Raw genomic sequence first — 288,358 nt, 5'->3', positions numbered from 1 at the left:
CTTGTTCCGGCGGCTCGTCCTTGTCCGCCCCGGCCTCGGGTCCTGCCCTGTGTGTGCAGCGGAGAGACGTGGGCTGGGAGGCTCGTCTCCCTCTCTTGTTTGCTCTCTCTCCGCTCCCGTAGGAGATGCCGCCACGTACCGTGCTCTGACACCCCATACTGCGCTGTTTGCCTGAATGTCTGGTTGCACCTCATACTGGGCGTTTCTGTCAATTCTGCAGTTTCAAAGTTGTAGTCTTTGTGGGCAGAGGGAGTCTAGAGTTCATATCCTCTGCTAAGGAAGGAAATAATCTCCTCGGTTCCGATTGCTTGTTGATTTGCTGCCTCATTTTGTGCTTACCAACGTCGCAAAAGCTGATATATGCTCTGCAAAGAGTATTGTTTCTATAGATTGAGCTATACGGTAGGTAGGTCATTTCTCTTGTTTTAGCAGGGAAGTTTACCGTGCTGGGCCGTGATTCTCCACCTTCCTTATCTACAGACAACAGAAGTGAGCAAGTTAACACTTTAGAAGATAATGTTGTCAGGCTTTTGGGCTCAGTTTTGTCTCTATTCTTCTGCACGTGTAAGCCACATGTTAATCTCGATCTGGGAGCTGATCCTGTGTTTAGGAAGGTGCTGCCCAAAGGATTCGTTTGAAGTAATCCAATGTTAACACCCATGGTGCTGGTTTATCTCCAGCCTAGAATCCGAAACTCTGCCAAGTGAATTTCATGTCTGAGACCCCTTTTTCTTTCACCTTTTCTTTCAAATTTTCTATTAGTGTTAGCACTGCGAGCTGTGGGGGACAGTGAAAATTCAGCATGTTTTAACGAAAGCCTTACTGGTGCCTTAGTTAAGGCACTCAAGTTTCCCAGTGCTGTACTTCTTTGCTGGGGTGCTTTCATCCTCATGATGCATTCAGTGCCTTTAATGCCCTTTTCATTCTTGTTTTTACAAGGGTCAGTCTGTCTACAGCTGAACTAACTTTTTTGGGGCATTTGCTTTGAGTGGGTGGCAAAACTTGGTCAGTGTGTTAGGTTTGAGTTTTGGATGGAAGTTTGGGAAATTGTAGCTTGCGTGGCTGTTGAACCTACGTTTTCCGAAGATCGGACTCTTCAATATGATTCTGATTAGTACCCAAAAATAACTGGTGATTGGTCTTTTTAAAGAAAAAAAACCAACAAAACTTACAGTACTTCATGCTTCAAGATTTATTTGGAGCTACTGATTAGGAAACTTGTAGGACTATCAAATTTCTTGATAGAGTGCGTGTTAAATATGTTTTTGTGGAGAGCAGAGAATAAGAAGTATAACGCAGAAACCCTTCTTCCTAAATGCCTTTTTATCTCACCTGGGCTAGATAAATATAAGCTTGGAAGAATTTGAGGACTGACCTTTCTGTAGTCAAAGCCTAAATGAATTTTGTTATAATTCTTGCCTAAAACTACTGACTGGCAGAGGGGTCCTGGTTTACAGACAGCCCCTGACATCTGTTAGTGTCTGTTACAGTGTTTTGTTTACATTAGTAGCCAAGAATTACATGTATGTCTTAAAATGCTGGAAGTGTGCTAGTCGTCACAGTATAAGGCTTCTGCTCTGGACCTGTAAAGGGGTGTGTGTACAAGAGCTTTTTGATTTTTCTGTCTTTAACAGCTGATCTGATAAAAGATATAACTTCCATATTTCACTTAAAATGCATGTGGCTGTCTAAAACCGATGTACACTTGATATTCTGTCAGAACCCTGTTTCAGGTTCAGAGCTTCAGGGTTTACAGTTTGTAAGAGATAGTGAAGTAAGTTAATACTATAGCTGAAAATTACTTATATCCAGGAAGGCATTGTAGAAACTGGATGCATGGTAGTTGAGAGCTCTATGCTGAGTTAGTAGGCTAGTGAGACTTAATACAGCTGTAGAAAAAAGTACTCTGATTTTAACAGTGTGTTTTTAAACAGGGAGAAGAAGGCAAGATTATCCCCTAAATAAAGCTCTTTGTGAAATGAGAAATTTACCTGTTAGTTTTTGAACTTGGGTGTTTTCCTTTGTGGGAATTACATGAATCATTTTCATCCTGCAGACCCCTTTGCTGATGCAACAAAGGGTGACGACTTACTCCCAGCAGGGACTGAGGATTACATTCATATAAGGATCCAGCAACGAAACGGAAGAAAGACGCTAACAACTGTTCAGGGAATTGCAGATGATTATGACAAGAAGAAACTTGTGAAAGCTTTCAAAAAGGTGAAGTTGCTGATTTGATTTAATAGTAAAGATATTATGTAAAGGTGTATGATAGCTTTTAATACAAAGTAACAGAATATTTGTTTTATTTCATTCCTGCCAGTGCACATCACTTTCATATTCAGGTTGATCCCTTTATGTGTCTTTCTCAAAACCCCTGTCATTGTCCAGTGATGCCAATTTTTGCTAGACAGTTAAAGGTTTCTTTCTTATGAAGAAGTAGTAAATAAAGTATATTCTCAACTTCCCACATACCTGGCTTTGTTGATGCCAAGAATAAAGTCAGTTTAAAGTAGAACTGTTTTTGCATTCCTGCTTCTGTCATAGCTGTGTTGCTCTTGAAATAGAGATCTCCAGTTTCACCAGTATGTAAACATTTATTTTAAAATAGTTTGGAATTGAAAGGCCATATCTTGTGACTTTGTTTTCCATTCTTGCAATGAGTGTTTGTCTAGTTCCTCCTGCACAGTATCTAATCCTGTCTTTGCCTGAATTTACCATCAACAGCTTAATTCTTGTTTGTATGCATCAGCAGATAAATTCCATTTGCTCTCAAAACTAGTGCAGAGTAGATCTAGCCTTTCCTTTGTCATCAGAATTTATTAAGCAGCTTCTATGACAAAATCCTGCTGAAAAGACTTACTAAGAAAAATCATAATGTACGTCAGGTGCCTTACAATATGAATGTTTCTCTCTAGAAATTTGCTTGTAATGGTACTGTGATTGAACATCCTGAATACGGTGAAGTTATCCAGCTTCAAGGTGACCAGAGGAAGAACATATGCCAATTTCTCTTGGAGGTAAGGGACTGCAGATAAATATCTAAACCTCTGTGGAAGCAGTAGAGTGACAGGTGGCACTGATGTTAATTAACCAACTAAAGATGTCCACTATTGTTCCTTTGTATTTTCAGCCAAAAAGTAAAATTACACTTGCAGAATGAGAGTAAGAATCAAAGCACTGTAGAATGCATTTACCCTGCAACAACATATCACTTGTTCTCTGGCAGTGCAACTTGAGTTCTTCATTTGTAAAATCAAGTGTTTGATGCAAACCATTATTTTGAGTCTGAAAACACTATAGAGGAAAGAGTCTTTCACCACTAGATTACTGATGCAAATCATGATGTAGAGATGTTATGCTGTCAAAGAGTAAGTGCTAGAACTACAGAACAAGTCAGATGTCTGATAAGATTTTCTTTTTTTTGTGAAGTCAATTCTTCTCATGGCCCAGAAACTAGAAGACACCTTTATTGAGTATATACTATGTTGCAGTTTCTTTAATCAGAGTATAAGATTGTGGTAACTTGATATCACTGTAATATCCTAAGCGTTTAAGCTTTACTGAAATATGTTGCTTTTCTCCTTTAGATTGGCATTGTCAAGGAAGAACAACTGAAAGTTCATGGTTTCTAAAATACTGGTACTCTGATGAAGAACCCTGCAGTATTTGGTCTTACCTAGCCTGGCTCTCCTGTGAAAAATGAATCTTTACAGTGAATGGACTTCCCTGTTACCTGACCATTTAAAATTTGATTCAGATTTGCATGACTGTGTGAAACATGTGGTGTGTAGACTAGAAACACATAAGAAAACTTCAGTAAGGTGGTAATGATGACACTTGTGAACTTTAACACAATTCCAATGGAAATGTTTTAGCGATGATTGTTCAGTTTACTACTCTCCACCTGACTTAAATGTGTGGCTTGTATTAAAATAGTGTGTGTTGTTGCTTAGAAATAAAAGTTTATTCATATATTTTCTGGGACATCTGAAATGCTTTAGCTTAAGTTTTAAAGTAGCACAGCAGTCTTACTAAAGAATAGATAAAATGTTTTGTGGCAAGTATAGCTCACTGCTCATTGAATAAATTGGATGGTCTACATGATACAGTATTAGCTAATTAATCGGTACATTAGCTTGATGTGATCTTATCCTGTAACTGTAAGACTAGAGCTTTAAAGTCTCTTGTGTAGGTGTATCTTAGTAGCAGTGTGATAAGACATAAATTGTTTTCTAAGTAACTGGATATTCTCTAAAATTTACTGCAGTGACTATGAAACATGAGTGTTAAGCATAGTAGGACTAAAATAAGCTGCACTCCTTAAGGCTGCTGTTATTGAGAACACATGAAACATCTAGGTCTTACATAGTACTCCCAAAACATTTGAAGGAAGTGCATGGGATTTTGTATCTCTTCTTTCACTGAGTGAACAGGAAAGACATTGAGTTGGCTTTTGCCATGACTGTGCATTTAATGTTGGCAAGCAGAGTGCTTGGATTAGCTGGTAGTGTTAGCTACGGAAGTAAGGAAGGGAACAGGTTCTACGCTAACCTTTTTTTTTTTTTTTTTCCCCCTGGTGTGAAAAGTTTTGCTGTGACTAATGGTTAATAGGGAGAGGTTTGTAATGGGGTTTGGGTGTTAACTACAGAAAGCTGATTTAGTCTACTTCTCTAGCAGGCAATTCATTCACTGTGATCTAAAGTTATAATAGGTTTGTTCCACCATGCTTTTCATCTAGTCTTAGTTAGCTATAGGCATTTTGGTGTTTTGCTTTTAGGAGATGTTTCTTTATGGAATGAAATGACTTCATTTGTTGAAACATGCAGATCTTATCTTCCTTGTGAGATAGACGTGGAAATTTTCTCTGAAACATTCAAAACATGCTGAGCTGGGAAACAATAGGAATAGTGGGGGAAAAATTAAAAAAAAAAAAACAAAACAACTTCTTGTAAAATCATGTATTGTCTGAAAAAGAAGAGACATTTCTTTGCTGCTAAGGCTTACTAATAAAACTTGTTCAGGAAAAAAAAATAGCTGATGACTACCTATATAAACATCAAGAACAGGCAAAACTCTATTACTTAATATCACCTGTGCCTATACTGTGTTTCCTGTTCAGGCTTGCCTTTCTAAACAGAAATGCTGAATTTTAACTCAGTTGAGCTTTTTTTTTTTTTATGATTTCTGAATTCAGATATGAACCTTTATGGCACTAACAACAATTAGGGGAGCATTATAGAGCATTCTTATGACAAGTTCTTTCTCTGTCTGATCTGGACAATTCCACCTGTAAAAATCCAGTGTCCAGTCTCTCAATCTCCACAAATTCTGCCTGGTGTTACGGATCTTAACTGTTCAGAAGATTGCAAACTCTTAAGGTATAGTGTGTTCAGGAGGAAGGAAAGCCTGCTGCAAAACATGAAATACCAGCACACAGAAGGGAAATCTAAAGAATAAGTCTTACGCAAGTCTTGCCCATTAGCAAAATAAAGTCATTGTCCTGCAAGTTTACCTCGTTTTGATTCATAGATGTTAAAATAATTAATCCTTTGGGGGTACATAGCAGTTAATGATTTTCATTTTATCAGATATCAGAAAAACTGACGTTCTCATTCAAAGCTTGTTCTCCTGACCAAGAGGAAAACCAAGCAGTATCTTCTCCTATTTCAGTGGTATTACGTGAGTACTTCTAGTGGGTTTTTTGAATTGTAGATTAACAAATGATTAGCAAGTCTCATGTGTTACTGAGTCAGTCCTCATTTCAGATGGCATTCCATTAACTTATACTGCCTAAGCTTGAGTCATTTCTTCGTAGTCATTCTGCTTGGAATAAATAAGAAAAACTTTTGTGTTCTTCCTCCTAATTTAAAAGTCCTTTCTGATAGGAAGAACCTTGCAGTTGATGGGTGGCTTGGGTTTTGACCTTCGAAGGGCAAAATTAAAAAGAAGGTATAAGAAGTAACACATTTGAAGTTTAAATAGATGAGAATTGTTGTGGCCACAAACAATTTAATGTTTCTAGAGGGAAAGCAGAAATTTTTGTTCAGGAAGTGTTTTAAACTAGAGCAGTGTCTCTAACTATCCTTGTTAGAAGCCCAAGCCTCTTTGTGTGTTCTAGAGGAAAGGCTTCAACAATTTCTTGTTTTATCATCTTAAGCTTAAACTTCTCTGTCAAAGCTCAGTCTGTTTGGAATATGCATGCATGTTTCAAGAATGCTGAAAAACTGAAAGACTTTGGGAAAGAACTGTTTAAGTGACTGCAGTGTAAACATGTTTGCATAGCGAAGGCACGTTTCAGTCTTTCTGTCTATTCCAGAGTAGGTTAAAAAATGGTAAAGGATGTGTCCCATAATTGTCAAGGCAGTAAAAGGGGAGCTAATAATAAAAATTGCTTTTAAAACTACTAGGACATTAGTAGGACTTAAGACTGGGCAAGCTCAGACTGCAAAGAGTGGTGGCTTCTTTTTGTTGGAATATTGTGAAGTCTGTGTCTTTCAGGTCTCCAAATATCTGGACTTAACCACAGGCTGCAATTGGGTGTAGGAACTGCTGTTTCAAATTCACAGCCTTGCTGTGCATAGTTACATTAGGCTGTTGTAACTTGATTCTTTCAACTGATAACACTGGAGTAAGGTGTTGCATAAATAAATTCATTGAATTGGCTGTTCAGAGCCTACATCTGCTTAATGCAGCTGTGAACAATGAAACCATCACTTCCTAAATGGTGGTAGCAGTCCTTGTTTGTAGAAGATGAGATTTAGTGATCTAAGTCTGTAGGGTGCCTGCTTCCTCTTGTATGAATTATCAGACCTTTGACCTTCACCTGTGGCCTGCTAAATCTGACCATGTGTTTGAGATGAGCATGAAGAGCACAACTGGGCAGATAAGCAGCAATTTTCTCAATGAAAGAACTTTTGAAAAAATAGTGCCTAGACTGTGTGTGCATACATTCATTGGTTCAACGGCTTCTCTTAAACCTTACTTCCTGCACTACATTCTTGCACAGCCTACATGAAAAGCATTTTGTTCTGGAAAAATTTTTTGGGGAGGGAGGGGGGAATCACACAAAAAAACGACACCTTAGGAAATAATTTTATATCTTAAGTCTGCTTTCATTACCTTAGATTAACCTGGACTGCAAGAATTCTACAACATTGTTACATCTGTATCTTTAAAAATCCTAATTAAACCTTGAGAGCTTGGCATTTAAGGTTCTAAGTATAACTAAAGCCATTATAAAACTTAAAAATGTGAAGAGTCATTGAAACTTAAGTTTTAAATATTTGAGAAAATAATGGTTAAGCAGAGTCTTCATTTTGTCCTGTTTGGCCATCCTGCTCATCAGTATGCAGTTGCCCTAAAGATGCGTGTCTATTTACAGATCTGCCGGTAAGCAGATACCCCTGCTGTAGTGCAATACCCTATTTGTAGTTTTTGTAAGATCTTATCTAATGTGCTGCACTGTTACAGGCTGTACCACTCGAATTTTACAGTATAGGACAGATGTAGCTTGAGTTCCAGTCAGTAATTATCTTTTCCTTAATCCTCCTGGAAGGCTCAGGTGTACAGGATCCATGTGTTACACCCTTGGTTGAAGTGGCTCAGTAGTTCCTCTTACTGTGTGAGATATGTCCAAGATTGGTATTTAGCCAGTTAAAGGATGGAGGAGGCCTTTTTATAGATTACTTTGGGATACAGTAGGGGCTGCTGTCACTCTTGGTGTTGTCAGTGTTGATTAGTGTCACTGAGTGTTCCTCTAGTTAGTGTGATACTGCCACTAGGGAAATGGAAGTGGTCTTGGAGGGTCATGTGTATTTAAGTACTAAGAATCTGCCTTCCTCCTACAACTCTCCATACTTCCATACTCAGTTTAGTTAGGAACATGTCCCTCGTGCACAGCAGTATGAAGGTTACTTTCTAGTAAGATCCCAAGATCAAAAGCTCTTGAGGTGAATAAGGGAAAAATGATATAGTTTTTTTATGTTTGCTGTACAGATGCTTCATGCCTACTTTTTTCAGTTTACATTAAAAAAAAAAATTTCGAAAGAGAATTTGTACTTGGCATGCCTTTCTAATGTTTGCTACATGCCTGTGATTGAGCTCTTTATGAACAAATCTTAACCTGTGTTGGAGTATTGCTAGAGTTGAGACAACAAAGTCTTTTGAAATAAAATGTACCAGTGTTATTTTATGTATGCTTTTCTAAAACAAATGGAATTTTATGCTGTTATTAAGGAGGATTGGGGTTTTTTTGGTGGAAGATAGAAGTAGTGTAATTTAATAGCGATGTATTTGATCCTCTTGTAATCAGCTTTGATTTCTTCAAGAAATGTTACCTTTCCTCTTTTAAGTTTCTATCATAATCTGTACTAACCAACTTAAAAATATTGTGACTTGTACTGGGATATCATGGCTCTAAAACAAGGGGATGGTATTGGCTCAAAGTCTAAGGTTTTGGGTAGAAGTGGATCATCTTAATTTCTTGAATACGCAAAATGCACAGTGTTTTAAGATGAAGCCAGTGATGTGTGCTCAAGTTTTGGTCTTGGCTATTTTAGAATGGCTTGCATCTGTGAAATGTGACAGCCCATTCCTGAAATTAATTTGGGGTCTGATTAAAAGTACCTGTGTGTATAATAAATGCTTTTTTCCATCTTTGCTATGATTATGCAGCAGAATACCATGATCCAGACTTAGTTCTCTAAGTTATGAGTAGCTGAATTCTGCAGACATGGTTGCAAGTAGACTGGTCATGCTCGTCAAAGGCAGGATTTAGCTGCCAGCTGTGTTTGTGGTCCCTCTCACAGTGGGAGAGGGAAACAGCACTGTTCCTACAGTGCAGGCGGACAAGCCCTGGGTGTCTTGATGGGATACGCTGTGAAAGAAGTGGCACAGCAGTAGTTTTGGTAGCCTGTCCCTCAAATCAACTAGAAGTTTGCTCTTTTAGGTGGACCCAGCAAATGACAAATGCATTGATATGTAATCAGAGAATTGTCTGGGGTAAGAAAGGTTAAAAATGGTCTACTGAAGGGCAGGCCCTGTTGTAGAGGAAGCAGCCTGTTCTCACACAATGTTAGATGCTCGTGTGATGGGAGTACCTCCTGATGAATGATGGGCTGCACCTCAGTAAGTGCCAGATATGTGGGTGGTATCAACACATCTACACTCGGTAACACTGGTAAAAAAAGATGCTCCTGCAAGCTGATATTAGCAGTATCTGCATGATACTTGTCAGTATCCGATATTGTTGAGTTACGCCTGTAACTCAAAGGCCAGATCTGGATTAGGACTTGAAGATACAGAACACAACCACTGTCCGGGTTCCTTTAATAAATAGTAACCTGTAAATTAATCCATGCATTATTCAAGATAATTTATACAAGTGAGAATTCAGTATAAAAAAGGTCCTTCTAGGGAATATTGAAAGAAGATTGAAAGAAGATTATTTTCCTCCCTTACTTATCTTTCCTTTAGGTAAAATTCTGCAGTAGCATGGAGAAACTTTCTGATTTTCCAGTAGTGGGTTTACTTCATAAAAAAAAAAAATATGGTGAACAGCGTTCAGTTTGAAAGTAACTGGGCCTGGAGTCCTCATCCGTCGCTGCCTCGCTTGCCTTGCATGCAAAGCTGTTTTTAAAGGGCGCCGAGGAGAGGAACATCTCTTTGGTTCATCAAATGGCTTAATTTCTCCTGGTCGTAGAAGTGCATTCCAGTGCTGGCTTAAGTCACACTGAAACTGGATCATCCTTCAGCAATGCTGTGGAAGATAAAAAGGGTTTCTGCAGAGGATGCGAGGGAAGGAGGTGTCCGCACCTTGTAGAGCAATGCAGAGCCCTTCAAGTTGCCTCTGCCTGAAGCCAGTCTGAACGCGGCAGCATCTGCTGCCTTGTGGTTTGCCCTGCACAGAAGCAGCTCTGCAATTTCCATGTCTTAGCTGGTTCTCATAGCACTTCAGCCGCATCGGCAGCTGGGTCTCTGGCCATAAATTCAAAGTATCAGAGCGCTCTGGTCATGGGCCGTGATCTGACTGCACAGAAATGGCATCTACTGTGGGTCTGTCCCTGCAGTCTTTTAATTGCTTTGTCTGACAAAAGTAGTATCTTGACACTTTCAGGGCAGTACCCTCCCAACAAGGAAAATCGGCAGTTATCCACTGTGGTGTGGAGATTTACAGGGGGAAAAAAAACCCAAACAAACATGAAGTTGTAGAAATCATCAAGGCCAACATTCAGAACAACAAACGAACTTCTGAGGACATGATTTTATATACAAAAGCACCCCGTCGGCAGCAGCTGCATGTTGCTGGATGAAGCTACAGGCAAGCGGGAGCGCAAAGGGAATGTGCTTAAAGTGGTAATAGCCCTTATGTAGCTGTCTCGAGGCTCCAAAGGCTGTTTTGCAAAGAACGTGGTGGTGGTGTCACTTGGAAATTTCGGTGCCCAGGCTGTATTCTTAGCTGTTTACTCAGCGCACCCCCTCTCCCCAATCACCTAAATAATAGGAGGTGATCTCTAATCTCCTGTTAGTTTCTAGTATCTTATTAGCTGTCTCAATTTGATTTCAGGCTGCTAATACCTTGTTAAGGTATGTTTTCAGAAGGCAGGCATTAGAGATGCTTTAACAGGAAAGTTTAGCTGGAATAACTGAATACGAGGAAACAACGTGAGAATCTTCCAAATATATGATTTGGGTGTTACATTTCTGCAAAGAAGCTCTTAAAGTTGAAGCTTCTCTTATGTTACCTTAAGAGGCATTTCCTGCCCAGAAGAGTTCTTGCTCGGTTTATTTCAGTGCCCTAAATGAGCCCCAAAGAGGTGCTTTCTCCCAGCTCCCCATCTGGAAGACACAGCAAGGGTTGTGTGAGCTTTGGGAAATCCTGCTGCAACTGGTCCTGCCCTCATGAGCGCCGGGAACATGCCTCGGGAGGGGCTGCTGGCTCTGGCTGCCGGGCAGCGCTGCTGTGTGACGGAAACAGCAGAGGTGGCAAAAAGAAACAAAAGGTTTGGCTTGCAGTTTCCATTGTCTGTAGTGGTCTGGCAAAGTGGCTGCTGGGAGCAAAGGGATGGACTTTTTTCTGGTTCCTTCACAGGTACGTGTCAAGAGACATTGCCCTGAAGTTAATAGAATTGGACAGACTGTATTTTCAGGATCACGTCTTGTAGTGCTGACACTGGCGAAGCATCCACTGGCTTTTATTTTTCAAAAGTTTACTTGACCTTTACTTTTGGACGGAGTTTTTCTCTGTTCACTGAATTTGGGCCTCAGCTGGTGCAGCTCTATCTGATCGGACCAAAAGATCTAGAAAAAACCACCAGGTTTCCCCCTGTCCCCACCTTCTCCACACTGTTTTTCCACGTGAGCAGATTTAAATACTTTGGGTTTGGACATACAAGCTCTTGGTATGTGTATGAGCACTTCTCTTGATGTCTTCTCCCTCTGAGAATATGTTCCACATTTCTTCCTGCCATCAAAGACACGTGGTATTTTGGGGGGATTCTCCAAAGGTCCAGGCATGACTTAGCACAGGATTCTTTCGTTCTTGCGGGTCATGTAGAATTAGGAAGTCTAAATTTACAGGGGTAAATCCAGAGCAGATGTAGACTGTACTGTCGCACAAAGCCTGGTTTAAGAGCTAGCCTGTATGTTTCTGCGTGGTTGATGTGATGCATTACACAGGCACATAGCGCGTTTTCTATTTAAACATGTTTGGCTGTTCCCGGTGATGCTCTGGAGGAAGCTGGCCTGCTCCTCTGGTAAAGAAATGGAGGCACAGTGTGAAGATTTGCCGCTGCTTCAGCTTTGTTCCTCCAGGAACAAGCTCTTCCACACTGCAGGCTCAAGCGTGACATCAAGCCAGGCTACAAAGCAGCCTAGATGGAGCCACCGTTCCTCTGCTCTGCTCCTGCAGTTGTGTCCTGCCCTGCAGGTAAGATCTCCAGGTCAGGGCCCATATCGTTGTCCTGCGTAGGCAAAACACCACGCGTGGTGACTCTGATTCATGACCAGAGAACTGAAGTGCAAATGTAATGAGTAAATTAGTAGTAGTAGCAGCAGTAGCAATGGGTAAATAGTAGATACAGCTACACGAAGCAACTTGCTTGTTCTTTTGACTCTGAAGTGTTTCTGTCCTCATGATGACAATATTCCTTTCCATGTGCTTTGTTTCCAGTAATGAAATGTCTTCATCTTGCTTGCACTTTTTGGACCAGAGTGAAATGCTATGTTAATCAGTGCCGTTTGTCTGGTGTCGCTTTCTGAAATTAATGCTAACGCACATGAGCTGAGGAGTGGGCCTTGGGGAGTATGGTATGTCAATCTGGCAAAACACGCAAGATGCTTTTCTCCAGATCTTAATCACAACTGTCCCTTCAGCCATTGGCTTATTTAAGATTTATAGGTTTGTGTCCATTGTGCGATTGAAGTTTTACAAGTAGTTATTGGGAGATAACAACAAAAGATTTTTAAAAATACAAATTCTGCCATAAGCGTTATTTTAGGTTTCTCAGAGGAGATAAGAGACTCCTGGGCTTTTTTTGCAAAAGCAATTAAATAATCCGTCTCTGTCAAAAAAAACATCACCCTGAAATACATTTTACACAACGCTTATGTAAGATGGCCAGCTTGCTATTTCCAGTCTCTGTCCCTAGGTGTCACTGGAAGACAGCACATGCTGAAAACAGTGACACCAAAGCCAGGAAAAATGACTGTAGAGTTGAGATGGGGGAATGCAGAGGGGAAACTTTGGTAAAATTCCCGGGTGGTTGCAGGCATGAGCCGTGTGAAACTGTGCCCCAAATTTCCTCTGCCTGAGAGGGAGAGGATCTGAAATCTGTCCTTAGATGTGTCCCTTCCCTATGGCGGCTGCACATCACCAACGACTCGTAGCTCCGCGTGCGCTTACTGCATGCAGAGCCCTGTGCAAGAGATGTGAGGGAGACAGTCCCGGTGCACCACTTCAGACATCTACTGGGAGAGGCAGGAGATGACAGCTATGGCTTCGTAGCAGGCGCAAGTCAGCCCATGGCAAAGTGCCACGGAAAGAGTCGGACCCTCCTATGTGCATCTCCACAGTTTCCACTGTGCGCTGCCCCTCCTCTGACAGCGAGCCAGTTCTGGGAGGTGAATCTGAAGGAAATTATTTGCTTTGGGGTGTTGAGGAGTTGCTTCTCATCTGCTTGGTTCTCTGAGTTTGCAGGCTCAAAGACGTGCTGGTGTTGGGTCTACTGGAGGGAGGTGGAGGAGAGGAGCTTGGTGCACGTCTGCGTGGGGCGATGGGAGTGACTGCACACCAGAGCCAGCTGCCTGCAGGGAAGACTAGTAAAACCGGTGTTGAAGAAGCTGTTCAAAACCATGGCAGAAGTCAGAGGAGGCCCCTTTAGGGATCAGAAGTTTCAATGGCTGATGGTCCTCTCCAGTGCCACCCCAGGCTGGCTGGGCCCAAAAGGGTATTTGGGTAGATCTGGGTATTGAATCTTAGAATCATAGAATTGCCTAGGTTGGAAGGGACCTTTAAGATCATCAAGTGCAACCGTCAACGTAACACTACCAAAACCACCGCTAAACCATGTTCCTAAGCACCACATCTGCCCGGCTTTTAAATACCTCTTCCCTGGGCAGTCTCTTCCAATGTTTGATAACCCTTTCAGTGAAAAATTTTTCCTAATATCCAATATCCTAAACCTCCCCTGGCACAACTTGAGGCTATTCCCTCTTGTCCTATCGTTGGTTACCCGGGAGAAGAGACCAACCCCAGCCTCGCTACACCCTCCTTTCAGGTAGTTGTAGGGAGCGATAAGGTCTGCCCTCAGCCTCCTTTTCTCCAGACTAAATGCCCTGGGGGCCCGTTCCTCTTCCAAGACTCTAAGAGTTAGAAGCAGCCCATTAGAGATGAGCTCCTCGAACACTCACAACACTTTGGATTTCAGTGAGTATTTTGTTCATAAAAGGTGTCTGAAACACATTTTTAACATCTATAGGATCAAAACTATAACTAGCTTTTATTAAAACTGTCATAGGAGAGAAAAAGGGTCTGATTTGGTGAGTAAGTGTTGGAAAGTATTTCTAGGACTTTTGCTAAGAAAGGATGAAAGTTGCCACCATGTGATCTTTTAGGAAGCTAGTTCTTTCCTGAGCTGAAATTGTACAAAGTGTAATTTCTAATTCAGCCCTCGATTCAAATGCTGTTATGAGTCAGTAGCAGCCTTTCTCTTGACCTTAGTGGGATTCAGGTGAATAAAGGGAGCTTTTTAAAACTGAAACCTCCCTTTTGTGTATTAACCTTTTTCTTTTTTTTTGTTTTTCCCCCAAGAGTGAAGCATCAGCAACAGTACAATGATTTATGAGATTACAAGATTAGAAGGTACCCTGTGTCCATGAGATTGGAGTTTCTGAAACTCCGGAGCCAGTTATATCCACCAGGTAGATGACATGCACCAAGTGAGAGCCTGGTTCATGGGCATTTGATTGCAATCAGTGCCATGCTGGAAGATAGCACAGACACGTGCCACCATACGGCTCCAGAGAAATGTGTTGGTAGTTTAAAACCTGTTTTCCTAACATAATGCTTGTATGTCTTTCTGGTCAAAGCAGGGGGCACTGACCCCTCCACTCGGGAATTTTAGGTGCTTGTGGACTCTCTCAGCAGGTATTGCTGGTGCCAGTGTCTGATGCTCCAGGGCTGGTGGTGGTACGCACCGTGATTTTGTAGCTCTTTTCGACCAGACACACTTTTACAAAACCAGACAGATACAGCTGCAATGACATCAGTGGAAGACCATGTTTGGGAGTGTGGGGAGAAGTTAGCCCCTCCGGGCTGATACAGAGACCCTGCCTGTATTTTGGGGTCCATGACATGCAGGAAGGGACTTGGCTGTTCACTGCCTCTTCCTCACTTGGGCAAGCAGCCACGGCTTTTGCTGCCGACTGTTGGGCCAGCTCAACATGAGGCTCGTTGAACCTCTCTCTCTGACACACCTTTTATGACTTGGCACCTGTTTTGGGCTGAGGGACTTTGAATGAGACCCTGAAGAGGCACAAACGTGTTTCTTCTCTTTGCTGAGGCTGGTATACAGGAGCATCACTCGGTGATGGAAGAAAACAAATTGTCTGTTCTCCAGCACCTGCCGGAGAAACTTGCTTGGTTCAGGCCCCATAGACCTGAGAGTATGCTCCATGAGAATAATGTCCTACCCTACAGCTGTAAGGGCTCTTTCCTGCTGAAGGCCCTGACGGATCCCACCGTTGGTAAGATCTCAAACCACAGCCAGCAGGCACAAATAGCTTGGGTCCAGCACCCTCCCTGCTGCCATCCATGCAGCTGTATTGCAGAACAAGCTCTAATCCAAAATGGAGCCCAACGTCTTTAACTCACACGTGGAGGGACCTACTGATACCCCGTGGGGAATCTTTCAAATGAATAAATCAATATCATTTCCTGCAATGTAGGAAGGTACTGAATGATTTTATTTTGCTGATATTGTGAGCATATCAGTTCCATTAAGGTTAACTAGGTTCAGCTGCCGATGGAAATGTTAACCCTGAAGAAAAGGGACTTACTCTTCTGGCGGAGATGTCTTATTGCCTCTTCCTTTTGGGGCTTGTGAGTTCATATAGTGGTTCAGGTCATTCTGGGTAACATCACTCTCCGATGTGGCAATTGTAGCCTACTGCGTGCTGCTACGCCATGGACACTTCTGAGGAATAACGATGTCTGCCTTGCCATGGCCAGCAGGCAGCAGTTAATTGTTCCTGGGGCAGGAGCACTGACCTCTTCTGGAACAAGGCGCTAAAAATGGTAACTTGAGAAAAAGGAAAAGGAGAGAAAAGCAACCAAGCGCAGAGAAATGTCACTGAGCTCACATTGGTAACTCAGACACCGATCCTGGTTGCATTGAGGGTGGTCTTGAGAAACAGTAGTAACTTCAGGTAAGTGGCTTTATAATAGGATTTAACCTTCATATAAATTATTTGAAGTGTGTCATGTTTAATAGAGATTTAAGAGTCTTATGTGATCATTGACAGTCCAGTACACATGCCTTCCTGCATAGGCATGGCAGGCTAACTCAGGCTTGTAACTGGATCTAAGTGCTGCAAAGTGATCAGTGATCCATTGCTGAGGCCACTCTTGCTTGTGCAGAGCTCGGATGAAGCCTAAAGAAGTTCTCTTAATTTCGTGTAAGAAAAACACATGAAGCAAAACTTTAGATTTAGCTGTTCCCCACAAAGATGTATGTGTGAGGAAGAGTTTGGTTGTGCTACCTCAGAAAGAAAAAAGTGGCCTATTGATAAAGCCAGGAAACTGAAGCTATGATTTCGTGACAGAGGCAGATCTACTAATGATGTGGTGCCACTGAAATTAAACTATGAGCCACTTCTGCTCAAGACTAACATACTAGTTACAGTGCTAGGAATCACCCCACAGACCAGGAGCCCCTGCTGGTAGACACCATACAACATCACAAGATAGTGCCTGCTCCTCTCCAAACAACTTGAAAGTCGGCATTAGATGTGGGTTTAGGAACAGAATTTCAGAACTACCGGGTTTGATGGCATTGGCCTTAGATCGTCCCTGTCTGTCTCCAAGTGCGACGTAAGCGGTGGCAAGGTGAGCACGGGCAAAATCCTGACTCTGTCCTCTCCCACTGGCTTCACTGGCCGCTGATGCAGACCATATGGCCAGCCAGCTGCTGCCAGATCACCTTTTGGAAACTGCCAATATTGCTTAAGGACAGGCTCCGGCAAGTCTGTTAAGTGCCTCAGTGCCTATTGATTGCTGTGGGACTGTAAGCACCTAAATACGTTTCTCTATTTGACCCAAAGCTCTCCTAATCCTCTCCTTGCCTTCCCTTTCAGGAAATCAAACGAGTGGATCCAGCTTGTTTGTTTGGGAAGCATAAAGGTTCCCTAGGAACCACAGACATGCAGATGTGTCACTTAATTCTGGAATTTATTGATTACAAGATACAGAATCTCAAGCCAAATAGTTTGTAGGTCAGATGATAGATTAGAGTGGAATCCTTACCAATTTCTTTCCTGGTCTATATTAAAGCTGTAAATATACCACAAGCATTGTGCACTCCTGCAAGCAAAGACTTCTCATAGACTTAGGGATCAAGCCCATGAGTCTAAGATATCAGTAAGAAAACCATTTGGAATTACATTTATATGGGTTAGCTTGGGTCAGTTTAATGGAAGTACTGTCATTTTACATGTTGGGTGGGCTCAATTTCAGCTAATTTAGCAATCTAAACATTTTGTGTAAGCTCCCTCTCTCATTTCTGAAAACAGGTAGGTGCTTTAATGCTTCCTATAACAGGTGAGCCTGGTCACTCACTGGAAGTGCGGATCTCTTACCTGCTGGTTAGCTGGGTAAGATCTGGCAGGTTTCAACTTGGTTAACAGAGTTTCCCACCAGAGAGACCAGCTGTAATCTGGGCTCTGCAGCTTTCCTGAGGTCAGGAGCTTCCTGTTGCATGATGGAGCACAGTCTGTGGCCGACCTTGAGACCAACAGACCTGGTGAAAAGGTACCCTGAAAAGGAGTCTGTCCTTTCAGAAAAGCTAGAATGCTGGAAAGCATAGAAACCAGGGTCAGTTGGTCTTTTGGAATCTCTCCATTGAATTCAGGAAGATGCCATCTCTCCATCATTTTACGGTCTTCCCTCTTGAAAGCAGAGTGCAGAGTAAAGGTTTCAAAATCGGTTCCATAACTTGGAAGACAAATCTAAATCAATGTTATTCCTTTCCCCAAAATGGCAGTCGTACAACAATTTTGACGGCTGGGGAAAAGTTTGCTCCCAGCTGAAGAACTGGACCGATTTGAATTGCATAACAGAAGGGTTACTCTGAGGACTGTGGCATTGCTTTTAAATAAGTATGGATGATTGAGACCTAGCTGGAAATTAATTCAGCTCTTTTGTAAGTAAAGAAATTAGGTCTGCCAGCTGTTGGTTTTGATGAAAAACTGACGATTCATCACACTGATAGCTGTTGCGGAGGTATGAAATGGAGTTCTTCTGGGGATTGTATCCATGAGCTAGACCTGAAAGTCATAAATTGATCATATTTTAGAGCAAATACCTTTTACAAGTGAAACTGGATGCATTTAGTAACCCAGATTGGCAGGGCCTAAAATGATTTCAAAGGTAGCTTTGCATTTTATCAAATTTCTAAGACTCCTGTCCGTTCTTAACCAGCAGCAGCCCTCCGTCCCCAAATTGTTCCCAATATCCTCTCCTCTTACCGCAAACAGCAGCCTTATTGGGGATTTTTTTGGGGGGTATTTTTCCTCCTTCCTTTAGTGGTAGGGTTGGAAAGGATCTGCTGAAATACAGCGTTCACCTGTTCACCTTCTTCCTTGCTGCCTCCTCCAAACCTTGACCCTGTCCCTCCAGCCCCTCTCCAGCAGCAAAAGCAGAGAGCAGAATTGACCTCCTGCGAGTGCCACGGTGCTCTGCCAGGGGCTGAAATTCAGAGTTTTGGCTTCAGGCAAAGGGATGGCCCCACATGTCTGCAGGAGACCTCTCCTAAGGAAGCATGGAGCTGGGTGAAAAGGCACAGGCTTGGCGTTTTTATATTGCTGGAGGGAGAGAGTCAAGTGAGGTGATGGAAGAGGTTGGTCAGTTCTGCCCATCACACTGGAAACATAAAATGAATGCTTGCTGGACTGAATAAATACGTGTGTCTTCAGCATTAGCAAAATACTTCGGTGTAGACAAATCCAGTCTCTCTGTCCAGCCCCACCAAAGAAACCAAATAATAACAGAAATTATCCTGCACAGCACGAGCTATCATTGGAACAATCAGTTTAATACCTATTTCTGCTCCTACTTAGTTGTGAGCCACTTTTCTCAGAGGTGAGTAATTGAGGAAGAGCTACTGGTGGTTTAGCAATAATGTTTAATGAACTGAAAAATGTTCTGTTTGTAGAAGGATTAATAGCGCTTTGCACATTAACCTCATGTGGGTTGGTTAGTGGAAAGAGAAAATATTTTACGGCATGGGCCTGCTGCTTTCGGTCTTCAGCTCTCAGGCTGAAGTCACTCCCGCCATAGTCTGGCTCTCAGAGGAACATCAACAAAGTCTGGCAGGCTAATGACCAAACCAGGTTTCTTCTTGGTGTTTTTTTCTGCCTGAGCGACAAAGCATCGCTCTACTTTTTACCTCTCCTGAGAAGACCAAGCCACCTAAGTCACTGCGTACTTGGGATTTTTAGCTTCATTATTGAAAACGGTATGTTTTATCAATGGCAAAACAAGTGCTTGTGCGCTACCCTGCCCTTAAAAACAAAATCCTGGAGGAGACCAGAAGAGTACATTTTACCACAAGATAAACTCAGCAATGGCTGAAGCTGATGAAGGTGCCCGTGTGGGGTTATTTCCAGGTAAAAGCTGTAGGTGCCTTGTCACCACTGCAGTGCCACAGGGAGAATAATATCAGGTATTGGCATAAGTTAAAGCTTCTGTCTCCACATCGGCTTGGATTTACTGGCTGGTGGGGGAGAGAGAAGGCAGAAAGGATGGACGTAAAGGGAGAATTCCCCAGCGTTAACACTGCTGGTGCAGCCTGTGGTCCCTGTTATGTATGGAGAGGGGTTGATATAGTTTTTCAGCTCCCCATGAAAAGTAGCTTTTGGAAATACGCATGTACAATTATTTTAGTAAAGCGTACATTCTATAGAGAAAGCATGGCATGAAACTTGGACCTCCAGCAGTTTGCTCTCCAGCATTAAATAGAGCTTTTTCTCATGCTTTTGCATGGGCTGAAGTGATGGTGGCTTTCATTTCAACGACCCAGGAATGTAAAAAGCCACCTCCATTGCAGGTTCATTAATACAAAAGCAAGAGAAGATTGAATCTGGAAAGGGAACTGAATGACCTAGTTCTAGGGCTTGCACAATGAACACCTTTGATGTTTTATCTGCACGATGAGCTCACTTTTCTACAATACACTAAATAAAGTAGTTGGTCTGGCAAGAGGGAAGAAATATGATGGTAGAAAAATGGGCATTAGCAGCACGGGCTTCACCCCCACCAGTAAAACCAACAACTGGTAAATATCCAGTCAACATGTCTGGACAAGATAAGCCCACAATGGCAGTCATCCAAAAATCTCAGTTTTTGTCCATTTAACTGAAATCCAAATTCTATTTTAGAATGATGGATGTAGAAAAAACACATTAAAACATATTAAAAAGCTATTTTAGATTCCCTTGGCCACTAAATATTCATTTCTATCGATAGTGGTCGCTGTGATGGTGGTCTGTCGCCACATTTCTTCCGCCTAATTCCGCCTAATATTCATGCCAGTGTTTAGTACTGTAGCTTTGTGTTCTATCAGTTATAGCTAAGTAAAATTAGACTGCAATTTAATTATAACACAATCAGCAGTTCTGGTCAATTAGAATGAGATTAAGTGCCGTGCAAATCGGTTACGGTAGAAAACAATCCTGAAATAAGCACTTGGAGGCTCTAGTTAAAGGATGCTGCTGTGCCTGTGCAGTTCCATCCAGGCAGTTGAAATCTGGCGTGTGTGAGATGGGCATATGACCTCCCTGCCATTTGCCAGGATGTGGGGTACCTGAGCCTATTTCTTCTCTTTGCCAAAGCTGAGGGTTTTGTGGTCCACCATCCTTGGGGGCTGTGCCAGATGAAATTTTCTTCTGCCTCTCCAAATCTGCCTGGTGAGCAGAGGCTGGGGTTTCTCCCTGGTGTTGCCCCATGGATTGTGTAACCCGCTGCCCACTGGACAGCCCAGCCCAGCAAGGGGTGGCTGCCACATGGCTATGGCGATACCCTCCAACGTCATCCCATGGGATCTTCAGGCATGAGACCTCTCCCGGCGGCTGGGACAGGGCAGCAGGGTCAGTAGCAGGGGCTAATGCCAGCTGGACTCCCTAAAATAGCCACCCACACTCTAGCCTAGAACTGAGCCTCTCCCAGCTCCTCTCCTGGATGCTCCTCGGTGCTGCAAGAAACATCCACTGCTGGATCCAGAAAGTACCAAAAATGAGCTCCAGACTCCGGTGCCTCAGCAAATGCAGTTGGTGCATTTGCCCCAGCTGCACTAGCCGGCGGTCACACGCGACACTGGCGTTTGTGGGACCCACGGGCTGCAGGGTGACGCTGCGAAGAGCCGAGCGGGATTTAGCTGGGAAGGTCCTGCGACGGGGCAGGCAACTTGCAATGAACCAGGTGTCCTGCTGCAGATAAGTAAGTTCAAGAGAATCAAATGGTTTAATGGAATTAGTCTAATACACCGTACCAGCAGGATATTATGCAGGTCGGGTAGACATTAGATGTCAGTAAAAACTCCACTTTTATTCAGGTAGAAATGGGATTAAGCCAGAGCACAGTGGAGGAACGTGTTTAGGGAGGAGGAGTTATCTCACGGACCTGCCACTGCTCGCAGGTCACCATGAAGCACCTTGTGCAACTGGAAACTGTAAGCTCACCAAAGCAATTACCTAAGAGACAGACCTTCACGGACTGATTCCTCAACCAAGATCATTTTAATTAGGCCTCTCATAAAACTGTTTGGGAGAACTGTAAGGATATTTTAAAGTGGTCACTGTCTGCCGGTGGTAATTTGCTGCAGATGCAAGGTGTGGCTTGTGAACGTCCTCAGACTTCACACAGCAGGGATCCTGGTGCAGGCACCTCGGGAGCTGTAGGGGCTTTGAAATGTCCCTGTAGCACCTATAAAAGAGATGCTTACTGGATTGCTCTCATAGAAGGATACTAGCATGATGATAGCTGGTCCAGAGACGTTACTGTAGGATCCGCCGGTCGAGGCTTTGCTGAGACTTAGAAAAATAGAAACACTCAAACAAGAGGAGGGCAAATGCATCACATGCTCTGCCTTGTAAATGAGGAAAGGCTTCTGAGCCCTGAGATAAAAAAAAATCTTTTAATATCATATAAGCCATTTGTTCACTTAGCCACAGCAGAGCTAACAAAACCAAATGTTGTCAGCTCAGTTTAATTGCAATTCTGGTAAGCCTTGTGGTGCCTCTTGGGTTGGTTTTTTTTGTGGTTTTTTTTTGGGTTTGTTTTCTTTTTTATGTCAAAACAGCTTGCAAAGGCAAACAATTATAGGAGATTTTGATTCTTTTCTTTAACCTGTTTTTTTGCTTTCAAATAAGTGGTTTAGTCCTGCTTGAATGAATGAATTCTTGAATGATTTTAAATTCCTTGCCCAAGAGCCCAGCAGAGCCCATTGGAGAGGTCCCGTCGGGCAAGGGTTTCCAGGTGGTTGTTGTGAGTGGGAAGGTTTTGCTCAGCCCAGACGACGTAATCAAGCCTCCAAAGTGCCTGATGAGGGTCTCAAGGCAGCCTACTTTAAGGTTTGTTGTAGGAGTTAGGAAATTTAGAGGCGCCTCACATAATTGAACCCCTTTCTGTGCTAAAAGCATCCCCGGGAAGAAGGGTTGCACAGCTCTTTGTTTCCAAAGGGTCTGCATACAGGTTTCTTGTGTTCGCTCGGCTCTGGCAGTTTGTTTTCTGTATACTTCAGCACGAATTTTAATCTTTCTGTCCACGTTTAGGACAGCATTTGCTGAAAAAGAGCACAAGCAGAAAGAGTCAGAGGAACGCTAAGATGCTGCTGTTTTCTAGCAAAGCAAGCCCTGCAAGTTTTTACCAATGCATTTATGATTTGTCTAGGGTTGAGAAGAGTCTTTTGCTGTCTGGCCCTCAGGGAGTCAGACAGGAATCAGAGAGCTCTCAACCTTTGCAAATCAAGCCTTGAAGTCTTTCCAAATACTCTGAGCCTGGCTTGTCACAGGAGGCTGCTCAGGCAACACAGTCGCAGAAACCCACTTTTAATCCCACCAGGGTGTCCAGAAATGGTTGGCACGATGTCCCTTGGGAAACACAGGTGGTTGACACAAAGCAGGGACCTGCAGGCTCCACTGGCCTGTGCCGTGGGGCCCTGGGGGCCTCTGTGACAAATCTCTGCTCAAGACCAATTTCAGTGTGGAACAGAATGAGGTTTGTGTGAGCCTACAAATAAAGGAGGCACACGACTGTTGTCAGTAATCACTCTACATTATATATACAGATCTTAAAAATTCAGTGTTGGTTCTCATGCTGGAGAGTTCCAAAATGAACATATGCATCTTCTACTTTCCTTCAGCCAAGTAGGTTTTTAACTTACGTGGTATCTCTTAGGAGAAATCCCTGAATTTAACATACTGTTTTCCATCGCTGAGGTGCTGGTTAATTTAGGGTGTTTGTGATGTTATTATGTTTCCCTCAAGAACCCATTTAAAACATCCTCAAGGGGAAACTAGATTCCTGTGTTATTACTCTGACTAGTTTCAAGCAGCAGTTTCAAGTACGAGTCTTCCTTTCTCAGCTGGACCTGTCTCTGTAGAGCAGAAAGCTCTATCAATATCCTGGCGTACTGCAGCAGGCCAGCTAGGAAAAATAAGAATGCGCCTATGGGAATGAATTAACCGTTAAATTGTAATGTTACCTAAAGATGTTAAGAACAGCAGGAAGCAAAAATAATCACAATTTGTCATCATAGCTGTCCTGGAGTTGTTTTGCATAATTGGTATTACTGTTATCTATACTTCAGGTGTCCCTTTTGTGCTAATGGGACTCTTTCTGATAACAACTGCACACTGTGGGCAATGTAAGCAGACAATAAGAGGTAGTCCCTGCTCTGAAGGCTTTCTGGTATTATTGTATATAGGAAAAAAAGGAGCTGAGAGGAAGGTACACAACTTATAGGCAGAAGGTTGGTAAATGAGCCACTAAAAATGGAACTACTTAAGATGAAAGACTCACATTGAGTTCTCCTTAGCTTGCTCCGGTGTTTTCCTTTTAAGTCAATGTTATCATGGCAGGCGTTTAAAAATACGTACACTTGATAGAAAGGCTGCACAGGCCTTCCATCCAGGCATAGGGGTGGGACAAAGAGATGTGTACAATAGCTACTCAGTGCATTTTCATATAGATAGCTGTAAGTGGCTCTTTCTGAAGGGTTATAACAGAACATAAATTTAGGAGGCTACATTGATTCATTACCAGCTTCCAGTGAGATAATGTATGAAGTGAACATGAAAATCAATAAGCCAAGCAAAATGAAAGAGCTTGAGATAAGCAGGGGGAGACGGAAGAAATCAATGCCATCCAGCTACTATGATGGCGAAACAGAGTCCATAAGCAATCATATTACATTCTTAAGTCACATATTTCAAATACCAGTCTGTAACATCACCTATGACAATAACTGTAACAGGGATTGGCATAGGTATATTCACATATTTACATAATTGCAGTGAAATTCTTCAGATACATAGTGAACTTCTTCTCCTATAAAATATCACAGTAAGTTCATGGTCGTGCCAGGATGCATTTTCCAGAATAACCTTTACATATTTAGTATAGGGAGATTTATTGATATAAGATCAAATATTAACCTGCCTTTCATAGCCTGGAAAAAGTAAGCCACATCAGGAATAAAGACATTGACTATTACCCCATTGCTGGCTGTGGGTGTGCACAAATACCTAAATAAACAGACAGACAATACAGCAATATCCTCTGATCAAAACTGATTATTAATTTCATTCAAGCCATTTGCTCAGACATTTTGGGAAGACTGTACAGTATTAACAGGAACGCTGCCTGATTGTTTTTTCTCCACTTCTTTTGCATCTATTTCTCACTTTTATTCTACTGCGGCAGCAGACAGCTTGGCACTGTGAGATAGTGAAGGAAGAGACTGAGGGCTCTTACCTCTTTTCCCACTCAGGATTGTATCATACAGTAACATTATCAACATTTGATTAAACGTGTAATGCGGACTGTATTTTTCCCAGTATTTCCTCACTGACCACGGGGTCTCCCTCTTGTTCAACTTCTTTTTAGGCCACACCATTGAAATGCCTTTCAAGAGCATCCTTTCACTGCTGGGATATTAGAATTTATTAAATTCTGCCGGCATTTTGAAACCTCTCTTTAAATACTCTTTGGACAAATGAGACATAATCAGACATGGCTGAGCTGAGCGCAAGAATGTATGATGTGAAGGCAAAGGTGTTGTAATACCATTAAAAAACCAAAAAATCTATTTTTTCAGGAGGCAATAAGGGTCTGCTCCACAGCCCAGTCAAACAGCCTAGATGCTAAACCCAGAGCAACCCTTGCACCAGCTGCCCAGGTCGCCTACAGCTGTAGGGCTCAGATGACCTACCAGCACCGGAGAGAAGTTGGAGGCCTTTGCCTACTTGGAGGTATCTGATGGCAAAGGGGAAATCCTGAGGATATCGTCATTTTCTCCACAGGTCTGCCACTGATTTTTTCTTTTAATTTTTTTTTTTTGTTAGGTTTTTACAGTTTCAGAATTGTTCAGCCCTCTTTTCTTATGATTTCTTACTCATCACTAGTCCTTTGTCACATTTTTCAGCCACTCCAAGCTAGGGTTTAAGAGCTGAAACTAGTGAAATGTCCTAAAAACCTAGGTGTTATCTTCCTAGAGCCTTGCAGCAGCAGAAAAACTGAATTCCTCATGTCTATTATTTTCTTCTCTTGAAGTCCGCAACTGCAGTTTACACCTGATTTATTTCTAGTATCACTTGCTTTTAGTGATTCTCCCTCCCATTGGAATATAGCTGGCATTTTCCCTCCCTGAAATGTATGAGCTTGCATTATTCTACACTGAGCAATATTTTACTGCCTGGGTGAAACTTTCCTATAACAGATCCCTCTGTGTTGCCTTCACTCCAAGCATCGGAGAAACAAGTGTTCGTTTACACTGAGGTTCCCGTCTGGAGATGCACCCAAATCTTTGAAGCTTGCCTTTTGAAGCTGGAGAAGTCCAGCTAGGCTGGTGACTCTTTAGTAAAGGTTGAGGTGGCCTTTTGTGGAGTTTATAATGTGAAGTACTAGAAGATACAATCACTTGTCTTTGTGTATCATCTCTTGTGTTGCTCTCTTCTTCTTCACTTACTGTTTACGTGCTAACGACTCGTTTAATTGCTAATGAAAAGAAAGGCATCCTTGAAACACTGTAGTTGTTTTTTCTGGTGCCGATTTGTTAAGGTTCCCCTGCCTTCCCATTTTATCTCTAAATCTTACTAAATGTAAGATTTATTCTGGTGCTGTAACTCAACTCAGAACACAAAAATGGAATTTGTGGCCTTAAATGTACAGCTACCAGGGGTCATGTTTCCAAATGCAACTTCTTAGTTTTCAGAAACATACACAAAAGTATATTCCACCTGGATTTTGTTTTTCAATGAGAGGTCATAAATATTGACAGAATACACTTTATGAAAACTTTGCACTGCGTAATAACCTTTGTGAATAATTGGATTGTACTTTAAACCAAACTTTTTTTTTTGATGAAAATTTTTCAGAGGGTCCCAGTTTTCATTTGCAAAGCATTAGTGAGGGTATTTTTTGAGGAATTCATTACCATTACATATTTGACACCATTTGCATCTGTGTTAGAATGCTCTTTCTCTGTATCCAATATTATCTGCAGTATTCCCAAATATCATGAGCAAATTGTCTTCCTGTAGCCATAGACAGATTAAAATTGAATTTTTGGTATGCAGATGTAAATATAATAACTTACCTAAGCAAAAGAAAGGCACTAACCATTCCAAATAGATCTTTTAAATTGTTTTTCCTGCCTCCATTGACTGAATAATGCAGTTCCTCACATTTTCATTGCTGTAAACACAGCTGCATCCCAATGTAACTGCATTCATCTCAGCTGCGTTACTTCAATGTGGTGTCCCAATGTTGGGACAGCACTTGCACTGTGAGGTATGAGGAAAAAAAACTGGGAGCATTTCCACCAGCAAATGCACTTATTTGGCAGCAGAGCTGAGACGTGGCATTTACAGGAAAGTTAAAGAAAGAAAAAGAGTTCTCCTTTGGAGAAGGTGTATCTCTGTATACGTGCCTTGACTAAATTTGTCTCACGGTGATGTTTGTAACCCTACCTATGCTAGATTTAGTATGAGAAGACCTTGTGAAAGTCAGTTAATCTCATCTTTCTTTCTCTTCCTTGTGGTCTGTATGGTCTCGATGAATTTTAGGCAATTATCTGAAAGTAAGAGGAATAAAACTTAGCCTTTCTGTTCTGTGCACCAGAAGCCAGCTATTTGTGATTCGCAGTCTCCCCTCTCATGCTGAAAATTTTTGGGAAAAGAGCCAAGTCACAAACCAGCCTTATTTCTATCACAGCAAAAGCAAGACATCACTTGCTTCTTTCTCCTACCTCACCTCTGCATCACGCACTGGAGACTGTGAGGATGGCAGGAGTGAGTCAGTGTTCCCAGCTCTGCAAAAATCATCCTTTCAAGAATAACTTTTGAGTGTGAAGTCTCCCCTCAGTTACTGTCAGAAAATAATGCATTGGCCTTAAAATAAGCCATCTCTCAACCTATCCCCACGAACACATATGGTCTGCAGTCTCCTACGTCTTGCTGGCATTTGTGATACTGCAAGAAGAACTGTGACACAGCAGAGCCAAGATCCGCAGGGCTTTTAGGCCAACCAGCAGGACTAAATAGAGGTAGAAATGGAAGCAGCAGCATCCAAAGTCTAATGTGTCCATGAAGCTCAGAAAAGCCTCTGTTGGTTGCCAGAAAGGAGCTGCTTGTGAGTATCTGGCTGTGAAGGGGGTTTCTCTACTGTTTTGACAAAACAATATTTTCCTGTCTGGATTAAGGAGTAGCCTTAATCCAGAATCACCCAGAGACATTTTTAGAGGGCAGAACAGGAACTCCTCTAAATCCCACAGAGGCCGAATGACCAAAAGGTCATTTGCTTTCATTCTCTTTCCAGACATGTAGTGTTTTCACTTATCAGAAACATACCTTTGTCCATTTGAGGACAACCTTTGAATTTCATTTCAAATGGTACATAGAAGAGCTTTCTCTGAGGCTTCTTTTCAGCAGAGCAGAAGAGGACCCACTAGTCAAAATTAGGAACGTGAATCATGATTTTTTTTTTTCTCCTTTGACTCAGGTGCAACATATTTTATGCCTTCATGTCCTGGGGCCTGTTCTGCTCTTTCTGTACTTGGAGGCTTTCCCATGGTGCTGCAACAGGCTGTGAAAACACCTTGTGCTTCGGGTGTGCAGCACCACAAAACTACCAGTAGTCCTGGGGAAGGAGGCAAGTGTCCCTGTACAAAAAAATACTGGTTTCAGGCTAAAGGAAATTGCCTGCTGCAGTACAAATGGGCACCACTTTGTTAACTGTGGTGGAACCACGTTGTTTTACACCAGTAAAAAAATTAGGAACCAAGGAGAAAGCAGCCTTAGGAAAAGAGGAGGGGGAGGTAATCACTCCTGTTGTGCCCATAACACAGTTGGGTTTTGAACTCTGTTTACATGGGGGAATTCTGCTCTTACCAGCTGAAGGTAAGCAGGAAACCAGAAGATTGCAGACTCTGTTTTATCAGCTCTACCATGTTTGCAACTCCTTGAGGGGTCTTCATCACGCAAAAGTCCTGCTGTCTTTTCAAGCACTTCTGTGTATTTTCTGGCATGTCCTAGGCAACCAGAAGGGTCCAGCACTCCAACATCCATAAGGTGCCCTGTCTTTTCATTAAAGGCATCTTCAGGCAGCAAAGTGCATTTCCTACAATTCTTTGTTTGTTCTACCCTGTGCGTCATTCTATAGTAATCAGTTTTTTTAAATACTTGCTTTTGGAAGATTTCTGTGATTTTTTGCCTTTTATTTTTTCTGGAAGAGGGAAGGAAGGCTGGGAGCTGTAATGATATGAAAGAAGGCAAGAAAATTAAGACAGACATACACAGGAGTTGTTTAGGAGGGAAGTTTTGCACAATTTTATTAGTAAAAATGGGGAGAAATAAAGAGGAAGATGGGAAGAGCATTGTTGAGACATACCTTGGAAATGGTGTCAAATATGATGTAAATACTGTTGTCTTGTCCCTGGTGAAAAGAAGCTGCCTATCCTTCAGCTGAGCCCCCTCCAGCTGGTTCACCCCACTCACCATCCTGCAGTGGAGAGGTAAAGGCTTGGCAACAAGTGCACCAGCCTCGGGGTTTGCCCCAAACCCTGCTGCTCACCAGTAGTTGATGCCCACGTTGCTTCAGAGGTGAATTAAAGCAGCTCCCTCATGTGGTCCTGTAGTCCCCCAGCCTCACAGCCACATGGTGCTCAGCAGCTTTGCTGAAGGTGCAGCTTTTGTAGGGCCACACCGGTGTAGGTGGCCCATTATGCCAGCTGTAGGACTCTTTTGTATCAGCACAGCAATGCCGAGCACCCAAAATACACTGCCAAAAGCGGGTTAGAAAACTTTTGGCACCTGACTATTATGCCTAACATGATTTCTGTTTGAAAAATAAAGTTCTGTGTATACAATATATTAAGACATCTCTGATCTACCTCTACTCCGCTCTGGTGAGACCCCACCTGGAGTACTGTGTGCAGCTCTGGAGTCCTCAGCACAAAAAGGACATGGGCCTGTTCGAACAGGTCCAGTGGAGGGCCACAAAGATGATCCGAGGGCTGGAGCACCTCTCCTATAAGGACAGGCTGAGATAGTTGGGGTTATTCAGCCTGGAGAAGAGAAGGCTCCAGGGAGACCTTATAGCGGCCTTCCAGTACTTAAAGGGGGCCTACAAGAGGGATGGGGAGGGAGTCTTTATGAGGGATAGGATGAGGGGTAATAGTTTTAAACTGGAAGAGGGGAGATTTAGATTGGATATTAGGAAGAAATCCTTTACTGTGAGGGTGGTGAGGCACTGGAAGAGGTTGCCCAGGGAAGCTGTGGATGGTCCATCCCTGGAAGTGTCCAAGGCCAGGCTGGATGGGGCTTTGAACAACCTGGTCTAGTGGGAGGTGTCCCTGCCTGGGGAAGTGGGATTGGAACTAGATGATTTTTAAGGTCCCTTTTAACCCGAACCATTCTATGATTCTATAATTTAGTTGCTACTACACCAGAGCTATGCGCAGGCTATCCCGCTCTTTCCATGAAACATCAGCCAGTGAGGTGGTGGAGCAGGGTAAAATTCCCTCTGCCCAGCCTAATCGCAGTGGTACAACTTGTGCATCAGGTCCACTTCAGCAAGTTTGAGCAATGCTGTTGGTGCCTCTTCTGGCCTTTTGTGCAGCCTGGCGAGAGCCCAAAAATTGTATTCAGGCAAATCTCCTGTAAAGACAATACCCCCTCGTAAGAAGCCCTAGAAAAGAAATGCTGTTCTGATAAGAAATAATGTATGTTATTTCAAAGATGCCATTGTTCTTGATTTTTCCTTCTCTTTGTGAAATAGTCTCTTATTTTCCAAAGAGGAAACACAGCCCTTAAATTAGATCTCATAGGTATGCTGGCTCCAGAATTGTGAAAATTAATACACTAGCAATTGAATTTGAAGACAAAAAAATCCCAACAATCGACCAGGAAAGAAGTCACTGACATTAGAACCAGAGTTATGCAAATTAGGTCATAAACTCTCAGCCAAATTTAAGAAATTTTTTGATCTTTAATTCACTTCACTATGCCATCAGAATCCTTCTTGTCCATTTTCCCCTGGGACAAAAGTCCATCATTAAATAATGGATGCATAAAATCCTCCTTCTATTTCTTCCTCTAAATAAAACTCTTTATAGAAAATAATGAAGGGGAGCAAAAATTGAAGATGAAAAGAAACTACAGTGATGGTAAGTGACAAACAAAGCCAGAGCTTGACAGATTAATTTCATTCTCTGAATTACACTGATCTCATTTGCAGGGTCATTTCATGCATCTTAGTTTTAGACTGAAGAGTCCTACGCATAGAGAAAGGGATAAAAAAAAGGAGGTTTAATTTGGTGTGAAGTACACTGGGTTTTGATTTACTTGCTTTTTATAAACAGCTGGACTCTTGCAGCACTAGCCTGCAGAATCAGTAAAGCTATTGCTGTCCTATTAACAGATAAGGCCTCTGAAGCTATCTCACCCACGGGAAAACAGGGCCACCAAGGAGGGGCAAGACACAGCGGCCTTCAGGGAACATGGCAAAATTTCTTGTATGAAACCAAGGGAGAACTGCAGCTTTCAGGGTGTCTGAGGGGCTATGAAGTTTTTACTTTAAGGGTATTAGTGTTGTGTACTTTTATTTATCTACCCAGAACAGTTCAAGTGATTAACATGCATCTAACAACCTGGACCGTGCTGCTGAGAGGTCGTGCTCAGCACGGACATTGCCCTGCTCTGGGCAGACTTTCATGGCTCCCAGGCAAGGCGTTGCCTTCTCCTGGGGCAGAGACTCAAACAGTGTCAGAGAGATTGGTATTAAAAAAAAATCCCTGACCCATATAGATGTTCACAATTATCTAGAAAGTATATCTACAGCTGCTGGTGTAGCTAGCTAGTTAGAAATGCTGAAGGGCAAGGTCAAGTAGCTGTAAATTAGAAAAAGTCGCAAAAACTTCTGTTTTAATCTTCAGTCATTTTGCCATGGATATGTGTTATAACATAACCAAATCTTTGGCACTATGTGTAATGGGCTCAGAACCCTTTCTTTTGTACAGCCATTTCGTTCACAGGAAGGCAGTGGTGGAGAAAGGGAATTGCTGTCTCTTTGGCAATAGCGCACTACTCAGAGCAGAGCTATAGTTGTTCATTTTGTCCCAAGAAAGATCTCTATACACCTCAGCAGCTCAGCTGTAATTAAAAGTACTATTTGATAGATGGTTAAGGGCCGTATCATAAAAAATTACTTGATCCTACTACTATAGATTATTAGATTACCAAAGATAAGTAGGCACTTTCCAATAAAACCCTTCTCCTCTTCCAGATTGTTCCTGACAGCTCCTGTAATGAAAGTGTCAAGATATCTCTGTCAAATGCCTTTGAATTAAGGAGGCTTATTATCATGTTTGCAAATTGTTACCAAATTAGACTCATCAAAGGGGTATTTTACTCCACTGATTGTTATGCATTACTCACAGTAATGCATAACAAAAAGCCTAGAGATGGATATACTTGTGCCATGGCATTTCTGTCATGTTGTCAAACTCCATTGATCTTCCTTTGGCTCATCTGTGCTTCTAAAAGACCTGCAGATTTACTTACATATCTGTAGTATTATATATTATACTTGCCTAACACATATTAACTCTGCAAGCTGTGGACCTTGAAAGTGGCATTAGAATTACAGGTCCTTCGTAGGAGGGTAGAAGGCTCTATTGCCATTCATTATACAAAGGGATTAATTAAAGAACTGCTGAAAGAAATGGTTTAAGAGCCTCTTCAAAATGATTGAATGTCCTGCATTAACAACAGACTGATTCTGGTAGACCAGAACAATATCGGAGGGTTTTTTGTTTTACATTTCTAAGCACAGCACGAATATCAAGCGTTGCCAATTCATAACATTTTCACAGCCTGTCTTATGATCTACATATATAGATAGATAGCTGCATAACAAAATACATCTATCTATAATGTGTGAGATAGCTATATGGATTATATAAAAACCTCACAAAAATATGCGTAGATATAGATATTAATTAAAGCCCTACTTTGGTGTCTGAGAATGGTATGAACATTACGGTTTTCTTATTAAAAAAGTTCCTGGCACTTGAGGTCGGGAAAAGAACCCAGACACTCTTTCTCTGCCCACAAAAAATAAAAAAAAGGGAAATGGAATACAAATAAAAGAATGAAATTTTCTTCTTTTTCTTTTCATACCTCATAATCCGTAGATCAAGCTCACTTTTTTTTTTTTTCAATCTTTGCACATGCAAAACTCAGTATGCAAAACTAGCTCTTAGCAGCAGAGATTTTTGTTGTTTACAACGTGTCATCTCTTCATCTTCTAGCAAGGAACCCAGCAAAAATGAACTCTTAAGCATTATAATGCTGATAACTGCAACAGTAATTAAAAAGGAAAAAGCGTAACATGCCTTTTTTTTTATCTACAGCAAAGTGGAAGGGGAAACCAGGGCTCAGAGACACAAACTAGAACAGAAAAATATACTGTTTGAAGCACCCTGCTAGGAAACTTCCTTTAAGGAACTAAAACTTCACTTTTCCTAGTTAATCTGACCTTTGGAAGGAAGGTAAGGCTTTCTTCAGACATGAAGCTGGCATCAATAGGAGATAGGAAGATTGAGCTCCCTTCTGTCAGCTTTCTTTTCTGTGTGCGAGGTAGCTTTAGAGGTTTCTCTTAAGAAACGCGCGTTTTAAATTGCCTTCCTGTGCCAAATTTTGAACAGAAGAAAGTCGATGCATCACTTCACGAGCATCACTTTTTTTTCTACTGCTTATGACTAGAGTCAAACTGGACACTGGCTTACAGAGCAATATGTAAGCAGGGTCCTAGAGGAGCCTGAATGCTCCTACTAAATAGTTATCCAGCTGTATAATGGTGAGGCTCTGTATGTGACACCCTAATGATAAAGCAGATACGTGGGTATATTACATGGACCTGGAAAAAAAGTGCAAAGAGGTATATGTACCATAAGCTCATAAAAGTAGTTTCTTCATTCATCCCAACTTCCCTTCTTATTCTGTAAGCGCTAGGCCTGGAGAAATTACACAGCTGCTGCAAGTTGTGCCTATCTGCCCAGTGGAATTTATGGCCCAGGTGGTGGGCCCGGGTTTGCCATACAATGCCTGAGAAAAAAAAATTTAAAGGGAGATTATCAGAGCCAGCATGTTAACTAGGGAGCTATTTCTTCAGGCAAAAAGCAAGGACAGGGATCGTACCGTCCATCTTCCCCAGTCTCGTGTACATGTGCATTAATCTGTAAGGAGATACTTGACTACCCGGCTTTCACAGCTCAACACCTCCATGGGGGCAGGAACCTAAAGCCAGTTCTCATAAAGCACAACCAAAACAGTAAGGAGGAGCCGTGGTGACCACTTTTTCCCTAGCAGCCCTGAGTTTCAAGAGAGACAGTTCAAGTAAGTTAGTGGGGAACCTGGGAGCAGTTGCCCCCAGAATGCACATTGTGCCCCAATATATTCAAATATGAAAGATTCAAGGGCCACTCTTTGCTGACAGTGTCAGAAATGGTGGGAGGTTTTTTTTAAATAATATTACATCAATTCTAACAGTTGCAAAATTTGAAATAAATAGAAATACAAAAAAAATCACCATATCAGCTTGATGTGTGGGGTCTCCAATAAGTAGTCTTTTGTGAAACCCTGCCATTCACTCCCAGACTAAATGCTATTTTACAGCATTTTCAATAGCCAGGTTTTATAGGCCATTTCTTATCATTGTCCCCTTATTTTTCCACTGTATTTTAAAGCATTGAGGAAGCCACTTGTTCTGTAATACCTGCATCCACTCTGCCAGCACCCCAGCAGCACACAGCATGCATAAGTATATAAACTGGGTGGAAAATTCCACTGAACAGGAGCTCTCACAGCACTGTTCCAGGCTTATATCAGCTTCAGCAGGACAGGGAAGTAAAAATATTCACTTTTAATACAGCAGGTGTGTAGGTTGTGGAGTGCATTCATCATTCACTGATTCCTGCCCTCCTTCCATATTCCGTGGGAAAGGTGTGCGTGAAGGCGGGCAGGACTCCCATTCGATATATGTCCATGTTTATGAATTACGAGCCCTGGTGTGTTCCTTGACACCTACTGTCCGAGGTCTGATTTAACTTCCTCTCTCAGTTACAACTGTACCCAGCAAGAGATTACCCCCTGCCCTCTTTTACTTGCTTATCCCATTCTCCCTGCCAGTAACAATTCGTATGATCACACCCTGACCCATGGGCGTCATTGTAAGCCACCAAACGCTGACAGATAAAAATGAGCGGTTTGGCTGGAAAGGGAGCAGCTCGGGCTCATCAGATCCCTGAGGAAGGGATGCACTGTGGCAGTGATGGTGATGCAGAACAGCCAGGATGGACAGGCATCATGCCCTACCGGCCCCGTCACAGGGAGACTGAGCTCTTGAGCACTCATGGATGCAGGCGTGTGCTTGCTGCCCCCGCGTAGCTGACATTGCTTCGGCTTTTATTTTAAAGACTTGAAGAAGTTCCGCAGCTGGGGAGAAAAAAGGCAGCAAATGAATCCTGAATTAGAGGAACATTAAGGTGGCTGAGACGTACGTGCAGACTGCTAGAAATACTGACGTTATGTTAGTCTGCAGAAGTGTGACATGATCTTTCTGTTCACATGCACAGCAATGTGAGCTTGAATGTTCTGATTGCTGGCGATCACCCTGCAGGATTCCTGCCCTACATAAGCAGCTGCTTTAATACCGAATCCCGGCTGAAGAATAAGAGGAAAGGATTGCAAGTCTGTAGAATACACAACACAGTAAGCATAGCAGTGCCTTTTAAAAGCTGCTTCATGCTCCTTCTTGCAGTACAGATCCAAGCAAAGTATATGCCCCTAAAACGAGTTAATGGTAAAAGGAGCTACCAACAGTATGAAAATAAGCTGCTTAAAAATCATACCGTAAGAGAGACACAAGCTGGCTGCTGATCTGTGCTGTGATTACACACGAGCATGCAAACTGATGCCTGACTCAGTTGATGGGCAGCTGCAACTGAACGTAAACCCTGAAGGAAATAACTGTTCTCAACCAATGCCGTTCCACGCCCCAGTCAATGCAGATGGTAGCGTAGTAATGTATGGGCACGAGGGGAATCTGTTATTGGAAGCTGGGCAGCTTAGAGAAGAGGAGCCAATTAGCAGCGTGTGGTGCCTTTGCCAAGCATACTGCCAGGAAACACAAGGAGACCCAGAGCAACCCAGAGAAAACATCCCTGAAAAACAGCTTCTTCCCCTCTCTCCCCTGCTGTGATGAAGCCCAAAGCTGCCCAGCGTTCCCAAGCCTCTTTGCATTTACTTGCACAATATACTTGTCTAATCTACTTGTTCATCGCAAGAAAAATGCCACGGGAAGAATCACAGCACTGGCCACGAGGGGGAAGATGGCGGCAACTGAGTCTCACCTGTGTGCAAAATGAGACGTGTCCTCTCTTCTGGCCCCGAGGAACAGCAGGGCTCGCACCCATGACACCAACCCCATCCCCACCCTCAAAGAGGGTGACCTGCTCCTCCTTCCTCCTCTAGGAACAGCCCCTCAAACACATCTTGCCCTGCCCCTCGCACTCCCATTTTCTGCGAGACCCTGCTTGGCAGAGGCCAAAGATCACACCCAGGGCTTGGCAATGGAGGTTACACTTCACCTGGCTTGTGCTTGACTTAAGCGGTGCTTTAAAGTACTGCATCAAATGGCCATCTCTTCAAAGAGCTGCTCTGCCAGTGTAGGACACTTCGGAAACTTTTGTTTGCATGCCTTGGTACAAGTTTGCAACAAGGATTCCGTCTTGGTCTGCTTATGCTCAGAGAATTACCCTGCAAACGGTAAATGGGAAAAGGTTTTATAAAAGAGCATATTTTAAAACAATTTTGAGGTTTCAACATTTAGACAAAATTCTGGGCCAATGCTACAGGTCCCAAATCTACAGGTGTTTTCACAGCTAATATGTGAGTTTTAAGACTGAACTGAAGCATTTTGCAGTCCCATCAATTTCTGGACAGAACCGTGCAGAAATTAACGTTGTCGTTTGGAGTTTATTTCTACCAGTTTCTTCCTACCCATGGAAATGACAGAATTCATGGAATTTATACATCAGAGAAATAAAACCTTGTTCTCTATTTCATATACACATTTAATATCTTGCTTCCTCTTGAAATAGCAGCACGCCCTCCTCACAGCCACCTGTGAAACGGCAGTTACAAAACCTCCTCACTTCTCATGAGCCCAGCAGGGAAGCGTGAGGCTACAATGCCAGCAACAAGAGAAGGATCAAGAAGAACATGAAATCCAGGATTAAACCGGTGTAGCAAAGAAACACAAACCCAAACCCGAACACCGGTGGATTGTAGCAAATGGGAATAAGGAAAGGGATGAGGCTGCCATTATTATTTCTCAAGGTCATCATTCTTTCTGGGCATTATTCTTATTTTCACTCCAAGGCTGTACTTCATGGCCAGCAGTTGAGTGTTTTTCTGTTTGCATGAAGACTGCATGGTCTTCTGATACAGAGCTGTGCACCAAATTCATGTCACTTCTATGTATTGTGTTAACAGCCTGTAGCTCAGCATAGTTTTGGTGAAAATCGCATTTTTGATATAACAATGGACAAAAAGCCACTTGCCTTGTAGTCTGGCCTTCTCACTGAGCTCTTATATAACCATGAGTTAAAGCAACGCGCTCTGACAAATTTCTGATATGGTCTCACTATATATTCCTGGCTCAAAATAATTACTGCATGACCCATATCGTCATCCCCATAGCTGCAATATTTCTAACTATGTTTGACACTCAGCTGCAGAGCATTCCTTTTGCCCCATCCTTTTTCAATAATGCGAAAATGGAATTTGGATTAATCAAACCCTGCTGCTCACCACCTGCAGCACTGGCAATTTCCAGCTTTCAAGGCTACAATGGCATCAGGAAAGGCTCATCAGGGCATGGTAACAAGGCAATTGCTTCAAACCAAGGGTACGAATACTGGCCACATAAATATGGAAACATCATCACAGGAACAAGGAGGCTGCTCCCTCTAAAATGAACTCAAGGCTAAATACCATCTCCTTGCAATTACTTATGAAATTACATAATTGGGAATGGATGTGGGACAGGTCAAGGCTAAATGCTCAGAAATGTAGCTATCACTCTGCTGGGTCCAGTTTACAGGAAAACATATGGAGAGCGTATTTTACCAGTGCCACCTGCTACTCAGAGGACCTGCCAATAGACAGGGTTGAGGGGGTAAGCTAGGAGTGAATTTTGTCGCTTTTCTTTAACGCTTAGGAGACGAGTTGGATGTGTTTATAACGGAGTGTTCTCCCTTTTCTCTAATCCACTGGAAGGGAAGATAGATGCATAAGCAGTACTAGGAGAGTTTTGTCAAGTCATAAGCTTCCGAATCATGAGGCGAGCCCCGAGTTTCACTTGAAGAGATGAGCTAATCATTACAGCACTAGAGGAAGAAGTAAGCCCATTCTACACGAGCTTCTAAGTGAACATAAATGTTCCTGACACAAATCAGCTGAAACTTAAAACTCTTAAAAGTTGTTAATGAACTTAAAACCCAAATAAAATTACAGTATAGGGCAACTGAAAAAATATTGATTTTGCAAGTTTCAAGTTCTAGCCACTTTTTGAAGTACCCTGTATTTCAAGATGAAATATTTTTGATTTGGAAAACCAGCAATTTTTACAGTTTAGCAATGACGCAATGAAACATTCAAAGGTGTTGAATCACATTGGTTTTTTGAAACTTTAACAGGAAAGTTATTTCAGTTGATGTCTCCTTATTGTAGGTTTTGGTTACTACAGATTGGCCCTTCCAAATAAAACATTTCTCAGCTCTACTAACAATCTCAAAACGGACTCATCACAAGTACCTAGTTGTAAGAGGAAGCAACATTGAGCTATAAGTTTTGCATAACTCTTCTAAAACATCTAAATTTTTTTAGATCCACCTGAAAACTGTATTTCAGGTAAGCCAGGGGAATACTCAACTTCAGTGAAGCAGATGCATGGTGCCTACCTCTGCGCCCGGTAGCAAAACTGGGCTTTCTCTGGTTTCTGAGTGACAGGTTTTTCAGTGTGAGGGAGATCCTAACAAGCTCCACAGCTGATGGTGCGGCCGGAGGCTGAGCCACGTTTCCGCTCTGGCTAATCTGAAGGGAAGCTTCCCAGAACGGCCCTCTCAGTTATCAGCTCCAGATGCTGTGCTTCTGTTCTTCTCAGCCAGTTACTGAATGAGGATACACTCCCTCAACTGTTTTTTTTTTTTTTTTATGAGGTAGTCAGTATTATGCAAATATTTCCTTATTCCCCAAAATCTTGAACGCTGGAGAAATCAGTTTTTGCTTCTTAGGAAAAAACCCTCCTCTCTCTCACTCTTTTCTCTGCCCCTCTCTTGCTCTTTCTCTTTTTATGCCGCATAACGTAAGTTTTCCGTCACTGCATCCGCACACAAAAGAGCTGAGGATCTGTTGCACTGCACCTCCACAGATCTCAGAAGCTCTAAGCTAATTTATACTAGCTAAAATTCTAGCTCTGGTGGATGATTAAAACTCCTCCTTAAATTTAACAACAAACACATCCTTAAGGCATAAAAATGAAATTATATTTGGCATTGAATCAATATCTTTCCTCTGACAGTCTACTAACAGGAAACAGCAGGAGATCATGAGAGTTTATCTCAGTCATACAAAAACTAAGAAAAAGTCTGAACTGACGTTTCCCTCCAGTATATGCACACACACACGTTTATGCTTACGCACAGACGCCGGTACCCGCTTTTCATGACAGAAGGACTTGACATGAGACGTGCGTATGAAAGCTCTACAGACTTGCAGTTTCAGGGGAAATATATTTCTACATGGATATGCCTCACAGCATTTTAAGGATTTCATTCGTTTCAGCCAAGTACAAAAGGAATGTTGCACATTTGATATTTGTGATACACGGTGTCACCTGTTACAGTAAATGCATTTCAAGCTCCGATTACAAATGCAACAGTCTCCTCCAGGGTTTAGTGTTCTGGTCTATACAGCATTAAAAAATTTATCAGAGTCCTATGCGTGTAATCTTTTATAAATAATTCTTGCCCTGCAGGTTATTTAACTCAGATCTGCCCTCTGCAGTTAGTGGTCAAAGGAGATAAAGTAGGAAGTGATCTATTTAAGAGAGCAGGACTTGAAGTACATATACTCTCGTGGGTAATTGATTCCCGTAATTCTTTTGATTCGGTATCCATTATACTATTTGTAAACCAGGCAAACTGACAAAAGAGAACCTCCGATACATCCCTGGGTACGTCTGACTATGAGGTGACACATGGGTAGTGATAATGATATGCACATATTTATGCATGTATAAATCGTTGCTCCACACAAAAACTATAATAATTTACAGCAAATTAAGTTTTCTTAATATTTACAAGATTATGGTAACAGTAACACTAAGGTCATATTTTGAAATTTAGTAAGTAAACAATTCTCACTGCGACTGTATGACTAACTTTCACATGCAGCTATTGCTGTTGTGGGCTTCAATACCTGATTGCCGTTTCCTTCACGGCGTGCTTTGGCTCTGCAGGAAACATCTCATTTGGACGTAAGACAACAATTCCATCCTGGATGCCAGGATATGAACAAGGCACCATCAAGATTCAAAAGGGTTCCCTTTTCACAGTTTGTGAAGGCTCCAAGACCAACAGAGTGGTTTTACCTGAGATTTGTGGAGAGAGGTCTTGCATTCTCTGATTTCACATGGGATGATAGCTTTTATTTGTTTTTAAACATCTGAGCTATTTCAAAGACTATTTTTTCAGGAATCGTTTAAAGCATATTTTCAAGCAAGTCCTGGTAGGGTTTGGACAGTTTTATTTGTCAAGTTCAATTAGCTGGAGCTATTTTAGTGGTGACGCATCTGTCCTTTAAATTAGCCATTGAAAAGGCCTTGACAGATGGTTTGCGGTTTGCTTAGTAAGAGGAAACACTTGGCAACATACTCCAAGTGCTGTAGGTCTCAGTCCTCATCGGCACTGGAAGGAAATCTTCCAAATTCTGCAATAAGAACCAGCAATGGCAACGCCACCGGGAAATGGGAAAGTTCAGGGCAATAATTATGGCTCCTACAGGCCACGTGCTTTCAAGGAGTCCTTTCAAAACTTACTGCCACAATCACAGCAATCACACGGGTTCTTCAAAGCAAATCTACAGCAGGTGAAGGTAGGAAAAAGCAGGGAAGCCCTGTTCAAACAGGCTCGGCTCTTTCAAACGAGGACGAGCTGCTGTCACGTTTGTGTTGGGAATCAGCCAGAGACACTAGGCACCAGCAAATGGCACCATGACTGTCGCCAGCACAAACACAGTTCTGGCCATGTTGCCAGCAGCCCCCACTCCCTGGGCCCCCTCCAGCCAGGCATTAGCTGCCATCTGCCTCTGAGCAGGACCCAGATGTTGCCACCTCCTTTGCTATGGTTGGAAAGAAGGTGGCTCTCCAGCAAGTGTTTTCCCCAAAAGCAGGGATACGAATTCAGAGAGGCAGCAAGAGGAAGGAAGGTGAATTTGTTCACAAGCAACATTGGCTCTGCTTTTCAGTGCTTAGAAAATAAGCCTACCATTCTTAAATAGTAGAGTGCCTGCATAAATCCACCCCTTGACCATGCCGCAATGCTGCGGTACCACAGATGTTAACAGGTTGCAGCAAAAATGGACTTTGTCATAGAGACTTGTGATTCTCTTTAGGTTTTATAGTCCTGACCAATGCAGACATTTTTGACAGAGTGATGGCAGCATTTAAACGCCAATGCAATACTGATCCTTGACACTATGTCATTATCCCATTCTGTGCAGACAGTGCCCTAAGTGCCTTTTTCATAATGAATATATTTTTACTACGTACTCATTCCAAAACTGTGAAAACGAGAGCATTTGAGGAAGCAGGAATTTACCTCAATATCATTGCCAGTGAAAGGATGACGGGTTTCTTGATTAACAGCCATCCTGATTGGCAAAATAAGTGCAGACACAGCCCACTCTCTCCACAGTATGAGATTATTACAGAAAGCCCAGGTCTCCTGGAGGACATTCATGATTCTGCTCCGTGTAACACCTTAGATGGTTCCGCTCTTTCTTATCTCAGACAATGAGCTTCAGGATCCAGAAAACGTGTTTCCTACTTTCTCTCCAGTAGTCAGAGTAGCAGATAATGACCAGTTTGAAGAAGTTACGTGCTTTTGGTGATATGAAGGGGAAAAGAGCCAGGCAGTCCTAACAATGACCCTGTTAAAAACTGAGGGGCTGTAGAAAAGCCCATCTTTGGTGACCAAGATCCATTCATCTTTGGATTCCTTTTGGCTCTGAAGTACTTCTTTATCAATAAACACACTACACCAACATAAAAAGAAAGAAGGAAGGAATGATACAGAGGGAGAGGAACATAAACTAATAGAGAGAAAGTGTGAAGACCTTTTATTACTGCTGTGATTTTCCTCTCTGTAAGTAATCACGGAATCACGGAATCTTCGGAGTTGGAAGAGACCTCTAGAGATCATCTAGTCCAACTCCCCTGCTAGAGCAGGATTGCCTAAAGCACATCCCTCAGGGCTGCATCCAGGTGGGTCTTGAAAATCTCCAGAGAAGGGGACTCCACTAATGCTCTGCTACTGCATGGATCAGCAATGGCAAAGCCTATACTTTGCTGGCATTAGAAAAACATCCATACAATTTTAAAGGATTTGTAGCAGTCAGAGTCCTGAGGAAGCGGAAGGTTGGGAAGAGATCAAATGAGCACGTGAAAATAATTGATATTCTTGATTCACACATCTTTTCCTGAATATGTTAGACAAACTAACCACACTCCCCCCTGCAAATGAGTCACTAGCCAGTTGTCTATACTGCAGTGGCTCTAAATGAGGGACAAATGAATGAAGAGTGAATGAGGCACATGTTTTTAACAGTATCCTGTCTCTTATTGTAACACGTACCAAATTTCTTTAGCTCTTTTTCTTATAAGAACTTTCAGCCTGTGAAAATGTTTCCTATCGTCAGAGATCGGTGTCAGAATTCACCGTTTTTTGGAAGCATGCATATGCTTTGTAGTTATAAATTAGCCTCCATTCCCTTTGGGGAATTAAACATTAGTACTGGGTCGCAACCATCTGCTTAACCCAGCGGAACAGTCAGGTTTCATTCATTAAGAAGGCCACCTTATCTTGTGAAATAGTGCCATGACTAGAAGAGCTCTTCTGAGGAAGAGGAAAAAAATGTGCTGGTGTGGGAAGAGGGGATTGTTTGGGGTTTTTCACTCCATTTTCAAGCAATTTTTGCCCACAACTCTGATCTACAAGCGGGCCTAGCTCTAATCCTGCCAAACCTCCACAAACCATAACACGGTCTCACCCAACAGGAACATTCCTGCTTGTCAAACAGCAGAACATAGATAATTAAAATGAGTAGTTTTCCAGTTTGGTAACCAACACCAGCAGCATGCGACTCTTCAGGAGGTGTTATTCTGACATATACTGAACAGCAGAAAAAGGAACAGCAGATATGGAAGCAATAACACTTTCCCTCTGCTAATTTATGTTTGATGTTACAGAGCCTGTAGCATCTGTGGGCAAGGAGGGGCATGTCAGAGAGACAAGACGCATAGAATCAGGCAAGTGTGCAATCAGTTGCAATAAAAATTCATGTCAGTGGTGTCTATATGCTGAAGATCAGTGAAAGGAAGGCAGTGAACAAAGGGCTGCCAGTAGGAATTTTCATGGGAGGTTGCTTGGAGTTTTTTTGATTGGTTTGTATTTTTCTAGGTTTGTTGTTTTGTTTTTCTGTAGCACAAAAGCAACAAAGAAAAAATGTTGCAGCTCAACAGCAGAGATCCAAAGGAGAAAAGTGGTAACAGAGACTGTGCAGAAGATGGTGAGAGGTCGTTAGCCTCAAAGCATCAGCTGAAAGTAGCTTGATGGTGGAAAGAAGAGATAGCAGAGGAGAGAAGGCTACGCAGAAACAGGGATAAGCAAAAAAAAAAAAATACAGAACAAACCATGACAGAGAGCAGAAAGCAGAAAAGACATGAGAAGATTCACACCAGAAAAGGAGGAACTCACAGGTCAATTGCCAGAGAATATGGGGCCCAGAATGTAGCAATCCCTGCCAGGAGAAGGGATGCAAAACTGAGGGAAGAGGGAAGATAAGGCCTGATAATCCCTCACCTGAGTGGAGAAAGATGCTGCACTGGAACAATCAAAAGTGGAGTGGGGTGCTGAAGGGCTCAGAGGAAAAGCAGTTATTTGGGGATTTGTCAAGGACTTGTGGCTGGGTTGGGTTGTGAGTTTTTTTTCAGAAGAAAACCAAAAACTTGGGATGAGGAAGGTACAGGCTGCTTTCTAGACTGGTGCAGTGCAGATTTTTAGGGAGTTCATTATGGCTGCACTTACTATAACAGGGACTGTCTGGGGAAAGAAAACTCTCAAAAGGAGGGTGTCTCAATTGAAAGTAAAACATAAATGGGACATACAAGGTGAGGAGACACTCCATGCCAGGTTCTCATATGTTAGACTGCAGCAAAATAGTAACGTGGTATAGTAAACGTGGCTGGGGCAATGAAGTATCTACTAGAAGAAAGATGCACTGGGATCTGTTCCAGCTCCTTGATCTGTTTATGTATGAGACAGCCATAGGATACAATCCAAAAATAATCCAGGGACACCACTCCCCAGATCTCCTCCCATCCATTTGAGGGACACAGCCATGACACTGCCACCCCTTCTCCTTTGGCCCTGTTAGCCCAGTTCCAGCCCAGTACCTATAGTCAGGTAGGTCAGGCACTTCCTTGGATAGGAGACTGCACAGCCAAAACCTCTCTGGACAAGCAGGATGGGAACCCATCTTCCTTGCTTCCTGGGAAAGGGGTCTAACCTGGGGTGGGAGTAATGTAAAAAGCAGGTGTCCCACCATATGACACACCTTCTCCTTGTTTTTTTCTGATTTGTTTGTGTGGCCGCCCCAGTGTATTTGTGCATCACGTCTTATCAAGAACATCCTGACACCTGTATCTTCCCCAGGCAGAGAACTTCAACACCTCTCTCGGCTTTGTAAATCCTATCTCCTAAGAGCGACAACTGCTTCCTGGTTACTGCGATGCTGATCACTGTAACATCTTTCAAGGTCAGATTCCATACAGTCCCTTTTACTTATTCTAAGTAAAAGGCAGGGTAGGAAACAATTTCCAAAATGAGAAAAAAACCCTAGGTCTTGTTTTGTAACTAGCACTGCATTATGTCATGCTTCCATGGGGCAGTCTTGGAACTGCACAGTGGCAAAAGGGGAGCCTCAAACATTGCAATTTAAATCTGGCTTCTCAGTCAAGTTTCTGTTGATGACATTAATGACAAGTCTGGATGTTACTATGCCTCTAAATAAAGGTGGTGTAATTTTTTTCAACCAGATTGCTTTTTCCTGCTTGGGATGGTTATGTTATTATGTTATATTATAGTTACATCACTCAGCAAATACAACTGCCCTGACAAGTAATACTTACTGTAAATAGCTTTTCTGGATTTAATTTATGAAGTCTATACTGCTAGCGTTCTTGAAAGAATCCATCTGATGAGTACTAGGAATATATATTGAATAAGTTATTCAATTAGGGCTATCAATACTGTGTAATCACAAATTAAATTTATTAAATACAGGTCATTTCCCCTTGTTGCTTGACCTGCATTAGTCATTATGCAATTGTCTGGACACTACTCTGTTGAGCTTATCAGCACAATATCTCATTTCAAATATTTCGATACATTATTTTTTAATTTCTGGTGCATTGTGAACTGAGATCTGGTCTGAATTAACACCTCCACACAAGCCTCCAAGAACACCCCTCTTCCTTTCACAAGCTGCAAGTGAACCCAAGTGTAATGTAGATGATGCAGTCTATTGTCTAATGCAGCAGCCTGCTAACCTCATTGTACTAATGACGCTGGTCATCAGATTGCTAATTCTAGAGTGGACAGAGGATCATTATTTAATTGAGTGGTGTATCTTGCTCACAGTTGAATAGAAAAAGATACTTCAAAATGCTTTAAAAAATGCATATCCTATAATTCTTGAAATCACTGCTGCAGAATTATGCATCACTCCTTCCTTTGGGAGATAATTCAGCCATTGGTTTTTAAGTGCTAGAGCTTTCTTTTGATTTGCTCTGGCACAAACATGAAGAAGGCAAAAAAGATGGCATAAAGATGAGGACAGGGACCAGTCCTGGGGGAGACTTGTTGGGACTACTGTGTAGTGTGTTCACAAGCATATGTCTGGTTACCTCGAGGACACTATTCTACACAAATTGGTCCAAAAATACAGGAAACGTAAAAGACATGAGAATATCAAGTTATACATAATGCTAATTTTGTGTGTGAGCAGATGGACTGCCTTCTCTCATTGTGAGGGCCTGATCCTCAAGTGTCACTTTTTAATGAAAACAATTAATAACAGAAACAATATTTTTTAAAAAAAGATATTGCTACTGATATGACTGGGGGGAAAAAGCAGACAGGATTTCAGAAGCACAAGTCTCTCTTGAGATATGAAGTAGAGTTTGCTGGGTTTAATGTTAAATAAGAGTGGAGAATCATTGTTCTGAATTTGAGTATGTTAGACCAGTCGAGTGAGGTGGTGGTGTTAAGATGAAGTTGATAGTAAGTTTATTATACTCTACAGAAGAGAGAGGGGACAGAAACATAAAAAAAAAAAAGAATGAGTGGATACTTGTGAAATATGAAATTGTGCACAGACATTCGTGGCATAGGAAAATGTAGTGTGACCTAAAATGAGTAACACTACTAAGTCTAAGTGATTGACTTTATAAAAGGGATTATAAAATGAAATTTCAAGCATCCTATAATAGTCTAAGGCTATGTCTTAGTGTAAGGCTATGTCTTAGTGTAAGCCTTTATTTTTCATGCTATGTCTTGGTGTGAACTCAAGCAAAGCTAGGACATAATGATAAACCTTCTCAAAGAGCAGTCGCACACCCCGCAGATAGATTAGAGCACAAGGATTGTCTCAGCTTTGAACAAGTCTATTCCCAGTGCAATCCCACTGGATCCAAAATTCAGAATTTCACTTCAAAATAATAGTTAACTTTATAAAGCCATGAAAAGATACCAGCATCAGTGCAAAATGATCAATATTGCAACAGGGTGTGCAGTCTTCGCAGTTTAGAAAGGGTTTTGAGCAGGAAGTAAAACGTTCACAGAGGCATTGAAAATCAAATGCAAATTTCAGTCTAAAGTTCAAGTCCAGATAACATTAAATATAACCTTTCATATGCCATAAATGCAGTGAATATATTTCCATCTATTTTCATATAGATAAAGGGACTTGCATTCACTCACGTTTTTAAATTAGGTTTTTAAGTGGTAACTCTATGCAACACTGCGTCTCACGGCTAATCACTCACCCCCACGACTCAGGACCTCCTCAACCAAGAAAAAAAGGAAGGTAATTGTAGTAGGTGACTCCCTTCTGAGGGGAACAGAGGGCCCTATCTGTCGACCAGACCCATCCCACAGAGAAGTCAGCTGCCTCCCTGGGACCAGGATCAAGGACATATGGAGGAAACTCCCTACCCTGGTTTGGCCCTCAGATTATTATCCACTACTGATATTTCAAGTAGGTAATGATGAGATAGCTACCAGAAGTCTAAGGGCAATGAAGAGAGACTTCAGAGCCTTGGGACGGCTGGTTAAGGGATAAGGAGCACAAGTAGTGTTCTCCTCTATCCCACCAGTTGCAGGGATTGATGAGGGGATAAACAGGAAGAGTCAGCAGATTAACTCCTGGCTCAGACACTGGTGCAACGAGCAGAACTTTGGTTACTTTGATCATGGATTGATATACAGGACACCAGGCATGCTGGCAACAGGTGGGGAAAGCCTAACCAAAAGGGGAAGAAGGATTCTGGGACAGGAGTTAGCAGGACTCATTGAAAGGGCTTTAAATTAGGTTTGAAGGGTGACAGGGATGTAACCAGAGTGACTAAAGCAGTGCCTGGGAGCAGCGTGCCAGTCCTGGTGGGTAAAAGCGCTGGCAAGGTCTTGCAGCCTGTTGTTGCAGTGGAGGTGGGAGATAATGACCCATGTGCTAGCAAAGACATGAGGAGTAGTGATGGGTTGGCAACTGCAGAAATGTCTGAGCGCGGACAGGTGGGAATAAGGGCTTGTCCCCCCGGTAAAGTGGCCAGGCAATTAGCCCAGCTGAAGTGCATCTACACGAACGCACGCAGCATGGGCAACAAACAGGAAGAGTTGGAGGCCATTGTACAGCAGGGAAACTATGATATAGTTGCCATCACAGAAACGTGGTGGGAAGATACGCACAACTGGAGTGCAGTGATTGACAGCTACCAACTCTTCAGAAGGGATAGGCAAGGAAGGAGAGGTGGTGGGATGGCCCTCTATGTCAGGGGCAGTTTAGAATGCCAAGAACTTAACGATGTGCATGACGACTTTGCTGAGTGTTTACGGATAAGAATCAAGGGGAAGGCCAATAAGCTGGACATCGTGGTGGGAGTTTGTTATAGACCCCCCCAACCAGGATGTAGAGGCCAAAGAAATATTCTATAAGCAGCTGGCAGAGGTCTTGTGATCACTCGGCCTTGTTCTTCTGGGGGACTTCAATTTCCCAGATGTCTGCTGGAAATATAACACAGCAGAGAGGGAACAGTCCCGGAGGTTCCTGGAGTGTGTGGAAGACAACTTCCTGCCACAGCTGGTGAGGGAGCCAACTAGGGAAAGTGCCCTACTGGACCTGCTGCATGTTAACAGAGAAGGTCTTGTAGGGGATGTAAAGATTGGAGGTCGTCTTGGGCAGAGTGATCATGGAATGATAGAATTTTTGATTCTTGGTGAAGCAAGGTGGGGAGCCAGCAGAACTGCCACCTTAGATTTCTGAAGGGCGAACTTTGGCCTGCTTAGGAGCATGGTTGAGAGTGTCCCTCGGGGGACAAAGGTGCCCAGGAAGTCTGGCTTTACTTCAAGGAGGAACTCTGAAAAGCTCAGGAGAAGGCCATCCCTAAGTCCCAGAAAACAAGCAGACAGGGAAGAAGACCAGCCTGGCTAAATAGAGAGCTTTGGCTGGACCTCAGGAAAAAGAAGAAAGTTTATGATCTTTGGAAAAGGGTGTTGGCTACTTATGAAAAATACCAAGATGTAGTGAAGCTATGCAGGGCAAAAATTAGAAGGGCCAAATCTCAAGCAAGAACTCATCTTGGCCACTACAGTTAAGGATAACAAGAAGAGGTTCCTTCGGTATATCAATAGAAAAATGAAGACTAGGGAAAATGTAGGCCCACTAACAAATGAGATGGGCGCCTTAGTGGTGGAAGACACAGAGAAGGCAGAGCTACTGAATGCTTTCTTTGCTTCAGTCTTCACTGTTAAAGCTGTCCCTCATGAATCCCAGGCCCTGGAGGCAAGGGGGAAGGTCTGGTGAGAGGAGGAGTTTTTCCCAGTAGAGCAAGATTGGGTTAGAGACCACTTGGCCAAACTGGACATCCATAAGTCCATGGGCCCTGACGAGATGCACCCGCGAGTGGTCAGAGAGCTGGCAGATGTTATTGCTTGGCCACTCTCCATCATCTTTGAAAGGTCATGGAGGACAGGAGAGGTGCCTGAGGGCTGGAGGAAGGCCAATATCACTCCAGTCTTCAAAAAGGGCAGGAAGGAGGACCCAGGGAACTACAGACCTGTTAATCTCACCTCCCTCCCTGGGAAGGTAATGGAGCAACTCGTTCTGGATGTCATATCCAAGAACGTTCAAGTGCAGGAAGTTACTGGAAGTGGTCAACATGGATTTACCAAGGGTAAATCATACTTGACCAATCTTATAGCCTTCTATGATGTTATACCTGGTTGGCTGGATGAGGGCAGAGCAGCAGATGTCATCTACCTTGACTTCAGCGAGGCTTTTGACACTGTCTCTCATAACATCCTCCTTAGGAAACTGAGGAAGTGTGGACTAGACAAGGGGACAGTCAGGTGGATCGGGAGCTGGCTGTGTGACAGGACTCAGAGGGTTGTGATTAATGGAGCAGGGTCGAGTTGGAGGCCTGTAACCAGTGGTGTCCCCCAGGGGTCAATACTTGGACCAGTATTGTTTAACATATTCATCAACGACCTGGATGAAGGAACAGAGTGTATGCTCAGCAAGTTCACTGATGATACCAAACTGGGTGGGGTGGCTGACACCCCAGAGGGCCGTGCTGCCATCCAGCATGACCTAAACAGGGTGGAGAGCTGGGCAGAGAAGAACCTAATGAGGTTAAACAAGGACAAGTGTAGGGTCCTGCACCTGGGGAGGAAGAATGTCAGGCACCAGTATAGGTTAGGGGTGGACCTGCTGGAAGACAGCTCTGAAGAAAAGGATCTGAGGAGTCTTGGTAGACAGTAAATTATCCATGAGCAAGCAATGTGCCCTGGTCGCCAAGAAGGCCAACAGAATTCTGGGCTGCATAGGGAAGAGTGTGGCCAGCAGGTCAAGGGAGGTCATTCTCCCCCTCTACTCTGCACTGGTGAGGCCACAACAGGAATACTGTGTCCAGTTCTGGGCTCCCCAGTTCAAGAGAGACAGGGAACTACTGGAGAGAGTCCAGTGTAGGGCAACAAAGATGATTGAGGGATTGGAGCATCTCCCTTATGAGGAAAGGCTGAGAGAGCTGGGACTCTTTAGCCTGGAGAAGAGAAGGCTGAGGGGAGACCTTATTAATGTTTACAAGTATCTAAAGGGTGGGTTTAAGGAGGGTGGAGCCAGACTCTTCTCAGTGGTTCCCAGTAACAGGACGAGGGGTAACGGGACAAGCTGGAACACAGGAAGTTCTGAACAAATATGAGAAAAAACTTCTTTACGGTGAGGGTGACAGAGCACTGAACAGGCTGCCCAGGGAGGTTGTGGAGTCCCCTTCTCTGGAGACTTTCAAGACTCGCCTGGATGCAGTCCTGAGTAATGTGCTCTAGGCAATCCTGCTTTAGCAGGGGAGTTGGACTAGGTGATCTCTAGAGGTCCCTTCCAACTCTGAAAAATTCCGTGATTCCGTGATAGCTCTTTTCTGTACAGTTTTGTACAACAGACTGAAGATGTCAAGGGGATGGAATATTTCAGCACTTCATATTAGCTTCAGGAGAACCAAAAATTTATCTTTGTTGTTTTCTGACATCTTTTTACACTAAAGCTTTAATTTTTAGTTAATGCTTCCAATGTTTTTATTTCCTAAATAAAGGACATAAATCTTGCTGAGCCATTTCTTGCCATGCTCTGCTTTTGAGCCGGTCTTCACTAAAGCTTCACTGGCATCATGATTTTCACAATCAGGACATATGAGGGTGGGAACTTGGAGTAAGGAACCTTTATAAGTGACATAAAAATGATCCCTTAGTCCCACACCACCATAAAAAATAAATGTTGTTGGACTGGATGGCTTCTTTCTCACAAGCTCCATTTATGACATTACGTGGCGTACGGTTTCTGAAAAATAAGGGAAGGTAGGAAACATGCTGCTAGAAAAGCTGTGAACAAACAGATCTGAAATACTGTACATTTATCAACAGGGACCATCAGAAGATATGAGGTAAGGAAAGCAAAGGAACTAATGCATAACAGAATCTAAGATGACACACCGATTGTTTGCATTAATCCCTGTTTAAAAAAATAGAAAGAAGAAAAGGAATCTGCTAGCGTTATTCCTATCATAACTTGGGGGAATTAGCTGTCTTTTTGCACTGTAGCATTTATTGTGCAGAGTTCCGCCAATCAAGCAGGAATAGGAATAATTTCTGTTGATTGACCCTGCTCTAAAACAGGGAAAAGTCTTTCTTTTATAGTATAGTTGGGCTGGTTTTTCATATATTCCGTACATTTTATTTAACTATATTTGCATTTTCTGAATAAATGCAATCTAAATAATAAATAAATGTAGTCAAACTTTTCATAGAGATAAGTAACAAATAGCAGAAGGGTTTTTTTCACCCTCCACTAGATGACAATTAACACTACACTATAACACAATCAATAGAACAAACCCTGCATTTTTGATATAAGACTATTTTCCTACAGGGACCTGTGGAAAAGAAAAAAAAATTCACTCAGCCTTCTGGCTGAGTAAATCTTTTAGGCTTTTGCTTTTGTTTCCTTGGTTTTTGAGGATTTTTTCTGCTGGGATGGCACATCAGAGTTTCATTGCTTTCTGTAGTTCTGACTAAAAAAAAATGTATTAAAAAATTGTCCAAAATTGCATTTTTTATGAAAATGAAAGTCTTTTCAAAATGAAACCATTTTTAAAATCCATAAGCTCTAAACCAATTTTTTCTTCGTTTGGGATTTGAGAGAGAAATTTAGCTCACATCATTAGAAGATAATTGGGCATCAGACTTGGACAAACTGTATATATTATGGCATTTGCAAGGCCTCTTTGCAGTTGCCTCACCAATAGTGCTCAGCATCTGATGATGCTGAGGGGGACCTAGGCAGAGGAATGTGTCAAAATATTAATCCATTTTCTGTTTTCTTTTTTTTTCTTGAATTTAACATTTACCACACACAAAACATACAGGTAAATAAAACTTTTCAACTGTCTACTCTCCTGTCAGCTGTGGAATACATCCCCAAATCCTGCCTGAACATTAGCTTTAACTCAATTCCTACAGCGTAGCTGAGATCCCCTCTCCCACCTTGTTGCCAGTGAAGCTGGCATGAGCTCCACTGGGATTTCCTATCACGGGCCACAACGTGATCTTCTCCTGCCCAGGTGTGGAGACACCGTGGTTGTATCAGGCCTGAACATTCCCATACCTAGGCCACTCAGAGGAAGAAACTGGATGTTTCCCTACCTAAATACCCTGATGGGGCAGAAAGCTTTGGAGCACGTCCAATGCACAGTAAGGCGGGACCTTCCTGCAAGACATTCCTCACCACTTCCTATTAAGATATTGGAGGAGGGGTGGACATGAAGAAGCATCCCCTTTTGGAAGAGCCTATAATCCCCCCTAGCCTGAGAGACATAGATTTCATTCCTTCTCCTGCCTGAGGGAATTCAAATGCACGTTTCAAGATAATGAGCTGGCCAGACAGCACAAGAGGAAGCATCAATCTATACTCAAATGAAGTGAAAGGAGTCCCTGCCTCCTTTTATAACAAGAGCAGTTTTTTAACATGAAGCAGTTGCTAGTTTAAACAGGGACTTAGTCTTAGATCAAAAGCATCTTGTTTTGCCTTCTGGTTGAGTAAATCTTTTAGGGCTTTTGCTTTTGTTTCCTTGGTTTTTGAGGATTTTTTCTGCTGGGATGGCACAGACTATGCAGAAAGACCAGAACATGTGCCAAGGGTCACTTAGGCAAAGCAGACCCCTGATGATGAGAAATATGGGCTTGAATCCTAAGAAACTCAGCTGAGTCCCCTCCTGCGTGAGTACTGTACACAGTGGGGGCCCAAGCTACAGCAGAGGGTTCAGAGACAGGTATCCAGAGTAGCTGAACAGGTCCCTCTTAAAGCCAGAACAGATGTTTAGGGGAGAGGAATAGGATATTTATGCTTGGTTTTGCTCCTCGTTTGCTCCTCAGCTGTCTGTTTAGGATCCCATTCTGAAGTCTGACACTGCCTGAAGGCAACTCTCTCAGGTTTCTTGATTCGACCAGGACCCTGGAATAGTGATTATTTTGCTCAAAGCCATACTCCTCTCACCAGTGGGTAGGTCAGATGGCACATTTAGCAGCTCAAGCAGACTACCTTTTTTTGTGCCTAATCTTCCATACATGAAATAGAAGCACTCAAGGGACTGACTTGGGTCTGTGGATTCCTGTAGGCAGCAGACACCTCGTGCTTAAACATTCACCATTGCAATACTTCCTCTGTTTCATAGGGCTAGCTGTTACTGGGGAATATCTATCAAGATTAAAAAGGGAAGGATGCAGAAACAAAGTGCTGTATGGACATGCATGGTCAAGATCAGAGAAACCTTGACATGGCGACTAGTAACTGCATCAAAGCTCTCCCAAAGTGAGAACTGGCATGGAGGCACAGGAAAACATTACCAGGAGACATGACCAGCATTAATCTCTTCAGTCTGTGTCTACATCTGCTCCCTGGAGATCCAGTTTGAGTATCTTAGATTAAATAGAATCTACAGAAGTTAATTGAAATTTTATGGGAGAAACAAGTTGGATTTCATCTGAAAAGATATGATGGGATTTTGTCAGAGGGACTTTCTGGTACTCTGTTGATTCCTTCCCTTCCTGATAAGGTCAGGATAAAGGACTATGTTATGTTGGCAGTAATGTTCCATGGGTGGTGGCTGAAGTCCCATGAGCAGAGATGTTTCTAAAGCTGATGTTTGGAGGAACAAGCCTTAGAGATCTGGTGGAGTTTCCCAGCTCTCATTTCAATGGTGCTGTGAAGAGGAGCTCTGGAGAATTTTCTCCTTCACACTGCTGACAAAACAGCTAAAGCTGAGGCAGCTTATACAAGCACTAAGACAGGTGCAAGAAATATAGGAACCTCTCTCACTTGAAAAGTCCATGTGAGCAAAATAAAATATTTACCAGGAAAACATAAAAGAGAATCACCTCATCTGCTAAAATATTCAGTAGATTTTCAGTGGGACTTTTAAAACATTAATTGGAGAGGTTTTTCCAGGTGAGAAAGAAAGATGGAATTGTCTGGCACTGTCTCACAGGAAATGTACATCACCTGTGCTTCATCTCCTTTCTCTGCCTTCAGGCCTTCAGCAACTTTTGGACTTGGTTGATGCCATCCCTGATAGTTTTCTTGACTCCAGTAGAGATAAAATAAACCATTTCAGTTCACAAAAGAACTGACCCCTGCCTTTAGCTATGATATTCTTGGGATAGATCAATGTATCTGGTTGACAGTATATTAGTTTCCTTTAGGTTACCTGGCTACAGGTGTGTGTATCTATAGTTTTTTTTAACAGGTAGTCTGACTACTTTCTGCCACAAAGGGATCTTATTTAATTATTTTTAATGGTTACCTCCATTCTCTTTAGTGTAGGACACAGACAAAGCAATACATGCTATGACTGCCCTTAAGCAGGGGAAGAGGCACAGCCCTGTCCAGCCAAGCTTGAGTGCTTGCCCTAGCTCTCTTTCATCATCATGGGCCACCAAGCCTTGGGCCAAGTAAAATATTTGCAGTGTTACCATGGCAATAGTGGACCTACAGCTCTTAAGAGGACTTATGTAGGTGAAATTGGTCCTGCTTAGACCATCTGAACAGGAAACAGCATCAGCTCTTCTCCCTGAAGAGTGGTGGATAACCAACAACCTTGAACAAGGCAGAGACTTTGTTCTTTCTGCTCCACATAGCCATTCAGGTTTGGAATAGCATGTGCTCCAACTTTACAATAGGTTTAACATAGGACACTTCTGCACGTAACTTTTCAGACAACAGACAGCCTGCTTATCTTCATCATCACTCATAATACATTATTAGCTATTTTCTCTTTAGCATGATGCTGTTTATTACAGCCCTTGTTTTGCCAGAAATATATAAGCATCTCTGTATATTTCTCACCTCTCGAACAGAGCTGTCCCTTAACTGAATCACCACATCCAACCAAAAGGCAACAGAAAAGAGAGGGAGCGACAAAGAGGAATACATACAAGTGAAACTGAAGAGAGCATTTGTCTAGGCAAATAACACATGAATATACCAAGTTGGGTTTTACTCAGAGCACTGAGGATATCAGACCTCCTAAACATCCAACATATGACTTCACTGGATGACCAAGAGTCATCCATCTCTTGCCTTTTCTCCAAGTCTCTTGTTCAGTGCTCAGAGAACAAGCAAAACCTGTATCTAAACTGCTGATCCCAAATACAAAATTGCCAGTCCACTGTCGCCTTGTATCGTATCTAGCTGTTTTTAACAATCCTGAATAATAGCCTTGCATAATTCCTTTGTATTCTAGTCTTGCAGAGTAAGGCTTGACGTATTGATGAATCAGGTTCACCGGCTGATATGCTAAGAATGAGAAAAGAAGAGTAAGGAGGACTTAGCAATATGGGTCTGCATTGCTGATGGTTGGCATATTTTAGAAAAGACCGTGCTTCAAAAGGTAATCTTGAAAAATGTATTCTCTATAACACTTTGCCTTTGAAATGTTCCCTGCCTTAAATCAACGGGAAGTGATGAATGATGCCCCTAGCCCGGCAGCAGCAACAGCAACGCTTGCTAAGCTTCATGGTCTGCTACCTGCCCCAGAGCTGGAGCATGATGGAAAAAGCTCTGAATTTTCCTCAGTTCTGACAAAATACATCAGTTGTACCTGTGGTCAGTGCTTTACACCATAAAGCACTGGACTGAAAAGTCAAGAGTCCAGGTGCTAAAACAGTGTAGAAGAAGAATAATGAAGCTGCTTCCTGATGAGTGCAATTTCTTTGTAACTTTGTAAGAAGTAGTCCCAGCCTTTTCATGTGAATGGGGGAAGAATCACGAAAAATACTCAGACGTCAAAGAAAAATACAATAGCAGTGGTGTCAGAAGCAGGGCCATGAAGTTTGCTTTGAGATAAAGAAGTCTCTGGAAGAACAAATGAGCAAACCTGAAGAAATCTGGCTCGAGAGACTGCCCACTCCTGAAAAAGCTTGCCCCATTCAGACCTAGAAATAGTTCTAAAAAATATCAAGCAAAATAACCAACTACTGAGTAAAACAATACATCCATCAAGCAATCAGTCAATAAAATATCACTAGGTAGATGTTCAATAAACTGTTACACAGGCAGGCAATTACCCTAATAGCATTACAAAGCATGGACAGTTACTCAATACATTCAAAGGGCAAATGATTGCTCAATGCTGTGCAGCAAGATGTTGCACAGGGCATACAATAACTCCTTAAATGACCAAAGGGTGCAGATTTATGATAGCTTGATTTGTTCTCCTCCCTTCATTCTGTCTTACATTTTTCTCACCAGCAAAGTGTTTGTGTAGATATCCTGCTTTCGCCCAATGCAGCCAGTCTTGTGGTTTCCTGCGTGCTATGGCTGAGAGCTTTCTGCATGCTGTGACTGACAGCAGTCAGGGGTTGCAAATCAGTTGTCCTGGTTTCCTGTTTGGTCATTTAGGTCTAACGCCTGCTGCACTCACTTACCTTTAAACAGCAACTTGCAATGCGAGCAATCTCAGATTCACAGGTGAAACGAGGAGCTGGTGTACCACAGGCACAAGAAAACGAATGACTGTCTTAGCAAGCATTTAAAACTAAGAGATACCACATTTCCAGGACTGACCTGGAATCATTTTAAGGATGGCAGCATAAACAGTATAAAGAAAAGGGCCAGACCATTCACAAGATACGTTTCTAGCCACGATTGCTTATCTTTTCATTGAATATAATCCCTTGTTACTATTACCAAACAGAATTGAGTAGATTTTACACTAGCTCAGAGTTATTTAGCTTAATTACCTAGCAAAAGACCTCGAGGCAGAAATGTAAAATGTAATTATCGTATTTTACTTGTAGCAGCTGGGTTGGTCAAAGATATTACAAATTAAAAAAATGCAGTAAGGTCTTATGTGTACACACTAATTAGGCATGTGCAGCCTTCTCTTCCTTTAAGCAGTGTGCAAAAGCATGAGTTCTGTACAACACTTTAAGAAAGGCATTCTTAAGAGTGCCTTAAGAGAATCTCAAGAAAGAAAAGTTCTGCCTTTGCCGCCTTGCAGCCATAGGCCAGGACAACGAGGGAACACTGTTTGCCTTCTCTGCGTACCCAGGAGACCAGAGGCAGCACAGCTACTCCTGCTTCCACGGGACAATGCAACTCCACCATTATTCATGGCAAGGTCGATCCCAAACTCTGAACTGAAAGAACCAGAAAAATAGTTTGAGTAAATTAACTTGCACCCTGAATTGCCCAGTGACAGAAAATGAAACTGAGACAGAAACGTCCTTTTTCCTTCAATGGTGTGTCTATTGATACAAATCATGATACGGCTGCATTCGCTTCCCATTGATATCAGTTAGGGGTTAGCTATTACACACCTGACAAGCCTCCCCACCCCCTTTCTGGATTTGGAAGGAAAGGATTTGATTCAATGCCCACTGAGGTCCACAGTAAGTCTAAAATGGGAATGGCATGCAACCCCAAAGCCAGACTCCTCTGGTATGGAAAAATGCTAGAAACATTGCAAGAGATAGTGCTATGGCAATGCAGTCATTAAAAAAAATTGTGTATCAAATCTGAGACAAAATAATGACACAACTGAAATCCAAACCAGCACATATTCGTTCATGCTGTTGTGAAATCTATTTGTATTGTGCTCCTGAGCTTTCAGGATATCCTTATGCCACCCACATTTCTTTAGCTCTTCTCCACCATCCCAGAGCTTAGAGATCTTTAAGGCATTTTAAATGAATGCTGAATTAATTATCAGTTAAGACAAAAGATGAACTCTTGTGAGGTTTGCAAGAAGGTGTCAAGACATGTGAGTGCTGGAACTTGGTCCCTAGTCACATGTCAGGTCCCACTTCTAAGACTACAGGAAGTTTGGACAAGTTTTCTACCAACTTTTATACTCCGGAGATTCCCAGATTCATCACTCCATGGAAAGCCATAGATGCTCTTTTCCCTGATTGAAATTGTGGTATTTTCCACCTGTTAAGAGAAGGTAGTTGCTATAGGTTCCAGTTAATTCAGTCTCAGTAGTTTAACAAACATATTTGATCAGCTGGGCCATCTTAAGCTAGTGTTTACTACTAGTGTATTACCCATTTTTTTTCTGTCCAATCTGAAAAGAAATAAAATCAGAAAATGTCAAAATACTGCAATTGCATTAACTCAGCTCCAGACCACAGAAAACACGGAACTGTAGCTTAAGAAATTAGATTTAACAAGGCAGAGAAGCAAATGGAAAAAAACCCCAAACCCAAATCATAAGCAATAAATTATGAATAAAGAAAAAAATCAGTTACTAATTATATTTTAAATATTTCCTTACTTCCGCTACCAGAAATGACAGCTAGACTTTCATCTCGTTCTGTGTTCATCTCCTCCTTTCACCTCCTGCTTAGGAAGATGCTGAGTGAAACTGATCACTGAGATATCAAATGTTAATCAATTGGTAGTAAGGATAATTAATTCACAAAGATAGCATCCACAGGCTCAGAGAACTGACTTAATGCTACCTTAGTTATTTACAAACCACTGAAAACCAATCTGACTGTAAATCTTTCAATTCACATGCCATTTAGAGATCCATGTCCATCTTAGAGCAGAACAGTTATTGTACAGTGACTAATTTGCTTTGTTTACACCATGATTTCAACAACAGCATAGCGAAATTAGATCTTCCGCAAGGTGAAAACCATTAAACACCAGGTGAAAATTATTAAATTCACAAGTGCCACATAGCATTCAATTGAATGAGAAGGGACAGCTCATTTATTATAAAATATTTATATTTGTCAAGCCTGTCATGAGAGCATGCACCCTTGAGGAAAAATGGCTTTTCCCTTTCTTGCACTGTCTCAGACAGAGTTTGTCATTTGATAGGCAGGTATTATTTACCTTGGTCTTTTTCACTGGCCAGGAATCTGTTTAACTTTAGCAACAAATCGGTCCAGTGAGGCTCCCATCTCATTGAAATGGACAGGAAATTCAACTTAAACATCAGAAAAAAACTTTTTTACTGTGAGAGTCATCAAGCCCTGTCACAGGTTGCCCATAGAAGTTGTAGAGTCTCCATAGTTTGAGATATTCAAAATCTGACTGGTTATGGCTCTGAGCAACATGCTCTAGTTGACCCTGGTTTGAGCAGGAGTGTTGAACTGGATGAGTTTCGGAGATCTCTGACAACTTCAGTGAAGAAAATTTCTCTCTCTAGGGTACATCTCAGAACCTACAGGTTGAATCTTGGAATTTTCTTTAATCTAAAACTTACAAGATTTTCGCCCTTTTTTCTCTGAAGGAAAAAAAAACCACAAACCAAACCAAAACCACAGGGGAATCCACAGCAATTTCTGCCTTGGCCTCCAGCTTTGGGACCTCATATGAACTAGCTGTTCCTTACTGCCTTCGCAGTTTCTCTGAGATGTTTTCTACCACATCTTTTCTTTTCTCCGTGTTTCTCTTCCTGTAGCTTTTCTTGTCCTACTTCTCTGGTGGCCTTCTCCATATGAGGACACAGCACCATTACTCCCTAGGTCTACTGCCTGGACTGCACTGTCTTACTGGAGCCATTCCTGTTTTGTACACAATTACAGCTTGGGAATGTAGAGCACACACATGTATATCTGTGTGTGAAGATACGTCCTGTCATAATGGAGATTTCTTCTGGAGCAATAGTTTAATCTTACTGAAATTAGCTTTTCAGAAAAGACAGCATCAGACTACTAATTTAACCATTTTGAATCTCCTAGGTTAAGTCAAGCTTTTCAAGAGAACAAGCACTCTGCTGTCGTTGAAGTCAGTGGAGATTTATCACCAATTGATCCGTTAAAAAATGATGATGTTAATGGAGATTAATAACAGCAATCAACTAGTGATTAAATTATCTTGCTGGAGAGATTGCCTACACCTTTGTCAGACATTTTGGAAGAACAAAAACTCCCTCTGTATCCTGTCTCATATTTTTGGACTGTCATCAGAAGCAGTCCATGTGTTTGCTCTTCTGTCAAACAAACTGAAAAAAGAAAACAAAATTGGCAAGGAAAGAGCCTACAACCTAAATAACTCTCCAGCTTCGATCACTAGCCAGCCTGTTATCTGGCATGATAGACACTAACATTCTTCTGTAAGCTTGAATTTCTCAGGACAGAGCTTCCGCTTCAACGTGAGGGAATTTCAGAGGCCCTAGCAGAGAATGTTTCTTGGTCTACACAATGGAGACCACAGGCAGGATTTAGAGGTTCTCACTCAGGTAATGTGACCCATGAGATGGGAGCAGATACCTGGTTTTGTTGCTGGTTGGAATAAATAGTGACAAAAGGAACTCTTCAAGGGAAGTGAGATATGATGGGAAAAGAGATGGTCCCTCAAATCTGAACCTGAGAGTCCAGAAAAATATAAAAGCAAGAATAGAAAAAGGGAGAAAAGTAATCCATTGAGGAAAGCTCTAGAATATGTCACAAGAATACTTTCATTCTGGATTTGTATGTGACGTTGGGACTCAGCAGGGCTGTGGCAGCTCCTCTCCAGAATTCTTTAAGAAAATACAGAAAAGTTTATAAAGATGGTCTGACTCCAGCAAATTCTGTAGGTGCTAAGAAGGTGTTAATTTCCATGCATTATCATCAAACAGGCAACAGCCTTGTTTCAATCCTTACTAAAGCAGATTCCTTGAAGGCACGATACCAAGCCCAGGGACAGGGAAGAGGTAGGGTATACTAAGCCACAATCTTTGACACATGACTGTGTTCTTGCCATCCCTATATGCTTTTATAAATTCTCATACCCCTGAAATTTCTGCTTTCCTTCTCTGACTTGAAGTCTCCCTCATACACGTACCACAGGTTCCAACCTCTGCTCACCCCTGCTCTTTGCATCAAGGGGACTGCTTGTACCAACAATGCACGTGGGATTAGGCCCACTTCAGCATCTGTCCAGAACAGCAGAAACGCCTCAGGAATTCTAACCGTTCCTACTTTGGGTAGTTTGTTAGCAGCCTCTTGATAGGAAACAGACACTGCTGAAACACTGCAGGTTTCCAAACTTCCACAAAAAGAACCAACTTGAGAAAAAAAAATTGCTTTAGCGTGGCAGATCTTGTGCTGGCCCTGCAAATAGAGCAAAGAACTCCTTTCTTTTTCATTTACACCCATGTGCCTGGCAAGTGACATTCATGGCCAAGCCCAAATCCTTGTGAAAGTGCAGATATTCCACACAGATTGAGTGCCAGGCCCAGTACATGTGTACGTACCCTGGGTGCAGATGCAGTTCAAACTTCATTTCTTTGAAATCCAAAGTCAGTTTAAATGTTAAAAAAACACAGGCATTTGGCAGAGATATCACTCTCCCTAACTGCTGATAGTACCACTGACAAACAGATTGCTTTGGCTTTGGGGAAAACTGCAAACATGATTCTTATTAGACCTACCCAACAGAAATATCTACAGTGTTGCTAACGTTATTTCTTTCTGCTCCTTTTTTATTTTATTTTAAGCTGAACAAACCAAGCAGGTGGGAACATATAATAAAAATGAATCAGTTGAGAATATGCTTTGAAATAGAAGCAATTTCTAAACAAACTGCAATGAGATTTCTGCAAGGCCTGCGTACTTTTACTACAATCCATTTATTTTGCTACAGATTTTTGATTGTTCATTCTAATCTATAAGCATATTGAAAGCACGGCTGTGTACAGCTAGATTCATCTCATCTACAGAGGAACATGTGACTGAAGCACCTGAGACAACAGATGAGTAACTTGATAGGCACTCCACAGTCAGTGAGCAAGATGGTCACCTCAGGAAGCGATCCAGCCCACCAAAAACCTGAGTGACCATGTGTAGGCGTTAGTCCGGTGGGTTTTTCTAGGCAGGAATTCATGCTGTTGACAAAAAGAACACAGCACGGCGGGTAAAACTGCAAGGATGAAATGATCCTGTGCTGCCTGCAGTTTCCCTGCTCATCCCCTGCCAGCACCCTCGCCTCATTCCCTACTCCAGCCTGCAGGGACCTTTTGTCAGCTGGAGGAAGATGATGAGTTTTCCCTAGTGCCTTAACACAAGTCAAACTCCAGTGCGTGTTTGGTGGCTTATGGCTCATTTCAGCTCTCATTGACTCTGCTGAGAACCCTCGGAAAACAACCTCCTTATGGGTGTAGGTTCTAGTTCGCACATTCCACACAAAATAAGCCTCTGGACCACAGAAAGTCTTGGCCTTGGGAAGGATCTTTTTGTAAGTTACGCAGGCTTTAAAAATTAAGAGCTGTATAATGGCTGTGAGTTGCCGTACAAACTCTATTTATTGAACTGTCTGTACTGTATTTTACCGCTTTCTCCACTATCTACACTATTTCCCCATGATAAATTGGATTAGAGAACAGATTGGTAGGGTTTGCTGCAAATATCCCCAGTGCTTCTTTCAGGAACCTCTTGTTATTTTGACTTGACCTCCAGATTTCACAGGTGGTTTTCTACTGAAAGGGAATGAAATGGAAAACGCTTATCAGCATTCACACTTTGCTCTTTTACATCACTTCACCTCCAGTGAAACCCCTGCTGACACAAAGATAACCCTTAATTCCAGGAAATCTGGATGGCAGAAATAGAAGGGATCTTATTCCGCAGAACTTAAGAAGTCATAGGGTGCTGTGCCTTTGGGGGAATTTCCTTTTTAGGGGAAATTTCATTGTAACAAATTCATGCTTGGCCTTCCTTTTTTTTTTTTTTTTACATTAAAGTTATTTCTTATCTAGATATTCTTTTCTCTTTTTGCACTTTGAACAATCACCTAATCAAAGAAGTAAATTTTATCCTAGCTTAAACTTTGAAGAAAGAAGTACTTTGTCCTAGTCTGAACTCCTCTCTCCTGGAGGGTATTTTATGCCACAACTGCCATGTTTCCATTTGGATTCCCACCAGAGACAACTGCTATAACTTACAGGTGAGGTATGGTGAGCCCACAGGTGGTGGGGCTTGCTGAAAGAAAGTAAGGCGTTGATTCTGTCCTCAGTTAGCTTAGGCACACTGTGGACAAGGCCATCAATTATTCAGTCAGGACTGCAGCTTCTCCCTCCCTCATGAACAGAAGAAAAGGTCGCAGTGCCAGTGCTTTCTCCCTTGGGAACAGCCCATAGCCTTTTACCTGTAAGCAAATGCAGGTTCTGTTCTTTTGTTGTTGCAAAGTCTATCCAAACCAATGGAGCAAAATTTTAGGTCTTGGCTTGCAATTACCTGCGTACATTTTAATATGTTGTTATTGTATTTATGCAAATTGTTTAACACATCCCAGAAGTTTTATACCATGTTGCATGGTTAAGGACATTGTCTTCCCATTTTCATCGCCTTGAACCGTTTGTTTTAATTCTCTCAAATTCCCAATTTTTGAGAGAGAAACTCCCAATCCCCAATCCAAAAAAAAAAAAAAACAAAAATCAAAAAACAACAACAACAAAAAAATCCCAGCCCTTGAAAATTGCATAATGTGCTGTCTATAAGAACAGGTACACTAGATTGGGAGACAGATCTGGTGAGTTCCATATCCTTTCTCTGATCGTGGCTGGTAGCAGCTGCTTGGGAATAAGTACAAGTCTTTCACCTGTAACATCCTGCCAGTTCTCAGCAATCAGAAATTCAGGAACTTTCTGAGGCAAATTTTCATCCTATATTCTTCAATAATCACCATAGTTTTGATCTCTATGAGAATCTGTTTGTATTTATAGCTTCTCTGACATCTTGGAACATCGAGTTACACAGGGTAACTACTCGATATATTAAAAACTTCTTTCTCTGATTTGTTTTAGATTTAATGCTTTTAAAATTCCACTGGCTGAGCTCTACCTCTGTTGAAGAAATGGTGAAAAACACTAATCTGCTTAAACACTCTCTTTCGTGTTCAAAAAGCAAGTAGAATATGAGGAGTTATTAGAAAGGAACCAAAAAGAAAACAGCATTACATACCATAGTGTAAATCTGTGTTGTCCCCGTATTTTAATACAATATTAAGTTTTGATTACCCACTCCCAAAAAAGAGTCAGTCAAAAAATAGAGAATTACAGATATGGCAGACAAAGATTACCAAAGGTAAGCTGTGAAGAGAAAAGAAAAGCCAACTCTCCCAGGTTTATTAAAGTAAGTTACACATAGGAAACGTAAAGAAACCCACACCACTTCTACAAAGTATTTAGAGGACCCTGAGTAACAAAGATCAGAAAGAACCGCTACAGAATTTGTTAAGAAACTTTCTGCTTTGGGGATAGGTTGATACTGTGTGTGCTTTAGATTTCTCCAATATTTTTCTCTACTGAAAGGACTACCATCCCTCGTTTTAACATTTTTCATTTTAAATATAATAATATTACCCTGACTTCTATCGTTATTTATGCCTACACATGCTCATTAATGGAGTACAAATGTATGATGCATCAGAGAGGAGAACTTGGACCTTAGGCCTCAATTTTACAGTAAGCTCTGTATAACAATGCCATCTTGTGCACACTTGCACACCAACACACATACAGACACACTCTAGCAAGGTCAGTGCCTAGCTTTATAGCAGGTCATTATGACCACACACCCATAGATTTGTTCCACGGAGAAGTCAATTTTTTTTCTGGCTTATCTCTAAACAGCTGATCTAAGATAGTCAGGACCAAATAGAAGACTAGAAAATCCATAGAAAATCCAGTCCCCTTTTACACAGGTGGATTTGAAGATATGAAAGCTAATGCCAAAACAAAAAGATTTAGTATGTAGATCATAGCATCTGAAAATGAAAGACAATATATGCCAGCGTTTATTGCTTAATGGCTTTGGGCAGCTTGGCTCAATCCTCTTCAACTCCCCTGAATGACACTGTTTGTTTTTAATGAGGTGTTTAAAGTTGAGGTTTTAAATTGTGAAGGGATCATTGACATCAAGAGCCACGATGCTGCCTACATCTGTATCGGTGTGTTCTTTGATAATGTGGTTTTTTTAAACATGTCTTGATGAGATGTTTGTAAACACTAAGCAGTGCATGTCCTTGCCCTAATCTTCATTGATATTTGACCATTTGCTTTGTTGTCTTGCTCAAGTTGCACGTTGACATTAGGCTGTCATAAACAGTTGATGATAGTTTGTGAAATTAATGGGCCGGGAAGAGATGTAAATGTAGTAATTTCTTCCTCATTCTGGATTACAGGTTGATCAATGGTACTGCATTGTAGCTATCACTATTGATACGGGAAGTTCAGGATTCAATTAAATACTTTTTTCAATATTGTCCCTGGTACATTTTTTAAATAGGCTGGCACAAATTTGTTTTCTGTATACTTTCTGATTGATTATACCCACTGCAGGATTAAGATATGCTATTATGAAACAATTTAGTGCATCTCTTTTTCAAAAGGGAAATGGAGAGATGATGCATTTTACAATAAACTGTGCTGTATGTAGTAATGCCTTATAATCTTCCTATAGCCCTTTATAACATTAGAACGAACTAAGGAAGCTTTATTGATTCCATTTAGTTTTTCACTGGTAACAAAGCTCAGGGTACTAGTCAAATGAACATGGCTTTTGTTCCCTGAACCTAGAGGAGAATCTCTCTTAGCTGCTACAGAATAAGGCCTCATTCTCCATGAGACAGAAGGTACAAAATGCAACGTGACTGCCCATACCGAAGCAGGTTTCAGTCTCTCAAACACTGGGCAATGATATCTGTACTACACCTATCACGAGCTGTATTACGTACTTTCATTTTCTTTGAAGACTACTAAAAATCAGTGTGTCTAAGGCCTCCTCTCTGCAGTGTACATCTAGTTGTTTCCTGAGAAGATAAATGTCCGAAAAGAGATTTTCTTTGTGTCTGATGTTCTGTGTATAGATGCACTTGCAGGGGTGCAGGAGAGGCTTGAGGGGAAGCTCACCGGAGCACAGTAGGCAGAATCATCACTTCTTAGAGATCTAGAATCTTTTAGGTGCTTCTGGCAAAAGGCTGTCCAGTGAATAGTGATGTCTTGTGTGCATTAGTCTTTGAGCAATCTTTCTGGGAAACAAGTCTGCAGATTCCTCTGTTATTGGTTTTTTTTTTCCAAAGTTTAAAAACAAGGCCATAAGTTTTCAAAAGTGATACATGATCTTCAAAGGTGCTGGCCTGTTTTAAATAGTTTACCATGTCTTGCCTTCCGGAATCAGGATGTTACTTGAAACGCATCGATTCTTGAGGAATATGTTGTATCTAAACCCTAAAGTGGCCCAGCCTGCAGTCTATTTTCACCTCACGATTATCATTCTCTACAGACTAGAAGAAAATGTTCTGTTTTTCACAAAGCTTTATTTTCTCTTGAGGAAGGATTCTCCGTTTTATGATCTGCTTCACGATTACCATTTGTGGGAGGAATGATTTAGCAGTACTGACGTGCAAATATTGATTGTATCCCGTGGAAAAGTAATCAGTTGTGATTGCATCACATTAGGAGGGCAGTTTATTGCATAAAATAGATGAACTGCTGTCATGAAAGCGGTATTATTACATACATAAAATAGCACTAATGCATAGGGAAAAATGGGGGTTTGCACCTGTGCAAGCAACGTAAAAACTCTAGACTTTACAATAATAGTTATTTTTCCTGCTAACATTTTATGCAGACTTTTTCTGCCTGTTAAGTTTGCTGTTGTTGGGCTGAAACAGACTGGAGAGGACTGGCTCTCCTTGGTGGCTGCTGTGTACAGTGCACACTTCCTCAGGGCCTGCCTCTTTTATGGCTGCCCCAGTTTTGCACTGTCTTTAGTGAAAGCTCTGCCAGTTCACACGGATGCAAGTGAGAGCCGAGACGAGCCCTCAGCTTTGAACAGTGTGTAGCTGAGGGTAGAGCTAGACATCTCCTAGATCCAGCTGATGCCTTTAGTACCTTTGGCATGTGCTCAGCCCCACTCAGCTTTCCCAGCTGAGTGTTTTCACTCCCATGGCTCAGCTGGAATGACAGAACACGCACAGCTTCTTGCCTCTGCGCAAAATTACCAGATGAGCTCAAACCACTGAAAGCAATGGCAGTCTACTTTGGAATTAATAACTTCTGCAAATAAATGACTGGGGTTACTGCAGAGAGTTTCTTGCATATGCAGGGTGATGATTTCAATCAGATGCTCAAAGATGTTTCAGTTAGCCATTTGCTAACTCATTTAGACATAGGGTAACGGTAGTGCGTTGAAGCAGGCAGCAATGACCCTGAATTCCTCGCACTCACCAGTTGGCACACAATATCAAGGAAAAAGTTGGCTACTTCTGACTCACAACTAGTAGATTTGCCATGAGAAGAACAACTCAACTAAACTTACTCAGGTATAAGGGAATATGGGAGGAAAATAATGACCGTGAGATGAAACACTAGCCATTTGAAAGAGCACAGTAACACACTTGCACCTTGCTTTGAACCTGCAGGTATAAACCCTTGACATGAAAATCTCTTCCTTAACTTCCTCATATCTGTGTGAGGTTTAGGTTGCAGCTGTATTTTGGCCCAATGACAAATCAACTTTGAAGTTCTAGCCTGAATTTTTGCTTAGGGCCCATTTTAGTAGTCAGGTTTGAGTCTTAGAGACTGGTAGGGACTCTCAAATGTATTCATTTCCAAGCTGTTCCTTGGTCTAAACAAACAAAAGCAGAGAAGAGAGCAAAAGGGATACTTGTATTCTCAGGCATTACATGCATTTTTCCATTTCTGGGAATACAGACACACAAAAGTATGAGCCACTGAAACAGTGGAAGACCTGAGGGATCAATAAGGAGGCAGGGAAAAAGAAAAATGCACCAGAGACTTGTTAGAGTTTGCATGAAGGATTCCTAAATAGGCAGCTGAGAATAGTGTGTTATCGCTGCCAAAATAATGAAAAACAGATTGCAAAATAAATTAATAACAAAGGGCAGCATCTGGGCAAAAGTGGCTGCATACACTTCTGATTTATTCCAAGGGGAAATATGACAGGACTATAGAACTGAACCAGAATATATTATAAGTTCCTCCTCTAATGCTAATCAGCCTGCCGAGCTCTTGTTTCCCTGTACACTGCTCAATAGTAAGATAAACTGATTTGTGGATAAGATTAACCACACTTTGTTAACCATGAACCAGTTTAATTAACTGAAAGGGAAGGAGCCGTTCACAGATGAACAACCATCTTGAAGAAGAGCTGGGCGTATGCTCTGGGAAACCAGTCCATCCAGGAAATCTTGGATGCAACTTGCATTAGGCAAGTTGATGGAAATGATAATGAAGAATAAGTTCAGTAGACACAAGGGTGATACATTGGGGAAAAGCAAAATCCTTTATGGAATGTAGCTTTATATCAGAAATAGCTAGAGTTCTATGAAGGAGTCAACATGTGTCCAAATAAAGATGGTTGGGTTGGTGTGGTTTATAAGCAATTCTGTAATGCTTTGAGAAGGTCCTTCACTGAGTGCTCTTAAAGACACTATGTTTGCATGGGATAAGTAAGATAGTCCTCCCTACATTAAGAGTTTATTAAACAATAATCATAACCTTTGAGTAACGATAAAAATACACGATCAATTTTCAAAATGAAGGAGGTCATCAATGGCACCCAAGCTCTCATCTCTGATGTTCAACCTATTATTAAGCAGTCCTGAAACAAATAGTGAGATAGGATCATTTCCTAGTGAGACAAAATTATCCAGGATAGTGAAACTGACTGCAGAAGAGTAGCTCATGATACTGAGTGGCTGGTGATCCCTCAGCAAATTAAAATCATTTAAAAAGAAACCTCAGTGATACGTACACAATGATGGTCTCTAAATTGGCTATGTCACCTCAGAAAAAGTTCTTGAAGTCGGTATGGATTAGTCCACAATTTAAACAAACCATAGTCGCAATTTAGAAGTTGCCCACAAGCCTCCAGAGGCTACAGATCACAGATAGTAGCCATTGCTGTAGCAGCATATATTGAAAAATGGCATTAGCAGATTTCATGACCCTACATAGGTTATTCAATTTACAGAAAAAAAATTCAGTGCAGGAAATAGAGGCAAAGCTTGTTCAGAGAGAATTCAGACTGCCCAAAGTATGTCTTACAGCTGAAGAAAAACACCTTACACTGTCTACCCGATTAATAACATCCTTCACCCGCAGAAAACAGTAAATTCCCCGCCATTGACAATGTACTGATTTAGAAATTGGCCACTGCCCATAAGTAAACTATGCCCATGCTTATGTATAGAAACTATTAAACAACTCACAAAGCTATCAATGCAATATCTGTAAGCAAATATTAGATACTAACTGGATATAGTCGAGAACATATCACTGATTCCACAGCAGATGGACATTACATGGAATGTTTGATACTCAGTGTATGTCATCCTAAAAAATAAAGGCGTTGTTTTGGAAGGAATATTTAATGGAGAAAGATAATTAACACACTCTCAACTGGACAGAATCCTTCCATTTACTTTTAAAGTAAAAAAACAAAGTTGTTCTCGGGAAGAAAAAAATAACAAAACAAAACCCACTCCAAATCTGCTGCTGCCCCAGCTTCCTTCTTTATGTCTATTTTCCCTGCAGAGGATTTCATTCTCAGGAGAATGGGTTGAGATAAAGACAGTTTAATAGAAGAATAACAGAAAAGGGAAATAACAATAATATTGATGACACAAGTCACTCTCACCACCTGGTGAATCGGTACCCTCCGGAGCAGTGATGGAGGATTCCTGCCCCCCGCCCCGCCCTGGCCAACCCTCATTTATATACAGAGCATGATGTCTATGGAACCGACTATGCCTTGGCCATTCCATTATTCTGTCTATGCTCCCTCTCAGCTTCTATGGGAAACTGAAAAGAGCCTTTGAACAGCATAAACATCGCTTAGCAACAACTAAAACAATATGCATTGTTGACATTCCTTTCACAGCAATCGCTAGAAAGAAAGTTAACTCTTTCCCAGCTGAAACCAGGACATCTAATCTAATAGGGATCTGGATTAGATGAGATTGCATGGATTAACATTGGGGAGAATAGTACTAAAATTCATGGGCAGACTCTCATCAAGAATAAAGTGGCACTGAACTCTAAGAGGCTGAGCTAATTTAAAGTGATTCGATACACTCCCTGTCATCAGAGGAAGTAGATACTAACTCATAACTAACATAACTAAATACGAACACGTATGTCAAAAATTGGAAATGAAATAAAATAAACTTGCATATGTTACACAGCTATTCCAATGCTCACTCCAAGAAGTGCTGCCAAAGATTAATCACACAAAAAATAAACTGAACATTCGGGAACTAGAGATTTTTGGATCATATTAAAGTAAGCAGACATCAGTGCTTTTAAAAAGGTTTCTCCCTTCCTCATAATTTGAAAAAGAGTTTTAAGGGAATTAGACTGTTGTAGAAAATACCAGACTTGACAGTTATACTTCAAAACCAACTTCATTCACAGACATACAGACTGGCTAGCTGCATTGTGAGCATTATTCATATGTTATTGTCCTGCTTTGCTTCAGACTTACGGCTTTGAAGCATGAGGTAGAATGTGCCTCTATGAAGCTGTCTGCAGATGCATGGGAATCCTTTTAGATCTAGGTGTATTTTCGTGGAAACGTCTGGGTTATGAGTTCCTTAAAGTGATACGATGGCAATACTCATTCCTTAAAGATAGTTTTTCCAGCTATTCTACAGAACACCCTCCTACTATATGCCATTGCATTTAATTCAATAGCTTAACGTAGCTTTGCACTCAAAGGAATGCCATGACGCACCTCATATTCATAACTGTTTCCAGCTGGAACACTAACCCATTATGAATACTGAGCTATGGCATACTCCACAATGCCCCACGGTCATAAAAAGCTACCATGACTCAAGTGCTGAGCAAAAATGTCGCTTAATCCTGTTGTCCTAATATGAAAGTCGATCCCGAGTGCCAAACTTCTGCAAAACCGTTCCACTCAATTCCTCACACACACAGAGACATACACCTGCCTTGACCTTCTTATAAGTGATCCAAATTTCCCACTGGGCTCTTGGATGCTCTTTTTGACCTGCCAATCTGTAGCCTTACATCTACTCATAATTTGTTTTTCCTTGCTTACCTATTGAAACTTGAACAAAAGATGAAAAGGTTATCTGCTTTCAGAACTGTTTGTTTCTCCATGAAAGACCTAAAATATCTCTGTCAATGAACAACAGCTTGCTATTCCTTCTCATTATACTGGCATGTAAATTCCCTGAGGATAATTCAAGAAACAAGAATTACTTCCCTCATAAAGGTTCCAGGGTGCCAATGCTCCGTGAAGAACACACTGGAAAAATAACTGACTGTGTGTAATTAGTAAATAGGAAGAGAATGGTGCTACATGGTAAATTAATCTGTCAGCAGCTCACAAGTCATATGTTTTCTGGACAGGAACTTGGAAATACAAGACGATGACTACACAGACAATCCCATTCGTGAGGCTTGGTGAGGTCGTCGTGCTTTTTCTTGATGCAATATACAGACCTACAGAAACCTAATGAAGTCAGTGCCACACACATGTAAAATCAAACCTTCCTGTTTTCATGTCATGAACCAGTAAAATTTGTTTAGAAAGGCAGCCCACCAGGATGTACGGAGCTCATATAACTTGTAATAATCTATACAGGAAAGGGATTATTAACTACCACAGTCACACTGTTTCTGAAAAGTAAGGCTCTCCTGCCCCTATCTCTTCTACAAAGATAACAGCACTCCGGCAAACAGAATGGTTTTGCTGAGCAAGAAAGCACAACTTTAAACAAATTCCTGCTGCACTGTATTACTCTCTGCAACAGAGGTATGAAAAACCATTCCACTGAACATAATTTATTTCACAACCTCAAGGGTATAAGCAATCCTCTTGTGCCTTTTCAGCTGCAAGGCTCATCTCTCTCTGGATAATCATATATACAGATATATTATTTTTGTTGGGGAGAGGCTTGATTAGAAATTAGAAAACGCATTCTTACCTGTGAATGGAACAGATACAGGATTGTAGCCCTTAAGGTAGTGGACCAAAATCCAAAATACAGCTTTTAAAGACTATCAGTGCAGACACAGTATAACATTAAATATTGGTCAGGTTTTGATGTCACTCAAGTCTGGGTAGAAAGAAAGAACTGACAGGTACAGATCCCATTTTGCTGATCTCTTCTGCAGGCACTTGAGGAAGAAAAAATTTTTGTGGTGGGGTAGAGGGCTAAGTATGCCAGGTGTAAACCATGGCTGAACCTGATAGACTTCAAACTGTATGTCTTCTGGTATGTATGAAAAAGGGACTTTCATATTTTCAGTGTTAATGTTGCAGCTGTAAACTGGCTGCTTGGCAAACAGGAGAGTCCTGAGAGAACACAAGGATGACAGACACCTTATCTACTACTTCCCCTGCCACTGTAGGGCTGAAAACACCTTATCAAGAGGTCTTGACAAGAGGGGAGCTCTATGATAAAATATGATATGCCATTATCAACCAGAATAGGTCCCCTGGGACAGGGGATGTCTGTGGACCTGTGGGACCAGGGTTCTATCATCTGTCTGGAAAGAGAGGGAGAACCCTGGTTAAACAGCTATTGGCTTGTTTAAACCACAATAGTGGGTCACACAAAAAAAGGAAATTAAAAATGGCTTCTCACTATAAAGGGAAAATTATGTCCAGATACAAGACTCTTAACACAGGCTACTCTTTTAATGAGGAAAAACTGTGATTGGAGTCACTAAGGTTTATTTTTATACTGTTCAAGATGAAGATACTCAAGTTAGCTCTCTCCATGACTCCAGGTGATAAAAGAAATGTTTTCTGTCTTACATTCTTGTTGAGAAACTCCATGCTGCCTTTCACATTTCTAACAAATGACACATGACTGTGGTTTTCTGTCCTGGGTCACACTCTGGGAAAGTTGAATTAAATCACGTATTCCTCTTCCTCACGTGGCCTTGGAAACAGTGTCTCTCTGCTCCATTTTCCCCATATTTAGTACAGGAATGCTAGTACTAAGGTAACTCACAGAGAGATATAGGAGGAAAAAATATGTTCATGACTGTGAGGGGTAAGGAGGTAAATATACAATCAGTCTGGATACTAGCTGATTAAAAAATACGCTTCATCTTGGAAGCAATAGTGTTACTGAGCTTTACAAGGGAGGCTTTGAAGTGAAATCATCATTTGTTTCTCCACTGCTCTTTTAAACAGATCCTTTTTTTGCCTTCCCCTAGTGGATGTCGGCAGCAACTTGTCATTGCTGCGACCTCATCTCACACATGAATTAGTTTTTGCTTGGAGGATCATTAGCAGTGCAATAGCAGCAGCACAAAGCTCACAGACTGCAAAAGTCATCAGAGAAGATGAGCAAATACTCACGTGGTTAGGCTGCGTGGAACGTCATGCTGCCACAACTCCACAGCTGTCTGTACCAAGCCAGCCACTTTTAAGCCATGCTGCATGTATGCACACTAGCTATAGCCTGTGACAGAAGTAGAAGATTAGTAAAAACCAAAATCCATATTGATTTAAATTCTATGCAGTGTCACCAAGAAAAAGAAATTGCCTTCTATTCTTTCTTGTATTGTTTAATTTGTGTCTCTGAGCATAAGTGGAATGGACATGTTTGGGAATGAAAGGAAACATGTTTTGCTCCCCTGCCTCTCTTTTAATTGGCAATTTGCGATATAAGTCACAAGAATAATGATAGATGGGATTCTTTCCCCACATTCAATTTTCTTAGCCAATAACTAGGGAAATAATAAACCAAATTCTACTTCAAGTTACACTTGGTGCAATCTCATTAGGTTGACTAATATGGAACAACAAGTTCCTGTAAATTAGTGTCATAGTTTCAGCTGGGACAGAGTTGGCTTTCTTGCTGGCAGCTGGTATAGTGCTGTGTTTTGTGTTTGGGATGAGAGCGGTGTCACTAGCACGCTGATGTTTTTGGTTGTTGCTAGGCAGTCAAGGTCTTTTCTGCTCCTCACACCACCCCTCCGGCAAGTAGGCTGGGAGTACACAAAAAGTTGGGAGGAGACACGGCCAGGACAGCTGTCCCCAACTGACCAAAGGGATATTCCATACCATGTGAGGTCATGCTCAGTATATAAAGCTCAGGGAAGAAGAAGGGAGGGAGGATGTTCAGACTTATGATGTTTTGTCTTCCCAAGTAACCATTATGCGTGATGGAGCCCTGCTTTCTTGGGGAAGGCTGAACACCTGCCTGCCAATGGGAAGCAGTGAATGAACTCCTTGTTTTGCTCTGCTTGCATCTGTGGCTTTTGCTTTGCTTATTAAACTGTCTTTATCTCAACCAACATGTTTTCTCACTTTTAATCTTCTGATTTCTCTCCCCGGTCCCGCTGTGGGGGGACTGAGCGAGCGGCTGCATTGTCCCCATTGCTGTCTGGGGTTAAACGATGACAAGCAGCCACTTTGAAAGTTCAGGATTAAGACACAGGTTTCTAAGGCTCTATAGTTTTTAATTTTGTTTTCCTCCAGTGCTATAGTTTGGAAGTAATTATTGCAGATCAGGAGTTTCTAGAACAAATGAACTATTCAATTCTGTTCTTGTAATTTTTCCCTTTTTTCTATTTTCCTAAATATAGCACAAAATCACCTTCAGTTTTGGTTTGCTTGTTTTCTTCCTGTGCTCCCATTATGGCTTCTCATTTCATTACCCCATTCTGCCTCCCCATCATTCTGCCTCCAGTGTTTCTCCCTTCACATTCTGCTACCAACCTGCTGTGCAATTGTAGCTTGTGCACTTTCGGATTTAACTTCTCAAAGGTGAGAAAAGAGAAATTTCCTAAATGTGGGATTCATTTCACCCAACTTCAGGTATTGAAGAGCTGAGCCTGTAACTGATGGTACTTTTAGAAATCCATTTGTCATTCATAGAAGAGAAATGAGTGCTTCTAATGAGTGATTTCTCCTATCATTAAAAAGACTTCTAATGAATCGCCTTCTGCACAATGCCACTACTACTACCTAATCTGTGAGTAAATATAGCTGAGATGAATTCTCAAGCTGCCTAAGTTTGACACTGAGAAGCTCTTGTTGCTTTGCATAGTTCTAAGCAAAAAAAGAGAAACTGAAGCAGTTCTCTTGCTGACAGCTGATTGACTGCTGAGCACCACATAGTAATAGCCGTAAAATGGAAGACGACAGATGGGTCAGTTTAAAATTCCACCAATTAAATACATCTCCAAAAGGTGTAAACTGCATTTTATTTCTATCTGTAATCAAGGGGAAACCACCTAAAAGAAGAAAATTGGAATTTAGCTATATTTTTAGCAACAGCTGTATCTGGGATACTCAGTTAACTCATGTAGACAAAAGTAACTGTGAAAGGTATTAGAAAAGTTCTGCATTTTAGCCCGACATACAGAACTGGAATTGGAGAAAAATTTGGTAAAAGAACAAGAGTCAAAACTCAGAGACACTGAATCCCTTAGAAGAGATTGTTCATAACTGCAAAAGAAAGTTCTCTTATAGACAACTGGAACCCAAAAGAAGCCCATTTAGCAAAGTGGTTCACATTGGTGAAACAAAGGCATCAAACACTTTGGAGAATGTCACTTGGGAAGGGTATATATGGTAAGCATAACAGAGCATCCAAACTACTACAAGAGCTCAGAGGACACAAAGTGCTTACCATCCCTGTCCTTTTCCTTGATGCTACATGGTAGCTGGTATCAGCTAGACACTTAGTATATGGTTGGGTGAAGACTGTTTGAAGGGCACTTTAAAATATTTACAAGGGCAAAAACTTCAAGAGGTTACTTTTCTCCACCTTCCTTCCAAAGCTAAACAGATGGTGAATGTTTCTTAGCTAAATATTCTGCCAAACACTCTGGCAAAGTAGCCTGATACATCACAACTGATCTTTCCCTTCTCCCCATGCACTTTTCCAACAAATCCTGAAGAATGAAAGGCCAAAGGCAGCCTCTCTAGTTAAAAGCCACCTTGAGGATGGAGCTTCCTGCACTACCCATAGTTGAATGTACATTTTTTATATCATGAATAAATTCTGTCTTGGGGCAACAGAACAGATGGACATTAGAAGTTTTTATGGCAAAGAGAGAACATAAAACAAGGATTAACAGTATGATCTACACTTAAGATTTTTCAGTTTTAGCATTTTGTTGTCTTTCTCTTGGCTAAGAGGACGCGCACATTAGAATAACCTGGGGCCCAACGCTACAAACAGAACCGTACCTGCTGTTTACTACCGTGAGAAGTTCAAGTGATGTCAAGGTGACTTTTCAGTAGTGAACCTGCTATCACAATGAGGCCTGACCAATATCTATCCGGGCACTAGACTTTGAGGCCCTGTTGATTTTTCTCTTTGCTTTTGCCTATGTAATCATTATAGGTGGCCAGGTGCCAGCAGCAGGATAGCTACAGGGGTGGCTTCTTTGAGAAGAGACCCGTAGATACCCCGTGCTGGGCACAGCCATTTCTACCAGACCCAATGGACCCATCACAGGACACAGCTGAGCCCATCAGTGAAGCGGGTGGCACCTCTGTGAAAACCTATTTAAGAAAGGGCACAAAATTCCAGACAGGCAGAGGAGGAGGGAAAAAAGAGTGAGAAACAGCAGAAGGAACACCAAGGTCAGAGGAGAAGGTGCTCCATGGAGGAGCTGGTATTGCCCATGGACAACCTGTACAGACGGATATTCCTGAAGGAACTGCATCCTGTGGATAGCCCACACTGGAAGCAGAGGAAAAATGTGAGAAGAAAGAAACAGTGGAGAGAAATTGCTATCTGCTGATTGTATCCAACACTCCCCCTTTCACGGCTTGTGACCTGGCTGAAAGGACTGAGTGTAATCTGCAGTAGTAAGAAGGGGGAAGGAGAGGAGCCTGGAGTGAAATTGAGCCTGGGAAAGGGCAGAGGAAAGGTGTTTTCCCTATGTGTTTTAATGTTTGTCTTTTTATTTCCTGCTACCTGAATCAGTAATTAAATATTTATTTTAATCATCAATGAATTAAGTTAAATTCCCCAAGCTGAGTCTGTTTTGCCCACAACAGTAATGGGTAAGTGATCTCCCTGTCTTTATCTTGACCTACAAGCTTTCTCGCTCCTATTTTTACCCCCTTGTCCTGCTGGGTGTGGGGAGGAGCGAGTCGCTGGATGGGGGTTTGTCTGCCAGCTTGGGCCAGCCCACCACAGTCTTCAAATACTTAGAGATTACATGGATTTTGGTGTTGGTTGGTTCATTGGTCATCTAAAGATGTCCATGCTTACTGCAGGGGGGTTGGACTAGATGAACTTTAAAGGTCCCTTCCAACCCAACACATTCTATGATTCTATGATTTTATTCACAGCTGCTTATTCAAAACTGTTCTAGAGCAGCTGCTCTTTGGTTTTTCATCTTTAGTATCTTAGACAGTTCAGGTATGCCAGTACATGGTCTCCTCAGAACAAAGTAATGCAACCAGGAAGTACCATAAGGGCTGAGTGATGGTCTTTTTCTGTTGGAAATGTCATAGGAAGGAACTTGTGTCAGGGAGGATTTTCCCATCACAAACCATCACAAAAATCCTCATCAGATCTGCATTAATGGCTAGAATGCTGGTACCACATGCTGTCTCTTGCCTACAGGAAGGTACCTACAGCAGGAATATGCTAAGAGTACTTTTCAGATAGTAGCTTTCCCTGATAATCAGGGCAGAGATCTCCAGGCAATTGAGTATCACATTTTTTATCAGCTTTCTACCCTAAGCCTGTGTATTGTATGTGGTGCCCACCACAATACAGAGGAATCACCCTGCTTTTTTTTTTTTTTTCCTAACATGAGATTACACATACAACAGAAAATCTTCAGATCCAAGATGCTGAAATCAATGGGCTTCAGTTGGCAGCACAGAAAGCCAGTCAGAGGAAAGAAACCACGGCTTCTCTGCCTGAGGAGAAAATAAATAGTGTTTCCTACGTTCCTTCTGGCAAGTTCACTAGATGCCACAGTCCTGCCTTTGCTACTTGCATTCGTTCAAATGGGTTACACGAAGGCTTAACTCAAGTGCCATTTTTCATGAAGCAGTTGAGCAAATGCACACTTGTTTCAGGCCACTGGCCCATCTGCTCTGCACTCTTTATACAACTGCATTGCAGCATATAAATCAACAGAAGTGGTTTAAAATCTGCTTGCACTCCCGCTGTCTACATCTTAGGATCAGTTCTATTACTATCACAATTGTTATGATTATATTTTTTCCTGTGCGCCATAAGCCACATCACTAAATTCCCACCAATCAGATTTGGAAGTCATTGAGACATAGAAGAGCTTATCCTCCCCAACAGCGATCATAACTCTTTTTCCAGCATTTTGAATAAACAGTCAGCCTTTTGTTCTCTCTGAACTACTACAACAGTAAAAAAGGATGAATATCTTCCTTCCATTACCCACTTGTGGGCAAAATCCTATCAGGAATAAGCTGAGCCTCAGGATTTCTATTTCAGCAGTCCCCAGGTACTGTATGATTTTTATAGCACCACTGGCAACAAGTATATTTGTTGGAGTAATTAAGCACCAGCTACCAAAAGACTGTTTGTCTTGTTACCTGGTAGAGAGGCAAAGATTTCCACCCTCTGTCTTGCCCCTGCTGACTGTGCCACATGCTGAGAACGCTTCTTGTGACACAAGAATGCAGTCCCCTAGGAGTATCCTACTTGCTCAAAGTATATATCCTGCACCTTAATTTCTTCCCTTTCAGTTCCAAAGAGAGCATGAAATAGTGTCTTATAATAAACGTTCGCATGGTGCAGTCACTACTTGCACAGAGCAGTCAAGAAGTATCATGGTCTTTGAAGGCCATACGGACAATTAGGAACCCAGCTCCCAGCGAACTCAAGTGAGACCTCTGCACTGAACTGTTGTTTAGGAACCTACAAACTTTGACAATTAATCCTTAAATCCATAAACATCATGGTGAGTTAGGCTAAAAACAAAATAAATGAAGGAAATTAGATTAGGTGAATATCCTAATGGCAACTGGAGGTATTATTATTATTATTACTACTACTACAATTACTATTTACTATGGCCAGCTGCGATGGAGGCCCCATGACATTGGCCAACTGGGGAAAATACAGTCCTTTTTTCTGAAGGACTGCCATCTACACGACTAACTGTATTCTTGAAGTATTCTACTCAGATAGGGTCTGAGCACACATAAGGATAAATTGACAATAGTCTGAACAACATCTGAAAGTCTGTTACTACATGTTATATGGAAGATGGTCCTCTTGAGCCTCTTGATTTTAAAAGACATGATGGCACCAAGTTTTGAATAAACGTGTTTCTCAAAGTCCCAGTCTTTTGCCTAAGACCGAGTTCCTACAGAACAACAGAGCATTATGTGGGACATCTCTAAACCAGCTCCAAAGAAACTGGGATGTGAACACTGCACAATAACTTGTTGTGCAGAGATGGCCCTTTGGGCACAGCTACATCAGTACAGCTATGATGCTTTCATTATTATTATTTGGTCATTTGGAAGCATTTCTGATGTCTCTGCACTATGCAGTGCAAGCATAGTCCGGTTCTTTACTCTCTTCAAAGCCTTTGAAAGTCCAGCACTCTATTTCTTCACTTCTTGTATCCAACCCAGGTAATTTAGCCACATGTCTCTTTTACACATGGCTTCTTCCTGTCACCACACCTGTGGAGCTCCCAGTAGTTTTGATAATTATTTAGTTTATATGTGGTCATTTCCTCCATCGTGCACCATCCTGAGCCATATGCAAAGGACTGGGAGCAGACTCATGCTCCGTGCTGACATTCAGGCTCCTGGATGATCCTCAGGGACCACTGTCTTCCCTTACCTATGAACTGCTCTTTGTCTTTTCCAGTTCATAAGGAAAGTCTCTGTGGCAATCAATCAGATTCATGCAGGTTTTGGTACATAGCTTGTAAGGTCAGCAGATTTGTCTATCCCTAGACCATATGGCATTGCTCAAGTAACAAAGGAGCAAAAAAGGGTAGAAAGCATATTCTGTCAGATTACCCAACATCCTTTGGGATGCTGAAGAGACAAGAATGAGGGACCTCTGTAGGTCATCTAGTCCAACCTCCTGCTCAAAGTAGGGTCAGCCATGAGGTCAGGCCAGGTTACTTAGCGCTTTATCCAGCTGGGTCTTGAAAATTGCCAAGGAAGGAGAGTGCACAACCTCTGTCCTTACACTGAAAGTTTTGCCTTATAACAGTCCTAATGAGAGGTCATTTCAATCTATGTCCTTTGTCTCCCACCATGCAGCCACCATGAAGGCCTAGCTCCACCTTCTGGATAAACTCATCAGTAATGGCAAGCTGCTGTCAGGTTACCCCAAAATTATCTCTTCTGCAGGCTGAAAAAATGTAGTTGACTCAGCCCCTCCTCAGAGGGCCTGTGCTCTCACCCCCAGCCACCTTGGTGGCCCTTCACTGAACTTGCTTCAGTTTGTCATTTTACTGGGGGGCCCAAAACTGAACACAATATTCTAGATGTGGATAACAAATTGTGTGTAGAAGAGGATAATCCCTCTGTTGACCTACTGGTTATGCTGTTGTTCATACAGCCCGGGATGCTGCTTGGCCACCTTCGCTGCCAGGACACATCGTGGGCTCATGCTCAGCTCACTGACGAACAAGACCCCACAGCCTTTTCAGCAGAGCTGCTCCCCCAGCCTGTCAGTTCCTTCCTTCTATTGCTGCAAGGGATTATTCCTACCCCGGTGCCCGATTTTGTGTTTGTCCTTGATGAATTTCGTAAAGTTTGTCTGCCCAATCCCCGAGCCTGTCTAGGACCCGCTTGACAGCAGCCCTGTTGTCCATAGTACGATTGATCCCCCCAACTTGGTGTCATCAGAAAACTTGACTTGCCTCCTTTGGGTCACTGACAATGTTAAAGGGGAAATGTCCCAATATGGTACTTCATTTGCTCCCAGCCACCGAGTATCACCCATTAACTACTACTGTTTTAGCTTAATTATCTATTTTTTTACCCTTCTGGTTGGCTGGTTGTTGTATGGTACCTAAAATTGTTTGGGCGTGGGGGAAGTGAGAAAAAGCAGAGATAGCTCCCACGCTTGCTTTCAGGTGACTCAACTAAGGCCTTGGGAAGTATTTACCATCACTATATATTCTTGTATCTCCAGAGACCTGTAGTCAGAAAGGACTGCTGGGTCCTCGTTAACATGGTCCAGAGGATGACATTTAAATCTCTAACACCATCTACCAGCAATAATATCAGCTGCAAGACAACAGAACCACAAACAATGTGGGTGCAAGCGGCTGTGCGTTGGAAGTAACACTCGGTTTTGCCCTTTTTTAACATGCATCATTGGAGACAGTATGTCTTTGCCGAACAAGGGTACAACATTGCCTTTTCCAGAAAGTCATATTTGACACACTGCTATAGCCAGAGGCCTTCTGATAAGCTACGATAAAAAAGCACCCTCCAGCCATCTTGTCTTAAGCTTGCTGTAAAAGAGCCACATTCAGCACGACACCACCTGTGTGTCCCCCTGGATATAAGGCTACCAGCAAGACTCAGTCTCATGCAGATTCTACCTCTCTCTCTCTCATATACATTTTGTCATACAATTTTACTATTTTCATCTCAGCTACTGTGCCTCTTGATTTCTAACATCAGATGATAGACATTTCTGTAAAGTTCCTGTGGAGAGAAGCAGTCTTCCCATTTCAGGATGAGCAGACAGCTCCAAAAGCACTTTTTTTAAAAAACAGTTTTCTATAGATCTTACACAGTGATAAGTCAGACATGCTGGAGAGCTGAGTACTTATGCTGACAGTTTAAGTATCTTGAGCCAAATCTTTATGATATTCCTGAATGAAATTATGCTGGCTGACCAGCCAGCCTCCCTCATTGTCACAGTGTAACACATTTCTAAATTGCTTACATTTATTAGCAGCTAATGCTAATCTTTGAATGGCTATTTTCTAGTTCGGATCAATTCCCTATTAATTTGACACATTATAGCCCTGACTGCATGGAAAAAATCAATCGCCTTTAATTGTTAAGCTGAGATCTATCTGACCCAAAGAGAGAAATGATATCCTTCATCCTTGAAGCAGCTAGAGCTAAGATAAGTGAAAAAAAGTCGTGTGAATCATAGCCATACAGTTCATCTTCTTCCAACCACCATTTTCTGCCATGTCAGAGCACCGTCTTTGCCTGTTTCCATGCTGTTGCTTTTTTTGGTGTGTTGCCCTAAGTATTCTGCACAACCCCTTCATGCAGTGCGCTCCACACGTCCCTCATCTGGGACAGTCACCACTGACCTCCTGCACCCATGAGCCCAACTGCTTCCCGCCCTGCTGTGTTTGAGAGAGGTGTGTGATCAGCCTGGGAAACCAGTCTAAGGTTCTTCAAGTCTCCCATTGCTGCCTTGGTCTGTGATCGCTGCAGAGCACGCACGCATGGGTCTCAGTGCCACATACTTACTGCACACTTAAAACCAAACAAAATAAAGGTTTGCTAACTCAGTGCATTAACTGAATGAATTCTTACTGCAGTATCAATAAGGAGCAGGATCTTTTGCATCTGTAAAGTGAAAGACGTTGAACCATAGCTAAAATTAAGAGGCGGGGGGAAAAGCGAAAGGAAACAGATTACAATTTTCTTCACAGGTCAGATTTATCCTTCGTGTCATTTCCCTAGCTTCCGCAGAATTCACTGTGATCTATGAGAGTCTGAGGCAAATAAACAAAATTTCTATTTCACAGTGGCACCATACAAGTGTGGAGTCAGGCAAAGAGAAAGCAAGATGCAAGCAGCAGAATTAGAAGTAGACAGCAGAGCATGAAGGATATCTTGTGTAATTTGCAGTAAAGAACCTTCCTGAGAACGTTACTCTTACTTGAAAGACCTGGAAACAGAACCAGATGTAGTAGATATTTTTGTTTCTCAATCTTTTTGCAAGTTGCTGGCTTAGAGACACTCGAAAAGCAGTCAGATAGCTAAAGTATAGTCTAAGTGGGTTTTATGCACTTGAATTTTTTAATTTAAAAGTGTTAATAATTCCAAAGGTCCAATGGTCACTATGCAGGTGGTGGAAAATTAAGTGATTGGCAACTAAGAAGTCCAGAAAACTACAGAAAGTTTTAAAATCTCAATTGGAACATAAAAAGACAACACTACCATGGTCTAAGCTACCTACCCATAGAAGAGATTTTTGAATGTAGAGCGGGGTCAGAAAAAAAAAAAAAAGATATAAAAAGATCTACTGTTTGCACATTGATGTCACATCAGAGCAGAAGTGGATTGGTAATTATGAGCTGTGATGGTAATTATGCATTGGATTCATTTACTTAGGGATCTAGGGATTTCCTTAAGCTGTGTCCAGCTGTCTTTCTAACAGATGTACTACGGACTGAAGAGGAGCTGGTGGCTGAGTGCAGAAAGTATTGCTGACATTCTTCATCTGCACAAGTTTCAGACTTGGAGGTCATTAGTCCTAATGTTTCATGACATCCTCAAAGCTAGGAAAGGGTGGGAGGAGGTCACCCGCTCTCTGTGTATAAATGTTGATGAACAAAACTGCCCAGTCTAACCAGTAGGTCACACTGACCACTTTCTAAAGCTGTGCTGTTTGGCCTTCAGGTGCCTCTTTAAGAGTATATAAAGCTTTTGCTTGCTCGGAAAGCCTAGTCACCACAGATTTAAGAAATCACGGGAAAAGACCCTGGTTTTCTTCACCACTATTCCCTCCCATGATATCCAAACCCCATTCCCATCTGGTCCCCAACTCCAGTCATAGCATTTTGGGGGAGGTCCAAGAAAAGACAAAACTGAGCACAGAAAAGGAAAAAGCATAATAAAGTTTAAATCCTCCTCCAAGCACTTTCCATGGGTTGCAAGCCTGACAGCTGCAATTAGACTGAAGGTCAGTTACAGATTTGATACTCCCTAGCGACCGATTACCAGGCAGATGACAGTACTGTTTCTAATGTTTATCACGTTAAATCTCCACCTAAATAGATCTAAATACAGAAATTAGATGAGCTAAAAATACTACAGAAACAAAGGTTATGAATGAAAGCAAAAAGGCTGCCAACAATTCAGTTAGCTCTATGGCAATAGCTTCAGCCATAGCGCTGCCCTGGGTAACTGACCTGCCTTGTTCTCCGGGGCAACAGCTCTCACCGAGGAGAAAAATGTAATGTTTTCATACAGCTTTTCTGCTAAATGCCGAAGCTGAGACCGGGGAATGTTAAAAGCAGACCAATGTTTTTTACACCTAGGCAGAGCGATCCAAAGCTACCTTACAAAAACAGAACAAAGAATACAACATTGCAGAGGGCTAAGTTTTCACCTGAACAAACAGGTTAAACTGGCAAACACCTAGGAGAAACCCGCTGGATGGATCGTCAGCGCTGCCAGAGGAATAAGTCCCCAGATCAGACAGTTTGGATTACAGAAATATTATTTTTGTGCATGTGTTAGTATTTTCAAGACGTGTTTATATGCTTCAATGATTCAGAATTTAATGGTAAATCACTGAAGTTCAGTAATTTTTTATTATTACTTTTTAATCTTATGTAGCTTTTAAATTGTGTGACAGAACTGCCTGCAAAATGCTGTGGTCATGGAGGCCAGTTTTTGTCCATTGTGGAGGGAAAATTAAGGCAGATTTTACAGAATTTGCTTCCCCATGAGGTACATTGCAGCTGCAGAGAGCCTTGAGAACAGCTGTTCTGTGAATCTGAGTTCTGGCCTTAGATGCAAAATGAGACAAAAAAAAATTTCACAGAGGTGTTTTGCTCCATACGCTTTATGAAAGAGCATGTCACAGCATAAGAATGCTGATTTGCAAGTTCTAAGTAAAAACTGCCTTTCTATTAATGACTTATCCAGTCCCAGTATAATAGATGGGGATTATAAGCAGGATAGTTTTTTTAGGTGCTACGGTAAGGGAAAGGAAAACTGAAAATAACGAAACCTTGTAATTTACACTCCAATCAGCTAATGGTGCCTCATACCCATGACAAACCAGTCTGTGAAATGACATGATTCAATCTAGGTCTGCAACCTTAGAATTAGATGCTGTGGGGTCTTTTCTAAGCTCTGCCACTGACTCACTCCATGTGCCTCTTAGCTGTCTTTTGGGTAATTATAAAGTGAAAGTACTGTCACTTACTTAATTCTTAGCTCTACAGAGGAGACACAGATCAGAAAGGTGCTGCTGGAATTATTTTTCCATTTCAGTGGTCGTGAATCATAAATGACAAAACATGAAATATGAAATGGAGAACAGGAGTACAGAGTGAGCTGATTTAATACTTTTGTAAAAGGTGAGCTTACTCTCTTCCTTGTCCCTTGTTTTTTTGTTTTAGTTCTGCTATATAGGAAAATCCTGAAGTCGGAACCGTGTATAAGGAAGTGCTGAAGTCCTGAGGGCCTCCCTGCTACCTCTGTACTAACTACCACAGAGTCTTGAGTTAAGCTTCAATATATGGTCATTTGTTTTCTGCGAAACATTTTTTTAATATTAAATGTACGTTCTTTGGCTGTCAAGTAGGGTACAGGAGATCTGTGAAATGAGTGCAAAAGAAGGGTCATTTAAAAATAAACTGAAAGGTGATCACAAAAATATCACAAAAGTGATATCTCCATTCAAAATTAAGCAGTATTCATATTAAGGAATCTGATTTCTGTATAAGTGATAAATCAATTAAAGACAAGGCAATTCCCCAGGGTAAACAGCCTCTCACTTCATCCAAAAGGTCTCCTGAGGCCACAACAGGAAAAACACAGCTGCACCTTGGCTATTCATTCCTCCCGCGTCACCATCTCTCTGCTTCCAGAAAGGAAACTAAAGCCTGGTTATGGCATGCAAGATAACAGGCAGGGCCAGGCTCTGAGCTGCAGCAAATCATAATGTATCCACTTATTTAATGATGCTATCTTAATTAGGCAGGCTCATGTTTTGGACTTTGAGATTCTTTTAATTGCTTTGGGATGCAGCAAAGTTTCAGCCGGCACAGTAAACATGTCACTTTCCTCTGAGGAGCTTGCCAAAAGTAGAAAGTTGATAGCTGTTCTTTAATTTCCATTCACTCCTTACGTTTTCTACTACATAGATTAGATTCCCTCTTAGCACGTTTTCCTGAAGCACTGTGCTTTCATGTATCCTAGAAGCGTTAATGAAGCAGTTGGGACTGCATTTGGATCGATTTACAGCTTTTTTCTCATGTTTATCCATGTAAGAAGCAGCACTAGTAGTACTAGTAGTAATATAAAGGCTTACTTCCTATGTATTTTTATTTATTTTATAACTTTTTATTTACATTATTATTTTATTTATATTATATATTTATTTTTATTTATTTACATTCTTATTTTATTTATACTTTATTTAACAAGTATGATGGGTGGCCCAATGAGCAGATGGACAGATGGATTTTCATAAGTCACCTGGTAAAACTATCACTGAATTTTTCAAAACAAATTAAATGAAGTTGGAATTCCAACCCCATTTAAAAAAAAAAAAAAAAAAAAAAGAAAGAGTGAAAGATTAGCTTTCAAAGAGATTTAAGCACAGGTAGGCGGCCAAGTTCACAACATGGACACCACTCATATTACAAGCCTAGTAAATATTGCCACTCTATAGCTAATGAATTGCTCCAAAACTTGCAGCTCTGGCCGAAGTCCCAGAAACCCTGAGACAAAATGAACCTTCAGAGGCCTCAAATCAAGATTATGAACGAGTCAAGGATGGGAGGAGGCAATGCCCACCTTGTCAAGGGGATCCAATTCCACCAGCCTTCTTCTGAGGATACCTCAGTCCTGACACCAGTCAGATCTCACTGCAGAAGTGTTGAGAGTGGGCAGCTGGCCACCACACAAAAAACAACTGCACCAAGAGGGGCGAAAGAGAGATCTGACTACTGGAAAACGGGATTCTTCCACAGCTCGCTAATAAAAGCCTAATTATTGCACAAGCCAAGGGAGAAGTATTGTCACTAAGCACACAAAACTGATCATTTAGCACCTCTGTACCTCATCTTGCACTGTCTGACAGCTCTAGTAACACCTTGCCTCCAAATCTCCCTTTCTCCACAGCTTACTTCCTAAGGGCACTGTGAAGAAAAGACCTGCCAGTTCCAGGTCTGAAAATCCCAGGAGCTAGCAGGTTGCTTTCGAAGGTCTGCGCCTGAGTTTCCAAATCCCATGCCCTCTGTAAAAATACCTATTTCTTCCTACCATCAAAAGGCAAAGACAAATTCCTCAGGCAGAACCACAATATAATCAGGATTCAGAGGCAGGAGGAAAATCAGCGCTGCCTGAGATGCTAACTGGCTGTCCTCGCACATCACCACATGACCTGAAGGAGCAGCCAGAGGAGCCATGGTGCAGCCAGCTGAATAGCAAGATGAAAAAGTTGTTAAAGGGTGACTACAACTTTATTAAAGAACATCTGTACCTTGCAGGAAAGTCTAAATTCTGCAGGTGGTTAGTCACACATTTCAGTATACTTTCCTAAGAGGTGCTTTCAATTCAGTTCTGGCGAGCAGAGGGATAGATAAACTCCTACGCTCGCCCATCTGAAAAAAAGTAACCCCTGGCTTATTGCCCTGAAGTTGAACAGTGCAGGGAGGGTCAGCAAAGTCACCTTGCACTCCTCACTTGCCTGTATGGTACTAGTCAAGCATGCCTCACAACTGAGTCTGGAATATTAGGTGTCAAAGAGAAATGGGTACAAGAGTCAATGTATTCTGTAGTGCAGGCAACTGGGCCATTCATCTCTCCTCCATCATGAAAAACAGAGGGTCTTCTCTTTGGACATTAATTCATTGGTGAAGTCTCAGAATCATCATCATATGTCTGATTTTATTACTCCAAATAAGCGCCTCCTACGTGCCTTTCCACATAGGTTCTAGCCTATAGATGTACAATTCCCAATGAAATTAATTAAAAATTAGTTTTGATAAAGTACAGTGACTGCATAAATAGATCGAACAGAACTTTCTCACTTGTCTTTCAGAGGGAGAGACACAATTTTGCTGTTGTTTTCTAACAACCCACTTTCAGAGCTCACTGACATGTAAACCTTTGCAAATATGAGAATTATTAAGCACTGCCTTGCCTTTAAGATACTTAGTCCAAAGGTGGCTGCTATAAGGGGACACTCGTGGCTCATCCTTCACCCATTAACACCAGCAGAGACTGTTGAATTCTAAACAATATAATAGAAAACTCAATAACAATCCAGTCATTTACTGCAGATGATAATACAAGTCTAACCCCTCTGCTTATGAAGGCCTGTCATGGTGAGGAGTCTGAGAATGAAGAGGCCAAAATATCTGCAACTTGTTTCAGCTAAGATGGCAAGATCTGAATTTATTTTGGTAAATGGCTACTTGAAAAACACTGCAGATAGTGCAGAGATGTTCAAATGATGGAAATTCTTCTTGACACAAGTGCAACATTATCAGCTCACAACCTTCCCTGCTCAATGGGCCATACAGAGCACTGGCACAGTGTGTACTGCTGCCCACGTCAAGGACGCAATCACTGGGAGAGCACCTGTGAATGCAGTAATTTTTCACACACGTGCTTCATTCTTGGCTCCTTAGTAAATTTGAAGCCTGAGGCCCAGGCCTTTTTCCATCTTCACCATGTGCGCCCTTACTAGCTATGCTCAGCAACGTTCATACTATAACAGCAGAACCTGAAGCCACCTTCTCCAAGCAGAATCTCTACGAGAAGGCAAACAGCATAAAAATTGCTTGCTGTTCCCGCCACCTGGAAGGAGTCCTCTCTGGTTTTCTCTGTCAAGAGAATAAAAAGATTTCACGACAGAAGAGATGAAGAAAAAAGGCTTGAAGATAAGCAATGGAGAGCTGTTTTATTATATTAAAACTGAACCAGTGCTACACCTGAACAGCTCTTCATTAACTTTGGTATCATACCATACCATAGTGCATTGACTCCCTCCCAGCCTGAACAAGTACTCTGGTGGAGAGCTAAGACTATTTTGAGCCCTGGGATTTAGCAACAAAATACTTCCGCGCTCTCCAAATCACTTGATCACTAATGATTAACTTCGGAGTCAGTACTATGAAAGAACAGAAACATTTGAAATAGCCATAAAGTAAAGCTTGAAATAAAAAACAAAACAAATCAAATCTGTTTCCATTCTAACTTGCATTTCATCTTAGCAGCTGCATCCCTGTTGGAAGACACACCAGAGAACCCCAGTAGTACCAGAACTAGTTTTACTAGATTATATAACCCGTTGTTTAGCTGACTGAACAAATCTGTAGAGGTGTTTTCTAATATTTATACAGGAAGGAGAAAAAGAAGCTTCTCTTTCTCACATCCATCAGTCCTCAGGACACTTTAATTATGTTTGCCTTTACTTTTTCATTTGGTGTCGTTAGTAACTTACCCTCCATCCCAAACCAATTTGTGTGGTTACCTTGGTCAATGTGAAGAATGAACAAACCATAAGGCCATCAGCATGTTCTGCCTGAAAAGAGACACATACATCTTTACCTGTGTCCCTCCTTGGGTTGTATTTTTTTGCCTACAGCGTCTAGCTTGTACCACGTTGTGCTACTTTTCCAGTGATGCACTGGGTAGCACTAATGAACAGCAGTTCATTAGAGAGAGTGTAGAAAAAGAACATGAAGAACACAGCCAAGCATAGTTTCCCTGCTGCAAAAATGGAAACACAGGCTGCCTTTCCCTCACCAGTAGTCCCATCAAGAGGTGATCTGCATGAGCACACAGGCCCATAAGAAGGAGCTGAAATTGTGGCAAGAAGTCCTATTTCTTTTCACTTTAAAAACTGCACCCAGAGGAAGTTACACCACTTGATGACATTGGCAGTTGAAAGCTTTCTTTTTGGGTCATGCTATATTTAACACAACTATGATTAACAGCATCAGTAAATTGGTAGGCCATTTTTCATACACTTAGAGGTGGTTTAGTAGGCCTTGAGGATGCTAACTAAAACATACTGGCTGGATTCCTACCTGAAATAGTGTTTCCTTTTTTTTCCCCCTCATATGTACCTTATTGCAAATTGAATACCAGCCTAATGGTTTGTCAGGTCACACTGTCCTGCCATAAGGAGCAATGAATTTTGATTTGCATTCCACATTGACAGCATCATGACAGAGAGCTTACCATCTTGTCTTTCTGAAAGTGTCTGCAAAAATCACAACTCACTTTGTTGCTATTTTTATTATGATTTTGTCTAGTTACAGTTACGTTTTTTCCTCCTCTTCCAGAAGCCAGGGGAGGGAGGGGGCATTTTGCTAATGCCTCTTTACTCTCAGGTTTTGCTAAGTTCAGCAGTCTTGCTGCAAGGCCTGGTTTATCTCTTAGTAAAATCAATGGACATGCCCCCTTTTCTATTGATTGTTACAGACACAGGTTAAGAGTCACATTTAAAGGTGGTGAAGATGTGTATTCTACTTCCCCCTCATCAAGAAACACCAGCTGCAACAATATTAAACTCGTTTGAACCAGATTGGATTTCAACTAAGTGGTATTAAGAGTTATCAGCTCAAACTTCTCTAAGCAGCCATAGAGCTACTTTCCTGATGTGATATGTGAAGTGGAATTTCATAGCCCTAGGCAGCTGCAGAAGGCGGGTTTTAAGTTCACGCGTACAAAAGCTTCCATAGAGTTCCTAGTAAAGTTAATACAATTATCTTGTAATGGATACTGGTGTGAAATCTGTACAGGAGAAATTAAAAAATAAACAGGATGCATTAACATTATAACTAATTGACTTGTTCCTATCAAATATGTTCAATATTTTTAAAGCTTTAAAAATATAGCCCCTTTATCTTATCAATTCCTCGTAACTTACTATAAAGCATTCTTCCAATTTGTTTACTCTGAGTCTCCCTGCGCTAAAATGCCCAGTGTTTGCAATCCCACTAATTAAGATGATTTCAGGATTCTTTCCCCTTGACTGAGCTGCAAAACACCTGTTGATATTAGGTATTGAACAGAGCAAGAGGAAAGAACAGGATGTAATCTGTGGTGGGTTCTTGTTTTACAAGCTGAACAGCTACTTTGAAAATCAGGTTCTTTTCACTCCTCCTTTATATAATTTTCCCACTGGGCTTTTTCTTCTACTTGCCACATGTGGTATAATTTCATGACATTTCACTTAGGAAAGTTTTTCAGCAACTCTTCTAACTTCTAGTTCCAAAGCAATTGCAACTCCTTGCTTTCTAGCCTTTTTGTGCCAATGGCAGCAAAGTACTGCTGTGTTTTCTCATCTCCTTCTTTCCTCTCTTCCTGTTACCATCCAAGTAGGTTACAGTTGAATTACCATACTCTACTGAACATCAAGGCAAGCACTGAGTCATTTGTTTTAATTGCCACTGGTTTAAAAAAAAAAATCTTATTAAAAAGTTAATTTAATTCAGGCAGGGGAATCCCATCTGAACGTTGTATATTTCTTTTAAGTTTTTCTTGTCACTTTCTTCTGCCTTCTTTGCCCCTTCTTGACCCCCCTTAGGAAAAATAGAAGTGGTCCCTGTGGTAATGGAGCAGATCCCTGCACTGCTAATCAAATGGAATAATTACTTACACTATTTATAATGCAATATTAAAAGGGCCAATTAGATTGTTACTATCTAAGAGGATAACCTTTCAGTTTGATGGCATCCTGCAGATCAGCAGGTCATAAGATTAAATGAATTATTCATGTTAACAAAACAAGTCAGCTGAGGAGAGAAACAAATGATTTTCCTAAATGAATGAGCTGAGCATCATAGAAGCCAAACTGATTCATTCCCCTTCAAAGACATGAATTTAAAACAAAGAAAAACGATCGGGACCACTCTGAAAAGAGGCAGATAAATGAACAAGCAAGTCAATTTAAACAGAAAAGAACCCCAGGCACTCTTATTCTACGCAACAGTGCTGCTGTCTCATAGGGAAGCTGACATCCTGATCAGAGAATAAACAGCATGGGAGATCTTGAAGGAAATTCATCATATGTTTGTAATAGTATCTCCTGAAGGGTTCCCCTAAATCAAAGCGTAATGTACTATTACATAGTTAAAGGCACCCTCCCAGCCTTAGGTCTCTTCTTTCTTGTACTTCCCATCCTTAAAAATCTAAGCAGCTCTTACAAAACAAAAAAAGTCATGGAGTTAATCTGTTAATAAGTATGTGTGTTTACCACTGTCATGATAAGATTTGTTCCCAGTCAGGCCAAACAAAGGAATGTGTTTAGCTACTGGGCACAGTGGTTATATAAATCAGGAAGAAACTGGGAAGAGTAAGAAATAAAATGTCAGTCACCCACCCTACAGGTGATTTCCAAACCACCAGGATAGGGATGAGGGAAGCAAGCCTTACAAGGAGCTAGCCTGAGACTCAGGATTGCAGGAAACATATGAAGTACCTTTACTCTGCCATTAATACCACCACCACAGGGTTGATTCACAGTATCAGCTGGACACCACAGGGCTGGATGGACTCTGACGAAGTTTCATGTTGCCCTGATGGATGATTGACAAGATGGAGATTGATGGATAGGACAAGAGCTTAGACAATTCTGCTGGTTTGAAAGTGGAAGGAGTGAAGCCTGTAAATTGTCAGACATTAAGGTTTGAGTCCAGGAGTTTAAAAAAATGACCACTTTTTTTACCTCCAAATTCTATGCTTCATTTCTGTCATTACTATTTTTCTAACCATAAAGCTAACTTCTTCACTGTACAACTTCTTGGATCATTTCTATATCTCTTACTAAAAAAACTCTCCTGCATAAGTTTCTTCACAGTCTTTTATACTTGAAAAGAGACGTTAAATAGATCTTCAAAAGATGATCTTTCATCTTTTGGAACAATTTCTATTTAAAGCAGTTCAGTCTTCATATATTCATATCTCTTGATCATCATCTCTACTCTGTGCCTGATATTCTATAGCAGGTTACCACCATCTGCTGCCATATTTGCAAACTCTATTTAAGTTGTGGGCATCTGCCTTCAGCCTCCTTCATGAACGCTTCATGAGTTAAAAAACCTCATTTACACTTGGATTATTAATTGACATTTTTATCTGTCTCACATTGCAAACTGTCATTTCTTGCTGACCGTCTCTCTGACATCTTACTCAGATAGCTTCAGCTCTTCTTCACCTTCTATACACAAGCTCTTATTCATAAACATCAAAACAGTAACATGACAGTTGATAGAATTGCTCTCTTCACTAGGGGTGACATGTGCGTCAGCACTGTAGGACTCAGAGACTGAAAGGCCAAAGGGAACTTTATAAGTAAACTGAATGATTGACCACACAGCAAAATAAATGTCCAGAAGAAAAGAATCCAAGAACAGCCACTTCAGATTTGTTCAAAGCCTGAGCCTAATGTACTGTCTCCAACACTGGCCAACTTTGAACACCCAGGGAGAAACACAAGAACCAGGCAAGTATACAAGATCATTTCCAGCAGTTTCTGCATTAGTCTACCACTGTGATTTTGACTAGCTTGAAAACTGCAGTGTTGAAGGAAGGGCTACCTTCCCCTAATGCATGGCATCATGACATCACCTATGATTCTGGTTTTGTGACCTTGAATTTGAGAACATCTTTTCTAGGTGCTCTCACAGAACAGGTACCTAACATCGTTATTTGCTGCTTTTTCTCTCAATCCTATCCTCTGGTCATTAGAATGACTGAGTTAATGGAGAATTCAGTCTCCAGTGAGTATACCAGCCCTGAAGGTTTATGAAAAACACAGTGTTTAAATCAGAAAATCAAATTAACTTAAATCAGAAAATCAAATTAAATATAATTAAAGAAATACTGTCCTTGCAGTAGATGCCTCATTTTGACTCAGCTTCAAAGACTATTACTCCCTACAAAACCAAACTGTGCAATCCAGTAACCACGAAATGACTTGTTTTTCAGACAGGTGGCCATTCTTCAAAGATCATTCCTATTCTATTGTATGGTCACATACAACAGGACATACAGATAACACAAGGAATGCAGAGGACAGCAGTGGCAACAAGCAAAGGTCTGAGCTTCAACAGATCCTACCTTAATTTGGGCTACTGGTTTTGCAAAAAAGAAATATTTCAATTTGCTCCTTTGATCACTCATTCACAGACCAGTGGAGACTACCAAAGAGGAGTGAATACTTGAATCTTTTGGTCCTGCACAGTGGAGAATAGAAGTCTTCATGTTGCTTTCTAATACTTGCCAACCTATCAAACAAATATACCCAAGAATATTTTGGGTAGGAGCCTTGATTCAAATTAGGCACCTGGTGTGTAACTGCAAGGAAAAGGCACATCCATCATCAATAGAGCTGACTGGAAAAGAACAAATGCGTGTCAGTGGAGGTGGAAAGGTGTAAGGAGAAAAGGGGGAAACTGTAACTCCCTTTGGTCAGTTTTGGCATTTAAAACTATAATTTCTATAGGGAAATATAAACTATGGCTCGATTCCACAGATGGCAACATTCCGCATTAACAGGGCATTTAGGTATGTATTTTCAAGTGGTAATTATCAGGTGCCCAAGTTCCTAATGTAAATCACATCCAGACTGCATCTGAGAATGGGCCAGCTCCTTTACACTCTAGTGATTAGAGCTCTTGCCCAAGAATCACCTCCTTTACTTGAGGCAAGTCAAAACTTCATTTCACCTCATAAGAAAGCAGACAAAACCGGACAAAGACACTTATCCCTACTTTAAAATTAGGTAACGTTGTGGTGTTCTCTCTTATGAAGAGGTTTTGGTACTCTGAATAAAATATGAAACAATGTGGGCAACACTGAAATAAAACAGTGAACTGTAAATAAAAGAGTGAATACTCTTTTCCCCCCACTATGCATAGTATATAGGATACTAATACTTTATTTTAAAAAGCACAGACTGCTTTTTATAATGTTCTCTACAGCACAAGGGATGTAGAGAATGTGAAATAATACATTTCCCACTACTAAACAACAGCCTTCTAGCTCAGATGTGCTAAAAAAAGTGCATTTCCGCTTTTGATGCCCCTGATTCAATCCCAAGTCTGAGAACCAATTGGAGATCATCACGCTACACATCACTGCTTTTTTTTTTTTTTTTGAGTTTTGGAACTATCTTTAATCAATATATATAGATTTAAATATGGTTGTTGTCAGTTCTTTGGGCCATTAAAGGGTTTGCTTTGGAGAACAATTTTCTCTTTCCCACTAGGCTCATTGAAAGATTATCATCCAAAAGAGAAACATCCCTGTCTGTTGTATGATCAAATAAGCTGAGGGAGAACACTACAAGAGACTGTTCAGTTAATAATCCAGCTTTAGTAATGGAGATGTGAAATATTTCCTTTTACTGCTTCTGAACGTCCCTTAAGAACATGTCAACGAGTGCAGCACTGTATCATAAAGGAAACAGCTAGAGATGCTGCAGCAGATACATCACCTCATGTTACAGCTTTTAGGAATGCTCTATTCCAGTAGTGTGGATAGAAAGCAATTGTGTAGTGATACTTGAGTTGGCTAGAGGAAAAGCTTTGGGGCTAATGGCATCTATCAATCAATCAAATTCCTACAGGTCCTTGGAATTTTGTGAGCCTTATAAATAGTGAGTGAATGGGAGACGCAAACTCTCAGCACCTGTGTGAGACGAGATTTCCTTTGTGCCAACCAAAGCACACAAAACTCTGTGCTGGGTGCCACATCAACCTGTAAGAGGCACCTGGGAGAGACAGAAGTTCCCAGTTGGCAAACTGCGCCTTGCCTATCTGGCAAGCAACATCTCTTGATGATACTCTACTGGCATCTGCACTTCTAGTATGGCAAAGAAAACTAACATCTGAAATCTTTGTCATTGCTGGCCCTGATCTAATCTATTCTGATAGCGGTGCAGTACTATTCCCCGTAGCGTTTTCCTCTACAACAGTTTCTCATGATCTTGTGACAGGCATTCCCTCCTTTTTATGGGCGAAGTTCCATAACCTGAGAGATCCTACTGTCACTATTATTTCCCTTATTTTTTACATCCTGGATTTCATCCCAAGCCATTTGACACTCACACAGATTGCAAGGATAAAACAAAAGTTGGAGTAAGTTGGAACTGGAAGGAGCAGAGGAAACAGCACAGTAGAAGGAACCCCAAAGGAAGAGAAGCAGCAGCAGTTGCCAGTGGACAGTACTATTCTGGAAAGATGTGGACATCACTAATGATTAGCCTGCAGCCATGAGCTTCTGACTGACGCTGGATTTGCACTGTGAAAACCAAAAGGAAGAGTAAATTTCCAGGCCTCTGTCTCTCATTTTTCCCTTAACATCTCTCACAACCTGCATGTACTCCCAGCATGTTCCCAGCAGCTATGGACATTTCTGCCCCTTTTGTCAATGCCGTGCCCTTGTTGTTCAACTCTCCATCCCCCAAGCATTATATATATAGCTACAGTTCCTTTAAGAAAACACAAGATCTACAGTAGGGATACAAACACAAAGAACCACAGCAGTTGCCTCTTTTGTTCCCAGAAAAGCTGCAGAACAGACCTCCCACTTAAACCAACACACGCTGCCATGATCTCTGCCTGACTGATCCTGAGCTTCATTAGTGATTCACTCTATAAGAACCTCCAAATTCCATAAGTAAAGGAGTTTTAGTTCAGACCATTTAGTAAATAGTAACAGTGCAATAAACATGCTTAGGACATACACAGATGGTATCTAAGTCAGTGAGTAGAGTGTTGGTCCACCTTCTTGAACACTTCTTCTCCCTTTATCTTCACCACCCTGAGGTCTTTTTGTTCTGACATACAACTCCTTCCCTTTTCAGTGATCTAAGAGAACAGGGAAGGAGGGAAACGGGAAGAAACAGGTAAGGAGGACTACCTGAAAACAGACCTGTGGAAAAAGAGAGAACAGAAATAACAGAGAGACAGAAGACATGAGAAACAGAAGCAATATTGATCCTGGACTATCAAAAGGCCCTGCATCAGGCTTCAGAGGACATGAGATTAAGAACGAATGAGAGGTCGGGTAGAGACAACAGCTCTGGGAGTCCTTGCAAGAAACTCTGAGATCAAAGAAAACATATACTTCATCCCTTGCTAGAGATGACAAACTTTTACTGTTCTCAGGTAACTCCAGGAGCAGAGGTAAACACAGAGACTCCTGGCAAATGATTTTGTGGGTATTTCTAATAAAACACAAAGAAATTTCTTATTTGGTTTGAGGTGAGGGTATAATCTAGAAAATTATGCTTACAAGGTCATGGTATATGACACGAATTTTGTGACTTCGAGATCCTCCAAGGTAAAGATTAAATTTCTTCATAGACATTAGATATATGAACACAAACAGTGGGCAAATGTTGCAGAAATTATGAGTGTCCAACAAAAGGCTCTAACAAATGAGATAAACCCATGGAAATTCAGATTTCTTACTACTACCAAGTATCAATCAGCTGTTCTTTCAATATTTAAAGATTTTGAAGTGCACAAACACACTAGTGGTATCCCTGCCATCTAAAGGGACATGAAAGTAACTTCCTAGATATGGTTAGTCTCGTGTTTAAATTTGATCCGCTGTACAGTGCCTTTGCCTTTTAACTCATCACTATCTCTCTGATCAATAATTTAAATATTGTATCATGGAAAAAAAACATATTACAGTTACATTTGGTCCTGCTGTTTATTGGCAAACATGTTGTACAAGCCTTACAAAGTCAGCGTGAGGGCTTTATGTAAAACACTTCAGCGGAAATGGCTGTAATTGTAGCTTTCCATTAATGACCACAGACATAGCAAACAGACATCATGCTGTGCAAACAGCAAGAGTCTTTATCTGGTATTACCATATAAGCAATTTATGTAGAGGTGATCTCAATTTACAGTAAGTGGGAGTATTCACCCTAAAACCAACAAGTGACTTTCATGCAGCTGTTTCCTGAGGACCAAGTTTGGAGGCATGCTACATCTAAAGAGTATTGTATGGGGACCGACTTAAGCAGTTTTTCTTGGTTACTTCCCCATTCAGATGCCCAGTTAAATGAATTATAACATTATCAAAACTTCTGGTCAGCTTTGGTCCTTACCAAGAGAAGGGTTGGAAAGGAAGTGTGGCATTTTCTTCTCCTCTTTGCACTAAGCATACCATTGGCATGTTTTAGCTTTTGAATGTGTTTCCACTAAAGCCTCTTCCAGACTGAGATGAAAATTTTTCAATTCTCCTGCATCATCAACAGACAAATTAGATCAAAACAGACAAATAGGTCAAAAGTACTCTCACTTCAAGTCAAAGCAAAGGGATCTTAAGTTACTCACGGTTTTTAAATTGCAAAGACAAATTTGTATATGATGATGTGCCTACTATTCATGATCTGCCTGCTCCATGCAGCTCGCTTAGTATCCTGCAGTCAGTACTATTGATCAGTTGCCAAAAGTATTTACACTGTTTTCTTCTTAAGCTCATCAGTACATCATTACCAAACAGCCTTTAATCCTCTCATGAGACAAAGCCCACTGATACTATACCAAAAGCTGATAGCAGTCAACTGTGTTTCTTCAGTGTTTTTTGGCTTTGACAGCTCACTTTTACCAGAAGAACAGATCTTTACCAGTACAACTGGGACAGAACTTTGTCTCTGCCTCAGTCTTCAAACTGCTTGAGACAAAGATGACATTGGCCAATGACCAATTCTGCGTGCATGGGTTTGGGTAGTTGTGTGTGTGTTTCAAAGACATATTCCAAGCAAATGAAAAATGAGCTATGTTACATTAAAAAAAGCCAGACAATTATAGTTTGTACTGCGCTCGGACAAACCCACGTTACAGCCAGAGAGGACCTAGATTAATGAATCACAGCACCTCCACCTCATACAGGTTTAAGAAACCCACAATGTTTCTTTATTATATGTGATGGGCTGTTACTAGAAAAGCGTCATAGTAGGCCAGGGAAAGCCCTGCAGGCTGGAACTTTCCAGAAACAAATAGGCTACACAGGGGATGAAACATTTGCTTGCTCAATTGATATCCACACCAAGAACAGTATTGAAAGGAGTTTTAGATTTTATAACTAAAGAGAAATGGAAAGCAAATGAAACACAGCAGGACACACTGAAATATCTCTTGATCAAACAAAGGTTGAAACTTGGGGAAAATCAGAAGTGAAAAGATTCAATGTGCCGCCTATTCTCTGACTCTGTCCAAGCTAATTACAGACTCCTGCTGATTTCAATAGGATCAGGTTTTCTGATGGCACCAATAGAGCTAACCATAGAAGATAATAGCCTGGCTTATAGACACAAATGACTAAAACTTTAGATTAATATCTGTTCTCAAATAGTTTAAGCTGAATTTGAAGTCACATAGACGCTGTTAGTTCTAGGACCCCTTCACATCCATTACAGATCATATCATAACGTTGCAGGTGCATCTTTTGCCTTTACATCAGATTAGTGTTTGTACTGCTCATTCATAGAAAACAACATTACTTTACAGGAGGCTTACGCAGTACAAACAAATATGTGATATGGCTATAGCGCAACATTATGAGTTGTGCATAATTTCTGAGGTGTTTCTCAACAAAGAGTATGAGTGTGAGCAGCAGGAGAGTAACCTTATTTAAAAGAAGTGAAAACTATTTTTATGTGCAGTAAATTATAGTTTTTTCAAGAGAAAGAATAGGAAGAATAAGCTCTTGCCCAGAGTAAATTCCAATACCTCTCTGATCATTATTTGGCTGGCACAAGCATCGATGATTCATCAAATACCATTCATCTATGTGAAATAATCACAAGATGGTACATAAGATGGAGTTTCTGTGCAGGACATTTCCAAATTCTCACTCCTGGGGCTACAAGCTAAGCTGAATTTTTCTTTACTGCACACAGTAAGTTTTCCTCTTGTGATGTGTGCTATTTCTGCTTCTACAGTCAAACAACTACACTGTGATACAGTTGCCTACTGCTGTAGGCAGTACCTCAACCCATGAGGACTTTAGCAAGGACTCTTATACAGTGATGTGTCTTGCTATGAGAATGAAGTTTGTACAGCCTCTCCCACCACCAACTACCCCTCCCCAAAAGTTTTAACTCGCTTTAAATCTGTCCCAGTCTGACTCTTATGCAATTTCATATAAAGTCAGTAACATCTTTCTCGTAATACACTGGGACAACATAACACTATTTCACACTCCTTCGCGGTCTAGATATGTATACTGTATGGCTTCTTTCCTGTTGCAAAAATAAACTAATTTCAACCCATTCTAAAACTGATTTACCAAAGCTTAGCCCACACGTACATTTCCCTGGATGGCAATGCATTCCATTTCTGCTAGCTAAAAGAGTGTCCTTTTATAAGGTTGAACCTCCTGGTGCCATGGCCTCATTTACTGAATCAGTCAGCTTCATACTGCTCACCATTATCATTGTACTCTACTCTGATGGCTTAAAGGGACCTTAAAGCAAATGTAACTTGACCTTATTTCTACCCTGAGGCTTCTTTCTTTGCAATAAATGAGAATTGGGCCCATTCTATCCACTACTATCTTTTCTCTCCTCACACACACACAGAGCCTGAGTTTGATTCTACAGGCTTCCTACAAGGTTTTAATTTTTTGAACAATAAATGGAATTACATAGAGTTAAAAGGTAAAGACTTCCCAGAAAACAGGATCCTCAAAGACTTGCTGAAAAAAACCCTCCAGGAATAAGCTAAATAGAATTTGATTTACTTCAGAGCTGTGCATTATTGGGGTTTTTTTCTCCTTTTGGCTATGATGAGTGGACATTTTCCCTGGTTGATGTGATGCACTGGTTGTCCTCCAGGCCATAAGAATTAATTTCTAATATTTTAACAATCATAACTTTAATACTTAGTAATACAGCCCTGCAGCACTTAAAAAACCCCCTTATTTCTGAGGTATATTGTTCCCATGCACAAGAGTGACAAAACTTTGGGGTCACTTGGACTTTAAAGAAAATAGTATCACATAGATAAAATAGGAAAGTTGTGCAACTCCCGTGGCACGGAACACCAGTAGTATGTAGGTCAGGTGTTGCAGGGTAGCCCTAAAACTTGGCTGATGCTTCATAAACAGTCTAGTGCATCTACTTTGTCAGACTCTCTCTCAATGATCCAGAAAATGAATTAGACACTTAGAACCCTGCCTGACATATTCGTAGTCTTGCAAAGAACAGGGAAGTGTTTAGTTTGAACTATGTGTTATCATACACTGAAATTATGAAAAAAAAAATTTAGAAGGGCTGGATTCTGATTGCATAAGAGAATTAGAATAACTTCATACTTGCTCTGATTTAATCACAGAGCAAATAAAATATTGGCAACAAGCCACCATTCATTTGCTGTGCTTACACCAGAGTGACTATATTTTAACATTTTTAGTATGCCCCTTAGGACAATTATCTTATTTCCACTCTTTTTTTTCTTTATCTGTCTGCAAATTTTAGGAAAGCACATTCTATGAAAGGATGTGACTCAGCCTGTCGCTTTTATCCTTTATGCAATTCATTCCTTTAGGAACGGTAAGTTTTCACAGAAATGTTGCACTGGAACAACCTTCAAGTATGATCTAGTATAAACACCTGCACTGGGGCAGAATTTAAACAAATATGTTGACTGTTTGATTCTAATAGGTAAAGACCCAATCTTGGGAACAGCTAAGGTCACTGCAACTTGTATTGACCTTAATAGATTACAAAACCTGAGTATATAAATAGTAGCATCTTCATACTTCCCACTTAGCATTAAAACATAATCCAAGCAGCTGGTTCTATAAATGCTTCATTGGCATAAATAAAGCAATTGCCTTTCACACAAATAACCTCGGCAAATTGGACTCAAATAGAGCTTTTCACTTGCAACATCACACAGGACTATGTTAAGTTACGAGTAGCACTTCATCGGTTTATTTTCACTCAAAATTAAGCATTTTCTCTGTGTATAATTGATCTCTCAACTGCCACTAGGAAGGTATCATCTTTCTGCATGTCAGGCTCTTCTGAATTCCTGCACATGTTCCAGCTGAACACACAGAGAAATCCCTGTAACCTCAAATTAGTGCTTCATTTATGACCTTAAATCCAGTGGGGTTTTTTAGCATTTCCTCTGCACCCTGTCTCCCATATTCATCCTACATGCATTTCCCTGTCACCAGCTCATCAGATGTCCACGATAGTGACCCTTTTTGTTGTTCAACCAAAACCAGTTTCTAATTCCCCTATTTCTACCTCACCACTATGTAGTTCTGTAGAACTCACACTAAAAAGAAAGAAACCAAATTCAAACATTTCTTCAGCACTCCGCAAGCTTTATTTACCCAAAGCTGAAAGACAGAAATTTGTCATCCCCCCACATCTTTTATTCTTTCCTTCCTGTCTGAGTTTGGACACCATCTTTGAACTGAGGTGATTCCCTCTGCTACGGTGCTTTTTTTCCCCAGAGCCCTGGGAGAAATAGGAAACGGAGACAAAGATTTTTTCATCAATAGCAAAAGCATTATTAAGAGAAACCAGGGGAGGGCTGATGATATCAAACAACACCAAAGCACCTAAGTTTATCCATTAAGTAAACCTTATGGTATCTCCTTCCATAGAATGAATATAGTGCTGGCCTTGCAACTGGGCTTTTTCTTTCAGGGTAGTTCATGTAATAACTAAGAGGTAAAAAAAGAAACTGTTTTTTTTACTAATCAAAACAAGGCCCCAGATATTATAGCTGACAGCCTCACATCAAAGCAACAAAAGAGAACAGCAGCAAAACACAATTCAAATACAGGTGGCCTTTTTCTTCTATCAGATGCAGCTTTACAGAAAAGGACTTGGGGGTCCTGGTGGACACCAGGTTGAACACAACCAGCAATGCGCCCTTGCTGCAACGGCAACAAAGAGTCTCCTGGGCTGCATTAGGCAAAGTATTGCCAGCAGGTCAAAGGAGTTGATCTCTACTCAGCACTGGTGAGGCCACACCTGGAGTGCTGGGTCCAGTTCTGGGCTCCTCAGTACAAGAGAGAGACAGATATACTGGAGAGACCCCAGTGGAAGGCCACTGTTATTAAGGGAGACTGAGGATCAATAGAGGCTGGAGAATGTCTCCTATGAAGAAAGGCTGAGAGAGCTGGGACTGTTCAGCCAGGAGAAGAGAAGACTCGGGGGTACCTTATCAGTGTGTATAAATACATGAAGGGAGGGTGCAAAGAAGACAGAGACAGGCTCTTTTCAGTCCACTGACAGGCCTGTCCTGACAGGACAAGAGGCAGTGGGCATCAACTGAAACACAGGAGGTTCCTCCTGAACACCAGGAAACACTTTTTCACTGTAAGGGTCACTGAGCACTGGCACAAGTTGCCCAGAGAGATGTTGGAATCTCCCACCTTAGAGACATTCATAAGCCAGTCTGGACACGGTTGGTCCTTAGCAACTGTCTTGACTGGTGCCCCTACTTGACCAGTGGGGTTGGACCAGATGACCTCTAGAGGTCCTTTTCATCCTCAACCATCTGTAATTAAGTGACATGTTGTCTGAAATTTCCGCTAAGCATTTCCTGAATCAAGTGCGATATCAGATCAGGATTTAGGTCATTAACAGAGACAATGAAGGATATGCCATTTCTCAATATCACACCCTTCAGTCTTGGTTTTAGTGTCACCAGCAGTTTAATCATACTAAGAAATGGATTAAGCACAGCCAATTAATTTTAACATTTGTTTCCAATGAGAACTATAAACAACTTTTTTATGACAGTATACCCAGACCATTAAAAACGGGTATTTTACATTCACTATCAAGGGAGTAAGAAGCAGGCACAGTAAAGGTAATAAAAGCAGTTTGACCTAATTTGTATAGCTGTAACACTGGAAAGATGGGTATTTCATACAGCATGGCACAAGAGAACATGACGCTATCACTAGTACAAGTTGCAGACAGTGTTACACAGAGAAAGACAGACTGACCCATACCTAAAGAGCTGGCAAAACCATCATCTGGTAAAACATGTGTCGAATGCTGGTTTCACTGAAGACACAGGGATTGTTATTTCATAGGCCTATATTTTGCCTTCCAGAGTTTTGGCTGTTTTATACGAACTCCTCCTTTGTAAAAGAAAGTTGCATGAACAATATAAACAGTTGTATTACACTTTGCTTTTGAACCTGGCAATAGGCAAATTTGAACCTGACAAATGATTGATAGGAACAAGTTATAGCACTAGAATAAAACAAGTCCTTAACAGAGGTGATTATCAGTCTCACTCTGGTTTTCCTAATCAGCATTGACCTCATCCTTGCAAAGACACTTCAGACATGCATCTGTACTTAGCCAAACTCGCATTCTGGAGCTGCACAGATCATCCTCTAAACTCTCTTTTTAAACACAGGATCAGAAGCGATTGTAACTTCTTCTGCATATGGAAGGCATAGGCAAGTACAGGGTGCTACTTCTAGTTTCCATTTTTTATCATTCAGAACCACTAAGACATATAAGTGAGAGAAAAATTTAAGCTACAGCATAATTCTCCATCAAGTCAAAAACAAAAAATGCCCCTGACACATTTACGCCTTGAAACAGAAATGCTTCAGAGACTTGCTTGTGTCACTGATAGTGTTGTTAGGATGGTTTCTGTGGTCCATGGTAGGATTTCTGTTCAACAGCAGCCTTCCTCCCACAGTGCAGGACCTCTGACCACTGCGCCACAGATGGCTTACCGCAGACTTGAGGAATTTGGCTGAGTAACAGCCAAGCAGCCCCAACTTTCCCTCCACCTTGCCAAGAAAAGAGAATAGACTAGACAGTCTTGTTTGCAGAGCACTTACTGAACCTCAGAGAACATGAATTGTCCACACACAGATATTTATCCAAATCACTGGGACTACTGCATATGTGGAGTCTCAGAAAAACACAAGAGAGAGAAATGTTTTGAAAAAATTTCATTTCATTCTATAATAAGATGAAACAAAATATGTGGATTTCTCTGTTTCCATGGAACTGAACTACTTTTTCTGGCTATCTTTATTTTCCAAAGATTGCAAGTCATATGACTTTAAATTTTGTGCTTGAAATAGATAAAAAAAATTCAATTAACATCTGATAAGGTCAGCGTTCAGACAACATCGATTAACATTTTTGTGTTTTGTTAAAACACAGAGACTCTTGGCCTTTGCTTGTGTGACCAGTCAATAATATTGGACAAAAATGGCTACAACCAAAGTTTAAAAGTCTTCCTTGATTATATTTCCAAGCACCGTCAGCACTGGTGAGAATGATTCCTCCCCTCTCTTGGGGTTTGCTCTACATTGTATACTGAGGTGCATGTTTGTTCATTTTAATTTACTGGGAAGTTCTACACCTCTTGTCATGACATTTACTTGCTTTGGAGATGATAAACGACTCTGCCTTAGACCCTTTAGGATTGGTTACTTGCTTTTCCACAGGGTGGCCAGATTGATAGTGACACAGTCTTATAAGGTAGCTCTTCTCATTAAATCACTGTGTGGGAAGAGTGTTAGAATCAACAGCCAGCAATATGTTACTGTATTGGTTTCCTTCTGTCATGCACACTCACATTTTGAATACAGATAGGTTTTATTATGCTTCAGTTGGACTTTATGCGCACTTTTACATGGTTATTAGTGACTATGTAAAACCAATACAGATTACTTCTCTGAGATTATGTCTATATGCCGGGAAAAACTCAAGACAGTTTGTGGAGACATCCACAAAATAAGGGACAAGAGCAGGGCTTCAACAGTTAGATCAAGACTCTAAAAAGCATGACATTTTTACGCAATGCTTGCTCTCAACTCAGACATACACATAAGTGATTTTCTAAATTATAAGCAAGTGCTTGCTTCCGTTTTCTTCCACGGAAGCTGCGGGATGCTAAACACTGAAAGCATTTATCCAACTACATGCTCCAATTTTTGACAATCTTGCCTTAATTATTATAACAGAAATTCAGCTAGGCTAAACACTTCTATAAGCTCTTAGAGAGGTTTAAATTTCAATACCTCAATAATAATAATGTGCAGAAATTTGTTTAGAGATAGGAAAAAAATATTTTCAATAACATAAAATTATTCTTTATGTACTTATAGTGCTTGAAGCACCAAATGTCTCCAGAACTTCCTCAAACAGCCTCTTTTTAAAAAATTCTTTTTATTTTAAAGGACCATGTGGAATAAAAAGACTCTTTCTCCTCTCAGTCTGTTTCCTACATGACATTTTGCTCTCACCTGAACTACATTCAAGAAATCAATTTTTCAACATTCTGGAAAGGAATGTTAAGAATAGATGAACAGAGAGTTCAAGCCGAAGTTTCTTGCAGGATAAATACACTTTCAGGATGGTTTGAGGCCTAACTTTGTTATTTAAACCCAGGGTGCCTTAGAAGAGGTTCTGATTGGCACAACTCATCTTCTTAAGCGTCACTCAGTTTAGATGCAGGCAGACATTTGATCAGCAGATAGTTGCAGCAACTTAGGCCACACAAGTATCACAGCTTAACTCAAATCATCTCTCCCAGTTTAAACTAAGCTGGTGAAGTTTGCACTGAATCAGACAAGGAAAACTTGGAAATTCCCTTCTGCTGATGGGCCAAAAGAGGTGATAAATTCCAGTAAAGGGACAACCACAAACAAATTTTGATGAGGATTACATCTTACATCTGAGTGAATGTATGTCTATGCCTTGGTAAGTTGGTAAGTTGTTTCTCTGTTCGGAATAGGGCATCATAGTGCTAGGATCATACTTTCAATGGGTGCCTTCCCATTGCTTCTAGCATAGACTTCAGCATTAAAGCTGTTCAGGGATCACAAGGATGGAGGAATCTGATTAGAACACAGTGCAAATGGGAACCTCTGTAAAAGGGAGTGGGAATGGCAATGATAAATCCCAGGGAAAAATTGGCCCTTGACATTTTGAGTGAGAAGCTGGCCTGCCTTGATCAATAAAAAGCAAAGTCAATTGCTACTCACTGCATCGCAGTGAGACAGTCTGTCAGACACTCAAACTGTGCTTTCCACAAACACCTACACATAGTTACAGATTTGCTCAGCTCTCTAAGTACTCAAAACAAAGACTCTTTCATGACAAAATTCTATCCAGAGGAACTTTTGCTATATTGATTGGCACAGACAAAGGTAGAAAAGATTTATCTGATATCTAATGGTGGTCAGCTAATAAGGCTGTCCGGTTCTATCTTCTTCTGGAACAAGTATTCCCACAACAAACAATGTGTTTAAAAAGTATGGGGAGAATTAATCCTAGTTGAAAGATGGACTGGTGGGATACACAGTCTTTCAAGGAGAAACCAGTTCTTAATTCTGTTCATCGTCTGTGTCCTGTACCAAAACTTTGCCTTTGAAGCCAACGGATGCAGATATGAACTCCCAGCTCTTTGATGCATTTGAAATGAAATAGGCAGAAAGACGGTGAATACATTCTTATTTTTAGAACATTTCTTCAGAAAGTTAGAAAAATATCTCAGTGTCCTTTTTAGTTACTGAACTCTTCAACAGTGGCTGCTAATGGGATATTTTAGCTAAACCAGGACAAGAACAGGCCCTGCCAGCCACCCTATCCTTCTACTCAAACTTTAAAGGGAAAAGACATCTCCATCGCATTTTGTGGTTTAAGTTGTAGAAGCCAGTTACAGTGCTAATTATGGGACAGGTACTTGCTCTTTTGAAAGCACCAACAACGCTGTCTTCGTAGTAGTTTAAGGAACTGCTTATTGCAGCCTAATATGAGGAAATCACATTTAATCCTGAATAGTCTATAGTACACTCTTATATAGGGTGCTTTACATTGCCATTGAATCCAGGCAGATACCAAGTGAAATGCAAGCTTGATTGATTTAATTAAAGCTATTTCATTTATTGTCTCTTTTATGCTGCAGAATAAAGCCACAGGTAAAAGTCCATGATTCTTTAGAACGCCACTGTAACATCTGAGACAATTACAGAGAATTATCAGTTGTTTCTTTTCAGTTGTCCTTCTCTGCAAAGCTCACTTCCAGCCACTAGGGCCCCAGCCTGTACCGGTGCATGGGATTACTCCTCTCTGGTTACAGAAATTTACAATTCCCTTTGTTGAATTTCATGAAGCTCACATCGACCCATTGCTCCAGCCAGCCAAGGTCCCTCTGAATACCAGTGGGACCATTTGCTGTATTGGCCACTCCTCCCAATTTTGTATCATCAGCAAACTTGCTGAGGGTACACTCTGTCCAGGTCATCAATGAAGAGATTAAATACTATTGGACCCAGTATTGACCCTTGGGGTACTCCACTAGTGACCAGCCTCCAGCTAGACTTTGTGCCTCAGGATCACAACCTTCTATGCCTGGCAGTTCACCCTTTTTCCAGTCCATCTTGTTGTCCACTTATCGAGTCCATATTTCATCAGCTTGTGTATGAGGATGCTATGGGAGATAGTATTGAAAGGCTTACTAAAATTTAGACAAAGAACACCCACTGGTCCCCCCTTATAACCCAGCTAGTTATCTCTCTCACCATAGGGGGTTTTCAGGTTGGTCCTGATATCTAACAGTGCCCCGGGATTTTTTTGTTTTAACAGCAAGAGCTCATTTTTGTCATAAAGACTCGTTGTTCTCATTATCTGCAGTATATTTTAGTTACTTGGGAAGACTCAAAGACAAAAATACGTTCACAAGAACATTTTTTAAAGCCAAACCTCACAGAAGCTCTCCCACAGTGTTAGGCTTTGCACAGGGATGGTTTGTGACATTGTCCATGCAGAGGTATAGTAAGTTTTATGAACAATAAGAGTGAAGGTCTCATAAGGCAGAATGAAACAAAGGCATTTCTAGTATATATAAACCCATGCCCAGATTTTTCCTACTATTCTCATAGACAAATACATTTAAGAAAATCAGAGGAAGTGTTTGTTGATGAGTAGAGGAAGTTTCTCTCCATTATAACAGTTCCCGTAGAAAATTCCGCTACTAACAACTGCAGATCAGAAGAGAGAACTAAAATAAACAGAGAGAACTAGAAATAGCTGCAACTATTTATTTTCATAAGTTAGGAATCATTGAACTACACTTGCACGCAAAAGGCAACTGTAAACAAAGTTATGCAAGTGTTGGACAGAAGGAGGTTTGAGCTTTTAGGATTTCAATTTTTTTTCACTATTACTTGGAGTCATCCATCAACAGTACTTCCATGTTTGACAGTCACAGTATCCCTCATATCTAAACAAGTTGTCAATACTGCAATGGCTACTTAGCTGCTCTAAGTTTAAACACTCAGGTAGCTTTAAAATTACCTATCTCAGAAATTAATGAAAGTTCAGCCACAACAAAAGCAAGTTCTGCAAGATCAGCTTCTTGCATGGTTTGTGACATGTTGATATGCCTTTCAGACAAGTTATAAATGAAGCCAGGAAGGAGAACACCATAGAAACAAGTTTCAGTACAGTTCCGGCACTTTTGCATACATATTAAATTTCAGACTATTCTTGTTAACACAGTTAAGTTTAAATACAGCTTGGAGAGCCATAAAAGACGCATTCATTTCAGTGTTGCTAGGTGGCATGACCAGATATCCAGGAAGCAGAATAGCTCATCCAACTGCCATCCATCTATTTATGTCTGCAAAATATATACATGCGTTTCTGAGAGGGTTGAAGCTGAACAGGACTGCCCACAGTTGGCAGAGACAAGCAGGACAAGACAGAAAAGCTTATATTGCTGCATGTTGCTCTGCTGCTGGTAGCCTGGCTGTATTTTTCCTGAGACTGCATTCTGATTCCCTTCCACCAACATCCAAGAAGGCTGTTAGCCCTCATATGGAGGTAAAAAACCCTGCGGAAAGGCTCTTCAAGGTGAAGGGCAGAACAGTGTACTGCTGGAAGACTAAGATCAGGAGTACCTTTACAGAAGTCAGTGGCCTTATATCAAGCCAAAACAGACCCAGTGTTATCATAACAGATACAAGCCCACATTGAAGTTAAATAATGGGATTTTAACCAATCCAGAGCACAACTTATGTGACAGAATGAATACATTTCTGATGAGTGGCAATGGAATATCACAGCCCTTTTGTCTTGAGTTGTCAGCTAGGAACTACCAAAACCAACTCCAGAGCAGCTAGGTTATGAAGCTCCTGACTTAAAATGATGAGGTAGGCATAAAAAGTAGAAATCAAACACATCGTAAGCAATGACTATGTCATCTTGTATCTTCTAGAAAGAACATAGAAAGGCAAATCCAGCAAAACTTCCCATACCAACACCTTTTTAGAACCTGCTGACAGTGAAACCCAGGAAAAAAAAAAAAAAAAAGAGACTTCAGAAACCAGATCAAAGCTGTATTCTATGAAGAACTGTGAAAACAAATAGGACCTGACTTCCCAAAGTAGTCAGTAGAAAAGTTCTCATTATCTTTGATGGGACCACAATGCTCATCCATAAACACTACCTGCAAACAGTCATGAGATTCATAGCTCATTCTCACCTCCTCTCCTCATGGGCTTCCTAAAGGCATGTTAGCAAGTCTGGGCAGGGAAAAGGCAGTTTGTTGCCTAGGCCTCTGCCTCAGCACCTTTTGTATATATGCAAGCTGATCCTCCAGGAAAGTTTCCTGATGTCTTCATGTATGATACATCTTCATCTTTTTGTCTTAATAATTCATCATATACCCTACAGAAAAGACCATATGCTTTTTTTCCCACTCACTAATTAAAAGGGTGTTAAGACATGCTGCTTCATTTTCCACTAAACTTACATTATCTCATTAACTTTGAGCAATATAAACACTGTATTATAAGCATTTTTGTCAAATCACTCAAATGATTGCCACTGTGGGCCAGTAAAGTGGGGGTCTTTTTAATATACTCCAAGACTCTTTCACATAATAAGCCTTGAAAGGTAACACAAAATTTTCAAGATGAGTTACCTTCTGCGTCAAGGGCTGGTTCATGAAAGAGAAGTGAATTTATTGATTACCCTTCCTATAGTCATTTGCTAGAAATCTTTCAAAAAAAGCTGAATCCTCTCTATGCTTTTACTGTTCTGTCTGCAACATTATTCTGAGAAAGAGGTACAGAGTGCTGATACAAACATTGAGGAGGAAACAGTGTTTCAGGTCAGTGAAACAGTGACATAAGGTCACAAAAGGGATTCCCTTAGGTAAAAGAAGTTGTGAAATGGATTCAGGGCATCCCAACAAAAATCCATATTTTGTCATGCTTAGATATGCCATAGAGTCACTGTGTGTCACTCAGAGACATGAAAGGGAGAACACGTGCTTGTTATTGTTTGGATATGTATTTGATAAAGCTTACTGCAATGTCTTACATTGTGAAGTGAGACTTAAGCCAGGACTAGCTGAATAAGGAATTTTATGGATATTTAAATCAAGAAATATTAGGTATGGAGAGAAGAAAAATCACCTAATTCCCTACCAGATCTTGTGATATTTTATACTTCATAACTAGGACCAAGGAAGCAAAATTCCACATGAACAAGCACATCCCATATAAAACAAGAGTGGTTCTCGTCAGTGTAGAGTAAAAAGCACATAGATACCAATGCTTCTCTGTTTCTCAGAAAGAAACAAAGACACAAGGCATGTCAGGCAACAGAAACAGGAGAGGTACCTTCTAAGACAAGAATTCCAGTTTCATTGAAGAACCTGAGTGCTGAATTGAACAGATAGTATCCAACAGGCTTTACTTCTGAAAGACGGGATCCTGGACCAGCAACATGCATTCTCTCATGGCATTACAACTTTTTTAGCTGAAGGAGAATGAGATTCTCTTCGAGCAAAATGAATTTAAAGGTAACTAATACTCACACTACTTAGTTTCATGAATTCTCTGCGTTCATTTCTCTCCCTGCCTGAATTTTGTACTGGTTGTGATCAAAACTGGCAGGGTAGTGCAAACCTCAACATTCATCACCTCACGAGGAGGGGCAGCCAAAGGGAGAAAAAATAAAAATCATTAGAGTCCTCATTGTGAGAAAGAAGGTAGCATGGGTTTCCTTTTTATTAGAGATCCGAGAACCTAACCTCAGCTACATAGCCCATACTCCCACACAGATAAAGCATCCACAAGAAACCAGGTTTCCTCCATCCCCCTGCTCAAAAAATTGCTTCTCTGATTTGGAGCCCACTACTTGATTTATCCATTACATAGTCAATGCTGCTGCAACATAAGTCCCAGTAAGATGGCTATTTTTTTGACATTTTCCAGGTAATTTACTGAAGAACCTGATGTTAACTGCCAACAGAGACTCAGAGTGCATGTTCTCACCTCCTGAGTCTCCAGCATCAACTGAATGCACTTTCCAGATACACAGGAAGGGCTCAGTGGGGACTAATACAAACTCATGTGAACTCACATAGCAGTAAAATGATTCACATAAATAGATGAAGCCCTTCATAAATCAGCTTGATTGTTCATGATGCCCTTGCCACCCATATGTTAGCTATTGAGCAGTTCTATTAAGTATATCAGTATTCTCACTGGGCTGCTACACAGATATTAAATAAACCTGCTTGGGGCCGTGAAGTGGTCTGAACTGGACAGGCAATAAAACACTCTTTGTAGTGCTCTTCCTAGGCCAAATAACTCACTCTCTATCTTCAAACAAATAATATAAAAAGTGATTATTTCTATTCCTAACAAAGGTAAATTTGAAGGAGTAGCAACAACTTTCTTGCTGAATATCAATGTTGCTGCAGCATGTCACTAATGTGCTTCATTATTGAGCTACACACAGCAGGTCTGTCCTACCAGCAAAATAGCTTTGTTCTTAGTTCACAATGTAGTGTTAATAATGAATGTTTATTACAGCGGCAGCAAATGGCTTCCTGGAGGTCTTTTCTTATCTTTTAACAGGGGAGATTTTAGTCTCTTTTTGTTCAAATTCACACAGAAGAACTAGGAGTGTTAAACACATTCAGTAGTGTTCATTTCACGTGCAGCTTCATAAAGAGATTCTACAAAATCTCACCCTTGGAAGTTGTCTCTTTTGACTAAGAAAAGGATCTACAGCATGTACTGCATTTCCCTTTAGGTAATATCACGGTCAACCTAGTTTGCACACAGTCAGACCTATAAAAGAAGGTTGGCAGTGGTAACCTGGCAGGGCAAAGGTGCCTCCTCCCCCCTGCTGCTCCTTTCAGTGCAATGAAGGATGTTTCAATCTGCCAACTCTTACATTCCTAGGACCAGCAGGGAGCATTTTATGATAGACACAGCACAAAAATTCCTTAGTTGCACTCTTCCAGCAAGCTCCATTTTGACCAGCTGTTTCATAGGACAGTCTGCTCTACAAAAGGTTAGGGCATCAGGACTTTATTTATCACTACAGGGACCAAGAATTATAACATCTCTTAGACATCTCTTTTCTTTTTTTTCTGGATTTTTTTTTTTTTGTGGTCAAGAAGCCTGCCTGCTGTAGCTGCTTCTCCATTTATTAGGGACCACAGGTCTTGGAAACACATAGCATCCTCTTTCCATTATCAAATTGGCTACATGGGACAGGAAACCAGTCAAAACAGCAGGGAAGGACAGACTGTGAAATCTCCAGAATACCCACAGATAGCTGAGATAAAGAGGACAAGATGATAGAGCAAACAGGCATGCAATTGCAGTCCACCACATTAGTTGGGTGGTCATTACTGGTGCTATTTTCTCTTTAGAAAACTACCATATTCTAATTATACACTCTATCTCGTCTCCCTTACAGAGCAATTACAAAAGTACAAAGCATCTGCCCTACCATTAAATTAACTACAGTCTTTTGGTTTTAGCTTTTTTTTCTGCTTTAGTAAAGCTACGTGAACAAGGATCCCTGCACTTCAAAATACAGCAAGTGCTCTGCTTTTTAGGATTTGTCTCTGCCTTTGAACCTTGACAGTAAGCAGCATTTATGCTTGAAATTTCTAATGAGGTGTTTAGGACTCAAATGATGTCAGGTGTTATTTGTATTTTAATGGTAGCAATTACGTTTGTTTGACAGAAAATTTGCTGTAAAGGAGATGCACCGGAGCCTTGTCTTCACCAAGTGCTGCTGCATGTCTCCTTTTCCATCTGTGCTGAGGTCAGTGTCTACCTGTGGATCAAGCAATTTTTATTCTGGGACAAAAAGAGTCAGGAGTTACGGAAAGGTGTATACAGAATAATTTTCCACCCTCTCATCTTCACTGTGGGAAAGAATTGGACTTCACTACCAGCACTGCTGCCATCTCAGAACTCAGTTTATTTCCACCTGTGCTTGACAAAGGTTTATCTGTATCTGACTCTAGACTGGGACATCCTTAGATTTAAAGGAACTTTAGATCAGTGCTTTGTACCAAGATCATATCATACTACTATGCTGTCACTTCAGGAAGTCCATCATATCAGGCTCAATGGATGTATTGAAAGAATAAATAATTCATTAAATCAATATGCCTTCTACCACAGCCACGCAGTGCTGCAGCATAGTAGCTCCATATTAATGTCCTAGTTATAAATACTTCAAAAGGATTAATAAATGTTTAACACACAATTTAATGATTAATAAATTCATAGATTTTTTTAGAGTCCACAAAGTCTATAGCTTTGTTATAGCTTTGTTCTGCTATACCCACAACCGATACAATTTATAGTGCTCAGGTTTGTAACATCTATTATTTGCATATTTGTCATTGGTAAAGCATTTAGAAATGAAACATCAATATATTAAAACTGAGAATGTGTTCTACTCTACAGATCTTCCTTCGCCACGTCTTTAATATACTAGTATCAAAGTCCTACCATTTCATGCCTCATATTGCCACTTTACTCTCTCCCCCATTAGGAGAGAGTGTTTCAGTGCAGCATTTTGTCTTTCAATGAGACGTTATTCACTTTCTCTCCTGCAAATCTTAAAGACCATTAATAGAGAAATTTGTATTGTTTCCTGCTCAATCTGGTCCTTATCACTTTTACCTGTGTGGAAATCCATAACAAAGTAAAAGCCCTGTCCTTATAACACTATCATCTCTTGCTAATGGAGAAACATAAAAAAGTAAAGCCAGCCTCCAATGGAGGTATTGTCTAATAGGATTTTGTGAGGATCAGACTGATCTCTAACTCCTCATAGCTGCAATAAATCTTAATCTGATAGAGGAATAAGCTGCCTGTGTCTTGCTATAAGCAAAAGAACAGAAAAGCAGAAAAAAGTCTTCCAGCTTTCTTCCCCTCTTGTGCAAGGCTGAATGAGGACAGTCACAGGAAGCTGTAATCTTCTCCTCATTAATGGAAGAGGACATTTGGGCTCAAGGCAAGAAAACACCCTTCAAAAAGGCAGTCGTGCAAAAGGCTGCAGCAGACTGACTGATGCATTTTCCCTTCTGAGGGTTGTGCCTTTACAAACTAAACACGCTACCTCCCACTTCAGGTGCTCTATATAGTTACGGACTGTGTCCTCACATTCCTAGATCTCCATGCTGTGATGTGCTGAATGTCCCTCACAACTCTGAAAGACACACAGTGCACAGCACTGAAACCTGAGGACCCAGTCCAAATATCCAAATTTCAGCAACAGTGCTCTGTAAAGTTTCCAAAAGCCACATTTCTGAAGCTCTTGAAACCAAGTTGAAGATACAGTCATGGATCCTATTAGAGCCTTTTATGAGATTTCTTACCATTTAGAGCACGCTAATGACTGAAACCCACGTTAGATTAAGAGAATGTTTTCCTGGCAGTTATAATTACAGAAAACAAATAAATAATCACTCCCTGTTGTCAAATAAACAAGGCAGTATACCAAAGACTTTTTTGTTTTTTTACACTAATACAATGGCTAAGACAAGCACTTAGCCTAGTGCTCGCCCATTGAGCCACAGTTTAATTCGCAAAGGTGTCAGATTTTCCTCTTACAATGATCTTTAGGTTGTTCTGACAAGTCAGAGGCACTGACAGTTCACTAAGCGTATAATTACCACTTACCCTCTTCAGTGAGGTGTTTAGAACATTGATCTTTTCCTTTACTTGCCATAAATATAACTACTTTCCTTATAAAAGCAATTTTAAGCCTCAAGCTTATATTAAATACCAAAGTAACTTACGAGCTAGTTTGAGGTTCCCTTTTCCCATTGTAGAATGATACCTGTAAATTAAGATATTCAAAATTTTATAGAGAAATATACAAAAGCAGAGCAAAGCCAGCATTGCCTCAATAAGGCTGTGCATGTATACACACAAGAGTAAAACATACACAGATCACATATGCACTCCCTGAAGGAGCAGAGAACAGCAAGATATAGTCTACATCTATGTACCACATCTACCTGTTCACAGACGATTCAAAACATCCATGACTGAATATAACTGGGGCTACCAGATTTTCTGTTAACTATAGCATACAAGAATCTCAAACCCATAATCTGTTCTTGAGATACTTCTGAGACTCAAAGTTCAGTTTTTCCTTTTCTGCTTTGTCTTCCCTCAATTTCCCACTTCCTAGGTAAAAAAGTTGGGAGGAAAAAAGCACAAAAGTATTTCTTAAATTACTTCAGTAAAAATTTCTATCCCTTTCCCCTGATGTAAACAAAACAAAGCAAACAAAAAAGGAGAGATGGCAAGGAGGAGATAGCAATATCCAGAAATATCAAAACGAGAGACTTCTATTGGAAATCAAATGAAAAAGCATTAGTGTTCTTGTTTAGTCACTTTAAATGTCTGAGGACTATTATCTCTGATTATTCTTATCAGCTCCTCTACAGTTTTGATTTAAAAACTGTTGATTTCCAGCCTTCATTGTAGTTCTTTAATGTATGACATTGAAAGTTTCTTGATCTTTCTGAAATGCTGAGTATTTGTGGGTTGGAATGCAGGTAGATGTCAGCTCCATGCTCACATCAATCTTTAAGTGGAACAAAAGTAATCAGGACAAGTGAACCACAGAAAACACGTTAATCTAATACAGTAATCTAATTTTTAAAAAAGTACTTCAGTCTTCTTGTAGTGCATTCTTCGCATCCCTTATTCACACAGCAGCAGAATCAGATGGATATTAAAGTAACATTAAAATGCTTAAAGACTGAGGTCCTATAGGAGCTCACAGATTCACTCTTTCAAAACTCATAGTTTAAGGTTAGGTCAAATGCCGTGACTAAAGCTTGCATAACAGTAAGACTTTGAACACCCTACAGAGATTTTTGCCATGCTTGTAACTTTGTGTGAGGCATTACCTCTCAAGGTCAGGAGGATCAGGCTTTTCTCCTTCAGTTCCTTTCGCGAAATAGTCCAGGAGTGTTATGAAAGACAACGGCCGCTATTTAAGTGTCTTCTTCCAGACGGATGTTTCTAAAGACATCAATTCCCCTTGCTCTAGCCCTTTACACTGCATGCTCAGTGTTGTGTTCACCGTCCCCTCTGCCAAATCTGCCTGCTACATATGGTGAGGATCACAGAATCCTGAAAAATTCAGCAACTCTCACATCAAGCCACAAGCTGTCACTGATACAGAGGCTAAACAGAGCTTTTATGAAAAGCTGCACATCTGGAAAGCATGGAATCATTGATTCACAAATTAGTATATCAAAGTTAGGTAGGTTTTAATAGAAAAACATTGGAGCTTTAGAAATACTGCCTGGACTTCACATCTGCCATTCTTATCTTTGGATGATATTCATATAAGTTGAGTATTTGGGAATCTTATGGGAAAGTGTTATATACTAGACAGTTTACTGTTAATGAACAGTTTTAAAGGTTTATATGCAGCAATAATAATGATATAAACCATATACAATACAAACCACATGTATCTATATAAACACACACTCATTTTCCCCTGCCTTTTTTTTTTTTAAAGCAAGCTAGGTGTTATGGATGCCTTTGCCATTGAGGGACTCCTGTATACATTGCCAGACACTTATTCACAGTCCTAAGAACAACTCCAGCCAAAGACTAGTTCAGTATCTTGTTAGTATCCTGACAGGGGACAAAATTTAATGCCTAAAGAATATAAGAACAGGGCTTCGGAATAATTTCCCCAACTGTCACAGTCTGTAGCTTGAACACCTCTTGAGCCAAAGGTCTTTTTTAAATATTGAGCTCCTATCAGTGCTTTTTGGCTCACTGGACTTCTCCGGTCTCCCAGTTCCACAGCTTAGCTTCACGTTGGATAAAGAATCACCTCCTTTCACTTTGAACCTGGCAACTGTTAGTTTCATTTCATGCTCCTCTAGTTCTTTTACTGGAGAAGGTACCAAATAACTGATCCCTCTTCATCCTCTCCGTGCTGCTCAGTATGTGAATCAAAATGACAACTTACTCTGGCAAAAGGGCCAGGAACCGAATAGACGTCATGATCTAAATCTGCTCTCTTGATATCTAGGTTGAGGAACATGACACACAGCTTTTCCAGATTGTTTCCTGAACCTAATCTTACTGAAGAACAGCTGTACTGGAGTCATATACCCCAGTATCTATTCCAGCAACCTTTTGTTGCCAGTAGCTACAACAGGATGCTTAGTGAAAAGTACAAAAATATGGCAAACATTTCTCTCTTACATGCTTTTATCTTCTAGCAATCTTTACTTCCAACCTGATGTGGTAGTAACTGATGATATCAATACATTCATTATTCTAGGTCCAAAAGCACTTCACACACTGTGGGTTGCTGTAGTCAGTTTATAGCACAAAGAACAGACACATGCAGGTGGCAGATGAGAGCAGAACCAGTACTCCTGAATGCCGAGCCGTTTGCTTTTCCTGCACTGTGCAGTTAGCTCTGCACAGCTTAACTGGGAGAGAGAGATATAATATAAGTTTTGTTTAGAAAAAACTACTTTGTGTTCATAAATAAGATTCTTTTTTTCCTTTTATGAAGGGTCAATACATTCTGAGGCTTGCAGAAATATGCAGAATGGGTTGGTTCACACTCAGCATTAACTTGCAGGATTGCAGGAACCAACAAATATTTTTTAATTAATATGTCCAACTTATTCATGTAACCACTTTATGCACAGGCATAAAATATCAATTTTGAATTCTCATAATCAACTCCAAAAGAGGAGCAACCCACACAAATTGACAGTACTGAAGAAGAGTTTGCTAGTACATTCACACTGAATGAGACACTGGTAAGAAACTTGGTACAGAGTTTATCCAGGAGAGCATACTTCTATAGGAATGTTATTTACAGTGAGCCTCATTAAATGTTGTTCACATTCAGAGGATAAGTCTTACTTCTCAATTCTAAGCTGCCATATTTACCATCTGGGGTGCATAGCTCTCTGGCAATTTCATACTCTATCTATTGGCACTTGATTTTTTTTTTTAAATATCGCTAAGCAATATTTTACAAGCATTTGCATTCTCAGCATAGCTGCACCCACATTCAAAGATGACATGCTTTTGCCTTCTCCTGGAAAAAACAGCTTCAGCTTTTCTTGCAGCTCTAATCTAAAATAAGTAATTTTAAAACTAAAGTCCTTTTTTGCTACTCAATAGAAAAAAGACAGAGCTGAGAAATTTGACCTTTTTTCCAAGTTTCTGTCAGGATTTTTCAGGAGTTTTAATAATCATTATAGGAAACTTTCAAATTATATCCAGAAAAGAAGTCCCTGGAGTTAATCAGAAACAAGTCCACTTAAGTATTTGTTTGTTGAAGAACCTCAATGTTTATGTTTTCATACAAAGAAAAAAACTAAAGATCCCTGCTGAAGTTTAATTTTAATTGCCACTAGTTTTGCTAAAGAATTTCTCTATATTTCTATTTAGTTCTCTTTCACTACAACTGCCATCCATCTAAAGCTGGCTTGCTACAGCTCATCAGGATTCTTAAGCAGTGACATACAGACTTTGTAAGAACTCATTTTATTCATGCCATGTGCAATTCTAGTTATAAAATATTAAAGCAGGACCTGTAGACAGCTGAACAGTTAAAGAAGAAACTAAAAAATCCCAAGCAATTACACTCTGCTCAAATCAATCACGCAAACTTTAGGGCTCAGAGTATACTGGACTGATTTAAAATTTGCATAAGTCCTTCCTTTTGTCAGTGATGCTCTCATCTGAGCTGTCCCACTGAAAGGCCTCACCTGTAATCTAATCCGCCATGGCATCACTCTTAATTCCTGTATTTTCAGCAGTTCCTTGATGTTCACAAGTGTGGTACAGATCAATTCCTTAACAGAAAGTTCTCATCTTTCTCCTACAAGGGAATGAATCTTCCATGTTTATCTGAATCTAGCTTTGATTTCTTAGTGAACATAAAATTCAAGTGAACAAATCTACTGCTACCACTGGAAATTTGCCAGCGAAGCTGGAAAAGATTAGCCAAAAGTGGTAAAATCTGCAGCACCCAGCCCTCCACACAGGGACCATTCCAAAGAAGGCAGAGATTGTCCCCATGCTAAATTTTTCCTGCTCCTTCTTTCACACCCTGAATCAACTGTTCCACCAAGGCAAGGGTGTTTTAAAGCACCATAAAGAAGGAAAGTCTTTGGACTTTGCTGTATCACAGCCAGGCTGATGAAGGGCTTTAGGTGCCGTGTGGAGCCAGAAGACAGCGTAGTGTTTCAGAGGGTATTTAGCATTTGACAATATGAATCTCCCTACAGAACAAGGCAAGAAAGAAATCAGAATCAACTTGCAGGTTCCATCTCTCCATGTGATCTTCCCATTTAGGAAAGTAATGGCCCTTTTTTGGCGCAGTAGGGAGTCGGAGGGATAGTTAGACAGGCAACGAAAGCAAGACTATTGAAACCATCACAGGAGAATCAAGAGGAACATCTGGTGCAGAATGCTTCTATGACACCTGTGTCAACAGAGTCAAGTGCCACCTACACAGAGAAGGAGACGGCTCAAGGGGGTGTACCAGAAGAGGTGATCTCCTTACACTTAATAATCTGTTAGTGAAAATAGAAGAGGCCTCAGGGGGAGGCTGCCTGGCTGGGGTAGAAGCAGAGCAACCTGGCCTTAGAGCAAGGTACCAGTGCTTAGTGCTGCTGCTGCAGAGTGTTGTGAGCAGACTCCAGACTTGCTGAGCTAATGCCTATAAACCAACAGGAAATAAGACTGATTTTTGACATTGGTGTCACACCCATTCCAGCTACTGGTATCCCATCCCAACTGAGATGCAAGACATACACAGCAGAGTACACTCACACTATGCTTCATATTTCTCTTACAATTCCTGTTGACTGTTCTCTTTTAGCACTTTCATTTCATCCACCTCTTACTGCTTCAGTTAATCGGAAAGAATATTCAGCTGTCTTAATACGGGCCTCACCATATAAATATTCTCATGTCTTAATTGCCATTTCATTATTCAGAAGAGAGAACTGAAAAAGCTCTTCATGCTTCAGTGAAAACTGTAATACTACTTGTATTTTGACATGGCAAAGAAGAATTTGTTGCATTCGTTATTTATTCAAAGGGACAGCATAGTTCCAGCATACAATTTATTCAGAGCAGACATTTTATTAGTTAGCTCTTTCAAAAGAATGCAACACCAAGAAACACACTGACAAAACACAGCGATCCTCATTTTACCTTCACATTAAAAAAAAAAATAAATCTCACAGTGATGCAGTTAGGAAGTCACTCACCCAAACACTGCAAGTATGGGACACTGTAAAGAGAAGAATAGCACTAAGCTAAGGCTGTGTGCTTGGCATTTCATATGGCATCAACCCCAGATCATGTAAAGTTGACTCTGGTATCAGCAATGCCTGCAATACAGAAATCTCCTCAGACCATTCTCAGCCAAACAGATGCTTTAGTGTCCTCCTTAGCCTGAAAAATTAAGGACCTTATCGACCTCTCCCTTATGTTACTTTAGGCACCTCTTTTTTTGAAAGGCAAAAAAAAAAAGTTCCTTGGTTTCCTGAAATCACTAAAAGCCAAGCTTGAATTTCTAAGTCAGAGGTTATATATTCTATGCAGGTAGGGCTACCACCCAACAAATGACTGAGCATCTATCCTCTTTTGTATTACTTCTGTCTGATGTCATCAATTTGTCCAATGTATCCCTTAAACTGTACTATTGGTCAGAAAATCATGACTGAAATGCCACTTCTGCTAAGCCCAAGGCAGGCTGATGAAAAAAAAATATCAAAGACAGGAATGTGTCTACTAGGGCCCAGATTCTGCAGACATTGACTTAAGTGTATCAATTTTGCTCATAGGCAATTTAATGGGACTATCGCTCACAAAGTCACCTAGGGGAATAAGGGATTTATAAAAACAGAGTAATATCCATTTCCTGAATCACTTTCCATTCTCTAGCAGGGTTTGATGTTATCATTTGTTTATCTATAATTTAAGTATGATTTTATTAATGTAGGAAATAAATGTATTCATTCAGCAGGAAAGCTCCCATTCATGTTTATAAAGCTTTGAGTTTGTCTTGTTCATTGTATTTTGACTAGGTACTTCCCAAAAGCCTTTAAAATGTTCAAGCATAGAGAACAGATTTGGAGAACACACTTGCAAAGTCAGAGAATTGCCAAGGTCGGAAGGCCACCAGATCCAACCACTCTACTCAAAGCAAGGTGGACTACAGCAGGTTGCTCAGGTTTTGAGAATCTCTAAGGACAGAGGCTCCACAACCTCCAAGGAACTTATTACAGTGTCTGACCACAATTCAAAAGCAAAGCAGACTGTTCTTAAGTTTAAGTGCATTTCCTGTAATTTGGTTTGCAGCCATTTCCTCTTGTCTTGTTCTCTTGCCCTGGGAACTACCTGGAAGAGTCTAGCTCCATCTTTCCTTCTCCCATTAGATGTTTATACACCTTGATAAGTTACCCCCGAGCCTTCTCTTCTCCACGCTAAACAGTCACAGTTCTCAGCCTCTCTTTGTATAACAGGTGCTCCAGGCCCTTATTCATCTTCATGGTCTTTCACTGGACTTGCTCCAATATGTCCATTTGTCTCTTGGGCCACGGAATCCAGGACTAGGGCATAGCACTCCTGATGTGGCCTCACCAGTGCTGAGCGTAAGAGAAGGATCATCTCCCTCAGCCTGACAACTCTGTTTCTAATGCAGCCCAGGATGTTGGCATTCTAGCCACAAGGGTGCATTTCTGGCTTCTTGCCCACCAGGACCCCCTAGGTCCTTTTCACCATCACATTTTCTTTTGATTTCATATTCCAAATTTCTGTCTTGAAAGGTAAGTGCCAATAAATGTCTCATCTGTTTTTGATCTGCATTACCTGTAGCACTCTTTAGCCTCAAAATGGCCAAAAACTTCCATGTGAACTAAGCCAGTGAAAATGCTTTTAAAAAGCCTAGTATAGCTACAGATAAAAGAACACAATGAGCCTGAGTAATTTTTATTGTACAGTTAATTTTGATTTGAAGTAGTAAGGCTGTCTATATGATCATAAGCGTATCTGCATGGTAATGTTTACTTGGCAAGTTCATGCACTAGCCTGAGTTGCTGGTGCTAATAAATCAGGCATACTGTCTTCCATCTTCCATAATAGATCTATGCAAAGATCTATTGACATATGAAAATATTTTCCCAGAACAACAATTCCAAGGATTCCCCATTACCCCCTGACTTAGTTTCACAGCTGACAGTCCTTAGCCAGAAAGCAACAAGGGTACCATTCAAAGAATACAATAACAAGGTCAGAGGAAGAGGAACATTCATCCTTATTTGCTTCAGTTTTAAAATGAAATCAAGTTCCTAAATGCTTCAGTGTAATTTGTGGGTAATTGACTCCAGTGTGTTTTAATACTTAAATGGCCATAGAGCCAAACTATCACAACACCATCAGCAGGACTGTTTGGTTATCCAGGCTTATGCCCATTTCACTGGGAACATCTGGAGCTAGGAACCAGTGCAAACAGAAATAAGAAGGCATGAAGTTTTCTAACAGATGTTTAAATAGAGAACAGAATTAAAAATACAGATGCCTAACAATGAGGGTATTTAATTTAGAGAATAAATATTGTGCCAGAGTGCCTGCCTGACTATTTTTGGCCACTCTCTTCAGAAAGTTAAATATTGCTGTACCCAGCCACAGCTCCCACTGCTGAATCTTGGGGCAAGTTTAGCTAGGTATTCAGAGCCCTAGAAATGCACAGCTGTGTGAGCTCTCCAGCCACAACCATTACTAACAGCCCACCTTTTCCCATGACAGCTTGCTTAGTCCCCTTGCCCCAAACATTACAGTAATTCCACTAAACTAATTTCATAAAACAGTTTCAGTATTACAGAATATTTTAAGACCACAGGACTTTGGTTCCTAAGTGCTCTTGATAATTCCACCCACACATCTTTCTTTGCTAACCCCACAATGAGTAAGTGTGCTTCTAATTGCTCAACAACAACAGTTTCTCCTGTGCACCCAAATAAGATAGATCTAAAATAAAAAGAACTGGATGACTGTTAAGTTCACAGTTCTGAAACTGCCACATAGGCATGTCTGAAATACAGGTTGATCATTACATTAAGTACTACGACAGAAAACAGCATGAAGACAAATGCTGACAGTTTAAAACAAAGTTAAACACTTTTTTCTTCCCCAAGTGTTCTTTTTACTAATACTTAAAATGCACTACTGATGATCCTTTCTGCCTCAACAGATCCAGGAGGACATTATTTACAACTCATTTCCACAATTGCCAGGAACTTTTGGAAATCACATCCACTAAGAACTTCAACAAAGAACAGTGGAGATAATCTGACACTGAAGCCATACACGTTTATGCAAGTACCAGAACTGACAACCTCTCAATCACATAGCATTAACAGGAGCAAAACTACAGTCCACCACTGTCAAAACATCCATATCTCTCTGAACGTGACTACTTAACAAGGATTCACCCCCTGCCTTGTGCTTGTATGTGCATACAGGGGCTGCTTTCTTCTTTTTCCACACCTCCTCTACCACACTTTCCTTTTCACCATCCCATGTCTTAGACTCACTGTGGTGTTTGCCCTTACACCAGTGCTCTATCGTTCTCATTTACCCAGACTTGAGTTTCAAAATCCAGTTTCCTAAATTAAGAGTCCCTGTGCTCATGCACTTCCCATCACAATCTTTTTTTTTTTTTTTTTCCCCTCCTGCTGGAGGGGGAATTTGTTCCCACTAACCTTCCCAGGAAGAGCCCTGTTTGTGCCCCACTCCTCTCCTATAACATGCCTTTTTATACCTCTCCCCATCAAAGTTCCCTTATCTTCCCTCCCACCTCTTGTGGAGGCATGCCCATGTGGGATCCCACTTGCTATATACCTTTTACCCAGTTATGCCCCTAAGTCTCTCTCAGCAACCCTCTAAATCTTTCCCACGTACAGCTCACACCCCTACAACTTTGTGAGCTTCTCACACCAAAGCCACCCAGCGTTCCTCAAACCCAACTTTGCTCTACTGGTTTTTATGTCCTTTTCCTTTGCACTCCTTACAAGGTGTCTCCTTTTCCTGCCCATAAGCAGGCCCTACGAGGACTCCATACCCAGCCTCACCAAGGATTTTCTGTCATATACTTTAAGCTATGGTTCCGCTTTCTGTGGATTCCCCAGCCCTTGCCTCTCTGTAGAGCTAAGGCGTCTTTGAGGCTGCTGAAGCAAATGCATAGAAGACAGCTGGGTCCTCCACTGCCTCTTAAATGTCCCTCTTTCTGTAAAGCCAATTTATCGCACACCAGTCACTCTCTGAAAATTTGTAGTAGAGAATCTAATGAAGACTTTAGTCTAGAGACATGATGCGCTGCGGAACCTCCTCACGTAACGTCACTTTTACTACCAAAAGTCACAGTGACCGGGTTGAGGAGCCTTTGCTATACTGATGCATAGTACAGTCATTGTCAGAAACTCAGACTCCAGTTAAAGCCTTTTGCTAGTAGGAAATAACAGTATTCCTGTATCATTACAAATTCTTATGTGCCATAAATTGTACCTAGCCAAACTCTGCCTTCCCCCTTGACTTCAATGGGAGCAATTAGGCTAACACTAATTATCTTTGGAAACCTCTCAGGGCAGTTTTTGGTACAAAGTACTGGCCCTTCTGGGCATATTCTTGTGACCATTTTCCTTTTAGACCTTGAGCTTAGTGTCATGAATACAGCAGTCAAGAATCTTTGCAACATCCATGTTTCTCTTTTAGCACTCAAAGACTAGAGGCTACTTCAGAAATAAGCTCAGAAATAAGCTTTTACTATTACCATTACTGTCCATCACAGGTTATGGTCAAAAAGGGAAAGCTGAAGGCACAAATCGGGCTGCTGCATGCAGTAGAGCAGGCTATGGGTTTGAAAGACTGAGGAATAGACAAGTTCCGCACTGAAGGAAACCATTTGAAAAATCATGGCAAATTTGCCAGCACTGAGACTTGAAAAAGAAAAAAACACAACTCTGAAACAAACAACTAAAAAACACGATGGGTGTACTGTGTGTTCACAGTATGATTTACTGCAAGTTAAGCAAGTTAAGCCTTCCCTGTGACCATATACCACAGACTCATCCTCCTTACTTTGCAGGAATGACCAGGTTTAGCCTTTTTTTTTACTAAAAAAAAACCAAAATAACCTCCAATACAGCACAATTTCTGTTTATCAGAAACATCATTACCTTTCACAGAAGTAGACTGAAGTTCCTCATCACTTTTTTTTTTATTCTTGCAGAGCTCTTTTTTCCTCTGGGCTCTTCACCATAGCTACAGATCTTCTCAGAAATGCTCCTTGTGGGAAAAATCTTCACAGATGAGGAGAATAACAGCAGAAAACACAGTGTGTGAGCAGGATAGTTGGAGTACACAGTGCTTGCAAAAACTTACCACCAAAGACAGTTTGCACAGGCACATAAAAGCTAGCTCAGATTGAGAGCGATTAAGTACTTAACAATTGCAATTGTTTATTCCTCTCTTTTAGTATTATCCTTTATTCTTCATTTAGATTCACTGTAGATTTTCTTGTTCTTTTTATATAAAAGGACATCCTAATTTGTTTGAATTTTGTACTCATTAAAAGAAGAAAGAATAAAACCGACAGCCCTGAAGTTCAATTTTACCAGTAGGAGAGCAGCAAAAGCAGAGCAGTTCCACAAGGGATAACGAGCCAGGAACCAAAAGTGATCACAACACTGGAAGCACCCTAACTCACCAGGGCACATTTCCCAGGGGTTTGAACATGGCAGGCAGCACGGTGGTAATAATTCACAGTCCCAGACAAGGCAAGGTAATGAACCAGGTCCAGGGTCCAACCTGGGGACCCATGCAGGAGATGAGGCCAGAGACAGGGCTGGAGATAATGCTGCAATATGGATCCAATATCCACCCAAGAGAAAGGGCTAGGGACAAGCTGGCTAAAATAATGGCCTAAGATCCACCAAGGAAGCAAGGCCAGAGACAGGACTGAAGGCCCAAGCCAGAGCTTAAATGGAGCTCCTGGGATCATAGGCAGAAGGCGTAATTGGAGGAGGCCCCAGGTGAGGCTGATCAGGGACATTAAGGACTATTAGTGCCCTCACATCCCAGCCATATTCAATGGCTCAATGTCAGGTTATCACTGGTGCCAATACTCAGTATCTTTCCCAACAACTTAAATGATAGCACAAAATGCACCCTCAGCACATCTATCCAGAGCAGTTAAGGTGTAGTAGTCCCTCAGGGCAACAATATTACTCCAGTGTGAGGTTGTGAACATCTGCTTGCACAGTGCTGTGTCTGGAGCACACACCTTACTTACCCTGGCAGTTGAGCTGCCTGCACTTAAGGCCAGCTTTCTGAGAAGAGAGAGCTGTTTGAGAAGCCTTGGTGAGCTTTGGAGCTCAGCTGCAAGGAGTTTCAGCAGAGGCTCCCCTCCATGCCCCATCTCAAGGCTCCTGCCTTGCTGTTGTGCTCACTCCCATCTTTTTCTCTCTTGTGGGGAAGGAGCAGCCCCTGCTGCTCCAGGGACACATTGCTCCTTGTGGGCAGGAATCTCAGTCTATCATGAGCATGTCCTGGGACCAACTCAAGAACAACTCAGTTCTTGGCTGTTGTACTGAGTTTCCCAGTAAGTGGCATAGACATTGTGCCATAGGATCTGTAGAGTGTTGCACTGGAATATATATAGCTCTCACAGATTATGGCTAAATTTCAGAGCATAGCCGTGCCTCCCATCTTCAGCATTCAAGTAGGGCTTGGCCCTGTAAGGGATGAGACCTAAGCAGGCACCATACCCCCTTCCTTTTCTGTATTCATGATTTACAGAAGCAGACAGGCAGAAGGGAGCTGTGTGATGCACTCCACCATGTCTCTCATCTGTGTGGCAAGAACAACACCCCAGCAAATACCATGGCACGTACCCACTCCACAGCTGAGGTATGACCACTGAGGCAACTCGCTGTGAATGCTCAAAGCTAATTCGATTAGCAAAATGTCCAAACAAATATCTAGAGGAAAGGCTCCAGACATAGTTGAAGCTAAAATATATGCTGCTCAAGACAGAAAGGGGTGTGGGGAGCCTTCTCATGCTGCATAGGGTAGTACTAATTGGAAAAGGAAATACAGCTCTCTTGCTCCTCTGGAACATTTGCCTGAGAGAGTAAGGAGGCCAGCGGCTGCACTATATTCAGAATAAATAAATTCAAACAGCTTCTACTATAAACAATAGTCTGATGTAATATAAAAGGTCACTGAGCACTGCCTCAGACAATTCCAACAAAGGGCACTACATAGCTTATTTCTTTCGCACTGATTCTCTTAGAAAAGTAATGTATTAGTGACTTTCCATACTTGATTTATTTGAAGCACCTTCAGCTTTGTTATCAAAGATCAACCTTTGTAAAACTTCATCAATTTATTCTTGGGATTAAGCAGTCTTTCAAATTAATTAGGTAGCACAACAAATGCTTCTGGAATCTGAATGCCCTGAAGGACTTGAAAGGAATGTCAAATGGGTTTGGACAGACTATTAAAATCAAGTCACTTGGGAGTGAACTGGAGATTTAAAAGTCTCTACCAGAACTTCTGCAGCATATTAGTGCTTTCATGCAAGAAGGCTCACTTTACCTTCCCCTCATTCCTTCCCTTGCAATCAAACTGTGCTCAGTTTCAAGCAACTGAAGCCATTATCTCTACACAGATGCCACAAGTGGAAGTTCTCTGATGATTTTAGAGCCTCAGATTTAAGGCTTTATTCTTGCTTGCAGTTGTGGAAGTAAATTAGGCAGAACCGCAAAACAAACTGCTTCACCCCTCATACGCTCACACTCCATTCATCATCTCTTTCTGGCCAGAGCTGGAGATACTTGCTGGTAAACAAGGATAAGGCAGTTCCATGCCAAAAAACCCTCTGTTTTCAGCATTTGACAAAAGGCAATGGCCAGCTAGGGTGAATCACAGCACAGCAACAAGTGGTCCCATCTTAGGCACCTCATTCTACCCTGGTAGTGTTTGAAGACCATGGACATATCATTGAGGGACTGGCTTTCACTGCAAAGGAGAGGATCTACAAGCCAGGTGCAGACCTGCTCAGAAGAGTCATTCGAGCTTGATTTTTACCTCTTCCTACCTGAATCATCGTTTGGCTCAGCCTCTGCTGGGCACTTGAGAATTCACACCAAAAAAGGGACATACACACACAGATTTCTTTGCAGCTCAGCCGGTCCATTGGATGGAATCCCTTGCTCTGTAATTTGGGTGGCAAATGGAGAGACTTTTAGCTTTACAGACCCGCAGTCTAGTTTGAGCTGATGGGAACAGGAGAAAGGCAGTGGGTATTCTCCCATTCTGTTCCAAGACTTGCAAGGGAAGAAGCAGACTTCGCAGGCCTCATTACATCTACGTTAGGTTTCATACATCTACAAAGCTTATTTTTCAGCAGGAAAAGCCTGGGATTCAGATGCTTAACATAAGCAATTTGTTTGCCTGGAATACCTCCTCTCCCTACACCAACCAATACCAGAATATTTCAGACAATATTTCGGCACACCACCTTTTCTGCAAGCAAATATATTGGGAACAGAGACCCCTTTCAAGAGATGGTTTCCATCTCATCTAAGAAATTACATGGCTGTCTCAGCTAAAAGTAGACTGATGTTAATATTAGTAGTTAATGTGTCAGCAAGCATCGCAGTACCACTGCTCATTGCCCTGTAAGAGAATGTCAAAAAAAGTGAAAAGGACAGCATTCATTTCGTGCCTGAGATGGGGGATTTGAGAGATGCATCAGAATAGGTAGAGATTTCACCCCAGATAATTAGTTCCAGTGTTGCAAAGGTAGACTTCTGGCTGTAATAGATACAAATGCTCTAGAAACAAGCCTTTCCACAGCCAGATTTTTCTGCTTGTTGCTCAGAGGTCGATAGGACAAGAAAACAGCTGAAAGGTAGGAGGGGATTTTCAGATTTTACAGAAGCTCAAATCAGGTGCCTGAGCCCATGAGTTTCTGTTCATCTTTTCTGTGCATTCAAATACAGAGTACAAACAAGTGAGTGAGAAAGCATTCATCTTCCCTTGACAGCCAATTACATCTCTTGGTAAATACTCAGTAAAGTAAATCTATAAATATGGTCTGCCTAAAAGACTACAAGGGACTGTTTTAGGTAAGTGTGGTGGGTTAACCTTGGTTGGCTGCCAAGTGCCCACCAAGCTACTCTCTGACTCCCCTTCCTTAGCATGACAGGGGGAGAAAGTAAGATGAAAAAGCTCATGGGTTGAAATAAGGACAGCGAGATTACTCATCTATTACTGTCACGGGCTAAACAGACTTGGCTTGGGGAAGATTAATTTAATTCATTGCCAATTAAAAACAGAGTAGGATAGTGAGAAACAAACACCAAAGAAATCAAAACTAAAGCCACCCTACCTTCCTCCCACCCCTGTCTTCCCAGGCTCAACTTCACTCCCTGACTCTTAGAATCATAGAACAGAATCATAGAATCATAGAATTTTGGGTTGGAAGGGATCTTTAAAGGTCATCTAGTCTAACCCCCCTGCAATAAGGAGGGACATCTTCAACTAGATCAGGTTGTTCAGAACCCTGTCCAACCTGACCTTGAATGTTTCCAGGGATGGCGCATCTACCACCTCTCTGGGCAACCTGCGACAGTGTTTCACCACCCTCATTGTAAAAAATTTCTTCCTTCTATCTAGTCTAAATCTATCACCTTTTAGTTTAAAACCATGACCCCTCATCCTATCACAACAGGCCCTGCTGAAATGTTTGTCCCCATCTTTCTCGTAGGTCCCCTTTAAACACTGAAAGGCCGCAATAAGGTCTCCCCAGAGCCTTCTCTTCTCCAGGCTGAACAACCCCAATTCACTCAGCCTGTGCTCACAGGAGATGTGTTCCAGCCCTCTGATCATTTTTAGGGCCCTCCTCCAGACCTGCTCCAACAGGTCGATGTCTTTCCTGTGCTGAGGGCTCCAGAGCTGGATGCAGTACTCCAGGTGGGGTCTCACCAGAGCAGAGTAGAGGGGCAGAAGCACCTCCCTTGACCTGCTGGCCATACTTCTTTTGATGCAGCCCAGGACATGCTTGGCTTTCTGGGCTGTGAATGCACATCACCAGCTCATGTCCAGCTTTTCATCCACCAGTACCCCCAAGTCCTTCTCCACAGGGCTGCTCTCAATCCCTTCATCGCCTGGCCTGTATTGATAGCAGGGGTTGCCCCAGCCCAGATGCAGCACCCTGCACTTGGCCTTGATGAACCTCATGAGGTTCACACAGGTCCACTTCCCAAGCTTGTCCAGGTCAAGGGCAGGACTTGCCCTTGGTGAAGCCATGATGGCTGTCTCGAATCACCTCCCTGTCCTCCATGTGCCTTAGCATAGCTTTGAGGAGGATCTGTTCCATGATCTCCCCAGGCGCAGAAGTAAGACTGACAGGCCAGTACTTCCCAGGGTCCTCCTTTCTATCCTTTTTAAAAACGGGTGCAATGTTTCCCTTTTTCCAGACACCAGGGACTTCACCTTACTGACATGACTTTTCAAATATCACAGAGAGTAGCTTGGTAACTACATCAGCCAATTCCCTCAGGACTCTGGGATGCATCTCCTCAGGTCCCATAGACTTCTCTATGTTCGTGTTCCTCAGGTGGTCACGAACCTGATCTTCTCTTACAGTGGGAGGGACTTTGCTCCCTCAGTCCCTGCCTTGTGGTTCATCCACTCAAAAGGTGTGGGAAGAGAGGTTGCCAGAAAAGACTGAGGCAAAAATGTTGCAGAGTACCTCAGCCTTCTCCTTGTCCGTTGTTACCAGTTTGCCAGCCTTGTTCTTCAGGGGAGTATGCTTTCTTTGACCTTCTTTTTCTGACTGACATACCTGTAGAAGCCCTTCTTATTATTCATTGTGTCCCTTGCCAAGTGCAGCTCCAGCTGCACCTTGGCCTTCCTGATCCCATGACTACACAACCAGGTATCATCCCTATAGTCATCCCAGGATACCTGTCCCTGCTTCCACTTCCACTTCTACCTCCTCCCTCTGCCCTGAGCAGCAGCAGGGGGATGGGGAATGGGGGTTGTGGTCAGTTTGTAATGCTTTGTCTCTGCCACCCTTTCCTCTTCACACTGTTCCCCTGCTCCAGCATGGGATTGCTCCCACAAGATACAGTCTTTCACTAACTGCTCCGATGTGGGTCCTTGTCAAGAACTGCTCCATCATGGGTCCTTTCCATGCGGTACAGTCCTTCTGGAACAGACTGTTCCAGCATGGGTCCCCCATGGGCCACAGGTCCTGCCAGAAAACCTACTTCTGTGTGGGCTCCTCTCCATGGGCTGCAGTATCTGCCAGGAGACTGCTCCAGCATGGGTTCTCCATGGGCTTCAGCTTCCTTCAGGGCACATCCACCTGCTCTGTGGGCTGCAGAGGGACAATATGCTTCACCACGGTCTTCTTCATGGGCTGCAGGGATATTTGTGCTCTGGTGCCTGGACCACCTTTTTCTTCTCCTCCTTCTCCGGCCTTGGCACTGCGGGGCTGTTTCTCTTCCATTTTTCTCGCTCATCTCTCACAGCTGCTGCACAATGTGTTTTACCCTTTCTTAAATATATTATCACAGAGGTGCTACCAGTGTTGCTGATGGGGTCAGCTCTGGCCAGCAGCAGGCCCATTTTAGGGCCACCTGGAACTGGCTCTGTCTCACATGGGGGCAGCCCCTGGTCTTTCTCAGAGAAGTCACCCCTGTAGCCACCCCGCTACCAAAACCTTGCCACATAAATGCAGTATAATAAGGTAGATGACAGTGGAGGTAAGAAGATATAGCCAAAATAGGGTACATAGGATCATATTTATATGGCTTGTCTACAGCAGAAAAAAATGCATGCAAGTTGACTAGTGTTTTTCTTTAAAAATGGTAGAACTGACTGAATATCAGAGTGGTAAAGTCCAAGAGAAAAGGATGTTCATTAATGCAAACATCCAGATCAACTTGTAGCAGCATGAAGTATTCATATGAATTGACAGAGCCAAAGAAGGGGAAGTATTTATCAGTCTATAGGTAGGGCAACAATTTTATATGACTGAGACAGCTATGAAAGAAAACCCCATTAGCACAGTGGTGGGGCACTGCAAATCAAACATTCCAAGCAGAGACAGGAATCACTGTCTAGGCAAACCATTAGGAAAGCTTTTGCTTGCTTAGGAGAATGCCTCGGTAAAACATACATGAATTATTCAGTCATGTCCTTATATTGTTAATGCTGTGAAAGTAAATACAAGCACACACAAAAAAAAAGAAACCACAATATTCTTGTTACTTACTCCAAGTCATTTTCAATACACTAGTAAAGTGAATTACTTCTGTTAAAAAAATAACACACCACCCCACACCCACAATCCTCCCCTCCTGCCCCCCCCTCAAAAACTCCAACCAAAAAAAACAACAGTACAAATCAGGACTCTCAACTGAAAACCAGGTGATATAGGTGCTGCAACCAGACTGTAATACCAAATTCACCCACTCATCTACAGAACATTCTTGGCTGGTCACATCACCACATTTCTAATTTCCTTCAACCTTTGTCTAGCATATCTATTTACTGTAAATCTTCAGAGAAGGTGTTATTTCTGAAAAAAGTGTTGACTTGGGAAGTAATACATCCAAGAACCGTGTACATGCCTCATCAGAACTTCTTTTTCTTGGAAGGACGCAATTCACAGATAGTTTTTCATAGCAACAGACATACTTGATAGAAACAAATCAAGTCCAAATATCAGGTGTGATAGGCACCACAGTCTGCTATGTGCCTGGCAAAGGCCTAGTATAATGCCTGCTGAGATCAATTGAAAGAATCAAGGGAAATTATGGACAGCCATGACTGTATTTATATAAATTCTCATGAACATTCCTCCATATCTAAACATAGTCGGAACAGACACTTCATCAGGTTTGGAGGAGGATAGTTAAAAATGCAGAAGTTAAGGGTCCAACTTTAACTCAAAGGGAGTGAGGTTAGAATGCTCATGTGCTTTTGCAAGCCCCTTCCTAGCCAAATACATATATTTTTCCATTATGCAATTCTTTATGTAATAAAGCCAATAAATATAATTTTCTCCAAAGACAAATGAAACCCAGACTCTTAAATGTACTCTGTGGCATTTGTGACTCTCTAACTACATCTCAGCATCTCTTGCAGCAGGTCTGGAGTGTGCTTTTGCATGCCAAGTACATCCCACATTGCCCTTGGCTACTTGAGCAGAAAGGGCCATGGCATCTACAGCTATACAAGTAAAACCAGAGGTGGCACAGCCAGTTCAATCCCTTCAGACTACTTGGACAAAAAGAACTATGCAACACATGAATGTTACCGCAAACATACTTTCAGGCCATGCTAAAATGAGCACATTTGCAGCTCAGGCTGGTGACACAGACTTACTGCACTTCCATGCTGTTTTTACGTTTACCCAATTAACAAAAGTAGGACAGAAAAACAGTACAAACCTGTGTATTGCTCATCACCACACTAGAGGTAACTCCATTTCCAGGACAGTCAGCAATCCTTTCAAAACAAGCACGCACACAAAAAATAATCCAATTAAGTGACTGGAGATTCTTCAGGAAGAACAACATCATAATATACGGAAGATGTAGCTTAACCATGCAAAAGTTCTGGTTTAACAATGCTAGCAACAAATCTTAGAGATAGGTGAGTAATGAAATAGTCCTCTACCTTCAACAAAAGCTAAAATATGATGAGCTACCCGATATTCATTCAGTACTCTTAAATGTTACGCAAAGAATAGCTGTCTTGGGAAGTGGGAAGCTTTAATTGATTTTTAGGCTGCTGTATCACTCAAATAAAGTTCAAATGAACAATAAAGGTGGTAAGAGCGAAGCACCTTATCAAAACACAGATTTCTAAAATCTTTGTACTAAAAGTGAGATGATACATAGAGAAGAACTGTTTGTTTAAGGGACAGAGAATATCAGTCAGAATGCCCTGCCTACATCTCTCATGACCAAAGGTCACCATTTTGCAGCTTGTATGTATCAGTTTTTCACCACTGTAACAGTGTTTGAAATGATACAAGGAAAACATTCTCTGAAGGCACTACTTATCTCTGGATCCTCCAGATTTGAACTATGTGGACAAAGGGGTTGAGCTGATTGTTCTTTGACCAAGTGAGCAGTGAACGAGAGAGAAAGAAGGGGACACCACAGAAACAGACTGAAAAGCAAGCTCCAGAAATAGCCTGGATCAGCACCGAGAAAAGAGCTTTTGGACAAGCCAAGTGAGAGGTTTGGAACTGTAAGCAAATACATTGTTTCCATGTTTTCTCTTTTCTTCAAAGAAACAGAACCTTGCACACTCTTGAAAAAATGAAGAAAGGGGTACACAGCTTGAGTGAAAATACTGCAGAATTTGTACACTCAGTTATTGTCATTTTGTCAGTGTCTTGTTGGTGCCTGGTGAAACACGTTGCCTTGTGCAGAAGCTTCTATCCCATCTGCAGGTAAGACAGGAAGAAAATTTCTACAGACAAGGCAAAGAAGAGGGAGGCAAAAACATACATCAGTGTGAGTGAGCTTTAAACACAGAGTAAACTAGCAAAAGGTAAGCGCTATACCAACGCTCGTTCTCATACAGTCTGGCTACACAGGGGAAGAAAACATAAATGAGAGAGAAATCTAGTGGAATATTACCCAAAACTTTACAGGGAAGGGGACATGTGCAAAGCATATGCAGTTTACCAGGAATCACTGCCAAAATGAATTTGCACTCAATCTAGTGGGCGAATGGTGCCAAATAACCCTTCTGCCTACTGTCAGCAGAACATAGCAAATGTTGAGAGGGCACTGGGGGACAGAAAGGAAGAAAAATGCTACAAGTTCCTTCTGCTTCAGCTAGAATCCTGTTGAAAGCTATAAAATGCGTGTGGCAGATCTACTGCAAAATACAAATCTAGGGATGTAGCTCATTACACAGTGCTTAAAGCATGCATTAGTAGGAAAGAGACATGTAAAGAAAGAACATAAGGAATATATTTTCCTTTTCCCCTTTCTTTTCTGTTTTATACGTTTATTCCACCACATTCTCCTGTTTCCTTTCTCTGTTCTGCTAGGCCCTGACTCCTTTCCAGCACTATTTTCTTTCGAGAGTATTTCCTTCTTCTTTTTATTTGTTCTTGTGTTCTTTCTGGTTTTGCATTTGTCTTGTTTTTCCATGGTTTCTTTTTATACCCTCTCTCTTCCTGAATTTCTCCCCTCCCCTCTCCCTGCAGTCAAGTCAGCAGCTGGGAAGCTGTGCCAGTGTTAGCCTCCACACTGGGACACCCATTAAGAACGTAACCGACTTGTTTCACACCTTTGCAGTCAATTCCCCACACAGCAAAAACCAACTGGTGAGTCCCAGAGCAGTGCTGCACAGCCTCAGCTACCTGTTAAGGAAAGGAAAAGGTGCCTCGGCACCAGCCTGCCAGTAAAATCCCTTGAACTGAGTGACAATTTCTGAAAGCACAGGCAAAACAGGACAGGATCAGGAAAACACCAGGAAGCCCAGGCTATGTGGGGGAGCCAGAAGAGTTGTGAAGCAAGGCAGGACGCTTTTTATGACTCTGACTGAAGAAAAACTGCAGAGGGAAGAAACCTGTATCTAAAAATCTCTTGGTAACTATGCTGATTTCCTCTAATATTGTTGGAACATGGAGAATAGGTTTGATAGTCTACAGTTTTATTAGCAAACGAAACATAGGCTCAAGCACAGTCTCAGAGTCATTGATACGGTTTTGCCTCAGGCCAACTAGCAGCCACTCTGACCTCTAAGAAGGGAGCATACACCAGAGATTGCTCCCAGTACGCAGCACAGATGAAGCCATTGTGTTCAGGAGGAGGAAGACAATTTAGCTGATATGGACGTGACCCGTGCCATACCATTTGCCTTAGAGCCTGAGAACTAGCGATGGATAGTTTTATTTACTAGTATAAATCACAGAATCACAGAATGGCTGAGGTTGAAAGGGACTTTGGGACGTTATTTGGTCCAAAACCCCTGCCCAAGCAGGGCCACCTACAGCCCATTGCCAACAACCATGTCCGGATGTCTTTTGATTATCTCCAAGAAGGGAGACTCCACAACCATTCTGGGCAATGTGTGCCAGTGCTCGGTCACCCCCACAGCAAAACCAAGTGTTTTCTGATGATCAGGAGGAATCTCCTGTGTTTCAGTTTGTGCCCATCGCCTCTGGTCCTATCACTGGGCACTACTGAAAAGAGCCTGGCTCCATCCTCTGTGCGCCCTCCCTTCAGGTATTTATATACATCAATAAGATCCCATCGAGCCATCTCTTCTCCAGGCTGAGCCATTCCAGTTCTCTCAGCCCTTATTCATAAGAGAGATGCTCTGGTCCCCTATTGTCTTAGTGGCCCTTCACTGGACTCTCTCCAGTACGTCCATGTCTCTCTTGTACTGGAGAGCCCATAACTGGACACAGCACTCCAGGTGTGGCTTCACCAGTGCTGACCAGAGGGGAAGGATCACCTCCCTTGACCTGCTAGCAATATTTTATCTAATGCAGCCCAGGATAACATTCACCTTCTTTGCAGGAAGGGCACATAGCTGGCTCATATTCAACACAGTGTCCATCAGGACCCCCAGGTCCTTTTCTGCCAAGCTGCTTTCCAGCTGGGACTCCGCCAGCAGGTAATGGTGCGTGGATATATATAGCAGAAAGCATTTAAATTTCTTCATTCCTTAGTCCACCCAGTGGGCACTAGGGACAAGATTGCACCAGGCTGGCCTTGTACCCTACCCAATCCTCCAAGACTATCCTACTATCCACCATCCTCAGTCCTTGCGCTACATTGCAGACCATGTAAAACAGATCCTAAGTTTCATGTTCAGAAGCACAACTGTGAGTGCTTCTCACAGCTGCCATATCCGCACACTCTGAAGAAAACAAGGAACAGCAAGGCCACAGAAGCATCCCATCATGCCCAGAAAGGACTCAGAGTCAGGTGCTTTCTGACATGCATACAGCCATAGATGACGGATGGGAGAGTTAGAGGAAGCCAAAGGAAGACAGCAGTCCTGTCCCCCCACCAGGTAGCAGCCCCTCTGCTTTGATGTGCAATTCTGGGCATGTTTATTTGGATTCCTCAGGCTCCTTATTCCATTTAATCTCAGAATGAAACTGACGGCTTGAGGAATTATTTTTTTCCCCAAGTAGAAATAAAGCATCAGAAAGCAAACCTGAATTTTTTCAGAGCCCATAAACAAGTTATTTTGTGTGTTTCTTTACTGGGAATAGAGCCAAGACCCAGTGATAAAAGTTCAATTTTACAATGCACTCAACTGTTTGCTACTTTAAAAGCTGATTTAAGGCAGTTAGTGTTAGGAGCTGTTAACTAATAGAAAACTGTACCACTATACAGTTCTCTGTCAAGGCAGACATTTCTTTCATTGTTCTTTAATGCTTTTATTATATGAACCTTTATAAACTATTAGAGGTTATTGTTTCTTCCTGTTTATTCCTCACTGAGAATATTAATGAAGAATTTTTTCCTCCTCCCAGGGCCTATACAGAAACAAAAGGGAAGCCAGGATGGTGACGGGGGAGATCACCTAGGACAACTTCACTCATGGAGGATCAGAAATGGACCCAAAGAAGGAACCTTCCAAATCTTTTTTCAGGATCCTTGTTCAGAATTCAGACAGAGTTCTGTCTGAATCTGTTTCAGTGAGAGATAAACAACCTTTGTAATACTACAGGCCACTAATCAAACTCTTCAGTCAGCAAAGATCCTCAAGGCCAAGGCTCAGCAAATTCATGTGAGGGGAACTCCAGGAGCAGTTTTTCACCAGTATACAACCCTGGTGTCCTTGGAAACCATTTTGCAGTCGGCTGGGCCAGCAGAGGTGTGCAAGTGAGGACCCAAGACAGTATAATGGCACTGGCTCCTGCAGGCACCCCAACCCGTTACCTTCCGAAGAGGGGGGTAAGGTTTTTCAGCAGTCTTCACACCAATGCAGTGTTGCTACCACTCAGCAGGCACCGCTGCAGTTCAGCTGCCCCTGATGTCCCAGCCTTAGGATATGACACTGTACCTATGTGCTAAGACTGGAAATTCCAGAAGCATCTTTTCCTAGGAAATTCCAGAATGTCTAAGAGGAAAAAAATATCATTCAGAATCAGAATGAAAGTCAGAATTTCCTGGGAAACAGAATCAGCTACACCAAAACATGCTGCTAAGATGACAACTTTGAAAGCAGAACGTGTAGAATACTAAAACACAAAATCCAGAGGGAAATAAAAAGAAAAGATAGTTAAAGCCAAACACTTTGAAGTTTCTGACTCAGAAGAAGACGACAATAAATTTAGAGTGATAAAAAGTGGATGATATCATACTGCATGCAGCATAAGAAGAAGAGATCTCTTCCTGTGTTCTGGTCCTGCATCTGCAGTCAGGGAGCCAAAACTAGTGTAGGAACGATGAGGAGCAGGTGATCAAGTACATAGACCCCACATAGACCCCACTGTGGCAACCAGCCTTTCTCCTTAAAGACAGATAGAATGTAAAACTCACACCAATGTTACAGCAAAGAAGCACTGAAAACTAACCTTCTCCTCATTCCAATAGGTGTTGGATCAGGTTATAGATGCGGAAATCAGCATCTGGCTTATTTGCATGCCTTTATACTTAGAGTACGAAATATCAAATATACAGTGTAGTTTATGAAGAAAACATGATAAATAACAGTTTTATATTCTCCATTTTATGTATACTACATTTCAAAAATGCTTTTGTATCTTTCTTTGGTGCAGTATGGTACACAGTAACTGAAGTATACTTACTACATAATGGAATTAATTATACCCAGAATGATTTCAGGAACAGAGCTACTTCAGTGTTCCAGAAATAGTGATAGCAGGATTAGTACTACAGTAAATTACACTCTTAGTTGGTAAACTGGGATCATCCTATATGCGAAACCCAGGAATGTCCTGATACAGAACTACAGCCAGCCAAGAGAAAGACTCAGGCTTTGGCTCAAAATTAGTAGAAGAGTTTTATGTTCTATCTACTACCTATAGATACTAATTTGAAGTAGATCTGGTGTCAAGTTTTGGATATCCAATAATTGCGTTCACGTAACAACTCTGATATTTTTTAAAACTACAATTTTAAAATTAGAATTGTACAGCAAGAAAGATACTGACTTATCTGCCCCAGAATGGTAGACAATCTTCCCAAAACAGACCCAGTGTTGGTACCTGGCTACTTGTCAAATAGAGAAACGTAAAGAAACAGAAAGGAACAGGATACATTTAGTACATAGAATTAAGCAAAAATCCAGAATCAGACAACATTACAACCGCTGTGTTGTTCTGTATCAGAATAAAGGTCCACCCAGTCTAGTACTCTGTATCTAGTAATACTGTATCTGTGACACAAGAAAGAACAGGGCAAACACGTTCATGCTATGTCTCACAGCCTTAAATAACTGGGGAACCAGGGATTTCCAAAGTCAGAGTGGAGGCTTTGTATTTAATAGACCTGGGCAGATAGCTCTTCTGCAAATTTCTCCATTTGCTCTTCAAATCCAAGTAAACTCTTAGCATCCACTGCATCCCGCGGCAACAAGTTCCGTAGTGTAGCTACATGTCATGATGGTAGAGAGCCACTTTGGTTTTAGGATTTCAAACAGGCAGTGTGATACTTTCAGTCATGTCTTGAATTTTTACAGTGGAAAAAAGTTAGTAGTTTGTTCTCTAGTTATTCTTTCCATAACACTATTGATTTTGTAGATCTCTAGCTACAGATTTCCCGGGATTCTGGGAAGAACTATGCTGTGATCCACCTGCTTAAAGAGCTAGCTAAGTACCCTGATAAAAAATGCTGCTGAGGATCAGACAAATTGGTTTCTGTTCCAGATTACACTTACAATGATGGTAAACTATCTTTACTTTATTGAATACTGTTTTCTTCTTTATCTCATGATAGTTACTACCAATTCATCTTCCACTATTTTTGAATGGCTCAATAACATTTCAAAGTGTTGGCAGACAGTGTGCCAGCCTGACTCAACCTCTTTGTGAAAATCACTCCTACAGAGCAGCATGATGCAGATATATGTAAGGTAGATCCACTTCTCCAAGAAAACACTTGGCTTTCAGAATTACTCGGGAATTGTCCCATTGTGGTCTGCAATCTACAGCACAGTGGAGTATTAATGTTGAAATGAGGCAAAATAACGATATACACAGACTAGCATGTGAGGACAGTCAGCCCTGTAATAAATATAGTCATGCCTTTCAATGGCAGCAAATTTGTCGTTTTTTCATTTCTCCAGTCATTTCTCCCAGGTGGAGAAATAAAACAAACAGCAATGAGATAGAAACTGCCCCAGTGGAAGTTTTGCCAGGAGCTCTGTTTCTAACTTCTGCCTTGTTTTAAGAGATTGAAACAATCCTCCGTCTTTCTTGCTAAAACTTGATTTTCAATGGAGGTCTTTAGACTTACATAGTCACCACTATCACAAGGGCAGAGAAGTGGTAGGGAAAAAAGAAAGGCTCAAGTATTTGCAGTTATGGCTAAAGGTAGAGTTTGAGTTAACAAGCTTCTTTTCTTTTTCTCCAGCTCTTTTCATGCTCTTAAGAGATTTGTTTTCACTATCAATAGATTTGTTTTCTTTTTCTGATCCTTTTTAAATAGTTTTAAAACAATTGTCCTTTGTCTGCTTATTGATTGGTTTTTGTTTAATCTCATACAAGCTAACTCATTCAGAACGTGAACTCCATGTATTATTCAGATCTCTGTTCAATTCCTGACCTCTGAAGTAACACAGACTGTCTTCAGAGTCTTGCTGTGAGCTCCCTAGACCGTTCATTACCTGTCCTCCATGTGTTTTTACGGAACTTAACAAAATAGCACTGTGATCTCAGTAAGGTGTCTTGTAACTATCCCCATAATACCATCATCATTTTATTGGGCAAATAGACTAAACCATCCGCATTTGAACAAAACCAGAGTTCATTCCCCTCATCAAAAAGGCCGAGCTATGAATGCCTTTCTATGTGATTCCCAACTTCTACACCTTCATCACCTCATTTTATTTCAAATTAAGTCCTCTGTGTGCATGTGTAAGTTCTTGCTAACAAACATATTGGTTCCACATTCAACCCTAAAACATGTAACAGGACTGTAAGATTCAGGAGCATTTTATTGCTGGCTAAGAAAGGGAGGTCTCCTCTGCACGACACTGATTTTTCTGCTAAATACCCCCAATTCTTAATGTCTTTATTAAAAAACCAAACATAACACAAGAAAAAAAAAAAAAAAAAAAAAAAAAAAAAAACAGAGATGCTTTTCTTGATTACCTAACTAGATACCAATTTATAACTTCTCAAGGAAAGAAAGACTAGAAGCGTGTGTCAGCAGATTTAAAACAATCAGAAACCTTTGAAAAGGACAGGTCTGCATTTTGTCTGATCCTGACTTTTATCTTGATTGTGAATGAATTGAAAAACAAACAAGAAATGAATACAATAGGCAAAGCCTGGTGCTTTAGATCAGGAGCGATAAGCTAAACAGCTTCCCTCTTAAAAGGAGATTGAGAAAGCAAGTTCCACTTACCTCTCATTACAGGTAAATGGGAATGCATTCCCATTTCTGCACAGTAGCAGTCCTGTGAAAATTGCCCACAAATCACAGCCGTTAGGGAACATCAGATGCCTCCTTCCCATTGTCATTCTCTTGTCTGGTACCCAAATGGCATCTTCTCACCTACAAATGAAATGAAACATAAATTTTCAAGTTACCATTAATTTCACTTGCAAAAAAAAGAGGGAAGAATATTACTGAGTTGAAACACAAACTAGAAAGATTTATTTTGTCCCTGAAAACTTCTTTGCATACATGGATTTATTCAACTAGGCTAGGGAAAGATCCGCATTCATATGAAAACAGGAAGGATACAAATCTTTCTTTACATTTCAATGGCAGATGAAAAGTGCACAAAGACATAATCAAACCTTTTAAAATTAACCTTTCTATTTGGGTAAGAGACTGGAGTCTAATGAGGAGTTCTGGTGATTTGAGTGAATGATCTTCCCTTGCTTTGGAGCAGAAAATATACAACCACAAACCAGATTTACATGAGTTTAACCTACTTTATCACAGATCAGTCACTGAGTTCTCTCTAAAAACACTTTTCAAGGCATAAGCTGATTTGCCTATGTGGATATTCATACCATATGATTGCTGAATCAGTTTCTCTGAATCTGTAGTAAAGACAACTGAAGATTATCTGTTAGTTGGGAGAACTGCCTCATGCTCCTGTGAAAAGCACTGCATTATCAGCAAATTATAGGAAGGACAAAGTCCCTCTACAGAGGTAGAGATACAAGTATTTTTTGTAATTTTCATTTTAATAAATAGTTGATTCACTCCGATAAGTTTAACCCTGTGTTCTCAAGCAATAGTCTGTTCATGATCAGACTGTGTGATTGTTGGGCAAACTGCTGAAACTCGGGGATACTTCTGATGTATAAAACATGATCGTATACTTACATAAATGTAATTATTATATAAATATAGCTATTATATAAATATAACTTTTATATAAATACTATATGTTCTATAACCATATCCTTAAAAAACAACAGCTGGAAAACTCAAAAACTCATACCTTTCCAATCTCGTCTCTCAGTTGACGTTAGAGGAGGTAGAAACCACACCCTAGCAGTCTTGAAAAGTCTCAGATTACTAAATTGCTCAAGGATCAACATCCAGCTACTACAGAGAATTCTGATACCTGAAGCAAAAGCTAAAAATAATGTATTTTAAAGAGTGTATAAATGTGCACATAAAATCATAAAAATAATTTTAATTAGATTTAAACTTCTATCCATGTTTTTCTTTATGTGTAAAGTCAGCCTTTTGTGGTCATAACCTCAAGTTCCTACTTGGAGAGAACCCTCTCTCTATCTCCACATACTTTACACGAATCATGAAGTACCAATTTCACCCAAATTAATATAGAAGCAATACAGCCACATAGTCCCAGGTTTGTGTGTGGCATTGGTTCCGTTTCTGTACACCCATGCCCCTGTATCAACCTTGACAAATGTCATCTCGTATTGAGAAGATGGTAGCTCCTCAGTCTTAAAGACTGCCACACGCCCCCTGTGACTCTTGTAACGAGGAATATCATTGCCCTGCAGCACAGTACATTCATTCAGATTAACAACAACAAGGAACAGATTGCCTTAAAATTCTACTAGTATAGACTTCATATAGGCATCCATCTGAGTACAAATCACAGTGCTCAGCTTTGGCAGAAATATGCAGCATGCTTAGAAAACGTAAGTAACAAAAATACATAAATGATAAAGAAAAGACAGAAGAGTGAGAAAATTAGCATGAATGAAGATAAGAGCCATACAGGAGGAAAAGGGTAAAATACGATCTTTCTTGGCTGCATTTCCCCAGTAATGTTCTACCTTTAGTTTAAACAAGACATTTCTCCACTGCATTTCTATAGTATTACTATATCTTCCGTTTAAAGACAATTTCTACAGAGCTGAATAGTCATATAAATGATCTGCTGCTAATCGCTTATTGCCTAGCAATAACAATTGTATACAACTTGTTAGAAATTCAATGGCATCTAATAATGGGATTCTATTCTGTACAGTTTTCACTGGTTGTTTATTCATTGTATGTGTTAAGTTTGTTCTGTTTTTTCCTTTTTCCATGAAATGTGAGTGTATTTTCATTCCATTCAGCCAAGTGATTTGAACAATCACAATCTGGCCAGAATGGTACTAGTATGAAGACTTTCAAAAGTGATTTAAGCAATTGCTGCAATGCAGTGCAGATAAAATTGCATGTGAATTAGATTTTATGAGGCCATAACAGTATTTAGAGACTTCGATGCATTCATCAAGAACTGTATGAGCAAATCGTAAATGAACTGTATAGTTACAAATCCCCAGGAGGGGGGCATCTCCCTCATGTGACCATTTGCACACTGCCTATATTATGTACCATGGATGCACATTTTTTAAAAATCTTTTTCCTTTCTTCTTCTGAAGTGACACCATGCTGGCTTGCTTTGAAAAGTTATGTGCAAAAGAAACCATTCTCACACTAGCTGTGATTTGGACACAGTTAGAGCTCACAGAAAAAACAATGACTATACTGTATAGATAATTACTTCCCACCTACAACGTTACATACTTCCCACTGATGAATGCTGTTCTGTCAAAAATGAATTTAAAGAATGACATTTCTGGAAACATTGATTTTAATTAAAGCATATCAGATCCGGGATGGAATCTGGAGTGGGATGAAGTAACTTGGCAGCTAGGTAATTCAGCGAGAATGGATAGAAAGTAGGTTCCAGTCCCTGTTGTACTTGATTTGAAGCACAGGCTGAAAAACACAGGTCTCAAATCTCAGGCAGATGAACAAATCATGGCATTGTTCGCTGTTCTTATAATTCAGAATACTCACTCTCCTAGGATAACTAGCTTCTCTCCATTTATATGTCTTGGCTTCATTTCATGCTAAACATTTATTTTTTTTACATTTTCTACGAAATGGAATTACTGTGATTTTCTGGTCTGTGCTGGATACATTTTTTTAAACTTGGCTTCTAGACAGTTAATGACATCAACAATTTGTGAAGAATAAGAGACAACATTCAGCTGTTTTAAATCAATACCACTGCAACAGTTTCACTGGAGGTCCACTGATTCATAGCAGTTGATCTGACAAATGTATCTCAGTCAGAGAATAGACAAGACAATGTAGGATCTTAATGCAGCAAGAAGTAATAAAGTCACATCGTGACAAAGCCTAGTAAAAAAAGGTATCTTGAGAAATGGTTGGGCAAACACTATAAACCTCCTCTGCTTATTAAATAGAATGAGACAGCTACATCTAGGATTGGAAGATCATGCAATATTTATTCCTTCCTTTAATAAACATTGATTATAGGCTTGGTGGCACATCCTCTGTTCAATATCAGATAATATGTGAATGCAGACTTCCCCTTTATATACACTTTGGTATTCTTTGGACCCGCACTACCATGGAAAACTGAATGTGTGCTACTGAACGTGACTGGCTAAACTCTCTCTGCATTTAAAACTAAGCTGGCAATACTTAATATGAAATAGACACAAAATCAAAGAAATTCTTCAGTGACAACCTAATACCTTAGTCCTACAGAAGACAGTGCAGAAAGCTTGTTTAAAGTGCTAGCTGGGTATTCTTGTTGGCTAATATGCCAGTAATTTCTACATCTGTAATTATAGGAACATTTCTTGATGCATATGAGGAACAATGCTAGAAAGCTGAATTACACGGGTTGCTATGACTAAGTATTGACTTGTGCAGAGTCAGATCCTGTCTTGCCATTTTAAATTACACTCATTTTTCTTGCGTTTGAAGGGAGGCAAGAGGATGGCAAGAGGGGAGATGCTTTTACTCATCTCATTACCGTTGAGGTTTTTACAAAATTTTATCAGAATCAGTACTTGTTTTGGGGATTAAAATTACACTATAAATCCCCAACTCTTCTTATCCTCCAACAAAAGAAGCACTAAATTTAGTTTTATTTCAGTCTGCTGGTACATCCTCTGTCATTCATGAATCTTCAAGATAACTCAAATAGCTTTGGTCAGTTGTTCAACAGAGAGAGAAGTTGTCATCAATCTTAAAATATCAGATACATCTAAGTACTGTTTGGCCTGGTGTACCCCCTAAAGGCTGAGATTGTCTTCATTTGTCATTAGTATTAGTTGTGAAAGATTGCCATTGAGCTTTAAGTGAACTGATACAAAAGAAACAGCTTTTAACATATTTATCCTCAGAGACCTTATAGTGGCCTACCAGTATCTTAAGGGGGCCTACAAGAAAGCTGGTGACGGACTTTTTAGGATGTCAGGTAATGGTAGGACTAGAGGGAATGGATTAAAACTAGAGATGGGACGATTCAGACTGGACGTTAGGAAGAAGTTCTTCACCATGAGGGTGGTGAAACACTGCAACAGATTGCCCAGAGTGGTGGTGGAAGCCCCGTCCCTGGAAGTTTTTAAGGCCAAGCTGGATGGGGCTTTGAGCAACCTGATCTAGTGGGAGGTGTCCCTGCCCATGGCAGGGGGGTTGGAACTAGATGATCTTTAAGGTCCCTTCCAACCCTAACAATTCTATGATTCTTTGAGTCAGTAGTGGACAAACTTTTCTTCTTCTTTGTCTTATCACTAATGTACTTTTCAAGTGATTTCCAGTTACTTTTGATGTCCCTCATTTGTTCACTGACCCTTCTGATTTTTTTCTCTGCCTACCCACGTTGCACTTGAGACTTGTCCCAGCTGCCTGATCCACACTCCAACTTCTATATTCTTCTTCCATGTGTTAAAGGTCAATTGAGAACTTACAATTTAGCCAAGCTGGTTTCTTTCTACACTTGTCTTTCCACTGTATCCTTAATATTATTTCATCGAATAATTCTGAGCTATCTTAATCTCTTCTTGACTTCAGATCCAGCTCTCACAAAACATCCTATGAACTCTCAAAGACCATTGTTGTCCCTTCCTAGAGGATGAGAAATACTGTCATCTCATGAACAAATCCATACATTTGACATATGTGTTAATTTCCAGTTACTCAAAAAGTAACTGCTGAAAAAAAAAAAAACTTTTGCCCATTTTGGTTTTGAAACATACCTAGTACTATTGAACGCCTTCTCTCTCACTCTCAGACTACGCCTGCACTGAGAAATGCCTTGTATGTGGCTTGCCAGCTAGCACTCATATTTAGCTTCTGAGAGATCTTTGAAACTTGTATTAACTGTTGCAGCCAATCCCTGTATCTATACTGTACAAGAGGAAAGCAGACTTCCAAAGAGAAAGACAAGACCAATTTAACTTGCTTCCTTCCACTGTTATAGACTTTGCAACAAAAGAGTGAAGATTCAGAGTCTGCTCCTTGGTTTTCCATGCACGTGTAGGCACACTGAACTTTAGCAAAATGGTGTGATCTTAAGTAGCCACGGACTTGTGTCATCAGTATGAGAGGGATGGAGCAAAAGCAAACAATTAAGCTCTGTCAGATACTTCAGAACATTCTCAGGCATGGGATAATTTCACAGCTCTAAGAATATGAAATATTCATGTAGATACAATTACAAGACATTCCATTATTTATCATGTCCAGTCATTCATATCCTGTTACAGAAAAAAAATGAAATTTTTACTATCTAGTCCAGGCACTATCACAAATTAAACAAAGTAAAGTGCCTGTGTGGATGTGAGAGTAATAAATCTTCTATTAGCCAAACTTCAGATTTGCCCTGGCATCATCTGTTGACTCCAGCCTGGTACAGCGGGCCTGACCCAGTTAACAACTGACTCAGGTAACTAAAAATTATGCTTCATAATATTCTTTGACTAAAAGTTTACTGGTTCCTGGAGCAGAATCTTAAATTTTCAGCAAGACAACTATCTTGCACGTAGAGCTCGCAAAGAAAGTGGCCTGCAGCAACCAGAAAGTGGAGAAACCCATCTGAAGTCAGCATTGTGTTGTTTTGAGCATATAAACAATGCAATACAAAAGGACAAGGATGCCTTTTAAATTTTCTCCTTCTCAGACTTGGCAGACAGATGTCTTCTGCAGCGTGGCATCTAGAGTCCTTACCCTGCTCCTGCGTATGGACTTCCTCTCAAAGCCATGAAGCAATGTTCACATTTGGAAGCCCAGTAAGACAGGGAAATGTCAAAGGTAGAGGTTCTAAAAATTCGTATGTGCAGAGGTTGTATATAGTCTGGATGTGGCAGTAGTACCCATTCTTCTTAAACTTTTACTAGCAAATAATTCCAGATACATTAAGCTAAGGATGGAGAGCACAGTCAAGTGTTATGTTTTGTAGCCTGTACCAGGAACAAAGCAAAATACTTTTCATTGACAGAAAATAAATATGCAAGACTAAAAGAAGATAATTTACTGCTTTTCTGGGAGAAAAAGATGAGCCCTAGCTGGCTTCGTCATCCTTGGGCTAGCAAGCAAAATCAAACTGATCTATGAAATCATCTTCCCATTTCTCTCCCACTTAATACAGTTCACTGTGTTAGGTAATTATATCAAACTATTTATTTTCCCTCTAATTAGCCTGCTTTTAATAAAGTTAACTAGCAAGTCAAAGAAGCAAGAAGAAGGTGAAAAAAACATGACATTCAATTTCAGAAAAGGTTCAGGGGTAACACCAGAGTTGTTGCAAAAGCAAAGGGAAAATGCAAGCTCTGCAACAAAGAGCTGTAGGAAAATGCACTAAAGCCACTGTGAGCACAGACAATTCAGAGGCACAGAGATTTTCTCCTGTGGCTCATGACCCAAAGGTGCTCGAATCTTTCCAAGGACATCTGCAACATCTACAGCTTTTAGTGACCTTCTGAAGAATGCATATGCATGGATACGCCTTGCATTGTAAGGTCTTACAGATAACTAGTTGACTAGGACATATGCTTAATTTTGTTCCTAAAATGCCGTAATGAAACACCCTATCGATTTCCTACCTCATTATTGAGCAGGATATTAGACCAAACGCATAATGTATGATACTATTTACACTGTATCTTCCCCGGGAATTATGACTGCTAGGAGACTGTTTTTCAGTTTCATGTGTCTATACGTCTGTCTTTTGAATACTCAACGTTCGTTTTTCTTGTACAATTTTGTACTTAGAAAAGAACATCCTTAATCTGTCTCCACAGTAAGTGTCCTCAGGAGTACGGAAGAACAGATACAGGCAAAAGCTCGGAAAAACTTTTACAACAGCAAACAAGGATGAACTGCAGTATTATCTCTAACATCAGTATACACAAGGTTATTAATGTCCTACACTTCTAGTATTGTGGTTTTCTGCCTAAGGCATAAAGCACAGCCAACACCTCTTTTTCACTATTTTCAACACTAAAACTATTATTCCACTGTGTAAACCACTTCAGAGACAATGTAGTCACACTGCAAAAATCTTATTCCCTTTTAGAATATCTGTTATTCATACTCAAGGTTTGTGTGCAGCCTCTCATAAAGCATGTTGGAACCTTGTCACCATTTAAAACACCTCCAAATTTAAGAACACCTACCGAGGTAGGGTTTTAGATTAGACCTATTTGTAATTTTTAACAGTATGATAAACCAAATCAGGCAAAAATGTTTAAGAACTTGAAGATTCAGGTGCCTCAGATCCATCTTTACTTAACCATCAGCGTAAAAGCTCCCAACATGTCTACATCACTGCAGTAAGCGGCTTGTAGGCCCCTAATTCACTGGGGCATTCTTAAAAATAACTTACTCTAGTCACGTAGTAGCAGGCCTCAACTGGGCAAAATAATAATAGCAATAAAGCCCGCTTGAGGATTTTTCCTTCCCTTTTGTTTTGAACAAAATATTTAATACCAAACACTGCAAAGTCTGTGAAACAGCAACCTACTTGCAAAGCTCTCATTTCTATAAACCTTTCCAGTCCATTTTAATGTGATACATCTTGTACTGTCTGTATAAATGAAAATCTATTTTGGCATGGAAAAAAGATACATACAGATGTTCTGCTTAAGATGAAGAAAGAAAAGGATGAGGAAAGAATCAGTCCCATGAGCACTCTCATGGACTGGAAAGAACCCATGGTGCCAAGGAAAGCTCAGTAACCGCCTTCCTGCACACCCACACGTATGTGCACACCGTTGCTTAGCCTAGGAAATTTCTATTTGCCAGTATTTTAAAGGAGCAGGATTTGGCCCTTAATCAAATTATGGCCAAATCTTATATGCAAATTATGTAATAAATAAATAAATAAATAGAAATAGCTAGCATAAAATGGTACATAGTTTGCTACTCCACAGAGCAGTTTGGAAGGATCTGTAACACTGTGGTTGCTGCTATCCTGACAAGACAGGTACTACAGAAGGCGTCAGTCACCCTGCTCAGCCATTAACTCCGCTGAGGAACATCACACAGACTGTTGCCAGTCTCTTTTTCCTTTCTTGGTGGAAAGCTTCAAAAATCAGAGAAATGCAATCTGTTTCTGTCTTCAGGTGCAAATCTTGGCTCTCTGCACTCAGGCATTGTTTCTTTTATCAAAGATGCTCTTGGATATTATCCACAATGACTGGTATATTGTCCCACTACTGCTAACTGATACATCACAGGGATTAAAAAAGCTACCAAACTGCTGAAATAGGTGAATCTGGCCAAACACACAAATGTCTGAGCAACAATTCAGTTCAGCCAAAAGTGAAATACTCACATTTACAGAGCATATAATAAGCAAATAATGCTTTCACTGAATCTGTAGTTCAGTTGTTTCAGACTTACACTCTCCTTATGAGCTTCAGAGTCCTCACCTAGGACAAAATACAGCTGGGATACATATGACGAACCACTTTTTCTCTCCAAGGAGAGAAGCCATCAAGGGAGTTCAAAAAATTACATATTCCACAGGGAAAAGCAGAAGTACAACTCACCCAAACTATAACATTGATGAAGTATTGTAATATGTTTGATCCATGCTTGAGGGCTTGGGCTGAAACACTGTTCACTGCTGAGTAACAGTAACGAATCAAGCATATCATAATAAAGGAAAGCAACAGAAAAATAATGAAAATCAAGGTAAAACTTAAATAATTAATTTCTACAAAAAAAAACTTAATTTTGTATTTCTAGCAAGATAATGTGATTCTAATTAAAATTTTTTAGTGGTATGAAAGGTTCTTTGATTTTTGTTTTGGTACGTAATGAAGCTATAAAGATGTGAATATTCACCAGATAAATCAATATTCAGGAGTTATTCTCTCTCACAAATACAAAAAATAAATACATTAAGATCTACATTTCAATTTAATTGTGCACTTCTAGTAACTATCTTAATAGCATTATTTAAAAAATGAAAGGATTTGTTTTGAATAAATTCAAGATAGTGATTCAAACTCATAAGAGGGAAGAGTTTTTAAGACAAAACCAGCAAACTAACCTGAATTTATCTTTCTATTACGTTAAAATATGTTTGAGGTATTAAATACTGAGTAATCTGCAGTGTGGACCCTATATTCAGTAGTGTCCAAGGATTTTGTGGCTGGTTCCACTTCAAAATGTTTTGATCAAATAGTTAATCATCATATTATTTATAGCTGGAAATGATAGCATGTTTTCTGATATACTAGTAACCAATTTGGAACCTTTGCCCCTCACCAAACCTGAAGAGATTTAACACAATTTTACTGGATGCAAATAAGGATTTGAGAGTGTGTTGTTCATGATCTGAACTTTTCTATGAGAAGAATGTCACAGAATGCCAACCCATTTACTGAAATCAGTGGTATGTTCAACAAGAGCATCGTCAGATCCAACACTACACAGACACTGATGCATATTTCAGGTATGGATTATCCTGATCAAGTAGCCAACAACCACTTAGCAGAGCCTACGTACATCCAAACAGTGGACGTTCTATTATAGTGCTGGAACAAGAGGACAATGTGTACAGCTTTTATAAAGTTGACAATTATAATGTATTTTTTTGCTGTCCTCCCACTGGCTTTATCTCCCGAAGAACATGCTTGTATGCCTGTCCCCCCTCCCGAGACACACTGGGAACCCCAGCATCCTTGGGAACAGCTGTGCATGGGGCACATCACTGAAACCCAAAAATCGAAGTAAGTCACCATGCAGGCAACCAGCACTGTCAGTCAGGTGGGGATGCAGGTGCTACCGCTAGGCTACAGAACACTCAGTCTTCTTCTCTTAAATACAAATCACAGCAGGTTCCTAACATTCTTAGCTCAGCACACCTCCAGCTGCCTGCTCCCCACAGTGCTTACCCTTTCCCTGGAGATACCTCTCCAGCCTCATCATTCCTTCACCCTCACGCTCTGCTTAAGCTTTGAGCTGGAACTTCTCACCTGCCCTGACCAGCGCCTGGTGTGGGCAGGACCACACTGTCCTTGGCCTCTTCCCTGACCCAGGTTATACCAAAAGCATAACCCACTGACTCGATGACAGAGCTATTTTATTGACAGCATACAAACGACTCTTTCAGCTTGGATGCCATATTTCAGACTATGATGAAGTAAAGGAAGGAGGGAAATCATAAGAAAACAAAAAGAAGCAGTGTGCATTTCCATAATAATACTTTGAGTAGAAATAGACAAAGGAAAAGAAAATGCAGTCACTGTAGTTCCTCTATTTTACAGACTTGCACACTGCACAGTACCCTTTCGCTACTGCACCAGCTCCCCAGTAGCCTGTAAATAAACAAGCCACCGTGTTACACTGGTGAAGTCATCAGTAATTCTTTTATTTCAAGAGAAAATTTGAGCCAGAGAACTCAGAGCTATTCCATTCCAACCATTTTATTCTTGTTTCCACTAGTAAATACTAATTAGGTAGTCCTGAGAGCAGCTCTTACCCCAAGGAGCCTTTTGATAGAACTCATTTACTTGGCTTAAGAACATGCGAAAGAAAATACAACATTGGTAAGGGGTTAAAAATAATACATTTGTATTATGAAACAGTGAACCTAAAATACTGTTACCATACAGAACAATCCCACTAATTAGTCTCTGTTAATTTTAGGAAGTCAACCTGAAAACATACTTATTTAAATGCCTCATAAAGTTGTGTTTTTCATGCCACACAGCATTGCGTAGAAGAGCTGAATTTAAGTAACTCCAGGCTATACTCTGAATACAGTAAATCTTTTTATTTAGAAAATCCTAATTTAGAGACAGGCAGCTAGAAACAATAAAAAGTGAGCAGCATATATCAAGGTTCGTCTGCTTCCAAAGAATTATTCCCCTTAGATTTAGTTATTCTGTCTTGGTGATAATTCTTTTCTATCATGTGCGTTCTTAGCTTCCAGTGCTTTCAAAATACATTTATACCTAATAATTCAGTAAAATATCTTAATTTAGAAGTCTTCCTTCTGCTTTTTTAAGGGAAGGTTCACTCAGTAAGGGGCAGCTGAGAGATATTTAAAGTAGAGCTCTGAAATAACTGTCTGTTTCCTCGGCCTTTGAATGAGCTGAACAGGTTGAATCAATTTGACCTCCTGGAGGCTGTAATTCAGTCATGGTGGTCACAGAGGTAGGTGTTTCTGCGTGTGGAAATACCAGGCCACAAAAAGTTAACTGTTAGACTGTGGAGCCTCCTGGCTAGCACTTTTTTTAGTGCCACGTGGCAGTTAACCCTCCTCCAGCACATCCAAGAGATATTGCTGAGCAATCAGTAAAGGAGCAGCCTTGTCTAAAGTGGGAATATCAACTTCATCCAGTGGGCAATCCCTAGGACATCCAAGTATCTTCTTTACAACACTCTTATACCAAAGTCTTTCCGTCAGCTTACTGCAATGCAGTCAGCATTGTTGTCCAAAGATGACCATTATTTTTTCATTCCATTCTAACAATTCAAAACAGCTATGTAGCATCTACACATTCCATGGACATTTCAGGCATTTCCATTTAAATAGGAATTGTCAGAATAACAATTCATATTTTGCACCCAGGTTAATTCAATTTCCTTCCATATTATGAAGTGTAATTTAACAGTAGATGTGAAATAACAAGACTCCAGCTGTCCTATCCACTTATGTCTCAAGCAGAAAGCCCCTGTCTCCTCTAAAGGACACTAAAATGCCTTAATTGGCTGTCCAGTCTGTCCAGTGTCAAATTACTTTGCTATTCTTAAATTCTGATTATAGTTTTAGCATAGATGAAGACATGCAAATGTTTGGAAGACAAGAGGCTAATACATTGTACTTGCCATTCATAGAATTTCCTTTTTGGGATTTTAAATTGTTTGACAAATGTTGATTAGTCAGATGTTCCCCTTTCACAATCAAGAACTGTGGAGCAAATGGTATCTCCTACAGTATTCTGTTATTGCCACACAGTGGAAAACAGACTTTTTGTCTGGGTCTAGGCAGCAAGGTGGAGAGCACATCTGAAAAGTACAAAGGATATTGAAAGGTACAATGTTTTTTTCTTTCTGAACTAGGCTATTTTTATAATAAGTGAATTAATATACACACTGAAAGTGTGTTGGACTGGTTTCTCCTACATAAAAGGAAATATTAATTACGGAATAAAATACAATTATTTAAAATAATAAATAATCCCATCAATGTAAAATGGATTCCAGTATTTGTGAATATGTATTTTAGTTTCATCGACAAGAGTGCTACCACAGCTGCTTTCTCAAAGAAGTATCTGATGAAACAAGTGCTTCAAGTCTGCATGGTAGGCAACACAAGGTCTGTTCAAAACCTCTCCTCTGAAGAAGGGCAAGGACTCTCCTGAGGTGCATGACATGTATCTAAGGTAACAGCAAGCAAGAGAAGCTGAATGAAATTTTGAATTTTAGACAGTAAAATATGACAAAATCTGGGAGATCACAGCCCTAAGGTCTCAAAACAGCAAAGAACAAGCTCAAAGAACAGGCGGTCTTTATGGGTGTCACGACAGAACATTTAGGGACATATTTAAAGGTGTGTCATCCCTCTGTGGCTAACAAACCACATGTGCAGGTGCCTATGCACATGCTTAAGTACCTCACAGGAGCAGGGATTAGAAGCACACTGCTAGGAATAAATTCACATGCTTTAGGTACAGCCAGCACAAGTTATCATGTTCTCCTTCCTTCTACTTTGATACATAACACTTATTCTTTATTTACTATTTGTTTTCATCCATTTTTAGTTTAAATGTACGTGGCAAAGTAACTTAGTATGTCACAGCCAATAAAGAAAAGGGAAGATGAGTCCTAAATGCCAAAACATTCCACAAAGCAGGCACTAAACAAACTTCCTGTTCTTCATGAGAGAGTAGTCACTGTACTTGTATTTTGTGCTTGCCAACATAGGCCTTTATTTTCCTACTTTTTCAAACTCTACTATAGCTCTCAAATTACTGTTGAAATCACAGAGAATTTGCTAGGAACAAACACTTGACATGTCTTTGTCATTTTTTTCTAGTACTTTGATTTCCTTTTCCAGTTTTCAACTTGCACAAAAACCTCTAACCTGTGGTCAATTTGGAAAATATGTAGCAAATTTCCACAGAAAATCAATGTGGTCTTTCAGAGAGAAGAAAACCCTCAAACAAAAACCATACAAAAAAGCAACTGATTTGGGATTGAGTGGTCTCCTCCAAAGTGAGTCTGGATCCACTCTGTTCCACTTTGCCATATCTTCTTGAAACCATGGAGAACCAAATCTGAAGACATCATAAAAGTATATTTCCTAGTTCGTCTCTAGGGAGCTTACATACCAACTGCCTGAATTTCATGGGATACAGGCTGAAATCTGATTTTCTAAACAGTCCAACTCTACTCCCAGGAAATGAGATTTTTCCTCTTATTTTCCTTCTTCACACAACTGCAGGATAATGTGTAATTCTAAGACAATGAGCGAATTTACCTTAGTGCACATAGTTTATACCAGGACTATGCTTTTGAAACAGACTTCCTGATCATTCCCACCCACCCATCGCCCGTTGGTTTCCATTGCAGAGCAGTCTGTTAATGCCCAATCATCCTCAGCACCAGCTCCGCTGATCTGCTTCTACTGGACCTTTCTTTAGGTCTGATATATTAGTCTGGTATCTCTTCAGGACTAATATATTAGAGTTTGAGGCACTGCTCTGTGAAAGGAGGTCAGCACTCTTCAGGCAGAAGACCCAAATTCCTCATAATTCCAAGCAACACTGCTGTTCACTTGCCCAGGACCAAAATTTCTCCCTCACTTTCTGGGTTGACTCCAAAAGGCGTTTATCTTCCTGTGAAGTGGGATGTAAATTCAGTGAAAACAGACGACAGTGAAAGCACTTAGGTCATCTGATAGTAATTACTGAATTAAAATTCAAAATATTTGAAAAAAAAAAATACCAAAAATCTAAAGTCTGAATCAACACCCACAGAAATAGCAGCAGAACAATGTGTGGTCTTAAAATATATTCAAGACACTGTTTTACATCTACAATCCATGCAGTTGGTCCAAATAATATATTCTCCAATTTGTCCATTAGTTCGAGAAAACTACACCGTTCCTTTCCCTGTTATGCTCTGCCAGTTATTCCTAATTCATTGTAATCCGCCACACTCCTACTCCATTAGTTTCACAGAAAAAAACATTAATTTTCCCCAACTTTGCAAAGAAAGTTACCCTTAAGTATCAGGGTCCAGAAGAAAGTAAAAAAAAATAGTGATAATCAGAAAAGGATGTAATACTTAGGAAAAAAAAAGAATGTATTTCTTGTAACTCTCTTGAACATGAGCATGGGGACGCCCATGGGTCCCCCCCTAGACCTTCCTTCATGGTCTAAAATTTCAACATACTTATCCTTGGCAGTATACCGCTCCATATTTAATGTTCAGCCTAAATGTCTCGGAATCCAAAGCCATGCAATAACGCTGAGTAATATCCGTACGTTCTATTTTTGGCTAAAAAGGCATCACACATAGGCATTATAAGTTGCTATGCCATCCACATTACAAACCACATGGGATGTTGCCAAGAAAAATATATACTGTAGAGACAAAAGTCATATGGGCAGAAAGCACATTTCACAGCACTTGCCTGCTTACCGCTGTAGGAAGGAGCAGGGCATTTCCAAGCTTGTTGCCACTCTGACACTTACAGACAAGCTCTGCTCCATCTCACAACAGAGAGAGACAGACGTCAGCACAGTGCCCTGCTGGGGTGCTATTGGCACGGGCCACCGCCATTGCAGAACAGATATAAGAAAATATCTCCATCCCTCTGTTCTCACACTGCCTTCTTGCTCCAAATCCAACTCCAAGCTTTGTGCTGGAACAGCACAAAATGTATGCACTTTTGCCACCTCTGCTACACAGTAGAAAACCTTTAGCAGATAAACAGAGGAAGCAGTTGAGAATAGCGTTATCTTGATTTTCATGGGTAAAAACTTAGAGAAACTCAAATCTTGTAACAGACACTTGCCAGAAAACCAATTTTAAAAAGCCTGTAGCCTCTAAACTATGGTACCATCCAGCTTCTACCTTAGGGATGCATCTATATTGGCATTTACTGCATTGCAGGGTTCATTTTAGCTTTCAGTTTGTTTTGCACATATACTTGGATTCTTGCAATATTGCTGAAGCTCTGGTGTAGTCAAAGCACTTCCCTTCCTGGTGAATTTAGGTGGAAGACATGCAGTAGAACAGCATCTGTCTCAGCCTACCTGTGATGGTGGCACAAGGCCCTCCTGTGGTTAACACTCTACACGTCCATGGTACACGTCTAGGCCCAGCAACTGGTGAAAACACTGGTCCTGGAACCTAACCAGGTCACTGCAAATCAAACCCTGATTCTTTTCTCTTTGTGCCCCATCAGTTAGTAACGCGTAGCCTAAGTTTCCACAGGCAACTCGCCTCAGAGTCCTGCTATCATACTGCTCAAGCTGAACAGGCTTTCTGGTCTTTTATCTCTGCCCAAAACAATTCTAAAATGCCATTAATTAACATATATTTACCGAGGACTGGAACTTGCGCACAACCTCAAACTTTCACCGAAGAAAACATCAGTAAGTCAGAAAACTATCTCCAAGGACTGTACATACTAGCATTAAGGAATTCAGTGAGGAAAATCCAATGTTCAGAAGTCTATAACCAAAGTTATAGATGATGCGGTACTGCTGACTTTAAGAACTTGACATGATGCCGTAGCCTCACTTTCTTCATACACTATGATGGCTAAATAGGAAAAACAAATAGGTATTTGCAGTCAATGTGAAGAACAGGTAGGTAGAATGAAGTAGGAAACTTCACGCTGTGCTGGCACTGTTGACCCCCTCACTGCAAACATAGTGATTTGACCAATTCAGAGGTACAGTGAAAAAGATATTTTATGATCTTACAAAAGCACAGAGATCTCTCAGAAATTTATGCACGTAACTATCCAGCAAACATACCTGTCTTGTCTATTTGATTTTTCTATGTTTTTGCCTTTCTGTGTGTTCATGAACCCAAATAGTAAGTTTGGTTGCCACGCGTATGCACGTGCACACACACACTCTCTCTCTCACTCCATTTGTGCATTCCTGGCCATATTTATAAATGAACTGGTATTCCTAATCAGCTCAACGTTAATGAACTCCTGTAGCATGTCTGTGTTCAACCAGGCAAATATATCAGCCTTAAATGCATGCATTTATATTTATACCTCTGCGATATGAATTATGCATATGCATATTAGTAAGTTCTCTGTCTTTCTCTTCTATTAAGGTTTGGGCTGGTCCCTTGGGAACTCATTATCTACAGTGAGTTTCACAAGGGCTTGATGTGACTCTATCAGAATTGTTATTGTATTGTACCTTCCCAGAAAGATTGTGATACTTTTCCCAGACACCTACAGTTCAATTCAACGTTGCCTATTTAATTGTCTAATAGCAGTGAGCATTTTTCCCACCAAGCCAAAAGAGTGAAATTGAATTATCAGGAATATTACTGGGTTTTTTTCTTCAGAGGCAGACAGAGCCATTAAACTAGCATTTGGATGGGTTCTGCTGGAACAGTTTCAGCATTGTTCTTTCCCCCGGCAGCCGGCTTCAACTTACTTTTCTGTTTTCAAAGTAGGTTTTGATTTTGCTTTCTTTTTTTAATTGCCTTGGGATGGCAACTTTGCCTGACATTGGCGTCGATGTGGGAGCTGAAGAGCAGCCCTCACTCCAGTCAGCGCATCCCGTTTGGCAACTGACACCCTGGTCAGCCGCTGAGAGGTGGTGACAAACCTCGTGCATGGCCACCCCTGTCACCTGCCAGCCTCACCCCACCAAGGCAGCGGGGCGCAGGAGGCCACAACACCCCTCACACGCCAGTAAAGCTCCAGTCCATGCCAGCAGCGCTTTGTGGTGCGGCTTTCCCCACAGCCAGGCCCTCAGTTCAGGAGCTGTGGGGCACGAGGAGCCATAGAGTGTGAGGAACCATTGGGCATGAGGAGACATTGGGTGTGAGGAACGTTTGGGCATGACAAAGCATTGGGCGTGAGGAGATGTTGGGCGTGAGGAACCGTTGGGCGTGAGGAGCCATTGGGCCTGAGGAGCCGCTGGCCGCGTCCCTGGGCCGTGGCCCCCCTGCGCCGAGGAGGTGCCGGCAGGTCAGCTTTTTTTCCCTACTGCTACGCCGCGTGGCACCCTCTTGCCACGGGATTTCATGGCTTTTCGGGGAATTTATCACTCCCGTCGAGCCGCCCGGCGTCGGGCCGAGCCGCCCTGGGGTAGGCGGGAGAAGTGTTGCGGGAGGGAGTCCACTGAGGCGGCGCCCGGCGCGGGGCCTTGTCGCCCTCTGCCGGTCGCCGCGGGAAGAGCCGGGCCGCGGGGCCGAGCCCAGCCCGGGGACGGAGCCCGGGCCGGGGTGCAACGGAGCACCGGGGCGGGGGGTGAGATGGGGAAGAAGCGCAGCTCCTTCCCCGGGACACCTTTATTCTGTGACTTGAGGACCCGCACACGCATCCCCGCGCCCCGCCTCGGAGGGCTGGAGCCCCCTTCGGCTGCCGTTTCGACACGGCCCCGGCCCCCTCCGGCTCCCGCACCCGCCGCACGGTCCCGCACAGCACGGCGGGGCTCCCGGGAGAGCCTCGGTGTCTTACAAGAAAGCCGGCCTGCCCGGCTGCCTTCCCGGGGAGGGAAAAGCGACCTGGGGGGCTGGCTTGCCTCCAAGTTGTAAACTTAAAAAATTAAGACGCAAACTCGGCACGGTCACGCCGGAGCCCAGAGCCGTGTCCCGAGAAACGGGTGCTCCTGAAGGCGGGCTCGGGGAAGCTGCGGGCGGGTTATTTGCCGGCTGCAGGCTGGGCTCCCTCAGCGAACCCCCTCCCCCGGGCGTGCCAAGCGCCCAGCCCGGCCTCGCCGCGGCATCCCGGGCCGTCCGGGATGGAGGTTTCCTCCCCTCCCCGAAAAGGAGGAGGCGGGACGAAGGGAGGGAGGGCGTCGGGGGCTGCGGGGACCTGTCGGGCATGGCTGCTGGGCAGCGGGACGGGGCAACGGTCCCCCCGCAGCGGCTGGGGGAGACGTGTCGCTCTGGGGCGGGGGGTCGGTGAGGGAGAACCAGGTCGAAGGCGTCCCCATCCCCGGCTTTCTGCCGGACATCCTTTCCTTTGTGTTATTTAGCAATAAAACTCCCCATCTTCCCGAGAAGAGGCGAACGGGAGGGCGCCGGGGAGGAGAGGCTTGTGCCCCCCGGGCTCAGGTCGCCGGACCCCGAGCCCCCAGAACCCCCGCAGCTCCCACCGCCCCCGACGGCGCGGTCGGGGTGAGCCCGCCCCGCCTGCCGCAACCCGGGGCGGGGGGGGCGGCTCCGGCCGCCGGTGCCGCTGCTGCTGCGGGCGGGAGCCCCACCAGCAGCCTCTCGCCGTGGCATTTGGGCGAAGGCGGGGGGGTGTGGGGGGTGGTTATCCACCCCCGGCGGGGGGGGGGGGGGGGGGGCTGAGCGGGCGGCGGCCCCGGCCTGCGTCAGAGCTGTGCAAACACCGCGGCGGCGCCCGCCGCTATTTAAGGGGACGAGGCTGAGTCGCCCCCAAGTTCCCTCCCTGCCTGGGCACACAACGGGCTTCGCTCCCTCCTCGGGAAGGCGCAGCGGAAAGGTAGGAAGCCCCCGTCACCCCTGCTCCGACTGCATCTCTGCTGGGGGGTGCGGGGCGGGCGGGGGAGGGAAATGGGGGTGTCTGGCGCTTACCTGTGCGGCGGGTCTGAAGGCATCTCCCCCCGTCTGCTGGAGGAAACGCACCCGGGGCCGGCGGGGGAGAGGAATTCCGGCTGCTCCCCAGCGGGCGGAGGGTCCGTCGGTGCCCAGCGCGGGGCGAAGGTTTGCGGGGAGCGGCGGGGCTGCCCGGGGAGGGGGGGCCCTGAACGAGCGCGCTGCGAAAGAAACTACCGGGGACGATGAGGTTTTGTGTTTGGAGTCTTTAGTAAGTTCATGAATACATATACATATATATATATATATGCGTAAAAAATACAGGTCGGTCGAAAAGATATCTCTGTGGAAAGGATGTAACGCACCTTTGGTTTCAAAGTATCAAAACCTACGCGGGTACACCGCTAATAACCGTGCAGGAGCGACATTTTGACACTTTTCATTCATCGCCTAACAATACAAAAAGAACATTTTTTTATGCATTGCAAATGTTTTCTTTCTAGGGAATGTGGGGGGCAAATAAACTTAGTTTTCTCTTTTAAAATGAAAAGATTATGTTCGGTATACTGCTCAAAAACTTAACCGATTCAAAGATTCTCACATAGTTGAGATAATTAATGTATATTTATAATGGGAAATTACCTCTATAGCATCAAGTATGAAGTACCTTGTTTTTCCTGAAAACTGAGAGTAATTTCTGTGTTTCCAGAAAAATACTATTTCAGCTTATATGATCAAACAATCTAGTAAAATTACATAATTTCGTCTAATACTTGTTTAAGAAAGCAGTAAAAAAATCTGTTACCCTTGAATTCTCTGTTTTATATGAAGAAGAATATTGTTAAGTTGCACATAATTTCTTATAGCTTTTAACTGAGCAGCTTTTACCACAAGATTTTAGATCAAATGGGGAGGGGGGGGGTGGTGTTAGATTTTGAGACTTTGTTTTTTCTTTCCTTAGGATAAATTTTTGTTTTTCCTTTCTGTGTATGATGAGGTGAAACCTTTTGAACACTAAAGTTCAAATCAATGAAGGGTTGATAGAGTAAAGGCTTTTCATAGAACTTGTCAAAACTGAGTATTATACTAAACCAAATTACACAAGACTGAGTAGCGTACTAAAACCAGCAGTTTTTAGTACAACAGCAAAACAGTGGAGTGTTTGAATCCTGAGATTTTTCACAGAGCTGGATTCATCTCCCTTAAGTTTTAATGATCTACAGCTTCCAAAAAAGAAAAACAAAGAAGAATTGAGTAGATCAAGGAGACATTGCACATACTACAATGAATTAATTTTATTCCTTCCAGTATATCTTCTTCTTATCAAGGAATATTTAACTATTTACGTACATGTTTTCCAACGTAAGACAGATCCCACAGTAACCTGCATTCAAAAAAAAGACCCACACAACCCTGGTTTGCTCAGAAACTAGCAGCCCCAATGGAAGATGGGGGTAGGGACAACATATGACGTTGTAAATCTGGTCATTTTAACAACCTATCATTCCTTTTCGCTCCAGCAATGTACAGTGGTATATGCATCTGCGTGTTCCTTGCTGTGCTCTCAGTGAGCTCTTTCGGACAGCAAACTGTGGGCTCGCACAATGGGAATCCACTGGCTGCTGAGCTCGAGCAGACCTTGACAGAACATCAACGGCACATCCGTGCCCCTTCGTCTACTGGCCCGCTGAAATCTGTGCCGCGTCTGGATGGAAGCGTTGACCAGAGAGCTAACATCGGCGCTTTGTTGGCCAAGTATCTCCAGCAAGCCAGAAAAGGTACTGGTTATATCTTACTTACTGTGCCACCTCTGTGTCAGTGGAATTTCCTGCAGGGATACCTAGATGTTAAGATAACCCTGTTACCATCTAGCATGAATTCCTAAAAAAGACAGGATGTAGATTTTGCTTGGTTGTTCCTGAAGTAGAGAACATTCTCTTATCTGCTGGGAAACTCCACCCAAAAAGATCTGTACATAGCAGCTACTGACTGACAGCTGCGTACCGGTAACTGAAGAAAATGTAACCTACCTGTCAGGTCATAGTTCAGCTTTTATTTTTAACTTACTATTTTCATAGCCTTGTAATTATTTTGGTATTATTTTCAGCATGTTGTATCTCAGATAAAATATAGTAATTGCATTTTCTTCAAATTTTTAAGTTTAGCTAACCTCCTTCCTCCCTTTTTAGAAGTTAGAAGAGCAGTAAAACTTTTTTCTGAGGCTAGATACAGACCAAATGGCTAACCTCATCTCAGACAGAAATACCTGTACCAAGGAAATCTTCTGAGTATTGGATTTTCCATGAGTTTGTTCCCAGAGGAAGTTACAAAAGCGGGAAAGCTTTTGAAAGATCAGCACTCGCATTTATGAACACGATAACTAAAAGCAGCGATAAGTAAAAGTGCATATGCTTCAAAACATCGATTCCTGTTAGGTTTTCGGTCCCAGGCAGCCTTGGAGCACAGTCTTGCAGTTAATTAAAACCTCCATGGCACTGCGTTTGTAACAAGGGTGTGAAGCACCAGTAGAGTACTGGAATTAAAGGGCTTCATTCTTATCATGTGATTTATTCGTCACTGGAGGAAACAATTGTATTACACACAAGAAAGCATTTTTCCGTTTGAACTGTCTCATCTCTGTATTGCTTTGTATCTCAGTAGAGTAACACCATGGGCAGCCTAATTGCTGTGGCCTTTTGACTCCGAACCTCAACCAAAGCCACTACACAAGTCTTGTTTACTTGGGATAGCTTCACTCCAGTCTGTCCACTGTAGTGCAGGGAAACAGGACAGCTGAGAAGCAAAGAGGGCCGATGGGAAGGCAGTAATGAGGATTACCCGGGCATTTAGACATTAAGAAATTAATTAACTCCCAGTCCCAGAATGTGCTTAGGATAAAGTTCACTTCATGTAAGTAAGAACTTTCTCCTCTTCTGTCACTCCACACAACCTTACACAGATCATTTAACCCTTCCCTTTTGAGCCTCACTGCTGACCTCTATGTTAGGCATAATCCTATTCTTATTTTTGATGGCGGTCTGCAATTAATAGATGCCACGTGTATTTTATGCATTACATATGCAGCTATACACATTCATCCATGTACATAGAATAGGGACAAATCAGAAACAACAGAAACAGAGACACTTTTAACATAATCTGAGAGACTTCATCTTGTGTTACCAATTTGCACGATATCTATTAAGGAACTTCTTTTAGCAGTTCACATGATCTAGTGGAAAAAGAATTCAGATATGAAATTCCACAATTCAGTGCTACATTTAAAGCTGTTACTGAATAAGAATCTTATTGAAGGACTCTACAAAACAGAATCCTCATTACCTTTCCCCAGTGTAGTCATTGTCACTCACCTACATGGAAACCGAACTCCTCATTCTAGTTTATGTAGCCATTATATTCTCTTAAATATCTGGCTGACATTTCCAAATAGCTTAGTCAGAGGCAGTGGAAAAAACACATCAGATTTAAGATGTCTTTTTGGTAAGTATTAATATGAGGGAGAATTTCCTGCATATTTGTTAATTTACACATATAATTAACTCTACAAAGTGACTGTTAGCAGATGATGGGATTCTTGTGACGTGACTAGGCTATTTGGACTCTGATTTGTAGATGTGCTTGCTAGTTACAGAAGATTCACGGGGACAAACAGTGTTTACTTAATTTATAATACCTACAGTGTTCCCATCAAAACATTGCAGTCTCATTTAACCTAAAGGTTCTAGGCAGTATTAAAGCAATTGCTGCAGAACACTCACTTTACTGTATTAGTCACTTGTAACCTCTCTAAACCATGAGACTCACTAGAAAATTCCATCTAGGGAGAAAGAGAGTCTGGGCATTTGCTGGTGTTAACAGTCATCATTGATGACATTTGCCCTTGTGATTAATAGAAAGGCTGATTTTTGGACAATATTTCCAGTTAAAACAGTGAGAGAGTTAAATTCTCTGAGGAGTTTAAGGGCTAGATGGCAGCGTCGTAGCCAAACTGCCACAACTTTGATTACATTTCCTGTACATTGGTTCTGCAGGACACCTCTGGTGGTTTGAGGAAAGGTAACTGTGGTGCTCTTAAGAAATTTATTTTACTGGGTTTGACCCCTGGCTTTCAATTAACTTCATCTCTAGGCTTTCAGCATGAATCTGGCACCGTGTAGATGAGACAATGTAGCTGTTAAGTGAGTGACACACACATTTACTGTCCTCTAAGGAGCCCTTGCCAGGCCAGACCATAATGCCACCAGGGGAGCCACTACAGCCAACAGGTCACTGCAGGCTGAGAAGTCTCTTAAATACCAACATCTGAGAGATGGTTCTGCGCTGTCCTAGCCTTGCCTGATTATAGTACCAAGAAGCCATTCTTGTCAACTTAATTACATATTTTGAATGATGAATGTGAATTTCATGGAGTTTCATAACAGTAGCCAAATATTTTTTTCTAGAGATAATGAAATTTTTTGCTGTTTTGTTTTAGGTAAATATCTAAAAAATGTCTGGGGTTTTTTTCTTGGTGCCTTTAACTCTCCTGCCTCTCTGCAACCACCAACAAAACAAAGCAGTTGTTTTTGGTTTTAATGGATTATGTTCACTATAAATCATTACGTGAGGAAAACCTTGAAATATAAAAGCACAGAGTCACCAAAGGTTTCTTCAAAACACAAGAAATTGTAGATTTGGATTTGTGGGGTTTGATTTGGGCTGCTTTTCCTTTTTGATCAGTTCAAGTATTCCTCAAGCCTTAGTCTGCATTGAATATTGATATATATATATAAAAAACATATATACATATATATATGTGTGTGTGTGTATATTGAATCGGTTCCTTCCTCACTCAAAGCTTGGGCTCAATCTAATTACTGGCATATGTCAATTTTGGCTGTTTTCAGGGAGCACAAAGAGAAGTAATTTACCTTTCTCTGCATTTTTAGTTGCATAATGCGATGATGCCAAAGCAGAGGATGACGTCCTACTTTTTTAAAGCATAAATTCTCCTTGCAAACAATTTGCATTTCTTTGATGCCCTAAGCAAGGATGACAGAAAAGCTAAGGCAAGATCAGAGATCAGCATCCCGCCCTGCTGTGGTAGGAATTATGAAAGCTTTGGCTAAGCAATGAAAATACCACCGACGTAGTGATAAGCCCTGTATAATTCCGGCAACACACATCTCTAGCTGTAAATTCCAGACACAACTTTCTCCATTTCAGATCTATTCCCACTTCCCCACAAAAGCTGGGATTCATAACTCTACCTTGCTTGTTACTGAATTTGCACTGCAAGAGCTCCTGTACTTATGTCTCTTAAAGCCACGTGGGACTGTGGCGGAGTCCGGTCTCAGGTCCCAGTCTGCTCTCAAGCAGAGTGATTTTGCCTCTAGAGCAACTCTCCCGATACCAGCAAGCAAGGGGGTGGTCTGACAGGAAGACTGAGAGCTGGTTTGGAATTTCTCTTTCCAGTGAAATAGGAAGGGAAAAGGAGAAAAGCACCCATATTCCTTCCTAGCAGCCAGGAGGGAGAAAAATATCTGTTTATTTTACAATAAAAACCCAAGCCACTTTCAGAACGTTACCCATAATGTTTCTATGACGTGTTCATCGGTGACATGACAGTGGTGTTACACGGTCTGTATTAAGTCAAACAACTTGAACTATTGCAGATATCTGCTAATGAGTACAAAAGAGATCAGAAAATGGATGAAGCTGAAAAACGTGTCTACTTACTCTCTGCTCTCCCAACTGCTTTTCTTTAGGTCCCACTGGAAGGGTCTCAGTTATGGGAAACAGGGTACAGAGCATTGATCCTACGCACAGGATAAATGACAGAGACTACATGGGCTGGATGGATTTTGGACGCCGCAGTGCTGAAGAATACGAGTACTCCTCCTAAAGAACAGCAAACTATAGCAACAGGAAAAAAATAAAAAATCACACTCCCATGTCTGTACAGAAAGAGAAAAATTAATTTGTTGTCCTCTTCAAATCAGTGTTTTAAAATATATCATGTATTGGATGTAAATTTGTCTGTAAGACTATTCAATGCAATATATACATATGCAGAATTTTCCAGAAAATGTTTTCTTTCTTTTGTGGTTTCTCATACACTGATATTAAAATGATTTCACTTATCCCTTCTTGTCCTGTCACCGCATGTTGCTGGGTGTCTTACTGCAAAGAGAGGCAGGGAAGTGCCTTCATCCTGCAATGCAAATGTGCTGAGTAGTCAGACAAAGGAGATGCTTCTTGGAGAATCTTGTGACAGTCCCAATAGCTGTGAGCTCTGAGGGATTTGTCCGAATAAAAACACAACGGCACAGTACTGCCAGAAAAAGCCAGCTATCTTCATGGTGACCCCATTTGTAAGGGACTGAGTTATACACCACACCCTCGTGTTTGTCATGAGTAGTCAACACTGCTAAAACTGAAAGAAACAGAGGAATGACACCAACGTGTTTCACCTTCCTGGCTTATTTATTTCATGTTGTCAACTAAATGTGAAAGTTCTGCTGACGGCTGCGAATCACGGAATAAACAGAGCATTCCCTGCTGTGTAGTTAGCCAAGCGTTCATTCGGGGAGGGGGTGAGGAAAGTTCCCTGAACAGAGCAGATGATCCATAGGGAATCACAGAATGGTAGGGATTGGAAGGGACCTCTGGAGATCATCTAGTCCAACCCCCCCACCGAAGCAGGGTCACCTACAGCAGGTTGCACAGGAACGCGTCCAGGCAGGGTTTGAAGGTCTCCAGAGAAGGAGACTCCACCACCTCTCTGGGCAGCCTGTTCCAGTGCTCTGCCACCCTCAAAGGAAAGAAGTTTTTCCGCTTGTCAAAGGGAAAGAGGTGGAAGGGGAGAAGGCACCAGATCAGTCTGGTCACAGTGTGCTAAAAAGAAACGGTTCGCTCCCAAGTGTCACAGGGCCAGCCCGAGTTGGCTATTGCCCGCCAGCGTGGGAAGGAGGAGGGACAGGGCCTTGGGGACTGTCAGTCCTGCCTGCAAAAGGTGCTTTACTTGCGCTCTCCTCCTTCCCCCCCAAAGTAACCCCTCCTGGGTCTGCCCCAGCAGCTGGTTCTCACAGCTATGGAATTCCCAAACCTGAAAAGGAATGCATTTTTCACATGCTGAAAAGCAGGCGCTTGCCAAAGGAGAGAGGCAGGTGAGTATCTCTGTAGCAATTTCTACAGCAGCTAATAGGCAAAAGCAAGGCATAGAAACCAATACACAAAATATTTGTACTAAACCAAAATTCTACCAAAACCAAGAAGACTGGGAAACAAAACAAAATGGTTATGCCGAGGGCTGAACACAGAAACATTTTGAGTTGTTCCCAGCAGCGGCTGGGAGAGAGAGACAGCGCCGCAGAAATCTGCGAGGGAAGGGAGGCTCCAGCAAATGGCGATGGGGAATTTTCTTCTCTAGTAACACCAAACCTCTCTTTTTGTGGATCTCCTCTTGACAACGTGGAGCTGCTTTTCTGCATGAACTTTTCCCCAACAGGTGAGTAACGTCCAAGACACCGTTCCCAGGCACAAAATAACGCTTCCACCCCTGCCAAGCCACCACCACCATTGCCTTTGACCGAACATCTGCTCCTTTTAAATCACAAAAATGCCAATTACAGGAAAAGTAGTTTCTCCTGTGAAATCTGCTTTCTCCTTGTGATACTATTGAAAGCAAAGTTTGTCTGGTTTTGAGAGCAATTAAGAGAAAGGACTATTTTTCTTTGCTAGCCCACCGCCAGCGTGACATTTGTAAGTAATCTCATCTGTCACCTTTCCTGGGTGCCGGAGAGCTTCAGACAAAACTTGGTCTCTTTTTTTTTTTTACAGTCACTGCACATGCCAGTTTTAATATTTAAGCTGTAACAGTGCTGTAAAACAGACCAGGGGAACAAACAGACTTGCAGTGACGTACCTGGCATCCAAATGAGGATTTAAGACGTACATCATTTAATCTCTCTGGACTGTTTGGATAAATGGGGGCTCTCTTCTGACCAGGCATTGAAATAACTGTCAAAAGAACATGTGCTTTGCCGATGCCCTGATCCTCTCGTGGTACATTTGTTGTGTTTGCGGACGTTTTTTGGGTTCACCCGTCCCTCAGTCTTTTAGCAGAAAGGAGCTTCTTACTGAATCTCACCTGGATTTCGGGCAGGTGTTGAGCTGCCCAGCCCTGACAGACCGGCATGGAGACGCAGCCCGAGGCAAGGCGACGCCGCACATCCACAGCCCTGCTCGGGTCAGGCACCCGTGTGGAGCCGGAGCACCAGGCAGGGACCCATTCAGGACCCCAAGTCAGGACCTACAGGCCTCAGTTCTGCCTAAAGAGCTCTATTTTACCACCTAAAACCCAGCCCAGGACTGACACGTTTTTTCAGGTCTCACTAAGACACAAACTTGTAGCTGCAGGGGACACCTCTTCTTTGTTCTTGACACTCAGGAGAACTGGTTTGGGGACAATTGCAGGAATCATCAAGCTAAGAGGAACTGCTGCTCCAGGGTGGACGTAGCGCTGTTCCTGGAGGTGAGAGGGAGGTGGCTGTAAGCAGCCCAGCCAAGTCCTCCTCCTCCTCCTCAAAACATCAGTCTCCTCTGGGAGCACAAGAAATTCCCAAGCTAGGAAAAGGTTGTAAAGGCTGCTGAGACACCCTTCAGCTCCCGGCTGACCTGGAGGCATTAATCAGAACTAAACAGGGGGGCCAGCAAATTCGGGAAAGCCAAGCAACCCTGCGACTGCTCATCCCAGGGTATTAGTGACCCTCCAGGCTGCTCTGCTTTAACCCAGGGGAAACAGGGGAACCCAGGGGATGGAGCCCCTGCAGCTGGGTATGAGCCCCTCGGGTCCAGCAAAGGCTTTGGGCTGAGTGCCCTGCAGATTTCGGCACACACGGCAGCGCGTTGGCACAACCTCCTGGTGCTTGTCTGGGAGGGGACCTTCCCAGCCCTGCCAACTCTCTGACATTTAATTTAGCTCTACTCGGATGCATCTTTATGGAAGCGTGTGCCTAGGGGCTAAATTAACACTGACAAAATAGCAAATCGATACCTTTTTGCAATTAAAGGCAGTTTGTTTTCTCCGTGCGCCTGATTAAATTAGCTCTGTTCTGGCTTTGTTAACTTCATTTCAAAACAGGTGCTGGGCAAATCCCCCGGAACAGAGCAGCTCACTGCAAACTCCAGGGAAATGAGCGGGGAAGAGCCCGTAGCTCTGCCCTTGCAGGGCCATGCATACGGCAGCCATGAAAAGAGGGTGGAAGCAGCAAGTTCTCCCCCTGAAAGTGAGAGGAAACCCAGGCAGCCCCCCAAAAGCGAGAAGGGGCAGCTCTCCCCAGGAGCTGGGGCAGCTTGTGCATCCCCAACGGTCTCATTTGCCCTGGGATTTCGTATAGGAGCACGTGTGGGTCCTGCTCTGCTCTCCCAGGCTTTGCTGTGTCGCCGGCCCCTCCATCCTCGCCGCACATGGGGCAGCAGCCGGCATGTGCTGGGGTCGCCCTGCAGCCAGATGTTCCCAGCTGCAGCCCAGCTCTGCGCGCTCCAGCGAGCTCCAGTGCCCCAAAGCAGGCGGTCCCTCTCCACGGCCCGAGCGGAGGAATTTGCAAGTCAGACAAAGTGTGAATGTTATTATGTCCTAGCAGAGCAGTGAAAGGCTTTTCTATATTTTTGTACCCCCTCAGTTCATTAAAATTCTCTTAAAGAAAGAAAAAAAAAAAAAAAAATTCTGTCTGTGGGCTTGTTAAAGCTTTAATCATTCCTAAGTGCCTGTGTCAATTGAACAGCGATTGGGTTCAGCGCAGCTTGAAGCCTATTTCAGCAGGACAAAAATCTCTATAATCTTTTAAATACAGACATTATCAACTTCTTGAGTATATGCCATTCTCACATGAAAGCCCGCTGCCTACATTACAGCTAAGGACATTGCTAAACACCAATAACTTTAGGCCCTTTATTATTTTTCCTGCCATTCTGTGGTCTCAATTGGCTTGTTAACTGAACTAAAGTAGGTCTGAATGGCGCCCAGCGAGATGCCGTAGCACAGCTGAACAATGCTAATTCTTCAACGCAAATACAAGCTACAAGGCTGCAGACCCTGTCTACACCAGAGGAAGGCAGGACGCATCTCGCCGACGCTGCTGGACTTTTCAATTCGATGTGGGGAGTTGCCAACAAGTGTGCTCAGGAAGTTGGGAGCAACTGTTAGATCTCTGTGCGCTACAGCGTTATGTTATGGGGCCGTCCAGAGCTTTGGAGAGATGCAAAAGAAAGGAGGGAAGAGTCTCAAAAGGCTGAAATACCAGTCTTGGCTCTCCAAGGAACATCTGATGTGTCTGAAGCCCAGTCTTAGACACACCGTTCTCAGCACCTCACCCTCCTCTCGCCTGCAACCCAGCTTTCAGAGGTGGATGACCACATTCCCTGCTGTGGGATGGTGAAGATGCATCCAGTGAAGTTTCTGAGATACTTGGATATTGCAAGGATGGAGGACCATTTCAGAGCAGAAGCACCAATTCATCAAACATTGGGTTTTTTAAGGTTTAGTTTATGCAGTAGTTCTGTTCTGCTTTGAAATCATCCAAGAGTATTAAACATGTCTAGATGGCTTCGGCAGTCTGTTACCCTGTGGCATAATTTACTGTCCTGAAGGAGAAATGAGGACACTCTCCAAATACCAGCATTGTTTCCAGAAGCAGAAACTGTGTGTTTTGTCCAAAATCCGCTGAAATCACTAAGGTGAAGCATCTCACAGAGAAGAGTGGTCCTGCACCCCCAGAGACTTCCTACCCTTGCACAGTCTCCACGTAGCTCCTTTTGTACCTTGAGGTGTTTTGCCTGACTCTGCTTTGATTTCCCTTGACCTCAGTGGGCTGCGCTTATTCCCTCTTTGGTTTCCCTGTGGCCACCTTTGTCAACGTGGGTATTTGATCAGTTTTCCTTTCCCAGGAACGCAACCTTGAAGCCCAGTTCTTCTGTAGGACCTTCAGTGAATACTAAACCTCTGGATTTTCATGGTTGTATAAAACCCAAGTTTCCCCTGGAGTTCCAGGCCTTTGGGCAAAGCTCGGTTTATAATTTACCTTCAGACACATGATGGCCTGAAAGTCAGTATATCCACATGCGCTTGCTTACTAAACACCGTTGCTCTTCACTTGGCTGGCACAGAAGATGCGCATCTCCGAACAAAGTGGACAAACCCAGCGTCGCATACATCCTTCTGGATACTTTTTTAAAAGTCAGAAAATAACAATACAATATGAAGAACAAACCCCCATTCTTTCCAAAGCCAAAGATTTAGATCACTGCTGGAGCATTCATGCACACCAGCAGGGATGAGTTGGGGGAGAGGGGGGGAAAGCTATTAATTTGGGAAGGGGAAAGGATTTAAAATGGGGATACCCGGAAAAGAAGAGTTTCCTTTTAATACAAAACTCACCCAGGACCCTGAGTGCCACCCCAGTGCCACAGCACCCAGTGGCAGCAGCTGAGAGGGCTGTGCCGACGACAGCCAGCGCTCTCGCGTGATGAGGAGCAGAGGAGAGAGGCAAACCCAGGCCAGGTGCACACAGAGGTGGTGGCTGCTACGGGGAGAGAACGGGGCAAGAAGCGAGCAGAGCATTGCAGAACTGCAACGCTGGCAGTGCCACAGCAGGATTTTTCAGCCCCCTGTGTCAGAGCCATGTAGCAGCACAGAAACACAGGTAGAAGCTCGTACGGTGTCACAGATTAGGGCTGATCCTTGGCTACCCAGGCTGGGGGCTGATGGCGTATTTCACTTCAGCACGTACCTTTCCTTTCTCGGTGAAGAACGCAGCCCCGTGCTGCATCACAGCAGCTCCCACCCCCTGCGGGCGAGTGGTTTCCGAGAGCTCTCTGCGGGCCGTGGAAAGTGCCCGGGAGCACTGGGGTACCCTGTTCGGAGGAGGCGAGAGAAGCCAGCAGCTACTGCAGGTACAGCAAGAACTGCCAGGACAGGAGAAATCCCACCACAGGCAGAGCTCACCAAGCGGAGGACAGCAGGCTACCTGGCATAAGGCAACAAGCAAACTTTTGTTTTGCAGTTTGTGAGGGCTTACAATTAGTTTACGTAAGCTGTGAAAGATCATTTGAAAGCATCTATACAACCAACAGCTGCCTTTAGAAGCAGGTGGGCCCCCAGGAGGTGGGTTTCTGCAGGACTACCCCGCAGCTGGGTTGGTGTAGGACCATGCAGGGAACTGTGTTACGCTTAATTTTCATCACTTGTACTGCCTTGCAAGTCTTCCTGGGTGCAATCACATAATTTTACCTTCCCATTTTCTGCTGCACACTCATTTCTTTTGCCTTCCCTGGCTCATACGTCACTGTCGCTCATCCCCTGGTGGCACTGCCAATGAGCTCAGGGGTTGAAGCTTCTCACCAAGGCGACAGCCAAAGGGATTCAGGAACTGGACTTGCAGGGCTGGGTCCTCGCTCCCAAAGGCGCAGGAAAGTACCGCATGAGGCCACCGGCGCCTGACTTTGTCCACTGCAATATCCAGATAAAACATATAAGCCTGTAAAAAAGGACTTCTCTAGTCTGAATTACTATTTAAAAGCTTATTTGTTAGCTATAATAGGAGAAAATATCTTCCTCAAAATGTTCACAGCTTAATACTACAGTCTTGCAATAACATACATGCAGGTAGAGCCCATGATGTCAAAACTCTCCAATTCCAGTGGGAGTCCTTCTAGGGTCACATTTCTGTGAACATTTGCTTTTTAAAGGGGGGCAGGACAGATGGACCAAACAATATCCTGATATGGTGTTTATTGCTAACAGAACGCAGTTTTCTCCAAGCAGAACTTTTCTCTTTTTAAACCTTAAGCATCGACTTTCATTAATAGCTCCCGCTACAAGTAGGTGTCAGGGCTTCCCCCATTCCACTCTTCTGCACACATCTGCGATGGTTTCCAGATTTCCTTCCCATTTTATACGTACACACCCTCCCATGAGTTAACTGAATCCCAAATTCTACTCATCCTAAAGCCGTAGGCACCTTGTGGACCAGCCTCAGCTCCCTCTTCCCTGACATGGCACTTGTTTAACTCAGCCTGTCCTCAGGCCCGGAGGGCTGGATGCACCATGCTTGTGCTCATCCTCCCTGGATCTCTCCTGTTAACCATTAACCTTCCAGTGAGGAGCCTCTCACAGGCTGGGAGCGGGGCAGATGGGGAGGATGAGTCTCTGTACTCACTGACACGGTACCTAGATGTGCCCAGGGCGGCGCAGCATCAGCTATCGTATGGCACTGCAGCATACTAATGCAAGCCCTCCAAGAGTTTCTTTTGGCATTACTGCGCTCCAGTTTTCTCTCCGTAGCAAGCAGGTGATTTAAATGATATTATTTCCCTCCTAACCTCACACACATCCCTCTCCTCAATGTATGAGGCTGTCTAATCTTGGTATGATTTATTGCCTGACCACCCCCTCTTCTGTCACGACTTAGCCTTCCCCACATGTCCAGGATTTTGGGAGTTTCTCATGACCTGGGATTTAATCAGTGGTCTGTTTCTTCCCTCAGTAACGAAGATACTAGCTAACAGCAGACCTCACTTCTGTCTCTGTTGGAAAAGACAGGATGTTTCCTCCTTACTCTGTACTTTCACATTTTGTCACTATAGTTTTTGCATCATGTTAGGCAGGAGAGTTCACACCCCTCTCCTGCTCAAAATACACAAACCACACCATGTCCAATTCTTCTTTCTCAGAACTCAAAAAAACCCCTGCATTTGCTTTTGTATTTTTTGTTTTGACCCAAATTTCACCAGTTCCAGCAATCTTAAAACCTCAAAACTCTTCAACCACTTCTACGCCTAAGAATTTAAAAACCCAAACCCGGTGCTGGCCTCCTCTTTCGCTTTGACTGAAAGGTGAAAGCAAGGGATCAAGGTATAATATTTATCACAGTAAAAGAAGAGGAAAAATGTTTAATAATACACAACAATGCAACTTTTCTGTTATTTTATTTATATTAGTGAAGAAAATTTTAAATTTCATCTTTCTGATGTGTTACAATTGCTTTCTCCGGTGGGTGGACAACTCCTACGGCTTATTTAAAGGCTAAATAATACTTCCTGATTGCATGATTAACTTCTACACTTTTAAGTTCTCATATGGTATTGCTTTCTTCCTCTGGGTATATAAAATGGTCCATTAAGTCCATGATTTTTTTCAGAATCAACTGTTATTCTATCTACTGTTTTAAGATACATTCAAATAAAAAGATACTTAAATTTACTTGCAATAAGTGCACACATACAACGGCAAAGAGAGCTGATGACATTTTACTAAAACATTTTAAGTTCATAGAATAAATAGAAGTCTTCAAACACATGCAGTAACTGACCGATGTGTTTTTTTTTCCTTTCTCAAAAAATATCCTTAGTGTCCATAGCACTACCGCAATAACTACTTCATTCAGAAAAAAGAAAACCCAAACCCACCCACCTATCTCTCGTCACAAAGACTAAAAGACAGTTTCATTTATACAAGAAGTTAACAGTGCTAATGATTTAGTAACAGTCTGGTACAAACGGCAACCCACGGCAATTACGTGTAGTGTGATTACGGTAACAAACGGGGAGCTTCATTTCGATGCCACAAGAAGTGCAAGGAAAAAAAAAGCAGATGTTAAACCCTCCCTCCTTCGCTCCTCTCCATCCCCCCTTCCAAAAAAACACAGGTCTCAGCTCAGCTCTAGGAGCCAGCTCAGCTCCCCCCAGCCTGTTCCAGTTCCAGGATATTTCAATCCTTTCTACAAGCACCCAGCAGAAGTTTGGGAGAAACAGAGAAAATCGAATATGAATTAGGATGGCCTGGATGTAACTAACGGTTGTGCGACGTCTTTTGTTTCTTTTCTGAAAAAGCAGGGGTTATATGTTTGGTTCTGGGAGGTGTTTTTTCAGTCTAAAAACACACTGGAATAAAGCGTTTCCCGTATTTTTACCTCTGCTAAGGTCCCGCTTTGGATGAAAAAGGTTTCTCGGAAAAAAAGGAAACAGAAAACGAGTGGGGAAAATTCTCACCCTGCTTACAAGGCCATGGTCCCCCACATGCATGAAACCTGAAGATCAGCATGAGGGTTGCAAGCTGCTCTTTCCAGCTTGTACCATTCTGTTACTAAATGTTTTTTGTGGTTCTCTGATGAGGTTTCAAGGACTCACCTTTTCAAATACTGTTTTTGCTACATGTTCTTTTATAACATTCTTATCTGTCAATCTGTTCCGCAACTTTGATTTCCAGGAAGTCACCGCCATGTTTACCTCACAAGTTGTGAAAACTGTTTTCTTCGGGGGCACTGACAAAGCATGTTTCAGTGGCAGCAACACATAGTAAAGCATTTTCCCTTTCACAATCCAGTGCAGCATTGAAAAACGAAACAAAACAAAACAAAAAAGTCACACAGAGTGTAAGCGTGCCAAATGAAACAGCGGTGGTAGGAATATGTCAATATTCCAGGTACCGACTTAAGCCTGCTGACCTCAACACAGTTTTAGTTCAAGTTTAGCACCTCCAGGAGGAGGAGGATACAGAACAGGGAAAACAAAAAAACCCCAAACCAAAACAAAAACAGTTTCATCCATTCAGGCATAATAGCCAGGCACTCCAATAACTCAGCTCAACTCATCTACAGAAGCAAAATCAAAACTACCATATGTTAAACCAAGTGCCTTTTTTTTTTTTTTTTTTTTTAGCGTTTAACAAAGCACAAACGCTCCCATGCTTCAAGTGATGTAATGCGAGGTCTCACAAAACACATTCAATAGCTTCCCATGCACCTTCAACTCAAGTTAGGCTAGCTACAGAATTCATGTTTTCCTAGTCAAGTTATTTTTTGTTGGTTTTGTTCTTTTGTGTTTTTTTCAGTGCATCTTAAAAAAAACCAAACCTTTTCAAAAGGTTAGCAAGTCAACCTTAATACAGCAATCATAACGTAGAGCCTTTTGCACTCAATTGAACAGTAAAATAATCCAATTAGTTACAATAGATCTGGTACATATTTACATATTTTATACAGTTTTATACACATTTCTCCCATTAGGCACGAAGTTGATTTGTCAAACTCAAGAGGCAATGAAGGGGTGGTGGGGAAAGGAAGAGAGGATCGGAGAAAGCATTTGAGTATTTTTATTTAAAAAGACTAGCTGTAAAAATAGAGTCCTTCATCGTAAGCTAGTTTGCTTCGGGAGCTTGGTTCCCATGAGGATCCCCGAAGTGAGAGACGTTGGGCCTTTCATCTGCATGCTGGAACCCACCATGGTGGGGAAGCTCCGATTCCTTCGGATGCCAGTGTTGAGCTGGATGCCCCCGATGGCACTGGTCACGGCAGGGCAGCCCAATGGGAGACCATCTGGTGCCAGGCCTCCAGGAACAAGGGCCCTCACCGGTCCTTGTGCCCCACAGAGAAGAGGTCCCTGGTCATCAGTTAAAGGAGGAGCTGACGTTTGCCCTGAACTCACAACTTTGGCGATACCAAACCTCTTGACTTTGTCCACGAGATTAAGGTTGGAAACAGACACGTCAGTCTGACTCTCACTGTTCCTGATGTTCTTTTTATTCCTCACCTCTTTCAAGATTGAACTAGCAGGCTTCGAAGCCAAGAAGTTGTCATAAGGTGGGCTGGTGCACTTGAACTCAAAAGATGGAGGGGATGAAGAAGGTGTCTGCATAGGTGAGTTTGGTGGAGTGGAAGGAATGATCGCCATTTTAGGGGGGTACGTGTTCAGGAGCGTGCCTTTGCTGGCTCTGTCCCAGCTCTGCGGATTGTACACTGCTGCCGAGATGCCCCTTTCCTTCAGCAGCCACACCAGCCCCAGAGACGTGCTCATCGTCGTCGTGGATTCCCGGAGGTTAGTGAAGGATTCGGCCAAACTCAGACGCCGAGGAGTACAGGGAGTAGCCACTGGGGTGCCTTTCAAATTGCTAATGCTGCCACAAGCTGGAGTAGGTGCTGCGTTAAGGCTGAAAGCAAAAGAGCAGGCAAGTTATTCTCTCCACTAAGGAATTAAAACACTGCAAGCAAGATTTTTAACCCTGAACAGGGCCTTTTATCCATTTTGAGAGTGCACGGGGGAACTGACAGTTCCCAGCTCCTCACAAATGTGATGACAAGTGCTAAAATATCATCTCTTACAAAACGCATCTCTCCACTTTGCACACTTCACCACCTAGTCTCACGGGATTAATGCATTCCCCACCACCACCACATTTCTTCCGGTAAACTACTAAATTGACAGGTTTGTGATCAACACCTTCGGTTTTTCTTCTCCGTCTACCGGCTGTCACAACTCCTAGTTGCTTCCATGGGACAAGGAAACTGGGAGAACTTGACCAATGGTATAAACAAGACATATTTACTTTTTAGTATCACTTGTGAGCACACAGAACTGCTAGTCCTTCTAGTACTGCTGGGTCATAGCAGAGAGAGCGGCAAGGGAGGAGGGGAACGTATTTGCTACAGAAGCGTTTGTAGCAAAGCTGCTGGAAGCTGGCATTGTCACCAACATGCACTTCTCTAAGGTCAAACCCTTCTTCTGTTGAATTTGATTTCATTTATGGGGAATAGGATGGGGGATCTGACTTTTGACAGATCAAAAGAGATGAGAAAAAAAAAAAATACAGTCAAGCTTTTGGTTGTCAACTGGTCAACAGGTAACTGATAACAGCAAACCAAACATGACAAAGAGCCATTCTACTGTTAATTTGGTAAAACGTTAATTTCTATAGTTTGAAACATGTCTAAATTGCTCCACAATTCCAGTTCTTTCTTCTCAAAATAAACTATCTGCAGGCAGTTAACAAGAAAGTGTTACATGTGCAATAATCTGCACATTTAGAACAGGTGGCAGACGTTACATACTTAGGTTTAGTGCTATCTCTCTGCATTTTTTTTTTCTTAAGCACACCACTGCTAGTTATTAGGGCTTGGGATTTCTTGAGGCATATCAAATAACATTCATTCTGGCAGACCATCCTCTCCCCATAAGCTGACCATTTGAAAGAACAGAGACTCAACGAAGCGCCTATTTCCAAAGAATTACCAACACAAAGGAGACGATCCAAATCCTTTGTGCCACAGTAGGAGATCTCATGGACACTGAGGTTTGACGGTGTCTGGCACTATGGTGTCATCCTTAAAAAACTTGTTCCTTATAGATCAGGCTAGCCACAGCGTGTTTATCTATGCATAATTCCCACTCTAAGTTTATGGCAGTCCAAGGTACACCATTCACTGAATAAGGCATGGTGTACTTAATTATTCCAGAAGCAAGGCATATGGGACATCCATGACATTCCAAATTCATGTCTACTTGGGAGAATCACAAGGGTTCCATGCATCTTTAATATAAAAAGCTTTCCAACTATTCCTAACCATACTGAAATGATGATTTTTGCCACATACATGAAAAAGTTGATTCCATGACAGTATTTCCTAGGGATGGATTCATCTACTCTAACAGCCTTTTAAGCATCTTAAACAATGCAAACTTGATGCTAACAGAGAATTCCCTGACCTGAGAGCTCACCACTGTTCAAAGAAGGAAATTTTCCCCTTCACCTTGCCAGGTTAGCAAGTAGAAGACACTCAGCAGAGTCAGACAAAAACGATAGCAAATGCAAGAAAGATGGAAAACTAAGTATCTGGGAGAGGGGAGGGGAAACAGGGGGAAGAGCGTGAGCTTCCCTTTTCAGCAGAGCCACGCTGTTGGATCGGCTCAGCTGTAACATGCAACTTCAACTTAAGTTGGGTTCTCTGTACCAAGAAATGAATCAAAAGCCACACTGAGACAATCTGGTTGGATTTCCAGGTATAGAGAAGCCTCAGACGAATGAATGAATTGCATCCTTTTTCCCCATATAGACACAAGAGCCTAGATGATGTCTTGACTGGAATTTGCAGTCTCACTTCACCTTACATTAATGAACTCTGGGAAGCCAAGAATGCCAACATCCTGGAATGTTTTGTCCTGAGCCAGTTTCTGGTAAGCTTAGAACTTCGTCTAATGGTATATAGCAATCAGCTGACATGAGTTAATACAAGGCTACAAACTTTTGTCCAGTGATCTCCTAAAAATCAGCAGAACTTTAACATCTTTAAGGCACCCCTTAATTAAGGAAATATTAGCCTGATGCTATGAAGTCTCAAGTCATGTCTTCTTTCTGTGGCTAAACAGGATCTGACCAACATGATCTCTACAGTAATTTAGAACTGTACCAACTCCTACTGAAAGCAAATGCAACTGCCAAAGGATTTTCACCCTGCAGTTGCAGTTCAACAAGAGCAATCTCATCCACTAAAACTGCAGTGAAATATGCGTTTGAGAAAACAAGTATTAAGAGTGGTGCAATTTGAAAAGCAGCCTTGCTAAGCGGCTCTGGAATTGGTCTTCTTGCACCCCGCAGCGTGCTGTGGCTGGCAGCGCATGTGGCAGATGTGCTAAGGCAAGCTCAGGCTCTCCCTAGGTCCCCTTCATTCTGCCCGGACTGAATTAGCGGCAGGGCAGAAGGACTCCCGACAGCAGAACTAAGGAAGCCACCCATACCCGCTGCAGCAGCACACACACACACTTTGAAGGCAAGGCTGAGAGGAAAGGAGAAGTTAGTTCACAATTCTTCTCTTAAGCATTGATTAAAGCTGCATCATCATAGGTCTGATACCAATTCATGGTGAAACTAAAGAGCAGCGACAGCCACTGTGATGCATCTCCCACACCGGCTAAACACACAAGTACAGAAGAAATCTTGAAAAGCATGAGGGAGGAAAAAGAATGAGAAAGAGAACTTACTGCAGGAACTGACTTTCTACAGGGCACAGCCAAGTACATTTTGGAAACGCAGACATACACTGTTAGTTACCAGACTTTGAAGATGTCCTAATCACAACATGAAAACTACAGCACTCCAGTGGCTTATTAACTCCAAGAGCTTCGTTCTTTCCAGCTCACGATTTCAGTTGCACAGATATTTAATTAGTATTTCTACTAATTTGTCAGCACAGGTACACATGACAGTGCAATTTAAAAAAAAAAATATAAAAAAAGGACATCCCTGCAAGAAAGCGGTTGTCATGTAGGCATTGCTTTGTTTGTTTGTTTGATCATTTTGGTATTGCTTTAACTGGGAAATGTTTTCCCCATCAAACTGACCAACACTGCAGAGCAGCCCGGACACAACCACAGAAACAAACTCAAAACTGGCCTCAGCAACTCAGCCCAGTGACAGTCGCAGGGTTAGATTGAGAAAAGAAAGAAATAAATGAGCACCTCATTTAGCTAGATGAGCTTTAGTCTGGTTAGAGCGTCGCCTGGGTTAGAGGCGAGGTTAAAACGCAACCAGGTAGGTAAATACCAAAACTCTTTGGGTTAGCTGGTGCCACACACGCTAGCATTCCTTGTAGATGACCCTGCCAACAGAGACGCTGCTGGCAGTGTTGCTCACCCCCTGCCACGCTGGGTCATAGTGTCTGCCCTATACCTCCTCTCAGCATAACGAGACACAATGCTGTTTCCTCGTCCTCCTCACATGACCTGTGAAGAATCGTTTATAGTTGGTAAGGAGGAGCTCCTCAAACACATTTGCTGAAAACAACACATTTGTTATTTTGCCTTTTTTTTTTTTCCTCCTGAATGAATGATGAACTTTGGCACATACCTGAAAGTGTACTGAATTTACCTGTCAGTTGTGGCTGACTCATTAGATTTAGTAACCAACGTAATCAAGGAGTTTATGATGACCACAATTAACAGCAATTGAACAGTAATAAGAAAATTAAAATAGAACTTCAGCCATATAAAAGGATCTCTTCAGTAAGTGTTGAGGGGAGAGGAAGACAGAAAAGAGTAAAGAAAAACCAGCCAGGCCATGATTAACTTAGTTCAGAAAGGGAAGCAGAAAAGTTACATTTAATCATCATCCATTTCCTTTCCACCTCGCAGGTTTTCATATTTAATACCCTTACTTTTCATGCGTTCCTTAGGTAATCAGTGCCCATCTCATGTCTAAACAAGTCTAGACACACCATCTCTGAATGGGGACCTGCACAACGGCACGTCCCACACAGGAGCTGAAAGGGGCAGAGAAAGTCATGAGGCATTGTCCTTCTAAAGAGAAAAAGCATTCTTTAAATACTGATTTGCTAAGAAGGAAAATTCTCTCTTTAGGTTTGAAATTCACTCACCCTCCCTGGTTCTCAGATCTTCACTTTCTATAAGGCTACAGGATTGCTTTTTATCAGCATGTATTGCCTATGCCTGCCAATTGCTATTATTAAGCTAGCTCATTAGTGTCAGTTTGGCTACTATGAATTCATTTCCAACAATTACACCAAGGAACAAAGTAGACAGCTCCCTGTTTTTTGTGAAGGCATATTTCCTCTTCCATTCCTCATGTATTTCCTAGATTTCTTTACACGTGCATCCCTTTTTCTTCTGCACCAAAGATTTAGATTTTTCCTCCCTGGAAAAATCTCTCATATTTTGTGTGAGGTATTACTTTCTGTGCATTCACACAAAAGGACTACAACCAGTTTGGGATCAAGGGTAGTCACGTTTGGATACTGGAAGCCAACTGAGTTATGTCTGATCCTGCAATATTTTAACTAGAGACAACAAAAACTAAGATATTTTCATTGGCTTTCTAAAACGTTACACATGCCTCTGATAAAAATCAGGCTGAGGTAACTAAAAATGGGGGGAATAATTTGGGGGTATGTTGTAATTCACTAATGTGGCTAAAGCTTTTGCTTATGCCATAACTTTGCATTTCCTTACAGGGAAAACTCTGACAGAGCTGAAGGCTTTGCCATCATGGGAAACCCTTACCTTGGTGTGACTCGTGTGAGTTCATCGGAAGGGTGCAGAATGCGGCAGGTGGTGAAGGTGAAGGTGGAGTTGGTTTGTGACATGCACTTCCCAGGATGAGGTACTAAATTAAAAAAAAGCAAATTCTTTGCATTTTACACAGAAAAGGGGAAAACCAAACTTCTGTGCGCTGATAAGACAGATGCAAAAAGTGATGAGGTACCTCAGAGCGGATCAATGGGAGAAAAGTGGAATACACAAGTGCTCCAGTGTTCCAACAAACACTTGTTCTTCAAACACATCTAGGACTCCAAGGCCAGTGCTAAAAGGTTCTGCTGAAACTTCCCCATGACCACTAACACTGTAGATAAGTCTTGCTCAAAACAAATTTAGACAAAGCTGCGCTTGAAATGTTAGTCCTCATCTAAACGAGGAACTCGCATCAGTGGAAATTACAAGCAGCATTTTCTAGTACCAGCTCAGGAGCACTAAGATTTTCTGAATTCTTGTGCATTTCAGCTTTTAGATTGATCCACGAAAAGGTACCCTCATTACTTCTCAGTAATGGATCCAGCTGGCTACAGGAACACAGACTGAAAAGTTGGGGAGGGGACGGACACATACTACTATTTCTCTCTCTCTCTGACTTTCCACACTCACAGTAAGGAAGGTGGTAGGTTTTTTTGGATCCACTACTGTACATCTGTGACATTTCTCTTGTGTGTGTGTTTAGGTTCTTTAAGAATGTATGCCCTCAGCTGCACAACATAGCAGGGTTTTTTTAATATTTGTAAACACTGTAGTAAAGCATTTTCCCCACAAATGCGGCTGTAAAGATGCCACTCTGTAATTTGGAAAAGAAGCAATACAGCTCAGAATTTAAAAAATGAAGGACGTAGGCCAATTTCTTTCTTCTCAGCAGGGCTACTCCTGTGGATATACTAACCTGCTGTATAATGCAGCTGTGGCCATTGCAAAATAACTACAAAATTTATGAGCCATGCATCTGAAAAGCTGATTGAAAAACACCCAGAGTTAAATATTACATCAAAGATATCATGATTGCATAGGTTCTCTTACTCAGTAACCGAACTTAGCAGTGGTCAAAACATGCACAATAAAAACCGTGTGCGGCTCCCTCCCTCTCGGTCCTACCCAACCCTCTGAGCCATTCCCTGATTAAGCCACATTTTAATACCACAGTACACAACTATTCAACACATTGCAAAGGACAGACAGATAGACCAACTAAACCAGACACCATTCTGAACTTCCAGAGATGCTTAGCAGAAGCAAGGCAAGTCTTAATCGTGGCTGTGTTCCCTTTTTGCATAAATAAAGTATCACAGCTCCAAAACGGTGTGTGCAGTTGGGTAGTCCTTTAAGAACACATATAAGCAGTGTGTGAAGGCTTGAGCACGGGGAGTGTGAGCAGTGGAAGCAGAAGTGGCTAAGCAAACAACGTGAGGTAACTTCTAGTTAGCGCTGGGATGTACTGCTGTACATTGAAGAAGGATATTTCCAAAAACCCACTGGAGTGTCATGTTAACACACTCAAATGTTAGCACAGCATGACATAACAACAAGCTCTACTTCACCTCCAGAGACGGTAATTATGATGCTTCAGGAATCCAGTTGCTTTAGAGATTAGTGTGAGCACTACAAAAGCTATTACAAGGGAGCACAGCCTAGCAATCATGATTCTCTCCATATTGTAGAGAGTTAAAAGAAAATCTGGAGAAAGAGCTCAAATAACTGGACATGAAAAAATTGGTTATTTAGAGAAAACAAAGGACTTCAACATAAATCAAGGAGAAACACAGCAATTATCCCTGGATGATGAATAGAGAACAGAATAAAGCAATGCTGGTTTAAGATTGCAAGCTCAACCCAAAGCACATAGCTGTAATACAATAAGTGCATTTTCCCCATTTGTAACATCCACTGGGCATCCCCTCAGATTGGAAACAGGCACATTGAAGATAGCTGCATTAGCAAAAGCAAGACTCATTGCTGTTAATGAGTCAGAGATAGGAGAAGGCTGCTAAAAGTAGAGAAATCACTGGCTCTAATAAGAGGAAACAATTGAAATTATTTTTAAAAAAATAATCAATTTCCAAGGATGTATTCCACCCTCAAATACCACTAAGAAAGTCCTGTACCAGCTTCATCCTCCATCAGTCAACAATGGGGTGTATCATATTGCTGTAGCATTTTCCATCCTTTGGACACAATACAAAGGGAGTGAGAACCTGTTGCTGTAAATGAACAAAGTTTATAAAATAGAAGCAAAATGATTCATTCCTAACCTAGTGATTTTACATAAGAACGACCATTTCCTGAGTTGGTGTAAGTTTATGAGGAAGTAATACACAAGTTCATAGTAAGACAGACAATCTTCACATGTACATACAGCAAAGTATTATTTAAATATAAACTCCGTATGACTGTGTCTGAAACCAAACGTTTTATTTATACCCTCTTATTCAAAGTAGTAAATGATTAACAGTGAGGCTTCATATTTGTATGAAAAAGAATCTGTACGTAATTGAATGTTTAAAAAATTTACAGAAACATCATGTAATTTCATCCCTCAGGAAACCATAAACTAAACTGTATGTGCATTTTTCCCCTAAATTAAAATTCAAGCTAAACCTCGGATTGCTGCTGGATTGTGTTTGGTCTCTCAGTAATTAATGATTCTCTACCTTATTAAGCTTTCTCAAACAATTCTTAGGCATTTTGGAAAAAACGCAAAACATAGTAGCTGAAAGAAACTCTCCTGTAACCATAAACACTGTTGTAAAAACGTATTTTAAAATACTGCAAAAAAAAAAAAAAAAGGCAGGTACTAGTCAAACTGACTGCAGAGAGCTCCATCTCCTGGTAAAACAGAGCTTTCCCCACGCAAAACACAAAGCTGATTTTATAGAGCTCAGAGCTGTTTCGGATCCAGCTTCTGTACTCAGAGCTTATGGGCCATTCTGCTCGGTGCAAACAGTAAAACAGATGAGTTTAGGGCAGGATCATCTGCTCAGGGAACCCTCAAAAGACCGTTTAATCTGGATTTTCAACCACCTTGTGCAGAGAAAGGTACAAAGTTACAGTAGGTAAACTAGTGGCCTGCCCCATCCACAAAAAGGCAGACAAACTGAGTTTGAGGAAGATTTGCATGAGGCAGTTATCCTAAACCACCCTTGACTTTTGTACCAGTAGTTCCAAACTCAAATTCGCTGCTATGCTAGATGAATAGTGAGGTGGCAGAGAGCTCACAGCATCCAGTAAACCTAGCATTTTATATTAATACCTATTCTGGCAAAAATGAACTTTAAAAAAAAAAATAATCAGAAATCTTCAGAATACGGCTTGATCCAGACTGGCACAAAGGTAAAGTTTTAGCCCACTCTGAAGCAAGCCACCTCAAACATCATTTCTTTGGCTTGTTTTAACAAAAGGAGGAAACCTGGTTCCCTGCTCTTTCAGCAGAGCGCGCAATGGAATTTGGACATCTCTTTAGCACAAGCTGGCGAGACAGGGATGGAATGACAATCACATTGGGGAGTCCTTAAAGTAACAGATGGAGATGGTGTTTTAAAGCATTAGAAGTTTATTTTATTGCTGAATAGGAAAAAAAAAAAAGCTCTGCCTGCTTTGGAATAGGATAAACAACAAAGGACCATTAAAAGGCACTTTTTTCCTCCAGTGTCAAAATTCGAAATACAAGTTATGGACTTCACTTTTGCTAGTCTATGCCACCAACTCCATTCTTTGCTAAGGTGAAATTCCTGAAAACCAGGCCACAAAACTCCTTTAGGATCCACAGGACAAGACAGCTGCCTCTTGTACACTCTGAATTCAGCAGAGTTCATCCCCTCCGGGTGTTTGAAGGCGAAAGCTCTGATACCCAGTGCTACATGTGCTGAAAACTCCTGATTGACAGAACAGGGACAATATAGGGTATGCTGGAGCTGATGCCTGGGTTAACTACTAAAACAAAATGGAGATGGGTGATAAACACAGCTGTAAAATGTGAGTATGGTGCTCCCCTAAAAGTGTATAGGTGCTTTCAGAAAACACTGGTTTCAGGGATAACCATGAATGCTCAAAACCTCCAAGAATCCATATATCTATGCTAGGAACATTACTCCTGTTACGTTTCTTAAACAATTGACAATAAAATTATTTTCTGAATATCTGCATTTATTTTGCCTTTAGAAACAGCAAGAGATGAGAAACTGAACCAACACAGGCATTCTTTGGACAGTATTTTCTTAGCTTTCTTCTGGCTGAGGTCTCCTCCTCACATGTATATAACCATGGAGCACAGGTGTAAAAAGACTTCAGTGTATTTAATGTCGCTTCAACATGATTTTATGCAGGCTAGGATCCCAAATTAAAATTCTAGCATTTTAACAGCACAGACAGCAAATGCTGACAGATTTTTCTTAAAGAAATAATTACTGTGAAATATTCATGCCATTTGAAAATAAAAATATATTTAAATATGCACCAATACCTTAGTTCTAAGAAAAGTTACAAAATATATTGCTTTTCTGCACAATGGTAACCACTTGTAAGCATGTATAGTAATCCTGCTAAAAACAACTCAAACGTAAGACATTCATTATGTGTTTTTGTGATTTAAGGCATCTATTTGGAAAGATCTCCATGCTATTGTTAAAGTCTAAACATGAAATACCAGCGTGCTGATCCCGTAATGCTGCACGCGTGTCTGTTCAAAGCAATCAATCAGTGCAACTAACAAACACAAGTACTGAAAGACCAGTTCATGCACCCAAAACTAGCATGCAATTAAGCACACGCTGAACCAAGTGTAGCTCTTCCAACTTCAAAATGAGAACGTTCACCACATTATTAAGTGCTTTGAATGGCTTGGGGTTTTTTTGTTTAACAGAAATCTGAAAGGCAAAGGATTTTAAAAAAAACCAACAAAACAACCCCTCCCCGCAAAACAGACTCTGTACAGTTTTAGAATATACTACAGTTTCTTAATAATAATAAAAAATATATTGAGGTTATTAAAAATTTGTGCTGCAAAAGTTACTTATTCCATATGGTATTAACTATCATTCTAATTATGCGATTCCAGACTTTAAAATCCTCCACAAATTTTCTGAGCCCACACACAGTATGTAGGTCTGACAGACCAACTGCCGATCATAAATTACATGTGTGTTAATTTCTTCTGAAATGTTCAGAGCCCTAATTAGCATATAATCTGTACATATGGTGAGGAAGTTATTTTACATATCAGTGGATACTACAGGGACAAAGGGACAGGGAAATTCAAGGATTGTACCTTCTTATTTAGTCACAATGAATTCTGACTCTATCCATCACTCAACAAGAAACATCTGATACTCTGTTCTGAACACATTTATTTGGGCTTCAAGGCATCTTTGGCACTACCAGCGATGTTTGTCCTCCTGAGCCTTGACATTAAATAGTTTCTCCTAGGGCTTATCTCAAGCGGCACTCTACATGCCCACGAAACGGCAGTAAAAGTAGGACCTCATAGTACTCTGCCAGGGAACGCCTCCAGTGGAAAAAACAGCAAGATACAACCCTCAAAGCATACGTATCAAATGAATCGGACACATACACAAAGACTAAGATGACTTACACCTGCTGGGAATAGTCCTTGTGGGCACTGTGTTGCCAAAGACATTTTGTTCTCAGGTTAGAAGACCTGTAGCCCTAGACTGGCACACTCTACGGCCTGCCAATGGCAACTGTAGGGAAATACTTTCTGAAATACCACTTGAACTAGATTTTCCACAACGGAACTATCCTGGATTACAAGAAAAAGGACTAAAGATTGTATCCAAGATATTTCTCTCCTTTGCTTTTTATTTTACTTCCACATTCTCTAGCAAGAGCTTATTCTGCGCATTGCTGCCTGGAATCTCCCCTGGAATCACGCAAGCAATGATGTCACAACCTTGCGCTCGTGACAGCGCTCTAAAGAACCGCATGTCCATACACACCCCTACCTGCACTGCATTTCGTACAGAGGAATCTAGGAAAGGCAGAAAGAATGCTGAGGAGGTTTTCTCAAGAGAGTCAACGGCTGCACAATATTTAAATACAAAATAGATTCATAAGCTAAGCACACATCTCTCTCTGCTCCCCAACAGTATTCTTCAGTGGGCAGACTGTGATCCTAAGAAGCACTGTCACCTTCGTAAGTGCCTACTCTGAAAACACTCACAATTCTCCTTGTATACTGCCTGACAAATTGCTTCAACAAAAAGCAGATACAGCAGTTATCTTTACTTCGTTTGAGCAATGCAACCAATAATGATGTGGTGGCTCACTGATACACCTAAATCCTAAGCAGCCGGGCAATCTGGAGGAAGGATAGAGAATGGGAAATTGAAGTTTTCAGGGCATTCATTTATTCTACACAAAGTTATTCACATTGACCAATTTTTCTGTTTCTGTAGTGTATCAAAATTACTCAGCAAACCATAGGCGATGAAATAAGATTACTAGGACTATTTCATAGATTTTATCTACTTGCCAATTTGTAAGGTAGGGAATACGCTTAAAAAACTTGTCTGAGGTAACTAGAGTTCTCCCAGGCAAAATCAGCATTAACTAGGCAATAACCTGTTAACAGCAGCGACATACACGTATTCAAATTGTAATGGAGAAAAGAAATGGAGGGAAATACTAGTCTTTCTTGCCAGTTTGTAATCATAGAGCAGGTCTATGTTTATTTTTCTAATACAAACAAACAACTCTTCCAAATCATTACCCACAGATGTTTTACTAATCTGTTCTTAAAAAACACAAAGAACTAAAATATATCTATATCTTTGTCTACATATCGTCCATGACAGTAAGGTTTCCAAATTTTCAACATATTCCTGTGTTGAATATTCTTACAATTAGAAAATTGTTCACCCAAAGTGTAACCCATATAGCTTCCCACCCCCCCCCCCCAATTATTGTATCCTGAGTACATGAAGAACTGCTTGTTCCCTTCCTCTCTGCAGCAACACATTTTAAAATGAATCGTATCTTTTCTGGAATCTTTTATTCTGTAGATCCTAAAAGAATGCCAGCTATTTCTTTGATTATTTCAGTCCGTGTTTCCTAGATCTTTAACTTTTCTTGCTGTTGTTATTTAGACTCTTCAAAATGAAAAACACCTGGATAATATCCAAAACTCTGCACAACTCCCCTGGAGGCATTATTTATTTCCATATTAGTATAAAAAGTTAATATAATCATTATTCCCTTCCAACCATATGGTTCTATGATTCTATGATTAGATTTCGCCCAATAAAAACAGTTTTTGCCAATGGAAAAGGAAGCTGAAGGGTTTGAATGTTCAAGCATTGGAACGGGCTGCCCAGGGAAGTGGTTGAGTCACCACCCCAGGAGGTGTTTCCATAGACCTGTAAACGTGGTGCTTAGGGACATGGTTTAGTTGCGGACTTGGCAGGGTTAACAGTTGGACTCGATGATCTTAAGGGTTTTTTCCAACCTAAATGATTCTACGATTCTAGGTTTAATCTTAATACAAGTGTCTGCAAAAAGTAGCTTATATTCAATAGCTGAAAGGACTGAACTGCCATTTCAGTGAGAGCTGAGGATACTCTGCACTTCATAAAAGTAACAGAAATATCATTGTCTAGCCCTGTGACAATCTAATCTTCCAAAGACCAGTCAAATAATAAATTACTATTTATTCCAGAAAAAGGAGCGGGAAGGAAGTGTCCTCATTAAAAGTAGCTGTGTAAAAAGAAGAAGCGTGAAGAAAAAGGAGTTCTGGTAGTTTTCTGATTCTGAACTAAATATAGTTCTTTCCCAATAGCAAATCTTAATGAAGACTAACGCTCCTATACAGCTTAATAAAACAAAACACCTCTCCCTCCTCCAAACCAACAAAAAAAAAAATAAACCACACAAACTCAAAACACACTATAGTCTGAGAACCCGTAGCCTTGTGCAATAACAGACTGCAAATGTCAATTCAGAGTATCTAATGACTCATGCAGTACTGCATCATTTAAAAATGTTTAAGTCTTAATACGGTATAAATAGGAAGGATAGAACTTAATAGTGCAGTGGAGAGGGAATGAGGCAAATGTCATTATTCTCTGTATAAAAACATCCTCTTAATTCTTTATCTCAAAGAGAATATAAAAACAGTATCTGAGGTAAGTGAATTAAACTTGCAGAATTTCTTTGCTTGATTTTCAAGGCACTTCCTTTTGTTTCAGCAAAGGCAACTTAGATGCACCTGTTGTCATCATTTAATCTTTTTTTTTCCCCCGCAAAGTACAAAATCTAAAGCATGGCATCACCTCTTATGAACAGTCAGAAAAATATCTCTGCTATAAGTATACAAAATATATATGGTCTATACATTATACACACGGAAAAGCGTGCACTCAATACACATACAAGTCGCATACATGCCACACAAAGGTTTGTGAATGAACCACTTCCTTTTAGCAGCCTTCTCTTATCAAAATAGAGTAAAAAAATTGACCACAGATGCTGTTACTGAAAAACAAAAGAAGTCAAATTAAAAGATTATTAAAGAAAGGATTTTTGAGCCAATGTTAGAATGGTTATGTTCTAACCACTGCACGCATTAACGTGCAGATGCTACACACAAAGCAATACTATGGATGCTGTTCTGGAGAGATGCGAGAATGGCCCAGTAATCAAAATCCTGTAAAGATGTCAGTTTTACTGGACTTAATGAGTTTCCCTCACCAGACCCCTCATCATCGTCAGTCGCGGACTCCTGCATCTCCTCTGTGAAAGCCTGAGATTGGCGGGGGTTATTCTTGTTGTCTGAAACAGTCACTTGTGCTTGTGACCTCTCACCTGAGGTCTCTGTGTGCTGAACTGGCGTCGAGGTAGTTAGGCCCTTGTAAGAAATGTCACCTGTCTCATCTTCCTCATAGTCATTAAGGCAGTACACTTCATCCAGGTCCAGGTCGAGGGTCCTGAAGCCCTTAGTGACAACCCCGGGCCTCGGGTCCAGGATCCCACCCAGGTGAGGCTGAGCCAGCTGCTGCCAGTGGTGCAAAGTGGCAGAACCTAGAAAGGGAACACAGAGACAAACAAAATAAATCCAGGACCTAAAAGGCAGAAAATCCCACTTCATTTATCCAGAAGACCAAAGGTTTGGGAGCTCCAAACCTTTAATGTTTCTGGGTTTAACATTTCTAGGAAGACACGCTACAAGGCAAAACTGCTTCACCTACTCCTCATCATCTCCAGGTCAATATGAAATAAACTGATCAGACCAGCACTTAGGCAAAATCTGGTGGTAAAACGTGGCATACCTGTGCATATGCACATCCCCTCCCCATCAATATCCCTAAATTTGCAAGATTAAGCAGGAGTAGAAAGAATTTATATTTAATAGTCGATTTGAGTACCATCACAGAAAGCTCTAAGAGGAACATATACCACATATGCCCACATTATGCTCACACTAAGGAAGGCACTGAAAACATGGCAGAATTTACTGCTGGTGGCTAACAGGAGGACAGTAGTTACCCAGATTGCACAACAATTTCAGCTTTCTACCACACGTTTGGAAGCCACATCAACTCCAGGCATGTGTAAGCAGATAATGCCTCCGATCTAGACATCAAGTCTAAATACTTGTACGGCCTCTATCTGAGCCCCTACGCTACAGGAACTCAACTACTACACAACTAAATGCTACTGTACCTGTTGCTTCGTCCTTGGCAGAAAAATGTTTTGAGTGAGGAAAAAGATGCATTTTACAGAAAAAAGCATTCAATATTCAGCATTCAATAGGAGGCAAGGAGTCAGAAGCAGCAATGTATCAGGTTAAATTGATATGTACGCTAATACGAGCCCACTTAAATCAGGAAGGATTTAGCTGATTCCTCAAGTAGTGATTAAACAGTGCTTGTAAGGGTCTAAGTTTTCCTGTGTGTCCACCAATCATTACTGTGCTGTAATGTGTGACTTAAAACTATTCATTCCAGGTCCTGTTACAGAAACAAAACATCTTTATTTTCATCTCTGCCAGCTCAAATCAGAGCAGTTTTTGTTGTCTTGTTCCTGTCCCTTCTTCCCAAAGCAGAATACTGACTCAGTCAGTAATAATAAGCCACTGTAATAACTAGGGAAGGGATGGCTCTTATACACGTTATTTTGCATCTGAGAAAAATCCTATGGAATAAGAAAAATTGTCATTTCACAATAACGATACTGCATTACAGGAAGCTTATTGTAAATAGGAAGTTAATAGGGAAAAGGTCCTTCTATAGAGTGACTGGGATCAGTGAGTAGCATTTTAATTAAGTCTATCTCGCTTTTTAAAATGTGTAATTTTTAGCTCAGAATAATTGGATCTGCTAGATTACTCTGCATAATGTTGCTATTTTAATTTTTTTTAACAATTTTTTTAACAATTAATTTTGAGGGACTAAAGAGTAGATTTAGACTGATTGGTACTCTTGAGGCTCAAGAAGTAGTAACTATTAGAACCCCAAAATAAATAACTAATGAAGAAAAAAATCCATATAACACATATTTATTCCTGAATTGTCAAAAAGGTCAAGTTTTTTTTGCTCCCACATAAAAGAAATACTCCAGAACATGGAGAAGTGCCAGATATTGTCAAGTCATAAGCAAATAATAGAGCTTTGCAGTATGACAATACACTCAAAGAAAAACACTGGAAATCAAAATTTCTTTCTGCACAGATGCAAGTATAAAATCTTGTTGCTAATTACCCTCTATATGCAACCTTCTGAAGTAGTAATCTTTTTCACCTTAAAGCTCACCAAAATTTATACTCCGAAAAACTCTGCAGGGTACAAGCATTACATTGATAACATTTTGTATCACCAGAATATCTGTGTTTTGAGCTTTAACATTTCTATTGACACTATATGTTATTAGTTTCTTTTGGAAACGGGACATCAAAGTGGCCTAAACTTCACCACAAAAAGGAGGATACCAGAGTTTTTTCCCATCTCTGCTACTGTAACCTTGATCTCATAAAATATGTGAGAGGGAGCTTTAACTTTTCCATACAGAAAATTAACACTAATGCAGAAAGCAATGCAATAGTTGTCAACTACCTTAGGATTTAAGGGAATAAAAACAAAAAGATGCCGAATTGAAGGGGGGAATACAACACCTTAACCTATATCTAGTCCCAGGGTCCTACTAGACAGTTTTGTAAATTATGCTGTCGTAAAAAGCTGGTATGAGGGAATTGGTGTGCAACAGTGGGACTGCCAGGCTGAAATAAAAAGAAATTTAAAAGCAAAATAAAATTTATGAATAGAGATTGTTTTTCTATTCCTGATATCTGCGTCATCACGTGTAGAATATGGGTGTCAGAGAAAGCTTGGAAATTCATGATGCGGTGCTGCCAGAATTGCAACAGAGTGAGAGCGAAGACATAATCAGTCCAAGGTTCTAGTTTTCCTACAGGACACCGGGAGAGCTATTTCATGCTTATGGCACAACAAGCTACAGATCCACAGTTTAAAAACCAAAACCAAACCAAACCAAACAACCTACCAGACTGTAATTAAAGCAAGTCAAATCAAGCATTCTATTCAATGATAAAGAAAGTAGGGTTTTTTGGCTTGTTGTTTTTTCTTTTTTTTTTTTTTTTTTTTAAAGTGCAAAAGATTAATTTCTTAGTGCTTCTATCACCCTATTTATTTTAGTGTAGGATTTAAAAGATTTCTTTAAAGGAATAGAAGCCACTAACCTGAAATGTATTATAGAATTTTTTTTTTCTTTCCCAATTTTATGGCATGAGCACTCTTAGGAAAACAGTAGTAAAAACCGAAGGCACAACTAGCAATAACAGTCTGCAGGTACTGCAGACTATTTTGCTCCAGTAGTTTGAAAGTATCCGTGAAGTTGAAAGTGTTAAATCTCATGAAAAATACGCAGGAAAGAAACTAAGCTGAAGTAAGGAACAGAATCATAAACATATATTTAATAAAAGATAACAAACACTGAACTTATGAAACAGGCAGACATGAAGATAGTACAAATGAGATGTAAAACCAAACATGAGAAATACTTTAAAAGGTGCAATAATATTAAGGGAAAAAATGACCCAGTGAGAACCATGAACAAAACCAGGAAAAAAAACCCAGACAGATAGTAAGATGATAAAGACTTTAAGAGTTTATTGGAAGAAAAAAGCAGATATAATGGGATGGTGACAGAAATCTATTACAGTGGTAGCAACCAGTAACTGAAACAAAGCTGGATCATCCCTTCCCTTGTGTGGTACAAGAATTTTTATGACCATTTAAAAGCAGTCATGAAAACAAACTACTAAAATCTGCTAAACAGCATGGACTTGTGCACTATGGCTATAGTTTCATTTCAATAGGCAGATACAGCACATCACTTTCTTCAGGACACAAGAAGGATTAATTCTGCTTCTGAATGTGTGTCATGCTAAATGCTCCTTACAGATGAAATAAAATTGTTCTAAAAAGATGAAAAAGGGAACTTTTGCAATTAAAACACAAATAGACAATGTAATGTAACACCAGAGTTCTGTTAAAGGAAAAGAAAGAGAGAAACCAAAGCTAAATTGCGTAACTAGCATAACCATGAAGTACTATAGGAAAACAGCTTCATTTTGTTTGAAACCTAAAGGAATTGACTCAATTTTAACTTTCAGCAGCAACCTGAAAGGACTGAAGAAAGCCAGGCAGACTACACTATATGTGCTCTGTCAGCTTTGTTAGACAGACTACAGAAATCCACTTAACTCTGAAATAAAGCTTTAGCCCTGACTACCATCTACCTATATCTTGCCTTCTTCTGAGACAATAAATGGAGGAAATTTGACTTAAAAAAACCCTACCTCATTTCACACATGAAACGAAAGCCATGGAGACTCATGTGTGGCACTCAAACAGCAAATTAAAGTCTAGAGATCATTTTTAATCACAAAAATAGTCCTGTTAGACCAATTGGACTATTTGAAGTAGGTAAAGCTCTTTCCAGGTGCTGATTTGCAGAACTGAGACTGGATGAACTAATACTCTAGTTGCTTAGATTTCAGATACTCAACCACCTTCCTTTTCTAAATATGAAATGGCAACCCTGGGATTTAGGTTAGACGTAAGGCTGCACTGCTGATGCATGTGTGGCCTGCAACATTTATTTTACTGCCGTGGCTGGAAATGTTTCCTAATGCTTTTAAGGCTTGAGGAAAAATATAGTAGTTAAAAGATTTCAAACCAACAGCGCGGATTACTGTCTCTAAAGTAGAAAGAATATGTATTGCAAAGATTTCCTGCTTTCTGGTGATGGATAAGAGACCACAAAGAGTCACTAAGAAGAACAGATAAAGGCCGAGGCCCTTTGTTATCACCTTCTAGTGGTTTCACAATCTGAAGCTTTTCTGGCAGGTAGGAGCGACTGCTGATGGACATTCCTGAATATCCAGTGAATTCTGAAAATCTGGAGTGAGTTCCCAGTGACATGATGCTCTCTGTGGGGGTAACAGAACCACTATGGAGTTCACCCTTTTCCGCCAGTTCCCGCAACTTCCTTTCCTGCTCTTCTTCAAAGAATTTCCGCTCCGAGAGGTAATTCTCCCGCCTGAGGGACAGCCTACGAAGGGCAGTCTCTAGGTCACTGGAGCCTGGAGTCCCTGGAGTCCCAGGCTTCTTCATCCTATCTTCATTTCTAAAGCATAACAAGGGGGACACACACACACCAAAAAAAAAAAAAAAAAAAGACAGGGAGGGAGAAAAAAAAGATTCTTAGAGAAGGTTAAAACTTCCACGTGACAGTTTTGAGACATTCACTGATACCTTTAAATTACTATGTCTCAAGAACTGTAAGCACAAAATAAAGTAACTTTTGAAGATGTAAGTCACTGTGTTAACTGCACAATGCCAGACAAAAAGAGGAAAGCAGAAATGCTTTGCCTTTATGTCATAAACAAAGCAAAACCACAGCCCAGTGCTACAGTACTGACCCATTGTCAGAGGATTCGGTCTCAAGGATGATGCTATTGGTCTTGTTGTCTATCATAATGTTAGCGATGTCTCCCCCATAGAAACTGGAACGTGGAGTGCTGACACAGCTAGAAATAACCGAGTTCATAGCAGAGGACTGGTTAGAGCCTGGGATATTCATCGGCGACGGAGTCATGGATCTCTGCTTGACAACTTGGTTAACATTTCTCACAGTCTCGAAGACCCGCTTCTGATGACTGGTAAGACATACACACAGTTAATAATCACACAGTGCCTTCTTACCTTAAGAAGGAACAGGTAACAGCTTGTTAACAACCCTCCTATCACAGCTCCACTGACCACCTTGTCTGTATTGTTTCTGTGAAGTATACATAGGGTCCCATACTTGCTACAGTGCAGCCATTACATGCAATCCATCAACACACTTCCACCATCCTAGAGTATTTTAGACAGAACATTTGAGAATTATGTGCATGGACCCTCTCAAACACTAATAAAAATTAAGTGAAAGCGCATTTTAGTACACCAGCTAAAAAATGCCTTGAAGCCATTGTGTGGAAATGAATTTTAAAAAAGCAAAACTGATCTCCATTCAATTCTTAACTATGAACCAGCTAACGGATTTTAAAAGAGAATTTGAATTTACTGAATATCTCTATGCAAGCAAGTCTTGTATCTTTCCTTTCTGAAACCAATTTCCTACCCTCTTAAACACCATTTTTAAAAAAAAGAAGAATTGGAAATATTATGGATCAAGATTCTAAAGGGAGACTGTCAAGGCTGGAAAGCTCATTTTTTACCTACTCCTACAGTTCGTTCTTTATCACCTTTGTCCTGATATCATAATAAACTTTGTTCATCTGCTTCAAGATTAAGATCAGATGACACTTCAACAGAAATTTCTTGACAAAATAAACTTGCCCTACATCATGCTACGGAAGTGCCATTGCTGCTTTGTTTTACAGTTCAACAATGGCTGAACACAAGAACGGCGCATCCCTTCCAGCCTAAATACTGCCGGGGTATAACAACGACAGCATGCCTCAAGCTATTTAATGTCATTCAAATTTCCTTCCCTCTGTCCATAAGCGCACAACAGTCTCAATGTTTGTGTGTAGGCTCCAATTCTGTAGGTGCGTATCTTTAAAAGGCTGAATCTAACAGCATCTATCAATAAATAGTCCCACAGATGTTCCAGTTAGCCCTGCTGAGTAAATTGATAAAACCAAATGAGCCATGAAACCAAAACAACGTACCCTTCTTTGGTACCTGCATAGCAATACAAAACACATTCTAAAGAAGTTAAACTATCCTTAGGTTAGATTACTCTGGAAGGACAAAAAGATCCTATAGGGTTTGAGCATGCTCACATCTTTCTGATCTTATATGTTTCTAATCAAAATTGCACTCTGTCAAAGTCTCATTTACAGTCCTTGGCTCCTGCTCAAAGAACGTTTAACTGATTTAACTTAAGTGGTTTAATGTGTCAAACTTTGTAAATAAACTTAGGTTTCTGGCAAGTGGCTACTGTACCTTCCCTGAGTGTCCTTTCTTTGTAAAGGTCAGGTCAAAACACATAAAAGCTCTAACAGACCCTCTAAATAGGATTAATTTGTTTCAAATTAACCAGTCCATGCATTGTACAAACAGGTGAGATAAACCTATTGGAGAATACGTGCAACTGACGTCGGTAAGGCTGTTTGTGCCAAGCTGTATCTATCCTTAGCTTTTGGACCATCACAAGTACTTAACTTGTTTCAAACCACTCTTGTTTAATTGAAGAGAACTTCAGCAAAATGGGTGCCAACTACTTTGCACAGGTGTAATGGGCACCACATTGTAAGTACCCAACCACTCTGGATCCCTTTCTGCACAGATGTTCACCCTGTAAAAACTGGATTAGATCAATAATTACCTGATAACTTCTGTTATAATGCCTGAAGAGAGAACCCAGGGGACTGAACTCATCCTTTAATCATTAAGTGAAGAAACCTAGCATGGTAACACACAAGAAAACCAACTTTTCTCATCCTCAGCACTCAAGAATGAGGCTAAAGAGTTCATAAAACAAGAGAAAACCTATATATAGGCATTTTCTTTTGGTAGTTTTAGCAGAGAATATAACCACCTCAATAACCAGACAATATATTTACCCTTCTCTCTATCAATCACACTCTGACAGAAATATTTCTTTCTAAAACCCTTAGCTCAGTTATTTCCTGTCTTTTCCTTTCTTATCAAATACTCATTAACTTCAGATATAATCAACCAATTAGGAACCAATTCTTTTCATGCGTACGCCAAGTCAGGAGAGTCAGGTTCATCTAAATGCAGTTCTTTCCTCATTGACCCTTCTATCTCTGCTGCCAAAGAATCCTGTTGAAAACAAGCACAAAAGAAAAACAAATATTAAAGTATTAATAGGTTGTCATTGCATAAAATAATTATTTAAATAAAATAAGTAATAACTAATAAGGTGTCATTCCAGAAAAAAAACCAAATACAGGTTTAACAACGAAAATTGACTGGAAAGCTGGAAGACTAATGAACATATCTAAGTCACTGATGAATTATGGTTTAGCTTCATACTGCTACAGTACTTAAAATCCAAGGACACGCAACACCAAGATCCTAAAAAAACCATCATGGGGAACAAAAGAATCCAGGCACACCAACTTGCCAGACTAAATTCCCTACTCCGTAACATGCTCCTTTCATGTACGAAGTTTTGCTTAATTTGTTTTCATTTAAAACAAACAGAAAACACTCTTCCCTTTCACAACATTACCCGCTCACCCACAAAAAAGACACGGTTCTTGGCATAAAGCATTATACACCTCCCCTATAGGGTTAAAGGTGACAGGCTCTCAGTTCTCCACTGCTGGTCAGTAAATTTTACTGCCTAAACGTAACTAAGTGCAGGGTCTAAGTGTCAAACGTTCACAAACCTAAATGGCTTCTGGTCCCATGATTCAGCATTTGACAAACATTTTTGTACAAAATGCATAAACCTATCTCAGCTTGTATTTGTGCAAGTACAACTCTTTTATTATTAAATGTCTGCACTTTAAATTGGTCTGTGTTCAGACTCAGAAGGGAACACAAAAAGGGAAGCTAAGCCTTTGTCGACAATTTACTTCTTGTGAGCACAAATATCATCTGTGTTCTTCCTCAGCAGTTAAGGTGAGACATGGCTAAAAATAATGAGGGCCAGATTCTGCTGCTAGATTACATTAATGTAACTCAAAAAAAACTTCACTGATACCATTGCCCTCAGAAGTAATGGAATTATTCCAGAGATACACAGGCAAGCAGAGCCAGGTACTGACCTTACCTAGACGTTCTTATCCGCTCTTTTTTTCTCATTTGGTTGAGGGTACTGCCTATTCCCCATGCTTTAAATTTACAATGCCATAACCAAATGAAACTAGATAAACAAAGTTGGTAAGACCAGTGACACTGCCACAATTGATGTTGCCGTAATACATATTAGCAACAAGCGTTCTTTTAATGAACAACGGAATTTTCAGTGATGCTAAAACAAGAATATATGTGTAACCTATTCACGTACTGAAGGTATATCATAAGCAACTAGAAGGATGCCATGTCCAGAAACCTTTAGTTATGTTATCAGGAAGTTACACCACCAATGATATTGAAGAAATGCAGGAAAGTCCTACTGAAAATCAGCCACCACAGTTCAGGAGATGCATAAAAAAGATGTATAGAATAGTGTAACAATCTATGAATGCTACCCATGATTCACAGCATAAGCAAAGCCAGCTGCAGGTTGTGTAGTATACTGCAGCAAAACCAAGTACCTGCATAGGACCACTGTTTCAGAACCAGGTATGCAAAATTGATCACTCAGGTATCCTTTAACACTATATAAATACACATTTCACCCATGCTCATGGCTGGCCTAGCATCCTACCCCTGAGGCTGTAAGTCAGATGCAAACACATTTCCTTTGGTTGGTTGTTTTCTGGTTTGTGCATTTTTTTTTTTTCTTAAATCTGCTTACCATAGGGAAGAGACCGAGAGAGTGGTACCGACGTGATATGGCGTTTGGCATCGTCTTGTTCCTAAGGTTTTTCAGCTCTTCTTGAGCCTCATGAAGCATTTCCATGCACTCTGCATACTTGTCTTCCAGCTCCCGCAACTGTAACATACAGAAAACAGTCCAAGACCTTTTGGGCTGCACTATCATCACAGAAAGACTGCAAATTCTTACCATGCTGGTAAAAGATAATGGTGTAGGGAAGAATATCCCACTTCAAAGGAAAAGAACTCCAAAGAGTGAGTATCACTGAAAATAATAGATAACATGGATTAGTAACAAAAGGGCTGCACGGGAGGAACTGCTTGCTCCATTTCCTATCCTGTGCATCTCCATGAAGCCACTATCAAGGAGAAGATACAGAGCTAAAAGTATCTTTAGTCTGAACAGGTGTAGTGCCTAATTACTGCCATGATGACCACAGTGGCAAACAGCACAGGAAAAGGATAAGGTATTTCACAGCGTTCCAAAAAACTTAGGAATTTAAAACCAAGACTTACATACATACATATATATACATATAACCTCTGACAGCCCAAGACCATGACTTATTTTCAGTCTGACTTTCTCAGGGAGCACATCTTATCACTCTGTCTGCAGATATCTGTGTACCCTCATAGTTTTTGAGTTCATCGGCCATTTCAACCAAGTTTGGCAAAGGCATAGAAGTCTGAAATACCACACTCCTACAAGTTTCATAAAAATAAACTACTTGGCATAGAAACAGACATCCTGTTAATGTCTTTCCCAACAACATGATGGAGAAGCATGATCTCAATCTTTACGAAGCAGCACAGATACAACCAGGCTTATCAGCAGGAAAAGTTTCTATGGGCATTCCCACCTTTTACACCAAGTATTTCAAATGCAAGACACATCATAAGGGTAATTAAGCTTTATTCATTCTATTTTGACCATTTTGATCAGGTGAATGTAGTACCCAGAAGACAGACAGCAATCCTAGACTGTCTTCCGTTTATTTGTTGAACAAATACAGCACAAATGACTCTTCCATGTTATCTCACTATTCAAAATAGGCTTAAACTACGAGCCTAGAAAAGTAAACTTCTAAAGGGGTTCCTATATAGCCCATAAGCCTCAGTTTTTCAAAATGTGTGACAGTTGAAGGAGAAAAGAACAGGAAGGAAAAGGTTTTAAACTCTACCAGGAACATAAACGTTCCTTCATTCCATATACATAGGCAAAATTATTTAATACTTCTGAACTGGCTAAAACTCCCATGGTAAACTGAACAGCCATTGCCGTAGTACTAAATTGTTGTAATGTTAAGTAATGTACTAACCTCTGCTGTGAGCTGTCTCTGGGCATCTTTAGCTGCTCCCAAATGCTGGACAAGTTCTTCATTTTCAACAGCACACTAAAATATGCCAAGAAACGTTAGAAATACTGTGACAATTTGTCCTGTGATCATGTTCGTATCCTATGCTACGGGTAAATAGAAGGATTCTAACTTTTCTCAGGACCCTCTCTGCAGCAATATTAGTCCACACATGTTAGTTTTAAAACATTTAAACAACATTTTAAAATGTTAACACAAGAACACCCAGCATCAGTCTGTGTACTGCTAAATGATCCCCCAAGACCATAAAACCAATGAGTATGTGCCCACTGAAATACTTGTACTGACATTCTTGTCTTACCAAAGTCACTCAGCTCAGTGCAGAATTTCACATCTAATATTTAAAATAAATGTAACTATTGTATTTGATAACTCATATATGCATCTTTTGATAAATTGATGCTTTCTAGCAAAGTATGCTAGATATTAAACGTCAAACAAGGTCACCCAGATAACAAGAGTGTAAAATTTCCTTTAGGCTCTAGTATACAAAGGATTATAACTTGTCTTCCAGACACAATAGTAGCAAATCAAAACAATAATCTTGCAACTGGATTCCTTACAGCTTTTGCCTTTTTCTGCAGATCGACTATCTGAGAGAGAAGATGGGTGATTTCTTCCTGCTGCCGGGCAGCATCTTCGGTTTTCTTTGCTAACTCTTCGGAGATATTGGCAATCTGGATGTTTGCATCCCCTTTAAGATAAGCAATTACAATTAACATTACAAACCCAAAAGCAGAAAAGTAAGCAGAAAGATGTTCTTTCGGAACACCACTTGATTCAGCAGAATCCTTCCCCAATACACAGCAATGTATTTTTGAAAAACAGCAGCAGGATGCAAAACCAGAAAGACACAAAGTTCTTGTGCAGCAAAGGAGACTGCACTTCCCCTTAACAATAACATTTTCTGTGCAAAACTATTTTGCAACTGAGAAAGATTTAGCTTACAGACGGAATTTTCTGCTGTGAAATTTCAACCAGAAATTTTCTCCTCCCCACCATTTATATAAGGAAAATAAGCGCCACAGAAAAACCATGACTGACTGATCTGACTCAGTTGTCTTTTTTTTCTTTTTTAAACTGAATAATCTCAATGAGAAGGGAAAAGAAATAAGGACATACTTAGCTCTTTTACGCAGTCATTAACAAGTTGTTGTTCTTTCTCTTCGTAAGTAATTGTTTCAGTCTTCAGCTGACAGGCCTATTCAAGAAATCCACATCAAATATGCTACATTAGCACATTTGTTCTTTGCCAGTCTGTTGCTGCATTTCCATCTGCTTCAGAAAGACAAGCTTTTCTAATCACTCCAGGAAGACAGCGAGAAACTACAGTTTTTGCCTGCCCTCCCTCATGTTCTAGAAAAAGGGGCCAGGTGAACATTCAGCAGAGACATTCTCAGCATGGAGAAACGTGTATCATTATCACCACATCCCCACTAGATGGCACTTGAGTATTTTGCACTTGAAATAAAAAAAAGCCCTGAACATTCTAAAGACTGGTATGCAGATCTTGATCTGGTCACCTGAACAAAGCTAGGTATCATCACAAAGTAAATACTTGGTTTAAATAACCAAATTAAGCATCCAAGTATTTAAAAAACATTTGAAAAGCTCTGGCTGGCACTGTAACCATATATCCCGCATAAAACCTTAGCGCTACCTCCTGCCTTCCTTTGTCTTTTCCGTTCCAATTCTAGGAGTGCCAAGAAGAGCACAGCTACACCCAGCTGGTTCTGTCTGGCACCACCTCGGTGGGTCCATAACCTATTCCCAATGCTGAGGGCAGGCAGACACCCACGGGCTGCATCTGTAGAGATATGCGTAGCTCGGAGGTTTCAGGTTCGGCTCCATGCTGTGCCTCGCTGCCACAAACTGCATCTCTCTGGAAGGGATGTCAGTGGTACATCAGAAGAACTGATGGCAATGTCCGTCTCGGTTCTAACCCTACCTTCATTATTCTCAAACTATCTACTGCTCATTTTCCTTGCACAACCTCTCAATGAAGCGTACAGCATTCTCCATTACACAGTGTCTTGTCCAAAGATGTGACACTACCTATTTGCAATGGTTCCTGCATTTGCAGTAGAAAATGGCAATGATGCTGTTTTCCTACATTCATTCTTAGCTCAAAAGTATTTCTTCTGCTATACTCTGCTTGCAAAATGGCAACACGCTCCCAAAGTTTAAAAGTTGCATTGAAAATTAATATAAAATTATTCGTATGATATTCAATTATTAAGTGTTATCTCTGAAGGACAGGGAACAGTAAATAAACATTTAAAAACTGTGTTGTCTGTGAAACAAACAGAATGTTGTCAGAAATAAAAGGCAAGAAAAACACATTCAACTTAAAATACCACCAGCCTGACTTGAAACACAAATTGAAGATATTTAATGCAAATTTAGGCTGGCAATTTTTATTGTGACAAACACTGAATTTGTACCAGAGAGATCATGCCAGCTTACAAACTTCTGATCTGCAGCTCAAGTCGCCCATATCTACCTGGTCAGCTCTTTAACACCTGTTTCAAAACGCAGTTTTGGCCTCCAAAACCTGCCCACACTCCTGCACATTCTTTTGGCAAGGAAGCTGCTTTGCATGTAGCTTCATGTAAGCTTCCATGTTTCAGCCTTTCCTTCATTTAGAAGCATTAAGGATGGTGATTAAACAACTACAAAGAAATGTGTCATGTGGAATTATATACTCTTATTTAGACTCTCTCGACTTTTAATACACGCTTCTCAATACCTGTGTTACAGCATTCAAATGAATAACTGTATTAACAAAACACAAAGGGAGCAATTTCACCTCAGATCTAAGCACAACATTCTCCTCTTCAAGGTCCTTGAGCTTCTTTTGAAGAGAATCCAAATGAAAGTAGTTCTGGACGGAGGAGGAAGATTCATTCCTCTTCAGCCTTGTAATGAAAACAAGAGTTTTAACTTGTTTTTACCTGTATTAGGGCCAATCTCACAGGAGAACAGACTGAACAGAGGTCTCAAAAACAGTCAGAGCCCCATGAAATACAGCTTTTTTCATGCCAGTATGTTTGGGCACCAATGTATTTGCAGTGATTTTTTAAAAAAAGAACATTTTTTTAAATTTATTATTCTCCATGCTTCCTATGGAAAAGTTATTCAGCCAACACTATGAGAAAGGAAACCAAGTTACTACAGGGAGCAACCCAACAGCTTCCTGATTAACACTGCACATACTTCACCACAACGCAGCCATAGCTCTGCGAGCAAGGGCAGACAGCCCCTCGGAGCCTGCGATGCCATTCAGCCAGCTAATTGCCTGGAACCCACACAATAATCCATGCTTTATTTCTTGCCTTCTGCTCTAGAATTTTTCACGGTACTCTTGGGTCCGTCAAGCACAAAGGTCACACACGCAGCATGTTCTAGCACGGTGTGCAAAGGTAGGTGGTGTAGTGGGGTACTGCAAATGTCTGCCTCACCACCACAGTGACCTAGCTCCTGTGAAAGTCATGGTGCTCCGTCAGCAGCCTCCCTATGTACTTTCCCCTCCTGACTCTTGTTGGCACCAGTCTAGCCAGCTGGTGCCATGAACCAAGTTCAGAGTCCAATTTATAGTTCCAGCCAGTAAAGAGATCATTTTACTACTTTTCAAAGCTATCAAATTGTCCAAACTACCCCTGTTGAGTACCAGATGAAGGTTCAATGTTGTAGATTGATAACTTACGGGGTGGAACAGACAGACTCCGGCTCACTTTCTTCAGCAGCACTGGTATAGAACTGTAGCAGCTCATCTTTCATGGAGAGCTCATGCCGCAACTGAGAAACCTGCACAAAGATGCCGCTTGCAGATCAGTAAGTTGCTTTTCTAGGCGCATCCTTAAGTAAACCCACTATAAATCAGTCATTCATCCTCCAAGCATCACCTTCTGACTAAATCAAGAGGCCAAGACTGGAACAGACTAGAACCAGTTCTTTTATTTCTTAGAAAGAATGAAAAGGGTACCTTTTAAATAATCTATTAAATGCTATTTTTTGGAAGTTCAAAAATGCAATTATTCACTGCTATTAGACATGTTTCTCTTTCACCTTCTTTCAGATGAGCAATCCTGATTCACTATTGCATTAGCGTAGATTCATATCCACAGAAACAGATAATCGCCATGGTACTGCAGGAAATTAATGTGGCACAATCAAGTCAAATATCACTTTCTTATCTATTTTACGCGATAACTGTCACCATCTGGCTTGGATACAGACCTTGCAGACCTCAGATATAGACATTTCTTCCTCACCAAAAGACTTTAGATAAAATTACTCAAGTGGATGTGTAGTAAGGTTGCATTTGGGACTCGACTACCTATTGAACTGCAGAATGCAACCACACAGTGGCAGGCTGCCGTTCTGAGGTTGCTGCAATGGTGGAAGCTGCAGTCAGTTTCTGGGTGTAATCTGGGCTTTTGATGACTCTGAAACATAAGTCTAGTAAAGTAGTATGTGGGAGTCCCATAATCAGTACACACATGTATCAAAAATGAACAAAACAGCAAAATTTGGTGGTTAAGAGACCCTGAAATAGTGAGCTCCACAAACTTAATCTTGGTTAATTCATATTGTGATTCTCCAAGAAAAGAGTTAAAAGCCCAATTACACAGTAGCACTTACACCACTTCACAGCTGCAATTTAAGACCCCAACAGCAAGAGACTAATTTTTATTTTACTTGCATAGTTATAAATAGCGTAACTGATCAGAGAGATGTTCCCTTCCACTTGCACTGCAAGACCTGGCCTCCAGTTTGCACTTTCCAATGCACAAATTGCAAAGCACATTTGTTTTTATTAGACTTCTGCTTTTTTTATTGTAGGTATATTTATATTTGTAGTTATTACTGGCAAAAAAACGCAGAGAATATCAATAAAATAGATTTAAGATGCATTTTCATCAAACAAAAAGCAGACTCAATGCAATAAAGCACTTAAACTGTGCAGAATTTTAAGCAAAACAAGGTCATTTACTTTACTAAGGCTCTTCTTTATAGTCAGATGCGCTAAGGCACTAAGTCCTCCTGAGACATTAGTTCTAAAAAGAAAGGGAGAAAAAAAAGCCCCAACCAACTACATTTCAGAAAACCATGAAATAAAATCCATGCATTAATTTTGTGAGATTCACTTTCCTCATTTCAGGAAGAGCAAAAAGCTGAGCCAAAAACAACAATTTACTTCCCTCTAGCACATTATGTCTCAGCCTCTTTAAGCAGCAAGGATTCAGATACTGTCAGTGGGTGAGCACTAGATCATCTCCAGTTTTTGCTACACTTTTTTCTCTATGAATTAGAAGACTGAAGATCCTATTTTCACTGCCATTTCCAAGCATTCCAATTTTCCAAAGGAGGGTGAACAGCCAGAAAGGGTGACCTTTTATGGGAAAAGGACCAGAAGCAATGGGCACAAACCGAAACACAGGAGGTTCCCCCTGAACATCAGGAACAATTTTCTGATTGTGAGGGTGACCAAGCACTGGCACAGGTTGCCCAGAGAGGTTGTGGAGTCTCCATCCTTGGAGATATTCAAACACGGTCTGGACATGGGCCTGGGCAACTGGCTGTAGGTGGCCCTGTTTGAGCAGTGGGGTTCAGGCATGATGGCCTCCAGAGGTCACTTCCAACCTCAACCATGCCGTGAAACGCACCAAAAAACCCCAAACACACCACCTCTCTGCAGTCTGCCCCCACAACCCCCACAGGATGGAGGAAAGGATCAGAAGCACAAAAGCCAGAAAAACTCATGGGCTGAGATAATGATAATTTAATAAGTAAAGCAAAGTTGCTTGTGTAAGCAAAGCAAAATAAGGAATTATTCATTATTTTCTATCAGCAGGCAGACATTCAGCCACTTCGTGGAAGGTAGGGCCTTAGCACACACAATGGTTACTTGTGAAGACATACACCATAATCATGAATGTCCCAGCTTCTTCCTCCCTTCCCTGAGCTTTTACTGTTGAGCGTAACAACATAAGGTATAGAATATCCCTTTGGTCAGTTCAGATCAGCTATCCTAGCTGTGCCCCCCCCGCCAACATCTTGCACAGATGGGGCCAGAAGGAGGAGAGGGGAGAAAGAAAGAAAGAAAAAAAAAACAGAAAAAAAAAAGGAAAAAAAAAAAAAAAGAGTGTCCTGATGCTGTGCAACCACTGATCAGCAATAGTCAAAACACTGGTTGTTACTAACACCATTTTAGTCACAAATCCAAAACACAGCACCGTACAGCCTGCCATAAAGAATATTAGCTCCATCCCAACCAGACCCGCTACACATTTTTACATTGCAAACCACAAGATTCGTTTTATGAAGAGAAAGGACCTCTTCTACGTTTTCACAAGCCACTACACATGCACCCTTTGGAGCAAACACTACCACACTACCCCTGCACAACGTATTGTTACCAAGCAATAGGGACTGAGCCCTCATCCCACAGGGAAAAGGCCCATGAGCTGTCACCATGGTTGGTTCCCAAGACTTCATCTGTTCAAGCTTCTAAGTCACTCCATCGCCCTGAAAGCTTCATTCAGCTTCAGAACTATGTCATGAACTACCTTGGAAATAATTTAAGGCAGAAGATAAGAGGATCCTCATATAGAGCACAACTGTTTAGAAACATGAGACCTAGCTTGCAGGAACAATCCTTACTGAACCACGAATGACCGTTTTAGGAGTCCAGCTGATTGCTAACTGACAGCAGCTAAATGCTTAACAGGTTGGAATTACTCACTTAAAACAAAGACACCCAGTTACCAGTTACACTGTGTGTAAATAACATCCATGCAAGTACCAAGCCAACGTGCATTTCTGTCTTTCCAACATTACCTTCTGCTCTAATAGACCAAAACCAATGTACCCTTTTTTAAGCCACCATTCTAGATTATACTTTTCCTTTCCTCTCACTTTACACAGAACAAAATCAAACCTGGAAAAGACTTTAAAACCAGCTATCACCAAAAACCAAATGCTGATATGTGGCCTGAAACTAGAACAGCAGCACTGTATTACTCAGATGTCACCGCAGATTTGAGGTTTGAAGCTGCCTTTTTAGCTTCAGAAACACATGCCAAAAATCTGAAGTGGAAAAAGCAGCGTAAACTGTGAAATTTAGAAAGATTAGGAGAAGCTAAAACCTAATGACCTACTCCGTTTCAAACACAGTTCACATTGTGACGGTTTACATTGCTTTGATACCAAGCTCTAATTTCAAAGGAGGCAATATTAAATTGTAGGTAGCACCATCTCAGTGAGAAGGGACACATCTTGAGATTGGAACTGCAGCATTCTTACTGAACATGGCAATACAACAGCAGACAGACACACTGTACCTGTGAACTGCACTTCTGTTGCTGAAAAGGCAGACACCCGTCTCTCTAACCAAAACAACTTACACTTAAGGATGTCTCCTCAATATAATGCTTATGCTTTCAGTCTATAATTCTGGAACAGCAAGCTGAGACCAAAGTGTCCATGCATGCAGTACAGTATTTGCTTCGAGTGCACTCACCTTTTGTTCTCTAGTGCACTACAAGAAAAGTCTCAGTTCCATCAGTTTTTATTGAACATGACCACAGCCTAAACGTAAGCAGCACCTGACAATACAAACTCAAAATACAAACCCAAGAATCTAATGCATTTTGCACAGGTGTGTATTACTTTCATATGTACCTATGAATGCAGCACATTACAAGGACACAGGAAAAACTTGAGCTACTTAACAGGATGGTCAGTAGATTTTGTCAGGACAAGTTTGGTAGGTCAGAGACATAAAGCTAAATTATTCATGCCATGACACATATTCCAAGAAAACCTTAACATTATACCACACACCAGAAAAAAAAAGTCTATATATTACAGAAAGCACAGAACCCCCAGAAAAAAAAATTTTAGGCAGTTTTTACAGAATTTTAAAAGTACCAATTCAATTCTCTTATCTTACACCTTGCCCTTAGAGACAGTTGTCTTAGTTACCATTCTAGTCAAATACTCAATATTCAGCATTAATGGAAGATCTGAAACCTACTAAGGAAAGATTTTCAACATACAAAAGTGTCATGACTTTAAAGTCTGATGAGCTCTGCCTCAAAAGCATCCGTTTCTGAAGGAGTCAGAATGACAACACGAAAAATGGGTGTTGATAGAACATATGACCCAGCATATCAAGCCACCTGGTAAGAAGCTTATTTCTGGTGGCACTTCTCCCAGTGCTGCTCCTGACTCCCTCTAAATAAAAACAGACCTGTCAGAGGCAGTCCATCCCCGGCTTCCCATTTTCCTCAATCAAACCTTCCATTCTGGATGTATGGTACGAATGTGCTGCCCTGCCCAGTCAGTATGCATGTGCCTAGTAAATGCCATGTTGACCAATGCACAAATAAATTGGTCTGCCACATGATGGGACTCCGGCAGCAAACAACAGCACTCCTCTGGGACATAAGAGAATTAGTTTTCCTTGCCAAAATGGGCAGGCCACACCAAAGGATATTATTTCTATGTGTGTGCTTCAACACCATTTATCGCACAACTGGGATCCCTCCATCCATGCTTTATTTACCAGTCCATCTTGGATACAATTCAACATCTTGCAGCCCTGGGCAGTTTTATTAACAGCCTTTTTTTTTTAAAAGTTTTTAATCTACTATAGTTCATTGTTCTCCTGCTCGCCTGGCAACTGTGAGATTTCTCTCTCTCTTGCTCAAAGCTACATATGGACGAGATTCAAACTAAGGTCACTGTCCCAGAATAAAAGAAACAATATTTGCCTCCAGCTCCGTTAGTTAAGTCAGTAGAGTTTAGTGACACTTTCAATACAGATAAAAAGCTCTTTTAAAGCACCCTGTACAGTTCCATCCAAGATACATGCATCAAGAATCTGCCAGTTCTTATAGCATCCAACTCCTCATTCAGAGGAATACAGATAAGAAATAGCAACCATATAAATACTTGATTAAAAATTCAATGGTAGGTGGAAAACAAGGTGTTACTTGAAACAATGTAAGTTTTCAGGTATGTTTTATAGAGCATACCAATTCAGAAAACACATGGACCACCATATTATATTCTAAACATGTTCATCAAATGTCTAAAACATTATTACTGCAGTCAAACTGAGATAAATCTGAGTAAGTACTGCAGCAGGATACCGACCCATGCTTCAACAGATTATAGTATGGTTCCCTGGAAATAAATACAGCAAAATCACAAGAACCTGTAAGATTTTAGTAATCTAGATAGAAGGTAGCAAGTCTCAACCTATAACCATTTGCTTCCTAACATTGACAAGTTCATACATTCAGAGCATACTGAAAAAGGCAGAATGCGCAAGAGCTCAGTGGGCACGCGCCCCGGAAATCTCCATAAATACAAAAAGTGATTTCCCTTATATGTGATACTTATATCACATTCAGTTTAAGAAGCAAAGGAAAGCACTCCCAGAATTCAAATGCTATGTTCTAAGAGCCAAAATTCAGCTCAGGTATGAATAGAAAAGCATTTGCGAAAAAGCAATTAAACATCAGTTGGAGAGGAATAAACAACTGAGGACTGAGAAAGATTCAGGGGAGAAACAAGAAGAAGAAAGAGCTGCACACAAAGGGAGGCAGGAGAAGGGAAAGAGTGATGAGTGGGTTAATCAAAACAGAGGGGAATTATGCATAAAGCAGGGGAACACGGACGAAACAGATAGAAGAAAACAGCGGGTGCAGCGACTCAAGACTAAAAGAGCAGCTGGTTTCTGAGGAAAATGAAATCTGAGGCAGAGCAAAATTCAATGGCTTGAGGCTGTTTGTTTTTTTTCCTCAAATCACCTGATCTGAGCCAACAGGTCAAATTACTTTTTGGGTCACATTTCTGAAAGTGTACATGCTATAAAAATGGCTGACCGAACTGCAGCAACACAGATTGACCAGCTATGGAAACGATGCCCAAGAAAATTAAGTACGGACAAGGTGAAGCTAGAAGGAAAATTCTCCCCACCACTGCAGAAACAGCACTAAGGTGTAAAAATCTTACCTCTTCCCTGATGTGTTCTACTTGCTCCTCCAGGAAGTCATTTCTTTCTGTCAGTGATTTATTCTTCTTTAAGAGTGACTGGCCAATCCGAGCAGCTAATTCTAAGTCCCGTTCTTTCTGTGAAGCATTAAGAAAAGAAAGCCAATTTCAAATTTTTTATTCATCAAAAGATCAGAGGGAGGGTAAAATTGTCATGAAAGGGAAAGAACAAGTACTTGAACAATAAAGAGACTTCCTCCTTCTGTGAGGGTTTGTTTGGTTGGGGTTTTTTTGCTAGTTTTCTTTATTTATTCCTGCTTATGTTATACCCATATTATTCAGAAAAGACTCACCCACACAGAGTTATTGAACCATACACAGGAAAGCACAGCTTCAAGGTCTAATGTAAAACAACGCAAGTAAAACCAGACCTGGTTCTCTATTACAGCTTTGTTTGAGAAACTACTGAGGGAAACTATTCCATCACCTTGTTATACCATCTGCAGAATGCAATCACAGAACTTTAGAGGTTACATTTTAAAGAATTTTAAAGCAGCACAGTAAAAACAGCAACAAACTTAGGCATTTCAAAGCATTCTTCAGTTTCCACTTGCTCTACCTTGAAATAAAAGGCAGTAAGCTGTGCAGGAGCAGAAGCCAATTCCACCACAATGAACGTTCAGCTCTTACATTCTTGGTGTACATAGATCCATTAGTGCTTTCATATAAAAACAAGTCTTATCCCTTTCCTTTTTGCAGGTGCCCAAATCTACATTAAGTCATTACTTTCATGCCATGCTTGCTCCCTTCTTCCCCCCCCTGTGTGCACAGAACTGGAAATAACTGATCTAGACAGTTCACCACATGCACCAATAAAACCTAGGAGCTTATCCTCTTGATGACATGTGCCTATATATGTCTCAGCTTCTGCAAAGGCCGAGACACCGGGTTGTAATCCACCTGCGACAGGATGATTACCTGCTCAAAACTTCGCACCATTCATTAAGCATGTCTATTTATCATTTTCTTATTCAATTACTAGATCTTTACAATAGTGGAGAACATGGTGCTAAGGTTAACACCCCCGCTTACTTTTAGTTCAGCACCAATTGAAAGAAGAGTTTTCTCCATGTTTGAGGCTTATTTACCACCCCGACAGCCATCCAGATTGTATGACTAAAAGCTACCTTGTGTCATGTATACATTAATGACAAAGCCTACAAAACCCACAGCTAACGACCACATGGATTTGAAGTCAATGAATTTGAATGAAGAGGCTTTCACAGTGGAAACAAAGGCAGTTATGTAATAATCAGTAAATAAAAAGAGAGGTTATTGATCACTGCTATACCTACAAATAGCATTTTCCAAATGGTTTCTGAAGGTCAGGCTGATATTTGCATTGAAAGCTACCGGCATTATCTAGTCATAAAATCTTTATATAATCTTATGTTCAATCTTTCAGAACAATAGGTTCCACAAAGTTATCAAAAAAATGTTTGGTTTACGTATTGAGCCAACTTATTGTTTAGTAAATTGGCTCACTTCATAAATACGAAGTGGAAAAAAAGCCATACTGCTGCAGCTTTGACTCCAGAAAGGAAGAGCTACTAGCAGCAAGGTTTCTAACCTCAAAGTTGAGGAATGTAAGCGTATTTCCAGGCTCTTTAATTAACCTCCCTAGACTTCCTACACAGTTTTTAGCAATTCAGCTCTAAACCTCAGTTTGGGGTCAGGTCTCTTACTCATAGTGATAAGGAACTGATGCATTACAGCAATATGCAAGAAAATACTGAAGCCAGACACATTTACACTATTATTGGAAAGGGATGAGAAAGCAGGTTCACAGAGGAAGCTGGCTCCTATTCTTATCACGCACCCAGGCAGGTCTGGTGTCACTCGCTTCGCTTAGTTTCAGGGCAATAGGCACAGATTTTCTAAATATCTGGATGCGTGTTTTTTTGAGATCTTCTCTTTCCTGTCTCCCTCTCTGCCCCAAAATGCTACATCTTTCACCCTGCCAACTTTGTAATACATTCATTTGAAGCTCGCCAACAAGAAGGACAGACAAGGAGTAGCTTTTGGGGTTGTTTTTCGCTTGTGTGTGTGAAGGTTGCAGGAGTTAGACCTTATATCTGTTTGCAGAAGTTAATCTCTTGTGATAACCATCATTTGGAGAACAGAGAAAGGAGCTGTAAGTGCATGTCTGCCTAGGTAAAGAGAGATAAATAAAACAAAAAAGCTCAGTGAAAGTGTTTTATTAAAGGTTCATCTATTACACATTTCCCCATTTTTCCTTTGCTATCATCCAGGCAGGGAGGTACACAGAAGCTTTCAAACATTGGCTCAGCAAGTCCTTCTAGCATTGCTCCCATGAGTGTGATTTCTGGATCTATAGACATTTGGCTACACGGACTCAGGGGAGGAAACAGTTTGGCAGAATGCTGCATCGTTACTAGAAGGAGCCATGGAAACAAATGCAAGTAAATCTCAGCCAAACAAGACAAAGGGAACAGGACACAAACAGGTAACAGACTGTACAAGTTAATGGATTATTCCAGGACAAGCCTTTTAGGTAAAGCATCGGTTTTAACTCGTATTTCATAGAAAGTTGTTTAAGAGTTCAGCTTAAAGCACAAAATGCAGGACTTTGTACTGAAGTCAGATGCATCTAGCATAGGTGGGAGATGTGAGCATTCCCATGCTTGTTTCCTTGCGAAATTAAGAGGAAGAACAGACCACCCCATGTATCTTGGTTAGACAGACCCCATTTTTGACATTGCTATTGCAATAAGCAAGCAAATAAATATGAAGGACTAAATTACACTCAGCCATGAACTAATTCAATTGTAACAGTTGTCACCTGAAAAACTCTTCATAAACATTATTTGGAAAAATCATTGCTCAAGCTTACTACAGAAAAGCAGCTAATCTCATTCAACAAATGTCTCATATTTACTGAACATAAGACAATTGCTTTTTTACCATATCTTGAGTGCCAAAGATTACAGTAATGACAATTTATGTATTAATGGTATTAAAATAAAATATCCCAAACGAACCAACCAAAGAAAAAGCAAAGAAGAAAAGGCTTGGAGACAAACCGAGTATTAGATATTTTCCAATTTTATGTCTATGCACTTCTCTCAAAAGATGTTATTTAAGATAGTAATCACGAATACAAGACTATTTGTGAACTACTTTTTTAAAAAATTTTAAAAGATAATAAATTAATCAGTAAGATATTATGAGCTTTACATGTACTGTAAAAATATGTGTAATTTTAGGATGATTCCCACCCCCTGCATTCGTTATGGCAAATATTTGGCCAAGAGCAAGTTAAATGAAGTTAAATGGCCTCAAACGAAAACTAAGCACAAGTAATGAATCTATATGACTGAGGTAAACAAATTACCTCTCCCTAGAAAGAATATTTACCTTACCAATGTAATAAAGTGTACAAACACTCAGAGTACTTATTCCTCCTCATTTGAGGACAGTCTACCAACGGTCTTTAGAAGTGGTATGCTATAATTTCTGTACTACTTTCTCATACTGTGTATGGGTCCTTAAAGAGATGTAATACTTGCCTCTTCAAGAAGACGTGTAACAGCATCTATATCATTGTATGTTTTAGTCATCTGGCCCACTCTTTCAGCACATAAAACTGCGAGGAAATAAAATAAAACAAAACATTAATCATATTGGCAATACTATTAGGGAAAAAACATCCTTTAAAGAGTTAAGGTTTGCATATGTTTTCATCTTAAAACTACTTATGTATACTCTTGGGTAAGTATATAAAAAGTCAAAAAAATAAATATCAAAGCTTCAAGTTAAACTGAGAATACAAGTGTTTCTCTTCTGCAATGAGTATTTGTTTTTGTCAATGGCAGAGCAAACCGTTAAAATGTTCAAATTTTCTCCTCTGAAGAGGTATGTCTTGAGCTTATGAAAAAAATAATCAAGAAGAGTGAAAACAGATGTTCTTAGATCCATAATTAGGATTCTATCATGTCACCTAGTCATTGTATTACGTGTAGCAGAATTACTCCGTGAACAGGCAACTCCAATACTGTTAGTAACACCATTCAACAGAAATGTACTGTGTCATATTAAGTTGTTAAGAACTGGGTTCTATGGTATGAGACAGCAAAGTAAATACAAAATGCATGCAAAATAATAAATGATTCTCATAATACCCAGACCACACCATGGTGACCACAGTATCACTCATAAAAAATATTTACTTAGACAGTATGAGATGATTAATCACTAAGGCGGAACCAGGAGTCTTGTTAGATCGAAGAAAGTATGTGGAAGTTTAGTCTACCACTACAGATGATCCTTTAAAAAGTTACACTGATTTATCTAGAAGTCTGCGAGTTTTCTAAAAATCCACCAACAACCTGAGGAAACAGCCCTTTCTTCTCTGTCCTTATATTCTTTTTGTATTCAGCTACACCTATTCCTCAAACTCCGCAATTCTGGAAAAGAGGGATTGTTAATGAAGTTGAGTTGATGATATGGACTATTGGTTATCAGGCTGCTGTAGCACAAATTGTTCTTCAGGGGATTTACCCTTGACAATGTCAGTTAAAGCTCAGTCTGACAAATTGGCTAACGTTGCTCTAGCGCGCATTAAGGCGGGGGCGGGGGGGGAAGAGACAGATAAGGCCTAATAAAATTTAAATTTAAAACACAACAAAAAAAAATAAAAACACCAAAGAAAAAGTGTATTGAGTGCAGTAACATTGCCAGGAGACTGCTTGTCACCCTAAGGAAACGACAGTACCCAATCTATAAATATACAATCTACATATAAATAAATATACAGGTGATCAGTACTAAGGCACATTAATAATACACCAAGTAGAACAGTACTTCAGCATCTGTTGGAATATTGGAGGGTTCCACAGCTAAACATCAGAACTTCATGCTTGAACTACAGCAAGAAATACAATTTGTTTCTGTTTATTTGCCTGTTTTTTATTTGCTATTTTTGAGCATATTGAGTGACATCGGTAGTTCCAGTGGACTCAAAAAATGCCATTCAAAAGTATTAAAAAGATAATTACCCTTATCCAAATAATTGAGTCTGAAAGTGGTAACAGTAAAAAGTTTAAGCTTCAAAGTAGTAATTTCACAAAAATTACATAGCAAATATAAAGAATAACTATACCACTGCATCTGTAAGATACAAGCTATATTAGTCAAAAGCAGACTAATCAGGATTCCACAGAAAATCAGATTCCACAGATGGTGTCATGTCCAGAAGACTATTCACAATTAAAAAAAAAAAATTATCACCACTGTAAACCGAATTTTTTTTAAACATAGTAAGTTCATAACTCATGCAGTAAAACATCTATCAGAAACCCTGATGCCAGCAGTTTATTTTCCAAAACAACTGTACACTAAATAGTTCCCTTGGCTACAACATTCCCTTGCTACTATAAAATAATGTTTGAGATTGTCATTAGCAAGCTCGTTTTAACTCTGTACCTAGCACTAGTAATCACCACTGATTATGACTATGGCAACCTCACACCATCCTAATTCAGGTGAATGTATAACCTTCCTAACATCCAAGCTGATAAAAAGACGGTGCTCCCACAGACAGAATAAAGTCACTCAGCTGGGAGAAAGAGTGATAAAGGTTGATTCGTGTGGCTGCCCAATTTGCTATTCCTTCAGAACTTGCCATTTTATCTTTAACGCAGAAGGGTAACACTATAGACTTATCACAACAAACTTATTACTAGCAAAGAATTAGCGACCTCATCACCAATAGCTTTTATATCTCAAAATTTCCATCAGACTTCTGTTGGTCACTGTTAAAACAGGTGCCTTAATACAGAACTCTGCCAACATGGAAGGGTTTCAAAACAGAAATTATTATCTCATGCACCCCCTTCAACGTCCAAGTGGAAACAAACAATAGACTGCATATAACAAAATGCCTCCTCCGGCCAACCACCTCCTATCGGCACTCAACCTGCAACACAGCAGAAGCACAGAGCTACTAACTGAATGGAAAGCTTCCCTTTTAGAAGAAGGGCAAACTTGCAAAGAGGTGGTGCTCTCCATCCCTCAGAAGCCAAAGCTGGTGGGGAAGAGAAGGTGAAAAGTGAGGTGAGGGAAAGCAATTCAGAAGAAACATTTCAAAAACTCAGCGTCTCAGTATGCAGTTAGTCAGCCTCCACAGATTACAAGATTTGGTCAACTGCTACGGTGGCAATTTTGATTTCCTTGGTGTCCAAAAAGACTACCAAGTGAAAAAGACACACTATTTTGAATGATAATTTTAAGCTCTGATTAGGGCGGGGGGAGGTGACACATGACAAAAAAAAAAAACCAAACCAAACACCACAAACTCCACAGCTCTAATGGATTCTGCATAGCAGGTTTCTAGACTGCTGGAGGTTCTGATGAATATGAGAGCTTCATAATGCTACCATAAAGATAAAGCAAGAGTAAATGAAGGTCAACACTCTGTAACACAAAACCTACAGTGCCCCTTTACTGACCTTTTTGCTCACTTGCAAATCAGTAGTATTTTTGCTTGAGGGTGAAAGGAAGCGCAGTGTCTAAATGGATGGATGCATGCAAATATTCAAATCAAATACACTTTGCACCTCTCAGTTTACGGACAAGGCTGTTAGACAATAAAGAAAAAAAGAATAAATTAAACAAAAAATTGTCTACAAGCAAGTGGAGGGACCATAGAATTCCAGAAACGCAGAGCTAGAAAATGTGATTTGGTAACTGCTTTGAAACAAATGTCACAAATCCAAGACAGGAAACGAAGAACAGAGAAAGCTTCTATCACATTATTTCCATGACAGCATTAAATACATGCTACCAGGGACGTATCTGAGGTTCAAAGTATTTGGGCTTTTTAAAAGCCAAACACACAAATGGACAAATGCTACACAGATCAAGTATTTCCTCTGCCTTAAAGTACCTAGCACCACCTCCATACCCTCTTAAAGCTTGCAAATTTTTAGGTACCCGCATTCCTGTGTTTCCCTAAGTGAGTACAGCTGAAAGGTTGTACTCTGCATTTATTTCTCATCATCTATTTAATGCAGCATCTTACTGGAAGCTTCTTTCAAGCTCTGAACTCCACAAGCTGAAGATGCTCAGGGAGAAGGGAGGAACGTACCTACCTTCCTGGATTGCTCCCTGAAAGTCACACAGCCATCTAGCACGCTGCTTAGAGGAAAAGTGTGTTTCTGGGAACAGGAAACAGCCACGGAAGGGAAGCAGAGCAAGAATACCACTACTGGAAGCTGCTGCAATGAGACACCACCCACCAAACAGGGGATTCAGATGGAAGAAAAAAAGAAGAAAAAAAAAATAACCACAAGAGCTAGCAGTCACAGATATCCTCAGCCCCTGCTCCCTGCATCCCTCCTTGAGGCATACCCCCTCTTCATTTTTGAGACCTATCAATCACGGACAAATTAAAGAACTAAAAGAGAGCAGCCATGGCTGTAGAGGAAATCCCAGCTCCCCACTGCTCCTCTTCTCATGTATTTACAACTACTGGGAAACAAAAGGGAAATAAGATGTTATGGTAAAGTTTCACTTTTGGCGCAGATAATAATGACATATAATTATAATTATCGAGTCTAACAGGGAAGGCCCTAGTGCATAGGGATTTCCCTATTACCATAGCTTATTTCCTCGGAAACTACATCAGGATAAGGGAATACTGTTCGGGGAGAACAGATCTCTGGCAATTTTAATACTGATGCTCCTTGTTGTCCAGGTGGCAGCAGAGGACAAACTTACTGCTTTTTTTTTTTGCATAACAGTTCCCTACTCAACGCCTTTAACCATGGCAAGGCCCACTATATTCTTGATTGGTCACGAGAAGCCCTGCCTTGCAAATGGCTTCTGTCTCCCTCCCTTCTCAGAGGCTTCTGCTCAGGGCTCTCCCTAAACACTGACGTATGATACAGCGGCAAGTTCATTGCATCCTAAATACTAAACACCGAGGGACCAGCCACCCTCCTTACTGCTGGATGCCCCTTGGCAAACACAAGCAGTCAGAGCCCCTGGCAGACTCGGACTTCTCAACTCACGTTGGTTTCATTTCTGAAAGGCTATTTTTGCACTCCAAGAATAAAGCACTTGCTCTAGAACCGAAGCTGTGATTTTTAGCCACCGATAGTTATCCTCTGGCACTGGTTACTGCGAGCACTACATCGACTTGAGCCAAGCACATGAGGAATTCTGAAACTGTGCCATACAACCTATTCAAATAAACTCAGGAAAATTATACCTAAAATGTGCCATCAGCTCTGTTACTGACCCAGACTAGAACGATTTTACATGTTTAAAGGTAAACATGGTAGCTTCTCCTCCACTAAAGAGAAGGTTTTGGAAGACCTGGCTAAACTGGGGCAGAGGCTTCAGGGTGTCACATTTAAAACGGCCCCGAGAGAACAGGTTCACTTAAAGAGCTTAAGAATTTTTTTCAAGCTCCTGTGACAGAACTCTCTTAAAATGTGCTTTGAGGCACGACTTGCTATAAGCCCAAATTTTAACGCAACACGCCAGCAGTTCCTCCAGCCTACCCCCGGCTCCCCAGCACAGGAGCGGGTGGAACACTCCAGAAGGCAAACAGGGAGTTCAGCGGGTGGCTGCGACTCCGGCGAGAGGGATAAAGAGCGGTCACAGTGCGCCAACTGCTCCACAGCTGTCAAGTCACACCGTGGGCGAGCTCCATGGAGGAGTCTGGAAGAACACAATGTAGCGAGTGATAAACACTCACTCAGCAAGCACATATTACTGCCATTAAAGTTAACTACTGTAAGTTCAATAGACAATGCCAATAGATTCTTTTTTTTTTCTTTTTTTTTTTTTTTTTTAAACTGTTACAGCCTAGTTTACTGTGATTTCAAGGGCGTAGTTTGCAAATTAGTCTTTTAATATTAAGGTGCAGTTACTGATTCTTCTAGAAGAAGAGATTTTATCTTGCCTTTTAAGCTATGGTTTGGAGAGTGTTTGTTTACTGCCATTTCTCTCATACAGTACTCAAATAGCTTAGTATATCCCAAATTAAAGCCACACATAAAAACCTATGTTATTACTTAATCTCAGGTTTGGGAAAACACTCCACCGTTATTTCTTTTCTAAAGCTTAATGCCCAAACACTCAGGCTGGTAGCCATTTCAAAGTACTTTCTCTAAGCAGGGCATAGAGAAACAAATAGACAAACAGGGCATAGACTGCGACAAATTTTCTTGTGGTGAATGAAGAACCAGGTTAAAGGAAATTTAAAAAAGAGCATCACACGCTTATTCCTTCTGTTAGCACAAACACAGATCAAATGTGGTAACTTCTAAAACACAACCACAAAGCAAAACTAAGGAGATAAGGAAAAACACCTGGAAAGGACCAAAGGCTTGACTTTATTGTCATCTCCATGTTTGGACCCCACAACTTTACATCATCATAGTGCACACACCATTTAGTGATAGAGTTCAGCATAGCTCTTCTGTTAAAACTTTTCTTGCAGGATTTTCGATTCCCAGTCATTGAATTACTGTCTTGACATTCCCCTCCATCCATTTCTTCTCAAGAAATGTCTGGACTGCAGTCCTTGCAACTAATAAATGAGCGTAGGGCTTAAATCAGGCATCTAGACTGTAAATCTTTCAAAAATCCAAAAATGAAGTCACAAGCCTGTATTAAAAGCCACACATTGTCAGATGTCTCCCTCTCTTAAATACGGTATCTTTTCCTATTCCAACCCCAGGAGGGATTGGCTGCGCCAAAGCTTTCAAGAATTACTAGTCTCCATTTTTCTTTGCTTTAGTGTTTGAAGATTCCAGAGCCCTTGTACAGCCTCCAGTCTGGTCAATGTCTTTGTAGGATAAACCAGGTATTTTTCATTTTCTGTAAGTCAGACCCTTGGAGTGCCTGAACTTGAGATTTTAACAGTGATCACGAGCCTTTTTTTTCTTTTTTAAATTAAACTTGGGCTAGATTTTTAGCCTGCATTTACCCAATACTTTAGAAAAGGAGGATATTTCATCTGTTACATTAGTAAACTGAAATAGTAATGAATGGCTGCCACCACAGGTCCTAACCAGGTAAAAGTCTTTTCCTGTCCTACCCACATCAGCAAGAATGAAAACACAGACCAGTTTTAGAATTAGCTGACCCAACAAATCACTAACCAAAGAAAACTGACAAGCTGTCCCTTTATAGCTCAGGTTTTATTATCAACAAAAACTGAATAGTCACTATCAACAGATATCCCTGCACAAAGTTTCACTGCAGTCATCTCAAAGACCAGCTCATCAAACGATGAGTAAATATGTTGCTATCAGGAAAATTTACAACTCCAAAGCAAAGCACTGACTCTCTGACTGTTCTGCCTAGACCTTTACGAAGGTGCCTCCCCTACTCAAGAGAACCGACTCTGTAACGCCGCCAAGTGTACTGTTTGTTCTGTGACAGAGGCTCTAGAAACAGGACTGAGGGCAGTCACGGGATCTAAGTGTCAGGACAGGGAAAAACCTCACTACAACAAAAACCAAAACAACCGTGTAAATAACAGACAAGTAGTAAGGACACATTCTGCTCATGGAATAGGCCGAACAGTTAAGGAGTCTTAATTACACAATTTTTACCACCTTCTTTTCAACCACTATAAATGGTTAAAGTGAAGCATATACTCAAGACTTTACATTTCTGACACCAAATTTATAGCCAGATATGGCTAAACTGTTTCTTTTGTTCAGCTTGAAAAGGCTACATGCTGGTGTTTCCATCTGCTTTACTTATAGAATGAATTGACTCATCCCCAAGAGGAATACTACCATTCATAAGTGCGCCCACATGCAGATACACGGAAATACCATGTATCATTTTTGTGCAACTATCACTACTACTACCAGTGTGTAGGTGACCTGAAGGTATAGGTTGAGAAGAGAGAGCATCTTTAAAAGGCATTTCAAATACATACTGAGCTGTTGAGGGGAAGGTACCGTAGAAAGACAGGGCTAATTTTATCCCAGATGGAACCCAACATTTTTTCCCCCCCTCTCAAAATCAACGAGAACAGCTTCAGACTGTACTCAGATCTGCATGAAATGTAAAGTCAGCAGGAAGAATAACTGCATGATGTAGGTTTCAGCAAACATCTAATCATTAAAAAAAGAATCAAGCATAAAACAACGGCGGCTGGCCTCTCTCACTAAGTTTCCTCCCCACTCCAATCACCAGTTTTAAAGTTTCCTTTCACCAGTACTGTCTCCAGCACCTTTCTATTTTGCACACACACACAAATTATCTCAGCTTCCGTCGGGGACCCACAACAGGAGAGATGCACAGTTTATTGACTGAGTACGAATGAAATCCAGGCGGAATATTTGATTCTGAGGAAGTCTTTACGTGAAAGACCGCTGTCATGGGATTCAAAGAGCACGTTACATCCACTGAGGCTTTGGAGACAGGAGGTGAATAAAGGTGTAAATTCACAGCAGGTCACATTCTCTGTGCTAATGATCTTTCAAAGCATCCTCACACCACCTTTATGATTGTGTATTTGGAAGTACCAGTTCTCTACCACAGTTCTCTTCCACTATTTTGGAGTGAAATTTACAGCACACGAAATAAGATAAATAAATGGTGCATTTAACTGTTAGCACCTGAAGCCCTGAAAAAATTGCCAGATTTGTTGGAAGCAGCCCTTGAATGAGTACAGTCTCTATGCAGCAGGTGCATAGGAGAATTTTCAATGTACATAGATTCATATTCCCACCCAGTCGCCTGCAATACCATAGATGTCTGTTATTTCCACAAAGTATGACAAGATTTTGGGTCATTTGTTTTGTGGAAAGGTTAAGTCACAAAACCCACAACTTGTATTATTTCTGTCTAAGTGCTTTCAAGTTCATGGATAAGCACAAAATTCTTGCCCTGTTCTTTTGCTCATTTTAGAAGTACCTGTAGGGAATAATAACCTATCAGACACAGTCTCATAATACACATGAGCTCTACATATAAAAAATATATTACATTTCTAAAGAAAGATAATTTCCCCAAAACAGTTTCATCATAAAAAAGGTACTGCGTAGCCTACATCTGTTGATCATGTATTTCTTTTTTAAAGAAGTGTCCATAAATTAAGACTCATCCTATTCATATAAGAGTATTTTCTTCATATTTCATCTGAATATACTGGATACACAGAAAGAAAAGGTCAAATTTAGTAATTTAAATCCACACACATCACTCAAATCACTTACATGTTACCATGTGCTACTACCATAGAAGTTTAAAACAACAAGGTGAATAGTACCTTCTTCCAAGATATCAAGGCTCTGCCTGTTAAATCTGCGTTCTCTCTTATTTTCCTTTTCACAGTCATATTCAAAGCTTTCCTCGTCGTTTAGTGACATTGCTGAAGTTATCCCAGATAGACACACTACGATGCCCTAGTCTCACAGGAGATGGGAAGTCATTCCCTCGGAGGCTGTATTTTTGGGGAGAGCAAGGCAAGGTCTCCACAAAGCAGGATACCATCTTTCCTCACTCACATGCTCAGCCAGGGAGCTCCTGAGTGACTGAGAATTTGTCCTTAGCACAACAGCTTTGTGTTGTACAGATGGGGTGGAGGAGGGAGGAGACCATCTGTCTAATAATTACTAGAAGATTTATGTTGTTCCTCATATCAGCTCTGAAGGTAGCCAGTTTTTGCTCAACAGCTCCACCAGCATATTTCAGACAGAGGAAGTGGGCTGAAAAGCCCCCTCCCTGTCACTCCTCGTGCCGACAAGATGCTCTCTCCTCTGCCCCTGCTCCTCCAGGTGAAGTGGTAGCTTCCCATGAGTGTCTCAGCAACACGGAAGTCCGACCCAGCCTCCGACTGTCACACCTGACGAAGGGTGTGCACCTTCACGGAGTTAAATCGCCTCTCATGTTGCCTAATGCTGCAAGTAACAGATTTCACAGGAGGAGTGAACAGCCAAAGCCTGTACACATGCACACGCTAATCCCACCCAGCAGAGAGATGGTGAAAGCTGCAGGTATGGTATAGTACAGTATGGTCTGACTACAGCATCCACCACATACTGAAAACACCACCTGGAGAACTGGGCTGGGGGGAAGGGAGTGGATGTTTGGGGCTTCTTTTTATTGCTTTCATAATACAGATTACTTGCACGAAGCATTTAAATGACATATCACATCAGCTGTCAAATACCACGTTTTCTACAGTCATCTTTACTCTTCTGTCTGCTGTGGGAAATGAAATACCTCAAGTCCACATATGGTACCCTAGTGTATTTCCAAGGGCATACATATCTCTTCTCCGTTCAAAAACAAAACTTCTTGTCCCCAGACCTCTTGGTTTACAACAGGTTGTGTTTGCTAAACTTGACTGCACACATAGGACAGGTTCACTTTCTTATTTAACTTTTTGCAGCTCTAGATATTTAATGTTTGCCAGGTTGCCTCCCTTGCTTTCAATGGCAAAGAGGTGCCCTTTGCTGCTTACAGAAAGCATTCCTATCTGCGTCACAAGGCAAAGCAGTTGCAGGCAAAGTGGGGGCACAGGAAGGCAAAGGCAGTTCATCACCCTCTGAGGGGACATCACTGCTGGGGAGGGAGACAGACAAACATGACAAGGCAGCAGAACGTAACAGTTTGGGTCACGCAAGAACAATTTCTCTATTAGCACTTCTCTAGTGGTGTGAAAGTATGAAGTAGCATGAGATGGGAAGTAACTCATTTTATACAATCACAATGAATTATTCTGTTTTGGTTTTAAACTCTTGATATTTATATACAAACAATGTAACAATGTTTATATAAACAATAGCCAAAGGATATGAAATACACATAAATGCTTGCTGAGGAAAGGAACACTCATTTCTGAATAAAGGAAGATCCTACTACTCAAACTTAACAACTTGACCTTTGACTGCCAAAATCCACTGCAATATTCAGCAGCAACAATAGCCTCAAGAACTCAGCTGGGGAAAAATAGGATTGTCCCCTTCTCCCTATATAATGAGGTTAACAGATGGAATTTTAATAATAATATAATGAGGATTGCTTCTAGTTTCTGATTCTTTAGAGCTTTTCTTTATCTTCATTTCTTCCCTGTAACAGTGAATCAAAACTCTTTAAAAATATCAGAGAGTAAGAGTCTTAAGTACCTACTTGCTGCCCAGTGTCAATCTAACACATTTTGGTAACAGCAGGAGAATGGAAATTCAGAGAGCAACCAAACCAATAAGCCTCAGATATCTTTAAAAGAATGCAAGAAGCACCTTTTAAATTTAGCTTAGGACAAATAAGTCAAGCCCTGGCAACCCTGTTGATTTTAAACTCTGTTGGTTTTAACACTGCTGACAAGTGTTCAACTATAGCTTATGAAGGAGAGCATGGCAGTGGGCGACACACTGAAAACACACACGTTGCTGGCCAATACACATGACAATATAAGGAGAGTGAATGAATATTCCCACAAGCTGACTTCTGAACCGTGACTCACGTCAGCTCATGCCGCACAGGACTCTGACATTCAAAAGCCGAGCGAATGAGATAATTGTTGCAATGCCTATATTGATATCAGCGTATGATACTTGCTGATGCAAATTCATAATGGGTGGAGAAGGAATGTGTACCGCACCCTCACACTATCAACTCATTTTTTAGAGTTATTCTGGATTAAGCCCTTTCACTAGTGCAGGAATATTTACTTGCTAAATATTAAGAGCCAGGTTTCCAACAGATACCAAACAATAGGCAGCTATGAAAAAAAAAAAAGCTAAATTGTTTACGGTTCTGAAAATATACATTCTAATCAGGAAAGATTTAAAGACATTTTTAATATTTCCTGTAAAGGCATACTCAGGGACTTAAAGAACATACCAGAATGAACATTCATTTTTATGGGTTGCCACTGCAAAGTAAATTTGGCGTATTTGCTGCAATCACCACTCTGAATTAGTGGCTAAAGACATTTAACTCCTCTCAGGAAGCTTGCTAAGTGAGTTACAATGCTTAAAGCACACAGATGCACATTCCTCAGGCGATGCTTGCACTAAGGTACAAAACGCCTTCAGTAACTTTGCAACCAAGCAGGAAACACAAACCAGGAGCTAGGCTGAAGAAGGGTGAGGCTGGGTACAGAACAAATAAACCCTTTTATCCTGACTCACTATTTCCAAGGAACTCCAATGCATTCAAATCATTTTAACCTTCCTTTATCAATAAAAACATCTAGACTTTTGCACAATTAACCACATTCATTTTGACCACTATTAACTAATAACAACAATGCTGCATTTAGAACAAAGAGATTCTCTGTAAGCTAACAAGTCCTAAAACCAGCAACTAAAATAGCATCCACATTTAAAAATACGTTGATAAATTGGTCATTGAATTGAATGTGCTCTCTATTAAGACGTACAGTCAAACAAGTTAGCTTGTTCAAATGTTTACAGGTTTTGTGTGTTCCCCACACTTTCAAAAGCCCACACAAATTATTTTCTGTCAGCTCAATCAAAAGGCCAGCATGCTACTTTAGCAGAAAAGGAATGAAATGGGATGAACTGGGAAAACACTTATCTGGAAATTCAGCAGCTGAGCAGAATAAAGAGGAAGACGACCTCACACTGAAAAATAAGCCATGTTAAGACAACACACAAGCAGATGTAGCTTAGGTCTGACTGGAAAAAGACTAGAAAGTCGATGGAGGAATAAAGAAAAAGGAAAAAAAAAGCAGAAAACTAGGAAAATTTTATCAATGATTACATGAATATAAGCAAGGTTCAATCGCATTTAGCAAATACGGAGATAAAGGACATAGGAGCAAAACAAGAACAACTTGAATAAGAATTCTAGCTGCATACCTATAGAGCAAGGGCTGTTTCAGAGAATTGCAAGCATTCGTAAGATTCTCATCCACTCAACATCCAGAGTAACACCAGGGTTACTCTGCCTACAGGGATGGAAACAAAAGGGGCTAATGTAGCAGGGAGGTGATGACTCATCATAAATGCCCAACCATCAGCCAAGATCCTACTCTAAGGGAGGAAGCGTCAAGGAAAGCATATTTGTAGTAAAAAGGTTGACTGCGCGATCCACAGAGCTGGCAGATGTGTGCTTGAGAGGTTGCCTGTAACTAAGGTACACAGAGAAGAAACACGGACAACCAAGAACTCTTAAAGAGCTGCAGCAGGGAATATAAAATGTTATTCTAATGCTACCTTAAAGGAGTGATTTAAAAAAACATCTTCAAAGGAAGCAAGGCAATGATAAGTAATCATGCTTAAAGTGGCTGAGAGGTCAAGGAGAGCAGGCTTTAACATTGCTAAATGCTGTTCAGCTAAAAAGAAAGTTTGCTAATAATCATTTCAGTGGACTAGAAAATAGAACAGAGGTGAGGAGCTCTAAACTGCAAACAGAGCAAAGGATGAAAACATTTCAGTGCGATCCAGGTAGGGGTTGAAAGTTATAAAGAAGAGCAGAGGCAAGATAAGGTGTGCTGGAACAACCGAGAAAGTGAGATGAAGTTGCTCAGGCAAAGGTAAGGGGGTTAGAAGCTTCAGCACATGACAAACAGGGCACACAGTGTGATTGGTGAGGGAAAAATGGAAAAGACACTATTTTCTCCGCAAGAAATTGATGAAACTCATGACCAACAAAGGAAGGAGGAAAGAGCCAACTCCACACACACAAAGTCATCTGGAGTTGCAGGCAATGAACTCTCAGGCATTACTGTGGAGTTGTTCAGCTACTAGTAAACAAGTAATGGAAGAAACCACAGGAAAAGCAATTTGATCCAAAGTTAATCTGTATTTCTCTAGAAAGCATTGTTCATTGAGAGGATGAAAAATAATGGCCTAAGAAAGAGGCTGAGGAAGAAGCTATTCATAAAGATTTCTCTGGGTATCTACCTGAGCAACCTGGCCTAGTGGGAGGTGTCCCTGCCCATGGCAGGGGCGTTGGAACTAGATGATCTTTAAAGGTCCCTTCCAACCCAAACGATTCTATGGTACTTATCTGTTTATTTACCTGTTTGGGAGTTTGTGGGAGGTTTTTTTGCATTATTTTTTTCACCAAAGTTGTGTTGTACGCATTTTTTAAGAACCTTTTTTTTTTTCTCTTAAAAAAAAAAAAAAAACAACTCCCAGATGAACTCAGACTTTTATACTATTATCTTTCAAAATAAGAGTCTGCAAAGGTTTCATCTTTTCGTCTTTTATCATTGATTCTGTCAATGTCTGTCTGCTATGACAATAACTACTTTCCTACTCAAGTCCACACTCTTTCCCCCTCCCCATTCCACCTACACAATATATTTCATTAATACCAAATAAGGTGACAACTGTCACTCATATTATAAAATATTATACTTGAAAATGTACCTAAAAAGCACAGTGTAATAGTTCTTATTTATAGAAGTTTCAATTGATTGTAATGTCAGTTAACACCAGTGATTCAACCTTCAGATAAATAGCATGACATTTTATTGTCCAGTTTCATCTACCAAAAATACTCTGTAAAGGACTTTACGTAAAGGGATTAATTCCAACCCTAGAAAGTTTTTGTATAGATTTGTACATTGTAAGTTTTGATAGTTTTTTCATTTGCTTTTGCAAGGCATTAAAAAAATTACCATCATCAAATGCAAGTCGAAGACATCATTACGATTTTGGTCCATACAGAAATTCATTAAATCTGAGGTAAAAGTGAGAGTCACTTCTTTACCTATTAAATAACAGCATTAAAACCTTATATCCTGGTGTAATTTTGGAGTGCTCTTTGGATTGCCCTTGAAGAACAAGAAACCATACACTGCTAAAATAATTACTAAAAAAAGTAAAACAATTAAAGCCACACCTTTTAAATGGAAATCTTGAGTCTCAGCAGCTTTGACAAAGGATGCACGAACAGTTTAATCAGAAAAATAATTCTGTAGGATAACAGATTGCAAGGTTTTCTATTAGTTTCAATGTACCACCAACCATCCTCCAATGTTCTATTTGCCAAAAAGGGTGAACTGGGTAGGATTCACAATTGAATGCACACATACATCTGAGTTCCTGGGAGTCCATGTACAGCAGAGAAAGAAGCTCGCTAACTATGCTTCATTTTGTCTTAAAATAGATATTCAAAACAGGTTGTATGAGCTGCAACTGCCTATCACTCTCTACTGAACATAAAAAGCATTTCAGGCAAAAGACTCTGGTATCGACAAATACATGGTAGGGGGAAAAAAAAAAACCAAACAAGCATCAAGAGACAAGCATCTCTTATAATATGTCATCTGCTCTAGGTTTTTAAAAAAGCTCAGTTTTCTACTGCATTTTAAAGATGCCTTTTGTCACCCACTACAATCAGAATAACCTTCCTCCATCAAGAGGAAGTATTAATACTATTTTAAATCCAAATTAATATGCCAGTATCAAAGGCCAAAGACTATGCCTTCCACTGCACCTCTCAAATCCTTCTCTTTCTCACACACTTCAACTGGGAGAAGCAAAAGAAAGCTAAACCCCATAAAGTTCCATTAAACCTTATGAGACTACCAATCACTTGTGAGACCCAGACAGGACTGACAGCGCTATTCTTCCATCATGTAGTATTTTAGTAGTATTTTAATTTAAAAATAAATAAATAAATAAAGCACTATGTCTTACCTACTGGGGAGATTTTTTCATTATCGGGCATCAAACCCTGCTTTCTCTTAGGGCAGAGCTCCCCAAATACTTCCAGCTAGCACAAACTATCTGACTCTCCGTAGACCTCAGCTCATGGAAGAAGAACGCTGGGCGGGGGCTCAGTGCTCCCAAGAAAACTTGTCAGCCCAGAATCAGACCAACGACTACCGTGCTACTGAGGCCCTGATCCCACAAGGTATTTAAATGCTTGCCCAACACCTGTTGCTTATTCCATTACTGTGGAATTCCCATAGGTTCTCCAGTGCAGTACACACCTTAAGACAAAACTGAGGAGCAGATGAGCTCCTAGCTCAGACATTCAGCCATGCCATGCTTCTGCATAATGACACTTTGACCTGACAGACAAAGGACCATAAAAAAGAACAATGAAAAGAAGGCTATCTGTATTTAACCCGGGGGAAAAAAAAATAAATTATAAAAATCAGCTACAGCTTTTAATGACAGCACAACTGTTCTATTTTTAAGCTTCTAAAACCAGGCCAACTCAGCCTGTTACATCATGTGGATTAATCAGATGCTACAGTATTTACTAGGGTTAAACCTAGGGGATAAAGGTTACATAATGGATTCAGTCCAACTTAAAGTGGTCAGATCTTTCAAATAAATATGCACCTTTCCTCTTTGAACACCTGGACAGGAATAATCAATTAAACATAAGAGAAGGTTAAGTTTACAAGTTTCTGAAATTGCATTCCATTTGAAAATCCAGTACAGAGCAAGAAACGTAGGCATATGCCACTCAAAAGACCATAAAAACCCAATAAAATTTTATCACACATCTTTACCCTTCACATCCCCTCTGATACTGTTATTGAAGCAGTATGAAATATCTTGATGTACTACATACATACAACAACCCCTGGGCCTACACTCCTTACTCCTTTCTGTTCTTTGCTTCACTGTGATCTTGGACTTGCCTCATTTAAGGCAAGCTCTACAACCACAATAAAATCCATATACAAATACTGCTTTTCCAAAGGCTGCATTTGTTTTAGAGGTTACCACTGAGTACCATCAATGAGGAATCTTGATTTTTCCACTCTGCTGAGAGTACAGTTTTAGCCATTCCTTATCCTTCCTCAAGTGCCTTCTATCAGAAGACTGATGAAAACATCCAATGCTCTGATAAAGAAATAATCGCCCAAGCAAACATTAGAAAAATCACAAGAGGCCCAGAAGATAGTGCTTGCCAGATCTTGTAATTTTTTCAATTCAAAAAGTTAACCTGCTTGCTTCTAAGGAACTAGAGTTTTAAATATCTTTCACAGACAAATAACCAGAGAGAAAATATGTACTGCCTATTAACACATTAAATATATACATATTACAGCATATTGGTAAGGCAGAAAAAATACAAAGACTTAAAACTCAAACCAATACACAATCTTACAGTAAGTGTAATTCAGCTAAATTATTATACATACGGTCAGCATTTCAAATATTTCTCCCCTGCCCAAAGATTGCTCATATAGTGCATATGCTCGTCTGCCACTCCCTTTCAAAAAGGGAAAGCTATACGGCAGTCTCTTGTAGCATGCTCACAAGAGATGCTGAGGTGGAACAGAGATGCGGGCATCTCCACTACACCAGAATGCTGCCTTTTTCAAGGTACTTCATTTTTAAAACCATTGAGTAACGATGGTTCAGTCTCACAGGCTCCAAATTCTGCAACAGGAGACTAGAAAGATATATTTACCATCTGTGCATTCTTCATAATACCAGTCCAGTTCATAATAATCTGCTTCAATAAATTTCTGCATAGTCAGTATCCTTCAGCAACATAGACGAGATTTCACTTCGCTGCTAAGGTCAAGTGAAATGCAGCCATGCCTTCCTGCCTTTGCAAAATACCGTATCACAAGGAAGCTCACAGAAAGCTGGAAAAGAGCTGCACATCTTCAATGAAGCTGCAAATAAAATCAAAGGGGGGTGTGGAGGGTGTATCTAGGGGGAAAAAAAAAATAAAATAACAAAAAATAGAAAAAGGATGCAGAAGAGAGAAGCAGATGCCCTGGCAGCTGCTCTAATAAAGAAGCTCTGCACAGGAGCCTTGGATGGGTGTTAACAAAATCATCCTATCAAAAGGCTGATGCGCTGACGTGGGGGACACACACCACCGCCTGGCTGTTTCTAACTCATTCCTTTCCTCCCTAGTCTCCACATCTCTTTCTGTCTAACATGTTGCCATGGAGACGAGCTGGCTCTAAAAGAGATGCAGAGATGAAGAAAATGCATTTTGCTGTTTCTGGCTTTGCATATTAGAAGTACCCCTCCATACTGGAAATGAAAATTCTTGCTCAGAAAGACGATACATCTCTCTGATGAACAGCATCATCATGCCATCGCAATTCACTAGGTACATGCACTACATTAATAATGAAAATCTAGTCCATTACTACTCTCCTCCACACAGTTTGATAAAAGCCTGCCTTCCCCATGGAAAATTAAACTACATTAATGCTCTGTTACACTATTCTGGGCTGATATAATAAAATCCTTTATGCATCCTGTTATTGCAAAAGTGGCAAACAAAAAATGGGGGAATCAGAAAAATCAGGACAGTAATACATTTCCCCTTGCAGTAAAACTCATCTGCTTCTACTTTTGACCTCTCCATGAACCACTGACTTTTTTTTTTTTTTTTTTTTTTTCTTTTTTCCCCAAGCATCTAAGCTTCATAGCCAAAAGCAAGGGGTTAGGACAAACTTTCACTACTCTATTCCTAAAAATGCTGAAGGTTGTCACACTGAATAGCATCACGTTCATGTTCAACATTTTGGAAATGAAAGAAAAGACTTAACTTTTGCAGCACCCAATAAAATTGTGGTTTAGCTGTTAGAAGAGAATCTGTCTGAGAAACAGATGGCATTAAATCATCATCATCCACAGCAAAAAGGACGTCTGAATCTGTGCAGGTATGGTTACCAAAGGGACTGACATCCATTTTGTTCATAACCGTCACATATTCCTCACCCCTTTCTCTCCCTTTTCTAGGAAACTATATTTCTTTGCATTGGGATAGATTAAGTTGCAACACATGTTAATAACAGAAGGTAGGAGGCTGTATTGGGCCTGACCAAGGAGGTGTCTGTCTAGCCATGAACAGGTAAGGAAGAACTAGCCAATACTTCCCTCAACTGCCAGGTTTTTTCCCCTCTTCAGAGACAGCCTGAGACAGATACAGTTTCTACTTTTAGCAATTCTTGAAGGACTTATCCTGTCTTTTCTTGAGAAAATCACTCATGATTTTGCAGATTTCTATTAAGGTCTCCCTCGCTCATGTCTAGGTTGTTACCACTTACTCTGTTCCCTGACTGGTACCACTTTGCTTTACTGTAACAGAAACAGGCAAGGCAAAGTCAAGGTATACAAAGGAAAATACATCGGTTTCATGACTGAGTATTTCAGCTTTATTGGTATAAAAAATTATCACTGCAGTAACTTTGAGCTTGGGAATTGCCACTTCCCTTTTACATATATTGACAGCTGAAGCACAGATTACCGGTTCCGTTCACACATCTGCCACACGTTTGTCAGTGGCAGTTGGCCATGTTACTCACTCAACTCCAAAGTTCTAGTCCAGGGTCAAACTCAAATACACCTTTCCCTACAAGTACATTATTTCACTGGAAAAAACCCAACATGCTTCTAAGTCTGCAAATGAAAATAAGGAAAAAACATAAATCACTGTGGTCATCCCACAATATACTAAACTATTTGGCAATATGCACAGGATTGCCCTCTACTCAGCACTGGTGAGGCCACACCCGGGGTACTGTGTCCAGTTCTGGGCTCCCCAGTGTCAGAGAGACATGGACACATTGGAGAGAGTCAAGCAAAGGGCCAATGGAGGTGAAAGGACCAGAGCATTGCCCCTAAGAAGAAAGGCCAAGAGAGCTGAGACTGTTCAGCCTGGAGAAGAGAAGGCTCAGGACAGATCTCATCAATGTATATAAATACCTGAAGGGAGGGCACACAGAGGATGGAGCCAGGCTCTTTTCAGTGGTGCCCAGTGACAGGACCAGAGGTGATAGGCACCAACTGAAACACAGGAGGTTCACTCTGAACGTAAGAAATTATTTTTTTTTTTTGTAATGTGAGGGTGACTGATGACTGACACAGCCTGCTCTAGGGAACCCCGCTCAATCAGAGGGGTTGGACCAGATGAGTTGCAGAGGTCCCTTCCAAACTCAACCATTCTGCTATTCTATGATTTTGTAGTTCAAGGGCCTTCACCCATTTACTTCATTTGTTTAATTGCCACAGACTAAGATTCAATTTCTTTCATTACACAAAATACTTCCTAGGCAGTAGGAACAAGGACATGATTTCAGACCACTGTGAACTTTAAAGGTTCACAGAGACTGAAGTGCTAGAGCTCCTCCTCAAATACAGTTACGCCATTACCCTGTGAGATGCTCCTGGGCCAGGAAGCAAACTGCAATCCATGCCTCTAAACTACTGTTTTGTTTGACTTTACTCTTAAGTCTCTGTCCGTGCTCCCCAAGCCAGCCTTAACACCTGGGGCTGAGGCCTGCAGCTCTCCTGCAGGGGTGGCAATCAGTCAGTCTCCGGGTGAAGAGATCCAACGCTTGTACTTCAGTTATTGCTGGTGGAAAACTGAGTTGATGTAATACCCAAGCAAAGTTAGTCAACCTCCTCTAGGCTGGAAGCACTGTCATTCTTGGGAGGTTAACTCAAAGCAAACAAGCACAGCCTTAATCAAGGAACCACCACATTTACTGGCATTTACCCCTGTTTGTTACTTTTGCATCAAGGTAATCTTAATCTTCTTGAAATCAAGAGGTACACTGAGATAACAAGGGTGCAAAAAGCAACATTTACTCTCATTTTGTTAGAGATCACGTTATTTTTGGCTTCTTTCTTCTGATTAGATTTTTAGTATGCTCAATATTAATGTGAAAGCAATATAATAAGCGTACTTGACCTTCAGGTTAGTAAATCACAACAGATTATATAAAAGCCACTAAAAGCCTTTGGACATGCAAAGGTCATACAATTACCTTAAAAAAAAAATACCATATTTTGAATAGCGCAAACATTTTTGCCAAATGTGATCATTCTGCCCTCACACTGTGCCATCTTGAAACGGAGGAATGTGACAAAGCACTCCAGCCCTAGCTCGGTCTTGCAGAATTTCAGCTGTGCATGCTCACAAGGCAAGAAAGGCACATGCTATTAAATGCAATTAAGGCTACACTGTTAAAATACTGTCAGAGAAATATAAAGGTTCCTATGGCAACATTAACTCAATTGCTCTGCATATAAGCTATTTGTTCCACTTGTATTATTTTTGTCCAAAGGGTAATTTCAGTCTCGTAATGCTATTAAACAGGCATTTAAAATATAAAGAATGAACACTGGCTACTCGTTTAAATTGCTGCAGGGACTCTCTCCTTTATATTTCCTGACATTTTAAACAAAGGAAAATCTTCAACATGCTAGAATTTTCTTCTCACTGTCCTCTCCCCTGCATGCACGCACCCCCCCTTTCAATGAGACAGGGTAAAAATTGTTCAAGGTGGGGGGTTTGGGCTTTTGAATTGTTTGTTTTACTGATATTTTTCTACAGATCTGACTGGAAACATATTGGTGTAATCCAGAAAGGCATTATTTTTCTGTGGAGAAAATCGCTTGTGTGGTCAAATGATTTCAGAACTCCTCAAGAGACTTGGATATATGGGATAAGCGTATGATCTTCCCAGCATGAAGAAAGAAACCCTGGACAGACAGAATACTATATATCCAGGTAGCCACATGCAAGCATCCCTTCAATTATATGAGAAATTGTAGTTCTACAAAGGGCAGGCTGGAAAGGTTGTCAAGTTGAACATGAAAGCCTGACCAGGCCGACAAAGCAGCTGCATACTTGCAGAACCCTCTTTCTACCTCTGCAGCCCTACTGTTCCTTCCTACAGCTACACATTGAATTCAACTTATCAGAACAGTACGTTTTTCTGGCGGACTGCTTCTGCAAACATTAAACTTCTGTGTATTTCAATATCCATGTTACAACACTGCATTTGGCTGGGGTATTACTTTGTTAGTTGCCTAAAAGTTCATATAAAATTTGAGTTTAAGAAAGATTTCAGGTAATGGATCTGTGATTATAAGGGACTTGCTTTTTCCAATTCCAACACTAAATACAGTTATACAGATTCATTCGGCATTCCCTTCCAGCTCCTGGATTTTGTTCTATTTTTCTATGTATAGTTTTAAAGCAAACAAACAAACAAAAAAATCACTTCCATTTGTTCTCCACAGAGCAAAATATACAGACTGCTGAAGAACTCTAACAGGCAGCTCTGATCAGCTAGACTGAGCACTCCTTAAGTTTGTGGTTACAAAGGGGTTTTATTAGGCAAAAAAAAAGTTGATTTGAAAAGCTCACGAGCCTTCTCCTTTTTCCCTTTTGCTGCAATAAATCCGTACTACTGGTCAACACTAAACTGCCTAAATTAGACAGGTTACCAAAATCACCCAAACCCTTTGCCTTGTTTGAAGAGAATTTTTGACAAAGATAGTTTTAACTACCTCATTTCTAAACGTGGCCTCTCAAGAAAGTTGTAGCAGCACACGCAAGGATGCAGTGAAGCATGTTGCTAGGGTGCAAAGCAGCAGCAGGTCATCTCTGCTGGCAAAGTATTCAAAGAATGTCATTACACAGTATGTCCCTATAAATCATGTGTTCCCATGCTTAGTCATTCTCAGCTTTCTTCTCCAAACCTTTTTCAATTTCAGGAGGATCCTTTGAAACTGAATACCGGAGCTGGATGGAGTACTTCCATGGCAGCTGCAACAGTGAATTACTTCCCATTTGATTAACTCTAGGTCACAATTCTTTTATTGGCTACAGCATCACATCAGGGTGTTCAGATAATTAAACACCATATGCTTTAATTATTTTCTCCAGTCGCCAACACCGTCACCACCACTCAGGATAAAGTTGCCCATCCCATTAATGTCATCTGGAGTCCTTTTTATCAGAGCAGCTGTACAGCCCACCACTATGCAATGCATATTGTTAACGGTCAGGCATTTCCACAATACTTACTTTGTGAACTGACATTTTTTTAACTGACTTTAAAAAAAATAAAGTTATTAAAGAGCATTGAAAAGGAATGCAAGCATATTTAAAAGCCCAAGTCATTTTCAAGGACAGGCTGGCAGACTGTTACTTCTAAACTAGGATCTCATTTACTGAAGTGAAGAGTTACTGGTGTTTCACCTAAAAGAACACTGAAGAGAAGTCATCCTGTGACTGCACATTTAGTAAGAGCAAACAACTTTGCAACTTAGGACAGAGATCTCTTTCTAGTGTACTATTTTACTTAGCAAGAAGTCACTGTGTCTTGCTTAACCTGAGAAGAGTGGAACTAGAGCAGTGAAAGCATGGTATCAGCAGCTTTCAGAATTGGTATTTAGAAAAATGGGTGCTTTGGATTTGATTGACTCTCTTTTGTCAAAATTGGATTACTATCCAGGGCTTCAAAATGGTACAGGTACTTCCTACAGATGGGGCAGAGCTGGTCGTTTCTGAACACCATAAGGGCATGCTGACCTCACCTGGTACAGACAAAAAGACTCTTCTGGTGCAGAGAAGAGCCTAACTGTTCTCCCAGTGAAACAAAATGATTTAACATGAGACAGTGGCAGACAGATGAAATTAAATTACTTAAGGACAAAACCCTATTTTCCATTTAAAAGGATTATTTCTCCCTTCCTCCAACTTATTCCTGAAGAGTACTATATTTGCATTTGTATAAAATAAAAATTGATGTGTTCTTCAACAACCTACCTGCATAGTTTAATTGAGATATCACTAGGCATACTTAAATACTGTAAATGAGATCATGATAGCAAGAGCTGGACATGTAAGAGAATACTACCCCTATCCAGCATAAAGAAATGAAGGAGGGTAAAGCTTTGAAGAGTAGATTTTGTAAATTGTTCACCACCCAGAAATTGTGTGGAAACTACCACCTCTATTTTTTTTTTGTGTTTATGTTTTTCCCAGACACAGCAAAAACATCTGTAAAATGAAGTTGAGCTTAACATCATGCTTGATTGGATAGACAAAAATATTACAGTAGGCATGGTTATGACCTATTTTCCTAACAAGGAAGGAGAAAACCCACTGACAGTCATGACTGCAGCTTCCTGGGAGAGAAAAGGAACACAAGCTGCATTACATTGAAGGAATATAGAATCAGGGAGCCCAGAACTGCACCCAGCACTGCAGGCATGGCCTCACCAGTGCTGAGTAGAGAGGAAGGATCACCTCCCTTGACCTGCTGGCAACACCCCTCCTAACACAGCCCAGGACACCATTAGCCTTCTTGGCAGCTGGGGCGCAGTGCTGGTTAATGTTCAACTTTGTGTCCACCAGGACTCCCCAGGTCCTTTTCTGCAAGGCTGCCTTCCAGCCAGTTAGACCCCAGCATGTACTGGTACATGGGGTTGTTCCTCCCCAGATGCAGAACTTAGCACTTCCCTCTGTTTAATTGCACAAGGCTCCTCTTGACTCAACTCTCCAGCCTGTCAAGGTCCCTCTGAATGGGAGCACAATCCTCTGGTGCGCCCAGCCACTCCTCCCAGATCCTGTCTATGTCTCTCATCCACCCTGATGCTGCGCAGCCTGCTGTCTTCCTCTCCTAACTTCTCCGCTTGGTGACAGCTCTTCAACAGCATCACACCTCCTGCATAAAAGAAGGCCATCTCTCCCTACCTCAAGGAGAAGTCCCAGGCACTCCCAGCAGCCTGGGACTTTCAGGGCTTAAAGTCACTGCCCTGGCAGGGCAGGTGCTCCAAAAGCTGGGGAATGCACCCCGTGGCACATCACTGCCATATCTGAGGGTTTAGGCTGTTCTGAACTCAGATGAGGACCCTTTCTTTGCATCCTCCCACATAAACTGCTGCATCTGTTGGCTGCCTCTGGGAGCTGTGCTCCAGACCTGGCTGTTACATACACATCTCCCAAGCACCAGCTAAAGAGGTGCTTGACCATCCCTAAATCAGCATCAGCTGCAATGAAGGCTCCAAGCACCCTTGGATCAAAGGCAGCTAAGAGCTTCTCAGAAGCCACTAGAGCTTCCTCAGGCCCACAACCCTGTGACTCCCCTTACCTTGCCCTTGCCTGGCAGCAGCAGACACCCACCAGTTTCTCAGAAGGTTCTCAGGAATCGCCAGGTGAGCCTGGGCCCTGTCCCCAGAAGCTGCCAAGGCAAAACCCAGACTCTTGTGCAAAGTGCTGTGTCTGTTCACTGCCTCTGGTAGCTGCACTGAGAGACCTGTGCTCTAGATCTGGCTCTTGTATAGACCTCTCTCTAGCCAACAGGGTGCTTGACATTCCCTAATCTGGAGGCAGGGAGATGGAATGTCACTTTGCTATTATCACACATTCACACACCACATTTTAGACTGGCTTAAAAGGCATTCTGCCTCAAGAATTTAATGTGTCTGGTGAGATGATGTTTGATTTATTTGATTATACTTTCAGTTCAGATCAGTTTTATTTTGTTCATTTGGTAGGGACTGTCTCAGTCTTCAGTCTGAAGCATATGAAGAAAATAATGACAAAGATATGCTTTGGAGTTCCAGAATGTAAAAGAACAGCTGCAGCCCTAATATGCCATTCAGTGCCTCCCAAAAGCTATCATCATCCAAGTGTGAAGACTCCACTTCCCAATTGCCAACTAAATTTTAAGAACTAATTCCCTGCATCACCTATCCTGAGTTCCAGCTTAAGTTCCTCCAAAAAGTTGCTAATAAATTAAAATGCTTGTATATTTAAATATTCATCTTCTACCAATATCTTAAAAAATTAATTCAAAAGGAGGGCTAAGTAGCCTTGTGTCCACGCACGCTCTTGAGTGACGCTGCCCAGCAGATTCTGTGACTGCCAGCCTTTGTGGCTGGGGACTGAACTGATGATCTCAAAAACAAAAAGCCACAGGAAGGCAGAAAAATCTGCTCTAACAAGACACAGCAGTGTCGCTAAGTGTCATTTTTGACTCTTATCCTGTATGGATTAACACAGCAAGAAATTCATCACATTTCCACCACCAGGTTATAAAGCAGCATCAATCTCAGTATACAGTCCAAAAACTGCAAGGACATTTTTCATAAGTCATTCAGAAATCAAATGCCCTTCTTGTTTAATTGCTCGGATTTCAAACCTATCATGTTCATACAGAACAGTTACAATGACAATATTCAGTGTGCAAGCGTTATGAAGCTCAACAGAATACCATTAAAAGTCAAAAGCTAGATTTTAAAATTCTAAGCATAACTTGTTGTCAAGTCATCTGAATTCCAATCAAAACCAGTGAGTTGTATAAAAGGAGTCCCATAGGAATGAAATAGCCAACTGCAATCAGTATTTTGCCTATAAGCTCTGATGTAGCTCCCCTCTGTAGGAGGGAGATTTAAAGACAGAGGATCCAAACATTCCCTTGGCATAGATTTTCCTTGCCCGCTACAGAGAAATTGACTCAATTTACAGTAGGCAAGATCACCACTCCTGTTGTTGTATCTTGCAATGCACATCCTCCTTTCTACTAAGGGGAGTTTAAGCAGTATAAAACCTTGCTGGAAATGGCATGAAAAGGTTGCAGCGTTTGAGAGACATTTTTACTTAAACAAATTTTGCCTTCCACAGTGAAGAGTATGGAAGTACCCAAGGTTCTAATAATAATAATAATAGAAGAACAGTCCTTGTTACTGCAAAATACCAAGAAAGCAACAGGTTTTTTTTCAGAAATCAACATTTTGCAATTATAAAGATTAAAATACCATCCAAGTATCACAATGAATGTAAGTAATCTGAAGGTGCCATTGGAGAAGAGATTTTAGCTCGTTTTATAGATCTGTAGCATTATTATCCTTGATTTATCTTGTATTACAACTTACACAATATTTATATAAGCCTACAAGAACAGTACTACTAAGCAAAAACATAACATCCAAATACTAAGAAAGACTAGTTTATAAGTTTGGTTTACTAACAGAGAACGGAAATGTGCTCAACAGAGAACCCAGGGTTTCAGTAATTACTGAAATCACCATAAACACACACACATCCACACATCATTTTATTTATTAGGCTTAAGCCAGCCACATTTTTTAAATCCGCTTCAGGGCACTTTACAAGACTTAACCAAAAATGCACTTGAATTATTTTCGAGTGGAGATTTAAAATTTGGTCACTATATTTTAAACTTTGTTCAAAAGGATAACTACAAATGCAATTGTACACTGATACACATATACTATATATATTTATTGAATAGGCATACACACACAAATTTTTATATCTCTCTCTATATATAGAACTCCCCACTTTCCTACTTCTGTGGGCTTTTAAATATTTTTAAGTAATCCAGTACTGAGGTTCAAAGGTTCAGACATCTATCTTGTTCAAAACTTACAAAAGGAGCGGGGACAGAGCTGGAGATATGGATCACAATCGAGACAGAGGGTAAAGAGCCACTGAGTATGGTAACTGGTCTACGGCAGAAGGAAGGAAAAAAGGCAGCTCTCAGTTACCATCCCCAAAATCAACCTCCACTGCCCTTGGATGGCGGGGTGGGAATGCAATTACAACCAGTGGAAAAACAGACACGTTCCCCTTCCCTCATTCCAGTTGTTCACAGTAGGTACCGGAGCATCATTAAAACAATGAGTTACTGTGCAAGGCTGTCACTATTGTGTTACCCTACAGACTATTTCCAAGGTAAGTAGTTACATTTTAACTGGTGTGGTGAGAGGTTGTAAAATGTTCCTCTTCCTGATAAGTTCTCTCCCTAAACAACAGGAAGCCTTACAAAATAAATATTTACATATATTAATAATGCACAATGTTTACATATATTAAAATATGCACAAACATCCCCTTTGATCTCCAGTATTTCTCAGTCTGTGAACATTTCCTGAATAAAGCAACATCATATACCTCCCTCCCTGTTAAATCCTGGTTTCGAGGCTGATCAACACTATAACATACCAGGAACCATAAGTAATCAAAAGGCTTAACTCAATACCTAAAAATACTCTGCACTAGTTCAATTTTTAATATTAATTTTATTTGAATTATCTTTGCGTGTCCCTAAGAAGCTTGAAGAAGGTAAAGCAACAATCTCTATGTGTAGTGCAGTTTAATTCTGATAAAAGTATTTATTTTGCAGCCAATCCTTTTCTGTTGCAGCAAAAGCGATGAATTCTTCCTTCAGTTAAGGAAAACTGACAGATTAGGAAATGTCATTTTTATTATTTATTAAAGTTAACTACATGCATAGAATTCTTAGATCACAAGGATACTGTTTTGAAATCAGTGGAAATATGTAAGATTATACTAAAACTTTCCAATAGACAAGTTACAGTATTTGCTCACTGCCTTGTCAAGGTTTTTAAAACAAACTAAACAGGTACAGAAGGAGTGCCTTAATTGCAGCACTGAAAATTAATCATTGTGCAAGCACAGCCACACCCGGGAAAACACTCTCCAAAGTGATGATGGTATAATCCACAGGACTTTCTGTGAACTTACTTAAAATAATATTTTTGTTAGTTATTTTTTCCATAAACCAACATTTACAATCAATGTCAATTTCCAAACATGCCCAAGTTTTATGACCTTGCACACTCACGTATAAATGCATTATATGACTTGTTCATGATAACTGAACAAGGATAAAGTCAAAGATCTCAGTTTCCAGAGTATCTAAGGCTCAATCCAAGTTTGCTTAAACTTCTTAAACTACTATTTATGCACAAGTGTCTGTATATAAGCAGTAAGGAATAACCTTTTATTTACAGAAATTACCCCTGCTCAGCTCTTCTTCTATAAACAGTTATTTCCCAATGAAAGAAGAAAACATACGCTGTGGCAGGATCTACACTCGTAACTTTTTTTCATTCAAGCCAACTGACTGGGTGAAATCTTCAATCACAGCAACATGACAGAGTTGCAGTCATTATATTCGTAAGCTAAAAGCTGGATAAAATTGTTTAAGTACCCAAAGTTACAAGATGCTACTCCTATCTGATTTCTCTGTCGTACATAGCTTCATTTTGTATCCACCCCCAACAGTCATGCACTATTACATGTGATATGGGCCACCAGCATCTCAGTTGGGAAAATTAGGACGCTTCCACACGGATTTTTGCCTTCCTTGCCCCACTAGCAAAACATCTTTCCCATGGTTATTGCAACAGCCCACCCGCATAGGCAATCTTATTCACAAGACAGGACCAATCCGGTTACCAAAGACTTTGGAAATCTGACATTTCAAAACATGTCTTTAAGCCAACTTCTGCCATCATTATAGCAACACTAATGGACTGATACAGAACAAAGAGTTGCAGTACAACTGACTCCACAGATCAGCTTCAGCTCACCTCTCCCCCCTTCCCCCTGTTTTTGTCTGATTGGTGGCAAGTGGAGAGCATACGCAAGCTAACTACTGAAATACTTAATGCCTTCTGTTGAAGCACTACAGTCAGAAACTCAGTTCTTCATATTCTTAATGCTTTTCTTTACCAACCTTGCTCCTTACAAAGTGAATTCAGGTGCTTCAAAATGCAATTAAGCCATCTTTGCAAAGGTTTGTATTGAGCCCTGTAATTCATCTCTTCTGAGCTCCACAGTGCCTCAGTAAGTCTACCTACATCTACCTACTACTATAATCTATGTAAATCCACTATGTAAGCCTAACTACCACAGCTATAGAATAAAACCTTTTGGCTTGATACTCTACAGACTATTTTAACATGCAATACATGCAGAAGTGCAACAAAAATTGCACGTTCATGGGAAACCATGGAGGACAGGGGGAAAAGGAACAATCATTTAATTATACATTACTCGATCAGCAACTAGAGGATTAATCATAGAAGTTTTCTCTACTTGCACAGCTAAGTCAATATCAACAGTGGAAGAACCCAGACAGTCATAAATCCATTCACCATGATAAAAGCATTTACAGGCTCAAACAAAAGAATGAAAAACCAAGGTCACAACACTACACACTTTCCCTCCAGGCACAAAAGGTACCTTTTTGTCCAATAGTACAAATATGAACAAAAGAAAGAACGAAGGGACAAACCATCCCAACCAAATGCTCAGAGTTTGATTCTTCACAAGTCTTTACTAGAAGCGTAAGCTGCAGAAAAACGATTTGATGTCATGCTGTGATGCTGGCACACAGTGCCATCAGACAACAGTGCAAAGTGTCAGAGACCATGATACAGGTCTAAATTTTCTACATTGTATATGTAAAGAAAATTTCAGTCTCTTGCCAGAGAGATCATAAGCAAAAAGAAGTATTTCTTTTTCACCAATATTTGATAACGTGGAGGGGAGCACGCACAGATTACAAATGCAACTGCTGTTTCTAATCAAATGTTTCCTTTGTTTCTATCTACTGCAAACTTGAAGACCAAAAGCACTAAGTCGAGAACAGTTCTCATGCTTTCCACAGTTGTAAAAGAATTGCACAGATTCTTCAGAGAAAGTACCAAAAATAGCACTATTTTATTTGTTTATCAGTACAATTTCTGAATTTTTGACTTACGGAAGTATTTCAAGGTCTCTTCTATCTGCTCAGTTGTTAAGTCAATATTCACATCGGGAGAAATGAGAGGTGTATGAAGCCAGTCGTCGTGGTCATAACCATAGATTGTATCTGCTCTTAGCTTATAATGAGGCAGCTGCTCTTCCAGTAGACTGATGATTTCAACTTCAGGAAGGTTGGTACTATTGCACACATCTGGTAAGAGAAGAGGACAATTTCTGTTAGCTACTATACATACAAGCTAGCAAAGATGTCAGTTTGTTTTGGCATCAGCAAAATTTTTCTGCACGTAGAAAACAGTTAGATACTGGTCGGTTTAGAAGATATGACTAGCATAAATGATCCCGAAATAGCATATTTACTAGCAGAAAACACAAGGGCATGCTTTGGGGACAAAAAGCCCAACTTCTAGAAGCAGTGACTCATCTATTGAAGAATAAGGTAGGGGTGGGGTGTGGGGGAATAGAGAACAAGCGAGCATTGACCAAGAGAGGGTACTCATAACCTGGATATGGAGAAAGGATTAGTGCATACAGGAACTTACATTTTTGATGTTCTACTTGACAGATTATTTTTAGCTTGCAAGCTTTACGTATCTCCTTAGTTTGGTCTTTGACCACAGTTCAGTACCACTACATTTTTTTGCCTTTGCTGCTGGCAGATTTTTCTCAAGAAAAAGAAATCCAGGATTGCAATAGGAAACAGTGTCAGAGTTCACACCTAAGATGCACTGGTAAAGTTGGCTGAAAGAACTTTTAGGGAACCTTTTGACACTATCTCGACCTGCATTCTGTGTTATCAGTCCCTCATGTTCACAAATATATCAAGTTTGCACACAGTTTTAAAATGGATGCTGACAGCCATCAACAACTGCAAAAATGTTGCAATTTAAATTGGAGATTTAAATTTAGGACAAGAGGGAGCTGAGAAGTTTTAACACAGAAAATTCCAATTCGACATAAAAACTTTTTCACCATAAGGATGGTCAAACATGAGAACAGGGGCACAGAGAGCCTGGGAAATCTCCCATCTTTGGAAACATTGACAACTTGACTAAACAAGGCCATGAGCACTCACTTCAAAAGACCTGCTTTGGGTAGAAGTCATAACAGATGACTTCCAGCAGTACCTTCAAACCTACATTATTCTATAATGAAGAATTTTCTGTGCGTGTGAATACCCAAAACAGGCATGAATATTTCAAATATATACATCTTAATTACCATATAAAATTAACTACAATGTCTTGCTAAATAATTACTAAGAAAGAGAGCAACGCCTGGTATGTTTCCTGTAAATACTTAGTGCATCAACCTGCATTCCCATTTCCGTGCCAGGACCAAAAGAAAAGAATACCACAGCCCACCACCATCACCCCCACCCCCACACATACAGAATAAGAAAGAGCTATTTAAACCTATTTTGGAAGAGCAAGCACTAGGGAAGGTTGCTCCCATGCTGTGCAATGCAGCTCCATCTTTAACCAGTGCCCTAACTCTTGCAACTGTTGCTCAGAACCACTCCACAGTAAATAATGAAGACAGTCAAGGCCCTGAGTCCACCCATAGGCCTTTATTGCCCTGACCAAGCTCATCAAGGACCAGCACCCTCTGCCCAGTGGCCCAGGAGCTCCATTTAAAGACAAGTCCCCCTGTGTAGTTCTGTAGGGTAAGTCTGTGCCCAGTTCTGTCCCCTGCTGACACCGACTCATTGCCTGAACTTCCTGGATTGACTACAGGTCCACTCAGTGTCTGGTGTTTGTCTGATGATCACTGAAGAGTCAATTTTAAGCGTTACTGCCAGTACCTTTGCCCTGCTCAGGAACAAAGGGACTGGGCTCTGTCAACAGGGATCCTGCCCTTCCCATCCTGTGGTCACATTCAGCTGCTGGCAGAGCTGCTCTTGCTGCTGCTCCCTGACAAAGATTCCTATTTTCATAAGGTGCAGGACTGATGCAGACCTGCAATTCCACTGCAAGCTAGTGGAATTCACCTCTGTCAGAGGAGGGGAGGGGGGATGGTGAGTAACACATACTTTTCTATAGGCCATCAGTTACCTTTTGGGTTTTTTTTAAAAATCTTTTAATCCAGAAATTGCATTGTCATAAGCATCACCCCGAGCACTAAGGATGGCAAGAATGTTACTATTCTATCAGACAACAGGGCAGAGGATACAAAGATGAACTCAGAGTGCTAATCTCCTGCCTATATCCTTTACGGGATCCTATTGATTAAAACTAAAATCCATTTGGCAAAGTCGCGTTATACCTTATGGTTCAAGGAGCCTGCTATTATCGACCAGGAGGTATTCTCCTCTGTGTTCATCCAGGCTGTTCTGCTAACTGTTGTACATACGTAAGCGTTCTCCAAACCTCACTGTAGAAGCGTATGTGCAAATGTTGGTAGGATTAGGTACCCACATATGTAGCAATGCTATTTTTGTGGAGTTCCATGCAATGTGAGAGTCAGCCTGCACACGTCACTTTAAGAGGTCCTTGCAGCCCTCTTGGAGGACTAGTAACTTGCACAGAGAAACAAGACCTGTTTCCCATGTTTCCAAAGCTGAGAGGTAACCTGTAACTACAAATCTTTCGTCTTCCCTGACTGCCTTTGTAATTGCTGACAACATCCATCTTAGTGCCTGCAGCCATTTGAGTTCAGAAAAACCTTCTAAAAAACACATTGATCTCAACTAAACATTCAAAGATGTGTGTACATGCATACACATAGGGATTTTTTAATATATGAATAACTACATATAGGTATGTAGATATACTACACATATAAGTAGATATACATATAGATATACATCATTAGATTATCTAATTGCTCTCACTGTCAAAAATATGGGATTAATTTTTTTTTTTTGTTAGTGTTCTTTAGGGAGGCGGGGTTTGGCTGAAAAGTTAGTTTGCCTCTTGTGAAGAATGTAAGAGTCTGCACAGCCTGACTGAAGTGGTGGTCTTGGGAACAAGGAAATAAAAATGTTTTAAAAATTCAAACCTTTTAACTAGTATTTCAAAAGAAATTGGCTGACTTTATAGGTAGAAAAAGAAAGCTTCAGGCAAATAATTCAGTGCAGAGAAGTAAAATGGTTTGTTGTGTCATAAAAACTAGCAGAAAATGGAATGCAACAGAAGTTACCTACAAAATTTAGGAGGTAACAAACAGACAAAAAAAACAGACCCCACACATGAACACACACAAGAAACTCATAGTTTTATTGTGGAAATTAAATCCACCAGAATGTGAAGGACACACAGTAAATAAGTAAGAATTATAGTGGAATACAAGTCAACCAAGACAATTTCTCTGCTCTATCATATATCAAATCTTGAGTGTTTCTAAGCAATTCAAAAGGCCTAACAACTGGAAAATATATTAATAAGTAACTGGAAAGGCAACTTATTATGATGCTATTGTCATTAACTTCTATTGCGATTTTAAAATCTGTATACCAGCAGGAAATAGAGGCAGGCTCTGATGTAATTGCCTAATTAGAAAAACAGGACACTGTAATTACACTTGTGGATGACTAAATATTAGTTCACCATTTAAATCAGAGCAATATTGTCACTGCTACAATTACAGTCTTCCCCTTCACTTTTTCCTCCCCTCCCTTTTCTGAGGTGCAGGCACTTGTTATGAGAAGGTATGCTGACTAACACCATCCACTATCCTGAAACATCAGCTACATTTTACAGAAGACCCTGACTGTGCTTCCAGATAGTTGTTATGAATATTTCTGATTAAACTGCAAAGATACTATAAGTTAAATAAGTCCTCTACTCAGAATACCCAAGACATCATTCATGTTTTATGATCAAGTTAACTGAAGTCCAGCAGACATAAAGCTATTGCACTTCCTCTTGTCCTAAAAGGTACGTTCTTTTTACTGAGTTAAATATAACACCATAAGCCTAAGACAATTAGCTGATAACTAATAAAAGTGATATAACAAAATACAGTTGAACTATATCCTCAGAAGTTGCTCTGTTACAGATTTTGTCTAAGCCATTTTAAACTTGTAGTTTTCTGGACATCCTTGGCAAATAAAAACTTCTACAAGCAAATTACAAAAACTTAAATAGCTAAACAAATTATGAGCTCATGGTTCTTACTAAAGTGTGGGTCATTCCAGGCTCTGCTTTTGAAATAAAAGTTAAGAAAGATTTTCTAAGGCTCTTGCATACTGTAGAAGTCTGCAGCTTCCAGCACTTTCTAGAAATAGTTAGATATAACCAAAGAAAATTTGTTCATTCTTTTCCACACTATTTTTGCAAGTAACGCATTCCAGTGCTTTGCATTTCCAGTGCATGTACAAACACCCTCACCTCTTTTTGCTGCAAAATATATTCTTCCACACCCTATTACTCAGATGATTAAGTTCCTCAGTCTGCTTTACAGGAGTTTTTGACATTATTCCTCTGTATGTTTTCTAAATGAGATTAAACCAAATTCTTTCAGAGACTTTTTTTTTTTTTTCCCTCTGATGATTTTTTTTGCCTCATTTTCTAATCCACTCTTTCAACAAAGAAGATGCAAAACTGGGAAGAACACTCCCATTGAGTTCTCTTCAGCATTTTTTTCTTCCTATTTCAGTACCTCTTGGGTAATTATTAATTGATTACTTGTTAGCTCGTTCCATATCTTTTCGTACATTGGCATTTGACTCACTGGTGTATTTCCCCTTCTCTGAGCATCTTAAAACTCTCCACCACCTCCCTCCCATCTTAAAACAGCCACTAAAAGATCACCTGGTTGTTTCAAGTTGTTTACATTTCCTCAGAGGAATTTTTATTAGACTTGCTGATCTGGATATCTTTGATTATTTCATCCATTCCCTCTCATGTAGCCAACACCCCTATCTATTTGAAAAGCACAGTAAGTTAACTTTTCTTTGTAGAGATTGAATTGAAGGTGGGTTTGGGCGGTTTTTTGGTAAATTACCCGGGAAAGAAAGAAGCACAATTTTTAGGGCAGCCAAGTGAGGGTAAGAGTACACTTGGTTAATTTGGGATGCACACTTACACCCCTCCTCTGCTGACAGTGGGTGTGAGGTCTAAAACAATGGGAGCTGACTGTATCGAAGAGGCACAGCACCTCAGGGACTGACACTCCCCCTCTGTGCACATAACATCACCCAGATCACGAGACATTGTGCAGGGTGCTGTCACCCACTGCCGTTTTCATCTTGCACTCACTCAGCCATGCAATACATTAGGTCACTTTCCATACAGCGATAAACATATATTTAGCTGTCAGTGTTATGTGGATCGGAGGAACTATGCCAACGCCTCATGACCAAGCAATTCAACCTCAGTTGAGCTAACTTCAACCCAAGCTAAGTTCAACATGAACCACAGGCAGACAGATTTTAAGATCTCATTCTGAACATGGTCACCTAAAGCAGCTCACCTGTCAAACTCCATTTCCTACCAGGCTTTTGGGTTTTACTTGTTTACAGCCATGACTGAATAGTCATATCTTACTGTAGAAATGGAACTGAGCTTGACTGATAAACAAGGAGCACCTATTTCAGCAGCAACTTCACATAAAAGTAGTGATAAAAATCAGAGAAAAGAACCCAAAACAAAAAGAAGGGAAAAGGGGTTGAGGGGGAAAATGGGGATGGGGGGTACAGGACACAGATGGACACAGGACAAGACACACGATGGGGGACACAGGACCAACCAAAAAAAAACCTCAAACATATACAAAACACATGCACAGAGAAGACAAACCCTACAAATCTCAAAATCTGTCATTTGCAGGAGTTTTTAGAAACACAATATAACATAGCTAATAAGTAGAGTCACTGCATGGAACACAAAATATTTAGTTTGGATCTGTCTGAATTCTTTTGCAAACCAGCCACAATATTTATGGTTTTATTGGTTTGTTTTCAAGCAGAGGCTCTCTTTTCAAGGTTAAAAGGACTTCCAGGTCTCTACAGAACCTGCTGGCAGGAGATGCTGCCACCTGGTGTTAACAAGTGCCTTAATACCCAAACCCCCAAACCACCAATGACATTTTGTCAGCCAGTTTCTCATTTACAGCCCATTGCTGTAAATGAAGTAAAACAATTTCTCATAAACACAACCTTGCCATGAACCATGCTAGGGTCGGGGTGTGCTCAAGAAGGGAGAAGCCAGAACACACAAGTCAAGACAAGAAAGACCACAACAAAACTACGCAGAGACAGCATCATCCCCAGAGCACTGTGCTCCAGAGTTGTGGGCTTCATGGAGGCTAACACCTTGCAAACAGCTCAAAGCAGCTGTGCTACCCTGAAGTGCTTCCTCCGAAACAATTGCTGTACAGAAGCGGTGTGTCCAGCAGAACAACTACACTCCAGGTGTGACCTAGGGGAAGTGCTGATCTGGCTTGGCACCTTTCAAAACACAAGCTCTGGTCATCAGGTTGTATCCCTGATGATACACCCTCCCTGAACATCTTCCAGGGGACTCTGCTGCATTGCCACCCAGCAGCTTGTACTCATCCCACAGCCAGAAAGGGACAGCCTAAAGTCCCTAAAGTCTGGGACTGTCAGAAGGGACAGTTCTAACTGGGGTCCAGAATTACAAGTATTTCTTCAACATTATTTAACAATTACTCTACACATATACCTGTAATAGGCAAAACCCCAGAACTCACCATACTCCCATTCAATTTCAGTTCTAGGATGTCCAAAATATGGCTAATTATCTCCTTCTTAAACAAAAAAACAAACTAAACAGACCTCAGTAGTCACTCTCAGGCATATTCTTTCACTGCCCACAACAGAATTAAAACATGGTAACTTGTCACAAGCTTTTGAGGCAGGTGAGGAAAGGGAAGTACAGAAGAGAACAGTAACAAAATTAGATGAGAGAAACAGGGAAACTCCCTGGAGAAAGCAGGAAGAATGAAGAAGTCTACTACTTTAATTCACAGAGCCACCTACTCCTCTCCCTAGTTTTCAATTCTGTCCCATTTCCCACACACGTATTACGCTCCCCCTTGATACTTAGCTCTCTAAAGTTTAAAACAAAGAAACTTAAAAAAAAAAAAAAATCTTTGAAAATGGCCGGTCAATAAATAGTTTTTGAAAAAAGCACACAATACCTGAAAAGGGTCGGTTCCAGTGCTGGCTCCTTACTAGTTAAGTAAAAGGTAGGTTCTCTGGAGGACAGGCCTACCACATGGAGGCTAAAGTCCAGCCACATGTAACACAAGAAATTAAAGTTCATCAACTTGGGGCTATTTCATGCTAAATACGAGTGAATCTAGAGTGCTGATTTTGCTTCATGTGATGCATATACACACAAAGAACACAAATTGAAAGTCTGCATCCCTTCTCAGAAACCAAGGATCAGTAAGCACTTGGCAAATTTTCTATCCCTGTATGTAAAATGGCATAAAATTCTATAGTACATGTACCACCACACAAGAGAGCATTACATTTTCTACTATTTAAGTAGGAAGTGCCCTGTTTAAAATTCTCAGATTATTCAGTACCTCCCCCATTTTTAAAATTAAGAAATGTGCAACTCCATAATGCAAAAAGTCATCCCATGCCATTGAGCTGAGAAAATTCTGGAAACTCCTTCTGAGAAAAGTCACATAATCTAGCTTGACAACCAACCAAGAGAGGCCAAAACTACATCAGGATTCTCCTTTCTCAGCAGACCACAAGCCTAAAGCCTAATCATATTCCAGGGATGGTAGCAAGAAAGATGGGTCTTTCTCTAAATGCTTTTCCAGCAGATATTTCCTGGCTGCTTGTGGCAGCCCGATAGCCTCATTTGCCCAATGCTTTCTGTCCATTTAGACAATCATGGAATGGAGTAAAATAGTCGTTACCATTGTGAACAGATTTACACAAAACTGAAAAGCAGAACGGTAGATAAGAAAATTCAACCCTGCAATTTGGCTGCTAGCTAGTCTACTGAAAAGGGAAACATAGCCTGTAGTTATTCATTATTTGAGCTCCACAGACACATGCATTAAGTTCTAACTGGGGTCCAGAATTACAAGTATTTCTTCAACATTATTTAACAATTACTCTACACATATACCTATAGTAGGCAAAACCCCAGAACTCGCCGTATTCCTATTCAATTTCAGTTCTAGGATGACCAAAATATGGCTAATTATACTGAAGTCTTACAAATACTACTGCTGAACTCAGGACTGCACACACACAATACACGTGTATTTATGTAAAGTGTGTGATTAGCTTCTAGGGCAAAGAAAACTACTTCTAATAAAAAGAAAATTCCCCGTCCTCCCAACTCACTGACTTGCCCAAAGGGAAAGACAGCCTTAGCATCCTGCACATCAGAAGTTTCACTGCTGGCTGCAAAGTCAAACTGCTGGAAGAAAACCTCTTCAACAAGAAAGCTGTCCCATACCTTTAAAACTCAAGACTCCTCAAACAGCCATGGCAGCTTCTGTGACTTGACTGGCATGACAGGATTTTGGAATTGCAGGTCCTGCCACACCTCTAACCAAACCTATATTTAAGCAGTGGTTCTTCTGCCTCTAAACACAGAAAATACTGCACAAAATCCAATCTTCCATGGGAACATAAAAGACCCCTGCCAACCTCGGATATTCCCATTCTGGGCTGTCACAGTGAGGCTTCAGCTGACCTGTAACTCAGTACCGCCCACAGCACTTATTCTCTCCCACACATAGATCTCAACTGGGCTTCACACCTTGTGTAGGCAGGGCACCACAGGAAAGGCAAGGCAGTATTTATAGTAGCCAAGTGGGCACATTCAATCATGGCAAAGGAATTCTGGATGAGAAGTCCAGCCCATGGAGAAGAATGACGCACCCAAACAGGGATTCTCATCATCATCTCTATATAATATCATGTGTTAACTTCAGTTATCTGTCGTTTCATATTTTAATTCATATAAACATCTGCTTATAAGAGCAAGGATAGGAGCTGAAAGGAGAAAGACTTCCAAGAGTTTGCTTTTCTTCCCCTCTCACACCCTCTTTCCCCTAAACAAATCCAGCTTCATAACTGGAAAAGAAAGTTTCCCTTCTCCCCAAAAATTTTAAAGGATTTGTGCAAGGGTGGAGAATCTGCACAGAATGTAATCACAGTTCTTCCTTTGCTACAAAGGAGGACTGGTACGAAGGATCAGATTGTTCAATATTATCCAAAAGAATAACGTTGTGCAGGAAAAATCATTACATTGACCAGGCTGCCAGCTGAAGTGGAAGAAAAAATGCTGTTCCTTCAGTTCTGCCACAGCAGACACTGGCCAAGCCTGTCTGTGGAGTGGACAAGCCACAGAACTGTCTTCTCAGATAGGTCACTGGGCTCAGCCTACAGCTGCATTTTTGGGTACAGAGAGCACTAGTATTTCCAGCACATTACCTTCCTTGGTAGGAAATTCTACTTAAATTTGGCAATTGAAAGCATATTGAAGAAGTAAGCTGGGAGAAAACCTGGCTTAGCCAAACACGTCAAATAAAGATCCCGACAAAGCTGGGAATGTCTAAACTAACAAAGATAAAACCACTAGAAACTGCAGTTCCAATGTGAGGAATGTCCTTGTTTATTAGGTTAAAGTCTCCTTGCTTTGGTTTTATCCTACATACACATTCCTGCTGAGTATAAAAAGGTGAGACAGATCTTGGTGATAAGAGGCCATTAAACTATTAGGTCCCTACTGTACATTATGCCATAAATTTAAATGAATTTTGCTTCATTAGGGAAATGTTTCTCCCTGTAGATAAGTGTAGCCATATTCATGCTTTTATTTTTACATTAAACAGAAAATAAAAGGAAACTCCACCACCACAGCTATTCTTCTAGAGCAAGAACAAAAGCTATTCATGTATCAAATGCATGCTGGCAACGCTCTGTTCAACAGCAGTAAGAATAAACACATTCATTAATGACTAGAATCTTCCAGCTGCCAAGACAGACTGAGAATGTCTCAAAAATCCATTGATAGATCACTGAGTACGGAAAAGCCTGAAAAGCAATTGTCCTGCTTTTGCTTGTTGTTCAGCCCAACTACAAAATGTGCCAGCCCCTAAACAATGGCTGTCAATGAATCTTTAGAATCACAAGCAAAACATAATTCTCATGTAGCTTGCTCTTTACAGATGTTGACTTTAAAAGGGAAAATTTGTTGATTCGTGATGGACACATACATTGAGGGAGAAAGGTAAAGCTGCACTCATTTAGCATGTTATGGAGGTGAATTATGGAATAAAAGTATTTGTACATATTTAAATACATCAATAATCAAGCGTAGCTTTTTAGTCTTCCAGTACTAAAGTGCACCGCAACAGGAAAACAAAAAACATAAAATGAAAAAACACCCTGAAAAATTCACCAGCCATCTGCCTTCAGGAGTTCCTTCTCCAAAGAACAAACCCAGAACACTGATGAATACTTGCTGCTCTCATTCTGTCCTACCCCAAATAAAGTAGACATTTAGGAATGACAAGTGTTTCCCTAGACAAGGGAAATCTAGAAACAAATTTAAAAGATGTCCCACTGAACTTCAGCAATTCCCACAGTTGATTTTACAGTGATTCTAGAATTGACAGTTTACACTAAAAACCATACACTCCTCTTCCTAGTACGATATAAGTAAGCAAGAGGGCTGGATAAGAAGCATAGCAGTAGCAGCAGAATTCTGCTTAGAGAAATAAAAAATAAAAAAAAAAATAAATCACAAAAACACCCCACCAAACAAAAAAAAATCCACCAAAACACAAAAATATATTATTTGAAAGAAAAAAAAAAGTATGCCTGGGATACAGACTAAGAGGTAGCATTAACAACCTGTCACAGGAGAGGAATCAGGAAAAACACTAAGTTATTGGCAAAGGGTAAGAACTGGAAAATAATGGATGGGAAGCAGCGGGGGGAAGAAGCAGCTGTGTGAAGTTGACTGAGAATCCACCAAAGCCATCCAGAAAATTCAGAGGCAACGATGCAGCAGGCATGGACAATAAGATCATTTTGTTAGAGTACGCTGTACAGAACTAAAGTCAGACTCATAGAATAGTTCCAGTCATGCTGTGGGAGCTATCTCATTTTAATAGGACTAGCATTTCTGGCATACTTTAGAGAAAGAAAGAGTGCTCAGAATTTAGCAATAGCTGCTTATTGGAAGTGGCAGGAAAGAAGAGCGAGAAGAGACCACAGTTAGATCAAGCTTACTGGATGAAACTGGTGACAGTAATAGCAAAGTAAATGGACTGAGGTAAGAGCCCATGTTTTCAAGCTTTTAAAGAAAAGACTGCAAAAGCTTGGAGAGGAGAAGGCTGGGATGTGAAAATGACGGAGGTTTTTCAAAATGGGAATGAAGAACAGTTTCACCAAACCCTGCATAACTATAAAAACAAATACTGGCAGAAACCAGTGGGAGACTGGTTTAAGTACCGCTGCACACAGCCAGCAAAAACCATGAACTTGCATGGTAACACAATCAGCAGATTCAGAAAGGTTTTCAACAAAGTCACGGACAAGGTCCAACACTAAGTAGACACTAAAAGAACAAGGCACGGACGTATCCTCTATATCCCTGCATTACGGGGGTACTTCTGCTAAGAATAAACTACTGAGAGTGGCTGCGCACGTGCTCTCCATATCCAGCCTCTGCTGTTGCTGGAGTCAGAAACACAGTCCTGAGCCAGCTGGTCCAACCCAGGAGATCATTTCTCATGTTCTTCATTTGAGTTCCAGCTCCACCAAGCAGTATCTTACACCTCTTCTCTCATACCAACAAAACTGAGAAAAACATGGAAGTACCACCCCAAAAAAGGAACTGAAAAAGAAGTAAGTGCTAGAGCAAGTTTATGCCATGTAGGGAACAACCACTAAAAGAGAAAGGTAACCACAACAGAACTCAGAGAGGTTCCAATAGAGGGAAGCCATTCAAAGCTGTTATTACTTTATCAATACTTTTGTAACCATTTAGTGCTTAGAGGACAACCACCCAGCCTGTAACAGGTATCAAGCACAACCAGAGCAATCTGTTCAATATTCTCAGAATACCAAGCACGCAAGATGTGGCGGTATCTCATGCACCCAAAGCAGGACAGCCGCAACTACAGTGTTTTCTACTGTAAAGCATTCTAGCAAAAACCTGTATTACCAAAATCCTTAAGGAGTTACCTTGGGACAGTCACGTTTCATCAGACTTGGAACAGAAAGAAAAGAAATTCAGCCTTTCAAACAAAAACATGAACTTAGAATGGGATGGTGGAACTGGAATGGAAATTCTATAGGCCATAGGCACACCCTTTAAAATTGACTGCACGAAAAAATAGTCAGAATTACACTGGTTATCTGTGGGATCAGTCAGCCATCAAAATTGGCTGAGGTTGGCACAAAGAGTGGTAACATTTGATGGTAGAAAACAGTAGTTCTGGTTCATATAAGAACATAATTAAAGCCTGAATAAAGATAGAGGTGGGATAAAAAAAAACAGAGAAAACTTTCTGCACCTGAATATCTTTGTTTCTAGGAGATTATGTGAGGCTTGAGAGCAAGAAAAAGTTGTTTTTTCTGGATGTTATGACTACCCATCATTGCAGTAAGGTAGAAGTTACACTATCTGCAAGGTCAAAAAATACCAGTTCCTCTCAGAGATACCTCCCAGCTGAGAGAAAAAAAAATTCCATGGTTTGACCCATCCAGTGATGTAACTTTGTGTTTTCTTTAAAAAAAAAAAAAAAAAAAACAAAAAAAAAACAAAAAACAAACAAACAAACAAAAAAACACAAAACGTAAAACAAAAAAAATACAAAACAAAAAAAACCCTTTGTGTTAATTACAAACAAAATAAGACACAAAACACGTTATCACCACAAAGATTTCCCAAAAACCCTCAGGGAATTGCCCAGAACAGGACAGCCAGAAAACACATTCCTACATGCATTCAGAAAGAGTAATTGGTACAGTGAACAAGTGAATCATGCAAACTAATGAAGGAGCTAGGCAATTTAAATCACAGTCCATTCATTCTCTCATTTTTCAGAGAAGCATGAAGGAAACCTAGGTGGCATATTAAGCAGTTAGCTCTTGAATTACAAAATATATCATGCCAAAATGATTGCCAATAGCAAGTCTTCAGACATGAGAAAACAGACTGAAAGCTAACTTACTGAAGATGGCTAACGATACTGTGTTGCACGTGTTTTAAGAGAAACAAAGGGAAAAAAGAAAGAAACCAAACCCCAAAACCTCTGGCAGGCAGACATCCATCACAAGAGTAAATCTAAACTTCAGTGGTGTTTCAGACTTCCATCCCCACTGTACTCTCCATTTCCAGAAGGACAGGATTTGTCTGACAGCAGTTGATGGACAAGGAAAAAAGGCAATCAGACTAAGAGGCTTTTATAATTCACAAAATTGGACTATTGAGCAACTTAGTAATGCTACGCTTCATCATGTCAAGATGACAGCCCTTCCTGCTCTACAAAAAAATGAGATGGTGGGTGTTCGACAGAGAAGGAAGCCCCCAGACCCCAGTTGCCATTTCCATCAATGCCTGACGGGAAGTAGCCAGGTCTGCACTGCAATTAACAGGAAAGACATGGACACCTTGAAAAGCCCTTCGATTCCCTTTCTAGCAAGAGGGACACTAGATGGTGCTACATCCGTATTCCTATCTTCCTCAGATGAATGGTTGCAGAAAGAAAAAGAAAAGTCCAAAGGAAAAAACAACCGTGACAAAATGGTGCCCCACACATGTAGTGGCAGCTTGACACTCCATGTCACACGGTGCTGCCCCACTCTCCACCAACCTCAGGACCCAAGTCTCCTCCTGCCCATTTACCTGCAGGAGCTCCACAAGTGACAGCTGTAGAAACTCTGTTAAGTCAGGCTACATTGAATTTGTCTATTAAATCTTACTAATAAAAGCCAAAATTAAGTAATAATTACAAAAAAAAAAATCTACTACAGCAGTTACTGAACCCATTTTCAGGTTTACTACTATTAGTTTTTAGAAAATACATGCTCTACCAGTAACTTTTTTTTTTAATTACATCTCTTAAAACACTCACAAATAACTTTTTTTCTTTTTTTAAATAAATTGATTGTCCTATTTCATTTGCCCTTCTATCCTCAAATTAGCACCGATTCAGAAGCATCTACTTGCACAGGCGTTGCACTTCAGTTGTGGCAACTATGAGTTTTGGATTGCTTTACTATTAAATTCAATGGGAAAGTAGTTGTCTTTTAAGGTGCTGTCCCCCACTCAGAGATAACACTGGCTTAAAGAAACTTTTCACCTCACTGGTTTTTGTCACCCAGGCCCACTTCTGCAATGCTCATTCCCTTGGTTATGCCAACGTAACTGCTTTTAGGCCACACTGTAGAACAGATCAGAGGTGCGACTTAGCTAAAAAAATAACCCTCATCTCCCCTCTGCCACAAAAGCCAGGGAGGGATTCTATCCAGACCAGTTGCTTAAAATACCTCCAGTTGCACTCCCACAGAAATCTGCACAAGCACAATTCTGGGGTGGTTTGGGGACAGGAAATGTTTAAGCCAACCCTGTATCCAGGAAAACATGCTCAGCACAATCAGAATGTGCAATCCACCCTCGTCTACATTACATCTGCTCTCAGGTCCCAGATAGGAAAAACTGTGCTGCTGACAGAACACCAGAGTGCCTCTACTTCCAGCAAATAGAAAGGGGGGGAAGAAAACAGTAAGAATTTTAAATTCTCTGAACACCAATGTCCCTCTTGAAAGCTAAAAAGCAAAATGTGCACATCATATAATTTGTTCTTAGGCTTAAGTTGTATCAGAGTCAACTCCAATTACATTACCATTAGGTGGTTACGTTTCAGAAGGCATCGCCACACAGCACTGTGACTCAGTTTCCCAGTTTTTTCTTAACTGTTCAAACCCTTATTTGCAAGAACTTTTGCAGATGACTTTTACAATAAGCCCTAGGTGTTAGTCTTAGACTAAAAGAAAATAGATTACTCTGATTGATGAATTTGAACATGTCTGCCTTAGGATGAGTCAAGGCTTGGCATCAGAAGAATAATTATGGTATATGCAGACTTGATAAGAGCAATTTCTTTCCCACTAAATAGCTTACAAGTGTAAATAGTGCTAACCTGTCAGTCAGACCTACACAAAGGCTTCATGTTAAAGCCTCCTACAACCCTTATTCCTCTGCTTGTTTCAAGAGTATACACTGCATACCAGCAAGTACCACTCACAAAGCAGAGATTTTACAAAGGAAGTACGAGACCAATTCCTAACTCCCCGTCTGTGCCCTTTGACACCTTTAAAAAGCACAGCAAAGAGAGCCACCACTATTTCTACTGCAAGTCTTACCATGTTGTCTCTAGGCTACAAACAGCACAGATTTCCTGCACCAGAACAGATAATTCATAAAAAAAGCATTATAGAAGCAATCAGTAAACCACGCTTGGCTGACAACTAAGCAAGAAGAAAGAGATTTGGAAACTACATCAAGCTTGAAAGAATGTAAGGTAGAAAGACATGCACTGGCCTCCATTTAACAAAAACTACTTTTAAAAATCAAAAAAGTAAGACAGAGTTTGTCTTGCCTTTTAAGGAACCAAAATCAAGAAGGCATTTTGATTCACGGAAGCTGGTTGTCTGGACTTGGAGTCAGAAACAGAAAACTATAATATCTTCCTGTTAACAGGGGAGGGAGGGGTGGGGAGAAAGGACACAGATAACAGAACAACTTGCAAGAAAGATCTTCTACAAGGGGCCTGGAAAACAGTTATGCTACCAGGAATGCACCTAGATAACAAAAGTTTCCAGTCTACCTACCAAGCAAACACCTAGAGGGCAGTCAGAAGAGCAACCCATTGATAAACAAGTTCTAAACCCATGAATACAAGGGAGGAGGGATGGGGGGTTAGTTTCTGTTAACAAAACATTTATTTTATGTAGAAGCATACCCAACTGAAACTGACTTCAGTGTTAATCCTGCTGCTTGTCTTCTCAAGGGCATAGGGATAGACATGCAGACCATCTCTTCCCTTCTTTCTATCTTGTTTTTTCAGAATACCAACCCTTAGTAACTACACAGCAGTTGGGCTGAGCTAAGTTAAGGCATACTACAAAAGTATCTGTTGACGGTCACCATTAACTAATTCTCTGACCTACAGACAATTCTAGAAATGGTTGGAAGTAACTGAGGATAAAAGGTGTCTGGCAGTCAATTAGATATATTTTTCTCAGCCCTCTCATTTGTCCCTCCCGAAAACTCAGCTGACTTCTCAAACATTCCCAAAAGACCTTGGAACTGGCAAGGTCACTTCAAGCTAAAAGAAGCTTCACAGCTCAGCCAACAAACCATGCATTTGAAATGGAAACTGTCTGTCATTTCATAACCATATCCATGACTAAACTGAGTTACAGTGATTATTCAAACACAAAAAAATTGGGCCAGCTGACCACATCACTAAAAATCTAATTCTATTTAAAATACCACACTTAAACACATATTCCATTTATTTGTATGAACTCTATGATAAAAAGTCATTTAACCTTTCATGCAAGAATGCAGAAGAAGCTGTTCCTTACACATTAGTTCTGGAACTATAAAAGTTGATGTGACAAAAATGGAATGGTTTTAAGAAGCAAAAAGATGTACAGTCAAAACTTGTTATGTACTGTTTCTCCCATCCCCTTCTTCCACAAAGCACTTCTTGTATCAACATAAAAATCTAAGTTATGTTGAACATGAGGACAACCATTCCATAATTTTAAGCTGCAATATTTCCATCCCCTCGTTCCTGACTTTCAGTTGGTTTATTTTCCAAACAACCTTCAAATGGTTCAATTTCCCAGTCATAAAAGTATAGTATCCTTGTTTAGTCAAGCCTATTTGCAAGAACCTTAAACCTTACAAAGTGCTTTCATTGAAAAACGCAGATGCTTGTGAAATCACTTCTTAAACAAGAAAAATTGCACAGAACAGCAGTAGCGTTGTCCGTGAACCAGGTATCTCCACCAACAGCTTAAGAACAGAAGTTTAACTATACATTTCCATATTCTTCCCAAGATAAAAGATTTGACTGCTTACCAGTAATGGTGCAGGCATCTCTGTACTCTCTGCAGTCTGGCACATCATCTTCCACTGCTTCACTTACATAGTGCTCTTCATGAATGCCTGTGTCACAGGCTAGGACTGCATGATTCGACAGCTCCGAAGGAGGCACAGTGGCGGCCAAAGTGCAGTCGTGCAAAGCTGTGGCGTCCAGCTTGGCAGGTTTCACAGGGTTGTACAAACTGCCATCAGGGGGACCAGCACTGGAGACTGGGTCTGGCTGGCAGAAACAGAACTCTTTCTCTTTGCTAAAGTTGGCTTCAGGAAGTCTGCAACACACAAAAGAAACAAACTTTCAATTCAAGCCATTCCAAACGGCTTAAGTCAGAATAGGTGATCTTCTTTTCCTTAAAGATTAGTTTAAACGTGACGAATTCAGCAAATACTAAAAACCAGTCTTCACAAAGCAGTTGCCTATCTTTGCACCGTCACGTAGGAAACTGGTATTCCTTGTACAGTGTTATTAACTAATGGCTGATTAAACATCCAGATTTTTGCCTAACCCAACTTGATGTAAGCATAGTCCACCCACCTTGGCTCATTTAGACCTTCTCAACCTTCTGGGAGTAAACTTCAGAGAAATCTTGCAAAGTTGTAACACTGTACCGGCACCATCTTTTCTTAGCCTGTTTTTCCCTTTCACCACAGGCATAAGAACAGCAAAGAAATTATCTCCCCCTCTCAGAGGAGGACTTGTTTACACAGAAATCAGAACACCACAACCGGAAAACGGATGGGCAATATTAACTCTGGGGAAATAAAAACCTCCTGATATGCAGAATGACATTTCATCAAGTCTACCTCAATTCCATACACTTGAATTTATGCATGGTATCACCTAACCTGGAAATAGTTCTCATATTGAGAGGCTCAAAATCTGTATTTTGTAATAGTCATAATAGCTAAAGGAACAGATCAAATGATAAATTTATGACACCCATACTCTCGTACAAATGGTACTCTACTGTGGCAGCTGCAGAAAGTTTCACTCGAGAGCTTAAACAGAAAATCTTATGGTTACCCCCAAAAGAGCATCCATTATTCCTGTGCTATCACAGTACATACTGAAAAGAACAATGGGGTCACTTGTAATGATTATTTTTAAAATGGTCCCCTTTCAAGTGGATCTTTAGGAATAAGAAGAGGGAGATTACTGATATTAGAAATTAGTTGTTCAAATGAAGTTGGAATCAAAATGCAAATCATTGCTTTCCCCTCTGCATTGAGGTTAGAAACACCTTAAGTTATAAACAACAAAATACACTGGAAACGCATAGACTGGCTGATTAAAAGGCTCCATTTTTTCCTAGTTGCTACCGCGCATCTGTGAATCACATTTGTTTTGGGAAACTGTTAGATAAGTCTGTTGTTATGAACAAGGGCACGTCTGGGAGTAAGTAACTGAAAGTATTAACAGGACTCCTCGTCTCTTCTTGCCCTCCTCCCCATGCCCTGCCTTAGCAACTACAGGAAACCAGCGACATAACAACACTGCCAAATGAAACAGCACTGATAACCAAAGTGTGATTTGTGTGTAAAAAAACTTCAAGTGAGTTTTGGGAATCAGAGATCTGGTAACCTTTCTGGACACACTGACATTCAACATCTGACATACCTGATCACCTTTACTCATTTACCACTTTATCTCCCAGACGCTTCTCACCAAAAACACTTTTGGCCATAACATTGCAAGTTGCATTACAAGTTTGTGTTGAATGAGTTTCACCTCTCCCCCTTCACCCAGTTCAACATGCACCCCAGTGAGGTACCGTGGAACAAGTTCTCCCCCTCATAAACTACCCTGGATCCAACAGCTTCTGCCTTGTCACTGTTAAGAACAAGTAAATACAGAGACACATTCAGAAACAAAAAGTCATTCCCACTCTTCTTTCACACAAGCTGTTTTAGGGTTGGCACTTACAGAAACCATAAACAAGCGGAGCTTGAAAAAGCAAACAAGCAACAAAAACCACTTCCCTCAAAATCCACAGTAGTCAGTTTGCCTGGTCTGCTGCAGAAACTCATGTAAGATCTGCATGAGAAAATAAAGTTCTGGATAAGGGAAGAGAATTTGCCTTAATCTTAAAACCTTGTATCAAGAAGGGAACAAAGCACGCATAAATGTGTATGCCCTCTCCCTTTGACTTATTTAATATCCTCAATTTCAACACAGTGGAAAAATGCTGTTCAGACTCTGTCTATCAAACCCATAGAGGCACTGTTTGCACGGCAAATATTATCACCTAATCCAGGGGCACATACTTTTCCTTTAAACTTTCATCTCAATCTTCCTATTGCAGAAAAGAAAAACAAATTACAGTTGAGCAATATTTACCAGATCACCAAAACAGCCATGAAGAGAAACAGACGTTGTAGCTACTATGCCCATGAAATATGAAACATTAATATTATTCTTCAGTCAGTCACACCTATAGATACAGTATTCATAACAAGAAAATGATACAAATTGTTATTGCAGTGTTTCATGTTTACTCCTTCTGACATCCAAATAAATACACAATGTGTAAGTCAGATTATGACTTTTCTTAATGAAAATTCAATGCATTTCATTCTTTGTACTGTGCATGTCAACAGCAGCCCGTGCACAGGATTTAAATAACTCTTCTACCTAATATGACATAACTCAGATTTTGTCACAGTGAGCTGTATTGCATCATTACTACCACTCTAAATACAATGACAGTTTGGGGCCAATAAATACTTTTTTTTAGGTCCAGGTCTGTTTAATTTGGAATGTCTGAACTTAATTTTTCAGTGTAAAACTCTTTGCAGAAAAAGCACAATTCCCTTATCATCTAAGGGAATGGTTTTCAACCAGGCCATTTTCTTCTCAAAAAAAAAAAAAACAACCCACCCTTATTTGCACACTGTTTGTTAAAGGCACTCATTCAAAACTTTCACTGTATAAGAGCAATGACACAAGTACAAAGACTTGCTCCTGCACTCTTCCTCTGTACAAAACCCAGATTTTGGTCTAACCCAATAAATGCTTAAAATATGGCGCCTGCACGATTACTATCCGAAGAGCTTAAATTCTATATACACACCAAACACCATTGTCATCTAATAGTACATCTACACAATTGTTCAGACTATGTGGTGTAACTAAGACTTAACTAAGAAGTACAATGGGTATTAATTGCAGGGTACCTGTGGCAGCCCACATTCCAAAAGCCAAATTATAATTGAGCTGTGGTTAGCCAGCACTGCACTCCACCTTAAAAAAAAAAGTTATCCAGCTGTAAGTACCCAGGCAAAGCAGTTCAAGGCTAACACATATTTACATCAGACGACAGCCAAGATTTGAGGGGTTTGAGGTAAAGAAAAAAAAATCTCCACATCAGCCAGCCATTTCCGGGTTCTGGCCGTTAAAAAATGACTTCATTGTTTGTTTGCAGTGTGTTTTGGAGGAAGGGGGTTGAGTTTCATACACCGCATATTTCATACAAATGCAAATAAAATAAACCACTTGCTGCTTCACAACCATTTGAGACAAAGTTCTTCTGCATTCAGGATTAAACACAGTTTAACTCTCAATCTAAAGACACGAATGAGTTAAAGTAATCCTCGCTTCCGCGAAAGCGGCAAGAGACATGGAGCTATTCAGCCATGTGCCTTCCCAGAGCCCAGCAATGACAATAAATACATTTGTAACCTTGTAACATTATTCCCATCACCATCTTGGATTTCAGCAACAGCAATTCACTGTAGTCTCAAAAGGGCTGGGACTCCTACAAATAACTTGCCACCCCAGAGTCACAGGCTGCACACTATGGTGATTACTAACCTTCGAACAATTTTTAGTTATTTATCTAGCTCAGATTTTGTGCTTCAAATAACACTTTTATTCAGCAGTCAAAAGTGGCGGCTTGACTGCTGCAAACACCTGCAAGTTTAAAGAAATATTTCCTTAAAAGAGGAGAAAAATATCTTTCTAGTGCTTCCAACTAAAATCTTCCCCTTTCTTCCACGTCATCCTCTTGCTAGGCATAGTCTCATACTTAATTTAACTATTTGGTTTAGACCAGCAGCACAGTTCTGAAGCAAAACCATTTACTGTGAGACAGCTGGTTTTTCAGAACAACTTTGGTGCCCATGAACAATCAATTCCCCTTTGAGTAAGAGAACCTGAAAACTCTTCTCCAAGATGCACTTCAAATGCAACCTGCTGCCAAACAGGGACATGAGACCTCAAATAACCCTGTGGGCTTCATCACTGCAAGGTCATCTGGCACATACCTATGACATTTTCTCCTTCAGAAAGCTTCAAACTGCACAGGTAAGTGGGACATTCAGCCTAAGGTGACAAGCTAAATCTAACCTAAAGTGACCCACCCAAACCAGTAATGAAGATTTAAGTAGCTTCAGTGCCAACAACTTTGATCTACTCATCCATCCCTACTGACCAAATTATTTGCTAATTTAGACAGAACCTCAGGGTACCAAGGGACAGAGAGCACTTTCCACTCTTAGCATCTGCCTGGAGCTACAGGGCTCTGATCCTGTATTCTCATTTACTGATTTACTAATTCTCATTTACTAACTGATGGTTAAATACTTCAGAGGGTTTCAGGGTGCGCAAATTCCCTCCTTTAATGTACTTGCAAGAGTCCCACCAAACATGTTCTTCCCTGATTTGTACATTACTTGGTAAGTCCACTAACCTCTGTTTTACTAAGTCTGCTAAGTTTTACTAAGCTCTTTAAGAAGAGCCCTCAAGCTTTGATATTGACATGAAAAAACATTTTTCAGATGCAAAATGCCCCATGTAGACACTGGAGCAAATCAAAGCCAGTTTATATGTCTGTCTAATCTGTGAAACAGATTAACATGCTGGCCTACCCTCTGTAATTCAGGTACTTCAGCCTTCAGTCTGTGTTTTGCAAAACCATCACTGAATTGACCAAAGCAACTTAATAAGACTTGCTTCAAGCATTCAACTTGCTTATTTCTTTACTAATTCACCTTTTGCATCTACAAACGTTTGCATTTTTTTTAAATTTAAAACCAATTTGTTCACTGAGCGGGTGGGCTCAAAAGCCAGTCAAAATGCCTACATAGATTTAAACACTTTGTCAGACCATAAAAAAAACAACCATTTGCAACAGGTCTGGCTTTTACTCACACACACATATATACTATCACTAAACTGTATAAAGACTTCAGTATAAAGACTGAATTTGATCCCAAATAATTTACTGAGTTGTTTTAATCTTGTCTTGTATTGTATACCCTCTTGTAAACCATAGGGTTCTGGCTTTTAAATACGCAGAATGCTAGCTGCTTAGTTAAATCTCTAGCTAGGGAGACATAAACAGTCAAAGTGTAATAGATGAACGACAGAATGTGACAAGCCGTTTATTTACCTTCAAACACTTTACATATAACATGAGAAATGCTGTACTTGTTTTTAAGAGATCCATTATTTTACCAGCAAATTAAAGGGACAGGCATCTTGGACCCTTATCCAAAGTTTTAATTACCCTGGAGGAAACACTGCCTCACCTTCTTAACAGTGCGTTTGTATCCCGTGACCCAGGCAGTCACACCAAAGCCATCTGCTATCTCAACATCACACAGACCCTTTTACTCAAGCCTTATGTTACATTTAAACTACATTCCATGTTTTGTTTTGGTTTTTTTTCCTTCATAGTGGGGTTAAGAACTCTTTGGCCAAATGCAATCTTCAGAGAAATATCAACACCCAGTGGTTACTTCACGTGCTATGAAGGACCTTCTCAGGTATGCCTCTCAAAAAAGGGGCTTTTCTGCCTATGAGACCATTAAAGAATATTTTCAAGCTAAAGATTTGAAGGGTTTCTAGAATCACTTTTTACAAAGCCTCATCACCAACAAGTATTAAGCAGATGAAAGCATCCAAAACCAGAACAATACCTGGCTAGTTGCCCATGGCATGGCAAAGTCATTTAGACTAAAAAATTCACCACCAGAGAACAAAAGCCAGAATAGCTGCAGCAATAACCAAAAAAATGCTTAAATGAGAGTATAAACATGTAAAGCATAAAACCTTACTCTCAAGGTCCCCAAAGCTGCTGCTGTGACCTTGTTTGGCCTTGTTTGACCATTAACTCATCAATCAAGCCAGAGTCATGTTTTCTCAAAAAGCAATGCAAATCAAAACATCGCAAATAGAAAGCACAATAAAAGAAAAAAAAAAGAAAATAAAAGAAAAGAAAGAAAAACACCCCACTGTTCTCCACAAACCAGTTTCTCACCCACTAGGATTTGGCCTTCAAAAGGAGCCCATCAGTCTCTTCTCCCCTCAGGCCAAGGGAGAGTGGAAGCATACTGTAAGACAAGCCCTGGCTTTGACCTTCGCAGCTGTGAGCGCCTTTATGTAATGCTGCCCCTCTCCCCTCTGAAGTTCCTTCAGGCAAATATTGCAAGGTTCTATAAATAGTTCTTCCTTGTGTAAGCCTCACATTACACTGGCAGCTTTTTACAGCTCCTTCTCCTTTTATTTGATGTAAGCCACTGAATTTGCCCTCCTCCATGAACAAATAAAACTGAAAACAGTTAAAAAATTAGCACATTCCGTTTCCTGCAATACATCACACTACAGGCTGAGAGATCTACGTTAGACATGCTGCGTACCTGTCTTGGAAAGGGAAAGCTGTTTGACCACCATCACTAGTCCAGAGCGTATGAGAAACTGTACATGCAGTCAAAGGAGGAATGCATCAGGTAACAAAACAAAGCTCAGAGGTAGAGCAATGCAAACTATAAACACCTCAGACATGTACTTCTCTTCACACCCATGCACGTGCAAGGTGCTCACTGAGGTAGATCAATACAAGACTGGCATGGTTCAATACTTGCTGAAGAGAAGGAAAGGATCGAATGACTTAACAAAACAACCCAAAAGACCCAAGAAAATCCATCAAATCATTTGTGATTAGACTGCTGTTGTATTTAGCATGTATGAACTCCTGCCTCATACACAGCCAATACACAAGCTAAACTACACGAACATCAGCTTAAGTACATTAGCAGGTATGCTGCCTACCAGCATATCTCCCCGTACCACTAAACAAAAAGGCAAGTATCAAAGACTTGTCAAACAGTTCAGGTATGGGGGAAACTATTACACTAGCAGCAAACCAGGACATCAAATAGCACGGATGGGAACAGTGATAATAGAAACTTGAAAAGTGTTGCTTGTTTATAGACCAAAAAAGCATGAAACTCCCCACTTTTTTACTTCCCCATAAGCCTCAAAGACTTTCAAAAGATAATTAAGTGCCCAATACTGCTTTTCCACTAGTTGGACCACAATTTCTCTGAAATGCAGCAGAGAAGGTAACACCACTGCGTCTGCTCGAGTCCTGAGCTCATTTCCTATAAGAAGAACCAGTGAGAGCACTTGACCAGAAGCAGGACAGAGAAAAGGGGCACAAATGCAATAAACACACATGAACTAACTATGAGTAAAGTGAAAAGCAAAACAAAACACCCCAACAACCTACTGAACAGTGCCTGGGCCTAAGACAGCATGCAACAGGCAAAGATATTTAAATTAAAACACGTTACCATTCCAAGCCAAATCCCTGATCAGCCAGCCAAGATATACCTTCTTCCTCAGTAGACAACAGTAAAGAGTAAGGGAAAGCAGTGAAAATAGCTGAAAGACCATGCTAGAACGGTGGTTCCCCCCACCACTACTACTGTTTAAACAAAGATACAATTAACCTAATTGCCATCAAATTAGGGCCAAGAGTTTTAGTTAAGTAACCATAAACAAAAGAAGAGACTGACTAAAACCAGATATTTATCATGATTTAAAACCGGGGGGGGGGGGGGGTGGGGGGGGGGGGGGTGGGGCGTGGGATTTTAATCTTGTTTTGCATTAGTATTGGTTTTCTCCTATTACAGGAGGATTTTTTAAATTTCTCGCCCTCCACAATAACTTTTAAGAGTCTACATAGAGTTGGTATAATTTAAATTTTTAAAAATGCTGTTTTATGGGATTGAAGAAGTGTCATTATTTCAAATTTTAATAGCTGTCCTTCTGAAAGGATTTACACAAAATATCACATAAGAGAACTAAGACTGCTGCTTTCCTTTACTATTTCTTATTGCACAGAGACAGCGAGAGCAGGGGTGAGAGGACCAGCTGATAGAAAAAAGGAGTAAGATTCTTTGCAAACTGCCCTAAAAAAAATCCCACGCACCGTACCTGCTGTGTCCTGATACACTTACTTTCAGACTGAGTTTATTGCTTTGGACTAAGTTGAATAATCATATAAGAAGATGATAAAGAAAAAAAAAAGAAAATAAAACAAAACATAAAAAAAAAATCTGTTGAGTAAGAACTTCCCATTTTTTGCAGAAAATAACACCTCAAAGTTTCCTACTATTGCTAGAAGCAATTTTAAAGATGACTATTAGGAAGCTTACCTCAAAGGACAGTCAGACCACCAATTCCTGCTCCAAGTAAGATGCTAAGATCTGCTTTGGCACACTAGCATCATTGGCCCTCACTCCCTGGCAGTAAGCCTCCCCAGGAGCTCCAGCAACTAGCACAACCCAGTGAGAACCTCCCTCACGCTTCAAGGTTGTCTTACAACCCAAAACGTGCACAGAGTTCCTCAGAATCTATCCCACAATTTCTTAACTGGCTGTTAATATCCCTGGGCCTCACATCCATTTTCTTTTGTCATTTTTAAGTAGTTACGTATGGGAAAAATGCCTTCAACCATACACTATTATGTTGGAGAGGAGATGAGAGGACTGAACCCAGCTCTGTCACATACTCTATAACTATAGCCCCTCTCTAAAGCTTTGGGCTAGGGGAATACAGATCACAGCCCTTTTCAGCAAAAAGAAAGCCAGACCTCCAACACTTTTGGATGCCTGGGCGTTACAAGTCACTTTAGGTACCAGTGTTGAGCGACGTAACAAGACAACGAATTCCTAAACAACCAGCAATTCTGGGCCTCATACCAAAGCCTTGGTCACATGGACTTCCCAGCAGCTGAGACACGAGCTGCTGACTAACGAGGGTGCACCTCAACACATACCATTCCAACACAGGACTGCTTCCCTTTGGCTTCCATAGAAGTTAATGGTTACAACAGAAGAGAGAAATCCCACAGCCCTTCTCAAAGTGCTACGATGTAGTTTAAAAAAATGGCACAATTATTCTGTCATGTCATTTTTCTGTTTCTGAAGTTTGTGTGTATACATCGAGAATGAAAAAGGAAAATAAGAATTTGCTGTTTAAAGGTTACTCTGTATACCCAGTATATTACCATATACATGCGTCTGTGTTCTTGGGAACCTAGAAATGTTTATCTTAACAACAGACTGTGGAATTCTAGGAAACTGAGCCAAATATCCATGGCTTAGTGCCATTAAAGTCAAAGTCACACTAGCAAAGATTTTGGAACAGAGTTTTTAGAAAATTCCAGGGGCATTAGCATGAACATGGCAAGAGCAACGCTGTGATACAGTCTTTAAACAAAAATGAAACAAAACAAAAAGTCTCCTTACAAGGAAGAGCTACATAAGAGCACAAGCTAAGGGGTAAAAATGCAAATTAAATGTAAGACATGCTATGTTTTTGCTTCATTTGCAGACTAAACTATCTTACTTAATTACGCAATGAAACTGAAATCCAGCATTGTGGCTTTTCCCAGAGGGCCACAAAAATAAAAATCTGAAGTCACTCAATACAGATGGATCAAATGGTTCCAAGCAATTCAGAAAATTATTTTGGAAAAGAATTGCAATAGTGCTTAAACATGGTGCTTCTTGAAGTTGTCCTCAAATAAATTCCTGTACGCGTGTATGTACTCTCCAAAATGCACAACAGATAGTACTGGACATCAAACTTCACTTACTCAGAGTCACAGCGCAGGCAGTAAGAAAGCACTTGACCAAACTTCCTCCTCCCAGCTCCCACTCTATTGTAAATCTCTGTTGATGGAGACCTAAAACTACTGTAAGTGGATTGGGCAAGCTGACCCGCTTAGCGATCAGTCAATTCAGTTTCCCACTTATCGGCATGCCTTATGACTTATTCATATCTTAGCACCCAGTCAGAAAGCATTCTGAGTATACCAACAGCCTCAGGCAAGCAACCAAGCCAGCTTTCAGTGAGGGGAAACAGTTCTTCGACAAACCTTATTCCTGTATGTCAAGGATTTTTTTCCTGTGTGTACTCTACAACTTAATTGGTAGACTGAAATTTCTCTGAAAACTTTCTCTGGAAGTGAAATTTTTTACTACAGTATCAAAAGCAACCCTGGATCGGGCAATAAGAGGAACTGGACAAATTCAGTAAAATATTAGACACACATGGTAAAGGTGAAAGTACACAGAACGACATGTAGGTTTACAACCTTGGAAAACACCGCATTTGAAGCGCTTCTCCATTTAACTGGGGGAAAAAAAAAAAAAAATTCACTTAATGTTCCCCACCCCCAGCTTAAAAGAAAGCATCTCTCCATACAAGTATATTACGATGCTTAGAAATCTCTTCCTTCAAACTGTTTTTTCATGATCTAAATTTGGCAAAGGTCCTGTCAGCCTCAGAACCACAATTAGGATTCATTTTCCTCAACTCATGCATATACTCTATCACAAGCAACACTATCATTCCCAGTACTCAGTTTCCTTAAAATAACGATAACATTGACTCAGATTTAAGACCGGAACATCTTCTGGACTTTCAGTACCCACAGTTACATTGGAAGATAACCAACTTTGGCACCAGAGTAAAGTACCACTAAACCAAAGTATCTGACTATTTTAAAGACCTTCACATGTTTTGCTTAAGCATGAAGAAGCAAGCTTCTGTCAAGGGAGCTGTGGAAGACTGGGATTTCTAGATCAACAAGGAAAATGGAAAGCAAGGCCTACAAGTACAATCCTGAATATAAACACAGGATTTCCTGAAAGGAACAGACCTCTTTACCTACTCTGTAAATTCCCTGTGTAGATTGCTTATTTGATATACAAGCTCCTATTTGAGCCAGAAAAGGTAAAAAGATGCCAAGATTTGACAGCTGAAGCCATTAACATTAAAAAGTGCTTTGAGACTGCTCACCCTCAATTTCATTATTTAACCTTCATTAATTTCAGGTTCTCCATCCAATACATTCTAGCATCAGACCTTAAAGCTTCATCACATCTCTTTCACTGTCAAGACAGACTATGAAACTCTCCTTGCTATTAAGGAAGGTCTGGGGAACACTTCCTTGCAACTTCGTGTGGCAGACAGTGAAAAATGAACTTGCCTGGAAAGGGCTGCACATCGTATCATTAAAAGAGAGAATTTTTAGAAAAATACTTCTATATTCTACATAGACACTGACTTCCCTGAAATGAAGCCAGCCTGTTTAATGCCTTCTGTGGTTCGTGTAGAAAAGCTTTTGATGTAAATTTAGTCATGCTTTAAGCACAAGCAAGGTGACATATTATAGTGTATCTGACTGAGGTTTTAGGGTCCAACAGAATTTTCAGGAAGAAGTGGTGAAATAACATTAAAAGGCATGCCCAATAGCAGCAGAGATCTCCAGGCCATCACTTGCCCCATACAAATAACAGTTGTGGCTTTGTTTAACAAACTCTTGGTCCATCCTTTTGGTAGGAAGAACAGACCAATGCAAACAGTTCACGCAGCAGTTCAAGTAAAAGACAAGACTGTACCCCAAAGAAAAAATTGCAGTATTTTCCCTACCAAGATTCAGGGAATTAAACATGGTAGTTATTCCTACTGCAGAGTAGAGACCTGGGGGCACTAGTTCACCTTTATTTCCCTTGCTGTTCTGGACCCAGACTCAGTTTTATTCTACTGTACCAACTGCAGGGTTCAGCAAAGACACGACTCACAGTTTCTACTAAGAACCATTTTCTGTTCTACTCAGTAAGGTATTCTACCATCATTTTGAAACTGTGAAATTCAAAATATTCCATTCTTCTCCGTGTGCTCTTATGTCTCTGCAAGATCCCATGGCCCACGGCAGGGAAGCTCGGTTTTCACACATCTGTCCCTCACCATGGAAACAGAAAAGGAAGAAAAAACAGTGTGTCCATACCTCATTTATACTATTAAATAAAAATATCATCATCAAAATATCCTACTGATACTCATCATTAGGCTGGAATCTCCATGGCCAAAACAGGAAGCAGAGTTTCCCATGACTCAGGCCCAGCAATTAATTCCCTTGTAAAGTTCCATCATCATCATCAACACCAGCAACTGACATACCAAGGCCAAAATAAGTAACCATCCTTTAGTTAAAAAAGACAGCCAGATTTTAAGCAGCACTAAGTCTAGTACAGTCCCTCTGGGGTGAATGTCTTGGTAAGTGATAAGCTGCACCAGAATCTTCCTAGAGCTCTCTTTCTTTTAATAGATCCACAGGTTTTCTTGTGGGTCTGCAGTTCCACCACTCACGCCCTTGCTCCAAAGCTGCTGTTCAGTCTGGACTCCACAGCCACACACCTGCACAGCCCCTGCCCACAGCCCAAACGATCTCTGTGCAATTTGAGCAGGCACACTGCCAATTTCTCAGGGGGATGAGCCTGTGCCGAAATGCCCTCTTCCTCAGTCTCACTCTACATACTCTGACTGCAGTAGAAACACAAAGGTTTATTAATAAGCAGGAGGAACAGGTCAGCAACTTGACTTGGATCCACAACTTTCTAGGCTAAGATCAATTACACAGACGGGCCAGCTAAGAGACCGTTTTTCCCAGAACGTACCATGAAACTGCATAGAAACAACACAGCATACATCTATATGGTCTCCCATAGAATCCTACTGCCAAACGAGTGCTCATACAGCCACGTTGATACGGAACAAAACAGTGTTTTATAACTCCCACTGATTTCAGATAATCCGTGCTAAATCTAGGTAGGGAAAAAAGCAACGCAGAAGTCCTGCAACAGACAACAGATCACTTAACAACTGGCACTACATTTTGCAAATTTTCCTCCTTCAAACTTTTGCATAACAGTATCATTTCATAGATTTCTTGTCTTCCTTAATCTTTACATTGTGTTCAGACCTGAAGACACTGAACAAAGAACAGAGCTGTTCATTAGCCTTTCTAAGGCCTCTACATAGAGATACCAATTAATAATGCAATTAAGAAACCATACAAAACCCAAATGTACAGCTAGCACAAAGAATATTTTCTTGCTACTAGAGTGCATATATGATTTACTGGCATGATATGTAGCTGCAAGTTTCTGAATTCAACCAGATTTTTCATTTTTCCCTTTGCACAAGTTTATTCTTACCTAACAAGAAGCTTGTTTATGCAGTCATGCATCAAAACTATGTCACTGAAGATATATGAATCTGTTCCGTTCAGTTCTTGGATTTTTTTCATTTTATTTTTTTAACACAATTCTGGTTAAATAATGTATATGCACATTAGTCCATAATGGTAGAGTATTTTCCTACAGATGAAGGCAGGAAGCGAATTTGAGCATGCTCTATCCTCCAAACAAACCTGCAGACATTAGAGCCGCACAGGTCATCCACAATGCAAAAAGGCAACTAGAGAGGCCACTAGCTACATCATTTTTGTGTTCCTCAGTGCAGCCACCAGGATCAGTGACCTGACTATGCCATCAAGTCTTTAAAACCAAACATTTAATAGTTAGCTATCATAGTACAGCTTGCATTCACCATCAGCTCCCCTTGCTGCAAGACAAGGGGTATCACCATAGACATCAGGTTTTAACCATTATGGTCTGTGTTTTTCAGACGAACTACAAACAGCTGTAAAAATAAAACTGAACTTCAGTTTAGCAAATTTGCAAGTTACCCAGAGCACATCACATGTTCTACACGAAGATGGGCAGAAAACACCTGACCCAACAAAGCTGAAGAGCTATATGCAGAATTTTCCCACAAACATCCTACATAGGCAAAGTTGCACGACCAGATTAAGCCCAAAAAAATCTGCAGGACTGCACATGTAGCACAAAAGTTAGCCACCATACAATAGTCTCAGCAGGACCAACACCCACCAGTCAAAATGAAGAAAAATTAACACTCAGCATGAGCCCATTCTGACTGGCCAGAGGAACGAAAGACAAAAGTTTTCAAAGTTATTTTCAACTGAGAGAAAAGGAAAAAAAGAAAGTTTTTCCATATCAGGTAGACAACACTACTCCTGTATGAAAAGACAGTGTGATGGAACATATAAAACCTACCAATAAATAGTAAGAGGAGAGATGGTTGATCTTTCACTTCAGCATGTCTGCAAACCTTCGATTGCATGGAACTTTGTTTTATGAAACACTGTAGCACCTAACACCGTAGCAGCCTACCTTACTTTATCTTTGGTGTCCCCACAGCAATGAAATACACATCACTGAAACGTTTCTGCTATGTGGCAGCATTCCCAGGTATGTCATTTAGAGAAGTCTCAAACAGCTTTGAATTCCATTTTAAATTCTCTACCTGCAAATTTTACTTAGAAAGATAAACATGAAAGTGAGGAAAAGCACGTTCACTCAGCCATTCACATGGAGACTGAAATGCTGGGGGTGACCTTTGACTTTAGTACTAAAACAAAACACACATTAAAAATAAAAAAAAAGTTGGAAGGGAGGAGGAGAGAAAGCACTGCAATGTATTCAGGGGAGTCTCACTAGCTATTCTGCCACCTGGAAAAAACAGTACCTTTCCTGCCCCAAGTTCATAATGTAACATGTAATCATACAAAATCGTGGCCCCTTTTGTGCATTGTGCTATTTTTCTACCTCAGCTGTCTTTTTGAACAATCATTCTGTGATTAAAATAGATCAAATTGAAGCTCACAAGGAGGTTTTTTAAAATATCAAGTTTTAAATATTAAAAAGCTGCCTGTAGCTGAGTATCATGGTCAAATTAAAGGTTTCACAATTTATAATAATTCCTTTTTCAGTGGCATTGTTGTCTGCATCACCCTTCCCTGGTTACTGTGCATTCAGGAAAAAGTCTTGCACACAAGCAAATGCAGTAGTGTACAACTTAACTCCCATTCCATCCAAACTGTCTCAGGTCAGAGCCTTTCCACTAACGCAAAGCAAAGAGCAGCAGTTCTCAGATTCGCTTTAGTTAAAAGGTGTCAGTTTGCTGAGATCCAGGCAGCCTTTGAACACCATCACAGTAAAAAAGTAAGTTTCCCCTCACGCAGGCCTACCGATTTTCCCCTCAATAACACAGAGATTATTCCTAACAAACCTGAGAAACCTCCTTTTTCTTTGCAAGTTACCAGGAAATAACAACATAGTCAAAAATAGACAACACAGTTGGGAATAAAAGGTACCTTTTTCCCCACTTCCCATTCCAAACCATTAGTTGCTCCCTTCCACAGCTCTCCGCCAGGACTCTGTCCCTCAGTGACTCTCAAAGTCTAACCAGACTGCTAAAAATAGCTTCTCATCTACAAGACATGTACATTATCTGCGGAAAACATTTCTGCAGACCTAGTAACAGCCCCACAGCTCAGTCTGGTGACATGAGAGACTAAAGAGGCAGGCTAAAGAACGGTTTGTCAAGTTAGGGAATCCTTTACTGCATGCCCATCACAGACAGAACGTGTATTTTTTTCCCCAGGCAATAAATACTTTACAGGCAATCTCAAAAAATTGTATTGAAAATGCCTTTTTTGCATTATAAACAACACTGACTGTAAAATCTGAATATGTTAGAAACACATTGATAATAGTATACATTAGTTCACAATTCAGCAGTCTTCCACGGTTGTTTCTCTGGAGGTCTTTATAAGTAACATAATAAAGTCCGTGACATTTTGTAGGCAAGTGCACCACTCTCAAAGTTATTTTTCTCACTATAAAATGGTAATAAAACAGAGGGATTAAAAGGCTTGTCCAGGTCACTTTTGTATGGGTACCTGTGTTCTGGTGCTTCAGTGCACGCTATGATCACTACAGTAAAAATGCACTCAAGATGCTCCAGTACCCAAAGTTTGGAGCTACAGAATTAAAGGCCAGTTAGAGTCTCAAAAAAGGCATGTGAGGCATGTTTCCATCAAACTGTGAGAAGGGACAAAAATTTCGATAGCACTTCACAGAATGAAAAGAGTGTTTTAACACTAAAAATACCCAGTTCCTTATTCCTTCTATCTCTAGAACCAAGTTCTCTAGTTTAACAGCAAGAATTTAATGGAATATGGGATTGGTCTGATGTTCAAAAGGGTTGCACATAAAAACATTTGGTTTGCATTTTGAGAGACAGCCATAACAAAACCTACTTCTAATACAAATGAATCATAGAGATTGAGGCTGTCCTTCACACAGATGTTCACTCAAAAACTTGAGATGGTCTTTTCTTGTCAGTAGCAAAGCAATGAAATGCTGTTCAATAAAGACAAAATACAAATATTTGCCTCTTTCTCCCTTCAAAAAGTTAGTTTTAGACAAACTGATAGATTCTAATTACTTTTAAATTATGGTGAAGGCAAATGTAACAGACGTGACAAGAAGTAGGTCAGCTTCAGACACTGCATAAAATGGCATTCTGCACTGTATAACTATGCTCAAGTGCCATCCAAAATTTTCAAGACATCTTATAAAAAAAAGAAATCTTGACTCACAGCATCTGTATTTGAGATTGTTTTTTAACTACGAAGGAACCTGACATCTCTCAGAAAGACACAGAAAAAGTTATCAAGACTTTGAAACTCCATGCACAAAAAACTGTCCTCCCGGTACAGCCCATAAACTTCTGCAACTTCCACCACTCACTGCTGCCAGAGGACAGTACTGTGACTTGCTCAAAATGGATGGAACAACAAAGCTCTTGTGTCATTATAGGAAACGTTCTGCAACCCACCACAAAGAACCTTGGTCTGACTCTTATTCTGTATGGTTTATAGAAGTTAACTTTGTTCACAGAGAATTTAAGTAGTGAAACATTCACCATCAACTTAAAAGTTTTTAAACATGAAGATGTCCTATTTACTCTGTCTCTGTTTTTGTAAGGATGTTGAGGTATTTTAATTCTTCACTTGGAAGACAACCCTAGCTTTGATAATGATACCTCCCAAACTGAATCTCTGTGATGAAGTTATAGATCCATAAAGTACAGTTACATGTCATAAACTCTGATTGCATTAAGGGCTGTAATTTTAAGAAACCGGGAGTGATATCAACACCACCTACTCCAGACTTTGAATACACGCTTCAGAAGCATTTTTTCCTTGTACAGTTAAAATCCCCAGCTGCTTCCAGACCAACAGTATGATTTTACCCCAAATAAATTCCTGTGAAAAGTTGAAGTAATACTGGAAAGCAGCAGGTTTTTAAAAGTAAAGATTTAAAGTGTGGGTGGGGGTTTTTCCTAAGCTTAATGTAGATTTTAGCAAAGCAGAACTTTCCATGGCTACTGCAAACATACAGGCAATCCATTCGTCCATTTGTTTTTCCCATGACACTTTCATCAGAGGGCAAGTCACAGCAGTTACACTATGACCCTCCTGCTGATGTTATGTTAATGACCACACCAGAAACAAGTTTTCTGAACAGAGTTAAAAATTACTGTGCTGTTGATGTAACAGCTATAATTTGAAGTTACAGTATTGGGAAACAGACAAGTAAACTAGTGCTTAGGCATAACTTACAAAAAAGAAAAAAGGAAAAAGAGTAGAAGTCCCAGTGAACTTGCTTCTTTCTTTAAGAGGCAGAGAAGAGCAAAGAATTTTTCTGATCTAAGACGACTGCCATTTCAAGATAAATAAACTCAAGTTTGTTTTCTTTGGTTTTGCTTTACATTGGATGGAGGGCACTGAGAGGATGATGCATGTGAAGTAACTTACCTGCTTTCCTCTCAACTTCAAGAGACGAGCATTTTCCCTACAACATTTGTTGTCTCTCTCACCACTTCAAGAACTTTACTCATGGGAAGAAAAGGAAAAGCCAGGTTCAAAACTCACCAACCCTTCTCAGCAAGAGGAAGGATATCCTGACCAGAACCACTACTTGTTTCACCTTCCCAGTCAGAGCTACCAGGAGCAGCACCAAACAAGTTTACTGAAGACTCCACTGAAAACTGGCTAAACCAGAACAAGTGCCAGTATTGGAAAGTTGATTTTTCTTCACTCTCCCTGGTACAGTTAGGTGTAGTTGTGCAGTAACAGTACTGCATTTCCTGAGAATGAAGAGTGGGGTTAAGGGAGGCAAGCAAACAAACAGTCTGGCCAGGCACAAATAAAAATAAGCTCAAGGTCTCTTATATCAATACATGTCTAAATTAGAGTTTCCACATGATATCTGAGCTATCTATATTAAGCCTCTCAGGCCAGTCTTCCACTAAATTAAGCTCTTGAGTGGCTTAAAGTTCACATGATTTTTAGAGCCTAACTAGGCAGCTATTCTTTCTGCATCTCCTGTATTGAAATTTTTTTTTTTGTCAGCTACATTTTTCAACTTCAGTTCCAGGTCTCTAATGAAACCTTATATGTGTGAAGTCAAATGACATCAGGAAGCACATTTCATCTCTTTTAGACCAAAAGGATTTCGGAATGAGGTGGGATCAAAGGGAACAGTACCAAAGTTGTTGATGAGGAAATCGTTTCAGTATTTAAAAAGCTAACAACATGGAAACCACAAGGTGAAACATGCTCCTATCGCTTCTAATCCTCAGGTTTTCCCAGTAATTCCTGTATGGCCCCACAATGACTAGTCATGATTTGAAGGCAAGCTGTACTGCTCTAAAAGGCCACATATACACCTCAGTCTTTTAATTTCATATTTGAAAGGAGTTGTCTTAGAATAATTCCAACTAAAATCCTAATTAGGAAGGCTAATAAACGTATTTTAAATTAGTCCCAATACTTCCGGTTCTGTTTAAAGACTTAACTAAGATGAAGTTATTCTGTTTTCTGGCTAGTCTGCAAAGACGGCAAGTTTTAGTACACTTTGCTTTTATCCAAGCTCCCTTCACACATTTAGAACCCGACTGCTCACAGAACAAGATCTTTTGACTACAGGGTAGTTTCTAACAACACCTTCCACATAAATTCCCTCCACCTCCACCTTTTCTTTTTAGTATCTGTATTACTGCCAAGTTTTGGGACACAGTTCACCGGAAAGAAACAAAACTGATTTCCATTGTAGTCCATGCCATAGCAGTACATACGTTGAACGGCAACACCTGGGATACACAAGGGGGAGGGCAAATTGAGAAGAAATAAAAGTCTGTTGAAAATATTTCTGATTTTAATATGTTCCTCCAAAAATACTTTCTCCACAAGAACTGAAAAACTGCTCAACACCTGTGCAAGGCAGGTGTTCCTCTGCATTTTAGAGATAAATAAAGAAAGTGGGGACAAATTCTGAGCCACTCTGTGATGAATATAAGCACCTCACTGGAAGCAGACTTAATGGAAAGAAGCAGCATGGGAAGTTAAGTGAACAGGGGGAATACAAAGTCTTTGTACTCACTGTACCTTTATGTTCTTTATCAGGGGCTGAAACAGGAATTTACAAGAGGAAAAACCGATCCGTATGAAAATGAGCAAGAAAAATCCATCAGACTTATTTCACTCAAGAGCACATTAGATTTGTCAGTCTAATCCCTACAGACAAGGGCTCCTACTAGAATTTAAGTGCCCTTTGGTTGCAATGTAATCCTACCTGAACTAGTGGGGACAGAGAAGGAGGGGAGTAAAAAGAGCTAACAAGAAGGGTATTCTTTCTGACTGATATGAACTCCATTTCTGTCCAGCTACAATTACACTCCCATAATTTGCAAAGTCATGTTACAGATGCTAACAACTCTACAAAAAGGTCTCCTTTCCTTCCCTTTGCCTTCCTACAACAGACTAAAACCAGCTGTAGCACTGAGATTTTTGAGCATGCTAAGGATTTTAGGTATTGCAGGTACAGTCCAAAGCATTTTTATAAAGTTTTAAGATGTAAAGCTTTCGATTAAGAAATGTCAGTTTCCTTCAAGTCAGTCAATCACAGAACAAGGAACAGTTATTGTGGGCATTGTTCCAAAGCTAAAAAGCTCCCAACCACAAAAAGACCTTTTAAACTATTTTGGCTCTGAGATGAAATGGGTTTTATAACAAAGAGCATGTGAAAAATAGAGTTGAACTTGATTTCTTGTTTTAACTTGATTAGAAGCAATTGCAAATATTTATTTATTTTAAACAAATTCACTAGATGTAGTCATTCTTCTCACAGAGTTCAGACACAGACAAGATGTGGAGTAGTAAAAAGAATTAGTAAATTATAAGGAGTTGTCCCTCATTTGACTATAGCAGAGAAGATTACATTAAAATTAACTGGTAAGCAAGCAAACAAATTCACAGTAACAAAGCTGGAGCAGGGGGGAGGAGAGACCGGGAATCTAAGTAGTTTTACCACCTTCCTTCCAGCCACCAGCACACAAATACATAACTCTCCAACAGCAATCTAATATTTCAGAATGATCAAGGTTTAAAAAATTCTTTTAAAAAAATTCTATGAAGAAAATAGTTCACACTGTCCAAAATTCATGCATTAATTTTTAACCATTTTCCTTTTTTTCTGGTTTAAAGTTCTGGTTTCAAATTTAAACATGGATAAGAAAAGCAAACTCCAACCATATCAAGAAAATGAGCTTCATAAAAGATGACATCTCCAGCACAAGTCAGTTATCTTGTGTTTCAAAGGAAACACTCATGTCTAAGCTCCTTATGTCGCAGAAATTTCCATTTAACAGAATGAAGTCCAGGATACCAGTTAGACAGGCATCATTAATAGTATACTCCAATAAATAAGTATAAAGTTACCAAAGTATCTATCAGCATATATGAAGATTAATACACACAGCATATAAATGTTAACGTATTTCCTGCTTCTTACACTCCAGGATCACCAACAGAAATCAGTGACGAATTGTCCTATGAACATAGAACAATACATGTATCCCAAATAACTGCAATTACTTTGCAGTCGAAAGTCTGCAAAACTTTTCAAGTAATTCAGTTTGCACTGATTTGCCAGCTCCCACTACAACACTCGTTTAATAATTATATGATGACACCCGATGCCCAAAGCAGTTTCATCTGTAGCCTTAAAAACATTAGCTCTCTCAGATTCCTTCTGGTTTCTTCTCAAAAAAAGCCCATATGGTGGCAGCATTTTAAATAGCGTGTCAGTTTACTAGGACTAACTTCAGACCTTGACGTAGTGAGAGAGAAAGCAGCCACAGTAAACAGGGATCCTTGACCCATTCAAGCACAGCAAACTGTCGATGCCCTACTTTTGCGCACCAAAGAATAAGTCTTTCCCCACTGCCACACCAGAATAAAATCTGCATCTGACAACACAAGAGCAGCTCAGCTCAGCATTATTTGAGAAAGAGGCCAGGCAGCGTTATGCAGTGCAATAGCTGAAAAACAGCATTCAACTAAACTGCAGAGTAAGGGAATCTGAAAAGTACTAAAGCAGCATTTGCCATGTTCCCTTTTTTTGTCTGCATTAATTTAAAACATGGCTAGCAATGCCTCTGCACACACACTACATACATACTACGTTCACAGCTAAGCTCCGAGAGAGACAAACAGTATCAGGGGATTACAGCTCCGGAGCAGCCATTGCTGTACCTGGTTTTCAACTCTTCTTGCTCTTGATCATCTGCATAGCATTCTTCCTTTCTTGAGCCTCCTTTTCCCCTCCAGAATTTCACCATTTGGCTAGCAGGCTCACTTTAAGTGTCGCTTCTATTTGCGTTTCCCCCACATGAACAGTTCTTGATGCTGTAAGGTCATTTGAATGCAATTGTAACTTTGGCTCACGCACAAGTTTCCTCGCCCTCTCTTGGTGGAGCAGTTACACAAACTACCAAACTGAGTCTAAGAGAAGGGGTTAGACTACTCTCCTCTACAGTCTGCTGCGTTAAAACCTTGATCTTTCAACTGCTTTTTACAGTATCTACATTCTTAACCATGTCCAAAATTTTTAGTTTGAGCACAGAGCAGTATAGACAACTGTATGCAAACATCCTCTGGACAGAATAGATGTTAGCAAATCTTTTTCTTTTAAACATCACATAGAAAATATAAACAGGGAAGGAGATACCATCATGAAAACACTACAAAATGTTTCCAGAGTCTTCACAGTAATAGTAAGATGTATCTATAGAACAAAATACAGTAGTTCTTTAAAACTGCATGCATTTCGAAAGACTAAGGCTTTCTGCTGCAAGTCCTGAAACACCGATGAAGGAACAGAGCTGTGAGCTCATCTGGCAATCACACAAGTCCTCCCACAAATTAAGCCCCATTTTGCAGAAATTATCCTCCAAAGGAAAGCCAGTCACAAACTCTGCCCTCCTTCAAAATGGCATTTTTATATAGTGCACCTATAGTCACCTCAGCAAACTTTGAGTTTTAAGAATTTGGAAATAATTTGTCATTCCTCAAGAAATCTTTTAAGCAATTTCCTTTCTTAATTTCTTCTCCAAGACAGATCACAACAGTTCTTCTCAGACCGCCTCCTGTCCCCTCACACATTCTGGGTAAGTTTGCAGTCGCAGCCACCTCTTCTCCCAGAAGCAACTCTCTTTGTGGTCTGATTCAACTCTCAGTGTCAAAACAAAGGATGTGTAAACATCGTCTTCCAAGGGTAAGTTCGCACCAATGACAAACTTTAGAATCTCTGTGGATATAAAATGCAACTCACTCCCAGCAAAACCTCTCCAAAAGCAGGTGGTCCTTCAGACAAAATAAGAGATAATGCAGTTTTAAACATTTCTCATTTTATCTTGCTTATTAGAAGTTACCTTCCCACTTGTGTCTATCTAGATTTTTTTATAAAGTTCAATTGTAATTATTCACAAGGCTTACACCTACATCAATGGCTATTTACAGTGCTTCCTACTGCATCAAGCTTTTGGATGCTGACAACTCAACTCTGATCAAGAGAGGATTCCTCATTCTGGACTGACTTCTTATTATATGAATCCTTTACACTCATGCATGTTTTCAGATTGGTTTACATTCAATCATCCAGTTATTCTTCAGTTCAAGACTGAGCATAACTCTATGCCTGGATAATGTCCAGCCTTTAAGATACATAAACCATCATTTACTTTATCAGTGGAGCTGCAGATATTCCCAGTATCTTTTCACAGCGCAGTTTTCCTGCTTCACAACAGTCCTGACTCATGCAGCTTTAACATATTGAAGTGCAAGAACTGTTATGAGTATCAGGCTGTGATTACAGAAGATTGAAATTCACCATATGGTGAACAGTGGATTTGATGAGGTGATTTACATTTGCAAATGTAATTCTATTCCCATGTGCACTTCTATACTTCATATTAAGCTTGAACACAAAGACCTGCAATAGGAGAGATTAAATTTGAGCCTGATAGCAAAGTAACAAGATTTAAAATAATAATAAATGAAAATATTTCACATTGAACTTTTCACTGAGAAAAACATTGTACCTGTCCTATTTCAAAGACGACATCTTTCTAGTCCTCAAGTTACTTATACCATTAGTTCCACTGTTAGGGAGATAAATTTTTCTACCAGTACCATGGAACTTTAAAAGGCAGAGATACAGAAAAATAATTTTAAATAAAAAGTTTCCCTTTCTTCCCCAAGAGTGGAAAAGGGGAAAAAAAAAAGAAAAGAGAAGGAAAGGAAAGAAATACAGCAGTATTTCTTCAGCGGTCAGTATCTATTCGAGACAATCCAGAACTAACATTCGCAGCAATATGAGAATACAGCACTTTAGTGGTCAGGAAATGGAATAAAATACTCCTTTAAGGCTGAAATTTCAGAGAAAAATGTTTCTTTTCACCAACATGCAGAACTAAGAAAGATTTCCTGTTCATACCCTTTGTATACAAGTTGGGATTTCCACGGATGTTTCCCTGAAAATCACAGCAGATAAAATATCTTGTGAAAATCCATTTTTTGCTTTCATTCATTTCTCAGTTACAAAATTCACTTTTTCTGAGAATCAAGAATTTTTTTAGCCAACATTTTTCTTTTAGATTTCCCAACGGGTCAATGTAAATTGCCATCTTCCACCTGTCTTGTCTGCATCTTCAGCAGTAGGAAGATTTGCTGACGCGATAATCAAGAATGAAACTAACAGTAAGATTACTGATCCTTTGCCAGACTGTGTCACTGTTAAATATTCAGTGAGATAAATTAGGATTTAACCCTACAGCTGACTGGCTACTAAAGCTTGTATAGGTTTATTATTTGGCAAAGTTTATTCTGAAACACAAGTCATTGCTTTGTATGCAACTGGATGTGAATTGCCAGATCAGTGTACCTCAGACCTTCAAAGCATTCTACTCCATTCCAATTTAAATAATTGATTTGTTGTTAAATGAAGGAACCATCAACTATTCATCTGACTTCCACAGGGGAAAGTAGTTTCCGTCAAGACACTGTTGAGCAGTACATGGGTAAACCGTTACCAAATAATCATCCCTTTTTTTTTTTAATTTAGAAAAAACAAAAAGCATCTATAAATCCCAAAGCACATTTTACTCAAGATACTTGCAGTACATGCACTAAGATT

At 40.8% G+C, this 288,358-nt stretch overlaps 3 protein-coding genes across 4 annotated transcripts in view; 2 read left to right on the top strand and 1 right to left on the bottom strand.

Annotated features, from left to right (window-relative positions):
* The window catches only part of EIF1B (eukaryotic translation initiation factor 1B), a 7,619-nt gene extending 621 nt beyond the window's left edge, over positions 1 to 6,998 (top strand). The window contains exons 2-4 of the mRNA XM_063325384.1: positions 2,057 to 2,220; positions 2,919 to 3,020; positions 3,591 to 6,998. Of these exons, the coding sequence (XP_063181454.1) occupies positions 2,057 to 2,220; positions 2,919 to 3,020; positions 3,591 to 3,635 (311 nt within the window). The 3' untranslated portion in view covers positions 3,636 to 6,998. The remainder of the gene's footprint in view (positions 1 to 2,056; positions 2,221 to 2,918; positions 3,021 to 3,590) is intronic.
* A 154,944-nt stretch (positions 6,999 to 161,942) lies between these two features.
* On the top strand, positions 161,943 to 168,626 carry CCK (cholecystokinin). Its single transcript, XM_063325383.1, has 3 exons — positions 161,943 to 162,098; positions 163,672 to 163,929; positions 167,920 to 168,626. The coding sequence occupies exons 2-3, from the start codon at positions 163,674 to 163,676 to the stop codon at positions 168,054 to 168,056; spliced, it is 393 nt and encodes a 130-aa protein (XP_063181453.1). The 5' UTR covers positions 161,943 to 162,098; positions 163,672 to 163,673; the 3' UTR covers positions 168,057 to 168,626.
* Positions 168,627 to 176,121: 7,495 nt separating this feature from the next.
* On the bottom strand, positions 176,122 to 285,568 carry TRAK1 (trafficking kinesin protein 1). 2 transcript variants are annotated; one of them, XM_063325380.1, is made up of 17 exons: positions 285,418 to 285,568; positions 263,786 to 264,078; positions 246,730 to 246,924; positions 217,004 to 217,080; positions 213,435 to 213,551; positions 207,112 to 207,212; positions 206,215 to 206,323; positions 204,528 to 204,606; positions 203,969 to 204,099; positions 203,349 to 203,423; positions 202,010 to 202,147; positions 200,285 to 200,361; positions 197,985 to 198,221; positions 197,373 to 197,689; positions 192,734 to 193,063; positions 183,998 to 184,100; positions 176,122 to 179,138 (listed from the first exon to the last, which is right to left on the bottom strand). In XM_063325380.1, the coding sequence occupies exons 1-17, from the start codon at positions 285,501 to 285,503 to the stop codon at positions 178,340 to 178,342; spliced, it is 3,264 nt and encodes a 1,087-aa protein (XP_063181450.1). In that variant the 5' UTR covers positions 285,504 to 285,568; the 3' UTR covers positions 176,122 to 178,339. The 2 variants fall into 2 exon arrangements, with proteins under 2 accessions (XP_063181450.1, XP_063181452.1); XM_063325382.1 differs by lacking the exons at positions 246,730 to 246,924; positions 263,786 to 264,078; positions 285,418 to 285,568 and adding an exon at positions 233,832 to 234,167 and having other exon boundaries at positions 192,848 to 193,063.
* Between the last annotated feature and the right edge of the window lie 2,790 nt (positions 285,569 to 288,358).

This window comes from Chroicocephalus ridibundus, chromosome 2, assembly GCF_963924245.1.
Source record: "Chroicocephalus ridibundus chromosome 2, bChrRid1.1, whole genome shotgun sequence".
Classification (NCBI taxonomy): Eukaryota; Metazoa; Chordata; class Aves; order Charadriiformes; family Laridae; genus Chroicocephalus; species Chroicocephalus ridibundus.
This window is presented reverse-complemented; position numbering and strand designations above follow the sequence as displayed.

Excerpts from the sequence above, each read along its gene's own strand:
- CCK (XM_063325383.1), top strand. The coding sequence starts at position 163,674 with ATGTACAGTGGTATATGCATCTGCGTGTTCCTTGCTGTGCTCTCAGTG. Across the intron at positions 163,930-167,919 it reads TCTCCAGCAAGCCAGAAAAG|GTCCCACTGGAAGGGTCTCA; the intron begins GTACTGGTTATA and ends GCTTTTCTTTAG.
- TRAK1 (XM_063325380.1), bottom strand. The coding sequence starts at position 285,503 with ATGGTGAAATTCTGGAGGGGAAAAGGAGGCTCAAGAAAGGAAGAATGC. Across the intron at positions 202,148-203,348 it reads AGAGACAGCTCACAGCAGAG|TTGCGGGAGCTGGAAGACAA; the intron begins GTTAGTACATTA and ends TGTATGTTACAG. Across the intron at positions 193,064-197,372 it reads GATTGTGAAACCACTAGAAG|GTTCTGCCACTTTGCACCAC; the intron begins GTGATAACAAAG and ends TTCCCTTTCTAG.